This window comes from Anabrus simplex, chromosome 5, assembly GCF_040414725.1.
Source record: "Anabrus simplex isolate iqAnaSimp1 chromosome 5, ASM4041472v1, whole genome shotgun sequence".
Lineage (NCBI taxonomy): Eukaryota > Metazoa > Arthropoda > Insecta > Orthoptera > Tettigoniidae > Anabrus > Anabrus simplex.
Genome location: NC_090269.1, coordinates 403,234,756 through 403,475,349, shown reverse-complemented (window position 1 = coordinate 403,475,349; position 240,594 = coordinate 403,234,756). Strand labels below are relative to the sequence as shown.

Below are 240,594 nucleotides of genomic sequence, written 5' to 3'. Positions count from 1 at the left end.
TTTACTGTGTGATGAGATTAATATGTTCCCCCTTGCTGTCTCCTAGTCCCAGACCTTGAACAATCAAATATGGTGACTCTCTCTCTCTCATCGAGTGAGTTGGCCGTGCGGTTAGGGTCGCACAGCTGTGAGCTTGCATTCAGAAGATAGAACATTCGAACCGCACTGTTGGCAGCCCTGAAGGTGATTTTCCATGTTTTCCTATTTTTACACCAGGCTGGGGCTGTACCTTACTTAAGGCCACGGCCACCTCATTTCCACTTCTAGCCCTTTCCTATCATATCGTTGCCAGAAGACCTATCTGTGTCGGTGCAGTGTAAAGTAAATTGTATGTGCTCTCTCCCTCTCTATCAGATTTAAATTTGTGGTAGCAACCACAGATTGAACATACATAATTTGTCAGTCCTGCACCACATCTGTATTTATCAGTTTCAAAAGGTTAAAGGGTAAAGTTAAAAAATTACCAGTGGAGAAAAATTGCTAATTAGGTATTGAGAAAATTGAATCCCATCCACATATGAAAATTACAGATATCTTGTGTATAATGAGCATTCCATTAATCTTCACTGTATCCAGTTTCCAGAACTACAAATCCCAATACAGATAAGGACATTCTTTGTGCCAAAATTTGTATAATCTGTTGTTACCAATTCTTGTATAATGTATTGTTATGCCTTTTATCGATAGTGCATGAGTATATGACACCTTAAATTATATGAATCCATCAGCAAAATGATGGCAGTGAAATTGAGGTAGTGGTAGCTGCAGTATAAGCACTTATGAGGGCTGTGTTGTTGTTGTTTTTTTTTTTTTCAAGTTCAGTTTGTTTCTAATCTAAAAGTAAATTGCGTAGTGGCAGAAAGCGGGTCTGCGTGTTGTACGATTGCATTGCTCCCTCGCTACAACTGCCGCCAGTGCTGGCTCCAATCCCTCAGCCACCACCGAGCTACAGGCGAGTAAAGATAGCCGCTACGATCGATGCTCCCGCCAATTGTGAGTTGCAAAGTGTGATGTATTTCCTTCAAGCTGAAGGATGCAGTGCTGCTGAAATTCATCGCAGGATGAGTGAAGTGTACAGTGAACACTGTATGAGTGACAGGGCTGTGAGAAAATGGTGTAGGAAATTTGCCGAAGGTTGAACAGACGTCCATGACGAAAGTGGTCAAGGACGCAAGTCGGTTGCTACTGCAAGTTTGGTTGACCGAGTTAACAAAGTGATCCGGGAGACAAAAAGGTTTACGTTTAGTGAACTTTACACAAAATTTCCAGACATTTCACGATCTTCCCTGTACAAAATTGTGACCACCGAGCTAGGATTCCGAAAACTGCCCGTTGGGTCCCAAAAATGTTAGAGTGAGAGCCACAAAATGAAGCGAATGGGGACAGCCCCAATGTTTCTCACACGAGACCAAAGAACAGTCAAAGCAATGGATGCACACACACTCCCCCAGCAAACCAAGAAAGTTCAAACAGAGTTTGACCAAGAGGAAAACAATGGCTGCGGTGTTTTGGGAGGAAAAAGGCGTTCTTCTTGTTGATTTCATGGAACAGGGAACAACAATAACAAAGGAAGCCTACTGTGAGACCCTACTTCGCCTCCAGAGGGCGATACAAAACAAACAAAGAGGCATGCTCTCATCTGGCTTGGTTTTGATCCATGACAATGCACAACCGCGTAGTGCCAATGTGACAAAAGAACTTCTCCAAAAGTTCAAGTGGGAAGTCTTTGACCACCCCCCTTACAGTCCTGACCTAACACCCAGTGACTTATAGCTAGGGCCCAGATTCATATGCACTAAAAACTCCAAAAATATGCATGCACATATGCACTAAAAATGTTGAAAATATGCATGAAGATATGCACTAAAAATAAAACAAAATGCACTTACCAAATGCATTATTTAATTTCAACTCGGTGTTAAATTGATAATCTTGTTCATTCCTTGCAAAATGATGCATGCCAGTAAGTTATGTACAGTTTTTTTCAATGTTTTCAGGGATCAATGACTTTCTGTTGCCAGACAGAATTAATTTATACGTTAGAAATGATTGTTCTACATCGACGGATGTACCTGAGCAATACGTGTACACTGGCATTGTCTGCTCAGAACATTCTTCTGGCAAAGACTGCCTGATTCCACTGATGAAGTTGCTTATGGATCGAATCTTTTTCAGTCCTGGACTTGAGTTCAACACTGCACTGAGTTTCCTTTTAACTTTTTCTCCAGTTTCACCATTGGACAGCATTTAAAGAACTAGTGGGTGTTTTGAATTAAGTGAAGGGATTCGTGTAGAGGTGCACCGCGAGTTTCGAGGCCCTTAATCGCCTTGGAAAGTGATGAATAATGCACATGGACGAAAGATATAATTATATACAGTTTCAGATTCAAATGTGCTCTTTGCTTTACAAACACACACAGTATGACTATCATCAATACTTTTAACTACACCTTTCAGTTGATTAAAGTTCTCCGGGTAGAATGATACTGCGGATAACCAAGTTCATCATCTTGTGAGAACGGGTTCCGGTGGAAGAGAAACCTGAGGTAGATGAGTGTTGTATAACTGTACACGAGCCAGTGCTCTTAGGAACAGATTTTTTTGCCACTTGAAATTACTTTGTTGACAGATGGAAAGAAGGTACGTATCTTTTCTGCAATACGATGCCATCCATGGGCCAAACATGTGACATTGATGCTATTTGGGAAGAATACTCGAAGAGACTGACCAGCTTTCATCATATACGAAGCTGCATCTGTGACTAAAAGGCGCACTTCGGAACAATCACTCTCCGACTCACTAGGCCACAGAAGTCGCAGGGAATTGTTAAACAAATCTTGGAACTGTAGCATGGTTGGATTTTTGTAGAACTTTGCACGGAAGTAAATAAGGTCTGCCAGGATCTTCTGGACATAATTTACCCACTATGTAGTTTGCAATGTATTGACCATACGAATCTTGTTTTAACTACCAATATCCAGTCACAGTTCTTAGATTTTCATCTTATCATCTGGTATCCTTTGATTAGCACAATATTTTTTCAAGAAATGAGTGTAGATGTGAATTATTCATCCTTTGTACAAAAGTTGTATAAACATCAGCGGAAAATGTACTAACTTCACGCTGTGTTTCCATGTTAAAAGTACTGTTGCGTATTCTTACTCTGTTTTGTATAGTCACTATTGCCTGAAATCCACAGTTTAATTACAAAAGACGTAGAGCTCTTACCTTTAGCCATTTTTACATTTTAGTTTGGTAAAAACACTGCAATAGACAAAGGGCAAGTTAAACAGATGAGTGCACATGTTTAAGCAAACCTTGGGAGACTACTCTAAGGAGGTAGGAATGTCAGAAAGAAGGACATAGCTGTTGTGAAAAGGATCATTATCCGTATACCTGCTTGTATTACAACACTGAAAGCATTTTCTGTGATCAGGGAAGGCTTCTTATATTTCCAAGGGATGTACAACATATAGAGTTCATTAGATTTTCATTTCGTTCAGAATCTTTGATAATCTATCATACATAAGAGAAAAATATATCTGTATATGCACTAACATTCAAGATATGCATTTGCATATGTTCATATGCATTTTTAAGTAATCTGGGCCCTACTTATCACTTTTTTCAAGAAATGAAGGTGTGGTTAGATGGACAATGCTTCCCTACCAACGAAGAGCTTCAAGGCGCTGTAAGGACCTGCCTGAGCTCACTGGCGGCAGACTTCTTTGCAGGGGGTATAGGAAAGCTGGTCTCTCGTTATTATGACAAATGCCTCAACCTTCATGGTGACTATGTAGAAAAATAAGTAAGAACGTACAAATCTCTTGGCAATAAAATCGTCTTATCATCTCAATACGTCTATTAATTATGGCCTATCAGAACTTGAAAAAAAAAAAAACAGCCTTTGTATTTCTGTAATAATTTTGCAACACTGCTGGAGAAGAAAATTACAGTGTTTTTTTTATAGATGGTGAGTATTAAGACATGATGTAGTTGCATGTGAATTATGCACAGTAGTCTTGTGAATGTTGAACTGAGGACATTAATTCCTACAAGAACTTCATAAGGATGAATGAACAGACTTTCAACAAACTGTTTCAACTAGCTGGGCCTAAACTTTTGAGCAAAATACAGTAATGTGTGAAAGTACACTGATGTAGAAATGCAGTTTTATGTACTAAAAATGGTACTTGGAATGCAAAATACAGGGCGACCCAAAAGTCTGTTAATATTTGACATGTCAGTTCTTCATGGAATATTGGAGGTAGAGGGGTAATAATTGACACACATGATTGACATGACATGGAGTTTTATTGACACCAAAATAAAGCTTCACTAATAGTGCCTTTCCTGGTAACGTGAACATGCCGCAATTGCAGGCACATCTGATGCTCTCTCTCACGACATTTCCTTTTATACCGTACACGGGTCTCGTGCAGCATCACTGATGTGCTGCTGTCCAGCACCATCTGTTGGCCTGTTTGTGCACTTGTTATTGCTGTCTATAAAACCCCATGTCATGTCAAGCATGTGTGGCCATTTGTACCTGACATGTTGCTGTCCAGCACCATCTGTTGGTCATTTAGTGTACCTTATTTTGTTGTCAATAAAACATCATGTCAAGCCAATTGTGTGTCAATTATTACCTCTCTATGTCCAATATTCTATGAATATTGCCTCGTCAAATATTAACGACTTTTGGGTCACCCAGTACTTTCAAAAATTCTTGAGGCATCTATTATGACATGATATTATACCTGTACCTAAACAAAAAACATGATTTTAACCAAGAAAAGGGCATGTAAAACAGGAGTGAATAGAAGTCATATAAATGTTCCTTTGGGATTTAAATTATCCTCTTAGAATGCCACTTTAACACACTCCTGGCCACTATTGAAGTGCACAATCACTTGAAAGCACACCTCTGGACACTCGATAACAGGTATTGCCACCATTTGAAGCACAGCTCACATGCTGTCAGTTAAGGTGGCAATTTAATTTCATGGTACAGCATCTCACACTTGAGAAAAAATGCCCTCAGCTCAGCCAGAATATGAAAATCTTGACAGACTTAACGTCCAAGCTGGTTCCACACATGCTCAATGGGGCTTCGGACTGGCCAGTCCAAAGTGATCTTGTGTAGAACTTCTTGTTCAACTAGTACCTACACTGCTTTGAACTGGGCCACTTCTAAGTATAATAAGTGTTAATGAGGGCAGTAGTAATCAAAATCTCATATTGTTTATACGAGGGAAAGCTATTTCTGGTGCTCCTTCTTCTTGTTTTGTTGAGGCCCCTTGGACCACGTAGTTCCTAACTCTGTTGAGTTTTCTTCTTAGCCCAATATTCCTTCATCTTTGCACGGTGGGTTGCTTTCCTTTCCTGAGTCCACTTCACTCCCACTCCAGGGTGCATTGACAGTGAGTGGAGAGTACCGGATGTTCTCATAAGCATTCTGAACATATACGTGCATATATATATATATATATCTTTGGGTTCAGAAGCCTCTGTGGCTCAGGCGGCAGCGTGTCGGCCTCTCACCGCTGGGATCCGTGGTTCAAATCCCAGTCACTCCATGTGAGATTTGTGCTGGACAAAGCGGTGGCAGGACAGGTTTTACTTCAGTTTTCTCTGTCATCTTTCATTCCAGCGACACACTCCAATATCATTTCATTTCATCTGTCATCATTGCCCCAGAGGAGTGCGACAGGCCTTGGTAGCCGGCACAATTCCTGTCCTCGCTGCAAGATGGGGGCTTCATTCATTCCATCCCTGACCCGGTCACTGACTGGAAAACAGGTTGTAGGTTTTTGATCTTTGGGTTCAATTTTTAAAAATTTTAGGTCTTTTCGAACTAGTTTTGTCCACTTATCATTTGTCCCTTTCCCTCTAGAAAGGGTTTTGAAGATTCTTGAGGTCAGTCTCTTGTTGTCCATTCTGAGTATGAGACCGTAGAAGATAAGTCTCCTCTTTCTCATGGCTAATGTTATGCTCGTTGTTATGCCTGATTCACCTCCCTCTTTAATGCAGCCCATGATTTTTCTCAGGATCTCTCGTTCTTTCAGTTCCAAATTCCTAAGGTGTCCTTTTTTACCACGTTCAAGTATTCTGAGGCATACAGTATCAAAGGTCTTACTATGGCTTCATAGTGTCAAAGTTTGAGCAGAAGAAAAATGGATTTGGACTTTTAAACATTCTTACAGAGATGAAAAGTTCTCTCCAGTTTGGTACACCTGGCTTTCTGGCTAGATCCTCACTAACATTCCAGGTTATCTATTCCGTGAGACATTTGTAGGAGTTAGTCTCCTTTATTACAGTGGGATTGAGTAGTGTTCACCTCTGATGCTGGTGGTGAACTCTGTTCTCCTAGTATAAGAGGGATTAATCAGTTTCCAAATCTAATGTCTGCATGATTACGAAGGTAATCCCAAAAATAAGGCCTCCTATTTTTTTATAAATACATAAGCAAAGCAAAGTCACCTCCGTACATGTCATGAAGACCCTTGGAGGAGTGGAAGGTGAAGGCTTCCACCATTGTTAACCTCGGCACGTCATGGGGTAGATTAGTTAGCTCTACGCCCGGCTGCCTCTGCCCCCAGGAATTAACCTGGTACTCATTTTTGGTGTAGGCTGAGTGAACCTCAGGGCCATATGCACCTCCGTAAGTGGAAATCTCGTTTCTTAAATTTTACGACTTCCTGACGGGGATTCGAACCCACGTCCTCCGGGCGAACCGTTTATAAATACATAGACCTTTTTATTTGTACAATGGTTTACATCATTTTACAGTTTGAACATTTAGCTATTTTCCTACATAATCACCATTTCGGTTGATGCAGTTTTGTAGACGCTGTGACAGTTTTTGTATGCCCATGTAATACCAACTCGCCACCATGCTGTTCAGGTAGATGTGAGCGGCGCTTCGGGAAACCTCAAGAACCAAAGTGCAGAGATCATCCAGGGTGATCCGCCGACCTTCACACATGATTTGCTCAACCTTCACGACTGTCTCGACGGAAATTGACGGTCTCCTGCTCCTTTGTTCATCTTAAATTTCAGTCTGACCGACTGCAAACTCTCTACCACTTACGAACATTTTTGACATCTATGCACGACTCACCATACACTTCCATCAAAAAAACGGAATGACACGCGCACTTCGCACTTGGCGGTAACATCCAACGGGAGCTCCATTCTCAACGGCTGCAAAGCCAAAACTGAGTGCCTCAGATTTTTTTTCCGAGTCAGACTCGCTACCACGGCAAGAGTTTGTGTTAAGTATATGGTGTTGAAGTATGGTATTGAAGGGTCAGGGAAAAACCACATAGGCAGAAAGAAGAAAGAGCCTACATGTAAAACCTGACATCTTGTGATAGCACATGCAAGGATGTGGGCTGGATAAAGTCCAGAGGTTGTGTTAGTTAGGAAAAGGTGTCATGCAATCATAACCATTTCCTTGCAATTTTTGTTATTAAGGGGATCAGTCCTTGTCACTGCCGGGTCGGCTCGGGTCTGCTAGCGTCTGGACTTTGGGCCACAGGTTCGTCCCATTGTCCAGCAGCCAGCAGTCCCTGGTGCCAAGTCTCCTTTGGGAGAGGGGGGAATTAGAGCCAAGCCTTGGATGTAAGGGGCTATCTTCTTCCTCCTGTCGATGTCCCTCTATGCGGTGTTGTTTGAACACACTTGTCACTGCATAGTGAGTGCCTCAGAGCGGCGTGCACATGTTTATATGCGAGAGCGGGAAACACTCTTCACGGTATTGTGACCAACAGCCACACGAACAGAGTTTTGTATGTATAAAAAAATAGGAGACCTTATTTTTGGGATTACCCTCGTAGTTGAGAAAAGTCATGGTTGGGTATTAGAAATCTTGACACACACCGAGCAGTGTGAGGATGGGTGATGGAATGCATTAACCCATTTGCATTATTGGACAAACTGGGGTCATGCGCAGTATTTTGGCGAACGAATCAAATGACTAGCTCAGCTCGCAATGACGCAGGTTCTCGCTTATCTTCGTATATTAGATACCCCTTGCAATATAAGTTCTCACAGTACACACTGTAAAGAACTAGAGGCATGCACTGTTGGTAAACAATGCTGTCTGTATTTCCGTCACTAGGATTGTTGAACAACAGTTTATCATCATCGGTATTCATTATGCAATAGAACCGACATTGCGGTAATGACGTTGAGAGTTTGAAAGCGCTTGTAGAGAATGTTTTATATGGCGATTATGGCAATGATGACGTTTTGGAAAATGAATCAAGAGTTCAAGGGTAATGATTGCAAGAGAGAAAGTTACTCGAGTGCGAAAAGCTTTGAAGAAAGAGTGACAGTGCCGTGCCAGGTCCTTCCAGAGACGTGGCCAGTGACACAAAAACACCGTAATGATTGGAAATTGAAGAATGAAGGCAATAATTCTGATATATACAGTATATCCATTTCATGGAAACAGCGGTGTTTCAAAAAACTTCGAAACAAATGTAGGTTCCACCCACCATCCGAACTTGCAATGATTTTAGAGTACACGGATCCTCTCTTTTTGAAATTATTTCAGATAAAACATTTGTACCACATCCAGCAATCATTCAAGGAATAAAGTATTGGTAAGTCATAACTTCAGTAGCATGAATAAAAAATTGAAAGAATTATCTTCATGAGTTAGTATTTTATGCATGTTTTTGTGTGACAGGTACATTCATTTAAATCTGATCCCATAGTCAACAATGTGGCCATTTATTATGACTTGAATGGGTTAAAACAAAGTTTTCTTCTATCATCATCTTCCTAGCATTTCTCCCATACAATAACGATCTGCTTGTTGGCACATTGTCGCCAAGCAATAAGAAACAAGTCCTAATCCGTCTCAGCCTAATAGAATTCTAATTAAATTTGGTCTAATAATTTAGAGTGATCCAAGGCATCTTCTGGGGTGGCGTTCACATATACCGTATCCTTGATGCGATCCACCCACCGTTTTTCGGTTGACCCTGCGGTCACTGGCCTTCAGACTCCAGATGCATGGCTGTCCTCAGTACAGAGCTCTCTTCAGTGCGAACGACGTATCCATAACATCTAAGTCTACCTAGTTTATCTACAGTTGGTGTGATTCCCAGTCGTCGTCAGACTTCACCATTCTTTGCGTTGTTGAATCGTGCGAGTCCAAGGCTCCATCAGAGCATTCTCATTTCCATAACATGCAGAACCTGCTCATGCTTTCATGTCGCTGCCCTCCGATCTGTAGAGGGTAACTGAATGCACTATTATTGTGTATATTTGAGGTATAGGGGTATCTGATGATCACACAGAATTTCAGACACCTGGCATATTTTCATCCAGGTGGCGTTGACTCAGTTGTGGGCTTCCGAAAAGCTGTCACCGTTGCTGCATATGAGGAAGCCAAGGTATTTGAATTGTTCCATTTTCTTCAACTCTTCTCCATTGACGCTGATGGTACGATCACTTGGTGTGCCACACTCCTTATACTCTGTTTTGCTGAGATTGATTCAAAGTTAAAATTCACCAAGCAGTTCTCTCCACTGCTGCATTTTCTCCTGGAGGCCTTCACATCGTAAATCCGCCCTTAAGATTTCATCGGTGAAGGGTAGTGTCCACGGATGGGCCGTTTGCAGGTCACACTTAATGTTTTTCATGCTAAGGACAAACAGTAAGGGCAAAAGTGCCGATCTCTGATGTACTCCTACATTGATTGTGAAGGGAGGCAATGTTTCTGCTACACATCGGACCCTGCTGGAAACATTGCAGTACGGTAGTTGGATCCACTGGACATACGCTCTGGTGACATTGTGGGACTGTGAAGCATGCCAAATGAGTGCGTGTGGGACGTGATCAACCTTCTCCAAGTTGAGGAACCCCATATCGATGGGTTTGGTGTTTTCACGGTGCTTCTCCACAAGCAACTGAGCAGCATGGATGGCATTCGCCTTAGTGCAGGAGAATGGAAAAACATTCTCAATACAGCCGACAGTTGGGGCCAGCCGTGCGGTGCAGTTTCCCGTCTCCTGAATGCAGAGGTGTAGAGCCATGGCCATCCCTCCTCTGCTTGGTCAGCAGTATGTAAAAACACATCACGATACTCAATGTATTGTTCATCAGTTTTATGAGGTTTCGATATGTTGGCCTTCACATTTCGTTTGCTTCGGACTCGGCATGTAATGTACGGCCCCATTCACAATGCAAACGTAACCGTAAACTTAACGACGTAACGTAACCGTAAAATTAACGTAAAATTTGTGGTATTCACAATGGAGGAACGTAACATTAACGTAAAGAGTACACAGCAGCCAATCAAAACACTACAATGTTATTTAGCACGGAAGTCGGCATTTTGGGCTATCTCGCAGTTTTATATTTCAGTACCTTGATGGAATCGAACAACGTGGTAGCGGAATTCATATTACTTCAAACATCTATTGCTTTGCTCCTGAGAGCTGTGTAGGCCTACCTGAAAAGGCGATCTGAAAAACGGTGCAGAAAATGGGTCCATCCCTTGAATCAAAGAAGGTTATCTCAGTGTGATTTCGGTAATCTACTGTAAGAAATGACCCTCATCAGTTCGTTTTGGACATGAAACCTGAACTGTTTGACTTTCTTACGATTTGCTTCCCCTTTTCTAATAAAAAGAAATGTAAGGTCTCCTTTACCGACATCTATGCCCCTATCTATCACACCCCGATGAGATTTTGGATCTATTTGTTTGGATGATATCGTTTTCGTAAATTAGTAGTCCGTCATAATGTTAAGAAATATACAGGGGCACTGTTTTTTTTATGACAGGGATAGTCTCTCGTCCGTTCGCCAGCGCTGCGAGCTTGTCTCCCGCCATTTACCGTCAGATTTCATTGCTACAGGATATTTATTTCCACCTATTATTCTTCGGTACAGCGTCTTTGTAATTCTTTTTCCTTTTATCATACATACACACAAAGATTATTTTGAAAGAGAATTACAAGTGTTTCGTCGAAAGAAGTCAATTATATCGTGCACAAAATACAATGTTTACCTCTGCTCTGATTGGCTGGTTCTTAAAGTTAACGTAAAATTAACCGCAAGAGCTTGGAGTTTGCAATCCCTTAACTTTACGGACTCGCAGTTAAGTTTACGTCGGCGCGTTGTGAATGGTTTCGTTAGATAAGATGGCCGCTAACTTCTAAGTTAACGTTAATTTTAAGTTTACGTTACGTTACGTTTGCATTGTAAAGGTACCGGTAGTCAGTCCTTCCTTCTTTCATGAACCCCCTTGTCTCATTCTTCAAGCGATCGTTCCTATATGGTTCTTTCTCATTTTTTATAATCATCTTCACAGTTTTCCTTGTCGATATGGACCGATGACGACGCAGTTTTACACCTTAAGACAAAGCCATCGCTAGTTAACACGACTGAACAATATTTCCACTCAGCCACTAATCAACGAAAGTCTAAATTCATGAAGTCTGTTACGGTAAAACTCTATAAGACGATCGGAAATAGTGTTCCCTACAACTCTTGTTATGTTCAGAAATTATATTCTCTATAACTTTTGTTATGTATTGCTTTTGGGTAGGGCAAATAACATAGGTATTTAAAAATTAAATTTTAGGCGCCTTCCCCTAACCCACCATTACCGAGCGTGAATAAACTTACTTATAGCCTAGATTATAGTTATTTATTCCCTAACTTTACATACGGTACCTATTTTCATTAAATTCTGTTCGCCCATTTTCACATGGCTCGGCGTCGATATGGACTAGGCAACAAAAATCGAAATTCATGAATATCTCTATACGGCCAAAATATAGCCTATAAGACATAAATGATCGGAGATTTATATACCTAACTTTAGTTATATAGTATTTATCGATAGCATCACTAATAACGTAGATGTTTGAGAATTAAATGCTAGGCCTTCCGCTAAAGTACCATTTCACCGGGCGAGTTGGCCGTGCGCGTAGAGGCGCACGGCTGTGAGCTTGCATCCGGGAGATCGTGGGTTCGAATCCCACTGTCGGCAGCCCTGAAGATGGTTTTCCGTGGTTTCCCATTTTCACACCAGGCGAATGCTGGGGCTGTACCTTAATTAAGGCCATGGCCGCTTCCTTCCAACTCCTAGGCCTTTCCTATACCATCGTCGCCATAAGACCTACCTGTGTCGGTGCGACGTAAAGCAACTAGTAAAAAAACTACCATTTCACTCACTTTGAATAAAATTATTTATACCCTAAATTGTAGAGTCTCATTCTCTGACTTTACATACCGATTTTCATTCAATTCTCTTCAGCCATTTTCTCGTGATGCGCGTACATGCAGACAAAGATGACGGAAAATTAAAAAGAGTTCGTTTTCTGGTGGCCTCTGTGATATAGTGGTTAGTGTGATTAGCTGCCACCCCCGGAGGCCCGGGTTCGATTCCCGGCTCTGCCACGAAATTTGAAAAGTGGTACGAGGGCTGGAACAGGGTCCACTCAGCCTCGGGAGGACATCTAAGTAGAGGTAGGTTCGATTTCCACCTCAGCCATCCTGGAAATGGTTTTCTACTTAACTTAAGGCCACGGCCGCTTCCTTGTCTATCCCTTCCAATCTTCCTATCTCCCCGCAAGGCCCCTGTTCAGCATAGCAGGGTGCCTGGGCGAGGTACTGGTCATCCTCCCCCAGTTATATCCCCCGAGCCAGAGTCTGAAGCTCCAGCCGACCCTGAAGTGTAAACATAAAGAAGACGTTTCCTGGTTAGTGTGGACACAAACGATACAGAAATACCACTCTTTAAATTCTGAGCAATGTAACATACAGGCAAAACTATAATTTATATACCGTGTGATTCACCCAATGTAGTTTTATGCAACCCGCAATATTAATTCCGCCCTGCAAACATCTGCCCTGCCGGTATGCTCAGACAACACATCCTGATAATACACTGACTGACAGAGCAAATACAACACCAAGAAGGAGTGGTCAGAACTTTATGCCAATTGCAGGGTAGACTGACGTCACTGAGGTATGCTCATGATGTGAAATGCGCCGCTGTGCTGCGCACGTAGCGAACGATAAATGGGACACGGCGTTGGCGAATGGCCCACTTCATACCGTGATTTCTCAGCCGACAGTCATTGTAGAACGTGTTGTCGTGTGCCACAGGACACGTGTATAGCTAAGAATGCCAGGCCGCCGTCAACGGAGGCATTTCCAGCAGACAGACGACTTTACGAGGGGTATGGTGATCGGGCTGAGAAGGCCAGGTTGGTCGCTTCGTCAAATCGCAGCCGATACCCATAGGGATGAATCCACGGTGCAGCGCCTGTGGCGAAGATGGTTGGCGCAGGGACATGTGGCACGTGCGAGGGGTCCAGGCGCAGCCCGAGTGACGTCAGCACGCGAGGATCGGCGCATCCGCTGCCAAGCGGTGGCAGCCCCGCACGCCACGTCAACCGCCATTCTTCAGCATGTGCAAGACACCCTGGCTGTTCCAATATCGACCAGAACAATTTCCCGTCGATTGGTTGAAGGAGGCCTGCACTCCCGGCGTCCGCTCAGAAGACTACCATTGAATCCACAGCATAGACGTGCACGCCTGGCATGGTGCCGGGCTAGAGCGACTTGGATGAGGGAATGGCGGAACGTCGTGTTCTCCGATGAGTCACGCTTCTGTTCTGTCAGTGATAGTCACCGCAGACAAGTGTGGCGTCGGCGTGGAGAAAGGTCAAAACCCGGCAGTAACTGTGGAGCGCCCTACCGCTAGACAACGCGGCATCATGGTTTGGGGCGCTATTGCGTATGATTCCACGTCACCTCTAGTGCGTATTCAAGGCACGTTAAATGCCCACCGCTACGTACAGCATGTGCTGCGGCCGGTGGCACTCCCGTACCTTCAGGGGCTGCCCAATGCTCTGTTTCAGCAGGATAATGCCCGCCCACACACTGCTCGCATCTCCCAACAGGCTCTACGAGGTGTACAGATGCTTCCGTAGCCAGCGTACTCTCCGGATCTCTCACCAATCGAACACGTGTGGGATCTCATTGGACGCCGTTTGCAAACTCTGCCCCAGCCTCGTACGGACGACCATCTGTGGCAAATGGTTGACAGAGAATGGAGAACCATCCCTCAGGACACCATCCGCACTCTTATTGACTCTGTACCTCGACGTGTTTCTGCGTGCATCGCCGCTCGCGGTGGTCCTACATCCTACTGAGTCGATGCCGTGCGCATTGTGTAACCTGCATATCGGTGTGAAATAAACATCAATTATTCGTCCGTGCCGTCTCTGTTGTTTCCCCAACTTTCATCCCTTTCGAACCACTCCTTCTTGGTGTTGCATTTGCTCTGTCAGTCAGTGTATCTTGGTATTTACCGCTTCACGATGATAGGATGCCCTGATATTACACTCGTATTAAGCACTGGAAAGCACGCGTGTGCCTTCTAGATCATATGAACCTGACACGCCGGCGAAACACTAAATTGATTTTGTGACCGCATAATACATGCGTAGTTGGTAAAGGCGCGATGCGACGTAAAGCCCCTAGCAAAAAAAAAAAAAAAAAAAAAAAAAAAAAGGCGCGATGGAGAGGGCTTACGTTTGAGGTGGGAGGTTCCAGGCCGGGGCGAACGTTCCATATTTTTGTAATATTTGTTTAATACGTACCACACGAGTGGCGTATGCGTATGCTTAGGTTACCCCTTTTCGATGGTTGGTTTAGTGAACGTCAAGCCTTCAGGGTTTTGAGCTGCAGCCAATAGCCAACAGACAAGCCTGTTGTGTTGTGAAAGCTGTTTCACAAGTTACTGCTCTGGCCTCTGCTACTGTCAATGCTCAACCCCTGATCAATGGAGATGGTAGCCTAAGGTTTAACAAATTTAAGTCCGGCTTTGTGGCTAAATGGATAGAATGTTTGCCTTTGGTCGGATGACCCCGAATCAGTTTTCAGAATCAACCCCCTCATAATGCTCGATGTGATTACCGTTTCGGTTTATGCACATTCGGGCCTGGTGTGCAATAGATCGTCTTGCGCGCTGAAGCATTCCAGATGTAATTGCTCAGCAGGCGTCCGTGATGAGTTGCCAGAGATGGTCGGGGTTTTCCGGTGCTTAAGTGTAAACGACGTTCTTCAAGTGCCTTCACAAGAAGAAGTCTAACGGCGTTAAATCCGGAGATCTGGTGGGGCAAGAAACAGGGCCTCCTCGTCCTGTCCATTTCCCTGGCAGTTCCTCGTTCAGATGGTTACGAACGGGTAAAGTCGAATGTGGCGGAACTCCATCCTGTTGCACCCACATCGTCAAACGATCGTGCAAGGACATTCCTCCAGTAGCAGTGGAAGTTCCTGACAGAGAAAGTGCAGGTAGCGTGAGCCGGTCCAATGGCTCTCAAGGAAATAAGGTCCAATCAGGCGATCCCTCAAGATTACTCACCACACATTCACTCCCCATCGTACTTGATGGGCCGCCTTTCGCACCCATTGAGAATTGTCTGGACTCCAATAGTGCATGTTGTGGCAATTGACGTTCCCATTATTGTGGAAAAAAGCGATTCATCCGAGAACAAAATGTGCGATACGAATGCTGCATCATTGTCAGCCTGCCTATAGCCACCGACAGAACTCCATTCGAGCTTTGAAATCCCGCCCATAGAGCACTCGGTGTAGCTGAAGATGTAATGGATGAAATTTATGTTCATGCAGTATTCTCCAGACGATGGCTGGCTGCTGTTCACCTATTGTTCAATTGCCCTTGTACTGATGTGTGGATTATTATGATCTGCCTCCAGAACGGCCTTTTCTGTTTCACCCAATGTAGCGGGCCTATCTCGGCCTGGTGGCTGCTTGAAAATCACGCCTGTTATCCTTAGGCGTCTTTTAACACGGCGGAATGTCGTAGCAGCCGGATGTCGCCTGTCGGGATGCCATACATGGCACAGACGTAGTGCCTCGCACGCTTTTTGTCTTGCTTCCCCATAAATGAGGAGCATGTCAACTTATTCCTCTGTGGAAAACGTGCCGAATGACAGCAGAGATTATATTCAGGTCCTAGCTAGCGGAGTATGCTTAGGGCACAAGATGAATAACAGCGTTGTTCTACTGTTTGAATGTGGCAAATGTGGGCGCGTGTTTATGTATTCAAACATCAGACCGATACAAATATATTTGAACGATGCAGGATTCGAACCGCCAATGGCACATTCCGTCGATTGCCAGGCTAACATCCGTTACGCTACACTGCTGGGAACATGCTGGTAGTAAGAGTACATGCGCCATCCGATTCGGTGTTCAAGACATTAATTACTGCACTGTTACCTAGTTTTACGCACTGATTCCCCTCTTCGTTACACCCGGTCACGAGGCACGACACATTAACATAGTTACATGGCCAAAGGCCGTCGCTATATGATTTCAAGGCGTCATGTTTTGCGAGCGGACGATATAACCTATTGATAGGGCTCATAATCGTGTGCAAAATGTGCTCACTGGGCATTAGTACCATACAGTATGCCTGCATGGGAATAGCCACCTTATTTATGACCGAGGGGCCTATTCCACGAACGAACTTTGCAACTTTTCACTTTGCACTTTGCACTTTTCAGTTCAGATTTTGTTCCACCATCACTTTTCAGATTTAGCTTGCAAAGTGAAAAGTGAAAAGTGAAAAGTTAGGAATCTTTTCACTTTACAAGCCTGTTATGTTCCACCATTGGTACAGAAATGCAAAGTGCAAAGAAATAAAGTGAAAAGTTTTCATAAATCTTGCAAAGAGATGATTCCCTTTTCATATGTTAATTAACAAGTACTCTACATTAGTTTCTCGGCGGAGAATTTGGTTTAGTGATATAAACACGTTACGACGTGAGCTTTTGTTAGCATCAAGTGAGGAACAGTGATGAAGAATCCAATAATAGAACGTACAAAAAAAATTATTAATTTTCATAACCTCACTTCGACGTAATAACGCGAGTGATTTCGTATTACCCCAACACAGGCTAACTATATTATTGAAATGATCGGACATTTATTGAAACATGCAACAAAAAGAAGTAAATTCCTTTCCGAAAAAGAACAAATTCGTATATGCTTACATTGGTTAGTAAATGTTGCCCAGCTGCACGGTGTAGCAGCAACGCATGGGACATCAAAATCAATTATTTGCGAACTGTTACCAAAGTCGGAGATGTTATAGTAAATGTAATATTTCCTAACAGTACGTTGGCCTGATAATCCACATAATATAGCGACGGGATTTCTAATGAAGGTTGAATTTCCTTCTGTGTGTGGATGTGTTGACGGTACTCTCGTTGACATTGATGTGTGTCATCATTTGAGAGGTTATGTTTAAAGTTGTCAAAAAAGTATGTCACGTTTCTCCTTGACAACTTCCAGCACAGCCAGCTTCTTGTAATAACCTTTCTTTCCCATGATAAAAACTTTAATGGTACGACAGTTATACCGCCAAGTTCGCCGCGAAAAGTAAAGCATTAAAATCAGAGTATTAGGCCTATAAAGTTTGCTCATGGAATAAACTCGATCGGATCACTCATTCGCAAAGACTTTTCACTTTGCGAAGAAATTGAAAAGTACAACCTAGTTCATGGTGGAACAGAAAGACTTTGCACTTTGCAAGAATTGAAAAGTGAAAAGTGCAAAGTTGAAAAGTTGCAAAGTTCGTTCGTGGAACAGGCCCCATGTCGCACGTTAGTTGGGTTGCATAAAACTACATTGGACGGGGCAGCATACTCGTGGATTTATATCTGTTTGAATGATTATTTGCAGCATCAAACACCCCCCCCCCCCCTCACCACCACGACCCAAAGTCTCACGTTCCAGGACACTGCCCGTGAGGCGGTAGAGGTGGGATTCCTCGCTGAGTCCGAGGGAAAAACCGACCCTGGAGGGTAAACAGATTATGAAAGAAAGAAAGAAAGAAAGAAAGAAAGAAAGAAAGAAAGAAAGATGTGCAGCATGCATTTTGATTTGAAATAATAATTAGGCTACCTGAAGCCTCCGTGGCTGTGGCGGTAGCGCATCGGCCTCTCACCACTCGGTTGCGTGGTTCAAATCCCGGTCACTCCATGTGAGATTTGTGCTGGACAAAGCGGAGGCGGGACAGGATTTTTCCGGGTACTCCGGTTTTCCCTGTCATCAACACTCTCCAACATCATTTCATGCCAATCATTGTCCGGCCCCGCAGTGTAGGGGGCACCACGTCCGCCTGTCACCCGACGGCCCTGGGTGCGATTCCCGGCCGGGTCAGGGGTTTTTAATTGTAAATGATTAATATCTGGGGACTGGGTGTTTGTGTCGTCCTTAACGTTCCTTTCCACAATTACAATTACACGCAGGTTCATAACATATGGTGCAAGTAGAGGCTAAAGATCTTTCGAGGTCGACGCCACGAACAAATAGCATTTTTTTAAAATGTCGGTCGTTAATCATCGCCCCGGAGGAGAACGAAAGGCTTTGGTAGTCGGCACAATTCCTATCCTCGCCGCATTCCATCCCTGACCCGTTCAATGACTGGAAAACAGATTGTAGGTTTTCATTTTCAATGAGGCCAGCTGTAACACTGCATTCAATCACTATAAATGCACTAGTGCGTCTTTTACCTTCATAAAAATAATATTTAATTTGGTTGAATATAATTAACTAGGAGGTCATCTAAGGTCTATTCACACATATCCGTGACGCGTCAGTGCCGTGACGTATCAGTTCCGTGACATACGTGACGTCTCAGTGATGGTTATCCACACCTATCAGCATCGTTTCAGTTCAGTGATTGCCGAGATGTCAAAGTTTACGGATGTGGAACTGGCAGCTATTGCTATAATTCTAGGTGAAGAGGAACAGCGTCAGTTTAAAAAAAGGAAGTGGGTACATGAGGCATGGCAGAATGGAGAACGTGATGGCGAATTCGCTACCCTGTATAAAGAACAAATTGACGATCAAACTAAATATTTTAAATATTTCAGAATGGCTGAAAATTGTTTTAACATATTCCTTAGTAAACTGGAAGTTCATTTAAAACGACAAGACACCCGCTGGAGAAATGCGATAATACCGAGAGAACAGTTATCAGTTTGTCTGAGATAAGTGAATAATACAGTACAAATACAATGAAACAAATATTTACTTAACCACACACATTGAACGTACGTCGCTCATTTTATATTCACTAGCGCGTACAAACTTCACAGCAGAACACGTCCGTGCAACAGCAAAAATATCGTTGGCGACAACACTCAATGTCACGGAACGGATACTGCACTGATACTGACGCAGAAAATAAGCACTGTGCCGGACAAGTGTGGAAACGACGGTCAGATTCAAAGGAACGATATGAATCATCGCTGACATTGATGCAATTTCACGGAACTAACACGTCACGAATATGTGTGAATAGACCTTTAAAATACAAGTTAGTACATACCTCGTCCGAACCGGAGAGCATTCATTGCTCAACAAGTGTGGCGTATTGTCCGAATAGAGTACATGTTCTGATGTCCATGACTGTCTGCAGCGACACTTATCTATAATGTAAGTTATAGAACATCATATGAAGCAAGCAAAATGCATCAGTTGGAAGCGTTCTTCCAAGTTGAAGTACGCGAAATGGTACGCTTTTTGTGAGCAAAAAGTCACAGTCTCACCGAGATTCACGAAGAACTTATGGTGGTAAATGAACCAAATACAATGTCGCATCAGTCGTAGTAATAATAATAATAATAATAATAATAATAATAATAATAATAATAATCGTATGGCCTCACCTACCGTGTGCAGACATTTCAATTTGACGCCATCTGGCTGTCTGCTTGTCAATTTCGACGTTCCGTTTTACTCTAGGTCCCCACTAGATGGCAGACCGAGTAAACCGAAACTCTCTTGGGCGTCTATGGCTGAGATTTAATGAATTTTGTCGGGTAAACACCAAATGTGTCACCAGAGATCTTTTACATGACGACATCGTACGACATGGAGTGTCGAATGGACTTTTTTCCGCCCTTCAAAAATCCGACTACCTCTGCCGGGTTTGAACCCGCTATCTTGGGATCCGGAGGCAGACACTCTACCACTGATCCACAGAGGCAGCTATCAGTCGTAGTGAAATGGTAGCAACAATTCGGGCCGAGGTGATGCTGATTGGACCACTGACGACAATGTCCTGCATGTCGATACAATGATTCTCAGTAATAGCTGGCACTGAACAGGAGAAGCCGAGACGGGCATCATTATAGGTAGCGTGCATGCCGTCGTCCAGCACCAGCTGAATTATTGGACATTGTGCTTACTTTCGGTCTAGCAATCATTGACACCCGAAGATAAAGCAGCAAGGTTTATGGCTTCTCTAGACTTCCTTCAGCGTTGCTCTGGGGAAGGCAAGTTTCTAAGCTGCATCATTCCGGCTATTGAGACATGGATGCATAATTTCATACGGTACTGAAAACGAAAAGGGACGTCTGTGGAATGAAAACACAAATTCTCGCCAGATCGGAAGAAATTCGAATTCATTGAGAGGATATGTAATGTTATTTCGGTGATTACAGAATAGAGTCAAATTTACAAAAAAAAACTTGGCACAAGTGTCGCTGCAGGCAGTAATGAAATGTCGTATGGCTTTTTAGTGCCGGGATATCCCAGGACGGGTTCAGCTCGCCAGGTGCAGGTCTTTCTATTTAACGCCCGTAGGCGACCAGCGCGTCTTGATGAGGATGAAATGATGATGAAGACAACACATACACCCAGCCCCCGTGCCATTGGAATTAACCAATTCAGGTTAAAATCCCCGACCCGGCCGGGAATCGAACCCGGGACCCTCTGTGACCGTTCAGCCAACGAGTCGGACACTGCAGGCAGTCATGGACATGTACTCCAGTCGGACAATACGCTACACTTGCGCAATGCTCTCCGGTTGGTATGACATATTATGTCATTTTTATTTTAAATGGCCCTCGTAGTTCCAAATTAAGTATGATTGTTATGAAGGTAAAGGATGCACTAGTGCATTTGCAGTGATTGCATGCAGTTTTACAGCTAGCCTCGCTATTATTTCAAATTTAACTACATGCTTCAAATAATAATTCAAATGAAAGTCGGCGAATGAGGCACTACAATCTAGGCTATAAATAATTGTATTAACGCTGGATGAAATGGTAGTTTAGGGGAAGGCACCCAAAATTTAATTTGTAAATACCTATGTTATTCGTCCTATCGAAAAGTACTACATAGCAACTAGAGAACAATTTCCGATCATTTATGTCTTATACGGTTTACCGTATCGAATATGATAATAGAATTTATTAATTTAAACTTGTGTCGCTTAGTCCATATCAACGCCGAGCCTTGCTCACACGGAAAAATGGTTCAGTCGTGTTAACTGGCGATGGTTTTTGTCATGATTGTCTTAAAGTGTGAAACCTCGTGGTCATTGGTCCATATCGACAAGGAAAATTGTGAAGATGATTATTTTAAAAATGAGAAGGGACAGGAATGATCGCTTGAATGTTAAGCCAAGAGGGAGTCACGAAAAAAGGAAGGACTTCCTTTACATTACATGCCCTAATTTCACAGAGTCGGAAGAAAACTAAAAGTGAAGGTCTTATGTCGACCATGGGACAGGAAAGGAGTGAGAAGGAAGCGGCCGTGGCATTAATTAAGGTACAGGCTGGTGTGAAAATGGGAAACCACGGAAAACCATCTTGAGGGCTGCGGATAAATGGCCGCACTTAAGCGACTGCAGCTACCGAGCTCCGTGGCTACAATATCGAAAGCTCTTAACTGACCAACAATAACATTACACTGACCATTGTTGTGATGTGATTTGTCTCTTCCGCTGCCATTCATCTCTCATGGACGGGATTACTGCTACAAACAGCGTGCCTGAATATTGGCGCAAAGTAGCTCGGAAGTTAGATAACTGCTACATGATTGTCCCGTCAATGACAGGGACTACAGCTAGTTGTTTTTTCTTCTTCTTCTTAATCTGTTTACCCTTCAGGGTCGGTTTTTCCTTCGGACTCAGCGAGGAATACCACCTCTACCGCCTCAAGGGCAGTGTCCTGGAGCTTCAGACTCTGGGTCGGGGGATACAACTGGGTAGGATGACCAGTACCTCGCCCAGGCGGCCTCACCTGCTATGCTGAACAGGGGCCTTGCGGGAGGATGGGAAGATTGGAAGGGATAGACAAGAAAGGGGGAAGGAAGCGGCCGTGGCCTTAAGTTTGGTACCATCCCGGCAATTGCCTGGAGGAGAAGTGGGAAACCACGGAAAACTACTTCCAGGATGGCCGAGGTGGGAATCGAACCCACCTCTACTCAGTTGACCTCCCGAGGCTGAATAGACCCCGTTCCAGCCATCGTACCACTTTTCAAATTTCGTGATAGAGCCAGGAATCGAACCCGGGCCTCCGGGGGTGGCAGCTAATCACACTAACCACTACACCACAGAGGCGGACAGCTAGTTGTTTTACTGAAGCAAAAAAAATGTGAGAGAAAATATTAATAGTTCCTGGGCGAGGTACTGGTCATCCTCCCCAGTTGTATTCCCGACCTAGAGTCTGAAGCTCCAGAACACTGCCCTTGAGGCGGTAAAGGTGGGATCCCTCGCTGAGTCCGAGGGAAAACCGACCCTGGAGGATAAACAGATAAATAATAATAATAATAATAATAATAATAATAATAATAATAATAATAATAATAATAATAATAATAATAATAATAATAATAATAATAATAATAATAATAATAATTTATAGTTGTAGATTGAAATCACGAGTAGATTCAGTATTATTCGGTGGGAAGCATTCTGACGGACAGTCTGTTGTAGTTAACACAAGAGCGTACACAGAATTTTGGGGGGAGGAGACGCAAAACTGCATTTATTTTTATTTTTTTACAATTGGCTTTACGGTGCACCGACACAGATATGTCTTATGGCGACGATGCGATAGGAAAGGGCTAGGAGTTGGAAGCAAGCGCCCTGTGGCCTTAATTAAGATACAACACCTATGAATGAGACACAACCATAATACACTGATACATGCACACAATATTATCAACAGTCGTCGGTGGATGCAGAGTGGATCTCGGCCCACAAGTGCCACAGCTCGCCCGTGGTCCAACATCTCTGTACTCCGTCTGGCCAACCGACCAGAGGAGGGTCGGCCACGGCTTTACCGTGACTCTACGGCTCTGCATTTGGGAGACGGGCTGTCCTGAGAATGGTTTTCCGTGGTTTTCCATTCTCCTGCACTAAGGTGAATGCTGGAACAGTTCCTAGTATAGGCCACGGCCGCCAATCCCCTCACCTTCTCCGAACATCTCCTTCACCGTAACAAATCTCTCGGCCTGAGAGACGACGTTACCGTCCAAGAGGCCCGCCTCCCCCTTCAGGGGATGAATGAAAACGTTTTAGTAGTAGTAGTAGCATCAATAGTCCGCTCCCAAAAACACAAACATTTCCTACGGTCGATCGTTTACAAGTTACGTCTGCTCTAGTTATTAGATTGAGTGGGGGGAGTTCGTATTTAGAATTAATTTTAGAGTCAGGTATGCTGTTGAGGACATTGCAGTTCTTCGGCAGCGTGTGGACAAGGTTGTAATCGATACCTGGCGTGCTCGAACATGTCCGACAATCAATGAGGTGGCGTGTTAGGCGTGCATTCAGGTACATGGTGGGCATTTTGAGGACGTTTTGTATTAGAATGCAGTATCCCTCTGGTACACCAACATGGTGACAGCTTCTCGTCGTGAGAGGTGCCAGGTAAGGCTATCACCAATACTTCCCGTCAAAGTTCGAAAGTCTATACCATGTAAACCATCGACGTTAGGGCATACGTTCGGAGGGACCTTTTGTGTTGTTTTGTGGTGTAAATCCCTCCCTCTCCCCTGCCCCTGACTGCTTTCCACATGTTTGGGAACATCTATTGATATAAAATAAGAATGGTATTTTCTGTATGGTCGTGTCCACGGTAACCAGGAAATGCACTTTTTAATTTTCCGTCGGCTTTTTCTGTCAGTCTCTCTGTCTGTCTGTGCGCACATCATGATAAAATGGCTAAAAAGAGAAATGAATGAAAATCAGTGTGTAAAGTCGGGGAATAAAGTACTACAATCTAGGATAATTTTATTTACGCTGAGTGAAATAGTAGTTGTCCGGTGTAGTGGTTAGTGTGATTAGCTGCCACCCCCGGAGGCCCGGGTTCGATTCCCGGCTCTGCCACGAAATTTGAAAAGTGGTACGAGGGCTAGAACAGGATACACTCAGCCTCGGGAGGTCTGATAAGTAGAGTGGGTTCGATTCCCACCTCAGCCATCCTGGAAGTGGTTTGCCGTGGTTTCCTACTTCTCCTCCAAGCAAATGCCGGGATGGTACCTAACTTAAGGCCACGGCCGCTTCCTTCCCTCTTCCTTATCTATCCCTTCCAATCTTCCCATCCCCGCATATGGCCCCTGTTCAGCATAGCAGGTGCCGCCTGGGTGAGGTACTGGTCAGTCTCCCGAGTTGTATCCCACGGCCCAATGTCTCACGCTCCAGGACAGTGCCCTTGAGACGGTAGAGGTGGGATCCCTCGGCGAGTCCGAGGGAAACACCAAGAAAAAGAAATTGTAGTTTAGGGGAAGGTCTAAAATTGAAATGTCAAAAAATCAATGTCATTAGTGGCGCTATCGATAAATACTACATAACTCGATTTTTGCTGCTAAGTCCATTTTAACGCCGAGGCACGAGAAAATGGGTGAACATAATTAAATTAAAATCGTATATAAACTCGGGGAATAAGGCACTACAGTCTAGGTAATATATATATTTTTTTTCACGCTGGATAAAATGGTAGTTCAGGGGAGGAGCCTAAAATTGTTTTTAGTACCTCGTATGTTATTGGTCCTATCTAAAAGTAATAGATAACAAAAGTTATAGAGAATACAATTTCCGATTATTCATGTCTTATAGGGAGTAGCCTCCGGGGCTCAGGCGGCAGTGCGTCGGCCTCTCACCGCAGGGTTCCGTGGTTCAAATCCCGGTCACTCCATGTGAGATTTGTGCTAGATAAAGCGGAGATGGGGCAGGATTTTCTACGGGTACTCCGGCTTTCCATGTCATCTTTCAATCCAGCAACACTCTCCAGTATCATTTCACTTCATCTGTCAGTCATTAATCATTGCCTCAGAGGAGTCCGACAGTCTTCGGCAGCCGGCACAATTCCTATCCTCCCCGCTAGATGGGGCTTCATTCATTCTATTCCTGACCCGGTGGAATGACTGGAAACAGGCTGTGGATTTTCATTCATGTGTTGTAGGTCTACAGTTATATCATACCGACTATTTTTTTTTTTTTGCTAGGGGCTTTACGTCGCACCGACACAGATAGGTCTTATGGCGACGATGGGATAGGAAAGGCCTAGGAGTTGGAAGGAAGCGGCCGTGGCCTTAATTAAGGTACAGCCCCAGCATTTGCCTGGTGTGAAAATGGGAAACCACGGAAAACCATCTTCAGGGCTGCCGATAGTGGGATTCGAACCTACTATCTCCCGGATGCAAGCTCACAGCCGCACGCCTCTACGCGCACGGCCAACTCGCCCGGTCATACGGTCTATGATAATAGAATTAATTAGTCTATGAACACCGAGCGTTGCTAACACGGAAATACTGTTCAGTTGTGTTAACTGGCGATGGTTTATTGCCATGATTATCTTACGGCGTCGTCGTTGGTCCTATCGACAAGGAAAATTGTAAATATGATTATAAATGTGAGAAAAATTCGTAAAGGAATTATCGCTTGAAGAAATAGGAAAGAGGGAGTCACGAAACAAGGAAGGAGGGCTCCCTTTACATTAGATGCCCTAATATCACAGAGTCGGAAGAAAACTAAATGTGAAGGCCTACAATATCGAAAGCTCATAAATATGATCATCAATAGCATTACATTGACCATTGTTAGTTGTGATGTGCTTTGTCTCTTCTGCTGCCACTCGTCTCCGATAGATGGGATTACTGCCAGTAGCGGCGATTGGGGATTAGAAGTGAGGCGGGGGGGGGGGAAATATGCAGACAACAGAACGTAGCCGGGTTGAGGGATATAGCGGGCGGGGGAGGGGGGTTTACACACATCAAAACTGAACAAAAAAAGCTACAAAATGGTAAGTTTTTAATGCTCTTTGAGCGAATTTCGACAGAAAGGTAAAGGTAAAGGTTGAGATTTTGATTCAATACTATACTTTCACCAAAGAAACAATATTACACACGTAACTCCCCAAACCCCATGGCACTACAGCCCTTGAAGGGCCTTGACCTAGCAAGCGACCGCTGCTCAGCCCGAAGGCCTGCAGATTACGAGGTGTCGTGTGGTCAGTACGACGAATCCTCTCGGCCGTTATTCTTGGCTTTCGAGACCGGGGCCACTATCTCACTGTCAACTAGCTCCTCAATTCTAGTCACGTAGCCTGAGTAGACCTCGAACCAGCCCTCAGGGCAGGTAAAAGTCCCTGACCTGGCCGGGAATCGAACCCGGGACCTCCGGGTAAGAGGCAGGCACGCTACCCCTACACCACGGGACCGGCATATTACACGCGTATTACAATTAAATAGAAGTATGGCGTATTTATAACATTTAAAAATCATTTAGTATTTCACTACACTCTAAGAAACTAACAGACAGTATTAAAGAGACTGCCAGACTGAGGAATGCACGCGGCAAGAAGGTGAATCATACCTCAGTGTCCACGACCTTGGCAAAAAAAATATACCCCTGATACCCTTCCTCATAGCATTTGCCAAGTCTCCACTACTTGCTGTGGCGCTATACAAATCGGTTAGCCGCGACGAACGACATTTTGTGCGTATTTTCGTTAATAATTTTGTTAATAATTTTGTTAATAATGAAAAAAATTGCACAAATTGTTTTTAATAATTCCTATAGGCTAATTCCTAGTTTTTGCCGGCTAAAATGGAATAGTCGTCTCTGTGGTGTAGTGGTTAGCGTGATTAGCTGCCACCCCCGGAGACCCGGGTTCTACTCCCGGCTCTGCCACGAAATTTGAAAAGTGGTACGATGGCTGGAACGGGGTCCACTCAGCCTCGGGAGGTCAACTGAGTAGAGGTGGGTTCGATTCCCACCTCAGCCATCCTCGAAGTGGTTTTCCGTGGTTTCCCACTTCTCCTCCAGGCAAATGCCGGGATGGTACCTAACTTAAGGCCACGGCCGCGTCCTTCCCTCTTCCTTGCCTATCCCGTCCAATCTCCCCATCCCTCCACAAGGCCCCTGTTCAGTATAGCAGGTGAGGCCGCCTGGGCGAGGTACTGGTAATCCTCCCCAGTTGTATTCCCAGACCCAGAGTCTGACGCTCCAGGACACTGCCCTTGAGGCGGTAGAGGTGGGATCCCTCGCCTAGTCCGAGAGAAAAACCGACCCTTGAGGGAAAACAGATTACGAACGAACTAACACACTGGTTCGTCATAGTATTCCAGCTATTCGATCCCTACCATCAGGCACTGATTGGAATTAGAAAAGTGCACACTTACTGTAAGGAATACGGCAGAGGAGTGTTCACGGCTGTCTGCGGCCTGCTCATCCAGCTCTGGAGCTTGGCTCTGCTAGAACGGCAGCGTAGTAACGTTCATTAAAAGTGAGAAAATGTGCCGTTTTTCATTTTATAGAGCATTTCGTATTGCTTTTAACAACGACATTCCAGTCGGCATATATTCTGACAAGAATACTGACATCATTGTCATTAGTAGGACTCGGAAGTTGAGGGAAAATCCTTCTTTTTTTTTTTTTTTTTTTTTTTCGTGTGTTCGAAGACGAGGCACAACATAATAGACCTATATATTCATCTGGGTCATTGTAGGCCAGAAAATGGTGGGTTTTATTTGTACGTTTTTGCCTTTCTCGGCGTTTTTTGCTTAGGGGCCCTTTTTACGCCTTCTTTAGGTGTTAACGGATTTTTTTGAAAATTCACCTTTTTTCAACTACATTTGCACTGCCTATTCTCAATTCGAATCATCATTAGTTAATCGATCACCTCTTAAACATATTTTCTGTAGTAAGGGAGAAAATGAAATGAAAACGAAATGAAATAAAAATGAAAGTAATGCTCGAAAAAGAACCTGAGGTATCAAATTAAGTGCAAGATAAGGAAATATTGAAAGGAGAAAATTTGGATGTGAGTCCTTTGAAGAGGAAGATCTCACTTGCTTCAGGTATGAACCCTTAACATCCGTTGATGTGAACAGAAGTTCATCGATATTTTGCAACGTGCTGTCTGAAAACCGACAATCCTTTGCACCTAAGAACCTTGAATGACTACTGTGATTTACCACAAAGCCAACTCGGGTAAGGTTTTTGAATTCCAATGTGTGTAACCCTAGTGTGGTTAAGCCAAATATGATTCCAGTTATACTAATTTCAGTTTCTGTCACCAGGATGTCCATTGCGGGTTCGCTAATTTCATTCTAGGTGGAAAAAAACCATTTATTTCGATAATAAATTCAGTAAGTACTTTACCAAACACGAAATTCCTTTTTATAATTACACTGGCGGAAAAAAGTATCCAAACATCATGAAATAAGGAATGTAGAATACGGAAATTTTGGCAATATATTTGTCGAGTTAACAAAAAAGGTACAAGACTACAGGTTAATATCCGCGTGAGGAAAGTCATCGCAAATGTACCATGCTGGTCCGTTAATAACCGATGTAATCGCCTGAATGTTGAATGTAGGGACGCAAACGTGCATGCATTAAGTCGTGCAGGTGCCATATGTCAGCTTATGGGATGGAGCTCCATGCCTGTTGCACTTGGTCGGTCAATACAGGGACGGTTAATGCCGGTTGTGGATGACGGTGGGGTTGTCGTCCAATGATGTCCCATTCGCACTCGATTGGGAACAGATCGGGGGATCGAATAGGCCAAGGCAACATGTCGATACACTATAGAGGACGTTGGGTTACAACAGCGGCATGAAGGCGTGCATTATCCTGTTGGAAAACACCCCCGGGTATGCTGTTCGTGAATGGCAGCACAACACGTCGAATCACCATACGGACGTCTGCAATCAAGGTGCGTGGGATAACCACGAGAGTGCTCCTGCTGTCATAGGAAATTGGTCACGAGACAAGAACTCCTGGTGTAGGTCCAGTGTGCCGACACCGCAGATAGATGGAATGCAGGCGCTCACCTGGCCATCACTGGCACCTAGGCAGAACCGGCTTTCATCAGAAAACGCAACGGACTTCCACTCCACCTTCCAATGAGCTCTCCTTGACACCACTCATTTCGCATACGGCGGTGGTTTGGGGTAAGTGGAATGCACGCCGCTTGGAGCTGTCCTCTAAGTAACCGATTTCGTACAGTTTGTTGCGTCACTGTGGTGCCAACTACTGCTCGAATTGCTGCTGCAGACGCAGTTCGCTGCGCCACAGCCATACGCCGAATACGGCGGTCCTCCCCCTCGGTGGTGCCACGGGGACGTCCGGACCCCGGTCTTCTAGCGAGCGTACCTTCTCGTGACAACTGCTGCCAGCACGCATGCACAGTGGAGACATTCCTGCCAAGTCGTTCTGCAATAGCACGAAAGGAAAATCCACCTTCAAGTAGCCCTATTATACAGCCCTGTTCAACCGCAGTGAGCTGTTGATACTGGCCTCTTCGTTGCTGTAAAGGCATTCTTGACCCACTCACAGTCACTCCGTTCAATCTCACAGGTAACTAACGCTCTCGCACAGTTCAGCCCGCATTCAAAGCAAACCTGATGTACAGCGTCGTGGGGCCGCTACTAGCACCACGCTAATGCGATTTGCGTGAAATTTGAATCAATGGCATCTTTCAGATGTATAAACATTCTTATCAACGTATGCTAATCTAACACAACCCCTTCTTGGTGTTTGGATTTTTTTCCGCCAGTGTATATTAATCTCAAAATATACAGGGTTATTCACTTAAGATGTTACACGGAAAAAACCATTAAAGATATCGGCGCGCGGCTCTGAGCTTGCATCCGGGAGATAGTAGGTTCGAATCCCACTATCGGCAGCCCTGAAAATGGTTTTCCGTGGTTTCCCATTTTCACACCAGGCAAATGCTGGGGCTGTACCTTAATTAAGGCCACGGCCGCTTCCTTCCAACTCCTAAGCCTTTCCTATCCCATCGTCGCCATAAGACCTATATGTGTCGGTGCGACGTAAAGCCCCTAGCAAAAAAAAATAAAATATTGGCATTCTGCTTTCACATTCATAAATAGTACCCAGGGTCTTTAAAAATAACGCGCTACTTATTCTCATGGGATGATTAATAACCGAGATATTGATACTAACTTTTCTTAAATAGAACGGCAATAATGCACACAGTTCAACTGCGTACAAGTTTAAATATATAAGTATTTTCAAAATCGGATAGTTACTTTTTTGAAATATCAATAAGAACGCATTTGGGCTTTTGCGTGACGCATCAGACAGCGTACGATCGGCCAAGGACGTATTGGCACGCAAGTTGTTTCCTGCCATTGATTCCAGCCACAGAGCGGATACCAGGCATGTACTGTAAACTATCGTACGCATAATTTGATGTACCGTAACATACCCTAGGTGTGTAACGTTATTGTATGACTGACGAACACTCAACGGGGAAGGGAGATTATTCGGATATTATTCATTTTCTTTTCTAGAAGGAGCTCTTCCTGTGTCGTGTATTATGTTTCTTTCTCAATTCATAGTGTAGTATGTACTGTACACTCAAACTAGTGACAATTATAGCTTTCGTTATGTTCCTTTGAAGTCAAAGTAATTATTTTATTCCTTTTAAGAACATCACACCTCCCTGTCCTCTCATGAGTTTGCATGTCGTACACACTTTGCAAACGCATCACATGTGTACGATATGCTTACATTCTTGGTATCAATTCTGTGGCTGGAATCACACCCAAGAACCTGTTTGCGCGTCAATATGTCCTTGCCCGACTTCATGTTGTTTGATGCGGCATGCAAAACAGCGCATTCTGTTATTATTGATATCTCAAAAACTAACTGTCCGATTTTGAAAATACTTACATATTTGAACTTGTACGCAGTTGAAGTTTCAGACCAGCTGTATGAATTTGTACCGTTCTATTTAAAAATATGCAGTTAGTATCAATATCTCGGTTATTAATCACCCCATAAGAATATATAGCACATTATTTTACAAGTTTCTGGGTACCATTTACGAATATGAAAACAGAATGCCGATATCTTTAATGGTTTAAAAGTTATTTCCGCGTAACATCTGTACAATGTCTGAAAGTATAAGCATTTCACTCATACTGAATGTTGCATACCACCAGAAGTTTGCATTTTAAAGCATTATATTCCTTCATTAAATACGTAATTGAAACTAAAGTTATGGATGGATTTTGATCGCTTTTGACGTCCTTTTTACTGGTTTTTAGGACTTTTTACAGATCTTTCTTAGCAACTTCGGAGCCCTGGTAATGACCTATGTCGAGTTCAGTTTAATATTAGTCTGTGTCTGTTGCAGCATCACGGGAAAATGGATGGGTGGATTTTAATTAAACTTGGTATTATAGATCGAGTAGGATCTTAGCTATAAATTGTCCAAAAATTTTACCAGGAGGGGGTGATTCAGAAGCGGCCTAGGAATAAAACTCGATCTTCTCTCTTGAGGTTGATTTTACACGAAACTAGCTCATGGCAAATTTTTGTTCTATACCTTTAACCGATGTAGTGAAAAAAAAAAAGTGATAAATATCAGTCGCTTTCATGTGAAAGTCCAAGAACTGGTAACTAGCTCTATAGGCTGTGAAGAGAGTCGCTATGGAGATCGTTTCAGCAACGTTTTAAAAGTTTTCTACACCTGTCACTATTTTTTAAAATATTAACCAGATACGTGGCTTTCTTTTATACTGGAAGGAGATTTAATCACGATCAGCAATAATGAAAATATATGAAACTGTAAATGGTCCGAGAGAGTAAGTAAGAGAGTACGTCACGACAAGCCCACATAATTATGTGCCTCAGAATCTGGGGAACAATGTGAGCAGTGAACAAAAATGTAATCATGCACATGCAATGTGATTTTCCCATACACAGCTTCCTACAACATGGATTTCACCAATTTTGCTTTCATTATTCAAATATTTTGAATTATTTTTAGAAATAATTTGAGTGTACAAAATATTTTTCTTGGAACATTAGCAAACTTACCTAGGACTTCTTCATCAGTCACATGAATACACGATGAATCATGAAGCAAGACAAGTTCTTTTAATCGTGATTCAGTTTGTGTACTTCTCGAATATGTAACACAATCGTGTTTGTTTCAGTGTAAAAACATTTATTTCTGTAGAAGCAGTCGAAACAGGTAAAACAGCTAGTATTTTGAGAAACAACACTGATATTAGGGAAATATTGTTTGTCACGTTTAGACACAGCATTCGCTGCAGTTTTAGGATTGTTCTTTCCATGAAACCATTTTTCTCGCCATAATACATATTCACTTTCAATCACTTCTTCTTCATAGAAAAATCTTTTTCGCAGACCTTCACAGCAGGCTGAATAGTCGGAAAACTGGCGTCAACAACTCTTCTTCTTCTTCTTCTTCTTCTTCTTCCTGGCTTCAAACCCAACTTTTGGGGATAGGCACTGATATGGATTTGGCTCAGTTTTACGGCTGGATGCCCTTCCTGACGCCAATCCTATGTGGAGGAATGTATACACTGTTGTGTGTTTCTGTGGTGGTTTGTAGTGCAGTGTGTGAATGAAGAAAAGTCCCCGAAACAACGCAGCTAAAATCCTTGGCACTGCTGCGAATCGAACCCGGGACTGTCTGAACCGTAGAACAGCACGCTGATCATTCAGCCAAGGAACCGGACTGGCGTCAACAACTAAGAAGGGCATGTCTTAAGAAAACTTCCCTAATACGGCCACACTTGCGTGTTTTCCCGCAGCGGGACTGCGTGTTTTTCACGCAGCTGGATGACCTGCGTGCTGAGCGGGAGAGCGTGAAACACGCAAAGAAAATGGACCCCGGCCCATTCTCGAGCGGGCGACCTTGAAGACGCGCCTTGTCCCTTTTCCCGCAGCGTCTCTTTCCCGCAAGTGTGACCAGTCCCATTAAAGTCAGTGCTGCGCATTTTTAGTGCGGGATTTCACGCAGTCCCGCTGCGGGAAAACACGCAAGTGTGGCCGTACCCTTGGTGCAGGAGAATGGAAAAACTTTCTCGGGACAGCCGACGATGGGGACCTGCGCCTCTCCGTCTCCCGATTGCAGAGGCGTAGAGGAAGGAAGGAAGTTATTTCATTCGAGTAGATGGGCCATCAGCTATACGTGTAGCTCTTAGGCCGTGTGATATACTGGTGTATATTGAACGTGTTAGGAAAAGTATGTCTAGTACATACTGTGGGTAGGAACGAGAAGGTTCGGACTACCGGCGCAGAGGTCACCGAACCCAAGACAACCCCCCAAGGCGTGCCCGCACCGCAAACCGAGAGGCGCAGAGCCTCTATTCTTCATATTTATCTGACTGTCTATTCATCCCATGGCAGTGCTTTCTGCCTTACATCAACTTTCTTCTCAAAGGAGAATTTCTTTTCACGGCCAACAGGATAGCGCAATATTGCGAGTGTTCCATAGGCAGCAAATCGCATAAATATAAATGACCGAGCTCGATAGCTGCAGTCGCTTAAGTGCGGCCCAGTATCCAGTATTCGGGAGATAGTAGGTTCGAACCCCACTGTCGGCAGCCCCGAAAATGGGTTTCCGTGGTTTCCCATTTTCACACCAGACAAATGCTGGGGCTGTACCTTAATTAAGGCCACGGCCGCTTCCTTCCCACTCCTAGCCCTTTCCTGTCCCATTGTCGCCGTAAGACCTATCTGTGTCGGTGCGACGTAAAACAACTAGCAAATATAAATGACACTGTATCTGAAGAAACTTCAGCATATCTCATTTTAAACTACATGCTCGGGACACTGATCTGTACGGAGCCACTCCTATATTTGGTTTGTGAGGAAAGCAACGGGAAACTACCTAATCCTCGTTTGCCTAGTATGCCTCTTCAGTGACACCTAGGCTATCTATGACAACGCTCGTGGAGTTGTGGAGGATCAAACCAGCCTTCGGTATGAATACTCAACTTACATACATACATGCATTGTCTGATACTGCCAACTATCGAATGGCTTCCTCTTTTTTCCACGACATACAGTATATTTGTAAACCACATGGTAATCATTATTCACTTTCTTTGTTAACTTTGTTTGTATTTAAAAAGAAACTAAGCTAGAATTCCGTCTGCTTCACCTTAAACAAACATGTTCTAGTGAGAGTTCATATAACTGCTGATGATCTCCGGTTTCAGGATTATTACATAATATCTACCTTTGCGTGAAGCATGAGTATATCGCTAGGGAATTTCTTGGTAATTAATGTACCATCACGGTTTTTCATTGTCTACTTTTCGAAGACGTTCTTTGTTTTCAACATAAAAAAAAAAAAAAAAAAAAAATTCTTGTAAGGTTTTGTGAATGGTAGGTCGTATGCACCTGCCCCTTTGGGACTTTATTATTATGAGGGTTTTGTAGAGTACCCCTTTCCCTTTGGGCTTAACCATTTTATCCTTAGTATTCTTAAGCATATACATGTTTCGAAATTTCTATCTTGATTCAAACGCTGGTCGTCAAAAATTGTCTGCTTCTGGCTTTTATGTGTCGGAAACAGTCCTTTCCTTGAACTAAGTATCTCCGTAACTAGCCCATTAATTCTTTCTAGCTTATCTTGCCAAGATTGCCATTCATTGTTTATATTCATATTTTTCCTGAATTTTCTTTTTAAATCGACTGTTCTAAACCAAAGAAAAGAACGTGGGAGAAAAATATACTATTTGAGCAAAGATTATTTGCACGGGTGTTGTTCTTGGTAATTTGCACGACTAACTATTTAAAGTCCTTGTTTTTTTCTTCTTCACGAGCTTCCCTTGATAATGAATATTTCTATTGAGATTAGACAGCTCCGTATTCCTTGTTTTGACCCTGTCATTCACTGCCTTTCGTCTCTTTGCTTCCTGGGCCCTGCACCTCTCTGCCTGCCTTTTAAGGCACTCTGCTTCAAAATCTTTCTTTCTTTCTTTCTTTCTTTCTTTCTTTCTTTCTTTCTTAATTCGTTTACCCTCCGGGGTTGGTTTTTCCTTCGGACTCAGCGAGGGATCCCACCTCTACCGCCTCAAGGGTTGTGTCCTGAAGCATGAAACTTTGGGTCGCGGGATACAACTGGAGAGGAGGACAAGTACCTTACCCAGGCCGCCTCATCCGCTATGCTGAACAGGGACTTTGTAGGGGATAGGAAGATTGGAAGGGTTAGATAAGGAATGGGAAAGGGAGTGTCCATGGCCTTAAGTTAGGTACATCCCATTTACCTGGTGGAGAAGTGGGAAATCACAGAAAACACTTCGAGGATGTCTGACGTGGGAATCGAACTGCTTTCTACTCAGTTGACCTCCCGAGGCTCAGTGGACCCCGTCCCAGCTCTCGTGCCACTTTTCAAGTATCGTGGCAGAGCCGGGAATCGAACCCGGGCCTTCGGGGGTGGCAGCTAATGACACCAACCACTACACTACAGAGGTAGGCTGCTACAAAATAATAATAATAATAATAATAATAATAATAATAATAATAATAATAATAATAATAATAATAATAATAATAATAATAATAATAATAATAATAATAATAATTGTACCGGCTGGTACACCTATACGCCGCACATTTGAATTTTCCGCCTTAAGTAATCCTCTACAGGAGAAACTCTGAACTTTACAAACTGGATTAACTCATAAGTTTCTCAGAAGATGTCACTACAGTAAAATTTGTGATTACAAAGTTGCCATTACTGTGTGGAGTTCAACTTGTTTTTGTTTTCTATTGATCAAGAAGTGTGGACTTTCTCTGATAGATGTCCCTACACAAAACTATGACCATGCACCCTGGTGCGAAGTGGAAGAACTGTATTTGAAGAAATTTTGTATTCATAAGTTTCTTCTTTACTAAATTTCGTTCTTTCATTTGTGGGTTGGCAATATAAATATTTTCTTTCCGCCAGTTTTGAACTTAGCCAATCCAGAATTTCTGTAATTAATTTTTGACCAATCGTGTATTTCTCCTCCAATTTTGATGTGTAACCTTTAGCCAGCCAATAAACGACTGTGGGTGTGTCTTAATTATTCATGAAAGGTCTCGAATCTTCCTTGAGAGTATAAAAACGGCTGATTTTCCTGTCTCCGGGCCACTCGAACAACATCTAGCTAGTGTATGGAAGTGTAGCAGGAGGCGGGAAGCGCCTCTTTCATCCGGCAGCAGCTCTTCACCAAGGTAATGGCCACTTAACTTCTTTATTTCTCGCTAGCTCAGCAGTCTAAACCACGGGGAAGGTCCGAAACCTTTACTATGTAACCTATCTTGTAACATGTAATTTGCCGTCGCTTTTGTAAAAACTTCACCTATCTTTAACTGTAAATCGGGGATAGAGAGTGCTTTACCCTCTTGAGCTCCCCTTCATTTTTGGTTTGAGGTGACTACGTTTTGTAACTGTTTCTTCTCTTCTGTAATGTCTTAAAGTTTTCTCATACGAGTCACCTCCCTAGCTCGGGAATAGCCCCTGTGTCATCGGCCTAGTGCCTCTTAGGTTTTAAAATGTGTATTTAGGAGTGCTAATTCACGCCTCCTTTCCTTTCTTGCATTTAGGGCCATTTAAATTAACTTAAGGCCCTGTAGGCTGGGTACGAGATACCCCTGTTTAATTCTTGTAAGTTGTGCCTTGATGGCAAGTGATTGTAAAGTCTGGTATTACCCTTATAAGCTTGAAAAATTGAGATCGGGTTAGCTCTTTTATTTGTGGTAAAAGTGCCTCTAGGAGGCCTGACGTGTTTTTTGGAGCTTATGCTCCTTGAATGAAGGGGTTTTCTGCCCTTTGAACAAATGAATGTACCTCGGTAAAGATGGGCTAGTAGCTCAAGGATTGTGTAATTGGGGCTCGAAGCCCAGAACTTGTAAAGACCCCGAAACTCGGGCTTTCGTTTGTAAAATTATACCTTGTACCTGATTAGTGGATAGTGGTTGAGTTGTTGTTATCTGTTTAAATTCTATGTAAAACTTGTTAAGCTTTTCTACTTGTGAAAATATAACCTTTATTGAAATTTTAATTCATCTTTCGGCCTTGTAGTTAGACCCATTCCAGCCCGCACCTTCTTTCACCTCTGCAGTCCACGGGTATCTCCGTAACAACAACAATAATAATAATAATAATAATAATAATAATAATAATAATAATAATAATAATGTCCGCCTCTGTGATGTAGTGGTTAGTGTGATTAGCTGCCACCGCCGGAGGCCCGGGTTCGATTCCCGGCTCTGCCACGAAATTTGAAAAGTGGTACGAGGGCTGGAACGGGGTTCACTCAGACTCGGGAGGTCATCTGAGTAGAGGGGGGTTCGATTCCCTCCTTAGCCATCCTGGAAGTGGTTTTCCGTAGTTTCCCCACTTCTCCTCCAGGCAAATGTCGGGATGGTACATAACTTAAGGCCACGGCCGCTTCCTTCCCTCTTCCCTGTCTATACCTTCCAATCTTTCCATCTCCCCGCAAGGCCCCTGTTCAGCATAGCAGGTGAGGCAGCCAGGGTGAGGTACTGGTCATCCTCCCCGGTTGTATCCCCCGACCGAGAGTCTGAAGCTCCAGGACACTGCCCTTGAGGCGGTAGAGGTGGGATCCCCAGCTGAGCCCGAGGGAAAAACCGACCCTAGAGGGTAAACAGATAATAATAATAATAATAATAATAATAATAATAATAATAATAATAATAATAATAATAATAATAATAATAATAATAATAATAATTTACGAAGTAAAATTGGTTGTCTACTGGGTGGAATATGGCTGCACAGTCTCTATCTTCATTACTGTATCAGCTGTACCCTAGTACTGTATGGTAACTGAGCTCCAGTATGACATGCAGCTTATACCCCTACTGTATGATAGCACACCACCACTACAGCACTTATCGTAGAAAAGAACAATCAGGCTCTAGTTTCCATTTGTCACAACTTCCTCTGATAAGGAGTGATGCTTGACTTCCATTCTCCAATCTCGTTCTTCAGATACGCTCCAGTAGTTCTCTGGCTTTTTGACTGGTGACTGGCAGCGATACTTGAACGAGGTAAGTCCTATTGCAATGAATGGATATTTAGCACGGTAAGCAAGGAGAGTTCATGGTTGAAACAGGATAACTCTCCAGTGGGGTTCCTCTGAGTTTTATAGTGTTGTGGGAGAATAACAATCTTAAAGTAAAATGCAAACTCGTGTCCTCATCCTGAGGTGGTGCAGCTCTTTTCAGGCACAACCTCAATGGAGGTGAGCTGCATGCACCATTTTAACCACATACCAACCCTCCTGCCATTCTTACATTTCTGTCAGTACCGGGAATCGAACCCGGGCTCCCGAGGACGGCAGCTAATAACATTAACCGTTACGCTACGGCGGCGGACAATTTTGAAGTAAGGTGTATATACTTACTCAGTGGCATAACATTACGGCCCACAATGCATGTGGCCCCGGGCCTTAAGAGGACCCACAGACTTGTGTCGAAAAAATAGCAATAATCAACGATCTGCATTTAGGGCTGGGCAGATTCCCTATCAAATGGAAATTTATCGAACAATTTCTTTCATAATTTATTCCAATCCCTTACTCCCCGTTCTATAGGCCTAAATAAATATTTGCCCCAATCTGTCCTCTTGAATTCCAAACGTTATCTTCATATTATATTTCATACTATTAAAAACCCCACTCAAGTGTATTCGTCTACTAATGTCATTCCACGCCTACTCTCTAGCGACAGTTCGAAACATACTACATAGTAGAGCACCTCGTCTCCTTACTCCCAGAGTCTTCCCAGCCCAAAGTTTGCGACACTGTCGTAACAGTACTCCTTTGTCGGAAATCACCCAGAACAAATCGTGCTGTTTTCTTTCGAATCTTTTCCAGTTCTCGTATCGAGTAGTCTTGGTGACGGTCCCCTACACTGGAGCCATACTGTGAAATGAAATAGCGTATGGCTTTTAGTGCCGGGAGTGTCCGAGGACAAGCTCGGGTCGCCAGATGCAGGTCTTTCGATTTGACTCCCTTAGGCGACCTGCGCGTCGTGATGAGGATGAAATGATGATGAAGACGACACATACACCCAGCCCCCGTGCCAGCGAAATTAACAAATTCAGGTTAAAATTCCCGAGCCTGCCGGGAATCGAACCCGGAACCCCTGTGACCAAAGGCCAGCACGCTAACAATTTAGCCATGGAGCCAGACGGAGCCATACTCTAATTGGGGTCTTACCAGTGACTGACTTATACGCCCTCTGCAGTACATCCTTACTACAGCCCTTAAATACTTTCATAACCATGTGAAGAGATCTGTACCCTTTCTTACAACCTCGTTAATGTGATTATCCCAATGGAAATAGATATTTTTATCGCAAGGAAAAGGATTATTTTTATAATTCGGAAGTAGGGGAATTCTCAGGTGGTTCACCTAGCTGCACATTTATTATTATTATTATTATTATTATTATTATTATTATTATTATTATTATTATTATTATTATTATTATTATTATGTCCGCCTCCATAGCGTAACGGTTAGTGTTATAAGCTTCCGTCCACGGGGGCCCGGGTTCGATTCCCGGTACTGCCAGAAATTTAAGAATGGCAGGAGGGCTAGTATGTGGTTGAAATGGTACATACAGCTCATCTCCATTGGGGGTGTTCCTGAAAAGAGCTGCACCACCTCGGGTTGAGGACACGAGTATACTATACTGTACCCATACTGGGTAATTTAGGGCAACTATTACATAATTCGGTTTCACAAACAGATGTATAGATGGAATTGTTGGATGAGAATCTCCAGAAGTCACTTACCAGGCTTGAAGTCTCGTCCTCCCTACTTTCATTGCGTCACTGGCTGAACTCATAAAGCATACGGGCAATGGAATGTTCGAAAGAGAAAATAGGCTCTACATAAAATATAACGAAAGTAGGATTCTCTATAATGCGAGAGGAATACACTAATATTATTAAATGAGAAGAATCTTCCTTGAAATATATTTGCTAAACATTTTATTATACTGATAAAATCACACGAGATGGTGCCATATTACAACACATAAACAAAGAAACAATCAAGACAGATGCAAAATTATATACATAGTATGCCTTAACGTCCTTTTAGTTTATTCACAGTTGTAGTTGGTCCTTGGCATACCTCAAATCATTTGATTAATACACACTGATACGTGGATTTATTTATCTATAACAGTGATACTAAATGGCATCTATTACTTTAATAAGTTGGTCAGAAATGGATATTAAATGGCATCCATCCTGTTGATTAATTAATTATCATTAATCATCATTAATTATCATGTCTTTAATTAAGTATCATTAATCATGATTTGGAATGGATTCGTATCACAAGTACATCTACTTTACACACGAGATTGCCTCGCCGCATATCAAACACATGGTCTATTTGACCATGACAATTTATATATTACACTGAACACATACGCGTACCCTGGGTTTACCTAACAAATTATATTCAAAAATATCAGCCAACGCCGGAATCGAACCCATCACCATAGAACACTTTGGGGAATAATAAAACACGTAAACACATTACATAGAAAAAATATCAAACATATATCATACAATACATCTTGAAGATATGGCTTAATCAAGCCATAGTATCAGGTTCAATTCTTCGTTCCAACATGAGTCGAACTCAGGTACTCCAGCTTCCGAGGTAAAAAATTTAAAACTCCTATCACGAGCTAATTTAATGTGTAAAAATGGGAAGGGGTTTATCCTTCGTAAAATCAGGAAATTATCCGCGTTATTCATAACGTATCATTAGAATGGAATTGAGACTGCATTGGCAAATGAAAGGGATCTTGCAGGTAAACATTAAGCTCGTTGGGAACGACACAATCTGCCTCAGACCCTACAAGTTCTCACGTCGTAAATCTGTCAGTTATGACAATAGCTGTGTGTCCAGCTCTGTGGCTACAAAAACACATTGAACTCGTCATTTCTTTCTTTCTTTCTTTCTTTCTTTCTTTCTTTCTTTCTCTCTTTCTCTCTTTCTTTCTTTTATATATCATCTCGGCTTGTTCTCATCCTTCCATCGGGAATATGGCCTCTGAAATCGGTTGTATTGGTTAATTCTTTGTCCAATTTGTCTTTCCGGACGTCTTCCATAATCATATTTTCTGGAATTTCCACCCTTCATTGTACTGCTCCTGAGGTCTGTCCCATGCCGTAGGATTTCTTTGGTCTCTGCGCTTCGGTGAACTATTTTATCGAAGGTCTTCAGTACTCGTCCCTTGATTCCTACGTTTTAGTTGTTTTTCATCTCGATCTACATTCATCGTGTGTATCACTCCATGATGACGTTGTCGCGAATGTCCTCCATTCGTCATTTGATCTAACTGTCGTAGGATATGCTCGGTTTCAACGGCCGTCTGCACATTTGCTGATATCAAAATTTTTTGCACTTCGGGCGGCAGTTGCTTCCCTATAGCGGAAACCAGCTCTAATTCGGATGGGAGGTTATACAATTCCTTCATTCGTAATAGCTGATTAAGAAAATATTCACAGAACCTCGTTTGCCCCGTCGCAGAGTACCGTTTCGAATACAATTCTAGGCACAGGTCTAATTGTATTGCGATTCCCCAGTATTTTTCTAGAAACTGACGCTTAAACTCTTCGTAACTGTCAAAACTGGCCTTGAAAGCTTTGAACCAAATTAGGGGTTGATCGGTAAGATAGCGTTCAATCACCCTCAGGCGCTTATCTAAAGGTATATGATGATCAGTGAAATATTGGTCAACTTCAGCTAGAAAGCCCTTTGGGGTCATATGAGCACTGGACCCGAACTTCCTGGGTTCATCATTAGCCACCCTTATAAAATTATAGATTGGCATCGCACCGATATCATGCGGAGTCGAACTACGACCTAGCGGATGACGAATTTGATTATCATCTCCTATTTGTGTCGATTCAACCATTACTTCATGCTCGGTACCGGTATAGGATAGGTCATGCCCAAGGTCTTCCCGCTTCTTCTGCATGGGCGTCAGTACTGCCTCTACCTTGCTATCCTTTAATTTGAGGTTATCCACCCCTTTAATATCCTATAGTCTAAGATTATCCATTTCTTCTCTATGTTCCCATATTAATTCGTCATGAAGGTCCGTCTTTATGCTAGCCTTATAGGCCCTCTGGCTCCCTTTGTCAGTTTTCTCAGCTAATTCCTGCAATTGACCATGGATTTCCCGTTGCTTTCTTCCTACATCCAAACTGACATCTTCCTTTACGCGGTCTAGCCGAATGTCCATTAATGCATGTACCTCTTTGAATTTGACTTCATTGTCTTCCGCGGTTTTTACCAATCGTCCCTCTATAGCCTCGGACTTCACTGTAAGTTGCTCTACATGCCCTTGTAGTGTTTCAACATCCTTTATAATTGTCCCTGTTTTGGCTCCTAAATCCTCAATTTTGACCTCCTGGATAGTCATCCGGTCTTCGATTTCCTCCATTTGGTTATTCCAACGAGTTTTGGATTGTTCTAATTGGATAGTCATAGTCTCTAGTTTTTCCGTTACAGTATTGATACGAGTGTTATATTCTACGGCCTGGGCTTTTATAAACGCTTCCTGGTCGTCCATACGTTTAGTGAGATAGCCTACCTGTTCAGTTTGGTGATCAAGACGCCCACCCATTTTATTGAACTCTTCTTGAGTATCTGCCGTTACCTGAACAAACTGTTCTTTAATGCCTATGTCCATTTGATTAAGACGTTCTTTACAATCTGCGTTTGCCTGTTCAAAACGTTAATCTCTGCGTTTACCTGTTCGATACGTCCCTCCATTTGACTAAAACGTTCTTTAGTGTCTGCGTTTGCCTGTTCAAAACGTTCTTTGACGTCCACGTTTACCTGTTCGAAACGTTCCTCCATTTGATTGAAACGTTCTCCCAATTTATTAAAACGTTCTTTATTATCTGCATTTGCCTGTTCAAAACGTTCTTTTAAAAGTTCATCCCTTCTTTCACTATCGGCCTTCTGTTCCGCCATTAACTTGTCTATCATCTCCTTCACAGCTTGCATATCCATCACAACACTAATTTGAGAATTCGTACCCCCAAAATTGAGCAAAACCATACTATTTCCAAACCATGATTTTGAATTTTCTATCTTAGTTAGGCGTGTTTTTGAAATATATAATCAAATTACATCGAAACAAGCTTCAAAACAGCCGTATCACGCCTCCTAACAATTATTAGTGATTCTATTAGTATGCATACAACTTATCAACCATCCTGTCCCGATATATTCATTAAATGATTTTAAAATTAGTCCTTATAAATAAAAATTGCTGAAATTCGCGACCTGTACTGGGCTCGATAATTTACGTATACCGGAAACATGGTATATTTAATAAACATTGGATGTCATCACCTTCAAGATTGGTAAAATGCTTTAGCAGATAATTACCCGTCTACGAACTGTCAACATCGCACTGTTTATCATAACAAGTTTAAGAGTAACAGGATGAGGCGTCCCCTCTTAACTACGATATCTAAATCTTCACAATGGGATATGTCCCCTAAACTACCAAGGCTTGCAACAATGCATCACCTTTGGCTTAGACCCGTAACTAGCAGAATTTGAAGAATTCTACTTAGTTACTTTATCCTCAAATTTGGGAAAATCATCTTATTGTTTCCCTGGAATTTCAAACTCCATAATTTTCTTGGGTCGATTATAATTTTGAGTGACTCTCGTGTACTTTTCCATTTAATCTGGAGACACGATTTTTCATTCTTCTCCCTGTCATATGACTATAACTTAATTTATTTCTGTCACTCATTTAAATATCATTACGTGTGATATCATTGTCTCTGGTTGTGGCTTAAGCACTCCATCCGACATATTTATTCACTATGAATGCTGTATGCACACGCTCTGATTCCCTACACTTTGTATTCCTTTCCTATAAAAAGTATTATTCGGAATGAATGCAATATTTCCATCTATTTAGTTTCAACCATACCGATACGGTATTACCACTTGATATTGGGTATTCCCCTATTACAGTAGCGTTATTCAAACTCATGCCTTAATATCTGGCTATGTATTTATGAAACAAAATTAACATTATCAGCGATTCAAATATGCAAATATCGTAGCGCCTTGTGTTGCGAAGACATTTAAAATCTACCGCAACACGGGTATGAATCCTGCCTCTTCCACGTTCGGCATCGTATAAGTGCCGTGACGCGGATATAAAACCTGCCTATTCACGTTCGGCGTCATTTAAGTGGTACCGTGACGTGAATATCGAACCTGGCCTCTACACGGTTGTGACGTCCGGTTTTTGTTTAAAATATAAACAGTGATACACTGCCACGGTTAGATTAATTATAAATACACAGTGACGGTCAATTAGAGACACTGTAACAGTTTGAGTGTGACACTCCACTAGTTAGATTAATGATTAAACATTACAAGTTTGGCACGGGGACATGAAAACCCTTTTTAACACTGTAAGGTGCCAGGTTAGAAAACATACCACATGAACCTCAGAGCAACTCCCTAGTTAGTAATCCTTTTAGCGTAGAGGGGTGCCCAAGCAAAGCGATCAACATGCACTCATTTAAAACACTGTACCAATGTAACGGTGGCACCAATCATGAGAATCTAAGTATAATGACACAGTAAGACTCAAGACACAGTAACGTAGTAGGGGACAGCCAGTTAACAGTTCAATAACAATAAGTAACCCAGTGCACAGCGATTATCCAAGATTGTGCACCCAGTAAATCCAAATAAATAACCACATAGAGTCACCACACAGAGGCAGTTAATTCAATAAGTAAATACAAGTAAAAAGCAAGGCAACTTACCTCAAGGAAAGAATGTGGAAGGTGCCTTAGGATCTTTGCAATCATGACCTTAATTCAATTATCCAAGTAAACCTTAGATATTAGTGCACGACCTTTATCATGAAAGGATAAGCCGAGGATTTTTAGAAATATCAGAATTTAATAAAAACGCAAAATGAACATTACACCAAGTTAAATAAAAGAAGAATAAGTCAAGGGTTTTTGAAATTAAAGTTCAAAAGGATGGAGTAAATAGATAATTAATTTCGTGAAATCACAACCACCAAAGGAGAGAAATGAAACCAATCTTTAGCACGGTGTTATTCTATAACAACCTGCATTAATTAACAGGCCTCGGAAATCCAGCAAACTCCGAAAACGCAAATCTTTTGGAAATTCACCAATACAAGGTACTGGACTGGCACAATACCAAATAGGTTAGCACAAAGAAACAGCTAAATTCAGTATTAGGAAATAAATCGCAGGAAAGTCCATCAACGACACCACCAAGGCAGTGGAGTCCAGGAAACGGGTAATTCGGCAATACAATCACAACACTTCAGGAACATAACAAAACAAGCAGAAATTTCTGCTAAATACAATATTCCATGGATTAGATCATAGGCCAAAAATCCAGAATGGCATCACAAATACTGAGAAGTAATTACCGTAAAAATCCTCACCAACTCAGCAAGAGCTTTCCTGGAGACGCAGAAGTTACTGCCGAATTCAATATTTCACGCACAGAATCACCAGGGGAGTTAACACGGATCACCCAATAAATACTCAGATACCGGGGTAAAAATTAAGGCAAATCAATAATAATAATAATTCCCCAAAGTACCAAGTCAAGCTCAGAACAACCAATTCCAACCGTAATCTGTGCCAGTCACCAACCAACTCACCAGTCATCGCGTAAAATCAACAATCTCAATCAATATCATGGAGAATAAAAGTCACCAAGACGACCACAAATTAAAATAAGACAGTCAACGGGTAACAAAACACCGTTGAACGGATTGGTATTCATTTTTCTCAACTCCTTTTGAATCAATTAATAACAATTTACTGTTCAGAGTGGTTGGTGATAAAGGTTAACCTTATAGAACAGTTAGGCATGTTTAGCTTTTCCCAAGTTTCAAATGGATATCAACCCAGATGCAGAATTACATACTTTCAAAAGACAAGATGATAGCCTCCATAACCAAAGGTCTAAATAAACACAACTGACCGTTCGAAAATTTAATACGAGAACCAGTAGAAAATGTGTTTTAGGAAAGGGGTCAGTTATGGACTAATGATCAAATGAGTTCCAGTTACTAGCGAAAATGCCAGGTCGGGAAGAGAATTCTGAATGATAATAATAATAGTACAAGCTCAATATACGTTAACAGATACAAGTAATAAATAAAAAAAACCGAACCTACCAAAATTCCCACCCAAAAGGGGTGGAAAACCAGAGTAAACCCTGGAAAAATATAAGCGCTTACATGGCGCGTCTGTCTCGTACAAAGACAGGAGTAAAACTGCAAGATGGCTTCCCCAACACAGGGCAAGGCCCCGGTGTTCTCGCTAGTAGTAGGGAGCGAGGGGGAGGGGGAAACAATACAGAAGTAGACAGACAATGGTATGTATACCTCTGCTAACATCAAAAGGAGGACGAGGTTCAAGGAGACTAAATTTTAGGTATCAACCTTACATGGTGAGTGCCATTTTAGTGCCTTAACGTAATATAGAACCTGCCCTTTACACGCTGGGCGCCATTTTAGTGTACCCATACTGAGTAATTTAGGGCAACTATTACATAATTCGGTTTCACAAACAGGTGTATAGATGGAATTGTTGGATGAAAACCTCCAGAAGTCACTTCCCGGGCTTGAAGTCTCGTCCTCCCTACTTTCATTGCGTCACCGGCTGAACTCATAAAGCATACGGGCAATGGAATGTTCGAAAAAGAAAATAGGCACTACATAAAAAATAACGAAAGTAGGATTCTCTATAATGTGACAGGAATACATTAATATTATTAAATGAGAAGAATCTTCGTTGAAATATATTTGCTAAATATTTTATTATACTGATAAAATCACACGAGATGGTGCCATATTACAACACATAAACAAAGAAACAATCAAGACTGATGAAAAATTATATATATAGTATGCCTTAACGTCCTTTTAGTTTATTCACAGTTGTAATTGGTCCTTGGCATACCTCAAATCATTTGATTAATACACACTGATACGTGGATTTATTTATCTATAACAATGATACTAAATGGCATCTATTACTTTAATAAGTTGATCAGAAATGGATATTAAATGGCATCCATCCTGTTGATTAATTAATTATCATTAATCATAATTAATTATCATGTCTTTAATTAAGTATCATTAATCTTGATTTGGAATGGATTCGTATCACAAGTACATCTACTCTACACACGAGATTGCATCGCCGCATATCAAACACATGGTCTATTTGACCATGACAATTTATATATTACACTGAACACATACGCGTACCCTGGGTTTACCTAACAAATTATATTCAAAAAATCAGCCAACGCTGGAATCGAACCCATCAGCGTAGAACACTTTGGGGAATAATAAAACACGTAAACACATTACATAGAAAAAATATCAAACATATATCATACAATACACCTTGAAGATATGGCTTAATCAAGCCATAGTATCAGGTTCAATTCTTCGTTCCAACATGAGTCGAACTCAGGTGCTCCAGCTTCCGAGGAAAAAAATTTAAAACTCCTATCACGAGCTAATTTAATGCGTAAAAATGGGAAGGGGTTTATCCTTCGCAAAACTAGGAAATAATCCGCGTTACTCATAAAGTATCATTAGAATGGAATTGAGACTGTATTGCCAAATGAAGGGGATCCTGCAGGTAAACATTAAGCTTGTTGGGAACGACACAATCTGCCTCAGACTAGAGATGGGAGTTACATATCGTATTATGATACTGTATTCTGTTCCATCGCAGTAAGCTGTTCCATAAATATTATGTTCCATCCGAGACCCTAATACAAAAGTAACTGTCTCAGCGAAACCAAGGGAGCTCCTGATTGGTTAACGGATGTTAGACTGCAAGCAAGCATGGCAGCTAGACTTAAGCGCGCACTCCTGCGCATGCGTGAGCGATACATTTGTAACCGCTTAGAGGCAGTACTGACATTCCTACACTGTTACTTGTCAGCCGGTTACAGAATTACAGATATTCATTAGTTGTCTCAAGAGCGTTGTATTAGGTTTACAAGAGGGAATACATACAGTTGTGTAGTTTCTCGAAACAGTTCCGCGTGGCCTTTCCAGTTAATATTTCGTGTTTTACATTGTGCTGTACGAGATGAGTAAACGACAGAAGACGAGTCCTCTGTGGTCTTATTTCACTGTCACAGACGATGTAAATAAATCTGCCCGATGTGATTTATGTGGGCAAAAATTTAGTTACAGGGGAACGGTTTCTAACTTGAAGAAACATATTGAAAGAAGGCACCCAACAATAAATATTTCCGTGTTAAACTCTCAAAACTCTACCAGTGCATGTGGGTCTGATAATGTTCATAGTACTCAAATATCAGGTCCTGGACAGCCATCGCAAGTGCCACCTCGTGTACCTATCCCTCCTCCTGAATCTTCATCATCACTTGCAGCCCGTGGGGCAGTGAAGCAACAGTCGCTGTCATCATTTTTGCCAGTGCAAAGGAAAATGAGTGATGTGCAGAAAAAGAAGCTGGACAAGCTACTATTACGGTTGTTTACCGTGGATTTTCAGCCTTTTTCTATAGTGGAAGATGAAGGTTTTGCAGCTTTTTGTACTGGATTAAACCCTGCCTACGTTTTGCCTGATAGGAAGACTATTTCATCATCACTTGTTCCAGCAGCATATGAACAGTGTATGACAGTTGTTCGTGAACATTTAATGTCGGCTTCCAGCGTCTGTTTAACTACAGACTCCTGGACGTCTAGGAATTCAGAGAGCTACCTAGCTGTCACTGCACACTTCATAAATGAAGATTTCGAACTGGAGTCAGTTTTGCTGGAATGTTCAATTTTGCCTCATAGCCACACAAGTGTTAATTTAGCTGCTGAAATTAGGTGTATTTCAGACAAATTTCATTTGTCCGAAAAAATTGTAGCCGTTGTAACGGACAACGCATCTAATATGAAAAATGCTGTTGTAAATGAACTTCAATGGAAGCACTTTCCCTGTTATGCGCACACTTTAAATTTAATCGTCCAGGATGCATTGAAACAGATACAGTTATTACTGGAGAAAGTAAAACATGTAGTGGCGTATTTTAAAAGAAGCACGACGGGCATGGAGAAGCTACTGACAGCGCAAAAGAACATGGGTTCTTTTCATCCCAAGAAATTCATTCAGGAAGTCCCTACGAGGTGGAATTCCACCTACCATATGTTACAAAGGTTTTGTGAACTAGAGGACGCAATAAAAACTTCAATAGCTCTCATAAATAGAGGTATCCCGGTCCTTTCGCAAGAGGAATGGACATTTTGTAAGGAACTTTGTACTGTTCTCAAGCCATTTGAAGAGGTTACACTCATAATGAGTGGCCATAAGTATGTAACAGGGAGCCAAGTACTTATTTTGACAAATGGCCTCACAAATGTTTGCCGAAAACTTTTAATTGAGCCCTTCAGTGAAACAGTAATCGGCGTTGTAAACAAATTATATGAGGGACTCACTACAAGATTCAAAAATCTAGAGTACAACGAAGCGATTGCCTTATGTACTTTTCTGGATCCAAGATTCAAGTTACTGGCATTCACAGACAAGACTGCAGGAGAACTAGCAAAGAAGCGTACAATCGAACTGCTATCAAAATTAAACAAACAAGAGCAGGCTATAGCTAACGCAGATGATGGTAAACAAGTTCTGGAAAGAGATGACAACAGGAGTGAATTCTCTATTTGGACTGATTTTGATAAGGTGACATCTTCGAGAAAACCCACAGGTAGGTTGATATGATGGTGATAAATAATAATAATAATAATAATAATAATAATAATAATAATAATAATAATAACAATGAACACCTATGAGACATATTATTATAATCGTTCTTTTCTTTATTAGGTACATCATTGTCAGCTGCTGCCATTGAAATTAACCGTTACTTGGATGACGAATTGCTGCACCGAAGTCGGGACCCACTACAATGGTGGAAGGAGAACTGTTACATCTATCCAACTTTATCGAACTTGGTCAGGCTGAACTTCAACATTCTTGCTACCTCTGTGTCCTGCGAAAGATTATTCTCTAAAGCAGGGCAAGTGATAAACGATCGCCGAACACGCTTAAGCTCAAAGAACTTGGGCAGGATTTTGTTTTTAAACATGAATTCCTACCTATTGCGTAGAGTATAGACTAATCTCCTAAAGTATTGCAGCTCATGTTGGGTTTTATTTTGTATAGTTTTATAAATGAAATAATAATCATGAATTAATATCAATTGCTCGGGTATTCTTTGCTTGTCTATCACTATGCTGTATAAATGTAATAATGTGTATGATGTTAAAAAGTCATTTAACTGGTTCCTGTTTTGACTACGTAGTAGTATTTCTAGGAATGTAAATGGGTCACTGCAAACATTTCTTGGAATAGTAAGTGACGACCAAGTGAAAGGGATGGAGGTAGTGGAGAAAGCGAGAGGGAGATAGAGCACCGCTATTTACGTACCGGTACTGGTTAGGAGCTGCAAGAGGCAGCAGGGGGTTAACGACTATTCATCCCAAAAGCTGCCCTGTACCTTGTATTAGGTTACATTTATATCCTAATACTGCAACCTAATACTACACTGTAACGGATACAGTGGAACATGATACAGGAAAGTAACCGTTTGTCCCATCCCTACCTCAGACCCTACAAGTCCTCACGTCGTAAATCTGTCAATTATGATAATAGCTGTGTGTCCAGCTCTGTGGTTACAAAAACACATTGAACTCGTCATTTCTTTCTTTTTTCTTTCTTTCTTTCTTTCTTTCTTTCTTTCTTTCTGTCTTTCTTTCTTTCTTTCTTTCTTTCTTTCTTTCTTTATTTTATATATCATCTCGGCTTGTTCTCAAGTACGCATTTATTTGAGAGCCATCACTTATTATTCATTATCTGGCTATATATTCAGCCTAATTCAATATATCACAACAGCCATAATTATTATAATCTTTTATCATTCCAACATCTCAAACATGTCACAAGCTACACCTTCCCATATCATACCACTGCATCTCAAATCCGTTCTATTAATTTACAGAGAATATTCCATTCTTACAGGTTATTTAATTCTTCTCGCATATCTATATAATTCACATAATACCTCAGTTTGGGACATCTTCAATGATCATCTATTATCATACGGGATTTATAAATACCTGAATCACCTTGAAGCAAACATATAGTTTATATTCGAACTACTATGAAAATCTTTACCAGATAGTAACATTACAAAGAAGTTATAAATTTAGCTAAATCGCTATTCTTCTCATTATATGTCCTTCATATACACTAAGAATTTATGGGATCTGTATAATAAAAATGCAAATAAGCCTGCTAAATATCAATGATTATTCTTAAATCACCTGAAAACCCTAATTAAAACAATAAATAATCTTTTCCCAGTCACACGCGTATAGTGTTCACTACATTTAATATTGTTGTTAATTATAACATTCTAATATTTACAAAAATAAAAATTGCTAGTGGCATGCAAATCTCGCGGTTTAATGTGTTCAAATTAGGTGTACTTATCAAATGCTGGGTATGGTTTGCCGTCATCTCGAGGTACTCCTTAGATCTTTAATCCGTCATGATGAGTGGTCTTCTCTTTGATAGTCCTTGGTTCCTCTTTATCCTCACACGATCCATGTCTCGAACTGTGGTCTTCTTAGTTGAGTCTCTGGACGTTCCTTGTAGAAATGACTGCAGGCACTTAGGCGCGATTCTTGTAGGCTCCAGATCTCGGGGTTCGACGACCACTCACGAACATACAGGCAAAATGGGAAATCAGTTAGTAAACACTGTTTATGTACTTTCAAAGGAATCTACTGGTGATATGATCCACTAATAACTTTAAATAGATTAATGCAAATAGTGGCAAGTTTGTAGAAATCACTGTTAATTTCCCCATTAATCACACAGTCTACCACCACGAGTGTCCATAGAGTCTGCAAACGCTAATTTTATCAGGAATAGTTCTTTAATTTTTACTGAACGTCACTCACTCTTAAAATGCTTTAGATCGGTTACTATTAATTACTGAACGTAATTAGCTCTCTCACTACCTCTTAACAACTTGACGCGTTTGCCCTTTCACTGATGATTGCATCATGAGCTGCAACTGACTGTCGTTAATATTTAAAATATAAAATGTTGAGATAAGACTTCTATTCATCAATACTGTACATTATCTTGTACCACACGCTTATTTCGCGATATTTTACATCGCACTGATGTGTTTTTCTTCCTTGACACAACACTTCATACACTGATATCCAAGTTCACTCCTAACGTGTGAGTACTGCGGCTACACAAATGACAATGGGATCCTGTATCTAGGTCCCGGTTCTACTTATAGCATCCGGACAGAATGGTCAGGGGGGAGGTAAACCACGCTCCTGTTCAAAATGAAGGTCCGGTAATCGGAATCTTTCAGCGACGTGAAAACAATCAAATTATAGGTCGCAACCCCTACTTTCTACTGATCACATATAAAAACCAAAGCGATCAGTGGGTCATTCACAATCTCAAAAGCGTCGTTTTAGGAAATCACGCGTCATGGTTCATCACGCAAGACCTCCCACTTTTTTCCACACGTTGTCAGATTTCAGCAGTCATCTTTAATCTGCGTACTACTGTATGACAGGCGTCATTACCGATCCACTATTAAAGTATTACATTTATATGCATCAACAATTAGCATTAAATGCATCGGTTCGAATGAGACCTGACTCATAAATTTCCAAAAATTATTTCAGATGAATGTGTTCTTCTTCTTCCTCTTTTTAGTAAATTATGGTGAATTGGCACCAATGAATGCGGTGTTGAATTGGTAAGGGACATTTATTTATCAGGGGTTAACACACCTTAATTTAGCCCAGTCTCCGACAACCTGCATTTCCACGCGTAGCGTCATCTCTCCTTCTCGCTCACTCGAAAAGAGAGCGCGATTTCAAGGTTCAGCAGTACTGCGCTATCCTTTTCTCGTTACAGCGCAGAAAACTGCTCCCTTCGGGCTGGGATATCGCAAATCACATCTCGGTTCGGCATGTAGACTGCTAATTACTACATTATATATCGCAGAATGTTGCGGAAAACGGCATATATGATTGACTAGACCTCCTAATATGCCTATGGCATGGTGATGAACGGTCACATCACTATATTATTATTATTATTATTATTATTATTATTATTATTAATCTGTTTACCCTCCAGGGTCGGTTTTTCCCTCGGACTCAGCGAGGGATCCTACCTCTACCGCCTCAAGGACAGTGTCCTGGAGCTTCAGACTCTGGGTCGGGGGATACAACTGGGGAGGATGAACAGTACCTCGCCCAAGCGGCCTCACCTGCTATGCTGAACAGGGGCCTTGTGGAGGGATGGGAAGATTGGATGGGACAGGCAAGGAAGAGGGGAGGAAGCGGCCGTGGCCTTCAGTTAGGTACCATCGCGGCATTTGCCTGGAGGAGAATTTGGAAACCACGGAAAACCACTTCCAGGATGGCTGAGGTGGAAATTGAACCCACCTCTACTCAGTTGACCTCCTGAGGCTGAGTGGACCCCGTTCCAGCCCTCGTACCACTTTTCAAATTTCGTGGCAGAGCCGCGAATCGAACCCGGGTCTCCACAGAGGCGGACATATAGGCCTAATGCTAACAAAAGTGTAGGCATAGGAGAAGTCAGGTGTACTCAGTCAGTTCAGTTTCGAACGAGCTCTCTTCGCGCGAAAGCGTATCAGTTATGCTGTTTGATATTTTTCAAACTTTATTTGAACAGTTTTTGAATTAATTTTGTTTGTATATTTTTCTGTGTTGTACTCGAGTAAATGATTATAACTGAGACTTCGGCATCGATTACAGAGCATAGTTCAGTAGTTACTGGGAAATGAAACCAATGATAAGTACGAACATCTAAGTGGTGTATGATTGAGCAGTTAGCCATTAAACCACGGAGGCAGCCAAATAAAACCAATTAAACATTATTCTTACCTGCTGTAATTACATTTATAATAGTTATTCATAGGTTTTGCATTTTATTTGAGGGAGCCCGATTGTTTATTTCGGCAGGCGCGCTCGTATCACATTCCCTACGCGCACGTGGGCCACGGCGAAGGGATGGGAGCGGTGTTGTCAGACTAATTGTAGCTAATCAGCCACTGTTGTGCTTGGCGCTTGCCCTAAGTGGGGACATCGAACTGAACTTGGGTCCTCAACAGTGCACCAATTGCGGAAATAGCTGTAATAACTGCTCGCTAAATGTCCATAGAAACTGCAAAACTCCCAATGTCTGACTTCAGGAAAATAAAGAACGGTTCCCGGACATGGTTATGCTGGCAGTGTGAAATGCTGCCGTTATCAGGCTCATTCTTTAGTTACCAGCGATACGCCCAGTGACTTAGAGAATAATTCTAAGTGTAAATATGTAAATAAAAATAACTTCTTGCCTTCAATGCGCGCAGTATTATGCGACCTGGACGGTTACAAAATATCTATGCATCGCTTGAAAGCCTTGACCCGACCGAATGTGTCAGGGAAACGTGGTTGTCCAGCAAAATTAATGACTCTGTAGTGTTTCCTGACTTACTTTAATAATAATGGCGTATGGCCTCCGGAGTGGCCTGGTGCGGGTCTTTTTCTCGTAGACGGCCTATTAGGCGACCTGCATGTCTGTGAAGATGAGGGCCCTACCTAGGATGATTTCTAATGCTGAATACGCCACACACACCCAGCCCCGAGCCATTGGAAGTAACCAATTAAGGTTAATATCCCCAACCCGGCCGGGAATCGAACCCGGGACTCTCTGAACCGAAGGCCAGTACGCTGAGCAATCAGCCAACGAGTCGGAGTCCTGACTCGCTGATATTGTTCCATAAGGACCGATCTCACGGCTCTGCAGAGGAAGTTTTAATTGCAGCCAAGTCAGAATGTCATCCAACTCCAGTTCATCACCTGGAGACAACCGTGCCGTCTCAGAACTCACGAGTCTCAAAAATAACGAGTATCAAAATTCACGAATTCCAAGAAGGGGATTGGTAAGAGCAGGTTTCTCCACCTGAGTCAGTCTCAAAACTCACGAGCAGGGGGTTGTGTCTTGATTGCGAACAGTCCAGACTGCGAACAAGGCAAAAACTGTCCAGATTGCGAACAAGAGATTAGTGTTGACGTGATATACATAAAGCAGATACAATTTTCAAAACAGTCTCATACGTAATTTTTGTTCTAGTAGTATTAACATTAACTGGTACATTGGGATGTTTTAGATAACCTAACTATATTTTAAAAAATACTTTTCTTATTGAAAATGTTTAATAATTTAGTTTGAGGTAATCTTACCATTTAGATATTATGGTAGGTTAGTGAGAGTTGTATTATTAATAGGTTTTATTATTATTGCCGGCCCCGTGGTGTAGGGGTAGCGTGCCTGCCTCTTACCCGGAGGCTCCGGGTTCGATTCCCGGCCAGGACAGGGATTTTTACCTGGACCTGAGGGCTGGTTCGAGGTCCACTCAGCCTACGTGATTAGAATTGAGGAGCTATCTGACGGTGAGATAGCGGCCCCGGTCTAGACAGCCAAGAATAACGGCCGAGAGGATTCGTCGTGCTGACCACACGACACCTCGTAATCTGCAGGCCTTCGGGCTGAGCAGCGGTCGCTTGGTAGGCCAAGGCCCTTCAAGGGCTGTAGTGCCATGGGGTTTGGTTTGGTTTGGTTTTATTATTATTATTATTATTATTATTATTATTATTATTATTATTAGTTCTTTTTTTGCTAGTGGCTTTACGTCGTACCGACGCAGATAGGTCTTATGGCGACGATGGGATAGGAAAGGCCTAGGAGTTTGAAGGAAGCGGCCATGGCCTTAATTAAGGTACAGCCCCAGCATTTGCCTGGTGTGAAAATGGGAAACCACGGAAAACCATCTTCAGGGCTGCCGACAGTGGGATTCGAACCCGCTATCTCCCGGATACAAGCTCACAGCCGCGCGTCCCTAACCGCACGGTCAACTCGCCCGCTATTATTATTATGGCAATGAAAGAAGTGAGTGGTTACATCGACAAGGCATTAGCTTTTAGAATATTTATTATTATTATTATTATTATTATTATTATTATTATTATTATTATTATTATTCAAAATAATACATAAGAAGTGAAATAGTTTATTTGGAAACAAGTGGGTTTTTTTGTTATATGCTTTTAATTATTTTGTTTTTTTACCCAGTATTCCAATTGTGTGTACCAGAACTTGGTGTACCAACTGAGGGTTAATTTTTCTGCAGTAGTGGTGAAGCTGTTGAGGAAAGTCGTAAATGTAGATTTGTAAATACTGACTGTAAATATATCATTTATTTTAGGTGACAAGATTGTTATATGTTAGGTTAATTTAGAACGACAAGGCGTGACGGCCGCTTTCTTTATTGCCAGAGCTGGTTTCTGAATAAATTCAAATCACCCAGGTAATAATACAGTAAAAGCGGCTTTCTAAAGAACTTCAGAAGACTCTAGGTGCCAGGTGCCTCTAGTGATGCATACTCCTACCACAATCCACCTAGATAAGCAGTTGATATAAAATTATATATTCTTGCTCATTATATTCGCGCTCAAGCGCCTCTACCTTATGCCTGGCCGCAATCTCGACTCATTAATGTGTGTCAAACCCAAATCATCCCCTTCAGGTACCCACTTGTTTACAATCTGGACTCATTAATGTGTGTCAAACCCAAATCATCCCCTTCAGATGCCAACTTGTTTGCAATCTGGACTCATTAATGTGTCTCAAACCCAAATCATCCCCTTCAGGTACCCACTTGTTTACAATCTGGACTCATTAATGTGTGTCAAACCCAAATCATCCCCTTCAGATGCCAACTTGTTTGCAATCTGGACTCATTAATGTGTGTTAAACCCAAATCATCCCCATTCAGATGCCAACTTGTTTGCAATCTGGACTCATTAATGTGTGTCAAACCCAAATCATCCCCTTCAGGTACCCACTTGTTTACAATCTGGACTCATTAATGTGTGTCAAACCCAAATCATCCCCTTCAGATGCCAACTTGTTTACAATCTGGACTCATTAATGTGTGTCAAACCCAAATCATCCCCTTCAGGTGCCCACTTGTTTGCAATCTGGACTGTTCGCAATCAGGACGACACCGAGCAGGGCCAGTTCTTCTTTGAATGGATAAAATAATGCCTGCCCTACTAGTGATGGCATAATCGAATAATTTTAATAATACAAAAATTTCCATCCAGTTATTTAAATAATCGAATGAGTTTCAAATAGGATATTATTCAGTTATATCGCGTAGAATAATCGGATGCGTCATGAATTCATTTTTCGGCTTAAGTGTGTCGGATGGATAATCGATTGAAATAAGCGAATAGATGAACTCCTATGAAAAATAGAAATACGCCTTTTTTCCAATCTATGAAGTATAATGCTGAAGATGGCACAAACACCCAGCCCGGAGCAGTAGGAGTTAACAAATAATAGTTAATATCCCGGCCGGGAATCCAACCCGGGACTCCCTGGACCCCTTGGTCCAAAGGCCAGCGTGCTAGCCATGTATCCATGGAGCCGGACGACATAAAATTATTTTGTCCCACATGTATTCTTTAACGTGCCAATACGTCTACTGATACGAAGATGACGTATTTGAGCAGCTTCAAATACCACCAGACTGAGCCAGGATTAAGCCTGCCAAGTAAGGATCAGGAAGCCAGTGCTTTAACCGTCTGAGCCATTCAGCCCGTAAACTTTTATTTCGATACGGTTAATAAGCACTGCAAACGCACCAGTAAGTTATAATGCTTTATTTTATCATTATACGTATTCTTTTCGTTCGGAAGGACGAACTGTAGGTACTTTTAATTTATGTAGTTTAATAGCATATACAGTATCCGTTTGAAACAAAACGTTTGATGTGCTTCAATAATTCACTTTCAATACTACTCATTTGAATATATTTTCCCTTGCATTATTTCCGTGACGCAAGGAACGTTGTTTACGTATAAGTCAGCATGATTTTTCCTTGTTCATTCTCCCTTTATGCAATGCAAAACGAGAATAGTAGCATACTTCATGACCTTAAGTGCCTATCCCAAACCTACGCTCGAATAATTATAATACCACACAATCTTACAGACCCCGCACCGACACAGATGATCAGGTCATTTCCACACTCACTAGAACATGGGGATGATGATCACAGATATCCTTAATCCCCTAAAGGACCTAACAGCAACAGAATCCACATTGACACCGGCTATTCGATAATTCTCCATTAACCAATATCGATGACCAAGGGCGTCTGAAGATCTTGAGACGGGAACGAAATGCTAACAATCTATCGTGGACAAGCTGCCCGTAAAAAAACAACACTGGTTTGAGAAGAATGTTACGTACATGAACCAGTGGCACCGTCCTTCAGCTGTTATTTTGGACAGGCTTCCCAAACACATGAACAAAACCAGGTTGGCAAGAATGGAGCGTAACTTGTCATGACCCAGTAGCACCATCCTAAGCCCCATTCACAATGCAAACGTAACGTAACGTAAACTTAAAATTAACGTTAACTTAGAAGTTAGCGGCCATCTTATCTAATGGATCCATTCACAATGCGCCGACGTAAACTTAACTGCGAGTCCGTAAAATTAAGGGATTGCAAACTCCAAGCTCTTGCGGTTCATTTTACGTTAACTTTAAGAACCAGCCAATCAGAGCAGAGGTAAACATTGTGTGTTGTGCACGATATAATGGCTTCTATCGACGAAACACCTGTAATTCTCTTTCAAAATAATATTTGTGTATAGGCTATGTATGATAGAAGGAAAAAGAATTACAAATACGCTGTAGCGAAAAATAATAGGTGGAAATTAATATACTGTAGTAATGAAATCTGACAATAAATGGCGGGAGACAAGCTCACAGCGCTGGCAAACGGACGAGAGACAATCCCTGTCATAAATAAAACAGTGTCCCTGTATATTTCTTAACATTATGACGGACTACTAGTTTACGAAAACGATATCATCCAAACATCTCATCGGGGTGTGATAGATAGGGTCATAGATGTCGGTAAAGGAAACCTTACATTTCTTTTTATTACAAAAGGGGAAGCAAATCGTAAGAAAGGCAAACAGTTCAGGTTTCATCCGCATGTCCAAAACGAACTGATGAGGGTCATTTCTTACAGTAGATTACCGAAATCGCCATGAGATAACCTTCTTTGATTCAAGGGATGAACCCATTTTCTGCACCGTTGTTTAGATCGCCTTTTCAGGTACCGTAGGCCTACACAGCTCCCAGGAGCAAAGCAATAGATGTTTGAAGTAATATGGATTCCGCTACCACGTTGTTTGATTCCATCGAGGTATTGAAATATAAAACTGAGTGATAGCCCAAAACCTGACTTCCGTACTAAATAACATGGCAGTGTTTTGATTGGCTGCTGTGTACTCTTTACGTTAATGTTACGTTCCTCCATTGTGAATACCACAAATTTTACGTTAATTTTACGGTTACGTTACGTCGTTAAGTTTACGGTTACGTTTGCATTTGTGAATGGGGCCCTACAGCTGTTATCGTGGATAGGCTGCCCATATACATAAACAAAGCAAAGCTATCCATTCAGTTCAAAGAGGCGTTTTAACTACTCTAGAAACATCATATTCCGTTGCTCATGAAAGTAACTTCCGACGATTACTAAAAAATTATATTGGTTCGACACATCATTCTCGATTGCTGCAAGAAATATCTGCATTCATACCCCTGACATTCTGTACATACTGGTCGGTAGTTATTTACCCCGCTACGCAGATGAGTGACATTCCATAAGCTTACTCATATCTAACCTGTGTTTAGTTTACCAACCCGTAAGTTGGTAACCCTTTGTATTAAGTTTTGTTTCCTCTTCTAGGACACATCTCCCTCTCGCTATCTCTCTCTCTCTCTCTCTTTCTCTCACTCTTCCCTTCACTGCTATTGCATTCCACCCTGCTAGGCTGAACGTCTGTAATCTACCTGCTTGACCTTCACTAGCTCGTTAATTACGGTACCCCACTAGACACTGACCTTGTCCCAACCCTCTGTACAAACTCCGTACTTACAGTAACTTCCTTCTTAGTAATAACTAACAGCTGACTATAACCTTTTCCTGTAAATAGTCAGAATAGGTCTAGAAGATGATTATGCAACATACCAACCTCTTTCAGAGACGATAAGGGGCATCAAAGATTGCACGAGTAGATTGCAGAAGCATGCGGAAGGGAAAAGTATATCAGAAATTTTTCATACTAATATTAGAAGCATAAGCAAAAATAAGAACATTTTAGACGTTGTTTTGAAAGCATATGATCATAGGTTTGATGTCATAATTTTAACAGAAAGTTGGTCACTGAGTAATGTAAATACAAGTAACCATCCCTTGTATAAATCTTATTACAATGAGGGTTCAGTTAACAAATGTGACGGTGTTGTATTAATGGTAAAAAATGGTTTGGAGCACGAAATGGAAATTATTGAGTATGATGACTTTAAATTTCTCAGAGTAGTAATTAACTATAACAACAAGAAAGTAGCTATTACAGGAGTATATCGGTCACATGAATATCACAAACAGCGGTTTCTCAGTTAGATCATTATATCCAAGATAGATGCCATGTTGAAACCGAACTGATAATAGGGGACCTTTTAAATGAACACGACTGTGACGAATATCTCAACATGGTACAAGAAAGTAATTTTCAGCCTTAATAAACAATCCTACTAGAGTATCTGGTACAAGTAAATCCTGTATTGATCATGTTTTGATTAAAAGTAGGTTGAGAAATGACGACATTCTGTCTATCATCTCTCAAAGTAAAATTTCAAATCATTATCCTATAATAGTAAGTCTCAACATTCAAAATGCCTCGGTCCCTAATAATATACCAAATTTTCGACGTAACTGTTTTAAAATAGATCATTTTGAGGTTAAGAATCATTTAAGTAAAATAAATTGGGGAGACATCTTAAACAGCAGTGATTTAGATATCAAACTTGATAAATTCCTGAATACAATTAAAAGCTGCATGAGCCTGTCCACTGTTAAATTGAAATCAAAGGAAGTCAAAAGAACAGAATGGATTTCTTACGGTTTGGTAAAATCTATTCACACAAGAGACCGACTTTATCAACAATATTAAAAAATAAGGATAACTTGGAAATTAAAGAACAGTACAGGAAATATAGGAACAAACTAAATGATGTAATAATGAAAACGAAAACTGAGTACTATAGGAACCTGATCAATCGCAATTCAAATAACCGTGGTAAGGTCTGGGGCATAGTCAATGAAATAGGTAACACAAAGGTCAGTTAGAAAAGAAGAGATCAAGGAAATCAGATATAAAGGTGAAATCTGGAAAGATGACATAAATATTTCTAATAAATTTAACAATTATTTCATTAACGAAACCACTGAAAAAGCAAAGCATCACAGACAGATTTCCGACTCCACATTAAATATCGCTCACAACCCTCATACTTGCTTCCTTGCACCGGTAACAGAATACGATCTGAAGAGATGTTTGAGTGAAGTACATGAAAACAAAGCTGTAGGAATAGACAATATTTCGGCTCGAATTATTAAAGCAAATATAGTCATTAAAGGAACCGTTGCTGAATATTATCAATGATTCCTTCACGTTAGGTTACTTTCCAAAACAGCTTAAAACAACAATAGTAAAACCTCTTCACAAGTCTGGAAATATTTATGACATTAGAAATTACAGACCCATTTCGATAACTACAACAATATCAAAAATATTCGAGAAATGCTTAAAGAACAATATTTACCAATTTTTAGAAAAACACCAAATACTTTCGCCCAGACAGTTTGGATTCATTAAAAATCTCGGAACGACTGATGCTATATCCGCCTTAACAAAGAGAATATATGAAAATCTTAATCCTTCTCTGCTCTGCACAGGGATATTTCTCGACCTTGAAAAGGCATTCAATAGTGTGTCACACCGCTTGCTCCTCCAGAAATTGGAAAAATACGGATTTAGGGGTAATGTGCTGGATTTGCTTGAAAGTTACTTGACAGATCGAGTACAGTATGTCAAAATTAATCAACATCTAAGCACACCGATGAGGATAATAAAGGGTGTCCCACAAGGCACAGTATTAGGTCCTTTATTGTTTATTCTATTTATTAATGATCTACAGAAAACAATAACAAATGCCGAACATACGCACATCGTAACATATGCAGATGATACAGTCATTTATGTTGAGGGTGATAGCTGGAATCTCGTCAGACAGAGAGCAACTCGAGCACTGCTTAAAGTTAAAGAATGGTTAGATAATAATGAATTATTTCTAAATATTAAAAATACAAAATTTATGAATTTTTCTGTAACAGATACACGAAACGATTTTAATGAATTAATTGTACACAACATCAACTGTAAATTTAATTGTAACTGCAACAAAATTTATAAAGTAAGTAATGTTAAGTATTTGGGATTATTAATTGATTCGAACATAAATTGGAAAAGTCACATTACCGATATAAGAAAGAAAATCAGAAGAACTGTTTATATATTTCATAATTTAAAATACATATCCAGTATGAAATTGTTTAGAGAGGTTTATTACGCTTTAGTTCAGTCTATTCTTAGCTACGGAATATTGGCATGGGGAGGAGCCTACAAAAATGTAATCAATAAAATGCAGGTTGTTCAAAACCTTATATTACGAATAATGTACCAGAAAGGAATATTATACCCAAGTAGTCAATTACACTGACTGACAGAGCAAATGCAACACCAAGAAGGAGTGGTTCGAAAGGGATGAAAGTTGGGGAAAAAACAGAGACGGCACGGACGAATAATTGATGTTTATTTCAAACCGATATGCAGGTTACACAATGCGCACGGCATCGACTCAGTAAAATGTAGGACCACCGCGAGCGGCGATGCACGCAGAAACACGTCGAGGTACAGAGTCAATAAGAGTGCGGATGGTGTCCTGAGGAATGGTTCTCCATTCTCTGTCAACCATTTGCCACAGTTGGTCGTCCGTACGAGGCTGGGGCAGAGTTTGCAAACGGCGTCCAATGAGATCCCATACGTGTTCGATTGGTGAGAGATCCGGAGAGTACGCTGGCCACGGAAGCATCTGTACACCTCGTAGAGCCTGTTGGGAGATGCGAGCAGTGTGTGGGCGGGCATTATCCTGCTGAAACAGAGCATTGGGCAGTCCCTGAAGGTACGGGAGTGCCACCGGCCGCAGCACATGCTGCACGTAGCGGTGGGCATTTAACGTGCCTTGAATACGCACTAGAGGTGACGTGAAATCATACGCAATAGCGCCCCAAACCATGATGCCGCGTTGTCTAGCGGTAGGGCGCTCCACAGTTACTGCCGGATTTGACCTTTCTCCACGCCGACGCCACACTCGTCTGCGGTGACTATCACTGACAGAACAGAAGCGTGACTCATCGGAGAACACGACGTTCCGCCATTCCCTCATCCAAGTCGCTCTAGCCCGGCACCATGCCAGGCGTGCACGTCTATGCTGTTTAGTCAATGGTAGTCTTCTGAGCGGACGCCGGGAGTGCAGGCCTCCTTCAACCAATCGACGGGAAATTGTTCTGGTCGATATTGGAACAGCCAGGGTGTCTTGCACATGCTGAAGAATGGCGGTTGACGTGGCGTGCGGGGCTGCCACCGCTTGGCGGCGGATGCGCCGATCCTCGCGTGCTGACGTCACTCGGGCTGCGCCTGGACCCCTCGCACGTGCCACATGTCCCTGCGCCAATCATCTTCGCCACAGGCGCTGCACCGTGGACACATCCCTATGGGTATCGGCTGCGATTTGACGAAGCGACCAACCTGCCCTTCTCAGCCCGATCACCATACCCCTCGTAAAGTCGTCTGTCTGCTGGAAATGCCTCCGTTGACGGCGGCCTGGCATTCTTAGCTATACACGTGTCCTGTGGCACACGACAACACGTTCTACAATGACTGTCGGCTGAGAAATCACGGTACGAAGTGGGCCATTCGCCAACGCCGTGTCCCATTTATCGTTCGCTACTTGCGCAGCACAGCGGCGCATTTCACATCATGAGCATACCTCAGTGACGTCAGTCTACCCTGCAATTGGCATAAAGTTCTGACCACTCCTTCTTGGTGTTGCATTTGCTCTGTCAGTCAGTGTATATGCTGAAGCAAATATATTTAATGTAAAACAGCTCTATGCCCTTGAAATATACAAATATATAAACAAAAACAAAAATATAATTGAGAACATTAAACATGAATATTCAACACGCAGTAAGATGTACCACCGTTGTATGTTAGACAAACCCAAACTTAGCATAACAAAGCGCAATTTCTTGTACTTCATTCCAAAATTCTTTAATGTCCTTTCCGGTTCTTTACAAACTACTTCATTAAGTCAGAAAATGAGTCTGAAGTGTCTTAAATCCGTTGTCAGGGATAATAAAACTGTTATGGAAGAAATAACTAAATGAGAATATCACGTCACCATATCCAATTTCTATTATACGCTCTACCATGTGCTGTTGATCATATCCGTCATTCACTCATACCCATACTTGTACTTCAGGCATCATTTTAAAATATATTTCTCTCTATGTAATTAATATTCTAAATTACCACACACAAGGTTTCACCTTACGTGGTATTTTACTGATATCTACTCGACTCTGTTGAGGTTGGTGTGATTTTGTATTATAATAATAATAATAATAATAATAATAATAATAATAATAATAATAATAATAATAATAATAATAATAATAATAATAATAATAATAATAACAATTTATTTAATGTGTGCAAGAGATAGTTACAAGTTCAATTTATTTTAAGTATTAAGATGTTAATAATAATAATAATAATAATAATAATAATAATAATAATAATAATAATAATAATAATAATAATAATAATAATAATAATAATAATAATACTTCTGTAATATATGTGGTTTAGTTACAAGATTAATATTTCTCAAGTAATAATGTTATTAGAAGGGTTATGTATATATGAAACAGAGTCCTGTAAATATGTAAACAACATAATGAATGAATAAATACTACTACTAATACTGCTACTAACATTCGCGTCGGTAGTTATTTACTAACATTCGCTCTCACGAGATATTTTCCGTATCAATCAATCAATCTGTTTTGAAGAGACTTTTAATTTTTGCAAATGTATTTCATTAATTGAAGTTGGCACTTTCCAAGCCTATTACCGATTGGGCGGATGATTTTGTATTGTTGAAAATGGTTACGCATGCAAGAGTCATGTCCGTCATCAAGTTGTAATATCGCATCATTAAGACGTATCAAATGCAATAAAGTATAGAAGGCACCAAGTTCCTTTACTTCAAAATCAAAAACAAACATTCGCGCCCAACAGCACGGCTCTCAATAACCGAGATGTTCAATACAAGCAAGATCATGAAATGTGAAATGCAGAAGTGAAAACAATGGGTCGCAATTGAGGTTAAGCACCGGAGTAAAAATACAGCACATCTCGAATTCGTGGAATCATTCACGGATATTGCATTCTCGTTCATAACGAAAATCAGACCGCTGAGGCCAACAACTTCAACGGAGTGCAGCATAAATCAGTAATCAGGCAAGTACGATTCGATGTTACATACATACATACCAACGAGCTAGAATAACATAGAGGGGCTGTATGCCTGACATGAGCGCTCCCCGCGGAAGCAAGTTGATAAGGGGCAGCCATGTTAACGGTTGTCAAAAGAAAGTGAATTGGCGCGAGAACATATGTTGAGGTGACAGGGAGATCGTCCATGCAAATTTAATTTCGTAAGTTTTAAGAAGTAAAAAGATAGATTCTCGCTTTCAAAACTGCCAGCCGTATGCTCAGTGTACGGTTGTACTAATAAGAGTAATAAAACCAAGGATATATCGCTTTTTAAGAACGCATTACTGAATGATAGCCGAGATTCCTTTTTGTAACTTCTGTTTGTAATTAAACCCATTTTATTGTTTCTAGCGAAAGTACGGGTAGCCACGGTAATTATTTGTCGGATTATGTTTCAGATTACCTTTAAAGAACAAGGAATTAACGGAACAATGCGAAAAGAAATTAATGGTATCCCACTCAGTACAGTCCCTTATGCTCTGTACATTTCGAAGATAATTAAGTACATGTATGGAACAAATTAACAACGGCGATTATTGACAAACGCCGTTCCAACCCCATTCAATTTTCATTGATGTTTACAAAGAAAATGGAGCGCCCACCACCAAGGAAACGTAACCACGAAAAGTCACCTATTTCGGTCAAACATACACCAAGTATCGCAAATACAGTACTTTACTGCTATTTGTGAAATTATGCAGCCTTTATTTTAGATGTCAGTTGCATTGGTATTTAAAACTATGCCACACTTCATAATGGACAACTTTCAAGGTTACCTTTCAGATATTAATTCCAGTATGATATTGTAATGGGAAGAAAATGATATGCCCCTGTATTATAATAAATAATTACATTAAAAATTATAGTGGTACAGTACTCATTGGCCGCCTCTATGGTGTAGTGGTTTGCGTGAGTAGCTGCCACCCCGGGTGCCCGAGTTCGATTTTCGGCACTGCCACGAAATTTGAAAAGCGGTACGAGGGTTGGAACGGGGTATACTGAATCTCGGGAGGTCAACTGAGCAGAGGTGGGTTCGACTCCGCCATCAGCCATCCCCGAAGTGGTTTCTCACGTCCCCTCGGGGCAAATTCCGGGCTGCTTCCTAAGTTAGGGATCCTGTTCAACATAGCAGGTGTGGCCACCTGGGCGATGTACTGGACTTCCTTCCCAGTCGTATCCCTCGACCCTAAGCCTCACGCTCTAGAACACTCCCTTGAGGTGGAAGAGGTGGGATCCCTCGCTGAATCCGTGGAAAAAACCAACCCTGGAGGGTAAACAGATTAAGGAAGGAAGACAGTACTCATGGGGATGCAATACAGTACTTTCAAAAGTAGGGTCAGAATGAGGTTCTAACGTATCATTTTAAGGATTTCTATCATAAATATTTATGCCAACTGTTTTTTCGCTTAACTACAGCAGCCAAGCAGGGTAACGCTCTTGTTCCGATTTCGAGGCCTATTTGTATGTCGCTGTGCGATAATTTAGAACTACCCTACAATCAAATGATCGTCACGTTGGCCTCGTGCCGCAATACGATGAAGTGGCGGTACTCGCAGTCTATGACTTTTAATGCTTTAAGCTTTCGGGAACGGTCTTTAATTCTGCCCCAGTGATTCTAAAATGCGTATTTTCTACACTTTTCGTCATTCAACTGCCATGCTCCCTTGCTTGTGTGACCACAGGAAATATGGCGGACGCTCGTTCTATTAGCTTCACCCAAGCAGCGCTTCCGCCTCTCTATGTTATTCTAGCTCGTTGATACATACAAAGAAGAAAAGACAAGATTTCAAGTTTTACCTTCTTCTCACCGCTCAATGCAAGAATCTCGGTGAGAGCGTGAGTCTCTTTGACATGTACACCATCCTTGCTATACATACGGTACTCTTAGATTCTAGCCTCTTTCTCTTTCCCTTAGCGCATGTTTTCGTAACATAAACATGCAGTGATCAACATAATAATAATAATAATAAGAAAATAATAATTGAAGTCCATTGATCCTCCTGTTGTCATAAATATAAAAGCTCCAAAATCCTTTGTCATATATCCTCAATTCAGCAACACGATTCCTTTGAGCTTATACATAACCTTCACGCAATCCATTCGAGCTTTCACAGCATAACCTTAATTTCAATATGTCGCAACTAACGAAATTGAAACAATCGCGTAGTCGAGTAAAAGGCACGTTAACAAGAATAATAAAGTCGATTACAGCTGACACGTCAAAATCAGAGGCGAAGGTTAGAATTAAAAAGTGTGAAGAGCTATGTAATTCTTTTGAAGATGTACAAATTAAAATTGAGGAAACAGAGATCACTAATGAAACAGCTGCACTACAGCTTCAAGAGGAATGTGAGGGAGAGCGAGAGCTTTATGAATCAATTTATTTCCGGGCAGTTACGCAACTGCAAATGATAATAGATGAAGCAGAGGATGTTCAAAATAATTTACTAGCTCAAATGAACACGGCAGTAAACAACGCCGTTCATCAACAGGAAGTTCCACAACATCATAAAAGAAGATTACATAAATTACCAGAAATTAAATTACCGGAATTCAACGGCGAATTCACAAAATGGTTGCTTTTTAAGAACAGTTTTGAGTCAACCATTCATAATGATACTCAGCTAACAAATATCCAAAAATATCAATATCTGATCGGTCTTCTGCAGGGCGAGGCACGCAAAGTAATTCAAGGTTTTACCATTTCAGAAGAAAAATACACAAGTGCGTGGAACTTGCTTGTAGATACATATGATAATCAAAGAATGATAAACTAGACACATCTAGATGAACTTTTCAAGTTTCCTACAGTTTTTAAAGAGAACAAATCTGAATCACTCAGACAATTACAATTTCATATTCAAACTCACATGGCTTTATTAAAAGCAATGAAGCAACCAGTACAATACTGGGATACATTGGTTATTCATCTAGCAAAGAAGCAGATGGATTTCATTGAGCAAAGAGACTGGCAGGAAAAGGTGAAAGGCAACACTCCAGAAAAGATGCCAACATTGGATGATTTCTTGAAATTTTTAACTGAGCATTCCCAATCATATTATATGCTGTTAAATCACAACAAAACCAAGGAATTGAACATGAAGGCAAATCCGAAGAACAAACAACCTAGCAAGAAAGTTGTTATGACAACTCGTGCAAGCTGTAATCTGTGTGGTGGAAGTCATCCCATTTTACATCTGAAGAATTAATTAAGCGATCAATTGAAGACAGAAGAAAACTGCTCCGAGAAAAAGGACAGTGTCATAACTGTTTGAAACCAGGACATATTGCAAAAAATTGCAGGGGATCAAAATGCAAGAAATGTCGACTTCCTCACAACACACTTTTGCATGCTGAGGAAGATGACAAACAGAAACAAAATGTTAAAGAAAATCAAGTGCCCATAAACCTGTGTGTCGAATCTCAGCATTCACCTGCTTCACTCAATGTGAGCTTGGCGAAAGGAATAACATCGCAAATACTTTTGTCAACAGCTTTACTTGATGTGAAAGATGTTCACGGAAGAAGAATGACATGCCGAACCTTACTGGATCCGGGATCTCAGTCGAATCTAATAAAGGAAGGTCTGTATAAGAAACTTGGTTTACCGAATGTCAAGACAAACACACAGATCATTTGAGTATATTGTTCCAAAGTGGAAACAAAAAGGATCAGGAGAGTAACCTCGCTTCAAGGAATGACGGATTTGAGGTGGAAGCAGAATTTCTAGTTTTGCCAACTATAACAGTACGATTGCCACAGTTGGAGATCAAGAAGGACAAGATTATTATTCCACAGGACATTCGCTTGGCAGACCCCACATTCAACAAGCCTGGAGGCATAGACATATTAATTGGTGCAGGAATTTATTGGAAAATAGTCATAGGCCCACCCAAGAATGAAGCTGAAGGACAACCAGCTCTGCAAAACACCCGATTAGACTGGATTATAGGCGGTGAAGTTTTTGAGAACAAACAAGGATCAACAACAACATGCATGAAAATTAGCAATCAACAATTATCAGATCAGATGGAAAAATTTTGGAAACAAGAAGCAATTCCGGAGATTCAACATTACACATCAGAAGAAAGAATATGTGAAAGACAGTTTACGGACACCGTTTCGAGAGATACAACAGGTAGATTCATCGTAAGGGTCCCTATCAAACCGGATGTCATCCTCGGAGAATCAAGAAAACACGCACTAAACAGACTAGAATCATTAGTCAAGAGAATAAGCAGACACCCCGAACTCAAGACAGCTTATGCAGATTTCATAGATGAATTTGAAAAACTAGGGCATATGAGCTTGATTGAAACAAACCAAAAACCAAAATCAAGATGTACCAAATTCATACTTCATACCCCATCAACCAGTGGTACGTCCAGATAGTGACACCACAAAGGTCAGAGTGGTATTTCATGCCCCGGCAAAAACATCACTCGGGACATCACTCAATGACAAGCTCATGACAGGACCTAATTTACAGCGAGATCTTTTTCACATTGTACATAGATTTCGCAGTAATAAGTACACTACCGCTCATTAATTTCAATACACCCAATAATTGACATCTCGTTCTCTGTAGATAAGGTCTAATACTGTGGTTACGGTTGAGGAAGCAAAGGAATAGTACAACAGTTGTACACATAACATGATTTTTGTTTGTGGTCATCGAGATACAATAGTACCCAACAACCAATGTTGTGTACATAAACGTTGTGTACCTATCGGATATGTTTGTTTACCTATTTGCCGACGGACGCCGCATTTGGTGCATCTGTGTTGTTCCCTGTAGTGATGTGATATCTGCAGCGAACGGCAAACATACCTACGATACATAACATGTGGTTCCTGCATGTCAGTTCCTTCGTGACAGTTGACGTGTGCACATCGCTAGTATGGCTCCACGAGTGGAGATATCCATAGAAAAACGTGCTGCAATTGTAGCACTTAGCCAAGCAGGTTTACCTATTCGCCAAATTGCGAAACAGTGTAGTGCGTCTATAGGAGAGTGCAATACACCCTACACACCATTCACCGCCAGAAGACAACAGGTAGCAATAAGGACACACCACGACCAGGACGACCTCGTAAAACAACTAAAAGTGATGATAAGTATATCAGTATTACCAGTAAGAGAAATAGATTCCAAACAGCGCCCCAAATTTGTGCAGAATTGGTAGAAATGAATACGACAAAAATATATGTTGCAACAGTAAAAAGGAGACTGAATGAAGCCGGCTTGAAAGGATGTGTCATAGCAAGAAAACCCCTTCTAAGGCCCATAAATAAACAGAAGAGACTTGAATGGGCTAGAAAACATCGTAATTGAACATCGGAAAAGTGGATGAAGGTGTTATTCACCGATTAATCTAAGTTCGAAATTTTTGGAACCAGGAGGAGAATATTTGTTCGCCGATTTGTAGGGGAAAGGGTATCCCAGCAGTGTGTTCCACGTACAGTTAAACACGGCGGAGGTTCTATTATGGTTTGGGGATGTTTTCGCCGGAGATAGAGTTGGCGACATTATGAAAGTAGAAGGATGTATAGATCAGAAGCAGTACCACCGCATACTTCAGTATCATGCATTACCAAGTGGATTGCGCTTAATAGGGAAAGGGTTCACCTTACAACAGTATAATGACCCAAAACATCGGTCAGCATACTGTACGAACTACATTGCATCAAAGGAAAAACAGAAAGTACTGAAAGATGTGGTATGGACGTCCCAAAGGCCCGATTGAAATCCCATTGAAATGTTCTGGGATGAAGTGGACAGACGTATCAGGGAAGCTAATATATCCAGCAAGGAACATCTCTGGAATATTGTTAAGCATGTGTGGAATCATATAGATTCACGATACCTACAAAAACTGATTGACCATATGCTTCGAGTTTGTGAGGCAGTCATTAAATCCAAAGGAGGAGATTTTGATGAAAGTAAAATATAATGTTTGTGATTGTATTATATATGTGTAAGTTAATATAATTATCTTTTGTGAGAAATAACGTTTGATTTGTGTTTTCAATCTGAAATACCAGGGTGTATTGAAATTAATGAGCGGTAGTGTACGTCATGACGGCAGATGTGGAAAAGATGTTTCGGCAAATCCTCATCCATCCTGAAGATCGAGCATTACAGCAGATTTTGTGGAAAGAGGAATCTTCAGCCCCAGTGAGGATTTATCAGCTGAATACAGTGACAAACGGAACAGCATCGGCACCTTACCATGCCATGAGATGCCTAAATGAATTGGCTACTCTTCACTAAAATGAATTTCCAGCAGCAGCAAAGGCTATTCGCGATGATTTTTATATGGATGACTGCTTAAGGGGAGGAGACATTCTAGAAGACGTGATAGGGCTACGGCAACAAAGTATACTCAAGAGTGGTGGAATGCATTTGAGGAAATGGAGGTCCAACAGCAAAGAGATCTTGCACGATTTGGAGAGCAAAAGTGACGAAGGGACTTTACTGGTTTTAGACAAAGGTGAAGCTAGTAAGACTCTTGGACTCCTCGGGGACTCAGCACAAGATTGCCTTCAGTTTCGAGTTGAGCTGGCAAAGCAATCACCAAGATCCAAAAGAGAAGTCGCCTCCAAAATAGCACAGTTTTTGATCCACTAGGACTCGTGGGTCCAGTACTGATCAAAGGGAAGTTGTTGATGCAACACTTATGGGTAGATGGATTTCAATGGGATCAGCCATTGTCTCGAGACCACCTTCAGATTTGGAACGAGTACTATACGTCATTAGAAAGACTGATCAACATCAGAATTATGAGAAACATAAATCCTGGGAATTGCTCTGGCTCTTTTGATTTGTTTGGATTTAGTGATGCTTCAGAGAAGGCTTTTCGAGCATGCATTAATGCAGTTTGTCAGACGCAAAGTGGTCTCTACATTTACAATTTACTTTGTGTGAAGACGAAAGTAGCTCCTTTAAAAACCATTTCGTTGCCAAGACTCGAATTGGAGGCAGCCCTTCTTCTTGCGCAACTTGTCAACTTTGAAAGAAAAGTTGGTCAGATCAGATTATAGAGTGACAGTACAATTGTCTTGGGGTGGATCAACACTGAGCCAAGGCTGCTGAAGACATTTGTGGCAAACGGGATTGCCAAGATTCAAGAAGCCACTGATGCAACCACCTGGAAGAATGTTCCTTCGACTGAAAATCCACCTGATCTTCTCTCAAGAGGAATTACTTCAGCAGAACTCGAACATAAAAAGCTGTGGTGGAGTGGACCTTCTTGGCTTCGCACACAATGTCAACAACCAGAGCATTCAGAAGAATTTGAAACAAAACTGCCAGAGCTAAAGGTCACAGCAGTTACGTTGACAGCAACATCGACCAGCATTCTACTGAATAAATTCTCGTCATTTCCGAAATTATGCCATATAGTAGCATATTGTCAAAGATTCATTTATAATTGCAAACTCAAACCACCAGAAAGGAAAAAAGGTTCACTAGAAATACAAGAAACTTGTAAAGCAGAGAAGCAGGTAGTCAAATGGACACAATTAGAAGCATTCCCTCAAGTACTACATTGCTTAATTAATAATCAAGTCCTCCCAAAGAAGAGTTCTCTAAAGTCACTCAGTCCGTTTCTAGATAGTGACAGATTGATTAGGGTTGGAGGAAGGCTTCGTTTTTCGGAGGTAACATCAGAACAGAGACATCCTCTGCTTCTACCAGCAAATCATCATATCACCAGAATGGTAATGGAAAATGAACATCGTCGTCTGAAGCATTGTCCCCCAGAGCAACTGCTACATGCAACTCGACAACGATATTGGCCTATCAGCGGCAGAAGAGAAGGGAAAAATATTGTCAAAAGGTGTCTGAAGTGCTTTTGTTACCATCTTACAGTTCCGGAGGTACGCGTGGCAGATTTACCAAAGGAAAGGGTTAGGTTAGTTGTTCGACCCTTTGTTACCATAGGAGTGGACTATGCAGGTCCAATGTCTGCAAGAGAAAGACACAGAAGAGGCCGCATTCATATTTACAAAAGTTACGTAGCTGTATTTACATGCTTCAGTACCAAGGCAGTGCATTTGGAGTTGGTGTCGGAGCTAACCACCGAAGCTTTCTTAGCTGCACTGCAACGCTTTACGGCAAGAAGAGGTTAGTGCAAGCAGCTTTTCTCTGATAATGGGAAGAATTTCATTGGAGCAGCCAGCGCACTACAAGATATCCAGTCCTTTTTGGAAAAGGGGTCAACGACCATTACCTCCTCACTCGCTCAGCAACAGATACAGTGGAGTTTCATTCCTTCCCGGTCACCCCACTTTGGGGATTGTGGGAAGCAGCTGTAAAGATGATGAAAAGACATTTACTGACTGAAACACAGGGACGCGTGCTAACTTTCGAAGAAACCTACACTATTCTTTGCGATATAGAGGCTGTATTAAATTCACGTCCCTTTACTCCCTTGCCAAATAATCCAAATGATTTAGAAGTCTTAATACCAGCACATTTTCTTCTAAGTGACTCGATCGTGCAACCTGTGCAAAGGGATTTGTTGAGAGAACCCGATAACCGCTTGTCACGTTGGCAGCACTTGCAGAAAACTCGGCAGCGGTTGTGGCAGAGATGGCAGCGAGAATACTTGCAGGAATTGCAAAAACGCGTCAAGCGGCATGATACCAATCGACGTATTGATGTTGATTCTTTGGTGCTATTAATTTAGGACAACATCCCTCCTCTAGAGTGGCCCAGAGGTAGGATAGTTCAAGTTCACCCTGGACGAGATGGTGAGGTGAGGGTTGTCACCGTTCGGACGGTTGGTGGAACTTTTACCCGAAGCATCAAGAAAATTTGCTCTCTTCCCATTGACAAGGAGAACTGAATTCAAGATTTCCTGTGATATCTTTAACTTTGTGTTAATTTTCATCAAAGATATAATTTCAATATTATTTTCTTTTAATGATAAAAATATGTATTTATAGGGTTTTGTATTAATGCATGTGTTAAGAATAAGTATTTTTACAATAGGTATAAGATTACAATAGTTAGTTGAAAGAACTCCTTTCAAGGGGGGCAAGATGTTATGAAGAGACTTTTAATTTTTGCAAATGTATTTCATTAATTGAAGTTGGCACTTTCCAAGCCTATTACCGATTGGGCGGATGATTTTGTATTGTTGAAAATGGTTACGCATGCAAGAGTCATGCCCGTCATCAAGTTGTAATATCGCATCATTAAGACGTATCGAATGCAATAAAGTATAGAAGGCACCAAGTTCCTTTACTTCAAAATCAAAATAAAAAACAAACACAATCAATCAATCAATCAATGATCTGCATTTAGGACTATCGCTCAGGCGGCAGATTCCCTATCAGTTGTTTTCTTAGCCTTTTTCTTGAACATTTTCAAAGAACTTGGAAATTAATCGAACATTTCCCTTGATAAATTATTCCAATCCTTTGCTCGTTGCTGTATAAATGGATATGTGTCCCAGTGTGTCCTCTTGAATTCCAACTTTATCTTGATGTATAGGAGGGAAATGTACAGGATTTAATGATCAGTTTTTTGTAAATGAAAACCAATGTGTCTATAAAAATATCCGCTCAGACTTTTATTACATAAGGAGGTATCTGATCAGGTCCAACCAATTCTTTATTGCTATAATTAAGTCTTCTCTCGTTATACTATTTATGTGGACTCCTGATGGAGATGGTGGAGTAATTGTTTGGTACGGCGTATTGTTCTTTTTTAATTGCATATACGGACTCGAAACCGCTTGCGAAACAATCTGGGATGATCTTAGAGTTGTAATATTGGTATGGTATTTATTAATGAACAAAACAGGCTTCCAGCCCAGATACATATTCACAAAGCAATAATCCTATAAAATAATAATAATAATAATAATAATAATAATAATAATAATAATAATAATAATAATAATAATAATAATAATAATAATAATAATAATAATAATTGTACCGGGCGGTACACCTCCACGCCGCTAATTTAAAATGTGCGCCAGTTGAAACTCCTCTGCTGGAGGAAGTCTGAACTTTATCTACGGTATTAATTTTCTACTTTCTCAGAAGATGTCACTACCTGGAAATTTTGGAGTTTTTGAACTGTGTCATTTGTAGTAAGAAGTGTGAACTTTCTCTTCTAGAGGACACTACTGAAGATCAACAATAGTGCACCCTAGTGCGGAGTGAAAGAACTGTTTTTTGGAGAAAATTTAATTTCAAAAGTTTGTTCTTTGCTAAATTTCTTTCGGTCATTGTTTAAGTTGGCAATATTAACCCTTTCTTTCCCCTTGTTTTGAATTTAGCCAATCCCGAATTTCTTAAATTAATTTTCCACCAATAATGTGTTTCTTCTTCATCTTGTGTAGGGGTTTTCGTTATCCACCAATAAAAAGATTGTGGGCGGGTGTTTTCCTTCCTGAAACGCCTCGAACTTTCCGCGAGAGTATATAAACTGCTGATTTGAGGGTCTCTGCGCCACTTCTGTTCCATCTTTCAGTGTGTAAAGTACATAGCAGGGGGCGGGAAGCGCCTCTTTCTTCGGCAGCGGTCAACAACAAGGTAATGGCCGATTAATAACTTCTTTCTTTGCTAGCTCAGCAGTTTAACTCTCGGGGCGGGTCCGAAGTTTTTCCATAATGTAACCTTCCTTAAAATGTATCTATTCTATCTTTAAACTGCATATCGGGATAGAGGGTGCTTAACCCTCTCGAGCTCCCAATCATATTGTTTTGAGGTGAACTTATTTTTCTCAACCTATTATTCGTTAACGTACAGCAAATTGTTCTTTTCTAAAGTCACCTCTGTAGTATGGGATTAGCCCTTGCATTAGTGGCCTAGAGCCAGATTAGGTTTTAAAAACAAATGCATTAGGAGTGCAGATCGCCTCCTCTCTAAATTTTAGAGGTCATGTAATTAACCTTCTTCTCATTTAATAGACCTCAGTAGGTTGGGTATTTTACCCCTGTGTATATGTCCTTGGAGGACAGCTTGAAGGTGGAATTAGGTGTGGCCTTTGACAGGCCTGAATTTTGAGAGCAAGTTGCTCTTTTCCCGAAAATTTTGTTTTCTGCGTGGCTCAAGGAGGCCTTACTGTGTATTTTGGAGCAAGTGCTCCTAGGCATGAATGGGGTTTTCTGCCCCTCTGTTGAAACTTGTGTTTGGGGTAAAACTGGGCTAATTGCTCAAGAAGTGTGAGGCTGGGGCTCGAAGCCAAAATCCTGTAAATATTGTAATTGTATTTTTATTGCCTTGCTACTCTGTACCTGCCATGATTGTTATTTCTTTATTTGGAAAAGAAAATATAACCTTGTTAATTTTACATGCACTATAATTTCGTAGCTTGAGACCCGTTCACACCCGCACCTTCTTTCACGCATAACTACCACAAAAACACGGTAACAAGTGATAGCAGAGCGTGGTTGAATGGGTCTCAATTTAGCCCCTTTTGACGGCTAAACATTGCTTTGATTCATACTCTAACAATTTTCTCAGTTGCTGGAATTTTCTGATTTTTTTAAAAATTGTTCTGTCATCATGCCCGGCCCTCGCGATGTTCTCCATCTTAACTATTTGCGCAAGGAGGAGTTGATCTATGAGTTAACTATCAGAAATGTGCAATCTGGAGGCACGGTTGCGATAGACACCAACAAGCTTAGAGAGTCCCTTGATTTGCCCATTTCCATCCCCAATTTGGGAGAGAAAGAAATTGACGACTCTCTTTCCACGATCACCGAGAATACTACTGGGCTAGCATCGGTAGTTAGTTTTTTTTGACGAAAATCATCCTTCTCCTAATCAAATTAAGCGTGTGCAAGCCAGGCTATATCATTTTTCAAATAGAGTTAACGATCTGTTGTCTCTGAAGTTGAATGACGTTCAGAGGAAGGAAGCTAGTACGTTGCTTGAAAGTATTTCTGAATTATCTAGCAAGGTCACTCAATTGTTAACTGGGGAAGTTCCTCCCAAAATTGATCAACCCACCACGATGAATGTAGGTAGCGAGGAAGAGCCTCCTAAAGGAGAAGCCAATAGGATAACCGTTGCCGCTCAAACTATCTCTGCCCCATTGGACAACGAGTCTGAACGCCGTGCATCGTTGAGTAATATACGTTCTGAATTAACTTCCTTGCCATTGAAACCTTTACCTACTATGTCACCCGGGTTTAGCAGCTTGCCTCATCCATTGGCAATGTTGCTCAGAGGTATCTCTAAGTTTTCCGTTAATACCACCAGTGACGTAATTTCATTTTTAAGATTTTTAGTTGAATTTCAGGATCATGCTCTTGTGTTTTCTCTTTCTCCATGCCAAATATTGCAAATTATCTATCCCTATGCAATAGGTATTCTCTCAGACAAAATAGTTAGAGCCATTGCCGAGCAATCATCGATTGAAGACTTCCACGCCCACTTGCTAGCTAACTTCGTCCCGGACAGGGCAAGGTCCTCCCTTATTCAGAAGTACTATTATCGGGTACAGCGCTTGGATGAAAACTTGGCAGATTTCATCCAAGATATTAAGTTATATACTAGGGTGTTTGCTCTTCACTTCCCTGAGGATCAGATTGTACAAGCTATTGTGGGAGGAATTTCACCATCCTATAGGTGATATTTGTGTTTCGCGGCGTGCCCGCAAACCTTCTCTGAACTTGAAGCATTGGCCGTCTCAGCGGAAGGAGTTAGATACGTCGACTCTTTGCGTGTCGCGAAAGAACCCCCTCCCTCTTTTAGTAATCTTCGGCCTCCACCTCGCCGACCAGTCACACCCCGTAAATGTTATGCTTGCGGGTCGCCCGACCATCTGCGCAATAAGTGTCCACTGATCAAGCCGAGTGGGACAAGGAATGGGGTCGGTTCATCACAAGGCTGTTTTAAATGTGGGGCTTTCTCACATATCGCCAAAAATTGCCCAAATTCAAATAGCACCCCCTCCTGCTCAACTTCTGATGCAAACTCCACCAATGCCAATAATAAAAAATGACTAGTGGCTTCGGCTGAGTCGACTAATCCCTCTTCCCGAGGCTCAGCCCCTGGTAAACAGGTCGAAAATTCAGGGAATGTTCTATCTTCAAATTCATCTTTCGAATGCCCCAAAGAATGTCTTAGGATTGCGGCGGATCCCCCCGCACCTGTTCCTTTTCTTAAGATTGGGTTAAATAACGAGCCTATAACAGCTCTATTAGATTCAGGCAGTGTTTGTTCAATTATTTCGGACCAATGGTATTCAAAATTGAAATCTGTTTGTAAACTACCTGACTATGTCTCATCTCCTGTTCAATATGTTTCGGCTAATTCATCTCCATTGGAAATCCTAGGTTCTGTAAATGTCAAAATTCGTATTTTTAAATTTACATGGAAAATCAAATTGTTTGTGGCTAAGCACTTGTCTTGCCCCATCATATTGGGAGCTGACTTCATTTCTTACACTGGTCTTGTGCTCGATCTCCAGAGTAGGTCGTGCACATTCAAATTTGCGTCCAATTGTAAAATTCCCTTGTTAAAGTGTAATTCTGTATCATGTTCATCTATTTCGCCTACCCAGGATGAGATGTTGTTAGACCTTAGACATCTACCTGAGGAGCAGGCTGATAGTATTCGTAAATTATGTCAGTCATTTCCAGAGGTGTTCTCTGATACTCTTGGTGTTACTGACCTTATTGAATACAAAATTGAGGTCACGGATTCGATTCCTGTCCGTTTTCCACCATATAGGCTATCTCCACCTAAAATGAAGGCATTGAAAGAAATCATCGATCAAATGTTGAAGGATGGTATTAGTAGGCCCTCTAAGTCGGCGTATTCTTCGCCTATTTTTCTAGTCCCGAAACCCCAAGGAGGCTTCAGGCCTGTCATTGATTATAGGGCTCTCAATCGGAAGGTGGTGTTGCAATCCGTGCCCCTTCCTGACCTTCATTCTTGTTTTTCATGGTTTCGTAAGGCCAAGTTCTTTACTATCTTGGACTTGAATCAGGCCTATAATCAAATTCCCCTTGCCGAAGAGTCTAAACATCTTACAGCGTTTGCCACGGACTGGAACTTTACGAATACAACCGCGTGCATTTCGGGCTCCCCACGGGAGCAGCTGTACTCACTAGGCTGCTAGATAGGGTCTTCTCCGACATCAAATTTGAGTACTTGTATCACTACTTGGATGATGTCGTCGTATTTTCGGAGACCTTTGAAGAACATCTAGATCATCTGCGAGAAGTTCTCAATCGCCTTCGTAAGGCTGGGTTAACTGTCAAGTTGTCCAAGGTGGCCTTTGTTAAGCCCTCTATGTCATTCCTAGGGCATATTGTGTCACCTGATGGTGCTGCCGTCGATCATTCCAGAACACAGGCCATCCGTGATTTTAAACCTCCCAAGGACGTTAAAGGTATCGCCAGATTCATTGGTATGGTCAATTTCTTCAGGAAGTTTATTCCTAACTTCGCTAATAGAGCGGCGCCCTTAAACCTTCTTCGTAGGAAAGGCATCAAATTCGAGCGGGGACCTTCTCAACAAGCCGCTTTTGAAGATCTTAAATTAGCTCTCTGTAATGCCCCTGTACTTGCTATGCCTGATTTCTCGAAGAAATTCATCGTCCAAACCGACGCGTCGTCGTCAGCAGTAGCTGCAGTCCTTCTTCAAGAGACTGAACTAGGGAGGCGACCCATCGCCTATGCATCTAGGACTCTATCGGCTCAAGAAGCCAAGTATTCTATCTATGAGCTCGAAGGGTTGGCAGTCTTATTTGCCTTAGAGAAGTTCCGTCTCTATCTGGAACATGTCAAATTCGACCTGGAGACAGATAATCAAGCCTTAAGCTGGGTCTGAGGTAGGCCACGTCGTACTGGTCGTATAGCCCGTTGGGCCATCCGTATTTCTGCCTTCCAATTCGATGTCCGGCATATCAGAGGTACCGAAAATGTTGTTGCTGATGGACTCAGCCGTATGTTTTCCAACGACGTTGAGAACCATGAACCGGTCGATAGTTCATCTCCTCCCGAGTCCATGCTATCTGATGTTAATGCCATCTTAACAGATGCTCCCATGCTCTTTAGGGATATCGAGAAATACCAACGTGAAGATCCGAGGCTGGCTCCGATAATGGAAACCCTTTCTTCTGGGGAACATGTTGTCCCTTATGTTCTGAGGAATGGTGTTTTATGTTGCCCATCGAGGCATGATAAGATGATGAAAGTTGTCGTTCCAGCTGTTCTTGTACCTATGATCTTCAAGTATTATCATGAGACCCCATTAGGAGGGCATCTTGGTATCTTTAAAACTCGTGAAAAGATTCGTGAAAGGTTCATCTGGAAGGGTATGGCCGGTGAAATCCGTGAACTAGTAAAAGCTTGTAAATCTTGTTTGCTCAGTAAACCAACCATGTCCACCAAGGTAGGCCTTCTGTCTTCGCATCAAGCGTCGCGCCCCATGGAACGCCTGTATATTGATTATGTAGGACCCTTCCCCCAGTCAAAGGGAAATGCCAACAAGTTCATCTTTGTATGCGTAGATGGTTTCACAAGATTCTCCTGGTTATTTCCGACTAAGCTGGCTACCGCTCAGTCCACCATTACTTGCTTAAATTCTATTTTTGCCTCTTTTGGTCCGTGCCAATATATTGTGTCTGATAATGCTAAAGCGTTCACATCAAATCTTTTTCGTAAATTCTGTTTTGACTTGTCCATCTCTCATGTAACTACTTCTGCTTATTACCCTCAACCATCTCTGGCTGAACGGGTTAACCGTAATCTCAGGTCCGCGCTTATTGCCTATCATCATGAAGATCAGTCCAGGTGGGACACGTCCCTGCATTGGTTAGCTTTTGCTTTGAATTCGGCGGTTCATGAATCACATAAATTTACTCCAGCCTCTTTGATGTTCAAGTTTGTTCCCAACACGCCGCTCTCTAACCTCTGGTCCCTGAGTAACATTCTACCTGAGACAATAGATCCGGACAACATTAAAGATCTTTGGAAGAAGGCTAAAGCCAATCTTACAGTGTCTCATGAAAAGGTTAGGGAAAGGTATGATCGTGGACGGAGACCCACCCCTTTGAAGGTAGGTGACCAAGTAATGGTCAAGACTTTTGTTCCCGCGGGCAAGCTTGCCCCCAGATTCCATGGGCCGTGTGTCATTCTCGATTTCCTTACGCCGGTTACGTTGTTATTAAGCAATCCAGCCACCGAGAGGATATTTAGGGTTCACTTGTCGCAGGTGAAACCTGTATAATTTCTGTGCTAACTTGCCTCATATTATCTTGAAAGGAATATGAAGGTTATATCTTTTTTTGAGTTTCACTTTTAAGGCTTTCTGCCCCTTCTATGGTATTTTGTTTTATATGTAAGCATTTTTGTGAAACCTGCCCCGAACCGTTAAACTGCCATCCTGTCCTTGCCACGGCCATTACCACGCTCCCGTCTCCTGCTCCACTCTACACAGTGGCTTAATTAATGCCATGGATATCTGCACGCCGCTGGCCCCTCAACCTCTCCACAAGCCTGTGCCCTCAAAAAAGATGATGGTCCAACAAATTCTGCCGCCTAGTTTTAATGTTTCAGTGCCCCCGCAGCCGCGAGGCGCCGTGCCGCGACTGGGATAGAGGAAGGGCCCCCTCGACCCCAGCGAGGACGACATGTGCACGGCGAGCCGGAGCTCTCCTCCTGGCCAAGGCTGATGTGCGGCGCACGACCTACTACTTGCCCGCAGCCTGTATATGTTCACCGCGGGCGCGGCGTGCTTCAACACCACTGCTCCCCTCATAGTGCGGGCGAGCGGTATCTCAGGGTACTTGTGTTGTCCGAGCGGCCGCCTTTGGACGCAAGCCGCAACGGCCGGTCTGGCCATCCAACTTAATCAACATCAACTACATGGACAGTTACTATCAGCAATTACTATACCTGAGAATTCAACAACAATATCTTTTTCCTCAACTTTAAAACTAAAGTTTTCCTTCTGAATTCAACTTCTACAAACATAAAGACTTTACTTCGCCAGTCACAACAAAAATTTTGATACTGAATCAAACCACATTAAGAAAATCCTATAAATACTTCTGCTATTAATCTCCATATCAACATCAAAACTTGGACCTTGTTTCCAAACAAATTGCATGTGTCACCCCTGGAGGAACTTTTGGGGGGGGGGGGGGAGGTCTGTACCGGGCGGTACACCTCCACGCCGCTAATTTAAATGGTGCGCCAGTTGAAACTCCTCTGCTGGAGGAAGTCTGAACTTTATCTACGGTAGTAATTTTCTACTTTCTCAGAAGATGTCACTACCTGGAAATTTTGGAGTTTTTGAACTGTGTCATTTTCGACGTATTTTTGTTTTGCTTGTAGTAAGAAGTGTGAACTTTCTCTTCTAGAGGACACTACTGAAGATCAACAATAGTGCACCCTAGTGCGGAGTGAAAGAACTGTTTTTTGGAGAAAATTTAATTTCAAAAGTTTGTTCTTTGCTAAATTTCTTTCAGTCATTGTTTAAGTTGGCAATATTAACCCTTTCTTTCCCCTTGTTTTGAATTTAGCCAATCCCGAATTTCTTAAATTAATTTTCCACCAATAATGTGTTTCTTCTTCATCTTGTGTAGGGGTTTTCGTTATCCACCAATAAAAAGATTGTGGGCGGGTGTTTTCCTTCCTGAAACGCCTCGAACTTTCCGCGAGAGTATATAAACTGCTGATTTGAGGGTCTCTGCGCCACTTCTGTTCCATCTTTCAGTGTGTAAAGTACATAGCAGGGGGCGGGAAGCGCCTCTTTCTTCGGCAGCGGTCAACAACAAGGTAATGGCCGATTAATAACTTCTTTCTTTGCTAGCTCAGCAGTTTAACTCTCGGGGCGGGTCCGAAGTTTTTCCATAATGTAACCTTCCTTAAAATGTATCTATTCTATCTTTAAACTGCATATCGGGATAGAGGGTGCTTAACCCTCTCGAGCTCCCAATCATATTGTTTTGAGGTGAACTTATTTTCTCAACCTATTATTCGTTAACGTACAGCAAATTGTTCTTTTCTAAAGTCACCTCTGTAGTATGGGATTAGCCCTTGCATTAGTGGCCTAGAGCCAGATTAGGTTTTAAAAACAAATGCATTAGGAGTGCAGATCGCCTCCTCTCTAAATTTTAGAGGTCATGTAATTAACCTTCTTCTCATTTAATAGACCTCAGTAGGTTGGGTATTTTACCCCTGTGTATATGTCCTTGGAGGACAGCTTGAAGGTGGAATTAGGTGTGGCCTTTGACAGGCCTGAATTTTGAGAGCAAGTTGCTCTTTTCCCGAAAATTTTGTTTTCTGCGTGGCTCAAGGAGGCCTTACTGTGTATTTTGGAGCAAGTGCTCCTAGGCATGAATGGGGTTTTCTGCCCCTCTGTTGAAACTTGTGTTTGGGGTAAAACTGGGCTAATTGCTCAAGAAGTGTGAGGCTGGGGCTCGAAGCCCAAATTCTGTAAATATTGTAATTGTATTTTTATTGCCTTGCTACTCTGTACCTGCCATGATTGTTATTTCTTTATTTGGAAAAGAAAATATAACCTTGTTAATTTTACATGCACTATAATTTCGTAGCTTGAGACCCGTTCACACCCGCACCTTCTTTCACGCATAACTACCACAAAAACACGGTAACAATAATAATAATAATAATAATAATAATTCAGCTGCCTTTGAAATACGGACAGGAGTTAGGCAAGGAGATGGTCTCTCACCTCTGCTGTTCAACTGCGTTCTTGAGAAAGTGATCCGTGAATGGCGCAGAGAAATGAGTTATGAAGGAGTCGAAAGCAGAGTCAGACTAGGCCACAAGAACAAGAACCTTTCAATTGAATGTCTAGCATTTGCAGACGATCTCGCTGTTTTCGCTGATTCCTTGGATGTGGCCACGAAGCAGATCAACCAGCTTCAAACACAAGCTGCAAAGGCGGGCCTCCAAATCTCCTTTGAGTAAACGAAATTCATTACAAACATCAAACTGCCGCCAAGTGAGCTAGAAGGGACTCACGGAAAAGTCAAGCGAGTTGAAAAATGTAAGTATCTTGGTGAATGGATAGAACCTAACTTGTCCGAAAAAGAAACCTTTTCTTCACGCATGAATAAAATGGAAATGGCTTACCATCTGGCTAAAAACGTCTATAACAAAAGATCTATATCTCTGAATGCAAAAATCAAATGCTATTGCACTGTCATCCGGCCAGAGGCTCTATATGCAGCGGAATGTCTCGCCATGAACATAAAAGGCATGATGGAGAAATTGGAGGCCAAGGAAAGATAGATTTTGAGAAAAATCTTAGGTCCAATCAAATACAACGGCGAGTTTGGGAGACGGCACAACCAGGGGTTGTACTCACATGTGGAGAAAATAACCGATGTGATGCGAAAAAGGAGGATTACTTTTTATGGACACATGGCCCGAATGAATTCAACCAACCGCATTTTCACTTTCCTCCAAGAGAAAAAGGCTAATGGGGCATGGTTCACTGAGGTACAGAAAGATATGCAGGAGATTGGGATCTCACTTGAAGATATCCAGGAGCGTGTCCCGCTTAAGAAAAAACTCCAAGAACATCAGAGTTTCCTACCAAAGCCGAAGATGAAAACTGGAAAGGCATGGACGAAAGAGCGAAAGGAGCAACACCGTATACGAATGAAGGAATACTGGACCAACATTAAAGCTCAAGGGAAACAGTTGAAATGACGTGGTCCTTAGTTGGCCGAAACGAAATAATAATAATAATAATAATAATAATAATAATAATAATAATAATAATAATAATAATAATAATAATAATAATAATAATAATAATAATAATAATAATAATAATTACTACAACAAAAGAGTCATATCGCGTGACGCAAAATTACGACACTACAAGACAGTTGTATTGCCCGAAGCTTTATATGCCTCAGAAACCATATGCTTAGGTGGTCACTCTAAAATTACAGAAATTGAAAAGCAAGAGCGGAAAATTCTCAGGAAAATTTATGGTCCTACGAGAGAAAATGGAATGTGGATTAAGAGGAAAACAGCGGACCTCTACTCCTTCACCGACAGGTTTACTGATGCTGTACGGAAAAGGCGCCTTAATTTCTATGGCCATATCTACAGAATGAACAGCGACAGACTAACTAAAAGATTATTCAAAGTAATCAACTCAAAGAAGGTCAAAATAAAATGGCTAGAAGAAACTAAGGCGGACCTCCAAGAAATAAATATTACAGACGACATCATGGAAAATCGTGGAGCTTTTAGAACCAAAGTAGCTAATCATAAATTTAGGGAGAAACCAAAAAAGACAACTGGTAGGAAGTGGTCGACAGAACGCAAGATGCAACACAGTGCATTCATGAAGAGATTTTGGGAGGATAAGAAGGCACAAACCATCAAACCAACTATCAAGTTCAAACGCGCTCTATGAATGGGCATAACGAAGGAATAATAATAATAATAATAATAATAATAATAATAATAATAATAATAATAATAATAATAATAATAATAATGTTAAACAAGAATCTACCTACAAAACAACCTATCTAGCCCTACCCTGGCCTTGCCTTCACCACATGAGCGTTACAACAGATAGTTCTGAAAAAAGAAAAAGAAACCGCTGACCTTACGTTACAACATATTCCGCTTCAGTCCTTGTATACACAGTTGCTTACTTCGCAATCCTTGTTCCTTAACATACCGTTACTCAACCTGGATTTAAAGCACACCAAATGACAACAATCGCATGCTGACTTGCAATCTCGCAATCGGTAAGGCCTCTACCTTTCGCACACACAATATTATTTACATACTCAATTACTTCGCAATCTGAAAGCCCATCGCTGTCACCCGACCTTACTTCACCTCCAGGCTCGCATTCTACATCCTTCACTATGTCCACATCACCAGCACTTCACTTACTGCTGAAATTACCTAACAAACTCAAACCACTGGGCACTGTTATACAAGACCCCCATAAACATCATAAACACCCGTCCACATTCCAACACTTACCACCTTATTCTCTCCTAGGTATACTCACCACCATCGCCCTATGAAACTCCTTCTTCCATTTTTCTCACACATGCATTTTTAATCGAACATAAGTACCTGTTCAAATCTCCTCCGTCTTCCCATTCCTTAATAATCCACATTATAATACTCCGCTCGTCCCCTATTTCTACCATTTTCCGATGTTTGGCACCCAAAAGACTATTTCTGATCTTACTTGTTTCTTCACAATTACCTAATGAGTGAAAATCGTTGTTCTCTGCCCCACAAAGTATACATACCGACTTTAACCTTTTATCCGTCCCCTATTTTTATGAAGCCCCATTATCCACCATTATCAACCCTCTCCTTTTTAACCTCTCAACGTATCTAATATTTATCCCCGTTACTTCTTCTACTTTATTAAAAACACTAAGAGAACTTCTTACTCTACTTTCAGCCAATAATTTCTGCCTATACATATCTTGAATTCTCCCTGACAGCACCTTCATCCCTCTAGCTTCTGTTTTCGTCCACACCTCTTCCCATATGTACCCCAAACCTATCATCTCCAAATATCCCTTATTTTTTTCTAACCAGCCTCCCTTATACATAATCTTCCGTTGTTGTTCATACGCGGCCTGTAATACCCTCCCCCCTTCCTGTCTTTTTAAATTCATCCAATATCTAACTATTCTTTTCACATACTCAGATTCCAAATCCTCCCCACACATTAATTCCGCCCCTGCATTAGCAGTGCACAGCGGAAGTCCCATCAATATCTTACCGAAATTACTAATAATTCGTCTTAATTTATCTCTTTTCTCATCCAACCCCCATACTTCCGCGCCATACAATACCATACCGAAAATCACCGATCTTAACACTAACCTCAAGGTTTTATAACTGATACCCGGATATTTAGCTAGCAAGTTTTTGACTGAGGCTAGGGCTGCCAAACCTCTGCTTTTCGCCCTACTAATTTGATCGTTCCAAGTTACTTTACTGTTAATAATGACTCCTAAATATTCCAACTTTCTTACTTGTTCCAACCTTTCTCCCTGCAGAACCCATTTCCCGTTCTCGCCTCTTTGTTTGTTTACCTGGGCTACTAGCATTTTATATTTATTCCCATTAATTCTCAAGTCCAATTTCTTCGCGAAAAGCGACACTGCATTTAAAGCTTTCTGCATCCCCCCTGAAGTTAGAGTCATCAATATCACATCATCAGCAAAAATCAATCCCGGTACCGCTAACCCATTAATTACTGGCACAGCCCAATTGCTAGCCCCATGCCCATCCAAGATATCGTTAATAAATAAAGAATACTGGCAAAATTTTGAACCCTTGCTTTAAACCCACCTTAGACTCTAAGGGTCTGCTCAATCTATCGTCCTCCAATTTTACGCAAAACCACCCTATATATTCCCTCCACTGCCCTCATCATCTTTTCCGAAAGCCCCAACCTACCCAATTTCTCCAATAGAGCCTCTCTATTCACCTTGTCAAAAGCTTTTTCAAAATCTATTGCTGCCACATATACCTTACTTCTAGACAGGCTCCTATACTTCTCTAAAACTGTCTTTACTATCATTATATTATCCACTCTTCTTTTCTTTTTTCTAAATCCTCCTTCGTAATCTGTCAATATTTCGTTTCTTTCGCCCCATTCACTTAACCTATTCGCCAACATCCCCGTGTAAATTTTACTTAAGGAGTCTAACAGAGATATTCCTCTATAATTGTTCAAACTGTTCTTACTACCCTTTCGCTCATATATTGGACATACGATTCCTATTTCCCATTCCTTCGGGTACTCCCCCCCCCCCCCGCTCATAGATCTTATTGAATAGTTTAACTATGACCTCTATCATTGTCTCATTTTTGCTAATTTCTTTCAAAAACTTGTTATTTATCCCATTACATCCCCCGCCGACTTGCCCCTGATTCTTCTTATCACTCTCAAGGTTTCTTCCCTTGTAATTTCCTTGTCCAGTTCATAATTTGCCACTCTCTAATTCCTCCAAATTACTTCTTCCCCCGTCCCTCTCTACCGTTTTTCCCCCTTACCCCAGAGTAATTCGCCAAAATACTTCACTCAATGAACTTCCTCAATGTTCATTCTCTCTATACTCCTTCCACCCTTAATTATTATATTAATCCTTTCCCATACTTTTTCAGTGCTGTTAGTCTTACAATCTTTATTTATGGCTTCAGTTTGTTCCTCTAACCACGCCTTTTTACCTCACAAATTTTCTTTTTATACTCCTTCCTCAACTTACAGAAAACCTCCCTTTCTGCACTCCCACCTTTCTTTCTATACTCTCCTAACGCACCCAGCACCCTCCTCCGCATTCCTTCACACTCTCTATTAAACCATTCTTCACCCTCTTTCTTTTTCCTCCTTCTACATTCTACCTTCTGTGCTATCATCTTTATTGGATGTAGCAGCAATTCCAAGGCTTTATCAATATTATTCTCCTCTAACGCACCTTCCCAACCATATTTCAGAAATTGTAATTCCTCTTTTGCTACCCTATCCCAATCCCGTCCCACATTCTCTGACCATTTATACTTGTTATATCCACTCCCTTGTTTATCCTTCGTCTCAGCTTCATTCCTTATATGCTTCTCTTCCCCCCTATTCAACAAAACCCACACTGGGAAATGGCGTGTTTCAATACAGTCTCCTACGTCCATCCTGACAATATCCCCCAACACTCCTTCCGAGCTAACCATATCTATCACACTACATCCCTTCTTAGTAACATAGGTCAATTTCCCCATACTGTCACCCTCCATCCATCCATACATTCAAAATATATACATTTCCCGCAGCGCACATCTCTAGGAGTTTCTCCCCATAACTGTTTATAATTTTATCCTCACTATTTCTACTTTTTAGCGTACATCTTCCATCCTCCCTACTATATACTGGGCTCTGTTCCCCTATTCTAGCGTTCCAATCTCCGAATGACAACATATCCTCTTCTCTTGCAAACTTCTCTCTTATCATACTAATATCCACCAACAGATCTTCAAAAAGATACTTATTTGCATATGCTGAACTACTAGGATGGCAATATACGAACGCTAGATTTATTTTCTTCGCCCTTCCCTCTATCCCTCCCATATTCAATCTCAACCATATGGTTTCTTTCATATCTGTCTCTATATCCTCCACCAGTTCACTAATTTCTTCCCTAATTAGTACTATCATTCCTCCTGGTGCGCGTCCCTTAGTCCTCTCCTTTTTCCTATATTTATATTTAATCACAAACCCCTTCCATGATATCTCCCTCTCCCCTCTCCTATATTTATATTTCATCACAAACCCCTTCCATGATATCTCCCTCTCTCTTTCCAGCCAGGTCTCCAAGAGTGCCACAACTTCGAAACTTTCTATTACTTCCCGAACTTTCTTATTTCCTAATTTGTTTATTAATCCCTCAATATTCACATATTCTATTTTCCAATATACTGTAGTTATAACTTTCCCTCCCTCCCTTCTAAGTTTCCTTCTCTAATCTTACTCCTTGTAGTTCTCGTCCCCTCATCTCCTATCTCCATTCCTCCCTTTTTACCAACCTATTCCGTTCCATGCCCTCCGTATCCTCGATCCCTTTACACACTTTACCCCAAAGGTCTTTTAAGAGGATCTGCTCAACGTGACCGTCGTTAATTAGGGTACAGCCCCAGGATTTACGTGGTGTCAAAATGGGAAACCACGGAAAACCATCTTCAGGGCTGCCGACAGGGGGGCTCGACCCACCATCTCCTGAAGAGAAGCTCACAGCTACGTGACCCAAACCACATGGCCAACTTGCTCGGTATCGGTACGAAAAATAATACTGATTTTAAGAAAAGAACAAGAAGAAAGAGGATAAGCTGCAGGTTGAAGCAAGTTAGAAAAAAATTAATTATTTTTCAGATTTTACTAACAAAAACTGTATAATGTACTGATCTAACATCACAAATTATGCGATCAGAAAATGTACTTCCCGATAAAGCTTATCTATTCTTGAGAATGCATACGATAATTTATCTCTCTACCGAAATCATTTTGAAGATGTAACGATGGCTGAGAACGAAAGGGTTACAAATAAAAAAACTCGCATTTTGAGATTTCACCATCAATGTATACCGTATTTCAACTCTAAAACCTCCCGAAAGTGTTACAACACAAAATCTAATATATTCATGCCAGAAAGCATTTTTAACGGTTTTCAATGAGCTGATATTAGTTACTTTGCTTAATTCGAAAGGGTTCATTTTGAGATGTAACTCTTTTCCGGATTATAATAAATGATGTAATAACTACGTTCGTCCCAGTTTTCATAAGGATTGTATAACAAGTGTATTTTTGAGAGGCAATTATGTAAACTGCTAAAACTTTAAACTCTTCTCCTGAAAAATCGTGGATTTTGAATTGTAACTCTTTCATTCTCGGCCATCGCAATGTCATCAGCTACCGTTAAACGGGGTGATTTCGGACGGTTTCAAGGTTATTTTCATCTTAACTCACCAAGGGAATCTTAAATTGTATTGTTTATCATCATAATAATAAGGAATATATCCAATTAATACAATACTCTACAGACGGAAATGAGCTTCCGTGGCTTAGGCAGCAGCGCGTCGGCCTCTCATCGCTGGGTTCCGTGTTTTAAATCCCGGTCACTCCAAGTGAGATTTGTGCTGGACAAAGCGGAGGCGGGACAGGTTTTTCTCGGGGTACTCCGGTTTTCCCTGTTATATTTCATTACAGCAACAATCTCCAATATCATTTCATTTATTAGTCATTAATCATTGCCCCAGAGGAATGCGACAGGCTTAGGCAGCCGGCACAATTCCTATCCTTGCCACAAGACGGGGCTTCATTCATTCCCTCCCTGACCCGATCAATAACTGGAAGACAGGTTGTAGGTTTTCTTTCCTACAGACGGAAAATATACGCCAACATACGTGTACCTAAGAACACAAAAAGTAGTATACGAATTCAGCCCGTACATCGGATTTCGGGCACAAATAGTCCTTTAATTCGATGTTCTTTCTTCTTTAGTGTTGTGGTATTTAAAGTGTTCTGAGGGTGTACAGAATATGAGTATCTGGTTAAATTCATTGTGATCATATATTTAATGTGTTAACTGATCGTTCTTTACTTTCTGACAAGGTAAATGTAAAATTTTCCTGCCTAAATTGAAATATTAATAGTTATAAACTGCACAGAAATGCAACTGAAAGATCTTAATATTTTTCTTACAAACAATACAAATCGTAATGCAAAAAAAAAAAAAGAAAGAAAAAAGAAAAAGGTCGATACAATGAACTTGTAGCTGCCATGGCCTATAAATCTAAAATACATTTTCTCTTCTCAACTTGGGCTGAAAGTATTTTCGAAATGTGTTCTTTAGCTATTGTATCCCCATCAGGGATGTTAGGGAACACAAACACCTTTCTGCTGTGTTTATGTGGGCGCAAGTATTTGATATCCTCACCCCTTGAACGAATATAAATGAGGCCACGCCAAAATATTGCCTCGTATGCTCTTTGGTCCTCAACTTGTATTTATAATCTGCAACAAGGAAAGCCTCTTCTTACATCACCAGAACGTCATTAACTCATTACCTTGGTCATTACCTTCACTGTTTCATCGCATTCATTTTCACTGCTGTTTCCACCACATGTTTCTGCACTGCTTTCATCTCGGCGGAAGTCACGAACAAAAATAGACTTCCCAGGAAGAACATTTCATTTGCGGCGACGCGACGGGAAGTAGCAGATTGTGTTGGAGGGTAATCAGTTTCCTTGAGCATTTCCTCCTTCCTTATTTAGCACTGGTTGTCCTATTTCTTCGGATGCACTTCCTGCACTTTATTTTTAGGGTGGACCAAGTTATACCATACAGATTGAATGCTTTCTTATAAGACAATTGCCACTTTAATATCACGTACGGCTTTTTCTAATAGTTTTGGTTCGTAATTGCACCTTGAAGTAGCTCATTTCTGCCTCTGACAATTTCAAGGCATTGTCCGAAATCACCGAGACTGCTTTCAGTTTTCAATAAAAGGTGCGTAAAACACTACCTTTCACTAAATCACACCAAAATTCCACAGTAATCGTTTATAAACACTTCAGTCAGTTAATCTCACGAAGAATCATATTTATAATGTAACCCTTCCAGTCGTGGCAATCGAAATATCTACTTAATGATAATGCATGAACTTTCAACAATGCCAGTACACACTGGAAATTTCCCCAATTATGAAGTCGACTGGTAAGAAAAAAATGCGGAACGCGGGAAACATAACCTCAAGGTCAAACTAAAACGCGCGCGGAAGTGCAAAGAAGCGCCGACTCGTTGCTATCTACCATACCATCCGAAACTACCTCTGTTTCCGAAATTGCCCCCTTTGACGGTACATTTTTGGCAAGAAGATCAGGAATTTCACCACAATTTGAAAATAAATTAATCCGAAAAATGAAAAAGAAAACAAAATTTTGATGAACTGCGTCTGGACGAGATAAAAATGATATTTGGACTAGGCCTACTGTTTTTAATTCAGACGTTATTTAAATTCAGATAAAACAGATTTGAGGATATGAATAATTTCAACCATTTCTTCCAAATTGTTTCCCTAAAGTTTCTAATTTCTGCTTCCGACGAAGAGATTCATAATACAGGTTCATAATTCCTAGACCAGGCAGTAGGTTACGTGCCAGAAGCGACCGTGCCAGATGCGACCACGCCAAAATCGTGCCTCTAGAGACCGAGTGGATTAAGCATCGTGTCTCATGCGACCAATCAATCAATCAATCAATCAATCAATCAATCAATCAATCAATCAATCAATCAATCAATCAATCAATCAATCAATCAATCAATCAATCAATCAATCAATCAATCAATCAATCAGAGTCAGTCAGTCACCACCGATCTGTATTTAGAGCCTTCGCCGAAGTGGCAGATTCAGTCAGTCAGTCAGTCAGTCAGTCAGTCAGTCAGTCAGTCAGTCAGTCAGTCAGTCAGTCAGTCACCACCGATCTGTATTTAGAGCCGTCGCCGAAGTGGCAGATTGCCTATCGGCTGTTTATCTAGTCTTTTCTTAAATAATTACAGAGAATTTTGAAATGTACCGAGCATTTCTCTTGGTAAATTATTCCAATCCCTAACTCCTATCCCCATAAACGAACATTTGTCCCAATTCGTCTTCTTGAATTCCAACTTCATGCTCATAATGTGATCTGTTCCACTTTTAAAAACAGCATTCAAACTTATTCGTCTACTAATGTTATTCCACGGCATCTCTCCAGCTCGGAACATACCGCTTATTCGAGCAGCTCGTCTCCTTTCTCCCACGTCTTAGCGTAACGGTGCAAGCTAGTGAACTACAAATTATGGCATTATGATACTCTCTCAAAGATCTCCTATGTTAATTTGGTGCATCAGCTACCTTCCATTCTGTATAGGGCCTATGCTGGAATATGTTTTACGAATCTTCAAAGCATCTGAATAAATGCTACCACTTCCTAGGGTTACCTTGAACGTTTTCACGATTTGAACAGAATATGAAAAAACAAAGAACAATTTCATTCCGTATCCGGTAAGCAGTGCTGTAAATACCTCGCCCATTTTCTAAACTTTTCTGGTTCTGATTTAGCTTACCGGTGTCTTGGATGATGACATAGCGTATTAAAATGAAAACTGGGTTGTCAGCGCATCCGGCACAGTTACAGATTATGCAGTCGCTAGTGGCACGGGTCGCATGCGGCACGGTCGACTCTGGCAAGACACTAGATAGTAGGTTTAGGAAACGCTCTGAAAAAGGAAATCACTTTGACAATCCCTGTAGCTGACTTATCAAAGCTATTAGTAGTAGATGACGCGATCACAGCTGCAACTTCAGAGCGACGCTTCCTGTGCTTCCTGTTACTCTTTCTTCCGCTGAACGATAATTTTCAAAACTGAAAGTTGTGAAGAAATATCTACGAAATGGTGTAATTCAAGACTGTGTCAGTGAACCAAACATAGAATGTGAAAAGATCCATTGTTGTCGGTGAAATCACCAATCACTTTTCATCCCATAGAGCAGTAGTATGGAAACTTTTTGGTTGGCGTACCCTCAAAATCCAATTGATTTACTTTCGTACCACCCGAAGCACGAGTATATTACGATATTACCGGAAATAACAAATGATTTTTGGCGGATACCGAATCATGTTAACTGAAATAATAATAATAATTATTATTATATTCATCGTTATCATAATCATCAGCATCATCATCTGCAGTTTATTCCACTTGCTCAGGGTCCCTGACGCAATGAAGCATGAAAGAGTTGTGGCCGGGGATTTAAGGTCTTATACCCTCCCTGGCACCACAGTATTTTCAACTGAAAATCCACTCCAGCAACACCAGGAAACAAACCACGGTCGCCCGGATAACAGGGGGGTAGCTAAACCACTACACCATCCTGTCCCCCAATAATAACAATAATCGTTATCGTCGCTGGGCAAAGGAAACCTCGTAAGTTCTTTGGAGTAAAGTTTACAGAAAAAGCCCAAAAATAAGAGGTTAGCAATGGTCGGAGAATTATTCCCGGCATTTTCATTGCTTAACGAAAGCCCATTTAATCGACCAATTCTGATCCCTTCTCGGGCAATGCGGCAAGCCTTTACAAGACAGACAGAGAAATGTCGTTTTCTCGTGAGTGGAATTACGAGGTTTTCGTTGCCTAGCAACGATATATATAAACCAAACCCCATGGCGCAACAGCCCCAAAGGTCTATGGCCTACCAAGCGACCGCTGCTCAGCCCGATGGCCTGCAGATTGTGAGGTGTAGTGTGGTCAGCACGACGAATCCTCTCGGCCGTTATTCTTGCCTTCCTAGACCGGGGCCGCCATCTCACCGTCAGATAGCTTCTCGATTGTAATCACGTAAGCTGAGTGGACTCAAACCAGCCCTCAGATCCAGATAAAAATCCATGATCTGGCCGAGAATCGAACTCTGGGCCTCCGCACAAGAGGTAGGCCCGCTACCCGTAGGCCCTACACCGCGGGGCGGCTCAAAGATATACTGTACATATAGCGTAAAATGATTAATGAAATAATTACTATTGTACACTCGAAATATTTAGTATCTCGTGGTCAGAAATATTCATTTCGGGCAAGAGATCAGTACAGCCCTCAGAACCACACAATAGGGCCTACCTGCTTACACTCTCTCTCATTGGTCACATCCATTAGACGCGTTAACAAATGCACACATCTGAAGAGTGAGGGGAGGTGGAGAAAACGAAGTACGAGGATATCTAGCACGAACGAAACACACGTGGAGGGGAAGGTACTTGCTTCCCGCCTGCCCACACGTCCCACTGGCTCGACATTGTAGGGAGGAATCAATCACACGCTCCTTCAGTACAACAGACGTAATGTGTATGCTATTGAGGGTCAAATTCTCCAGTTTCTTTGTAATTCTTATGTGCGAAGTCTGGCTGAAATGTTAGCGGTCTCTCAGGAAAAGGCAAAAATCGAATGTAGTCAGGTGTTTTTCTTTCAAGAAAAAGATTTAAAAGTCGGTATTACGTAGAAGTGGTAGTACCGCTCTCCCCACCAACAGGCAGGGGATACTGTTACAAGTGAACTATGTAGCGTGAGTGGAATGTAATTTTTTAAAGACTTTATTGGCGAAGTACTATATAATGTTTTATTTATTATGACCTAACCTGTACTGTTATTTGTAGAGCATAGGATAATTTAATGACCTAACCTGTAGTGTATAATATTGTAACATAGGCATTTGTAAATAGTAGAATTCTGTTCTATAGTTCCTGGAAAGATCCAGAAAGTTACATAAATTTGTACAAGGTGTGTTACTTTGTTGGTATGTGTTCTAGAAAATGTGTTCTGTCTATTCTGGAAAAATACGACTTTCGCGATCATGCGTATTCTAGAATGTTAGTCAAAGTTCGCGATCGAAAGTAAGGTTGTGATTGGTGAGTCTAGGTGGCGATAGGGAACTCGTGCACGCTGATTGGCTGCCTCCAAGGCCGGAATTTCCTATATATAGTGAGCGAGGCAGTGTTCGAATTAATTCTGTATCCTGAATTATGTCGGTCTTGGTCTATCTGTCTGCGAGCAGCCTATCTGGTTGACGTACCCCGGTTTCCGGGATGACACTCTCCTCGGGTTAGCACTCTTGAATTCTGTTCCTGCTAAAATTTCCGTAATATTCCGATTTGCTTTTCATACAGGAGTCTGCCCTAACCTCGCCTAGATTCACCAAATTAGTTACTTAGACGCCTTAGTTTTTCAGCTGGGCTTACCTGTTCGTTTCCGAGGCATTCCCATTTCTTGTTTCACTAATATATGTAGAATGTAGTTTAATATTATTTCCCTTGGGGTTTGCCTCTGGTAGTTCTGTATCACTTTATGTACGCTAAATTTTGGGTAACCTTTTTCGCATCACTGTATATTGCATTGTACCACTCCATTGGTAAATAGATGTATAGTTGATTTGAAATTTGAATTTACACTGCTACGAAATAAGCTATGTATATCACTGAACTTATAGCTCGTAACTTGGAACTGTACGTGAAATGTATTTATAAAATTATTTGGTAAATAATATTCTTCAAATCTAAGGATCACGGCCATTTATTTCGGAATCCGCTATCTAAGCCATGTCCATGCCTTTGGTAGGTTCCCAGCCCTTTTCATCTTCCCGGTTTGTTGTTCACTAGTTGGCCCTACTGATATTTACGTACATGTTTTGTTGGAGATCACCGTAATGTTAGCAAATACATTAGAGACAATACACGACACTGAGCGAGATATCGAGGGACAGCTATTGGAGCTCACTCTAGCGGATAGACCTGAACGGTACTGATTCTGTCATCAGAGCACGTGTATTTTTGTGTGAAGTTTTTGGTGTTATTTATGCGTTTTCAGTGAGTTGACATAATTAAATAGTAGCGTGTGTCATTCCTTGATATCTCCTCTCAACATGAGGGGAAAGGTATGTGCTGTGTTTGGCTGCAGTAGGCCTATTTACGAAGTAGAGAAAAATGAGCGTTCGTTCTTCAGGTTCCCTCGTGACAAGAACATGTAAGTAATATTGTGTTTGCATATATATTCTTCCAGTGACAGAGATTTTTATAGTACTTCATAATCTTCTGACCTGCTCGACCCATGTTTTAACGGGCTTAAAATATAATACGCATATTTTATTGTATAGTGCAGCAGTTAACCTTCAATACCGATGTGTTGTTGTAGGTGTGATCTGTAGGTTTTGAAATGTCACAGAAGCTATTTGGATAAAGTGCACAAGAAAGAAGAGACGTTACGCTTGTATAAGAATTATTATAAGATCTGTTCAGGTCATTTCCAGGCCAGCGACTTTAATCCTCGACTATACAGCCAAGGGTATGTTACATTTTTACTCTAATTGTACGTAAATATTCCTCAAAGCATCACTATCGACAACATTTTCAAACTTTTCTTTCTTTTATCCCTCTTCTCAGATTAAAGCCGGGATTTTATAGATTTTCTTTCTGTTAATAGGCTTCATTTTCAGAGGAAAATTGTCCACTATTAAATGATAATTCATTGCATCATATGTGTAAGGAATGTGCCGATATTTTTATTGACAAATGTCTTAATGTGATGATACATTGTTTTTAAATGAGGAAAAAAGACAAATCCAACCGTAAGGTTTCAGGTAGGTATGCTAAAGCTAAAAAAGTAATGCATAAATGAAAGATCAAGCCATTTCACAGCAGTCCATTTCACACCTTGTTTATATGTCTAATTTCAGTCTTTGAATAATAACCTTTTAAATAATTCTTCATTCATTTATCCAGAATTGCTTTAGCAACTTCGAAGTTAATATCTCAATACCACTGTCTTTCTAGACGTAATTTATTTATCCATTTCCGTATATACATTTCCATTGATATTTGAATTTAGCGCGATTTGTTCAGGTCAAGTCACTAGGAGCGCCACCGTCGAATTGTCTCCCATTTTAGCAAGGCGAAATCCGTAAGTGTCGTGTATTGTCTCTACTGTATTTGATGTTAGCTACTGTTTTGTTCCGAGTGTGTAGTGACCTTCTATATTGTGTAGTTTGCTCTTAACTTCCCCTTTTAACTCTGTCTGTGCCTTGTTTTGTGTTACCCCTGTAGTCTGAGGTAGCATTTGGTAGCAGAGGCAAGCGCCAGATTGCGGAAGAAGATAAGTGAACCGTGATCATACCTAACCTAAAACTCCGTAAAAATTGTGGTTTGTATATCGCTTGAAATCTTGTTTCTACCTGTCAGGATGGCTCGCGCTGTTCCTAATCCTTTCCATTTAAGAAAGGCAGAACTGATTTACGAGTTAAAAATTCGCAAAATTAATTCGACAGGGAATGTCAGAGATGACACTAGCGAGGTTGAAGCAGTCCCTTGACCTACCTATAACCATACCTGAGTTAACTACAGACGAGTTGCGTGAGTCTTTGGCCGTGATTGAAGATAGGTTACCTGAATTTAACGCCATTCTTGTGTCCTTTAGTGCTTCTAAGCCCTCGCATGGCCAATTAGCGCGGGTTAAGGGGCAGTAATTACATTATTTAGACAGAATTAAGGATTTGTTGTCTCTCGAATTGCCGGAAGTAGAGCGGCAGAAATGTCAAGCTTTACTTGAACAGTTTTCCACAGTTTTCAACAGAATCAGTGGTTTGCTTGAAGCCAATAAGTTAAATAACACCGTTTCTCAAATTCAAGTGTCGATCCCATCTGGAATGAGTGACAGTGTTGACTGTGGTGAGGCATGAATTGCTGCTCAAGTGGGCGATCTGACACCTAGTGCTGGTGTTAGGCATATTCAGGAGTCTGAGGTGACTAATGCTGCCCTGGGATCTTCTGTTTCATTGTCTGGACCTAGGACACCTGTAAGTCATTCTGATGATACATCTCTTTTGCATGTTGGTAACCGTACAAGTTTTCCTATGATTCCTGCTAATTCCGTTGAAGCTCAGTGTTTACCTTCTATTCCTAATCAACCCGGGTCTGATTCAATGGTGCAAAACCACCCCCCTGTCTTAGCGCCACCCGTATCGAGTTGCATAACCTTAACACAACCGGTTAATGCCCAAATGGTCTCTCAGATTAGTGAGAACCTTTCTCATATTAGGTTGTCTGCGCCCGTAACATTGCAGGATAACGTTAATCCTAACCTACCCTGTACTCCGTCCTTTTCACAAGGGCACCCAAACCAAAGGTACGATGCCTCAGTGAACCCTCTAGACTATTCTAAGCCTTCCCAAGTACCCCCTACACCTGTCTTTCCCCACATTTTTTCCAGTCTGCCTCACCCGTTGACCACTGTGTTTAAAAGTATCTCGAAATTTTCAGCTAATTCCGTTGATGAAGTTGTTTCCTTCCTTCAGTTCCTAACTGAATTCAAGGATCAGGCAATTGTGTATGGTCTCAGTAACGACAACGTATTTCAAATTCTATACCCACATGTCTCTGGAGCTCTTTCTCAGCACATTGTCAGGGCCATTGCTGAAAGATGGTCAGTAGATCAATTTCATGCCCATGTTCTTGAATATTTCATTCCTGCTCGTGCCTTGTCGACATTAGTGCAGAAGCACTATTTCAGAGCACAACATCTTAATGAGTCACTATCTGAATATGTTAAAGACATTAAGCTCCAAGCTATGGTTTTCCAGCTCCACTATTCAGAGGCCCAGATGGTTGCCAACATAATTGAAGGTCTCGCCCCGAACTATAGATCATATCTGGCTCTTTCACCCCGACCAGCAACGTTCGCCCAGTTGGAAGCCGTCACTGTGTCTGCTGAAGGCATTCGATATACTGACCAGCTACGCCTGCCATTAGCCCCACCTCCGATAACCATACCCCCTACTCAGGATTCAAAAGCCGCCCTGTCACCTGCTTCCAACTCGCGTAATCCCCGTTCATGTTTCAATTGTGGCTCCACGGCTCATCTCAAGCGGGACTGTCCCAAGGCCGGGTCATTAGGCAATAGGAAACCTGCGATGGGTGGAGGCTCTTCCACCAATACTTCTTGACGTAACTGTGGATAAACTAGGCATTTCTCTAGGCAGTGCCCACGGAACACTTCTGGCTCTGGACCGCCAGGCCATAGTAGTGCTAGATGACTAACCGCCTGTTCTGATGACAAATCCCAAAGCATGGCTTCTTGTCTTGTCGATCATGACTGTACCTTGGTTGACTTACTTTATTCTGAGGCTAATGATTGCTCCCAGTCTGTCTCGCGTCTTCATTTCTTACAATCTTGTAGGATTTCTGCCATACCTTCTTGTAAACTACCATATTTATGCATAGAGGTAAATAATGAACCTGTCTGTGCATTGCTAGACTCTGGGAGTAGTGTCACCTTGATGAGCAAGACCTGGTATGATTCTATGAAAACTGTTTGCAAGCTACCTACATTACAACCAGTGTCTTTAACATTCCATACTGCTAATTCCAATTCATTGAATATTGTAGGGTCCCTAGAGGTCAAGATTAGAGTGCGTGATTTCACCTGGAAAATGCCAGTACTAGTGGCAAAAGATTTATCCTGCCAACTGATATTGGGTGCAAACTTTATTGCTAAAACAGGAATGATTTTGGACCTCCAGTTCAACAGATTCCATTTTAAATTTTGTGCAAGAACCTTTGAGCTGTGTGATCGCTCCCCTATTCTGCCTTGCCATGTTAACGCTGTTCCCGAAGATTCCGATGAACCCAAGGCTTTTGATTTTAATCACTTACACGAAGAGCAGGCCAATCAACTTAGGAAACTCTGCGATAAATTCCCTGATGTCTTCACCGACAGGATGGCGTCACCAATGTATTAGAATACAAAATTGAGGTTACAGATAACATACCTGTTCGCTCTCCTCCGTACCGGTTGTCACCTCCCAAAATGAAAGCCCTGAAGGCTATCATTGATCAAATGCTCGGTGATGGAGTGATACGGCCTTCCAAGTCAGCCTATTCTTCTCCAATGTTTCTGGTTCCCAAACCACAAGGTGGTTATAGGCCTGTAGTGGACTATCGGATGTTGTACCGTAAGGTAGTCCTCCAATCTGTCCCACTTTCTGATTTGCACTCTTGTTTTTCTCGGCTCGCTAATGCAAAAATTTTCACCACTTTCGATTTAAATCAGATTACCCGATACCCCTTGCCGAAGAATCCAAGCATCTCACTGCATTTGCAACCGATTGGAACCTATATGAATTCGAACGCGTCCCTTTTGGCCTAGCAACTGGAGCGGCTGTCCTTACACGGTTACTAGATTATGTCTTATCGGACATTAAGTTCAAGTTTGTTTATAATTACCTTGACGATCTCCTAATTTTTAGCGAAACCTTCGAGGAACACCTACTCCATCTCAAGGAAGTGCTTGAAAGACTGCGTGAAGCAGGTCTAACCCTCAAGGCATCCAAGGTTTCCTTCGCACAACCCCAGATGTCCTTCTTAGGACATATCGTGTCGGGGAGGGGTGTCTCAATCGATCAGTCTCGTACGGCCGCCATCCAGAATTTTCCCCCTCCAAAGGACATCAAAGCTGTAGCCAGATTCATTGGCATGGTGAATTTCTTTCGCAAATTCATTCCTAATTTTGCTGAACGTGCAGCTCCATTGAACGATTTGAGAAGAAAGGATGCCAAATTTGTGTGGGGTGATGCCCAACGTGAAGCCTTCATGGACTTGAAATCTGCCTTATGTAACGCCCCTGTACTGGCTATGCCAGACTTTTCTAAACGCTTCATCCTTCAGACTGACGCCTCTTCCTCAGGCATATCCGGAGTTCTACAGGAATTTCAAGAAGGGCGTCGTCCTATTTCTTATGCTTCCCGTGCCCTGAATCCTGCTGAGCGCAATTATTCCATTTATGAGTTGGAAGCCCTGGCTGTTGTCTTCTCCTTAGAACGCTTCAGAATGTACCTGGAACATCTCCCTTTCGATCTGGAAACTGACAATCAGGCGTTGAGTTGTCTACTGGCCAAGCCGCGAAAGACCGGTCGTCTAGCACGATGGGCAGTGCGCATCTCAGCCTTCCAATTTGAAGCCCGCCACATTCGTGGCACGGAAAACGTTGTGGCTGATGGCCTCAGTAGAATGTTCCATCCAGACAGCTCTGGCCCTCAATCCGAGCCAGTAGACTCATCTCCCGAATAAGTATCAGCTTTTGTCAATGTAGTTCTCACTGACTCTCCCTTCCTTTTCAAGGATATTGCTAGACATCAAGAGGATGATCCTGAGTTAAAAGCCATTGTCGACAGGATTAAATCCGGTGAGCATGTTAAGCCCTATATTCTTAAGAATGGTGTCTTGTGTCGTCCTGCTTGTGGTCGCAGAGACCCCAAAATTGTAGTTCCAACTAACCTGGTCCCGGCTCTCTTCAAATACTTTCATGAATCCCCAGTTTGCGGTCATCTGGGCGTTTTCAAATCAAGAGAAAAAATCCGTAATCACTTTATTTGGAAATCCATGGATAGTGAGATCCGTACCCTTGTCAAGTCCTGTAAGATTTGCAACATCAGTAAACCTGCCCCGAATACTCGTCTAGGTCTCTTGTCTTCTGAGCAAGCTTCTCGCTCCATGGAAAGACTGTTCATAGACTATATTGGTCCTTTCCCGAGATCTCGGAATGGTCATCGTTTCACACTCGTGTGTGTTGACGCCTTTTCGCGTTTCACGTGGCTGTTCCCCACTCGGATGGCTAACGCCAACACAACCATCTCGTGCTTGAAACAGATATTCGCCTCGTTTGGACCCTGTCAATTCTTGGTAAGTGATAACGCAAGAGCCTTTACTTCTGCCCAGTACCGGAATTTCTGCTTTGATCTATCCATTGCTCACGTAACCACTACCCGCTATTACCCGAAGCCCAATTATGCTGAGAGAGTGAATCGTAACCTGCGATCTGCCCTAATCGCTTATCACTCCTCAGACCACTCCAAGTGGGATTCTTCATTGAATTGCATTTGCATTTAACACTGCCGTCCATGAAAGCCACAAGCAAACCCCTGCTTCGTTGATGTTGGCTTTTACTCCAAATTCTCCTCTATCTAACCTATGGTCAATTAATGATCTTCTGCCCGACGATGCCAGCCCAGAAAAGATCCGTGCTAATTGGCACCGTGCACGAAAGAACTTGAAGGTTTATTACGCTAAGGTGCAGCGTAATTACAACCACGCGCGAAGACCGCACGATCTCTCTGTGGGTGACCAGGTGTTTATTAAAACACATCCCGTCAGTAGTGCTGCGGACCATGTTATCAGTAAATTGGCCCCCAGATTTCGAGGTCCCTGCACCATCTTAAAGTTCCTCACCCCGGTGACATTATTGGTGAGCGATCCCGAAAGGAAAAGGATCAGCAGAGTACATCTCTCCCAGATCAAGGTACCTTAAGTCTGGTAGGGAAGGGTAAATACCATCGTTGGTGACCTTGTAGATTTAGTTGTAAGTTATTTGTAAGAGTTTAGTTGTAAAATAATTTTTATAAGGTTATTTATAAGGTTTTAGTTATAAGATAATAATACGTTTTATTGTAAGTTAGTTGTAAGTAATTGTGTAAGTGAATACTTTAGGTATCCTCTAGTGTATTGATTTAGTATTATAAGTTAGATAAGTTTTAGTTTAGGGTCACTACTTGGAATTTTCTTCCTTTTACGGTCAGGTTTAGGGCACCCTCCTGTAGTTTCTTTTCACCCCCACCATAATCTTGTCACGTGAATTGTAGATAGCAGTGCTTACCCCGGGGCAAGTGCCCTAATATCCCTGGTGTGCGAGGGAGAGTCCCTTCTGCATACTTATTAAGCCACCCATCGGGTGACTCTACGCGAGATCTTGAACCCAGCAGCATACTTTTACCTCAAAGTATTCCCCTGTCTGCTGCGGTTTGTGTGTGTTACAGTGGCTGCAGTGACCAGCGTCTTCGGACAGCAACCTGAAGTGCCAAATTGGGAGGCACACTGTGTGCCTTGGGCGTCACCATCAGGAACCACTATCCTGCGGGGAACATCCTATTGGTGGCAGGCGGACTGGACGGTGCCTCACCCCTGCTTATTTGGTGCAAGACACCACTGAACTGCATCTCACCTAGGTGTCGGGTTTGAACTGACATTGAATGAAGGCTGGCGGCAAACGACCGTGTCGGCAGCCGCATCATCAGCAAGAACCTGTGGCCTAGCTGTGCTGTGACTGTTGTAGGAAAGTAGTGCAAAAGTGTTAGCAACAAGTGAGAAGTTTTGGTATTTCTAGCATTTGGAAGAAAGTATGGTTTACATGATTTGGTGGACAGACTACAAATTGTCTAATCATCTGTGAAAGAAGGCATTGTGAAGTGCAATGTGACAATCCATGTGGATTTTGTGATATTTATTCAAGAGGTGGATCTATATTATTTTTGAAAATTATGTGACAGTTTGTGTTGTTGGTTATGACAAAGTTAACTTCAAGAAATCAGGTGTGTTAAAGTAATGTACCTTTACTATCGGTACTGTGTGGAAACGTTCTATCGCTTGCTCCCCAGTGAGGTTATATTATTGGTCGAGCAGGGCTCGACTTTCGGGGGGAGGAAGATGTTACAAGTGAACTATGTAGCGATGGTGGAATGTAATTTTTTAAAGACTTTATTGGCGAAGTACTATATAATGTTTTATTTATTATGACCTAACCTGTACTGTTATTTGTGGAGCATAGGATAATTTAATGACCTAACCTGTAGTGTATAATATTGTAACATAGGCATTTGTAAATAGTAGAATTCTGTTCTATAGTTCCTGGAAAGATCCAGAAAGTTACATAACTTTGTACAAGGTGTGTTACTTTGTTGGTATGTGTTCTAGAAAATGTGTTCTGTCTATTCTGGAAAAATACGACTTTCGCGATCATGCGTATTCTAGAATGTTAGTCAAAGTTCGCGATCGAAAGTAAGGTTGTGATTGGTGAGTCTAGGTGGCGATAGGGAACTCGTGCACGCTGATTGGCTGCCTCCAAGGCCGGAATTTCCTATATATAGTGAGCGAGGCAGTGTTCGAATTAATTCTGTATCCTGAATTATGTCGGTCTTGGTCTATCTGTCTGCGAGCAGCCTATCTGGTTGACGTCCCCCGGTTTCCGGGATGACACTCTCCTCGGGTAAGCACTCTTGAATTCCGTTCCTGCTAAAATTTCCGTAATGTTCCGATTTGCTTTTCATACAGGAGTCTGCCCTAACCTCGCCTAGATTCACCAAATTAGTTACTTAGACGCCTTAGTTTTTCAGCTGGGCTTACCTGTTCGTTTCTGAGGCATTCCCATTTCTTGTTTCACTAATATATGTAGAATGTAGTTTAATATTATTTCCCTTGGGGTTTGCCTCTGGTAGTTCCGTATCACTTTATGTACGCTAAATTTTGTGTAACCTTTTTCGCATCACTGTATATTGCATTGTACCACTCCATTGGTAAATAGATGTATAGTTGATTTGAAATTTGAATTTACACTGCTACGAAATAAGCTATGTATATCACTGAACTTATAGCTCGTAACTTGGAACTGTATGTGAAATGTATTTGTAAAATTATTTGGCAAATAATATTCTTCAAATCTAAGGATCACGGCCATTTATTTCGGAATCCGCTATCGAAGCCATGTCCATGCCTTTGGTAGGTTCCCAGCTCTTTTCAACTTCCCGGTTTGTTGTTCACTAGTTGGCCCTACTGATATTTACGTACATGTTTTGTTGGAGATCACCGTAATGTTAGCTACTGTTTTGTTCCGAGTGTGTAGTGACTTTCTATATTGTGTAGTTTGCTCTTAACTTCCCCTTTTAACTCTATCTGTGTCTTGTTTTGTGTTACCCCTGTAGTCTGAGGTAGCAGATACCATGGGTGTTATTCTACCGCGGAACACACGTCGCCATTCATCTTCCAAAATGTTAAAAATACTACATAACCCCAGGTCTACCCCCCCCCCTACAAACTGTCATACAGGCGCCCATGGTGGTCTCGACCATGACTTCATTATCAAATGGCATCGTGCTCAACCACTTACTACTACTACTACTACTACTACTACTACTAATAATAATAATAATAATAATAATAATAATAATAATTTTTATCCTCAAACACCAAAGTAAAAATAACCTGGCATTAAGTAATTGTGATTATAAGAGACGCAAGGGCGTTTGGAAAACCGTTCCTATGAAGTTATTGTCAGTGCTGATCAAACAATTAAATGCCATGTATTGGGGTGGGATTATATCGTGAACACTTCATCGTAATTAACTTACAGTTAATTAATTGTTTTCCTTGATTAGGTAAAGCTAGTATAGCCAGAATGTTTAATCAGTTCCCAAAAAAATGGAGTTCGGAGTGACCTCTGAGCGCGCAACGTCGCAAGCCACACCTCCTGGAAGACAAACACATGTGACGTTTCCTTGGTTACTTCTTCTGCATCCTCAGGGTTGGAAAAAATCTTCGCACAAACGTTACCTGTTTCCTTTTCTACGCGGAATTCTTGTGATCGCGATGTACTATGTACACTGCTACTGAAGGAAAATTGACGTGAATGAGTGGATTTCGAAACAAAAAATGAAAACAGAGCAATGCAGCATGAGTAAGCATTTTTACACACCTAGTCAATGGGAGGTACAAACTGACACACAGCGCTATTTTAAAATGAATATTTCTGAAAAGGGACTGTGTGTAGTAGCAAACAAAAGAACTAAATAAAAAGAAGATTTTATTGGAAACGAACAGGCTAAACGCATTTCTGAACTGCTCGCTGAAAATAGTTAGAAGCTACAATAAATTTGCGTAACCCTTGAAACGACTCCGCGTACCCCTAGTGGTAAGGAATGATAAAGACCCACCTTATGATAATAGAGAAATAAAGAGATTAAGAAGGAGGTGCAGACTGGAAAGAAACAGAGTTAGAAATGGCTGTGGAAGTAAGGAGAAATTGAAGAAACTTACTAGGAAATTGAATCTAGCAAAGAAGGCAGCTAAGGATAACATGATGGCAAGCATAATTGCCAGTCATACAAATTTTAGTGAAAAATGGAAGGGTATATATAGGTACTTTAAGGCAGAAACAGGTTCCAAGAAGGACATTCCAGGAATAATTAATGAACAAGGAGACTGTATATGTGAGGATCTTCAAAAGGCAGAAGTATTCAGTCAGCAGTATGTAAAGATTGTTGGTTACAAGGAAAATGTCCAGATAGAGGTGGTGACTAATGCTTAAGCAGAGCAAAGCGAAGTCACCTCCGTATAGGCAATGCAGGCCCTGGAGGAGTGGAAGGTAAAGGCTTCCACCATTGTTAACCTCGGCACGTGATGGAATAGAGTGGTTAGCTCTACTCCCGGCCGCCTTTGCGCCCAGGAATTAACCTGGTACTTATTTTTGGTGTAGGCTGAGTGAACCTCTAGGCCATACGCACGTCCGGAAGTGCAAATCTCGTTTCTTAAATTTTACGACTTCCTGACTGGGATTCGAACCCATGCCCTTCCGGGCGAACCGACACGCCTTTACCGCCCCGACCAGGCAGCCCCCGACTAATACTAAAGAAGTATTAAAATTGACATATGATAACAATGATACACTGACTGACAGAGCAAATGCAACACCAAGAAGGAGTGGTTCGAAAGGGATGAAAGTTGGGGAAAAAACAGAGACGGCGCGGACGAATAATTGATGTTTATTTCAAACCGATATGCAGGTTACACAATGCGCATGGCATCGACACAGTAGGATGTAGGACCACCGCGAGCGGCGATGCACGCAGAAACACGTCGAGGTACAGAGTCAATAAGAGTGCGGATGGTATCCTGAGGGATGGTTCTCCATTCTTTGTCAACCATTTGCCACAGTTGGTCGTCCGTACGAGGCTGGGGCAGAGTTTGCTAACGGCGTCCAATGAGATCCCACACGTGTTCGATTGGTGAGAGATCCGGAGAGTACGCTGGCCACGGAAGCATCTGTACACCTCGTAGAGCCTGTTGGGAGATGCAAGCAGTGTGTGGGCGGGCATTATCCTGCTGAAACAGAGCATTGGGCAGCCCCTGAAGGTACGAGAGTGCCACCGGCCGCAGCACATGCTGCACGTAGCGGTGGGCATTTAACGTGCCTTGAATACGCACTAGAGGTGACGTGGAATCATACGCAATAGCGCCCCAAACCATGATGCCGCGTTGTCTAGCGGTAGGGCGCTCCACAGTTACTGCCGGATTTGACCTTTCTCCACACCGACGCCACACTCGTCTGCGGTGACTATCACTGACAGAACAGAAGCGTGACTCATCGGAGAACACGACGTTCCACCATTTCCTCATCCAAGTCGCTCTAGCCCGGCACCATGCCAGGCGTGCACGTCTATGCTGTGGAGTCAATGGTAGTCTTCTGAGCGGACGCCGGGAGTGCAGGCCTCCTTCAACCAATCGACGGGAAATTGTTCTGGTCGATATTGGAACAGCCAGGTTGTCTTGCATATGCTGAAGAATGGCGGTTGACGTGGCGTGCGGGGCTGCCACCGCTTGGCGGCGGATGCGCCGATCCTCGCGTGCTGACGTCACTCGGGCTGCGCCTGGACCCCTCGCACGTGCCACATGTCCCTGCGCCAATCATCTTCGCCACAGGCGCTGCACCGTGGACACATCCCTATGGGTATCGGCTGCGATTTGACGAAGCGACCAACCTGCCCTCTTCAGCCCGATCACCATACCCCTCGTAAAGTCGTCTGTCTGCTGGAAATGCCTCCGTTGACGGCGGCCTGGCATTCTTAGCTATACACGTGTCCTGTGGCACACGACAACACGTTCTACAATGACTGTCGGCTGAGAAATCACGGTACGAAGTGGGCCATTCGCCAACGCCGTGTTCCATTTATCGTTCGCTACGTGCGGAGCACAGCGGCGCATTTCACATCATGAGCATACCTCAGTGACGTCAGTCTACCCTGCAATTGGCATAAAGTTCTGACCACTCCTTCTTGGTGTTGCATTTGCTCTGTCAGTCAGTGTATTTACAATAAGATACACAAGTTGAAAACTAGAAAAGCGGCTGGAATTCATAAGATTTCTGGGAATATACTAAAGGCAGTGGGTTGGGATATTGTACCATATCTGAAATACTTATTTGATTATTGTTTGGTTGAAGGAGTTATATAAAATGAATGGCGAGTTGCTATAGTAGCCCCTGTGTTTAAAGGAAGGGGTGATAGACATAAAGCTGAAAATTACAGGCCAGTAAGTTTGACATGCGTTGTCTTTCTGATTACTTTAGACATGTTTACGAAATTAATAACTGGTTCGATAGAAGGCAGTTCGGGTTTAGGAAAGGTTATTCCACTGAAGCCGAACTTGTAGGATTCCAGCAAGATATAGCAGATATTTTAGATTCTGGAGGTCAAATGGACTGTATTACGATTGACCTGTCTAAAGCATTTGATAGGGTGGATCATGGGAGACTACTGGCAAAATGAGTGCAATCGGACTAAACAAAAGAGCGACTGAATGGGTTGCTACATTTCTAGAAAATAGATCTCAGAGAATTAGAGTAATAATTAAGAGGGGAATTCCTCAAGGCAGTATTATTGGACTTTTATGTTTTCTTATATATATAAATGATTTGAGTAAAGAAGTGGAATCACAGGTAAGGCTTTTTGCGAATGATGTTATTTTCTGTAGAGTAATAAATGAGTTACAAGATTGTGAGCAACTGCAAAATGGCCTCGATAGGTGGACAGTAGGTAATGGTATGATGATAAACGGGGTTAAAAGTCAGGTTGTGAGTTTCACAAATAGGAAAAGTTCTCTCTGAGTTTTAATTATTGCGTTGATGGGGTGAAAGTTCCTTTTGGGGATTATTGTAAGTATCTGGGTTGTTAATATAAGGAAAGATCTTCATTGGGGTAATCACATAAATGGGACTGTAAATAAAGGATACAGATCTCTGCACATGGTTATGAGGGTGTTTAGGGGTTGTAGCAAGGATGTAAAGGAGAGGGCTTATAAGTCTCTGGTAAGACCCCAACTAGAGTATGGTTCCAGTGTATGGGACCCTTACCAGGATTACTTGATTCAAGAACTGGAAAAAATCCAAAGAAAAGCAGGTCGATTTGTTCTAGATGATTTCCGACAAAAGCGTAGCGTTACAAAAATCTTGCATAGTTTGGGCTGGGAAGAACTGGGAGAAAGAAGACGAGTTGCTCGACTGAGCTGTCAGCGGAGAGATGGGGTGGAATGACATTAGTAGACGAATAAGTTTGAGTGGCGTTCATAAAAGTAGGAAAGATCACAATATGAAGATAAAGTTGGAATTCAAGAGGACGAACTAGGGCAAATATTCATTTATAGGAAGGGGAGTTAGGGATTGGAATAACTTGACAAGGGATATGTTGAATAAATTTCCAATGTCATTGAAATCATTTAAGAAAAGGCTAGGAAAACAACAGATAGGGAATCTGCCACCTGGGCGACTGCCCTAAATGCAGATCAGTATTGATTGATTGATTGATTGATTGATTGATTGATTGATTGATTGATTGATTGATTGATTGATTGATTGATTGATTGATTGATTGGTACGTGTTCCACACTTTGAATGCCACTCCCGTGCAGCATGCCGAAGGGTCTAGTGAGTACAGTAGTACAGAAAAGAAAACATGGCACTACAGCCCTTGAAGGGCCTTGGCCTACCAAGCCACCGCTGCTCAGCCCGAAGGCCTGCAGATTGCGAGGTGTCGTGTGGTCAGCACGACGAATCCTCTCGGCCGTTATTCTTGGCTTTCTAGACCGGGGCCGCCATCTCACCATCAGATAGCTCCTCAATTTACTAATCACGAAGGCTGAGTGTACCTCGAACCAGCCCACCGGTCTAGGTAAAATTCCCTGACCTGGCCGGGAATCGAACCCCGGACCTCAGGGTAAGAAGCAGGCACGCTACCCCTACGCCACGGGGCCGGCACAGTAGTACAGTACAGCTTAAAAAAAGAAAAGCAAAAGATAGGAAACATATACTGGACTTATTTAACCCCTACGAAATATTTACCTTTTAAACAAATTCTATGAATTAATTAGACAGGCCGAGTGGCTCGAAGGGTTAAGACGCTAGCTTTCTGAGCCCGAGTTGTTAAGTTCGACTTTGCTTCAGTCCGATGGTATTTGAAGGTGCTCGAATTCATCCATCCCATGTCGGTAGATTTGCCGGCACGTAAAATAACTTCTGCGGGACAAAATTCCGGCACCTTGGCTTCACCGATAATCGTAAATGTAGGTAGTGGGACGTAAAACCAAAAAATAATTACATGAATATATTGAATTTTTACGGCCGCATTGTATTCGAAATAACATTTCAACGTATTAGATCATGATCAGTACATAGAGTAAGTACCTACCGAGGTGATGTCAGGTACAGAACAAAACTGGTCAACCGCACGCTAGTGGGATCTGAACCCAAAAACTTCCCATTTTGCGTCGGATGGTTCTTACCAATTGAACTATGAAGGCCTAGGTCATATTTGGTCATATTTCTTCTGTTGGAAAGGATGTAAGAAACAGGTGAGCAACATTGCCGTCACAACGGTAGAGTGCGTGTAAATCAACATTTTTTTATTCGGGGGCGGGGGGGGGGGGGCGAAGCCCGCTCTCCACCTGTGGCAATCGTCACTATTCTACATTTCCTCCGACATGCTGTTAGTTCTGAGAAGAAAGAGATAGCAGGGAGGAGTGGGATATGATACAACAGGAGTATCGGCCTATTTCCATGTCAGACATGCTACCAAGCAGATGTTTGTGTTGCTAAGGTGGTGCTGAGGCGTGGTACCTACTAAGGGTCAGGGAAAAATCACATGGGCGAAAAATAAAGAGCCTACATGTAAAGGGGCCCATAGACGTGCAATACTGTTGCGCAATATCGGGGTTTGTGCAATAAAATTGATAGCGTGTGCAATATATTGTACGAAATCAAGAAAGTTTGAAATATATTGCGCAAATCGCAAAATACTGTGCTGTGTGTTGGCAATATTGTGCAATAGCCCGTCCTCCCGCCAGATGGTATTAACAAGCGTTGGAGAAGGTATCGTGATGGCAGGCAAAAAGGAGAAGAAAAAGTTTATTTTGGAGTTTATCGAAGTGTACCATGGCCTTCCGGCTCTGTGGGACGTTAAGAGCAAAGCGAGGAGGTCATCATACAATTCACCATTCATGCGCAGAAAGTTTCGAAAATCATTTGGTTCCCATTTTCCCAGTTCATTGAGTAAATTTTCATGAGTGTACTTTTCTCTGTCTAGAAACCACTGTTTGGCCCTTGTGCTTCTTTTCCGTTTCTGCTTCTTTTTGGCACTCACGCCCACCGCGATCAAAACGCAGTAAAAATCAGTGTCCCTCGATATAATCACCAAATAAAATACCGGCATGGACTGACTATATATTGCAACGCATATCAATCAATCAGTCAATACTAATCTGCATTTAGGGCAGTCGCCCAGGTGGCAGATTCCCTTTCTGTTGTTTTCCTAGCCTTTTCCTAAATGATTTCAAAGAAATAGGAAATTAATGAACGTCTCCCTTGGTAAGTTATTCCAATCCCTAATTACCCTTCGTATAAATGAATATTTGCCCCAGTTTTTCCTCTTGAATTCCAACTTTTTTCTTCATATTGTGATCTTTCCTACTTTTATAAACGCCACTCAAACTTATTCGTCTACTAATGCCATTCCACGCCATCTCTCCGCTGACAGCTCGGAACATACCACTTAGTCGAGCATCTCTCCTTCTTTCTATCAATTCTTCCCAACCCAAACGTTGCAACATTTTTGTAAGGCTACTCTTTTGTCGGAAATCACCCAGAACAAATCGAGCTGCTATTCTTTGGATTTTTTCCAGTTCTTGAATCAGGTAATCCTGGTGAGGGTCCCATACACTGGAACCATACTCTAGTTGGCGTCTTACCAGAGACTTATATGCCCTCTCCTTTACATCCTTACTACAACCCCAAAACACCCTCATAACCATGTGCAGAGATATGTACCCTTTATTTACAATCCCATTTATGTGATTACCCCAATGAAGATCTTTCCTTATATTAACACCTAGATACTTACAATGATCCCCAAAAGGAACTTTCACCCCATCAATGAAGTAATTAAAACTGAGAGGACTTTTCCTATTTGTGAAACTCACAACCTGACTTTTAACCCCGTTTATCAACATACCATAGTCTGCTGTCCATCTCACAACATTTTCGAGGTCACGCTGCAGTTGCTCACAATCTTGTAACTTATTTATTACTCTATAGAGAATAACATCATCCGCAAAAAGCCTTACCTCAGATTCCACTCCTTTACTCATATCATTTATACATATAAGAAAATATAAAGGTCCAATAATACTACCTTGAGGAATTCCCCTCTTAATTATTACAGGGTCACCTACTCTAATTCTCTGAGATCTATTTTCTAGAAATATAGCAACCCATTCAGTCACTCTTTTGTCAGGTTCAATTGCACTCAATTTTGCCAGTAGTCTCCCATGATCCACCCTATCAAATGCTTTAGACAGGTCAATCGCGATACAGTCCATTTGACCTCCAGAATCCAAGATATCTGCTATATCTTGCTGGAATCCTACAAGCTTCAGTGGAATAACCTTTCGTAAAACCGAACTGCCTTCTATCGAACCAGTTATTAATTTCACAAACATGTCTAATATAATCAGAAAGAATGTTTTCCCAAAGCTTACATACAATGCACGTCAAACTTACTGGCCTGTAATTTTCAGCTTTATGTCTATCACCCTTTCCTTTATATACAGGGGCTACTATAGCAACTCCCTATTCATTTGGTAAAGTTCCTTCATGCAAACAATAATCAAACAAGTAGGCTACTACAGATATGGTACTATATCCCAACCCATTGTCTTTAGTATATCCCCCGAAACCTTATCAATTCCAGCTGCTTTTCTAGATTTCAACTTTAGTATCTTACTGTAAATGTCATTGCTGTCATGTGTAAATTTTAATACTTCTTTAGTATTAGTCACCCCCTCTATCTGGACATTATCCTTGTAACCAACAATCTTTACATACTGCTGATTGAATACGTCTGCCTTTTGAAGATCCTCGCATACACACTCCCCTTGTTCATTAATTATTCCTGGAATGTCCTTCTTGGAACCTGTTTCTGCCTTAAAGTACCTATACATACTCTTCCATTATTCACTAAAATTAGTGTGGCCACCAATTATGCTTGCCATCATGTTATCCTTAGCTGACTTCTTTGCTAGATTCAATTTCCTAGTAAGTTCCTTCAATTTCTCCCTTACTTCCACAGCCATTTCTAACTCTATTTCTTTCCAACCTGCACCTCCTTCTTAGTCTCTTTACTTCTCTGTTATAATATACTGGATCTTTAGCATTCCTTACCACCTTTACAGGTACGAACCTATTTTCACATTCCTCAACAATTGCTTTAAACCCATCCCACAGTCTGTTTACATTTTTATTTACCGTTTTCCACCGATCATAGTTATTAAAAACTCCCTCATGCCTGTTTTATCAGCCATATGGTACTGCCTAATAGTCGTAATTTTAATCTCTTCCTGTCTTTCACATTGTTTTAATTGCCACAAAAACAGCTTCGTTATCACTAATACCATCTATTACTTCGGTTTCTCTATAGTGCTCATCTGGTTTTACCAGCACCACATCCAGAACATTCTTCCCTCTAGTTGGTTCCATCACTTTCTGAATCAGGTTCTCTTCCCATATTAACTTATTTGCCATTTGTTGGTCATGCTTCCTGTCGTTCGCATTACCTTCCCAATTGACATTTGGTAAATTGAGATCACCTGCTACGATCACGTTCCTTTCCTTATCGTTTCCCACATAGCTGATTATCTTATCAAATAATTCTGAATCATCATCTGCGCTACCCTTTCCTGGTCTGTACATTCCAAAGACATCAAGTTGCCTATTATATTTAGAAATGAGCCTTACTCCTAGAATTTCGTGCTTGTCATCCTTAACTTTTTCGTAGCTTACAAATTCTTCTTTCACGATAATGAATACTCCCCCTCCCACCATTCCTATCTTATCTCTATGATACACTCTCCAGTTCCGTGAGAAAATTTCTGTATCCGTTATATCATTTCTCAGCCATGGTTCAACTCCTATTACAATATCTGCTAAGTATATATCTATTAAATTACTTAATTCTATTCCTTTCTTTACAATACTTCTACAGTTGAGCACTAACAGTTTTATGTCATCCCTACTTGATTTCCAGTTCCCTGTTCCCTTAACACCGCTCCCTAGGCCACGCTGTTTCCCTGAATATTCCTCTATATAACCCTTCTAAACAAATTTCCTAACTTATATGTACCACTGCGGTTTAAGTAAAGGCCATCTGAGCGCAGATCCCTATGTCCTACCCACCCATTAGGATCTAGAAATTTCACTCCCAGTTTCCCACATACCCACTCCATAGTCTCATTTAAATCCCCAATCACCTTCCAGTCAATATCCCTCCTACACAATATTTGGCAATGGCAAATCGCCGCTACTGGTTCTTACTGTTCTTGATTTGCTCTTTTTATTCCTGTATAAACACCAAGTATCACGTTAATAATAAAAAATGACAGGGTGATGTACAAAGCATTTAAAACGTCACCGGGATTATCTCTATAGCTACTCTCTATCAGTGGCTTTTGGACATGAAGAATTAGGCAAGAACAGCTGAGCCGCTGGGGAAGAGATAAAGACCAGGCTTCAAGAATATAACTTGGATGGTTCCAACCATTTCAACGAAGTTATAAATGGAAGCGAAGTAGACTTGGTCAGTGTAAAATATGTCAGTAAGTTCACTTTAGACAAGAAACTTCTTCTGTATTAGCTGCAGTATTGTTTTTAATTTACAAAATGGAAGAATCAAACAGCAAATACATGGGTGGATTTTTTAATAGTGGCAACTACGCTGTAACAATGCCGTGAAACGTAGCCAGGCAATATAATGTATACCCGAGATAGCTTGGATACCCACCCTCCCTCAGCGTAAATGAACTCGCCCTTCACACGCCATTCACGTGTGCAGCGACAACAACAAAAAAGCAGTTTTGAGCGCGCGCTTGTGGAGTACAGCTGTAATGATTTTGAAGCAACATCAGAGGAGCTGGTTGAAAGTTGAATGCGCTAGAGGTCGCAAAGCAAGGCAGTGTTACGAAGGATTGCAAGAGGCTTGCTGTGAAAGTGAATTCATTACCTTACTGTACTGTAGCACGGTGGGTCAAGGCCTCAAAGACGGACGACAAAATGTGACAGACATGCCGCGGTCTGGTTATCCTGCAGTAAGTGATGACGGTGAGCAATATGTGAACGCGTTAGTACTGACCGATCGGAGCACCACAATTCGTGAATTGGCCACGATACAGGGCTGGCGGCGACTTCGACGCTGCTGCAAATCCTGAAGAAGCGGCAGGGAATGTGGAAAATCGCCTCCAAATGGGTTCCACGTGATTTAACCGAACATCAAAAATTGCTGCGATATGATGCAACTCGTACGCAGTTGGAGCGCTATGAACGCGAAGATGAGGCCTTCTTACGGCGGATAACCACTATTGATGAGAGCTGGGCCAGAGCTTATGAAGCGCAGATGAAACGCCAATCAAACGAGTGGCGTCATCACGGGTCACCGCGAAAAGTAACGGTTCGGGCCATGCTAATCGTTGCCTACGATTGGGATGGTGTTATCATTAATCATACCGTTTTCCAAGGACGTGCCGTTAATGCGGAGTATTATTGTACATTTTTGCAAACGAACCTGGTAGCAGCTCTAAGAAGAAAACGAGGACACTTCCTGAATAACCCACCCATCATTCTGCATGACAATGCAAGGTCATATGCAGCAGGTGCTTAAGCTGGGAAGTGCTTTACCTCCTCCATCCCACCCCACCTATTCTCCAGATCTCAGCCACTGAGACTACGATCTCATCCCTAAAATGAAAGCATCACTTCGAGGGGTCGCTTCCGCACAGTGTATGATATTCTCCAGGCCACCGACCGCTCCGTCCGCGACCTTCAGGGATCAGGCACTCTCAACGACATCCAGCAGCTCCCACATCGCTGGGAATGAGTGCTACACAACGGTGGTGATTGCTTTGAAGGCCTGTAAAAAGCCTAACGGTGTCAATATGCTATGTATTTGAATAAAAAAATAGTAGCCACTATTAAATATCTACCCATGTATATCCAGGAGAGATGTCGTTTTTGTAGAGAAGTATTTGAAAAGTGTGATCACTCTCAGTTTCTTTTAATTTTCCATGTGTTTTTAACAGATCCAATGAATTCAGCAACCTGCGAGAGTATTTTTCATGCTTAGCGTCTTTTAAAAACGTATTGCAGGAACATGATCGCCCAGGAGAGATTAACCTCTTTTGCTTTTTGGCTATCAAAAGTAGTACTGATGGTGCCATTTCAAAAGTACAGTTTTTTGTAGGGTGGACCAAGGTATACCATACAAATAAAATGCTTTCCTATAAGTCAACTTGCCAATTTTAATATCACGTACGGCTTTTTCTAATAGTTTTGATTCGTAATTACACCTTGAAGTAGCTCCTTTCTGCCAGTGATAATTTCTAGGCATTATCCGAAATCACCCAGACTGCTTTCAGTTTTCAATAAAATGTGCCTAAAACACTACTTTTCATTAAATCACACCAAAATTCCACAGCAATCTTTTATTAAAACTTCAGTCAGTTGATATCACTAAGAATCATAGTTTTATTATTATTATTATTATTATTATTATTATTATTATTATTATTATTATTATTATTATTATTATTAGCTGACCCGACAGACGTCGTTCTGTCAAAAATAAATGACAATGGAACGAACTGAAATTCAGTCTGTACTGCACGCAAAAGTCAGAATAATGCAAATGACTACATTATCAACATCAAATGAGTTATTTTTCTACTGCTACCAAAAGTTAGTAACAAACTACTGGAAAAACGTGTTTTCATTACCTGCAATATTAATACCTTGATTGCGAATAAGAAAATGCTCAAATAGGTCACAGCATATCACTACCCAGAAATAACCCTGATTGACTGTAACATAGATGGGAACTGTTCAGCAGGTCTTCAAATCCTTCACAGAGCCGTAATAATTATCCCCCGTTGCAAATCAAGTAATTTCATAAGTTGATGGCGTGAAGATAATGTGGCAAAAGTTACTCCTCTTTCTTCGTAGGAAATATCTATCATAGAAAACACGGATTCAAATGAACACTATGAAGATATTTTTCATTGTAAAGCTTTGAGGTACGGTACACGATATTTTTTGTTTGATTACCTGGCGCGTAAACAAAGTTGATGGTTTTCCAACATGGGAACAGGCAACATACAATTGGCCTTGCGAGAAACATGAGTGTTCAAGATTAATGCTGCAAACACTCAATGAATGCCCCTGGGATTTATTTATGGCCATAGCAAAAGCGACCCGCACTGGAAACTGCAGTCGTTTAAATTTAAACGGTATGTCAGTCGGAATCATAGATATGCGTGGTATCAAAACGTATTATTTATACTTCCCCGTTAGAATGGTTGCTTCGATCACGTTGTTCAGTAATGTTTTCACCGCTAGTCGTGTGCCATTACAAAGACGCGGTTGGTTGATATTTCGTAACATTATGACCCTTGATCCGACCTTTAATTGAAGAATGTGAGGAGGCAATCGTGGCAAATCCAGTGAGTTCAAAAATACGTAAATTATGAAGGACAGGTTTATTATTTTTGTCACAAAAATTATAAAATAAAATAAAATAAAATAAAATAAAATAAAATAAAATAAACAAAGCGATATGGGGGATAAGTCTGTTTGTTATGTGTTAAAAGAAAGCAAAGTTGGCATGAAATTGTCCCAAAGTACATTTGTTGCCTCAAATGAAGTCATTTGAAAGCAGTTGTTATATTTTTGGATATTTGTAAGGAAATGTATGGAATCTGCTCCTGTTCCTGAAACCAATGGGTACAATGGGTCTGGTGACGGAATCAATGGCACTAATTTCACTTTGCCATTTGCGCAACACAATACAGCGGCTTCATTTTTGTATTTCAGTGCCTTACAACTTTGTCAAACTGAGTGCATAGATCCAATAGCAACACATTGGTAGACACTGTAGTCAATTGAAACATCGTAACTGAAAGAAGTTCGATTTAAACTTAGAAGATAATTAGCTGAACGACGCGCTGTACGGGTTTGTGATATTCGAATGCTTTCAGTTTCATTTCGCTCTTCTCGTTTTTTTTTTTTTTTGCTAATTGTTTTACGTCGCACCGACACAGATAGGTCTTACAGCAACGATGGGACAGGAAAGGGCTAGGAGTGGGAAGAAAGTGGCCGTGGCCTTAACTAAGGTACAGCCCCAGCATTTGCCTGGTATGAAAATGGGAAACCACGGAAAACCATCTTCAGGGCTGCCGACAGTGGGGTTCGAACCTACTATCTCCCGAATACTGGATACTGGCCGCACTTAAGCGACTGCTCGAGCTCGGTGCTCTTCACGTTGTTGTGCAGTCCGATTAGACTGAAAATTAACTTGGCTTGTAGGATTTCGAGTTCTTCGACCGAAGTTGCTCCGCCCGCGTCTTAGAGGCGGCATGAGTCTTGAAATGAGTATACTGTATATAGAAGCACACACAAAATAAACCAATCAACCAAAGAAATCGATGAACTTGTTTGTTGAGAAGCGATTTTAAAATAATCAGGGTAGACAAAGGTCTCCAACTATAACAAAACACGACACTGCATGCGACTGTCTGGAGAGCGATGTTTGGGAAATCCGTACCGGCAGTCGAGGCAGCCAGACAGACAGCCAGCCCGTACGAAACCAAAACCCAAGGAGACATTCTTCCTGTCACAAACTGAGAACTAAGCGAGATAAGAACTTGAGGTTTGTTTTAAAAATAACTCCCATATCTGAAGACCATATGCCTCGCTTTGACCCCCCATGCAAATTCAACAGCAAAGAAGTTGCCCAGTGACTGACTTTTTTCGTGCCTGCACATAAAAATTTCTAAACATGACTGAAAAGAAACACAAATAGTGCATGTTCTTATCATTTAAATTTAAAAACAAACTTATCTACGTCGAGCTGAAATATTCCTTTACCAACAGTGAAAAAATTACAAAATATAGTGAATATAACATAGGAGTTATGACATGATAAGTTCTATGCAATGAATATTTTGTATTTGAGGTAACATTCCATTATATTAACATTTTCACACTCAATTATTTTTGTAAACCTTTCTTTTGCTTACGGCATCAAATGCGGCTTGAAATTTTGTACATAATCCGATATTCACTCATTTTAATCGATAACATTGAAATTTACGGACATTTGGCAAACGCGCTGGATTAGAGGAGGACAGCGCTAAGCGCAAACGTGGGAGAAAAAAAGAGAGACGAACTGTTTGAACGGGAAAAGAAAAATGGGGCTTTTACGTTTTTCCAGGCATTTTTTCCAGTTTTTCTCTTCATAAAAACCTTACTCGGACTTCGACGAATTGAAAAAAAGAATTAGCCAAATTGTCCAGCCGTTCCCGAATTTTGCGCTTAGCAACACATTTAGCGATTCATTTTTATTTATATAATTATTATTATTATTATTATTATTATTTTTATTATCCAATACAAATGAACCCTATTTTACAAAGTATTTTAGGGTTATAGTTGAAACATTCAATTATAAGTTAAACATAATGGTGGTGATTTATAGAACCAGTTTACGAAAGATGCGATGAATGAAAATTACGACATATTTGTAACAGCATTTCTGCAAGGAAATATGGTATAGTGGTTGTGAAAGCTGAATATTACAGCAGTTCGAATGAGATTCCAAATCAAATCTTGCATTTGCAAACACAGGTCAATCAAATATTAAGTGATCAACTGAACTGTCTGAGTAGACGCACAAAAGCAAGAATAGTCACCTGCAAAATAATATTAAACCGTTCAAAATATGATTTGAAATTTCCATGACCTGACATAAATTATGTTAACTCAAAGTTTGGCACCAAACGATTGCACTGAAGTTAGTTGTAAACTGTGGGAAAATATATTCTTCTAGTAACGGATGCATTTGAAGCAGAGGTCGAAAGATTCAAGATATGTTCTTTGATTTCTCTTCTCAATAGTATAAGGGAGAACTGTCATACATACTTCCAGATGTGATTGAGCGGCAGCTTTTGCTAGCTGATCAGCTTTCTCATTTCCGATGGATCCAGTATGTCCGCGAATCCAGCAAATGCAGACATGACGGTTTTGGTAAACTATAGTTCTTATAGCAATTGCTAACGGGTTCATACTATATTTGCTGTCTATAGACTTAACGCAGCTTGCGAGTCAATGAGTATTTGGACCCTTTTGTTGTTGTCATGATACCACTGTATTGCACTTTAATGGCTAGTAGTTCTGTCTGAAAGAACGAACAGCAGGAGGATAGTTTATACTGCGCTGTAAAAACTTCACTTTCGTTTTCATTGACTACAAAAGCACACCCAACAAGGTCCTTACCGTCGTTGCTTGATGTACGAGAGCCATAAGTATAAATGATGCAGTCATGAGTGTCGCGAAAACAGAAAGTATCCACTTAATGATAAAACATGAACTTTCAAAAATGCCAGTGCACAGTGGAAATTTTCCAAAGATGAAGTCGACTCGTGATAAAAAAAAAGTGAAACGCGAGAAACTTAACCTCAGTTTCAAATTAAAACGCGCCCGGAAGTGCAAAGCAGAGGCGACTCGTTGCTATGCTACAAAAGAAGGCAAATCTACCATACTGTCCGAAACCACCTCTGTGTCCCATATCGCCCCCTTTGACAGTAGTTAATGTTTTTACTTCAAATCGTCTTGAAAATACGACGTGATTTGATTATGTAAAATAAAGAAAAGGTTAGCTTTTTGTCCATGTTGTCTGCCTGATTTTTACTTTTACGGATAATAACAGGCTAAGTAACTACTGCATTTGCATTTGGTCTACTTTCTAATTCTGTGTGAATGTTCTTTACTTTACAGAGGTTCGGTTATTAAATTAAAGTGATTAACACAGAATAAAGAAAAAGTATTAGCAATCATTTTGTGGTCGCAAATTGCTCTTGGAAAGGGGGGACCATGGACCCCTCGGTAATCCATGCCCCCCTCCCAATCAAAATGCTTAAATTACGTCCATGACCACTACCAACAATTTCCAATCGTCATGCGCAAGCGCAAATAGTTTAACGCGTTCTTGCAGCGCAAACTTCAAACTCTCGGTGTTTCTGATCACGAGCCATGCGTTCTTGCAGTGTTTCTAACTATTATCAGATGATTGGTTGACTATCAGATAGATTCGCGGATGAAGAGCAAACTCCGCCAACCGCTCACGAGACGCATGTACATTAAACTAATTGAGTGGCGCAACTTTATTCACTTTAGATGCACACATGCTTCCGACGACTTCCTCTTACTGCTTAATTGTAATTTAACTTAACTTCCTCATGTACCTTGGTGTCTCGGATATTTGAGCGCGAGTAAAATCCGGTGACCTGTGAAATAATTTACTAGTAAATTAAACGGCGTTTTCTTCCTTTTGATCTTTAATCTATGCAAAGAGGTAAATTAACACACTGATAATATAGTCCAATATTATATATCTGCTAGTAATATTTTATCAAGCAATACATAATTACGTTATATTCTTCTTCTTTTCTAGCATATTTCAATCCACTGCTGGATGTTGGCCTCTTCTATATGCTTCCATCGTCTTCGGTCTTGAACCACTTGGAACCAGCGTGTTCCAGCCGACAACTTTATGTCATCGAGCCATCTCTTCTGCGGTCTTCCAGTGCCTCTCTTGTGTTCCCATGGTCTCCAGTGAACAATCCTAGAAGTCTACCTGTTGTAGTCTTGTCGAGCTATGTGTCCTACCAATTGCCATTTTAGTCTTGCTACTCTCTCCAGGATGTCTGCTACATTCGTTCTTCTCTCGATGTCCTTTGAACGGATCTTATCCCTTAGGCTGATCCCGAGCATCTGTCGCTCTATCGCTCGTTGTGTTGCGAGCACTTGCCTTAGTCAGAGTAATCGTTTCCAGACCGTAAATAGTAACTGGTAGCACGCACGTATTATAAACCTAGGTCTTCAGATTAATTGGAACATCCTTGTTGGTCAGGATTAATCTTAGTTTTCGAAATGCTATCCACCTCATACCTATTCTACGAGGAATATCTGCACGTTGGTTGTCTTTTCCAAGTTTTATCTTGTGTCCAAGATAGATGTAGGCTTACTCATCGACAGCTTCTATATATTGGTTTCCCATTTTAAGTGGTTGACTGTCTGGGCTTAATATTTTCGTTTTCCAATGTTCATTTCCAAACCAATCTTAGCAGAGGCAGTTTTTAATTCTTAGATTATGTTTTCTAGCTCTTCTAGATTTTCACTTATGAGCACAATGTCATCGGCAAAACGCAGGTGGTTCAAATATAACCCGTTGATTTTTATTCCTTTATTATCCTAATGAAAGGTTTTGAATACATCTTCCAAGGCAAGGATAAACAGATTTGGAGAGATTGTGTCACCTTGCCGAACTCTTTTGCCAACTGGGGTTTTATTGGTGATGAGATCTTCATCCACTCTGATTACCATTGTCCAAGGCCTTCATGACTGCCCAAATATTTAGGGTCGAATATAATAAAGTCTAATGATACTGCATTACTTAACGTTCTTGATGAAAGATCTTCCATATGAGCTTAGAGCGACAATTATTTGCACGCACTTTTCAGGATGTCCGATATATCAAGTAGGCCCTATTTCAGAGTAGAGCGATGAAATCCCATATTCCAGTGATGATGGCTAGGCCCGATGGAATTATTTGAAGACAGGAGGAGATAAAAAATTGAACATATTTCGAAACTGTGGTACCCATACCTAAATACAATAATGAAGAATTTACGGAATGTTTTTGTATCAGTCCAGATGCTGCAGAAAGTTTAAAGGAGCAGTATGCCGTTTCACTGTCTTTTACGAAACGTATTAGATGGGAGGTACCGGTAATGGAAAAGTAAAGCCTTTACAATATTCTTATTTATCTATGGTATGCAGGCCACCAACCTGTTTCATTCTGAAATGTTGCTGATGGACTGAACGTTACAGTGAGGGCTTTTTTTTTTTTAAGATGATAAGGAAAGTCACTCCCTTTATTAGTAGCTTATCGTTTCAAATTATAACTTGGCCAAAAGCGGAAAAGAAGTAGAAATAGAGAGATTTGGGGAGAATGGTTTTCCTGATGTCATCAATATCACACACATAAAAGACTGGCAAGTCATCTACTGATTCTAATTCGTATTTGGAGAGGAAACACATTTTTTTCTATATTTATTGACCTCCTTTGGAGATTGGGGGCAACTAACAGGACGCCAGCAGTATTTTAATGTGAAGCTCTGCCGAAACAGGTGTGCTAGGTATCGAACATTGCATCGGCTTATTAAAGCAAAAGTTAAAGAAGCTGAATCACATTAAATTGAGTATACCGTACCCGACATTGCTTACATCATTGGAACATGTTGTGTACTTTACAATTTGACTGTGAGGACAAAAGTAGGAAAGATCACAATATGAAGACAAAGTTGGAATTCAAGAGAGCAAGTATTCATTTATAGGAAGGGGAGTTAGGGATTGGAATAAATTTCTAATTTCTAGCTAGGGAAGCTACAGATAGGAAATCTGCCACCTGGGCGAATGCCCTAAATGCAGATCAGTATTGATTGATTGAACTTTCATTATCCAGAATTCGAAGGAGGGAATCCAGTTGAACACGGGACTGAAATTATATAGTTTTTCCGCTGTTCACATTTTTACCTAAAATTTCCCACATACGCTTCTTTTTTCCATGGAATCTATTTTTTAACCTATATGTTTTGTAGAAGTCAATCAAAGAATGTAATGTTCTAATGACATAAACAATATCAGGCACCGGTAGGTATACTGCTTTCCTTCAGTGCACGTCCTTATTTTTTTCTGCACATTTATTTGCTCTAGGGAGTTCGGGCAGCGTTCTTTCAGGGATGGTTTGAAACCGTGTATTATAGCGCAGGCAACGTTTGAAACTATACAGTGTATACACCGTAGTTTACAGTCGAATATTGCCGGGTATGCGCAGTAATTGTAGTTGGCAACATTTTTTCAAACTATCACAAATTCACTGCAAGAACGAAGTTATTAACGTTCCAGTATTAATGCATTTTTTAAAGAACTTTCGGAATATCTTTTTCTGTATGTATGATACGTATTAGATAATATGTGGAAAAGTTGTTATGTCATACTTGCTGGGGGTGAATCCCCCGAGTTCGATTGGTGGTGCTGACTCGGCGCTTCACTAGTCGGCTGTTGGGTTACAGCATCTTCCGCCGGTAGTGGAGTACTGTTGTTTGTTTCACAGTTTGAAAAGTGTATTTCTTTGTCTGTTTATACGGTTTAGTACCGTATATGTCACCTGGAGAACAGTAAGGCCGTCAAATCTAAAAAGGTAAGTGAAAATAGGGGACGAAATGTAAAGACTGGAAAAGCATGAAGAAGAAGGGCATTTTCGAATAAATCGTTGAAGGAAAATTAATTTTGGGGTTGGCTGACTCCTCAAGAAGATAAATTTAAAGCTTTTTACATGCATGTGTTGTGACAAAATATTAAATATGCGTGTCAGTAAAATTGAACAGTAGAAGCACAAACAAAGGTACCGTAGGCCTAGGGCATCATTCAAATTAAAGGAAACTCAGGTAACCCGCCAGTGAACTGATCACAGTACGTTACGTGAGTGCACGGGTTGGGTCACACAGACTCATTCTGAAATACCGTAACGTCCTTAATACTTATTTAAAATTACTTTATTCTCGTCAAGTTCATTCTGCTATAGGCCTAAATGCAGCATTATTATCATACAACCAACAAATTTAATCTCAATATTATTTAACAAGGTATTTTTGTTGGCATTGAATTTTTACACATTAACATCATGTTTAACCCTCAACTGGTGTGGCATTGCATAACGTAGGGAAATTATGTGGTACGGTATGGGTGAAAATAACTAACATGTACTTAGGCATATTACATGAAGGATACAAAATATACTACAAATCAGATCATTTATAATGTAAATTTTATCTATTTTAAAGCAGAATATAAACATGTTACATTAATACACAGCAATGTACACAAAAATAGTAGGCACTTTTTGTGCTCTGAAAACAGTGTTCCCTTTGTTAAGCTCTTCTGATGTTACAAATTTTAAAAACGTCCCTTTTAGTTGATATTTATACTTAGAACGAGTGTTTTAATGAAATACCGGTACTGTCCATTGCCATTTCTGAAGGGTAGAGGTTTTCCCATTCAGCAAAGCTCAATTGCAGGCACAGTTAACACAGGTTTGCATGGTGGAGTTACCACATATGGGCCGCTTGCACATTTTGCACAATTCTTTTGTCTTCCTGTTTAATTTAGATGGGCAGACATAGCAACGTCGGGTTCAGTACTGCCTCTTGCTGGAAGCTCACTACCAATAATGCGACACATTGTTTGATGAAGTCCAAGAGGAAGTCTGTCATTGTAGATGCATCGCATTATGTTTTGATTTACAAGTTGCCTCTCCAGGTTCCTGAGAAATAGCAGTCTTTCCTTTACATTCCCTGTTTGTTTGGAATAGTACAAAATCTAGCTATTTACTCCAACTATATTAAGAACTGCATAGAAAAGTGCCATAGGCCAGCGTCTTGTACGTCTTCCAACGTCATAATTGGCACACTTCTGGTCCAAGCTGTCGACCCTGCTTTTAGTATTGTTGTAAAACTGGATCATTTCCTCCTTTACCTGTATCTGGATCAAATCCAGGGCCATGATGCATGCTTGACAATAAGAGAACGCATTTATTCTTTTTTGGCACATGGGACAGCAACGTCATGTCCTTTGTGTAACTATACAATGATGAGATCACATCGCGATCCTTTCCTGCTTGAAATCGTAATGGTACTGCCCTCTTGTTTTTCTTGACTGTTCCCATGTAAGTAAGTTCCTTGTCTTTCAAAACTTGGACTAGCTCAATCGAGGTAAACCAACTGTCAGCTGTAATGTTCCTGTTTGTATGATAAATAGGATATGCGGGTCTGAGCATGGCTTGAGTTGGTTTGGAGAACTGTTTCTACTCATTACTAAGTCCTATACCATCTGAATATTTTCCTAGATACACATAGCCATTGTAAAAATATCCCGTTTTTGCATCGGCTAAAATCATTATCTACAATCCACAGTGGTTCGGTTTACTGGGCTTAAACATTTTGAATCAACAACGTCCTCTGAACCCCACTAACATTTCGTCAATATACAGGCAGTACCCAAGAGTATAGGACGATTGATAGTTTTTTACAAGATGATTAAAAATCGAAGGAAAAGTTGCCAAAGGATCTACCTTTTGATCTTCTCTGTCATATGCACTCTCAAATCTCATTACACTAAGTAAGAAAAGAAATCTCTGAACTGACATTGTTGCATGAAAAATGTCACAGTCAAATCCATCCTTTGAAAACAGGGAACAGAGATCTTCATTGCCAGATTTACATGCCCCACTCAAATACAACAATCCTAAACATGCCTTCAGTTCTATCATGTCCATTTCTTTGGCAGTGTATTTATGGTTTTCTGACCATTGGCTTTGAACTGTTTTTATTTTATAATCAGTGTGCAACAGTAACTTATCTAACATTTCTTCACTGAAAATAGCTGATCAGAACTGTTGTTCTTCAGCACACGGGTCAAGATTATGCACTTCAGTAACACCTGGAATCCTTCTCACTAGATTGTGTGCCGGAAATCTAACACTTTTTCGTTGAGGAGGATTAGCCGCCCACCTGAATGGGTGCAAGTCCTTGCCATAATAACACTGAACAGGGCTGTTGTTTCCTTTGTCCTCGTCCACATCTTCTTCTGCTCACTGTTCACTTACGGAGTCATGTTCACTGAGATTTTCACCATCTTCCACTTCATATACATCACTTAAAATATCGGTATAGTCTTCTAGATCTAGATCCTCAGATTCTAGAAGATGTGCTATGTCTTCAGATTGTAATAACACATTCTGGCTCAAATTTTCCACCATTTCTCTAAGCACTCACCTTGCCTGTCAAACGCAGTTACTGAGAAAAAACGCATTCTGGCGGGAAAATCCAGGAAGCTACAGCAGAAAATATGTACGTGGCAGCGATTCGACCTGTACCACACTAGTTGAGGGTTAACACAAAACTAAAAATATTTGTACTTATAATGTCTGAACATTGGACAATAAAATCTTAACTATTAGTTCAATCCAACAGAACATTTACCTGTCAGATTCATGGACATAGCACAGGAATACAGCGTGCTCCCAACAGGTACTTTCTGCACTGGCAGCAGGAGTAGCAGATCTTTCTGAAATTAAAATTAACTTTCGACCTATTAGGTCATGTATTGTAAATATAATACATTTTGAAGAGATGATAAGTACAAAACAAAAATTGCTTACCAAACACCAGTGGGATCCAAACCCACAACCTCCCGATTTCGTGTCGGTTTCTGTACCAATTGGTCGTGGGTTCGGACCCCACTGGTGTCCAGTTGACCATTTTTGTTCTGTGTTTAACATCTCTTCACGTACTGTATATGGTACATGACCTAATAGGTTGAGTTAATTACGATTAAAATGCGGTTGTGAAAATTCATTGCTCATAGATCTTCATGTCTTTACAGCATGAGCATCAGCCTCTTTTATTCCCGATAATTTCTTGCCCTTCTTCTTTTGCCGCATATTTGCTATATGAAATAACATATACCAAATGAGTTGGCCGTGTGGTTAGGGGCGCGCAGCAATGAGCTTGCATTCAGGGGATGGTCGGTTCAAACCCCACTGTCAGCAGCCCTGAAGATGGTTGGTTTCCCATTTTCCCAATAGGCAAATGCTGAGGCTGTACCTTAATTAAAGCCATGTCTGCTTCCTTCCCACTCTTAACCTTTTCCTATTCCATTGTCGTAAGGTAAGGTCATCTCCATTTGAGACGACAACTTTTATTTACAAGGAAGTTAAATGAGTTTTCTTTTCTTACATTATTTTTTAACTGGTTTTTCATTCACTCATAATCCCTTTCTCTCATTACAGATGTTACACACGTGTTAATCCACGGTATTGACAGTCTCACTACACTCAGCAAGTTTTATTTGACAATTCAAGAACGACCTATCAGATGAGAGGACTTTGTACCTCAATATGTTTTTAATTCACTAATCATGATCACTGTCATTTCAGTTCATCACGATTTTTAGTTTGTGTATTATGTAATTATTGTTCTACTACTGAAGATGGCCTTGAGATTAGGCTGAAAAATGTATAGACTTTGTTTCATCTAACAGATGACTTGATTTGTATTGATAAGGAGGATTTTATAAATATTTTCATTTGTAAAATAAAGCAGATTGTAAAGAGAAAAAAAAAGAACTATGAACTTATGAACACAGCTTGAAAATATAAGACAGAATAACATGAAGAAAGAACTTACACAACTGCACAGGTTGGATCTGACAAACCCACAGAGCAATAATACACCCCACAGATCACGAGCAAAAGCGACTATTTCGACACATGTCAGTCATGTTACTAAACCTGTTTAGGCAGGAAGGTAGCGGAAACCACAAGGAACCAACTACTTCCATCTTTTGTCAGCTGGGGAACATAATTTCAGTTTCAATTCCATGGAACATAGTGTTAAACTGGCTCAGGCACCTTTTTCCAAATTCAAAAGTTTGCGCTGGTTTGGAAATGCAATGCACTAAGTTAAGAATATAGTCAAGATTATTCTGAGTAGGCATAAATATTTATCAGTACTAGTAGACGAAAGATATATAGGAGCCAAGAATTTGTGCATTTTAGTCAGTCTATGTCATAGTGATGTAATGTTTGCGTGTGAAGTGTTGAGAACTGTTTATAGAGCAACAAATTGTTTATCATATTGTTGGGTATGTTATATCGGCACTGCTGGCAGGACCTAGTGTTTACAGTGCACTATGTCTTCTGGTATAGGCTAGAGCAATTTCGTTACTTTCATTGATCTGTCTCTGCCTTATCCTTGGCTTTGACTATATTATGTAAGTGACTGAGGTATGAGCGATGCTATTAATGCCATTCCTTCTGCAGCCAGTCCCTGCTATGAATGGTGTGAAAATGTTGCTCATAGGGTTGGTTGGTGCATGCATTTCAGTGGGCTTGGCAGACTGATATGTAATAGCAACTTCTGGCTTTGTGAGGAAAGCAACGGGAAACTACCTCACTCCTCATTTCCCTAGTACGCCTCTTCAGTGATGCCTAGGCCATCTATGACAGCTGATGGCAGAGCTGTTGAGGATCCAACCAGCCTTAGGGCTGAAGACTGAACATACATACATGAGGGTAACTAATCACCCATTCTACATTCACAACCAAATATGGACATGGATTTAATTTTATGTAGGCTTAGCCTAGGATAATTATTTATGTAATTTTTAACAATTCATTGATAAGATGAAATCTCAACCCAGGATTGGCTGGATTTTGAATCCCAGCCTTCCGGGAAGGAAGCCAGCTCCTAAGCCACTGAGATAATCGAGTCCCCCATTTTTTAAAAAAACAATCTTAACCATGTTAACATAATATGTCAGGTTATTTTCAATTAGGAAAACATGATACTTGAGAGTTTAAAACCAATTCCTTATGTCCATAAACAAAATAACCAGTACTAAAATTTAAAATAGGGGAAAATCTAACTTAGTAAAGAAAATACAGGGACATTTTGGTTGCTCTGTAGGTGCAAATTATATTTCCCTTCTGGCAACACTGGTCATATGTACTGTAGATACAAGTAAATTCGTATTGAAGTCTTCAAACAGTGTTTGTTGTTTGAGTCATCAGTCCATAGACTGGTTTGATGCAGCACTCCATGCCACCCTATCCTGTGCTAACCTTTTCATTTCTACGTAACTACCGCATCCTACATCTGCTCTAATCTGCTTGTCATATTCATACCTTAGTCTAGCCCTACCATTCTTACCACCTACACTTCCTTCAAAAACCAACTGAACAGGTCCTGGGTGTCTTAAGATGTGTCCTATCATTCTATCTCTTCTTCTCGTCAAATTTAGCCAAGTCGATCTCTCACCCATTCGATTCAGTATCTCTTCATTTGTGATTCGATCTATCCATCTCACCTTCAGCATTCTTCTGTAACACCACATTTCAAAAGCTTCTATTCTCTTTCTTTCTGAGCTAGTTATCGTCCATGTTTCACTTCCATACAATGCCACGCTCCACACGAGTCTTCAATGTTTGAAGTAAGCAAATTTCTTTTCTTAAAGGCTAGGTCACACTTGGCGATTTTATAGCAGCGAGTCAGCTAGCAACAAGTACTCGCTGTTTAAATCGCTCAGTGTGATTAAAAAAGTCGCTACTCGCCGTAAGCCCAGCAAGAAGGAAAATCGCTGCGAGAAGAGTTGGACATGTTTAACTTTCCTTGCTGCTAGCTAGTCACGTGATCATCCCGCAGCGACTCGTCGCCTTGTGTGACAGCGTAAAATCGCTGATACAGGAAGTGCACAGTAGCGAGAAGTTTTAACTTCAAAACACCTTATAAATATACTTTCCAGTGTTATCATTTAAAATGAGTAATATAAAGTGGTCAGGTGATCAGATAATACCATTTCTGGAGGTTTTACGGAAGTATGAGGTCCTGTGGGACGTTTCGACCTGTGAATACATCAAAGGAGATCGTAGAGGCTAGATGAGGTCAAGAAGGAGATAAAAGAAAACTAAAATACGCATACAGAGCAGACATTAGGCTGTCACCACTTGCCAAGCATCGCAGTGTCATTTCCAATTTTGTCCTTCATGAGATCGCCATACGCAATTTCGCATTTTGCTTTACAGTAAGTGTTGCAATCTTTTCAAGCAAGTCATCAAATTTGCGAGGGCTCATTCTTAGAACATTACGGTACGCCTTCGGATCTTCTGCAGAAAGCTCTTGCATTAGTCTGTTGGAGGCTCCAAGCTGACCCCCCTCCCCCACCTTTCTATGCAGTCTCTCACCCATTTGCGTTTTCTTGATTCTTTCGTCAACACTATCAATAATTCGCGACTGACCTCATGCAGTGTAATCTCAACAAACGTCTTATAACATTGCACCACAATCCAAGAGACAACATTATTATAAAACACCATGAAAATTATACAAAACTCAGCTAACTAGTCTACTGAAACGCAGAAAAACAATGTTATCGCTGCTTGTACCTCTATATACTATCTCGCTTGAGTCTTTGTAATGTGAGATAAATTCTCGTAGCGATTTTACTATCAGCGAGAACTCGCAGCTAGAACTAGCAACGAGAATATCGCCAATTGTGACCTAGGCTTAAGAAAGCTCTTCCTTGCTTGAGCTTCAAACAGTATTTTTTGGAGGTCTGTGTACCACTCCTATTAGAACTTTCTGGGTCAAGGTAGTTATTTTCATGAACAGAAATTCAGGTCCTGGATGTTAATAATTAGGAAATTTATAAATTAATTTACTAAATTGATTAATTTAATTGCTATCAATCAATCAATCAATACTGATCTGCATTTAGGACAGTTGCCCAGGTGGCAGATTCTCTATCTGTTGCTTTCCTAGCGTTTTCCTAAATGATTTCAAAGAAATTTGAAATTTATTGAACATCTCCCTTGGTAAGTTATTCTAATCCCTAACTCCCAAATTCCCTTATCCTTCATTATTGGAATTCCCTTAATGAAATTAGAGTTGAAGATTAAGAGTTGCGAAGCCAAGACTTGGAGACTGCAAGAACACCTATCTTGCCTCCTTCACAAATAGCTTTTAAATTTGCGTGGTGAGCAGAAATAACTAAATGTTGACGTGAACACAAAACAAGCAGGTAGGCAGTTTCGTACATATTTTCTCAATGGATTTACGAGCTAATGGCCCAGTGGGTGGTGTGAGGGGGGTCTTCAGGTATAGAAAGGAATGCAGTAGGTTGCCTTGGGGATGAGTCGGGCAGGGGAGCGGAGGAAACACAAGTGGGATGCCAGTCATCACTCTCTGTGCAACAAGTTATTTCACTATTCTCAAGCTCTGGGATGGTGACAAATACAATAGAATAATCTTACCTCTGTTATTTCCTGAGAACTGCTAAAAATAAATCTCTCTCTCTCATTACTTCATTACACTGTTTCACTGCTTGATATCATTGTTAAGGTCAACTCGTGTGGTCACTTGTAATTTTTTCCCATCAGAGTTAATAACAATTATTTGTCCATTCTGAGTCCATACAGATTTCTGACTTAAGTGGTCGTACACGGCATTTAGTATGTCTTTCCTTGCTTCTGTAAGCGACTCTGTTATCAGCATACCCGATTGCTTAAGCGATTTCTTTGTGCCCATGTTCGTGATACCGCGTGAACTTTATTATTATGAGCCTTTTTCCTCGCGTCACTACCTCAGCTTCGTTCTCTTTGGTTTTTCAATCTTGTGACAACGATCAATGTCATACACTGGCTCTGTTTTACAGCCAGATGCTCTTCCAGATGCCACACCTATGTGGAGGGATGTACGAGGGGGAGATCAAATATAAACGAGATTATATTTTTTATTTAAATTCATTTATTGGAAAACACAAGGCAATTACAATTTATTTTTCCACATAGTTTCCTGCTTTGGAAATGCATCTGTCCCAGTGTATGTGCAGCTTTTTGGTGCCCTCATCATAAAAAGAACAGGGTCGTGTCACCAGCCAGTTGCGCACCAAGTCTTTCACACTCTCGTCATCTTCAAATCGTTGCCCACCTAGAGCTTCTTTAAGCAGTCTGAACAAATGGAAATCGCAGGGCGATAAGTCCGGGCTGTAAGGAGGATGATCAAGTGTAGTCCAGTGCATTTCATGTAGCTTGGAGACGGTTAGAGCTGCAGGATGGGGCCGCGCATTACCGTGGAGGAGGATGACCTGTCGAATCGTTTGGTCTCGTCTTTAGCAGCGATATGCAACCCTCGCCTTCTTCAACAGCTCGCAGCATTGATTGTGTGTCACTCATGCCTGTTGATCGTCGTCAATAATGTCTCTAACCGCGCTAAAGTTTTCGTCCGTAATCATGGTCAGAGGACGGCGATCGTGTTGCTAATTTTCCACACGTTCTCGTCCTTCTTTGAACTTTTTATGCCGGGCAAACACATGCGTCCTTGATAATGTTTCACCACTGAACTGTGTAGTCAATCTATGGCAAATTTCCACAGCTGTAACTCCTTCACGAGCAAGAAATTTTATAATTATGTGTTGAGCACTGGAGGGGTGCATCTGTTGCTCCGACATCGTGAACATTACTGATGAAACGGTGAGATATATCTAACAGCATGCCCTCCCCAATCCTAATGGTCCCGTCCAAGCATAGCAGAAGCACGGGGCCAGTCCTACCAACTGTTGATGTTCAGGAACAAAAATCCCTTTTACATTTAATAGACCTTTGTAATTATTATTGCGTGTTTCTGTGGCGGTTGGTAGTGTGTTGTGTTGTCTGAATATGAAGAATTAATCAGATGTGATTAAAATCCCCAGCATGGCCGGGAATCAAGCCTGGGACCTTCTGAGTGGTGGTGGTCATCTTCTTCATCATTATTATCATCATAGAACCCCTCCAGCATGCTGGGTAGGGTGGTGTTGAACAAGTCTTCGCCATCATTGCCTGTTCAGAAATGCCTTCGCTCTCACACTGACTCCCAATTTCTTTCTCTTCTCTTCATATCCTCTCTCATCTTAGGTCTTCCCACTGGCCTTCTTCCTTCAACCCTTCTTTCTAGGCATGCACATGGCATTTTTGTGCCATGCATTCACTTTACATGTTCATACCATGTTAGTCTCTAAGTCCTTAGCTTCTATTGAGTCTACTTCCAGTTCCATTCTGACGTCATCATTCCTTACATGGTCCTTGTGTGTTCATTGGAGGGTAGTTCATAGAAACTTCATTTCACATGTTTGCAATTTACTGACTTGTCTCTCTTTCAGCGTACATGTTTCTAGACTGTATGTGAGAATGGGCGCAAAGTTTGCCTTCTACAGAGTCATCTTGGTTCTCATGGGCACTTTGTTATCCCAAAGTCTCTTACGAGGTTGTAGAAGGTAGAACTCCTAGTCACTCTGTTTACTATTTATTTATCTGCAGTACCCCTGCTGGAAATCGTACTCCCGAGGTATCTGAATACCTGCACACGTTGAATGCTTTTAACTTCAAGCTTTATGTGGCAATCAGTATCTTTCCTATTCATTTTCAGCGCAACAGTTTTTTGGTGTGCTAATATTCATCCAATACTGTTTGAACTTTGCTATCCATTCATCCAGACTAATTTTTATCTCCACCTCTGTCTCTCGTCAGTAAATACCAATGTGTGTAGTTCTCCATCTCTTTCTCTTTCCAGGTTTTTAAGAATACTGTCCATGACAGTAATGAATAGCAATGACGAAAGTGTGCTCCCTTGTTGGACACCCTGTGTGGTGTTGAACCATTCAGAATGGCCATCCCCAACATGCACACAACTGCTACAGTTGTGGTACACCATCTGGAGCTTGCCTATGAGATATTCAGACACTCCCAATTCTCTGAGGCACTTCCATATGACTGGTCTAGGCCAGGAACTTATAGTAAGGGCAGGTCCATTTCTTTGATGCGAGCGCTGCCACCTTGCAGCTGCCAGTCGGAGGCTGTAACATCACTAGGCAGGCAAGTTATGGTCCCGGCAGCTGGTAGTACTCGTCACATAAGGCTATACACTAAATCACCGCCCTATTATCTTTTTTAATGGCTCATTACTGCTGCCAACTTGACTAGTTACATATTATAAATAATGAGACATAACTTTTTTTTTTTTTAACAAGTTATTTTACGTTGCACTGAGACAGATAGGTCTTATGGTGACGATGGGACAGGAAAGGGCTAGGAGTGGGAAGGAAGCAGCTGTTGCCTTGATTAATGTACAGCCCCAGCATTTGGCTGGTGTGAAAATGGGAAACCACAGAAAACCATCTTCGGGGCTGCCGACAGTGGGGTTTGAACCCACTATCTCCCGAATACTGGATACTGGCCACACTTAAGCGACTGCAGCTATCGAGCTTGGTGAGACATCATCATCAACAAACTAACTTCAATGTAAGTATCAATAATGGAGGTTCCTTACCCAAGTAAATGATAATCAATGATCAATCAAGAAATGCATAATCTAGTCAGTTTTCAAGCTCAATGAGGAATTAAGGAAATACACACAATCTCCCTCTCGCCCTCACTCAGTCTAATGTTATATATTTCCGGCTTTTCTTTTGATATACGCATTACTATAACCATATCCTTTGGTGTTTGCCTTGTGTAAATAATTCCGCTCCCTTCTTGAAATTTGCTATCATTTTTCGGATTGAAGAGAAGCCACACCATAATAATACACACAAGCAAATACATTATATGCATATGTATATGCCGTAAGTCAATAAGAGTACACAAAGGCCAAGTGTCCAAACCGTACCAAAGTTGTGACAAGACAAGGCAAGGTTAGGTTAGATAGATAAAGAAATTTCCTTCCATCTGAACTTAAGTGATCTTTATAGAGGAGGTAATTTGGCTTTCCTTTTCGGAGGAGTTCTTGCAGATTTTTCTTGCTTCTTAGACATCCTAATAGAATTCTGTATGTAAGCACTGGAGGAAATAAGACCATAATTAATAAAATGCTGTGTTATTAAATGCATTATTCGAACATGCCACAATTCTACTTACCTGGTATTACCCAAACAGATTTACAATCCCACAGAACCTGCAGATGTAATATGAGTAACAATATGGTAGTGGCAATATGTAATTCTTGCAAATAACAAAATAAACCCTGACTGTATAGTGCCAACATGCCAGATTAACAATAACTGTAAGACGTCGTATCAGCAAGTAGGGTTCCTAAACTGTACGGTTAGCAACACAGAATCGAACCCAACAGTTACAAAATAACTACCTTCAGTATTAACAGGGGGAAAAAAGTAAGTTTGTACCCTTAGTATATGTACCAGGGATTATATCTAGGTGCGACTTCCTCTGTTCTGTTTTGTTCATCAACAGTTCTGCGCGAACACTCTACCTTTAAGTGCTGAAGTTTTGTAATCTCATGTTTATAGATATTTACAAAGCATTAACTGTGAGTGAGTTTTGTGTAGCAGTGTTGCTGTCTGTAATCTGTTCCAAAAGGTAGAATGAGTTGTTGTGCGGTAGCTACATGTAAAAATTATTCTTGAAAGACAAACAAATCTGAGAATAGACACAAAGATAAACAAATCTGGGAATAGACACGGTTTATCACTGACTTGCAAAATTTGGTTCACTAAATGTAAATGATTGGACTCGGTTAATTGTAAAAATGCATATGTATTCAGCAAACATTTTTCCTACCTCTTGATTATGAAGATGACTTGAAAAATAGTTTGTTAGGAGTACCTCTAAGGAAAACACTGAAGTCAAGTGCTATTCCATATCTGAAACAACCAGGTCATGTGGAACAACAGGATACGGCTTTGAGATTTCAAGTTGGATAAACTTGTTTATCTGCCTTGGAGAGACCAGAAAGTGTATGACAAAAGAAACCATGCACAGAAATAGAAGAAACTTCTACACATATCTCCACTCAAGAAGTGAATGAGGGCTGTGTTAATTCTGATCAATTACTCAAAGTAAATATGTCTTGAAAGAAAATAGTTCACACATTGAAAAATTCAAATGTTCTGAAAGAAGAACAACAGAAATATTTACCAATAGAAACTGGAATCATATTGCAAACACATTCAGAAGTACACTAATATTGGTAAGGCACAATAATTAAGATGAGAACTATGCGTTGTTAAATGCAAAATGAAGAAGAAAACTCTTATTTAATGAACTGGCTCGCCCGACTGTTCACACCTACACAGATGTTGTCACTTGGTACGAGGAGGAAAAATTACTCGATGGACAAGCGAAGACATTGCCCATTCAGTAATGAAAATGAAATGAAATGTCGTATGGCTTTTAGTGCCGGGATATCCCAGGACGGGTTCGGCTTGCCAGGTGCAGGTCTTTCTATTTGACACCCGTAGGCGACCTGCGTGTTGTGATGAGGATGAAATAATGATGAAGGCAACACATACACCCAGCCCCCGAGCCATTGGAATTAACCAATTAAGGTTAAAATCTCTGACCCGGCCGGGAATCGAACCCGGGTCCCTCTGAACCGAAGGCCAGTACACTGACCATTCAGCCAAGTCAGACATTCAGTAATGAAAAGGACTTTATCTCCTAAAACCTATAACTTGTGGAAGGACATGCTTAGATTCCCTTTGGCCTCAGCATCTTTAAGCAGGTGGTGCACAAACTTTACTCATCCCGGTATTCTTGATAATGTACTGAAAATTTACCCATGGCAGATAAACTTTTTGTTCTGAGCAAGGTTGTTCATGATGTAGATGGGATCAAATTCATGGTCTTCATTCAAAAGTTCAGGTAGCACTAATCATCAGAAGACTGTGCGCTCAATGGAAACAGTCTGTGTGTTTTGATTTTGATGAAGCTATGAATCAATCATTACCTTTCAAGATGATCACTGCTGTAGAATCTTCAGGAATTGAAGTATTAGCCACACTTTCTGATTTAGGAGGCTGAGGGACACTGTGGAAGGAACTCAAAATATCAACACAGAACACATTTTATGAATCCTGCAGACTCTGAAAGGGAGGTAAGGGTTTTTGGAGACATGCCTCACTAAGGGCCAGTTCTACCATCTGCTGGTAAAGTGGCTGGCAGCTGCCCGGGAGGTAAACTACCGGGGGGTGTAAATCAGCTCGTACTTTGCCTTGTGTGCAACCATCTCCGCGCAAGCGCTGGGTAGCTACCCGGAGCTAGACACCGATATACGGAGTTGGCTAGACTGATTTTCAGCGACTTCTCACTCTCGAGTGTGGTGCTATCTATCGTCAGATGTATGAAGCTTATTTCGATTGTCTTATTTTCCTGTGCTTGCATCTGTTGATTATCACCAAAAAGCCTAGTAAGGGGAGTCTGAGAGTTATGGATGATTTATGTCAAGCTTTCGTTATTTTAATCTATAAGCTTCAAAATCAATACCTAATTGGGATTAAAATCTCGAGATTACATTTTCTTATGCCAGTTATAACCTGTCATGTAAGGCAGCATTTTTGGAAAGTATTCTCGTAGTAGATTGGTCAAGTCACTTGCTCCGTAATAGAAGGCACGCAGGTTTTCATCATCTTTCTAATTTACACTTAAAAATTTATTTTCTTTCCCTGCCATTGTTCTTAACTCTTTTTTACGTGCTTCCATATACGTATATACACCCACATTTTCCTTACGGAAAATGCCTTTGAGCATTCTATCTGCAGGCTTCTGTGAATTGATTACCTCCACGATGCTCTATTTGCAACTAGCTCTGTGACCTCGTTTAGTTCCACGTGCTTCCATTTATTGATAATGCATTTCATTCTAATGTTTAACTTTATGAAGACAAAGTTGGAAGGTACTGTTAAAGAACTAATCGGGGTAAATATGCATTCAGAGGAAGAGGAATTTGGGAATGGAATAGTGTCCACTTTCTTCAAAATCACTTACAAGAAGACTATGTAAACAACTGATAGGGAATCTGCTACCTGTCCAAAAGTCCTATATGCTATAATAATCGTAACATCACTTTCTATAAGTAGCACACATATAAAGCATCTTCCTAGTAGACATAATATTGTGATTAAACATTTCAGTGAAATATATTATTAACTAAAGAACGTGTGAAAAGAGGCATACAGATTAATACAATGCTAATAAGGAAAATAAAAAAGATTTGTCATAATGAAGACTCGAACCTACATACCTCGTGTTATAAACTCAGTACATTAGCCATTACGCTACAGACAGCTTGGCGTAATTGTGATACATACGATAAATTATACCTGGTGTCTGAAAACTAAAAAAGTAGAAAATTAAAGCCCATTTGAAATGATTTCCAAATAGGTTTTGATTTTATATCCTTTTAGAGTTTCTTTGCGAAAGCTTGACATATAAAATGTGTTTCCTACACTACCAATGAGAGAGGCTGGTGTGACCGTTGCAACTCAAGGGAAGCATTAATGTTCAAAATCCTGCAATACAATATCGATCACTGTTACAGTATCATGCTTTTTTCAGTATACTAAGCTAATTTAAGTTGTATGTCACCAGAAATACAGCTAATAATGTTCAGCTCTCCGAACTTGCCCGGCAGGTAAAGTCTTATCGGACCCTCGAAGTGGCCGATAAATTACGCGCCGGGTAACTACGATTTATGCTGCCGATAACGCTACCTGGGAGTGGTCAAACGGAAACATCCTTTTACGCGGAGGGCAAGTTACACGCTACTTTACCAGTAGGTGGTAGAACCGGCCTTAAATCAAGCTTTTAAGGAACCACTTTCTGGATGAAGGAACAGTACTGGAAGATAGTACAGGGATAAATGCAGGCATTTTGATTGATATGTTGAAGAAAGGCACTGGTGAAGATAAACTGTGCCAAAAATTTAATCCTTCTTTCCTTACTGTAAAAGGGAATGAAAGACAGTGTGTTGGACCAAAAGTATATACATTTATGAACAGCTGTTAGAATGAACGCTTTGGTATCATAATTTGTTATCAGTATAGTAATATGATGTGGCAATAGCATGAATTAAGCCAGACCAGAAATCATTGCATCTGGCTTACAGAAGTGTTGCCCAGTGCTGTCTGGCTCATGACTCGTGCATAGTGAGGCACACAGTAGGCCACACACTACATGCCGCAACGAAAGGTTAACTTCATGGACACCGCATTGGATTGCAAATTTCTACTAGCTGTATTCTATGAACTGCCAGCTATTAATCATATCTTTGTGTGCTGTTTTTGACAATCTCCATCAGCATTTTTCAAGATATTTTAACAAGAAGCACTGACATTTTAACATGATGCAATGCATCCAAGGAATTTAGAGCCTTATTTTAATTTCATATTTTACGTGTTGTGCACACAGTTCACCCCAGATCCTTTTATTACCTTTTAACGTCATTTGTGTTCATACATTTGTTTTGGTCATTAGATGTATTTGCACAGTTTTATATTATGGCTGATGGCCAGCCAAGGCCGAAACTAGTTCCAAGATTAAAAATGTAATGTAAACATTGCATAATATAGTATTGAAAAGGTTTAATTATTATCGCTGCAATGAGGTGACACTCTCCAGGTGGCAGTGGGCTGGTACTGGGTCGCACCCTATCATATGTCTTTTCTAGGTCTAATAGTACTAAAATTAGGTCTTTCCCTCTCTCCCAGTGTTGTTTCATTGACATAATTATATCCCTATAGTCGGCACACTTTCTTCTGCATTGTTTTTAAAATTAAGAGTTAATAATGATGGTGGTGGTGATTATTGTTTTAAGAGGAAGTACAACTGGGCAAATCTTCATGTCTCAGATTTCTGGAGGTGCACTCTGTGTCACACAACACAGCCATCGGAACCAGTTGTTCCACGCGTACGCGTGTGTGGTGAAAGTCTTGTGACTAGGGAGAAAGTATTGATGTGTATATTTCTGTAGATGAGGTACATCGCACTGATTATTAATTTGGGAGAAGGATTGGGCTATTCACTGTTTCAGGTTTGATTTTGAAGTGGTTGGTATATACAGTATATATTTAAATAATCATATTCAGTTCTTACATATTGTGTGTATCGGACATATCGCATCAGTTTGGGCAGTTTTGTTTCATGAACTGTGCTATTTCTGTAAGATTTGTTTCAAGTAATTGTAATTTCTTTCATTTAACACTGCGACTGCAGCCTTTAACACACCGGTACAGTTGATAAAGGTTGGCAGTTTTCTAGATCTCAGCAAGGGAACAATATCGTTCAGTGCTCGAACAGGAATCAGGTAATTCTTATTGTTCAGAAATATATTTGATACAAAAGAAAGATGGCAAATACTTCTTTTTCAGCCTAAATACACTGACTGACAGAGCAAATGCAACACCAAGAAGGAGTGGTTCGAAAGGGATGAAAGTTGGGGAAAAAACAGAGACGGCATGGACGAATAATTGATGTTTATTTCAAACCGATATGCAGGTTACACATTGCGCACGGCATCGACTCAGTAGGATGTAGGACCACCGCGAGCGGCGATGCACGCAGAAACACATCAAGGTACAGAGTCAATAAGAGTGCGGATGGTGTCCTGAGGGATGGTTCTCCATTCTCTGTCAACCATTTGCCACAGTTGGTCGTCCGTACGAGGCTGGGGCAGAGTTTGCAAACGGCGTCCAATGAGATCCCACACGTGTTTGATTGGTGAGAGATCCGGAGAGTACGCTGGCCACGGAAGCATCTGTACACCTCGTAGAGCCTGTTGGGAGATGCGAGCAGTGTGTGGGCGGGCATTATCCTGCTGAAACAGAGCATTGTGCAGCCCCTGAAGGTACGGGAGTGCCACCGGCCGCAGCACATGCTGCACGTAGCGGTGGGCATTTAACGTGCCTTGAATACGCACTAGAGGTGACGTGGAATCATACGCAATAGCTCCCCAAACCATGATGCCGCGTTGTCTAGCGGTAGGGCACTCCACAGTTACTGCCGGATTTGACCTTTCTCCACGCCGACGCCACACTCGTCTGTGGTGACTATCACTGACAGAACAGAAGCGTGACTCATCGGAGAACACGACGTTCCGCCATTCCCTCATCCAAGTCGCTCTAGCCCGGCACCATGCCAGGCGTGCACGTCTATGCTGTTTAGTCAATGGTAGTCTTCTGAGCGGACGCCGGGAGTGCAGGCCTCCTTCAACCAATCGACGGGAAATTATTCTGGTCAATATTGGAACAGCCAGGATGTCTTGCACATGCTGAAGAATGGCGGTTGACGTAGCGTGCGGGGCTGCCACCGCTTGGCGGCGGATGCGCCGATCCTCGCGTGCTGACGTCACTCGGGCTGCGCCTGGACCCCTCGCACATGCCACACGTCCCTGCGACAACCATCTTCACCACAGGCGCTGCACCGTGGACACATCCCTATGGGTATCGGCCGCGATTTGACGAAGCGACCAACCTGCCCTTCTCAGCCCGATCACCATACCCCTCGTAAAGTCGTCTGTCTGCTGGAAATGCCTCCGTTGACGGCGGCCTGGCATTCTTAGCTATACACGTGTCCTGTGGCACACGACAACACGTTCTACAATGACTGTCGGCTGAGAAATCACGGTACGAAGTGGGCCATTCGCCAACGCCATGTCTCATTTCTCGTTCGCTACGTGCGCAGCACAGCGGCGCATTTCACATCATGAGCATACCTCAGTGACGTCAGTCTACCCTGCAATTGGCATAAAGTTCTGACCACTCCTTCTTGATGTTGCATTTGCTCTGTCAGTCAGTGTAATATCCAGGAACCATTGTTAATGGTAGTGTGGTATATTCATTTTGTGACATAATCAGTAACTTGGGGTACCAATAACTTACCAAGGGAGATGTTCAATAAATTTCCAATTCCTTTGCAATTATTTAAGAAAAGGCTAGAAAAACAACAGATAGGGAATCTGCCACCTAGGCGACTGACCTACATGCAGATCAGTAGTGATTGACTGATCCAATAGAATTTCACTCTTATTGCTAGAAAGCTGCACAATCAGAATGCTGAAATGTACAGTCAGATTGCTGAGTGGCACTCTTTCAGAAACTCTGCAACTCGGTAATAGTAATAATAATATAATGATAATGTTGCAAAGTTTGGGCTAGGAAGCCTTGGGAGAAAGGAGTCGAGCTGCTCAACTAAGTGGTGTGTTCCGAGCTGTCAGTGGAGAGATGGCGTGGAATGACATTAGTAGACAAATAAGTTTGAGTGGTATCTTTAAATGTAGGAAAGATCACAATATGAAGATACAGTTTGAATTCAAGAGGACAAATTGAGGCAAATATTTGTTTATAGGAAGTGGAGTTAGGGACTGAAATAATTTACCAAGGGAGATGTTCAATAAATGTCCACATTCTTTGCAATTATTTAAGAAAATATTAGAATCTGCCAACCTAGGCGACTGCCCTAAATGCAGATCAGTGGTGATTGATAATTGATTCCTGAGACACAGCCAGAAAACCAATTAATCAGCTTAGGGAAAAACAGAGAAAGTGGGACTTCAGATCTCCTTTGAGCAAACAGAGTTCATAACAAACATCAAGCTGGCACCCAGAGAGCTAGTGTAGGGACAAGCAAAAATAAAGTGAGCAGAAAAGTTTAAGTGCCTAGGAAAGTGGATAGAACACAATGTCTCCTTGAAAGAAGCCTTGCGTCACTCATGAGCAAAATGGAAATGGCTTACCAGCTAACTAAGGACATCTACAGCAAGAGGGAAATATCCTTCAATGCGTAGCTGAGGCATTATTGTAGTATCATCCGACCAGAGGTCCTATACACTGTGGAATGTCTCACAATGAACAAGAAAGGCCTGGCTGAAGAACTCAAGGCCAAAGAAATTATTTAGAGAAAAATCTTGGGCCCATTCAAAGAAAATGATGAATACAACCATGAACTACACAACCATGTGGAAAAAGTAACCGACACCATCCAGAAAAGAAGGATCACCTTTTAAAAATACGTAACGTGAATGAACCCAATTAGCTCATTAGCTACTTTCAGAACAAGAAAGTCAAAGGTATGGTTCACTGAGGTAGAAAGAGCTCTTGAAGATCTGGAGGTCACACGTAATGATATTCTGGAGCTTGTCCCACTCAAGGAGAAACTTCAAGCATGCCATGGTTTTGAGAAAAAGCCGAAGCAAAAAACAGGAAAGGCATTGACACAGGAGAGAGAGAGGGAAAACATAGAGAATGAATAGGGAAGTACTGGGCAAACTCCCACGGTGGGCGAGGGACGGTAGAATAACACCCACAGTATGCCATGCCTGTCGTAAGAAGCAATTAAAAGGGGCCCAGGGGTTCTTAACTTGGGAGGATGGGTTGGCAACCACCCAAGGGGCCCTTAGCTGAGTCCTGGCATTGCTTCCATTTACTTGTGTCAGGTTCCTCACTTTCATCTGTCCTATCTGACCTCCCTTTATCAACTCTTGTTCTTTATCGACCCTGATGGTATTAGAATATTCGAGGCCTAGGGAGTCTTTCATTTTCACATCCTTTATGCCCTTGTCCCTCCTTGTCCTATACCTTCATTTTTCAAAGTGTTGGACCCCTTCCCTTTTCTCTCTCTGATTAGTGTTAATAGAGAATGGTTGCTTAGTTGTACTTCCTCCTAAAACAATAATCACCAACACCACACTGTGCAAACATCAAAGCCCAAAGAGGAGACATAAATGACATGATCCATAGTTGGCTATAATATTAATAATGATGATGATGATGATGATGATATCATCATCATCATCATCCCCTCTCCAGAGCAGGTGTCTACTAGATCCCGTGCAGCTGTGGCCAGGTGTACATAGGCACTACAAAGCGCAGCATCGCCACATGACTGAAGGAACATAACAGTCATAGCTGGCTGGGACAAGCAGATAGATAATGAGTCGCTGAACACCCGCTGCTAGCAGGCCAGGACATACAGTACAGCGACACCAAAGTACTGTCACCAATGTTATCTTATCATGCCTAGCTACAAAGGGAAGCCACTGAAATCCTGAAGAACACCACAGCTTCCAGAATTATTTGATAAGTTAATCAGCTATGTAGGAAACGACAAGGAAAGAAATGTGATTGTAGCGGGAGATCTGAATTTACCAAATGTCAATTGGGAAGGAAATGCGAACGACAGGAAGCATGACCAAATGGCAAATAAGGTAATATGGGAAGGACAGCTGATTCAGAAAGTGATGGAACCAACCAGAGGGAAAAATATCCTGGATGTGGTACTGATAAAACCAGATGAGCTCTATAGAGAAACTGAAGTAACAGATGGTATTAGTGATCATGAAGCTGTTTTTGTCGTAGTTAAAAATAAATGTGATAGAAAGGAAGGTCTTAAAAGTAGGACTATTAGGCAGTACCATATGGCTGATAAAGCAGGCATGAGGCAGTTTCTAAAAAGTAACTATGATCGGTGGAAAACGGTGAATAAAAATGTAAACAGACTCTGGGATGGGTTTAAAGAAATTGTTGAGGAATGCGAAAACAGGTTTGTACCTTTAAGGGAGGTAAGGAATGGTAAAGACCCACCTTATTATAATAGAGAAATAAAGAGACTAAGAAGGAGGTGCAGACTGGAAAGAAATAGAGTTAGAAATGGCTGTGGAAGTAAGGAGAAATTGAAGGAACTTACTAGAAAATTGAATCCAGCAAAAAAGGCAGCTAAGGATAACATGATGGCAAGCATAATTGGCAGTCATACAAATTTTAGTGAAAAATGGAAAGGTATGTATAGGTATTTTAAGGCAGATACAGGTTCCAAGAAGGACATTCCAGGAATAATTAATGAACAAGGGGAGTGTGTATGTGAGGATCTTCAAAAAGCAGAAGTATTCAGTCAGCAGTATGTAAAGATTGTTGGTTACAAGGATAATGTCCAGATAGAGGAGGAGACTAAGGCTAAAGAAGTATTAAAATTTACATATGATAACAATGACATTTACAATAAGATACAAAAGTTGAAAATTAGAAAAGCGGCTGGAATTGATAAGATTTCTGGGGATATACTAAAGACAATGGGTTGGGATATAGTACCATATCTGAAGTACTTATTTTATTATTGTTTGGTCGGAGGAGCTATACCAGATGAATGGAGAGTTGCTATAGTAGCCCCTGTGTATAAAGGAAAGGGTGATAGACATAAAGCTGAAAATTACAGGCCAGTAAGTTTGACATGCATTGTATGTAAGCTTTGGGAAGGCATTCTTTCTGATTATATTAGACATGTTTGTGAAATGAATAACTAGTTCGATAGAAGGCAGTTCGGTTTTAGGAAAGGTTATTCCACTGAAGCTCAACTTGTAGGATTCCAGCAAGATATAGCAGATAATAATAATAATAATACTTTATTAACGGTAATACCATTTTACATAGCAGTAGAGAAGAATAAACAAAACAAAACACACTAAAAAGAAAGCTCAATGGAGTATAAGTAGAAAAATATGTACAGATATATACACAGGTTATATCACAAGTAATCGCAGGAAAGTAATAGTCAATTCTGGAGATTATGTAAGTGATTTCTCAATTTTGACAATGAGCAGTTAAATACATCAATATCCACTTTGTTTAGAGATCTTGACATTCGTTCAATTGCTCCATTGAATGCGTAGTTAGTTCTATGCCAATTTGTAAACAATGTGCTCTTGAACATTGTGCGTCTGTCTGGTACATGTACGTTAAGTGTTACAAGAAGTTGTGGACAATTCACCAAGGAATGAAGCAATTTAAAAATGAAGAGTGTATCCAATAATTCACGGCGTTGTGACAGACTATGCAGATTTAAGGACTGTTGTAAGGATGTATAATCAACATTATCATATGAGAATCCTGCTCTAAATGAATATAAACGAAGAAATTTATGTTGTACTGAATCTAATCTATGGATAGAGGTCTGATGAGAAGGGTTCCAAAAAGGTGTACAGTATTCTAGTATAGGGCGTACCATAGACACATACAGCAATCGATAGGTAGCTAAGTTTGAAAATTCTCTAGAATATCTAGTAATGCAACCCGATCTTTGAAATGCTTTTTTACAAATATTTTCAATATGCTCATTAAACGATAGGTTATAACTGAATGAAACACCAAAGTCATTAACTTGTGAAACAGGAGCAAGAATGTTGTTATTACTAAATTTGTACTGAAATGATATTTTCTTCTTGTTTTTAAAAAACAATATTATTTTACATTTCTCATGATTAAGTTTCAACCCATTTTGAATACAGTACTTTTCCAGATGATGTAAATATTCTTGAAGTTTTAAACAATCAAGTGGACAATTAATTTGCATAAATTTTTTTGCATCGTCAGCAAACAAAAGCAATTCAGAATTCTTAAGTATATTTTTAATGTCATTTATGTAGAGAGTAAATAGTAAAGGCACAAGGTGAGACCCGTGAGGAACTCCACTGGTAACAATTATAGGTGCAGAAAAATGATTCCTTATTTTAACAATCTGCAGGTGATTTTTAAGATACGATTCAAACCATGAGAGGAGAGGCCCATTAATTCCGTAGCCTGTTAGTTTTTGCAGCAAGATATCGTGGTCGACAGTGTCAAAAGCTTTTGAGAAGTCTGTATAAATGCAGTCCACTTGGGAGTGGTTCTCTATTGCATCCAAGAGGAACTGATAGAATAAAAGAAGATTGCTACAGGTTGACCGTCCTGAAAAGAATCCATGTTGCTCATCAATGATGATGTTTCTAAAGAGAGGTGTGATTTTGTCAAGAATTATTGAGTCAAAAATTTTGGAAATATGAGAAGAGATTATAACTGGTCTATATTGTTTTATGTCAGTTTTATCACCATTTTTGAAAACTGGACTAACAAATCCTTTCTTCCATTCCACTGGAAAAACACCTTGGTTTAATGATAAGTTGAACAGATAAAAGAGTGCTTCACATAAAATAAATGAGCAGTTCTTGAGCAGGTAAGTTGAAACACCATCAGGTCCTACAGTTTTCTTTAATTCCAGAGATATCAGTTTGTTGTAAATTTCTGCCTTACTAATGTTTATAACTGATAGATTGACAGAGAAAGGATAATCATATGACATACTACTACTGATAAGAAGAATAAACAGATGAAAAGTGATTAGCAAAAAGATTGAGAATATTTTCTCCAGTATCTGCTGTAACTTCATTAAGATGCATTGTTGAAGGAATATTATCACATGACCTTTTAGAACTGAGATATTGCCAGAATTTCTGTGGATTGGAAGTAATACTTCGTTCACAATTGGAGACATACATTGTATAACAAGATTTAGATTCAGACTTGCATTCATTTCTTAATTTTGAGAAATGCTGATAATCACTATTGAGACCTGATATTTTGTATCGCTTGTGTGCTTTCTTCTTTTCAATAATCAGAGACTTCAATTTATGATTAAACCACTTTGGAAATTTGGGAGTCTTAAAATTCCGTATAGGGATGTAAAGTTTCATGCCACAATGTAGTAATGAATAGAAGATTTCTACTGCTTTATCAACTGATACATTTTGAAACATCTCCTTCCAGCTGAACTGTGACAGATAATAATTTAGTCCATTATAGTCACCATTTAAAAAGTCTATCAGCAGTCTATAGCTCATTTAAAGGTAAAGAAATATCTAATGCTGGGTGGTGTCTATCGAGGGGGACAATGCTTTCATTAATAGATTTTACTTCAATGGAACTGGAGTTACTGAAAACCAAATCAAGGAAGTGATTCAGAAAATTTGGAATAGCATTAAACTGATTTAAACAGAGATAAGAAAAAGTGTCTATAACTAAACTGGACTGCATAGTGTGGTTACCTACTGGCATAAGGCCAGAAGATGTTTCTTCATTTACTATCCAATTAAGATGTGGTAGATTGTAGTCACCAACAATGAGCAATTATTATTATTATTCTCATGTCAGATACATCAAAAAAAAAAAAGGAAAACAGTTACAATAATTTCAAGTAACATTTAAATAATCTTGGACCAATACAACGCTACTTTGAGTCCTCTCTTCGTAGCTCGATGCAGGTCATCTTGCGTGCACAAAGATGGACACAGCGGACACTGAAGCATATGCTGGATGGTTTTATCTTCTCCGCAGTCACACTTGGTGTTGTCGCCATTGATGAAGCCCCATCTTGCCAAATTAACTTTGGACTTCCCACTCCTGATCTCAACCTATTGAGAGATTTCCAGATTGTCCAGCTCTCATTGCAACCGAGTGGCAAACGTTCCTCAACCGCCATCTGCTCAGAGCCTTGGGGGATCTTCGTCTTCCATAGCTGTATCCTTGCCTTCTCAGCTGGTACTATAAGGTCCTGAGATGTTCGTAGGAAGCTCTTCCTAGATTTCAGTCTCTGTACTGGAAGCTCATGTCCATGCAGTAGATGAGTACTTTTGTGCTTAACATTTGTCCTTTCCTTGTTTGCAGCTACTTCTCTTCGCACACCGGGTGGTGCTATCCCTGCAAGACGATAGAGTTTTTCAGTTGGAGTAGACTTTAGACAACCTGTAACAAGTCTGCAGGTCTCATTAAGTGCTATGTCTACCTGTCTGGCATGAGATGAATTGTACCAAACAGGGCAGGCATATTCCGCTGCAGAATAACATAGTGCCATGGCGGAAGCACAAATAGTTTTTGGTTGACTGCCCCATTCTGATCCAGATAATTTATGTAGAAGATGATTCCTGGTGGAAACTTTAAGTTTAGTGTTCATGCAGTGTTTCTTGAATGTAAGAGCTCTATCAAGCGTCACTCCTAGGTATTTTGGAGTTTCACAGTGTTGTAACTCAACACCTGACCACACTATATGCAGCTTACGATGAGCTTCCCTATTTTTCAGATGAAAGGCACAAACTTGTGTTTTCATAGGGTTAGGCCTTAACTGGTTTGCCTTGTAATAGGATGACAAACTTTCGAGGGCGATGGTTAGATTCCTTTCCACTGTCTCAAAGTCTGTACATTGTGTTGCCAGAGCAAGATCATCAGCATACAAGAAACTTCTGCTATTTGGAGCTACCGGCTGGTCATTCGTATATATATTAAAGAGGATTGGTGCCAGCACACTTCCTTGAGGTAAACCGTTTGTTTGTGTCCTCCACCGACTGCGCTGTCCTTGGAAGTCCACAAAAAACCTACGGTTCTGAAGAAGGGTTGCGATAAATCTGGTTATCTTAATATCCTTGGTCAGATTGTAGACTTCAACTAACAGAAGTTGATGGTTGACGGTGTCATACACTGCAGTCAAATCTACAAAGACTACACCTGTCACCTTGTGTCTTTCAAAGCCATCCTCAACGAATTGTTTAAGATTCAGTAGTTGTTCAGTGCAGCTCTTACCCGGACGAAATCCAGCTTGTTGTGGTATGAGGAGAGGGTCAATCATGGGTTGAATGCGATTTAAGATCATCCTTTCCAGTAATTTATATAGATGACACAAAAGGGTAACAGGTCTGAAGTCTTTAGGATGATTTCCTTCCTTGCCAGATTTGAGCAAAGCAATTACTCTACTTTTTTGCCATGTCTTTGGTATCTGACCTCTGCTCACACATCTATTGAAGAGTTGCAGAACCCATTCTTTGGTTTTAGGCCCAAATTTCTTTATCTGTTCTACTCGAATGTCATTTAGACCCACCGATTTTCCATTTTTACATTCTTTGATGACTTTTTCCAACTCCAACATGATGAATGGGACAGTGAGGTCACTTCTTCTTGAATCTTCCTCTGTATTTTTGGCCTTCGGATTTTATTGGTTGCTTTCCCATTTAAGAGCAGTTGGTGTGCTATCTGATTTGCAGTGACAATGAAATGTTGGGTAGTCTTCGTTGGATCATTGTTAAGGTGTTTCAATAATCTCCAGGCTTTATGGCTATCTCTCGTAAGATCTATACTTTCAATAGTTTTCATCCACTGATTCCGTTTTGATGTTGTCAATGATGACAATAAATGGTTGTCAAGATTTGACATAATTTTTTCAACAGCACTGCAGTGTTCAAAATATTTTTGGACAGGAGACTTGGGTGGAATGTATTCAGCACCAATGATTAACTTTGTGGTGTTAAAAGTCAGGGACACAAACAACTGTTTAACTGTGTTAATGCACGGTATCAGAGTAGGTTTAAACCTCTTGTTAATACAGATCATTACCCCCCCATGGGATGCCTTCGTACTCGTTAAAGAAGACCTATCACATCTGAACACTGAATACGTTTCGAGTCCGAGTTCCACATCACTAATTTCATCATTTAAGTTTGTTTTGGTTAATACCATGAAGTCATAGTCAACTAAACATGAAGAAATTTTAAGTTCAGTTAGTTTGCTTCGAAGTCCATTTACATTTTGATAGTATCCTCTAAAGTGTTCAACTAACCTTTTTATTGATGTCTTTGGTGCTTTCTTAGTATAGTGTATCTGATCTCTGTGAAATTATTCCCTATCTACATTTTGTATTGTAATCCTGATATAAGTTATACTTTCTAAATCATTTTCTGTATCACTTAAGTTTTTGCCATTAGGATTAGCATACCCCCTCATTTTCTTAATTAGTTTCCCGAGAGCATTCTACTAGATATTCTATTGAGAAGTTTACCAAACTTAGAGGTTCCTTTTCTGTTAAGGTGTAGCCCATCTTTTCTAAAATCACTACCTCTTAGCCAACTATTACCATCGACAAAAAGGACATCTCCATTTCGGCATAACCAGTCAAGAGTGGAGTTTACAGCATCTATATAGCGATAATCAACATCATGCCGATATAAAACGCCACTGAGACAAAGCTTTGCCACCGGAAACCTCCTTTTTATCGCAGTAATAAGCCTATCAGTTTCGGCCATCATGTCACTAGGTGTTGAGAAATTATGAAGGTCATTTGTGCCAATATGAACTATCAGGGCTTCAGGATTTTCTTTAATACTGTCACTGTTTACATGTTCAGCAAGTTGACCCACTCGTATGCCTGGACAGCAGTACGCAATTCCCTCTTCAACTTCAGGTCCAACATTTCTTATCATCGAGTCACCCACTATTACTGTATGGGCTTGTTTATGTACAGGTTGCCGACAGGATTTTTTTTGTCTTTTCAACACTGCAGCTTAGTCATATTCTATGATTGCCTCATGATCATTACATTCTAATGCTTGAAAACTGTTTTGTGTCACTATATTACTATTTACAGAATCTTTAAATGCAACATGTTTCCGGTTAGGCCTAACTTTCTTCGACTTAACCTCTTTAAAATCATTTCCGTATTGTCTCGGATTCAGGAGGTCAAATGGACTGTATCGCGATTGACCTGTCTAAAGCATTTGATAGAGTGGATCATAGGAGACTTCTGGCAAAAATGAGTGCAATTGGACTAGACAAAAAGAGTGACTGAATGGGTTGCTATATTTCTAGAAAATAGATCTCAGAGAATTAGAGTAGGTGAAGCTTTATCTGACCCTGTAATAATTAGGAGGGGAATTCCTCAAGGCAGTATTATCGGACCTTTATGTTTTCTTATTTATATAAATGATATGAGTAAAGGAGTGGAATCTGAGGTAAGGCTTTTTGCGGATGATGTTTTTCTCTGTAGAGTAATAAATAAAAAAACATATCAGACGTAAGGATTTTCAGGCGTTTGCTCTATTAACCAGCGTTTCGTCTTAGGTCTGACACTAGACTCATCAGTGTGGGATGTGTCAGACCCTACCCACTGACGCTGGGTGTATGCAGGTGAGCTTATCAGAAGCCTATATAAGAGGCACAGTCTGATAACTGCATACGGGAGATAAATCTTCACAATGGAATTATTGCCCGCCTAGCAATTCCGAATGGAAAATTCTAAATTCCCATGGAGGGAATTAGATATCTAGTAATAAATAAGTTACAAGATTGTGAGCAAATGCAACGTGACCTCGAAAATGTTGTGAGATGGACAGCAGGCAATGGTATGTTGATAAACAGTGTTAAAAGTCAGGCTGTGAGTTTCACAAATAGGAAAAGTCCTCTCAGTTTTAATTACTGCGTTGATGGGGTGAAAGTTCCTTTTGGGGATCATTGTAAGTATCTAGGTGTTAATATAAGGAAACATCTTCAATGGGGTAATCACGTGAATGGGATTGTAAATAAAGGGTACAGATCTCTGCACATGGTTATGAGGGTGTTTAGGGGGTGTAGTAAGGTTGTAAAGGAGAGGGCATATAAGTCTCTGGTAAGACCCCAACTAGAGTATGGTTCCAGTGTATGGGACCCTCACCAGGATTACCTGATTCAAGAACTGGAAAAAATCCAAAGAAAAGCACCTCAATTTGTTCTGGGTGATTTCCGACGAAAGAGTAGCGTTACAAAAATGTTGCAAAGTTTGGGCTGGGTAGAATTGAGAGAAAGAAGTAGAGCCGCTCGACTAAGTGGTATGTGATACAAATTCTTATAAAGTTGGAATTCAAGAGGACAAACTGGGGCAAATATTCATTTATAGGAAGGGGAGTTAGGGATTGGAATAACTTACCAAGGGAGATGTTCAATAAATTTCCAATTTCTTTGAAATCATTTAGGAAAAGGCTAGGAAAACAACAGATAGGGAATCTGCCACCTGGGCGACTGCCCTAAATGCAGATCAGTATTGATTGATTGATTGATTGATTGATTCTACTGTAAGGAGGAATCTGAATGGGTAAACAAAGCCTGGTTTTCAGTCCTGAAAGCTTTAAATCCTGAAGAACACGATGGTCGCAGCAGAACAGAAAAAGCAATGGGTGATCAGTTGCCTGTTTCTGCCAAGGCAGGTCGATGTACATCAGGCTCCTTAATGCTTCAACCATTGGCCAAAGAACAGCCAATGAGCGACCCCCCCTCCATTATGGCAGAGCAATAGGCGAGCAGCGCACTGCAGCCTGCACTATATCATGAGGTAGAATTACAACACAATTTCATTCCACTGTAAGCTTTGCTCCTATCAAAGTCAGTCGGAACCCTTGATAATGCTGAACGTCGGGACTGTCACATGCTCCCATGAACACAGCCCTCATTCACTTAGAAGTTTCTTCTATTTCTGTGCGTGGTTTCTTTAGGCATACATTTTCTGGTCTCTCCAAGGCAGCTAAACAAGTTTATCTAACTTTAAATCTCAAAGCCAAATTTGAATTACTTGTATCTTGTTGTTCCACATGACCTGGTAGTTTCAGGCATAGGATAGCACTTGACTTCAGTGTTATCCTTGGAGGCAATCCCAGACTACGAGATCATTGATAGAGCTCCAAAACCTGCAGCGTGAAGATGATGATCACTAAACAGAGCATCAAGACCGTGCAATGAATAAGTTATAAATATTACGTTCTACCATCCCCTCACTAGTTAGCTGTAATCCTTTGATAACATTGCACTATATATAGGTCTTTTAAAAATATATTTGTGGTACGGTAGTATTTTTCTTTGCCAGGCAACTATAAGATGATTATGTACCTAAAAATGTGTGTTACTGTCTTCGATAACAATTTTTTTTTCCGTGTGACTATTTCTAGCCAAGTGCGGCCCTTGTAAGGCAGACCCTCCGATGAGGGTGGGTGGCATCTGCCATGTGTAGATAACTGCGTGTTATTGTGGTGGAGGTTAGTGTTATGTGTGGTGTGTGAGTTGCAGGGATGTTGGCGACAGCACAAACACCCAGCCCCTGGGCCATTGGAATTAACCAATGAAGGTTAAAATCCCCGACCCAGCCGGGAATCAAACCCGGGACTCTCTGAACCGAAGGCCAGTACACTGACCATTCAGCCAACGAGTCGGACACGAACATTTATAAAGCCTTATTTGAGAAATTGAGTATTTGTTCTTTTTATGTTCACTGGTCTGTTTACCTTTATAACACTTGATTTGAGTAATTGTGGTCTTAACTATGACATTAAAAAATCATCCATCCAGATAATTACCATTGGTGAATCTCATTAAGTCAGAATTTCATAACAGTGTTGTTATATCAACCACCAGTGAAAATTCACTAAGTCAGGACAACTCAATAATTAACAAAATAAACATTATACTGACATAAATAAAAGTAAATATGAATTAAAGGAGACATTCCAAATAGAGCCTCAAACAATTTACAACTTCTTAGGTCACGATCACACCCCAAATGCCAAAAGTGAACTCTACATTCTCCCCAAACTAAAACTCTATTTTCCCACAATAAGCAAAACATGACTTAGTGAGTTTCCCCAGCAAGCCTACGATATATTGACATGTTTATTATTACAGTGTGGTTTCACTTCAGTCAAAAGAATAATAACATACACATATACATACACCCACATACTCCTAGAACATACCAAGAATACGGTTATCTATAATTCCTCATTGAGCATGAAAAGTGACTTAATTATGAATATCTCAATTTATTTCATCTTAACTTTTATCATTTACTTGGGTAGGGGAACCTCCATTATTGATGCTTATATTGAAGAACGTTTGTTATTGTTATGTCTGGTAATTTTAATATGTAACTAGCCAAGTTGACAGTGATGAGGCATTAAGAAAAGAGAATAAGGTGGCAATATTTGTTTTATTTAGTGTACAGCCTTATGTGCTGAGTACTATAGTTTTGATTATCTTGCTGAAACTCTTTCTTTGTAGTTTATTCTATTTGTGACTGTTATATACAGGTAAACCTCGTTATACGCGATAGTTACGGTCAGCAAAATTTCCGCGCATACCAAATTCGTGTAAATCGAGAATCGCTTTATATGTAAAATATATGATTAGGTTTCCGTTTACTCATGTATTAAGTTAAAATAGCAGAGATTCTTAGTATTTTTACAAAAAGTAACCATTATGCATTTTAATGCAAACTTTATGCACTTAAAAATGTAACACTGAAACACACTATGATAAACTAAACTCTGCACACAAGCTTTTGGCTTTAGCTTGAATAGCAGCTCCAGAGAGAGGCATGTGTTGTTGGTTGTGATGCTCAATCCAATCCATTCTTTCCATCGGTTCCGAGCGAGATTTGGTCACTCCAGTCACACTTAAGTTAGTAAAAGATTGAACAGTTTTTCGAATTAATTCCACATTGTCACAAATAGTTCTCACAGTGGATTCACCAAGTCCCAAAGCACGCCGAATATCAACAATACGCTCACCTTTCTCATTGCGATCCAACGCTTCTAATTTTGTTTCTAATGAATACAACTTTGGTACACGCTTCTTTCCTTCGACAAGCACACTTTATTTCCTTTTAACCGGCATTTTAAATACAAAACCTGTCCAGTGCATCTCCACAGCTCTACTGACCGGAACTGACGATTCACGTCTCGACAAACACGACAGAAGATGCGCGTAGAGATGTGCTTGCCCGTTTAATCTTGGCGTGCGAAGTAGTTTAGGTTACAGAGTTCGGCACGCATGTCTGTACCCCCCTTAAGGCATTACAGCTTCTACATTCTGTTAACAAACAGCCGTACTAGTCTTTAAACCAAAATTGCGTATATGCAAAATCGCGGATAACGAATCCACGTATAACGGGGTTTACCTGTACCTCAGTATGGTAGATGACTAATAAAACTGCAACTTTTCAAGCTCATGTTGATAATTTATTAGTTTTTTCCCCACACAATCTTAGTAAAGTACAGTAGTAATTAAGTATTCTGTTTTTTATAAGGATATTTTGTTCTGTACTTCAGTTTAAAATACTACATTTAAATGAGCTGCAAGGTTCCATAATTATTTCACCATAATATTAAGTAAATTAGTACATATCTGTATTGCTAATTTGACAGATTAGTTGCGCCCAGTTGTTTTGGTATTTAGGTTGCACCTGACGGAAGAGTAAAGCAACGAGTGAGATATCAAGCTTTTCTCTGTATTATTAACATAGAATTTGTGTTTTCAGAAAACCTGTGTGGTCAAAAGCAACACACAAACAGCATTATCAACATTCATATAGCGCATGCCATATTCATAGTTTACTATAAACCATTGGTAAGTGCAAACACTTGAATTTTGTCACCAAACAACAATCCAGCATTCTGTTAAACATCTTCCTATTTTGCAGAGATCATAGTTCTAGATTTCATGAAAACGAAGGTATAGCTAGCATGCCATGACTTTTACCTCAACAAAAACTAAATGAAGAAGAACAGAACAAACAAAACAAGGACAAACAGTATGAAAAAAAACAAAAAAGAAGAGAAAAATAAAACAAAGAATAACATAATAAAGCAAATAAAATCAAAATAAAACAAAGAACAGAACAAAAAAAAGATTACAAAAAAGAACAGATCAAACAGAACAAAGAACAGAACAAACAAACAACATACAACTTAAAAAAAGATCAGAAGAAACAAAACAAAGAATAACAGAAAAAATATATATAACAAAGAAGATCAGATCAAACAAAACAGAAAAGAACAAAAAAAACTGAACAAAGAATAGAACAAACAAAACTAAACAAAAAGGAATACAGCCACACAAAACAAAGAACAAAACTAAAGAAGAATAGAATAAACAAAATTAAACTAATCAAACTCTAGAAGAACAGAACAAATTAAACAAAACAAGGAAGAACAAACAAAACAAAATTAAAGTAAATAAAACACAGAAAAACAGAACAAACAAAACAAATCAAGGAAGGACATAACAAAAAACAAAACAAGACAATAACAATACTCTTAAAAGCAAGCCATGTTCCACATCAAATTACTTCATTTCAATATTGCTTCTACTACTCTGAGTACTGGTAAATACTAGCACAAAATAGAAAACTTCTCATCAATGACATTTTATTCAAACACATTTCTTTGTGTATAAATTACTAATAATTTAAAACAGGGGATATTAGTCATTTATAAACAAATATCTATCAACTGCAAATTATGTTGATGTAATTATCATTTATTTAATCATCAGCAAATGCACCGATACAGACCTCAACAGAGCCACTTCCACAACTTTTGAGCAAATGGTGTGAGAACCTGACTGCACTAATTACAGTATTGTTATTATTTCTTCCAGGATAAAATGGTTGTATTTAACAAGTTTTGCTGCTGTTGCAAGCTACGGACTGGGACTATCACACTGGCGTGGTTTGGACTGGTAAATATTCTATTATTAGATGTTTATAACCTTTTTTTGGGTCTTATACAGGATGGTCAGAAACAACATGAACCGGATATATGAGAGTTAGAGGGTTTGTCATACTGACAAATCATTTGAAAATATTCATTTGATATCCCTCACCATTGTCATTTTATCAGCTGCAGAAGTTAGCCTGTCAGATTGCTTTGCAGGTGAATTCAAATAGGGTTTACAAGGTGGTGTTTCTAAATATGTATGTTGCTTAAGACCGGCTTGAGAGCACCATCCCCATGGGAGAGATTTGAACATGGACCTCTGATCGGACAGAATCATGCCACAGTAACTATGCCACGGTAACACCGGCTGAAACCCACACGGTGTTTGTATTTGATGCTAATTTCTCACCATCGGTTGCTAGACAGCCATGTGGTATCCGTACAGTGGACTCGGACTCACATTGCAATGTAAGATGTCTGATTGGTGCTCCAAGCCAGTCTTAAGCCATATGTAGATTTAGCATCACTGCCTCACAGAGCCCATTTAAATTTGCCAATGAAGTGATCGGGTTGGCTATCAGCACCGCTGAGCGGAGTAGCTCAGACGGTTGAGGCACTGGCCTTCTAACCCCAACTTGGCATGTTCAAACCTGGCTCAGTTCGGTGGTATCTGAAGGTACTCGAATACATCAGCCTCATGTTGGTAGTTTACTGGCACGAAAAAGAACTCCTGCGTTACAAAATTCCAGCACCTCGGCATCTCTGAACACCATCAGAAAGTGGTTAGTGAGTAAAATAAATAATATTATTAACTTCAGCAGCTAATGAAGTGACAGTGGCACAAGATACCAAATTATTTTTCTCAAATTATTTATCAACATGACCAACCCTCTTAACACTCACATACCCAGTTCATGTTGTACACGCTATGCCATGTATACTTTTGTTGTTGTTGTTGTTGAAGGCGATGATGTCTGTTTGATAGGTGCTGCCTGCCTGTAGTGGAGATATAAATTTTTTTGTGGATAAAACGTTTTTTTGTACATTTTCTCATTTTCTTATTTATTATAAGTAATATATTCACTTATAAATGATCATTTTCTGATCTGTTTGAAGATCAGTTGCATGAAATTCCTAGTTTTGATTAGAAAATGTCTTGGTTAAACCTGTACTTTATTAAACTTTACTAAAGTTACCGCACGTGCAATCTGATTTCTTTTCAGATTTATGAGATATTTGATTTAGTAGGTCCTGTAACTCTGTATGCTAACAGAGAATATATCTTTCCTTCTGATGAACATAGATACAACTCTGGCGCTCACATAGGTAAGTTAAAGGTTATATTCTTTTATTTTTTAGTAGAAGTTACATGCTACTGTGCTGCTTCAAATAACCACCTCCTATTCATAGAAATTCAATGACATTTTTCTTCTTCTTTATGATGAGGCCAGCTAGGGGCCATGTGTAGATTTCAATTCCTCCTTCCTTGTTTCCTCTTCCGTTCTTTCCAGTATTCCTTCATCATTGCACTGTGCTTTATTCTTCTATTCCTCAGATCACTTTCGATCAGGTCTCCTTTGCATTTTTACTTACTGAGCAAGTTGGCTGTGTGGTTAGGGTTGCACAGCAGCGAACTTGCATTAAGGAGATGGTGGGTTCGAACCCCACTGTCGGCAGTCCTGAAGATGGTTTTCTGTGATTTCGCATTTTCACACTAGGCAAATGCTAGGGCTGTACCTTAAATAAGGCCATGGTGTTATCTTGTCAGTCCTAGCCCTTTCCCATCCTTGTGTCACTATAAAACTTCAATGTGTTAGTGCGATGCTAAGGAGATGTCCTCTCAGTTTTAATAAATGTGTTGATGGGATGATAGTACCTACTGGGGAACGCTGTAAGTACCTAGGTGTTAATATAAGGAATGATCTTCATTTGGGCAGTAATATTAATGAGCTAGTTACAGATCTCTTCGCATGGTTATGAGAGTATTTAGGCTCTGCTAACCACACAGCCAAATTGCTCGGTTAAATTCAAATACTTCCTATGGATGGATCCATGTCTAAATGCTGGCCTTTGGTCCAAGGGATCCCACGTTCAATTCCCGGCCAGGTCGGGGATTTTAAACTTTGTAGGTTAAGGCTCGATGGCTGCGGGTGTGTGCCGTCTTCGACATTAGAATTCATCGTAGATAGAACACCATCATCACAGATGCACAGGTTGCCTATCAATCAATGCAATGATCTGCATTTAGGGCTGTTGCCCAGGTGGCAGATTGGACTTTTCTTAAACGTTTTCAAAGCACTTGGAAATTTGTGAAACATTTCCTTTGATAAATTATACCAATCCCATACTCCTCATCCTATAAATGAATATTTGCCCAATTTGTCCTCTTCCATTCCAACTTTACCCTACCTTACATATCTCTACTCAAATTTGTTCGTCCCTCCACTGACGGCTTGTAACATAACACTTAGTCGAGCATCTCGTCTCCTTATTCCAGCCCAAAGTTTGCAACATCTTTGTAACACTGCTCCTTTTATTGATAATCTTAACCGTAATGGTCAATAGTAAATTGATTCGTACTGACAACCAACATATCACATTCAAAGGTCAGTATTAGTGTTGACAAGGTGGACTTTCATATTTTATTGACCTTTCTATGTGATATACATTACTCCTTTGTTGGAAATCACCCAGAACAAATTGTGCTGCTTTCCTTTGGATCTTTTCCAGTTCTCATATCAAGTAGTCCTGGTGTGAGTTCCATACACCAGAACAATACTCGAATTGGGGTCTTACCAGAGACTTGTATGCCCTCTCATTTACATCTTTACTGCAACTACTAAATGTCCTCATAACCATGTGAAGTGATCTGTGAACTTTCATAATCTCATTAATGTGATTACCCCAACGAAGATCATTGTTAACTAGGATGAGAAGGTCCACCTATTCAGTACTGTGATAAATCATCAATACAGACCAAAATGAATTTTATTTCATATGACCAATGAAGATCGTTCCTTATATTAACACCTAGTTACTTGCAAAGATCCCCATGAGGTACGATCACTCCATCAACACAGTAATTAAAATTGACAAGATTTTTCCTTTTGGGGAAACTTATAACTTGACTTTTCATCCCGTTTACCATCATACCCGTGATCTCTGTCCATCTCACAATATGGTCTAGGTCCTCCTGTAGTTGCTCACAATCCTCCAACACAGTTACTACCCTATACAGTATAGCATCATCCACAAATATCCTTATCTGTGATGCCAGATCTTTACTGATACTCTGGTGGAATAAATATATCCAAACAGCATGAAATAAGGAATGTAGAATACATTTTGGCAATATATTTGTTGAGGAAACATATTTAATTGATTAAAGGTACAACACTAGAGGTTAATATCCGCACGAGAAAAGCCATCACAAATGTGCTATGCTGGTCCATTAATAACCGGTGTAATCGCCTGACTGTTGAATGCAGGCATGCAAATATGCATGCATTGTGTCATGCACGTGCTGAATGTCAGCTTGTGGGATGGAGTTCCAACCCTGTTGCACTTCGTTGGTCAATACAGGGACGGTTAATGCCAGTTGTGGATGACGGTGGAGTTGTTGTCCAATGATGTCCCATACGCAGTCGACTGGGGACAGATTGGGGGATCGAGCAGACCAAGGCAACATGTCACCACACTATAGAGGACACTGGGTTACAACAGCAGCATGGGGGCGTGCATTGTCCTGTTGGTAAACAGCCCCAGAAATGCTTTTCAAGAATGGCAGTACAACAGGTCGATTCAGCACACGGACATACACATCTGCAGTCAGGATGCGTGGGATAACCACGAGAGTGCTTCTGCTGTCACAGGAAAGTGCTTCCCAGATGAGAACTCCCAGTGTAAGTCCAGTGTTTTGATGCTGCAGACAGGTGGAATGAAGGTGCTCACCTGGCCTCCTCCTAACCAACACACGGCCATCACTGGCACCAAGGCAGAACCAGCTTTCGTTGGAAAACACAACGGACCTCCACTCCATCCTCCAGTGAGCTCTCGCTTGACACCACTGAAGTCGCAGACAGCGGTGGTTTGGGGTAAGTGGAATGCATGCCACAGGGCGTCGGGTTCAGAGCTGTCCTTCAAGTAACCAATTTTGAACAACTCACTGTGTGACTGTGGCGCCATCTGCTGCTCAAACTGCTGCTGCAGACTCAGTCCGCTGCACCACAGCCATTCGCCGAATACGGTGGTCCTTTCTCTCAGTGGTGCAATGGGGACGTCCGGAGCCTGGTCTTCTTGCGAGCCTACCTTCTCGTGACCACTGCTGCCAGTACGCGTGCACATTGGAGACATTCCTGCAAAGTCATTCTGCAATAGTGCGGAAGAATATTCCACCTTCACGTAGCTCTAATATACGGCCTTGTTCAACCACAGTAAGCTGTTGATACTGGCCTCTTTGTTGTCTTCTGTCCAGCCATTTAACCCAGGCACTTCCTATTCCTCTGTGAACCAGAGAAACCCCGGAATGATTATTACTGTTATTATTATATTTCTCTTTCTGTTTCAGCTGTATCCATGAGCACGCCATACTATATCACACTTGTTGTCTTGAAAATACTATGCGTCTTGAGCATGAACTATGGAGCTACGAACGTGAGTAGAGAGCAATTTTTTTCTTTTTCTTTTTCAAGCCTTTATACAGTGTCATTTTCTACTGGTTCTTAGAAGTTAATCTGCAAATCTTTTGAAAATTCAAAGTGAGCCACCCTACAATTAGAGATTACTAGTGGCCTGAAGCAGCAATAGCTGATTTCCTATTCGACAACTGTTTGCCAATTTTAATACATTAATTAGACCAAAGAAAAATGAAGAAATATATTGAAATACGAGGACCATTTCAAAACTTCTGCACAGAACACAAGCACATCCGAACAATGGAACAATTCCTGTACGCAAATAATTAGTTGTGAGCCGGACTTTCAGCTATCACATGTTTTCAGTGTTATGATAATTTGTGTTTTGAGTGATAAATTCTGATTTGAAATGGTGGAAGAAAATGACTTATGTCAAATTTCACGTAGTGACCAGCAGTCTATTCTAAAGTTTAAAACTTCACGACCATTCTGTATTGAACTGAGAATCACAAAAGTAATTTAATATAATGGAATCCACATTTTCAATACATACAAAACTGTTGCACATAAATCATATTACAACATTTTTATATTATTATAAAGGTACCAGTTTCGACATGTTTTCAATGTCTTCATCAGCCTTTTGTAAAACCAAGCAAAAGAATAAATTCACATATAGAAACAATATACACACACTGGTAAAATTCATGTAACGACACACATTTAAAATAGTTTATATAAAATATATGAGGATTGCTGCGTGTTGGCAGCGTAATAGTCTTAAATTGTCTTGGTAAATAAGTTGAGGCACGAGGTGCCTTTCGATGCGCTAGTACAATTTTAAGCTAAGAAGACTATGCCACCAACAGCACTCAAGATTATTCCTCAGTGCAGCATTTTACTATGAATAAGATGCCCATCAGGATTTTAACGTGTTCATTAAGCTTTATCAAACCAAAGCTCAATTTTACAACAACTTACTCTGGACAGTCACTGATGAACTTCTCTTCAAACTAAAATTCTTCTTTCACCCCATCACATGGGGTTGCTAATGGATCCTCCTGGCATTCTGCCTCCAGTATGACATCCAGCGATTCATCCATGGCACTGGCTACTAGCAGGACACTGCAAGACACTTTTAACACGTTCCACTCGTTCTTTCTCTGGAGAAATCTTCAGTCTATGAGCAATGAAATGAGGAAACTGTGTTTTTATCCAAGACCAAATATTCAGAATTCAAGGGAGGTTGTAATATAACTCCTCCTCATTGAAGGTTACACTTTTCCCTGAAATTCACTGAAATTCACAACGTTCTAGTTGAAGTTTAGTGTACTGGACTGAAGCAAAGTGTCACAGTGTGGTTCCCGTTTATGCGAAGGTCGGGCAAGTACTGAAGACAACCCAAGGAGTGGGTGGTCAGTAACTGCAAGAGACTACACTTCTGCTGTCATTACTGACAACATTTTGCAAGAAGATAGCAACAGATACTGTGCCCCAGGGAACCGCTGTAACAGGGCGATACCACATGACTTTCTGCAAAATGTTTTCAGGCCAAAGATTCACCAAAGAAGGTCCGACACTTTTGCAACTGGAGTGCTCATTCTGCATGATTACGCATGACCGCATACTGCCAAGCTGTTATTGAGAAGAATGGAAATGATATTAACCTCTTAACTGGACATGACGAGTGAATTTGTCTACCATAAGTTGTTTCTGAATCCGGTAATGACGAGTTAACTCGTCTAGAGCTTTCGAAAATTGTTATCAGCTGGGTGGAACATGTTACCTTGTCTCTTATTATTGTTGAGTGTAGTTCTATGATCGCTTTACAGATGTCAGTAGGTTCCAGACTTACAGCGCCACAGTGTGCGCCAATATTTCATTTAATTTTCTTCCGTACATAATGGCTAAGCATGCTTGTTTGGATGATGAAACTATTCTTCATCTCATTTATTCAGATGATGATTTAGATGACAACTCTTTGGATTGCAACGATAGGACAAGTGGTGAAAGTGACTGTGAAGTTTCTTCTGAAAATGAAGAAGAGGGAGAACATAAGCTTGCCTACAAGTGATGCAGCCACTTCTCACTGGCATAGCCAAGATAATCCTCGTGCTTCCTTTACATTTGTGTCAGATAGTAAAATAAATATTGAAGCAGCTGGAAGAAGTCTAATCAAATATTGAATTATGGTTAAAATAACAAATGGAAATCAAAAGAAAACATTCTCTTTCCTAAAATGAAATAATCATAAACACGTCTCTCGGTCATGGTCATCTATCAACGGCTTCTGATTTCAGATGAACCACCAGCCATAAAACATAGCCAGCATGGTACCTAGGCAACACTGTACGACAATTGACCCATACCTTACATCACAGCCTGCAAGAGTTAGACTTCCGTCATTGCTTGTGTGACCCTAACTTCGGTAATGCAAACTTTCAGATAACCAACAGCCATAAGACTTATTTGTGTCAAAACTGGTAGGCTGGATAACTCGTCTTCTGTGAAGGCATGCACATACCTGCCAAATGTCCCGATTTAGGTGGGAGTCTCCCGATTTTTGACAGTTTTCTCTGCCTCCCGAATATGCCATTATTTCTTCCGAATTTAGTTTACTTTTTTGTGAACTTCAAACATTTCTTTTAAAATCCCGCAATTTCAGTTTTGTATGCCAGTGGCCGGAAGTTCTTTGTTCATTGGCCACTTTCAAATGAAATAACATGTTTATTAATACGAGAAATGTGCACTAATGCGTGATGTTTATTGAAACCTGTATATCGCAATGCGTATTATAATTGATTCTCAATCCCTCGTTCTCGCGCGCTATGTTCGTGTTTGTTCACATCCATCTCGTCAATTCTAGAGACAAGTCACTAAATTTGGGGTATTGTTATAGTAATTTCCTGACAGAATTTCAAAGATAGCGACTAGTGACTCTTCTAGAGATTTATTTATTTATTTATTTATTTATTTATTTATTTATTTATTTATTTATTTATTTATTTATTTTTTTTTTTTTTGCTAGTGGCTCTACGTCACACCGACACAGATAGGTCTTATGGCGATGATGGGATAGGAAAGGCCTAGGAGTTGGAAGGAAGCGGCCATGGCCTTAATTAAGGTACAGCCTGGTGTGAAAATGGGAAACTGCAGAAAACCATCTTCAGGGCTGCCAACAGTGGGATTCAAACCCACTATCTCCCAGATGCAAGCACACAGCCACAAGTATAAAGAATGAGAATTTTCCACCTAATCAATACTTTATTATATAAAGTGTCTAAAATATTTCAATCACATTAAAACACAGTACCGGTTTTGACCTGTTAATTAGGTCATTGTCAGCTGCTGATGAACCTGCTTATTCAATAACGATTGTACATTGTAAAACATTACTTAGACTAAATATGAATGCCACATATTCCAATAAAATATAATGCTATAATGTTAAAATATAAAACAGGTTACAGCTCTTGAAGTCTAAAAAGGCTTTGACATCCTTGTATCACGTGAATGCCACACGTTCCATTAAAATATGCTATTATGCTATAAAGTTAAAATCAGGGTACAAAATCCATTGCCAGTTAACATGATTAAACACTATTTCCATTTTGCTGATTCTGATGGTTCGGTCAACTTCCGCTTTGAACGCTAGCATTGTGCCGCGTCCGGGGAGCCATCTGGTGATAAATGAACGTACCATATCTACTTCTATTATAATGTCTACATTTCACAAGCTCATTGTTTAAGAAGCCTTCCTCATGGACAGTCGAGATCAGGGGTAGAAGAAAATAGAAATAATTCAGTAGCCAGCCCCTTTTTATCAGGAGCCAGCACATTTTTTTTGTAAATATGCATTATGAACACCACAGGTTAGACTAGGATCAAGCTACGTATTATTTTTGAAATGTGGCCTTAAGTCTCAGTTCATATAAGAATGGAAATTTATATTTTAAAGAGATACTAACCCAAATAATCACCAATCACCTTCAAGGTCAGCGTCTTTTAAAATTACACTGCATGCGCCTGTTTGATTTCCCACCAGTAACATGCAACTTGCTTAACAATGCAAACCAACCTTCAAAATCAGTGTAGGGTCTGTTTTTTTTGCAGTGGGCCTATGATAAGATGCCATGAACAATGCATTCATATGCTGTAACATATTAGCATTCATTTCCTTGACGCACCTCACTAAAAGTGCACATTCGGGATTCTTCATGAAACTTTCAGCCTCCTGCCGGCCCCGCGGTGTAGTGATAGCATGCCTGCCTCTTACTCGGGGATCCCGGGTTCGATTCCCGGCCAGGTTACGGATTTTGACCTGGATCTGAAGGCTGGTTCAAGGTCCACTCTCTCTACATGATTACAATTGAGGAGCTATCTGACGGTGAGATGGCGGCCCCGGTCAAGAAAGCCAAGGATAACGGCCGAGAGGATTCGTCGTGCTGACCGCACGACACCTCATAATCTGCAGGCCTCCGGGCTGAGCAGCGGTCGCTTGGTAGGCCAAGGCCCTTTGGGACTGTTACGCCATTTTTTTAGCCTCCTGACACTTCGAGTGAGGATAGGATTTTATAGGATAGTATGTTTTAAACATTTCCAGTTTAAATGGTCCTGAAAATCCGGATACACCTTCAGAATGTTTGTCGGCAATACTACGAAAGTTACTGCATAATTTACACTTCGCAATTCCTTCTTCATAGCACAGCCACGGTAGTCATTCAAGCTACGATTCTCTGCATTGTGTATCATTCTCATACTTCTCTGAATCGGTAACATTCAGCTTGCTTAACAATGTAACCAAACCTTCAAAATCAGTGTAGGGTCTGTTATTTTTTGCAATATGATAAGATGCCATGAACAATGCATTCATATGCTGTGACATATTAGCATTCATTTTCTTTACGCACTTCGCTGAAAGTGCTGAAATTTCCGTTTGCCTGAAAATTGAAATTTCGACGTATTTTTGATGTTTGACCTATCATTGTCTTGAACACCATAAATTTCACGCTGGTCATTGTCGTCCTGAAATCTACAGTTGGCACTTCCATTAAGTGTTTTCTCACATTCACTCCCTTCTGTATCACTTTGTGTTACATTTACGGGCCCTACTTACGAAGAAATCTGAAAGAGTACACTGTTTGTTACTCGCATCAGTCAATTTGTGCGGTTTTGTTCGTTTCAGTTTGCCAATTTTCTCCAGTATAGCACAGAAACGAGATATACACCAACGTTAAATGGCTTCAGAGTTCGCGGGCTTCGATGTCTGATGCTACGTTGCCAATTTTCCATACAGGCACAGGAATAAAAACAATCGTATCTATAAAGTGTAAACTGTTCAATACCAAAATGCTGTAATTAAATTAAAAGAATAAATATTGTTCGGTGAAAATAAAATAATTGATAAACACGTCATTCCGTATGTTCTAAATGCAAAGAATGAATTCCACGGGAATTTACAGTATCAGCACTGCTTTGGCGACAATAGTTGAGGAACGGCTAGTCACGGGAAGGATGGCGGTAAATTAGTGTTTGTGGAATTATTTAACGTAGTAGTTCTCTGAATTTCTCCACAACTCTGGTCTGATCTTTGTACTCGGCTACCGATAGCTGATCATCTGTAATAGAACTCGATGTGTTACGATATGTTCACATGAAAGGATACTTGTTTGACGGGTTACAACGATATCTCCCATGACCGCTAGGCAGCTCCCGCGCAGAACTGAAACGTCCAGTTCCAAGGTATGAAGAGCAATTACAGAATTCAAGACTCTGCCAAAAGCACAGAAAATGTTTTTTGCACATATTAGAATAAATGTAAGCTACAGAAAAAACCGTGAAACACCACACGACTTGTTGCTTTGTAAAGTAATGGGAAAGTACATGTAAGGGAACTCCGGATTTCAAAAAATAAATTTTCCAAACCGAATTTGAAAATTCAGGCGCCAGGTAAAAATTTTCAGGCGCCATGGCGACTGGGCGCCCGGTATTTTTCGACCCCTGGTCGAGATATACTTCTGATGATGCAGAGCACAGTTCTCTGCAAAACGTAAAGATTTCACCTTATTTTCTTGACAAGGCATAAGCCCAAAAGCCTATACAGTATCATTATTTATCAATCTATCAATCAATCAATCAATCAATCAATAATGATCTGCATTTAGGGCAGTCGCCCAGGTGGCAGATTCCCTATCTGTTGTTTTCCTAGCCTTTTCTTAAATGATTGCAAAGAAATTGGAAATTTATTGAACATCTCCCTTGGTCCCCAAACTCCACTTCCTATAAATGAATATTTGCCCCAATTTGTCCTCTTGAATTGCAACTTTATCTTCATATTGTGATCTTTCCTACTTTTAAAGACGCCACTCAAACTTATTCGTCTACTGATGTCCTCCCACGCCATCTCTCCACCGACAGCTCGGTGGTCGAGCAGCTCGTCTCCTTTCTCCCAAGTCTTTCCAGCCCAAATTTAACATATTTCTAACAGTACTCTTTTGTCGGAAATCACCCAGAACAAACCAAGCTGCTTTTCTTTTGATGTTCGCCAGCTCTTGAATCAGGTAATCCTGGTGAGGGTCCCATACACTGGAACCATATTCTAGTTGGGGTCTTATATGCCCTCTCCTTTACATCCTTATTACAACCCTTAAATACCCTCATAACCATGTGCAAAGATCTGTATCCTTTATTTACAATCCCATTTATGTGATTATCCGAATGAAGATCTTTCCTTATATTAACACCCAGATACTTACAATGATCCCCACAAGGAAATTTCAACCCAGTAATTAAAACTGAGAGGACTTTTCCTATTTGTGAAACTCACAACCTGACTTTTAACCCCGTTTATCATCATACCATTGCCTACTGCCCTTCTCACAAGATTATTGAGGTAATTTTGTAGTTCCTCACAACCTTGTAACTTATTTATTACTCTATACAGAATAACATCATCCGCAAAAAGCCTTACCTCTGATTTCACTTGTTTACTCATATCATTTATATATATAAGAAAATATAAAGGTCCAATAATACTGCCTTGAGGAATTCCCCTTTTTATTATTACAGGGTCAGGTAAAGCTTTACCTACTCTAATTTTCGGAAATCTATTTTCTAGAAATTTGGCAACACATTCAGTCACTCTTTTGTCTAGTCCAATTGTACTCATTTTTGCCAGTAGTCTCCCATGATCCACCGTATCAAATGCTTTAGACAGGTCAATCACGATACAGTCCATTTGACCTCCAGAATCTAAAATAACTGCAATAGCTTTCTGGAATCCTACAGGTTGAGCTTCAGTGGAATAACCTTTCCTAAAACCGAACTGCCTTCTATCGAACTAGTTATTCATTTCACAAACATGTCTAATATAATCAGAAAGAATGCCTTCCCAAAGCTTACATACAATGCATGTCAAACTGACTGGCCTGTAATTTTCAGCTTTATGTCTATCACCCTTTCCTTTATACACAGGGGCTACTATAGCAACCCGCCATTCATTTGGTATAGCTCCTTCAACCAAACAATAATCAAATAAGTACTTCAGATATGGTGCTATATCCCAACCCATTGTCTTTAGTATATCCCCAGAAATCTGATCAATTCCAGCCGCTTTTCTAGTTTTCAACTTTTGTATCTTATTGTAAATGTCATTGTTATCATATGTAAATTTTAATACTTTGTTAGCATTAGTCTCCTCCTCTATCTGGACATTATCCTTGTAACCAACAATCTTTACATACTGCTGACTGAATACTTCTGCTTTTTGAAGATCCTCACATACACACTGCCCTTGTTCATTAATTATTCCTGGAATGTCCTTCTTGGAACCTGTTTCTGCCTTAAAATACCTATACATACTCTTCCATTTTTCACTAATATTTGTATGACTGCCAATTATGCTTGCCATCATGTTATCCTTAGCTGCCTTCTTTGCTAGATTCAATTTCCTAGTAAGTTCCTTCAATTTCTCCTTACTTTCACAACCATTTCTAACTCTATTTCTTTCCAATCTGCACTTGCTTCTTAGTCTCTTTATTTCTCTATTATAATAAGGTGGTTCTTTACCATTCCTTACCACATTTAAAGGTAGAAACCTGTTTTCACATTCCTCAACAATTGCTTTAAACCCATCCCAGAGTCTGTTTACTTTTCATTTACCGTTTCCCACCGATCATAGTTACTTTTTAAAAACTTCCTCATGCCTGCTTTATCAGCCATATGGTACTGCCTAATAGTCCTACATTTAAGACCTTCCTTTCTATCACATTTATTTTTAACTATGACAGAAACAGCTTCATGATCACTAATACCATCTATTACTTCGGTTTCTCTATAGAGCTCATCTGGTTTTACCAGCACCACATCCAGGATATTTTTGCCTCTGGTTGGTTCCATCACTTTCTGAATCAGTTGTCCTTCCCATATGAACTTATTTGCCATTTGTCGGGCATGCTTCCTGTCGTTCACATTTCATTCCCAATTGACATCTGGTAAATTCAGATCTCCCGCTACAATCACATTCCTTTCCATGTCATTTCCCACATAGCTGATTATCTTATCAAATAATTCTGAATCCATGTCAGCGCTACCCTTTCCCGGTCTGTACACTCCAAAGATATCAAGTTGCCTATTATCTTTAGAAATGAGCATTAAACCTAGAAATTCATGTTTGTCATCTTTAACTTTTTCGTAGCTTACAAATTCTTCCTTCACCAGCATGAACACTCCCCCTCCCACCCTTCCTATCCTATCTCTACGATACACTCTCCAGTTCCGTGAGAAAATTTTTGCATCCATTATATCATTTCTCAGCCATGATTCAACTCCTATTACAATATCTGGCAAATATATATCCATTTGCATGTTAACAATGCTTGGCATTGATATGGACTAAGTAACAAAAGTCTAAATTCATTATTCTATTACCATAGTCGGTACGGTAAAACTGTGTAAGACATAAGTGATTGAAACATGTATTCTCTACAACTTTTGTTACAGTATGTAACACTTTTTGATAGGACCAATATCATAGGTATCTAAAAAATTAAATTTTAGGCACCTTGCCCTAAACTACCATTTCATCCAGCTTGAATAAAAATTATTTATATTAGACTGTAGAACCTTATTCCCAGGCTTGACATACCAATTTTTGTTTAATTCCGTTCCCCCATTTTCTCGTAGTTCGGCACTGATATGGACTTAGCAACAAAAATCGAAATTCACGAATATATCTGTAATCATAGCCAGTCCAGTAAAAATGTATGAGACATAAATAATTGGAAATTTAATTCCATACAGATTTTGTTATGTAGTATTTTCAGTAGTACCATTAACCCTTGAGGACTTCTGCGAGGAGGAGAAGAAGAAAGGCCCAGGTGATTCATGGTGAGGTTATTTTCCATAAGCTTGACAACTCGCCTACTTTCAAGTGCACTTGTCCAGGACTTGTCTTATTGTGATTCATTTCTATCCAACAATTAGTTCAGCTGTGATAATTATTTTAAGCAACTGTCTCGATGTATGGGAAGTTATTACCCCGTGCACGCCTGTCTACTGCAAGTAATTTTAGTTCTCGTTTATTGTTGAATAGTGTAATATCAAAAATGAACAGAGGAAGAAAACTGACAGATCAAGAAATGGAGGCTTGTTTTGAAGCATCAGATGATGAAGTTGTTGTTGGAGATTTGTCTTCATCAGAAGAGGAATGTGTACAAGACAGTGATCATGACTCAAACTCAATACAAAGTGTAGAAACTGATCATGATGATATGTCAGAAGATGAAGATCTATGTAAACCTTTCTGAAGATTGCAGATTCTTGGGGATACGACTTCATTGTTTGAAAGGGAAAGATGGTATAATCTGGCATAAGGAACCTCCAGATACTAGAGGAAGAACACATGCTTGAAATATAGGGCAACCCGGAAAGAAAGGGCAACAAACATCACCTTGCTGAAACTTTTACAGGCAAAAAATAAAGCATCTAATTGGATCTAAGGAATCAGTTGAACCAGTAAGCATAAGGAAAGAAGAAAGGTGCTAGAAGAAAGGTGCTACTATTATCTTAGAGTGAGGGACCACAAGACTAGGAAGTGTAATGCCAACTGTGGGAAGCCAGTCTTCAAGGACCATGCTGTGGAGTCCTGCCCAGACTGTGTTTCAGGGAAATGAAAATGTCTGTAGGCCGATGTGATAGATTATACTTCAGAAGGTTTCTCAGTGAGACAAAAATATGCCCAAGTACAGAAATAAATCTTTAGTATTTTTTTCAATGAAAAGCATAATTTAGTGTAGAAGTGGCAATAAAAAGCTTATTCATAATGACAAATAGTCTGGGTGGTTTCTCAGTGAGATGAAAATGTGTCAAAGTATATTGCAAATAAGTGTTTAGTGCATATTATCCAATAAAGCTTATTCATAATTCATTATAAATAAGTGTTTGGTGTTTAGTGCACATTTCTCATAAAACCCTTATTCGTAATGACAAATAATGAGTCTAAAAATGAATATCACTTAATGGCAAAAATTTACCGCACGTGACTCCTAACGTAAATCATGCAGGCGCACTTCCTCAATGGTTAATATATATATATAAAATAAGAGTTTTGTCTGTACATTGCAAAAAGGATGGTATTTCTGTATCAGACGTGTCCACAGTAACAAGGAAATGCACTTTTTACTTTTCCCATAATTTCTGACTGTCTGTCTGTCTGTCTGTCTGTCTGTCTGTCTGTCTGTATGTATGTATGTATGTATGTATGTATATACATGTATGTACATGCATCACGAGAGAACGCCTGAAGAGAATTTATTGAAAATCGGTATGCAAAGTTGAGGAATAAGTTGCTACAATCTAGGCTATAAATAATTTTGTTCACACTGACTGAAATGGCAGTTTAGGGGAAAGACCTAATATTTAATTCTCAAATATTTATGTTATTAGTAGTTGTACCTTAATGAAAATCAGTATGCAATGTCAGGGAATAAGTCACTAGATCTAGGCCATAAATAATTTGATTCACGCTGAGTGAAATGGTAGTTAAGGGGAAGGCCTAAAATTTAATTCTCAAATATTTGTTATTAATGGTCGTATCTTAAACGAAAATCGGTAGGTGAAGTCGGGGAATAAGTCGCTACAATCTAGGCCATAAATAATTGTATTCACACTGAGAAAAAAATAGTTTAGGATAAGGCCTAAAATGGAATTTCCAGATATTTATGTTATTAGTGGTCCTATCTTGAAAATCGATATGCAGAGTCGGAGAATAAATTGCTGTAGCTTAGGCCATAAATAATTTTATTCATGCTGAGTGAAATGGTAGTTTAGGGGAAGGCCTAAAATTTAATTCCCAAATATTTATATTATTAGTGGTCGTATCGATAAATACTACATAACTAAAGTTATATAGTATTAAATTTCCGATCATTTATGTCTTATATATTTTTACTGTACCGGCTATGATCACGGAGATAATAATGAATTTGGATTTTTGTCACTAAGTCTATATCAGCGCCGAGTACCGGGAGAATAGAGAAACTAGAAAACAGCTAATGAGGGAACTGAATAGAGTGAAAAAGGAAGCAAAAGAGAAATATATGAATGGCATATTTCAAGAGGGTAATGACCACAAAGGGAAATGGAAAAAGATGTATTCATATATTAGGAATCAAAAAGGAAAAGGAATCCAAATTCCTACAATGATGGGAGAAGGGGATGAACACTATTCAACAGATACTGAGAAAGCAAATCTATTTAGTAGGGAATTCAGAGATTCAGTAGAAGATTGTCAGGAGTTGGAAACAGTAACAGAAGATAGAGAGGGAGAGACACATAGGGAAACAAGAAGCTTCTCATTCAAAAATGAAGATATTTTCAGAGAAATCCAACTGCTTCAGCAAGGAAAAGCAGCAGGAAGTGATCAAATTACTGTGGAGGTATTAAAGAAAATGGGGTGGTACATAGTGCCTTATTTAAAATTTCTCTTTGACTATGTCATAAATAATAGTGTAAAACCAAAAGAATGGAAGGAATCTATAATAATACCAATTTATAAAGGAAAGGGTGATAAAAAGAAACCAGAGAACTACAGACCAATCAGTCTGACCAGTATAGTTTGTAAAATACTGGAGAGTTTAATAGCAAAGTACATCAGAGGGATATGTGATGATAAAAATTGGTTCATGAGGAGCCAGTATGGATTTAGAAAGATATTTTCTTGTGAGGCACAACTGGTGGTATTTCAGCAGGACATATTAGATCAGTTGGATTCAGGAGGCCAGTTAGATTGCATAGCCATAGATCTTTCCAAAGCCTTTGATAGAGTGGAACATGGAATATTATTAAAGAAATTGGAGGGAATAGGATTGGACGTAAGGGTTATACGTTGGATAAGAACATTTCTAAATTCAAGGGTTCAGAAAGTCAAAGTAGGAAATAATATATCACAGGAAGAGAAAGTTTGGAAGGGAATCGCACAGGGTAGTATAATCGGTCCGTTACTTTTCTTAATATACACAAATGATTTAGGGAACAATATAACCTCAAAAATAAGATTGTATGCAGATGATATAATTGTTTATAGGGAAATAAATAACATTGAGGATTGTTCAGAATTACAAAGGGACCTTGAAAGTATCCAACAGTGGATTGAAGAAAATAATATGAAGGTTAATGGAGGCAAATCAACTGTTACAACAATTACAAAGAGGAGCTTTAAAACTGAATTTGAATATACTTTGGATGAGGTAGTTATCCCAAAAGATGGCAAATGCAAATACTTAGGTGTGAGATTTGAAAGTAATTTGCACTGGAAGGGTCATGTTGATGACATTGTTGGGAAAGCATACATATCGTTACATGTCATAATGAAGCTACTTAAAGGATGCAACAAAGAATTAAAAGAAAAAAGTTACTGAAGTATGGTTCGTCCATTATTGGAATATGCAAACAGTGTTTGGGATCCTCACCAAGAATACCTAATAAAAGAAATAGATAGTGTGCAGAGGAAAGCAGCAAGATTTGTAACAGGGGATTTCAGGAGAAACAGTAGTGTATCAGAAATGTTAGAGGAACTTGGGTGGGAAACTTTAAGTAAGAGAAGGGAGAAAACTAGACATAGGATTATATAGAGCCTATACAGGGGAAGAAGCATGGGGATAAATCCGTGAGAGGCTTCAGTTGGAAAATAATTATATTGGCAGAACTGACCACAAGTATAAAATTAGAAGGAATTTTAGCAGTAGCGACTGGGGTAAATTTTCATTCATTGGGAAGGGCGTGAAGGAGTGGAACAGTTTACCAGGGGTAGTGTTTGATCCTTTTCCAAAATCTGTACAGGTATTCAAGAAGAGAATAAACAGCAACAGGGAAAATAAATGAAATATTAAGAGGGCATTCGACCAGTGCAGGCTATTGTAAATAAAATAAAAATGTGTGTTAAAAAAAAATTAATTCCATCCCCTGGTCCATGGAGTTTGGACAGCCAAAGTAGGGGTGAAGTACAGTGGGGACTTCGAGGGCCCTGGGACCACTATGGTAGCTGTGAAGGCCCTTCAGGAACTCTGAAAAGTGGTGGCAAAAGGGGGCTCTGGTTAAGACGCAGCAGGTCATTATGCTACTTAGGTTCCAAAATGGGTTAAAAAAAATAAAATAAAAAATAAATAAGTAAATGCAATGTAAATTTTAATCTTATACCAGTTGCATAGTATTATTTGAAGTAATTCCACATACTGTATATGAGTTGACTATGTTTTGTAAGTATAGGAGATATTATAAGTAGAATTTTGTAAACAATATAAATTTATTAAGGATGATCTGTTTGCTTAAGAGAAAAAAAATTGTTAGCATGAATTGTATATTATTGTATTCTAGAATTTTTTTTTCTTCTCTTGTTAATTTAAAATTTAGTGCTTGACAATAATGTATTTTAGTGTACCATTTGCCACCGAGGTAGACACCTCATTTGCAAATAAAGAGGTTTTGATTTGATTTGAGTCACGAGAAAATGGGTAAAAAGGATTTAATGAAAATCGGTATGTTAAGTTGGAGAATAAGGATCTACAGTCTATGCTATAAATAATTTTATAAGACACCCTAATATCATAGAGTCGAAAGAAAACTAAATGTGAAGATCTACAGTATAGAAAGCTCATAAAATTTATCAAGAATAACATTACATTGACCATTGTATGTTGTGATGTGCTTTGTGCCTTTTGTTGCCACTCATGTCCGATAGAATTTGCCTTACGTCGCACCGACACAGATAGGTCTTATGGCGACGATGGGATAGGAGTGTGAAGGAAGCGACCTTGGCCTTAATTAATGTACAGCCCCAGCATTTTCCTGGTGTGAAAATGGGAAACCATGGAATACCATCTTCAGGGTTGCTGACAGTGATGTTCGAATCCACTATCTCTGGGATTCAAGCTCACAGCTGCGCGCCCCTAACCACACGGCCAACGTGCCCGGGTGTACCGAGTGTACCAGTCTGCCTGAATATTGGCAGGAAGTAGCTGGGGAGTTAAGATAACTTTCTTCTTGAGCATGTCATTCCTCTAGTTCATTAATTTTCTGATACTACTGGTCCATAACACACTGGTTCATTTGATTGATTGATTGATTGATTGATTGATTGATTGATTGATTGATTGATTGATTGATTGATTGAGCTATTCAGACCCCACTCCCGGAATGAACAGTGTGCATATTTAACGGTATAATGGCAGATGAGTGTTCATGGCCGTCTGCGGCCTGGTCATTCCAGTTCTGGATCTGTGGACTGTTAGATTGGCACCATAGTACTATTTGTTAAAAGTGAGAAAATGTGCGGTTTTTCATTTCATTGAGTATTTTATATGATAACATTGCTTTTAATCGCTACTTTCCTACTGATGTTTCTGTAATGACCTATGTTGACTTCAGTTAGGAAAGCCACAAAGTCAGTCTTTCTGACAATCCCGTAGTGAAGCACGGGCACATCAACTAGTAACATATACTTGAGAAATACATTTTAGGTCTTCCCCTAGACTACCACTTTATTCAGTCTGAATAAAATTACTTGTAGCATAGAATGTAGTGCATCAATCCCAGACTTTACATACTGAATTTCATGAAATTGTCTCCGGCCATTTTCTTGTGAGAGAGAGAGAGAGACACACACACACACACACACACACACACACACACACACACACACACACACGCACACACATATGTGCATACATACATACATACAGACAGACAGACACAAATAATGGAAAATTAAAAAGTGCATTTCTTTGTTACTCTGGACAGGACTGATTCAGAAATACCACTTTTTTAAAATTCTGAGCAATGTACAGACAAAACTCTTATTTTATATACAGTAGAAGTCCATTATAGTGAGAATTTACAAGGGCGAAAAATTTACTCGCTATAGCGGATTGTCGTTGTACCCGATTTTTTCTAAATTTCAGAAAAGATACGCAAAAACCAAATACTTCACCATGCATGTATCGTGGAAACATATTGTACATCCCGGCAAAATAATAATCGTACTTTCGCTGTAAATTTATGAGGGAACAGCCTTTCTGAAATTTAATCCGAGGTGGTATTAAACCAACCTCTGAAATCAGTGGTGCATACTGTTGTATCTTGAGATGTATCTCATTTTTATTTATTTACTGTTCCTAGTAATAAAATCAACTGCCGGGCGAAGTGGCTCAGATGGTTGAGGCACTGGCCTTCTGACCCCAATTTGGTAGGTTCTATCCTTGCTCAGTCCGGTGGTATGTGAAGGTTCTGAAATACGTCAGCCTCATGTCTGTAGATTTACTGGTACATAAAAGAACTCCTGCAGGACTAAATTTCAGCACCTCTGCATCTCCGAATACTGGTAAAAGTAGTTAGTAGTACGTACAGCCAATGACATAGTTATTACTGAAATCAGTTGTTTATTTCAGCCTTTCTTTGATCGAGCTAAGGGAAGGTATCTGTCACGTTATTTATGCACTCATGAAGAAGAAGAATTGTGAAGGCATGTTCTCTCTCATTTCGAACCTGAAGATTTCTTTTCACCAGTCAGTGGGGATTAATAATCGGCAGCGTGAGATAGCTCGCTAGTGCGGATAGTGGACGTAGTGAGAAAACGATATGGATGATCGATCGTGTTCAATTTCAATCTAGCCTTCAGAAACACGACTAAAAATGCCTGTTGTTCACCATCACATTCTTCTTTCGGTTCAATACTTCTCAAGAAAAATTTCAATTCTTGTCAAAGACTGTTCAACGTTGCTGAAGGCTTGGCAGGGTTTGATAGAATTTTGTTTTAATGTGGAGGAAAGTCAACCAGCAGTTGTGGTTTTTGGACAAGCAGTGCAATATATTCTTAAAAGGAAGAGAAACGCATAATAAGATATAATTTACATGGAAGAAAGATTGTGATATTCTTCTACATGATTTTTGTAATCTATTTACTGCCTTAACATCATTTGCGGTGGTTATGTTATATTGCATTTACACACATGATTTGAATAAAAAATTATAGCAATGCAATGGAAATTCGTATCTTATTGCACGAAAACATATTAGGAATTCAAAAATAATATTGATCGTGTTATTTGTTTAACGTCTTCCAATACTGGGAGAATTTGCTACTACTAATAATAATATGCGAAGATTGTCATAAATCGAACATTGCAGATGGTGTTTACTTATAGGTTATTGTATGGTAATAAATATAAAAGCTGTCCACTTCCTTGAGAAATTTCTCTTCTATCTTCTCGTATGCTTCCGCTTATTCATTTTATTGTGGTACTTTATGGAGCTCCATGAATAAAGGCAGAAATGTGCTTCATACTTTACCAGTACACATGCAATGCAACGCCCCTAACAATTTATCGAAATAAATGACGTGCGTCATAGGGACGTGTGCACACAAGACTAGTACTGAAAGAGCAATAACTCATAACAAATCAAAATAAAAACACAACAAATAAGGAAGAGTACTGGAACCAACCCAAAAAGGAATGAGAGAGGAGTGGATCAAGGGACTACGGGACAAAGCAACATCAAAATGACACCAAAATTTCATAAAATTAAAATAAATAAAAAAATTAATAAATGATAATTTACATTACACTAAAATATGAAAAGAAAGAAAAATTCTGAAAAATAATGATGAAGTAATAGAAGAAGAAGAATAAATTCTCATTAAATAAACAATCTACATGTAAATAAGGTTAATTCTGAAGTAAATAAATTCATAACATTCCCCAAACCACTCTGGTGCAACAGCTCCATACTTTACACATTTATGAAAATATCTACATGAAATAAAATTTAAGATTAACACCCAAAAAATGGGTGGTATGGCAAATCAAGGGCCTCTGACAGAACCCAGTGAAGGTTAAGTCCCCACAAAACCCACATGAATAAGGACACACGACAAGTCAAGTTAAAACACAAGGGAACACAAATCTCAACATAATGTCATCACACAAGAACCCACAGAATAAGCAGAATAGCCCAAATAAAAATAATATTAAAATTGCAGAAGCAACAGAAGGCTAGGGTGATAAATAAGATGTCCAAAACATATTAAAATAGAAAGAGCCAGTTAACTTCACAATACCGAGGTCAAAAAAACAAATATGACATGAGAAGAAAAAACAATTCATTGTCATCCACACGGAGCACGTACAAGATACTGTAATCTCGGCCGATACCAGACGCAATAATAATGAGTTACATAACGGCCAAGCACCAGAGATAATCAACAATAGAAGATAAGATAAGATTCCAAACATCTCGCGCTAGGACTGCCCAAAACCCTTGACTTAAAAACCAGCAGACGTTACAAAGTCATTGTTGAAATATGATGTTAATATTACGTGGGATTACACACCTAATTAAGTAAATATCACCTTAAATACCCACAATGGAAATAAAACAAGGAATTCCAACCTAATCCAAGGAATACGTATCCACGAGTAATTAAAAATTTATAAGATTAATAATAATAATAAAGAAAATAATAATATTTAAAAGAGAGAAAACTTAGTGCAGCATAGCATTAGCTCGAAACACGGACAAGGCTGAAATACATGAAAGGATGCCTGAAAACCAAACAGAGAATCACAACACCAAACACTGGGGTAAACACGAATACCGCAACATCAGCGATACATACAAAATTTTAAAAATAGTAACTGCACTCGCATCCAGGAAATAACACAGAAAACTTACACATATACGCAGGTAAACAAAGAATACAGGGAAAACAATGTTACACCAAGGCAAGGGCGAATTTCAAGAGTTACGCCGACAATAATGACCTTCACAGCTACACATGACGTTCACTTAAAACTAGCATGCAATAACACCTTGCACACCTTGCGGTAACTGAGCTTGCACATAGATAGTGCAAGAGTACATGTTGCTGTCCACAGTACGATCGAACACACTAGATATAACTTGCAGGAACGTTACGTGCTGTCATGTCCCAATAGCCGTACATCCAATGAGTAGTATTATCATCCACTTAGTCACATAGTGTTGAATTCCAGTTTCAAATAGATAATGGCAATATTACCAATCATGACATCTGCACATTATCAATAAAGCAGAGTCCAACAGTAAAATGCTTAATCCACAAAATGTTACTTGTGCAGATTGTTCACACAATATAATAAGTGTCGTGTAGACAGTTGATAGTCTAAATAATATTACATTATTAATGTTTCCTTTGCATAATAACGCCTCAGCAACATCCTCCGGTCATGAAGCCATTTTTGTTGTTTACATTCCTAGCAATCCCAGCATGCCTGGCGACTTAGGGCATACCGTTAATACTCGAATTGCAATGGTCAGTTCTGTCAAAGTCTTTCATCGACAGGACATGAATTGAGTTTCAGCAGACAACTTTTTATAATACAAAATAAAAAACACCAGCATAATTCAAAGAAGGGACCAGTTACCAAAACTAGTGAAAAGTGCAGCAATTAAAAATGCTTCACCACACAAAATGAAAGTTAAAACTTTTCTAGGCTATAATACATTTGCATTTAAAGCTTCCATTCACAACACTAAATTTGAATACAGTAGTTACCTTACAGAGGCTTCAGGAAGGAGTCCAAAGTCTTGTGCCGGCAATGGTGTTCCTTATCACAAAATTCTCCACTCACTGGATAGCCACCAAATTGTCTGGTGGTGTGTCATTTACTGAATGACTGCAGACTGTGTTGGTATGTCTGTGATGTCCCCATCCTCCTCACTCTCGTCGGATTCTTCATGTGAGTTAGGAGGCTAAACGAGTTGAAGAATTTCACTCTCATACAGATCCCCGCACACAGGCACACCTTTGTCAGCTTTTACATAATCGTCAAATTGATGGGTGACTTTCAGCTGAGGAGAGACACGATTCCAGCTATCTGGTACTTTGAGATGAGGAAGTTCCTCCTCAGTAACTTTGCTTTCTGTTTCACTTCATCGGAAGCCAGCCTGTCTGAAATATGCAGAAATTGCAGCAGCAGATATGGTTTCCCATGACACTGCTATACCTCGGATAGCTTCCAGTACATTCCATTTCAGTACTCGTTTTACCTCAAGCCTACACGTCAATGAGTTGCTACGAAAGCGGTGTGTAAGGAGTTTAAATATGCGCTGATCAAGCAGTTGTAGCACACTGGTACAATTTGGTGGTAAGAATCAATATCATCATCATCAGTAGCAGCAGCCAATTCTATCATTACATGATGTGGCCTTTTTAAGTTGTGAACTAAGGTAAGTCTTTAGCAGAACTCTCCAGATGGAACAGTCTTGAGCAGTTCTCTGCCAGGTAGCACCAGTTATTCTCTTGATGTCTTTTTCTCATCTGTCTGGCGGTCTTCCTCTAGGCCTTTGATGATCTCTTGGTCTCCATTCTAACACTAGCTTTGTCCATGTGTCATCTTCCCTTCGAGCAATATGTCCAGCCCATTGCCATTTTCTCTCTGCTAGGGGCTTTACGTCGCGCCGACACAGATAGGTCTTATGGCGACGATGGGATAGGAAAGGCCTAGGAGTTGGAAGGAAGCAGCCGTGGCCTTAATTAAGGTACAGCCCCAGCATTTGCCTGGTGTGAAAATGGGAAACCACGGAAAACCATTTTCAGGGCTGCCGATAGTGGGATTCGAACCTACTATCTCCCGGATGCAAGCTCACAGCCGCGCGCCTCTACACGCACGGCCAACTCGCCCGGTAAATTGCCATTTTAAGGTGGCTATTCTCTCAAGAATGTCATTAACTTTAGTGACTGATCTGATGTCATCTGCTCTCTTCTTATCTTTCCTTGTAACCCAGCATTAATCTTTCCATGCCTCTCTGCGCTGTCTTAAGTTTCCCTTTCATAAATTCATTCAGTGTCCAGGTCTCACAGCCATAAGTCAGCACAGGTAGAATACACTGATCAGAAACTATTTTCTGCAGGTTTACTGGCATGTTTGATCTGAAGACAGTTGAGTTTCTTCCATACACCTGCCATCCTAGCTTAATGCATCGAAAAATTTCTAGTCTTATATCACCTTTCATATTCATCAACTGGCCCAGTTAGATATATTCATTGACCTTCTCTAACGGCGTGTTGTTGATGTTCACATTTCCTGCTGTGACCTACTTGTTGGACATGACTTTTGTTTTGGAAAGGTTCATCTTCAAGCCGACTGACTCATATTTCATGGCAAAATCAGTGACTAATGTCTGGAGTTCGTCATTGTCGTTTGCCAGTAATGCAATGTCATCAGCAAATCTCAAGTTGTTAAGCTTTCTGCCATTGATCCTTATATCCTTTTCCTTCCCATTTTAACTTTGACACTGTCATCTCAAAAACAGCTGGGAACAGCTTTGGAGAGATTGGAGCACCTTGTTTAACACCTCTTTCGATAGGGAATTCTGAAGTTGCTTCACCGACATTGACAAAGGCTGATGAGGTCCTGTAGATGTTATTGAGAACTCTGATTTAACGCCCTGCTCATCTAAGGCTTGTAAAATAGCTGAATGGCTGATTGAATCAAATGCCTTTTCAAAATTGACAAAGGCTATGCACAGAGGCATCTGGTATTCATTTGCTCAGCTAATCACTTCTCTCGCAGAGCCAGAATGTGGTCATTGTGCTGAAGCTGCTGCGGAATCCTGCTTGTTCAATTCACTGGGCTGAGTCAAGGGTAGAGCTGATTCTGTATAACAAGATCTTCATAAAACTTTGTACAAAACAGAGAGCAAGCTTATAGGGCGATAGTTTTGGATGTTGTGAATACTTCGTTTTTATGCAGCAATACGATCTTTGCTTTATTCCATGATGCTGGGATTGAAGCATTGCGTAAACAAAAAGTGAAGATTTTAGCCAAGTGCTTTACTGTTTCATCACCTGTAAGCTTCAGAATATCAACAGAGAGATCATCATTACCGGCAACTGTTCCTTTCTTCATGTTGCCTATAGCACGTCTGACTTCCTAAGGAAGTATGTCTGGAACTTTAGTTACACTCTTTAGGTCAGGTCTATCAAAGTTCCCTTTGTTTTACTATACAGATTGCTATAAAAGTCTCTAATAAAATTCAAAATCTCCTCTTTTTCAGTAATTTGACCATTGTCTGCATCAATTGCTATTATCTGTTTTTTACCAATTGTGAGCTTATGTTTAACTGCCTTTTAACTTGTTACAGAAACAGACTCCATCTTTTAAATAAACAATAGTACAATCTGTTCAGATCTCACAAAGAAAGCATTTTTAGATGCGCACTAAGGAAATCACGACTTAAATAACAACACTGATGAATCTGCACTTTTCTATAATTTATTACCTTAAAGGACTCTTTTTTCCGACAGCAGTTAATTGCTCTGGACTAAAAAATGGGTGCGCAAAATAGAAAGATCCTTCTTTTCATCGACCGTTATCCTGCACATCCCATGGATGTTAATTTGAGGAATGTGCAGTTAGAATTTCTGCCTGCTAACTGCACTAGCAAGCTACAACCTATGGATTTAGGGGTTATTCACTCCTTTAAGTCACTTTATAGGAAGAACCTGGTGCAACAAATTTTATTTCTTATGGATGCTTGAAAGGATCCATCATCATTTAAAGTTTCAATCCTGGATGCGCTTCACTTCATTGCAAAGTCTTGGAAAGCTGTGAAGCAGACTACCATCTCAAATTGTTTCTTGAAAGAAGGGTTTTTCAAGAATCATGCTGCATCTCAGCTGCCAGAAGAAGAAGAAGAAGAAGAAGAAGAAGAAGAAGAAGAAGAAGAAGAAGAAGAAGTAGAAGACCTGCTACCTGCTGTATGGAGAATGTTGCAGTCAGACTGCTCTAGTGAAGATTTTCTTCGGGTAATGATTCTGTGATCACTGCAGAGGAAAGAAGTGTGGAGGAGTTGGTTGCTGAGCAAACAGCAGCCGAGTCTCCCACCAGTGACAGTGATGAAGCAGAGGAAGACAGTGAAGTGATGCCTACCAGTTCTGATGCAAGTGCAGCAGTGGATGTTTTATGCAGGTATCTTGTCATCTGTAGAGGGGGGTGAAAATAATTTTCATAACCTTTATGAGCTTGAAAAACAAATAGACGTAATAAGAAATAAGAAGTGTAAACAGAGATGGATTCTGGACTATTTTGGTAGGAAGCAGTGATTGTGTAGTTTTCCATCTGGAATAAATTTGTGTTAATGTTGTAAATACAGGTACAATAGTAGCAATTAAAATGTTTCATTCAGAGAAAATATTGCACCTTAGATCATTCTAAAGCCATTCTAAGAAAGTAACTACTGTACTATAATATTAAAATAATATATTACACAAATTTTTAACCACCTACCGGTAACCTTCTCCTGGGCAAAGGATGAGCAGAATTACAAAGGCAGTGTAGTCAACAGTTAATATAGTACAGTAATTAACTTACATGGACTTTTATTTGAGGTAAGTACAGTAAATCGATTGAGATTGAAATACTCTATAAATTAATAATAAAGTATGCATTTGTGTAACATTTACCTCCTTTTCCAGAGCATTTTTATATATACCTGTACAAGTTGTTTCCCACGATTTACACTTTCCTCCCTTTTACACTTTCCCCTCTTTTATACCAATATTCTTTGGTCCCTTGAAAAGTGTAAAAGAGGGGTAATACTGTATATGAATTTTTCATCTAAACAGTGTTATGTGGCTGAAGATGTTAATAACATACGAAACAAGTACCACTTTTAACCAATAAGTTGCCTTAACCCTCGGACACTCGCGCTAGGAATAAACGCAGCGTTACTCGCACGGGCTACATATGTAGCCCAAACTGAAATTCAAGCTGAATGACTCGTACGCTATGTTTTTAGGTTTCTTTGGTAATAATACCTTAAATAGTAGTATATGTAAATATTCTAAGCCAAATTTGAAGACCATACGTAGGTTTTCCTTTTGTTGAGAAGAGAAAATAGAAACCCTTGAAGAAAAATTGATTGCATATCACACTAAGGGAAATCTACCATGGAAACAGAAATAAAAGAATTACAGCTTTTAAATTTATACATATATATATACCTACATTAGAACATATTTGCATGGTAGATAAATAAAAACAATATCAGATTAAAAAACTGTCTTAAATTTTCTGTGAACATTTTTAGGAATTTTAGCACTCTATCAAAGTACATATTTCTGTATTGGTAAATTGTGCATCACGATCACATTCAAACTTTATTCACCTATATAAATATTTGTCGCTGTGGTAATCATTTGTATTATATTTCTATCTACAAAAAGTTCCAAATATTCAAGTTCAGTTTTCATACTACGAGCGATTCCCTTAGGGTTAGGAAAGTGCACGATTATTATAGGTTCTTGTACGCACATTAGTATGTGGGTGATCCCTTAGCCACTTGAAATTGTCCTTGGCAGTGAATCATTTGGAATTATTGCTGCCGGTACCTGCATCGTCATTTGTCGCTGGACACTCGGTCTTCAGATTCAGTTTGGTGTATTTCGTGTGTAATTATATCCTGTTCACTATCATCACTATCACCGCTAACAATACTATCATTACTTTCATCTAACCACCGACAGATTTGAAAGTCATCTACTTGGCCGCCTGCGCGGCAACGTTTCCTTTGCTCACTCAGTATCAGCACTGAAACAGCAATGCTCGCGCGGGCTACTATTGTAGCTCAGACCACTTCTAATCCGTCTGGTGACTAAATGGTGTGCCTAGTTAAGCCGGAAACACACTCGCTATTAATTGCAACAATGACAGGCAGCTATAGAGAGTATCAATATTCCTAGAAAGGAATATACTCTGTACTACAATGAAATAAATCACTGGGCTATACATGTAGCCCGCATGAGTATCTGAGGGTTAAGCAATTAATGTATCGACAAGGTTGGGGGGGGGGGGGGGAAATTAGTTGTGAATCTGTTAAGGCTTGGTTTCTCAGAACCGACGCATGCGAGGTGCGAGGCCCGCCTCGCACAAATCCAAACTACACGAGCTTATGCAAGTGGTTTCTCAAGCTGAGCGGCGCGCAGTGTGCGCAACCTCGCCGTGAGACCTCGCAGCGTCACCGCGCACTGATTCGTCCGGCCAGATTTGTGCGAGGCGACAGCAGTGCGAGGCGACATTATTTCTGTTCTTGTTTGTACTGTTTTAAGCAACACGATGAGCTTTACGGACGAAGTGGACGAGGAACTGATTAAAGAAATTCGAATACACCCAGTGTTGTATAACTTACAACACAAGAGCTACAAAAACAACGTTGTGAAAGACAACTTACGGAAAATGATATCACTGAAGATGGATAGAACAGCTAATAAATGTTGCTAGTTTTATGTATTATACGATGGTCTTGAGAAGGAAAGAGTTCGTAAAAAATAGAAACTCCAAAAACGGAGGTACCAGACGATTAATGTTAATTTACTGTCATTTGGAACCTCCGTTCTTGGGATTCTTTGCTTTTTCATTGATGTGGTAGCTGCCTCTGTGGATTGATGGTAGGGTGTCTATGATTATTATTATTATTATTATTATTATTATTATTATTATTATTATTATTGATGTTACTTATAACAAATATAATGAGTTCAGTTTCAAAGGATTAAATAAACAACAAATATAATGAGTTCAGTTTCAAAGGATTAAATAATTAACAGATTTAGAAATGATATATCAACCAATAAATCCATTACTTTAATATCAAATATGCCAGTATATATAATTTTACAAAATTTGAGTTCAGTATTGTTCATTTAATAAAATCACGCGTTTTATTTTAATAACGGTGTTCATTCCGTTATTATGCTAATTGGGTCACAGAAAAAGTAAACTATAGGTAAACACAAATACATGTTTGTCCATTAGAAAAAAAACTTTCACTCCACCCTGTTAGCATATTCTCTTTGTCATACCGATTCTCTCTCCCTGCTACAAAAAATATTTCTTGAAGCTGTCTCTTATCATGAAAGCATCATGTATAGAATTACCTCCGTTGTCAGCTGCCAGAGGAATCATGTTTTCTGTTAATTCCAAATAGCCAATAAAGTGTTAATTTGGGCAAGGAATTCGCTCATTCCGGAGAAGGTTGTGGACGATACAGGCTGACATCACAAGATCATCAACAGTTTCCATTTATACTGCTATAGGGGTGAAGAAAACCCTCCAGTACTGACACATAATCCGCTTCCTCTTCCAACAGTAGCGCACAGGCTGCGAGCCATGTGCTCGGCAACTGATCCACTTCGCAGCCTGGGAAACCACGAGCCTCGCAGCGTCATTGGGATGAAAGTACGCAACGTCAGCCTCGCACCTCGCATGCGTCAGTTTTGAGAAACCAAGCCTTTAAAGTGTGACGGACCATGAAGCTGATTTTATGTAAGCAGTAATCTGTCATAGCTACCGAGTTTTCAAAAATATTTTATTAATGTTACTTTGTCTGTTGTCAGGTGGAGTGAGAGAGCTCAATCTTGTTGGCTGATAAATAAGAATCAACTCTTTTTATCCACAGGGCAGGCGTTATTTTCTCCTACCTTGGCTTATCATGGACATGATATTACTTTCATTGTGGGCATTAACAATTCTGATTGTTGGGGTGGTGTTGATGGTTGCCATTGGAGCATTAGGTATTTTGCTCTGGATTTTTGGATTTCCTTTCATTGGTGAGTATATTTTCATATTTTATATGGATAAGTAGTTACTAAAATTCTAGTTTCCTTAGCCAAAGCATTCAGTTGTTTTGATGTAGAATGTAGGAGTGAAGAGCTGGAGAGCAGCCGACTCCTTTCCTCTTCATAAACATTATGGATGAAATCATCAAATTAGTCAAGAAGGAATACACAAACTGAAAATATGATGATGTTTGCAGATGACATCATGATGTGGGTGAGATGATCTTCTTCTTCATCATCATTATCATTATCATCATCGCCATAGCTTCAGTGTGCCGGGTATGTTGGTGTTGAATGAGTCTTCACCATCGTCTGTCCAGAAATGCTTTCCCTCCCACCGCTGACTCCCAATTCCCTTCTCTTCTCTCCACATCCTCTCTCTCTTGCTGGGCTGAGTGGCTCAGACGGCTGAGGCGCTGGCCTTCTGACCCCAACTTTGCAGGTTCGATTCTGGCTCAGTCCGGTGGTATTTGAAGGTGCTGAAATACGTCAGCCTCGTGTCGATAGATTTACTGGCACGTGAAAGAACTTCTGCAGGACTAAATTCCGGCACCTCGGCGTCTCCGAAAACCATAAAAGAGTAGTTAGTGGTACGTAAAGCAAATAACATTATTATTATTATTATTATTATTATTATTATTACATCCTCTCTCAGTTGGTGTAGCCATCCCTTCCTAGGTCTTCCTCTAGCTTTCTTCCTTCAGCCATTCTTTCTAGGCATGCACGTGGTGTTCTTCAAATCAAATCAAAATCTCTTTATTTGCAAATGAGGTGTCTACCTCGGTGGCAAATAGTACACTAAAATACATTATTGTCAAGCACTAAATTTTAAATTAACAAGAGAAGAAAAAAAAATTCTAGAATACAACAATATACAATTTATGCTGACAATTTTTTCTATTAAACACACAGCTCATCCTTAATAAATTTATATTGTTTACAAAATTCTACTTATAATATCTCCTGTACTTACAAACATAGTCAACTCATATACAGTATACAGAATTACTGTACAATTGGTATAAGATAAAATTTACATTGTATTTATTTACTTATTTATTTTTTTACCCATTTTGGAACCTAAGTAGCATAACGACCTGCTGTGTCTTAACCAGAACCCCTTTTTGCCACCACTTTTCAGAGTTCCTGAAGGGCCTTCACAGCTACCGTAGCGGTCACAGGGCCCTCGAAGTCCCCACTGTACTTTTCCCCTACAGGCAGTCCCCTACTTCGGCTGTCCAAACTCCATAGACCAGGGGATGGAATTAAATTTATTCACACACATTTTTTATTTACAATAAGCTGCACTGGTCGAATGCCCTCTAACATTTCATTTATTTTCTCTGTTGCTTTTTATTCTCTTCTTGAATATCTGTACAGATTTTGGAAAAGGAACAAACACTACCCCTGGTAAACTGTTCCACTCTTTCACGCCCTTCCTAATGAATGAAAATTTACCCCAATCGCTTCTGCTAAAATTCCTTCTAATTTTATACTTGTGGTCAGTTCTGCCGATATAATTATTTTCCAACAGAAGCCTCTCACAGATTTCTCCCCATGCTTTCTCTCCTGTATAGGCTCTATTTAATCCTACAAGTCTAGTTTTCTCCCTTCTCTTACTTAAAGTTTCCCACCCAAGTTCCTCTAACATTTCTGATACACTACTGTTTCTCCTGAAATCCCCTGTTACAAATCTTGCTGCTTTCCTCTGCACACTATTTATTTCTTCTATTAGGTATTTGTGCCAGGCATTCGCTTTACATGTCCACTTACCATGTTGATCTCGAAATCTTTGGCTTATCTTCTATTGAGTCCACTTCCAGTTCCATTCTGATGTCATTGTTCCTTGATCTTCAACAATGATTTATTTATTAGAAGGAAGGATTTGACAGGTTTGGATTTAAAATCAGCCAAACAACTGTCCAGCATTTTAAATACCTTGGCAGCATTTTGTCAGCACAGAATAGATTATATGTATGTATGTTAGGTATTCATCCTGAAGACTGGTTTGATCCTCCACAGTTCCACCAACAGCTGTCATAGATAGCCTAGGCATCACTGTAGTGGCGTACTAGGGAAATGAGGAGTGAGGTAGTTTCTCGTTGCTTTCCTCACCGAGCTAGATGTTGCTATTGCATATCAGTCTGCCAAGCCCACTGAAATGAATGCACCAATCAATCCTATGAGTGATATTTTCACACCATTCATAATAGGGACTAGCTGTATAAGGAATGGTGTTACTAGCATCACTCATACCTCAGTCACTTTCATATTGTCAAAGCCAAGGATAGGACTGAGACAGGTCAATGAAAGTAACAACTTTATTCTAGCCCACACCAGAAGACACAGTGTACTGTAAACACTACATCTCACCAGCAAGGGCAACACAATAAATTAACCAAAGAAATTAACACTAGTGTTAAATCCTAGTGTTAATAGCCTATCTAGAAAGCAGGCTGTGGATCATTTTGACCTCTCTCTTGTTTTTATATCCCAAGATGATCCTGCTCAGGCAATCTCGTACACAGGTGACATAATGGAATTTCTAAACTTTCTGACAATCAAGAACCTTAAACTTAGAATTATCTGGGTTGTATATAGCTTAGGTCTAGGTACAATACGTACAAAATTTTTTGCCAATCACCTTCTTGGTACTGGATAAGAACCATCTAATGTTTCCCATCTGATTCCATCTGCTGCTGTTTCAATGCTGGAATTCAAAATAAGCACTGAGGTGGTGGGACTAGTTTCATCTTCTGATGAGCTTCGTCTTCACTTTGCTGCATTTCTTCCTTGTCTGCAGATGTTAATCAATCAGTATAATGATATAAGGAATTGTTTTGTAACTCATCTAAGATCTCTTCATTGTTTCATAGTATACAATTTCTTTGGCTTATATTGGCACAAAAAAATCTCAATCAAGACTGCTCTAATACTCATATTACAATCAACAAACTGTTCACCAAGCATTTTTAGAGAAAAACATTGTACTTATTGCTTGCAACTGCCTTCCAAATTTGCATTTAAAATGTATTTATTAATTATTTACTATGTTCTGTGCTTGCTCTGTGAAAATTCTGTGAAGCAGGATGCTACTCTTATTTATACATGGTCCAAGTGAGGATCTCTCCTCTGATGGGTTAGGGACCATCAGTGGATTGTATAGTCCTAGCCACCTGACCACAAGGAGGGCCATAACTCCGAATATGTCCGAGATGCCCACTCCCATTTCATAACAACCAGTATCCTGACTCCAGGACCACTCACCAGGCCACTCAGCAAATTCCCATGGTTCACAATGTTCACCATACTCGAGGACTATGGGATTAAGGACAGATTATTAAAAACAATCAAAGTAATTTATGTTGATAATTGCACTGCAGTGAGGATTGACAGGACAATGAGTTCTTGGTTCAGGGTACTTACAGAGGTTAGACAAGTACGCCCATCCTGTGTCCAGGTTGGTCAACGCAAAGGATTCCCAGCCAGCTTCTCAGGGAATGTCGAATTTGGTTCAGTTTAACACAGGATCCAAGAGATTATTTGATGCGCCGATAACCATGTCATCAACTTCGACCTTACTGATGGACATCTCCATCCGACACATCACGGCCATGTTACCCAACTCAAAAATGCAATACCTTAATTCTAATACATCTTATCCTATTATTTTCATAAATAACACTTCAAGTTATCCATTTCTTATAACTATTTATTAAACATAATGAAGTAAATAAAGAATAGGAAGAGAAAAATTTCACTATGTACAAACTGTCTTCCAATAGATAAACAATCCTTGAACAGCTGATTCCTCAATTTCTACAACTAGTCTTCACGTCTTACTTCCTACTGTCATTAATTGAAATGAGTTCGCTTTTTTCCTTTTATATTTTTGTACAAGTTGATATTGATCAATTACCATTTACATCTGACCATTCACATTACCCTAAACTGATGTTTTTTTTACATTCTTCTACTTGGTCTATACCCTTAATTGAGAATTGGAGTTTAGCATCATAACTAACCAAAATTATACTATTCAACATCATCAGTTCAATATCCTAACTCAAGTACAATGTTCTTTCACTATTTATTCTGAATCTCTCTGATCTGAATTCTATTTGACATTTCTAATTGGACTTTATTATCTGACATTTTATTATATGAGATTTATTTATTTGAAATTTTTCATCTGAAATTTTATTTATGTTACCTGAAATTTATTGTGTCTTCTGAAATGTATTTTGACTTCAGTCATCTATTTAGGTTTCGGAAATGCTCAACAAGTTTCTTGTATGCAGCCAACATTTGCTGTAATTAACCTATCATTCACAACAAATTATACATACACATATTAAATTTATGTAACACATTAGCAAGGTTCACTAGGTCATACCTATCTTAAGCTGCCTTTACACTAGCGAAACTACCTCGTGAAAGTCGCTTGGGTGAAACTTACTCGCTTCGAGTGAAATTTTGCACTACCCAAAACAGAGCACAATTCAGAACGAAAAATAGCGCGAGTGGGGCGAGCCGCCTTCGACAAGCCTGAAAGCTTCAGTTCTGGTTTTGCAGCCAACATGGAAACTTGTTTTATCCCTCCAGCCACTGCAGCCGCGTTTTCCATCATATCAATGTCTTTTTTGATCAAAAAAGGGAGGAAGAAAAATCGGCGCCCTCGACGATGGTGGAGCAAACAATTATTCCTTGGAAGAAGCCAATATAGAAACAGCCTTATGAGAGAAATGGTACAGGAACCCAATGATGATACGATTAAGAACTTCGTCCGCATGAGTACTCAAGATTTTGAACAACTCGTTTCACTGGTCAGTCAAAAAGTTGGAAAAAAAAGATACAACATTCAGAGAAGCAGTAACAGTGAGAGAAAGGTTGGCGGTCACACTGCGTTTCTTAGCAACTGGTGATTCATACACAAGTTTGCAGTATTTATGGAAATAGGCAAGTTTAGTTGAGAAGTAATTTCCTTCCACGCATCTTCTCTTTTATTGCGATTGAAATTGTTTTTGTTTTTCGGATTCCACATAAAATCTCAATTTTTGTAGAGCTCGAAGAACTGCAAGCACTGTTCTTCATTCATCCCCCGCGCAACTATGGGGACCACGTTTACACTGAGAGAAATTTGATGAGCGAAACCCTTTGATGCGCGGACAAAAACCGACTGGGCTCCGGCTCGCAGTGAGGGCCCTCACTCCGCAGTTACTCAGGGGCGAGGAAATTACGCTTAGTGTAAACGCAGCTTTACATTCTGTATAAATGAGCATTAGAATTCAAACATGTGCCAAAGAATGTATTGTACTTCCTTCTGTGGTGATATTATAAGCAGACATTATATATGCCCTCATGTGTCATTTATTGAAGCACTTCATAACCTCGATCTTGACTTGCTCTGGAAAAGCATAGTTCTGAATACGTCGACTAACCCTATCATATTTCATTACCATGATATCTATTTGAAGTATGGAGGCTATCAGCTGATTAGGGACATTACTATGAGTTTTATTTAAGGTTGGAATACGCTGTAATCATAGTATTATACTCTCTTCTCGACAAAAACCGTTGCCATACAATAACTGCCAAGTATGATCCTATTCTCGTGTCATCTAATGTCAGAATTATTTCATCATCATCATCATCTGCAGTTTCCAGCTGTTGGCTGGGTCTGCTTATCAGAATTATTTCATCTTTCTTCAAAATCGACGAATACACCTTCATATCTTTTATATTTCCATATTTATTCTATTCAACTCTATCACTTCGTAGACTATGCATTTCTCCTCTCATGTCTTCTTAATATCTCTCATTCTTCATAACATTTAACTTCCCACAATGTTATTGCATCTACACTGGCCCATAATTCATATAGGATTTATTTCTTGTCCTGTCTATTAATATGACTATGTCTTAGAATCCATCTTAACTTCATACAGCACATAACCTCTCCAATACCCTTCGAATGACAACCACCTATACCTTCAATATGACTTGGGGTCTATACAGTGTTAAAATTTTGGGTAAAAGTTCAACATTTTCAATACAATGCATTGAACATTTGAACTTTTACCCCAAATTTTAACATTGTGATCTCAGTTCAATACAGAACAAAATTAAGGTTTTAACTTTAAATTGGGGTATAAATATCCACTCATAACGCATTCTCCAATAGCATTAACAAAACTGTGGTTAAGATTGGAATTCGCTTTTAACATTATCACTTCCTACACCAATATACATTGATTAGCTCACTAATCATTCGTAAGTTCACGTGAAATAGGTTAGCTCTGAAGATCACGTGTGGCACATTGATTATACGATACTTGCAATTAAGCTACCAAAGTTATTTTCTACCAAATGATACATAAAATTTTGAAAAACAAGAAACTTATCTCGCTCCCTTCGCCTTTTTGGGATGGTCTCTTCTTCTTGGCTGCTATATGCGATCCTCGCGGCTGGCTGCTGCTCCTCCGAGTGTCATCTCTGATCAGGGTGGTTGATCATCTTGAGCTAAATTATGTAATCTTGGGCAATCCATTCCCTGATCTTAGAAGGACTCCATGGTGACTATCTCGTTCATGAAATCATAAGATACAATTTGTATGAAATGATACATGTTGTTGCCGTTCATTAAATATCTAATATAGTTATTTTTCCAAGTATTTATGGTGAATATGAGATTTCTGATTATTGACTTTGATTTTCTTGGCTATTATGAGTATTGAACACTTTGTCTTAATTCTTTCTCTTCTCTTGGTGGATTGCCTGAAGTTGCATATAGCGCTCTCATTTTCTTCTGATGTTGGCCTATAGATCAATCATCTGGAATTTTGGAATTTTCTTCACATAATTTTTGTTGTATATCGGCAATTAGATTAAAGATTCTTGTTGGTCTTCTCCTAGATAAGCTTTTTCTTTTATAGCGATGATTTAATGTGATATTTTATTCTTCCAGCTTACTTGTGTGTGTCTCTAAAAAAAAAAAAAAGCAAATCAGAAGTAATTTGTTGTTGTTGTTGTTGTTTCAATAATCCAGCTCCTGTTTTGCGATCTTTTACATGGCCATTATGATTCTATGCCTTCTGCTATGATGTTAATCTGGACTTCATGACATTGTGTACTTATTTATTCCATTTGATGCCGCAGCCGGCCATTGTATTTATTTCAGTCTCCTTAATATTTACATTTTATTACTAGCTTAATGGTACATAAGGCTGTAATCTTTCACCTTTGTTGTTCGTAGTTTACATGGATCATCTGCTGAGAGGTGTTTATTAGCAGGGAGGGATTCAGTTAGGTGAAAATGTTGCAAGCAGTCTGGCCTATGCTGTCAACTTTGTCTTAATGGCAGAGTGTGCTGAAAGACTGCAGTCTAATATCTTGGAATTTGAAAATAGGTGCAATGAGTATGGTATGAAAATTAGCCTTTTGAAGACTAATTTAGTCAGTAAGTAAGTAAGTAAGTAAGTAAGAAATGCAAGATAATTGAATGTACAATTAGGAATATAAAGCTGGAACTGGTAGATAATTTAAAGTATTTATGGCATGTGTTCTTCCAGGATGGTAGTATAGTAAGTGAGATTGAATCAAAGTGCAGTAAAGCTAATGCAGTGAGCTTGCAGCTTTGATCAGCAGTATTCTGTAAGAAGAAAGTTTGCTCCTGGATGAAACTATCTTTACATCAGTCTGTTTTCAGACCAACTTTGCTTTATGAGAGTGAAAGCTGGGTGGACTCAAACAATCCCTACCAATCTGCATTTAGGGCAGTTGCCCAGGTGGCAGATTCCCTATCTGTTGTTTTCCTAGCCTTTTCTTAAATGATCGCAAATAAATTGGAAATTTATTGAACATCTCCCTTGGTAAGTTATTCCAATCCCTAACTCCCATACCTATAAACAAATATTTCTCCCAATTTGTCCTCTTGAATTCCAGCTTTATCTTCATATTGTGATCTTTCCTACTTTTAAAGACATCACAAACATATTCATCTACTGATGTCATTCCACGCCATCTCTCCACTGACAGCCCAGAATATACCACTTAGTCGAGCAGCTTGTCTCCTTTCTCCCAAGTCTCCCCTGCCCAAACTTTGCAACATTTTTGTAACGGTACTATTTTGTCGGAAATCACCCAGAACAAATCGAGCTGCTTTTCTTTGGATTTTTTCCAGTTCTTGAATCAAATAATCCTGGTGAGGGTCCCATACACTGGAACCATACTCTACGTATCATACTCTGGTTATCTTATTCATAAGCTAGAAGTAAAAGACATAAAAGTAGCAAGAACAATTGCTGGTACAAACAGGTGGGAACAATGGCAGGAGGGTACTCAGAATTTGGGGGGGGGGAAATAAGGGCTAAGTTAGGAATGAGCTCGAAGGATGAAGCTGTATGCATAAGCTGGCTTCAGTTTTGGGGTCATGTAAGGCGAATGGAGGAGGATAGGTTACCTAGGAGAATGATGGACTCTGTTATGGAGGATAAGAGAAGTAGAGGGAGAGCACACAAGTATGTTTCTGTTACAGATAACATATGGCCATTGTTAATATTAACATAAAGCACTGGAAGACTGATGTCTGCATTAATTCAGTTGTACATTTTTCAGTGGACCCTCCAACAAATACAATTTTTTTCCAGCACTTTATATCAGCTTCACAGAAGACTGCACACATCTTTGGTTACAACATTACCCCATAGCACTTAAGCTAGTATTGTAAGCTGAGTGTCTCGGAGACTGCATGTTTTTGTTTTGTTTTTTAAATTACTGATCCTAAGAAGATGAGGATCACTACATATTTAGCTTGCTTTAAATGGGCCCTTCTATAATTAGATGATAATAATAATAATAATAATAATAATAATAATAATAATAATAATAATAATAATAATAATAATAATAATATTTTATTGATGGTAATACCATTTTACAACACAATAGAGAAAAATAAACAAAACAAGCAAACTAAAAAGAAAGGAAAGAGTAAGTAGTGTATAACAAGTAAAAAAAGTACAAATATAATCATAAGAGTAAAAAAAAAGTTCATATATATTCATAAGTGTAGACTCCATGCGCTAGAATCATGTGAAGTTTCTGTGTGTAATATATACATCATTAGTAATGAATTATGTTTTGTTTATGGTTTCTTGGCAGTTCTGGTGACACTATAAGGTGTTTTATGAGAGTGCTAGTGTTATCTTATGTTTTTGTGATCTTTTTATATTGGTTTTCAACACAAATATTTAGTACAATATATGCCATCAGTGTCAGCCATCTTGTTCTTCTATAATTACATCCATAGATATCACTACGAAGAGAAGCCCTCTGTAAATTTCCTTACTGTTTGTGCCCTAAAAACCACCCATCTTATTTATCTGCCATACTATCAAAAGATATGACAGAGAAGAAAGACATTCTGAATGCTGTCAACTGAGTTTCCCAGGACACGGAGTCTATACTTATGGAGGCCATTATTAGGATATACCACGCTTTACTGGATGTTCTTGGAAACGGATAAGTATTGTTTTAGCGTCTTTCATTCCAACTCCAGCATGCAGCCAACAAGAGGTGACCCTATTAAATCAAGGTCAAAAGTGGATCCTCAATGGATCGGTAATGGTTGGAACTGCATTTGCCACGAGAACCAGACTCCTTAAATCAGTTGCAAACTTTGAACCAGTGAACGACAGATTATCCATACTAACTGCCAAATGTGCCAACAAGACCTACACCCTAGTTAACGCCCATACCCCCACAAATTATAAAAACAGGCCTGACCTAGAAGAAGTGGATAACTTCTGGCACTTACTACATGAAAAACTAGACCAAATTTCCAAATACCATGTGAAAGTTCTTATGGGTGACTTTAACGCCCAACTAGGTCGAAACAAAAATACAAGAAAAGAAATCCTGCTCACAAAAGAACCAACCAAAATGGCAAGAGATTGGTCTCCATTTGCAAAAGTCACAACCTGCAAGTCATGTCAATACTTTCGCCATCTACTAAGAAAACAGACGATATGGTGATCTCCAGTCCTAACAATTCACCATTTTCATCTTGTAATAGTAAGGGTGGGGCTTCGTACTTAGTCAAATGATTTTTTTAAATGTAATAAATCTGTGAATGTGATATTGAATTATTCATCACTTGAGTTCAGAGTTTCTTTAAGATACTGTCTTTTTATTCTTCTTAAGGTTTTAGTTGTATCTTTCTGCTGTTTTACTCAATTTTGAAAAAAGTTTCAGATTTTTGGGACTGGTGCAAGAACCACGCTTTGTGTCTTTTCTCAATCATATCATCACATTCATTATTCCACTACTGATGTTTTTTACGAGGCTTTATTGGGGCCAATTTTTCTGCAATTGCTGAAGGTTACTAACTAGGTCATCTATGTTATCTGTGATTTTAATTTATTCTGTTGCTTTTTGATAATTTTCATTTTTAATTAGCAGTGTATGACCTATTTTCCTTTTTGGTTTATAGGCTAGTTGTTATGGTCTTCTTTGGGGAGTTAATTTGATTTTAACTACATAATGATCTGAGCCTGTGTCTATTCCTCGAAGAACCCTGACATTATAAATTTCTTTGTGATATAATTTTTCCATTAATAGATTATAAATACATTACCATATCTAATTCCCATTCATCTTTAGTGTAATTATGATGTTTCCATGTTTTGAGATTTTGTGGTTAAGATCAATGAGTTTTTGACCATTTTTGTTTGTTCTCTTCTGAGCAGGCCATTTACCACTTTCATTTTTACAAAGGAAATTGAATTTGTCCTTCTATTCAATACATACATATCACCATCTTTAGATGGAGTAATATTAATCATACATGTTTGAACTCATTTGAGCCACCTTCAGTGAAAAAAAAGGTTAAATTTTTTACATAATTGATGCTAAAAGAATATATTAAAACATAATAAAGAAGAGAGTGAAAATGAATGAGACATGATGGAATTAAAATAGTAAGTAATTATGGCGAGGTTGTGGACAACAGTCTAGACATGCAGTGTGTTTGCAGTTAAAAAATGAGGATGAATTCACTGTGCTAAAATTTAAAATGACAGTCTGTCTTCATTGAGTCACAATCACAAATAGTCAAGAGGGCAGCAAAAAATTGAGAAACTATGTTTGAGAATAAAACAAATTATAATCATTATAAAATATCAAAGCCATTTCTTATGAACAGTGCTGATGTAGTTATTTTATTATTATTATTATTATTATTATTATTATTATTATTATTATTATTATTATTATTAATTAAATGCAGTCGTATCAGCACACACTTTTTTAAAACATAACAGTTTTTCCGACACTAAGGTCCATCATCAGTGTTAAAATTTAAATTTAATTCCACTTGAGTGTGTCGTCAAAAATTTGTTAAAATAAATTTAAAATGTAGCATTGTTGACATCAACTGTAAAATAAGAAAAAGAAAACAAGTGTAAAATAATGAAAATAATACATATAAACTTACAATGTTGTTGTAAAAGGTATGGACATACCATAGGAAGGGCTGGCTTTACCTCATGCTCAGGCTGTTGGTCGAGTACTGACAGACGTTCGGCTTTAAGTCCGGAACCACGCTGCAAGCACATGATATTACGTCACCTCAAGGTTGATTGGAAGCACCTGATGTTATGTCAACTCAAGATTGTAAACAAAATGTTACTTGTGACTGTTTCATTTAAAATTTTATCTGGATCCCTTATCTGCACCAAAAATATCTCAATGTTTTCACGTGTATTTAATTCAAATCCACAATTAACCTTAAAAATTAATTTCATGTACTTTTCGATCCCTAAAAAGCTGTGGTTATTGTTCTAAGATGGAAAAGCACTAGATCCTTACGGCATTTTCTGTGAACACATTAAAGCTTCAGCAAATGTATTATTTCCATCCATAACGAATCTTATAGAACCTATGCTTGTTACTAGGAGACATCCCAAAAGCGTGGAAATCCTCCACATTGAAGGTTTTATACAAAGTAAAGGGTAACTTGCTTGATCCAAATTCCTATAGAGGGATTGCTCTGGAGAATAATTTGTTAAAGATACTCATCAAGTTAATAACCACTCGACTGACGGAAGAAATTGAAACCAAACTTCCTGAAGAGCAATTTGGATTTAGAAGAGAAAGAAGTACTCTGCACGCAATAAGAAATCTACTGGACGATATACATAACATCTTACGACTACCAAGGGGTAAATTTCACACAGTGTTCACAGATTTTTCCAAGGCCTTTGATAATCTTAAAAGAAACATTATATCGTCGAAGCTTGATTCTCTTGTTGAGGACAAGGCTCTCACTATTCTGATCCATAACATGTTAATAAATAATACTGTCATAATTTCAGAAAATATGACTTCATCGAGGGAGATCGTGCAGACAAATGGCATTCTAGAGGGCGACCCTCTCAGTCCTTTATTGTTTAATGTAGCTATCTATGATGTGGTTCAAGCAATAAAAGAGGTGTCAAATGGAGTAACCATGTATTTATATGCTGATGATATGGTTCTAAAATCACACAATGTTAAAGAGCTGCAAAAAGCATTGGATGCACTGGAGAAGTGGACAGATACAAATGAATTGCAAGTGAACATTGAAAAGACTGTCTACATGATTTTCAGGAAGGGAGAACGAACATCCTCAAGTGACAAAGTGACGTATAAAGCGGAAACATTAAACAACGTAAACAGTTTTAAATATCTGGGCTTGACGATGCAGACGACAGTAAACTCCTTTAGACTTCATATTAGGCTATGTGCTGCGGCAGCTATGAAAGCAATATTTGACATCAAGAATTTAAGTAGATTATCTCTTAAGATGGCCATGACCTTGTTTGAAGCAAAAATAATCCCTATTTTAACATATGGACTTGAAATCATTTGGGATAAGCTAACAAAGAATGACCTACACACTCTAGAAAAAAATCAAAGCTCGATTCTCTGTGTGTCCAGATTTACTAGATCAAGACTGGTTTATGAACTTGCAAAGGAGCCTTTTTTAATTGAAGATTTGAGATTCAAGCTTGCTCTACCTTATACAGACATTGGAAGAAACTCTTGGATGAAAGACTGGCCAAAAGGAATGATATTTATCCTGAATTCTATTCGACTGAAGCAATGACGAATAGAACTTGGACCCATACAAACCAGGATCTCCGACATTTTACCAATTCTATGGCAATTTATGTATACCACTATAAACTCTGCAAAACTAGGATCTTTCATGAACCTGACGATAGTTGTGTGTGTGTGCACTGTGTGATTTGACTTGTCCTCATTACCATGTTGTGGAATGCTCTAAGAGAAATAGGCCTATAATAGACTTATGCTTAAATGACATATAATTGCTTTATATACACAAATTGTGTGCTCTATTAAATTAATTAAATTGTTGTAAATGTGTTCTGCAAAAGCTGAATATCTGTTGTACTTTATTGCCTTGAGGGCCGATGACCTTCGATGTTAGGCCCCTTAAAAAAACAAGCATCATTTATTGCCTTGAAATGTTCTTGATATCTTTGATTTAAGGTTCACCCAGTTCTTCATATATAAAACATTTTACAGTCACAAGTAAGCCTGTATACTCCCGAATTAGTATATATATCTTTTTTATTGACAGTATGTGCATTATATATATGTTTGGTTTTTTATTTCTGGTTCTAAATGCTGTTTTAAGTTGAAATTTCTTAAATATATTCACAATTTTAAAAACTTGACTTCCAAAATACGTAAATGTTACAAATTGATTACGTTCATAGATTTCCTTTCTTTTCTCATAGTTTTTCATTTTTTCTCCATTTCCTTTCTTACGTATAATATTGTCTATCATTTCTGGGTTGTAGCCATTTGCTTTAGCAATTTGTTTTATTATTCTAATTTCTTTCAGTTTGTTTTCATTACTCAGGGGAAGTTTTAATAATCTATTAATATAGCTGTTGTAAGCTGCTTGCTTGTGAGTTCCTGGGTGATTGGAGTTTTCATTGATGGTGGTGATGGACTGTGTGGGTTTCCTGAAAATATCGAAATCTATCCTATTGTTGGTTTTTTGTTAATGTCAGGTCCAAGAAATTTCACTTTTTATCAATTTCTTTCTCCACAGTGAATTTAATGTTGCTATCAAGCAAATTCAAACAACCCAGAAGTGTTTCGGTAGTAATGAGGTTTCCATTCAAAAATACTACTGTGTTGTCAACAAAACGGACCCATAACTTTATTTTTTTCTGATATGTGTTCAAGATGGTTTTCTCAAGATGATTTAAATAATTGGCTAAGAAACCTGATAGTGGACCCCCCCCCCCATTGGTAAACCTGTATTTTGCTGGTAGTACTTCCTGTTGAATGTAAAGTAATTATTTTCTAATATTAGAGTTAATAAGTTTATCATTTTGTTAATTTCCATGTGACTTAGCCCGTCTTGATTCTTTAAATTTTCTTCTATTATAAGTCTATAGTCTATTTGATAGGAATGTTGGAATACATGTTGGTCACATCGTATGATAACATTATAGTTTCCTTGTTTACTTCTGTTGATTGTATTTTGGAAATAGCTTCCAAAGAATTTGATATTGAATTGCTATTTTCTAATTTGATGTGGTTTTGTAGGTGTTTAAGTAGAAATTTAGATAATTGAAATGTGGGGCTGTTTCGACAATTAATTATAGGTCTAACAGGGTAATTTTCTTTGTGGATTTTAGGGAGAGACTTTAAAGTAGGGCATCTTGGATTCATCGGGACTAATTTTTGTTTCTCTTTTTTGTTTATTATGAACTGTGTCCTTTAGGGTTTCTTTTATTTTTGTGTTTAAATTCCTGGCAGGGTCCTTCTTTATTTCCTTTATGTTGTTTGTTTCTATGAAATCAATTGTTTTTGGATGTAGTTGTCTTTATTTATGATAACGTATTAACAATAACCACAGCTTTTTAGGGATCGAAAAGGACATGAAATTAATTTTTAAGGGTAATTATGGATTTGAATTAAATACACATGAAAACATTGAGATATTTTTGGTGCAGACAAGGGATCCAGATAAAATTTTAAATGAAACAGTCACAAGCAACATTTTGTTTACAATCTTGAGTTGATGTAACATCAGGTGCTTCCAATGCAACCTTGAGGTGACGTAACATCATGTGCTTGCAGCACGGTTCCATACTTAAAGCTGAACGTCTGTCAGTACTCGACCAACAGCCTGAGCATGAGGAAAAGCCAGCCCTTCTTATGGTATGTACATACCTTTTACAACAACATTGTAAGTTTATATGTATTATTTTCCTTCTTTTACACTTGTTTTTTCTTTTCCTTATTTTACAGTTGATGTCAACAATGCTACATTAAACTCATTTTAACAAATTTTTGACGACACACTCAAGTGGAATTAAAGTTAAATTTTAACACTGATGATGGACCTTAGTGTCCGAAAAACTGTTATGTTTTAAAAAAGTGTGTGCTGATACGACTGTATATAATTAATAATAATAATAAAATAAAACAAATGCCAGGTAAAACGTATGTGATTCATAGTGGAAACCACGAATGAAGTTCAAATCTGTAATGGAAAAAATGACTGTGTATGAGAAACTTGGGCTAATAAGTAAAAAATAAGTGTGAAGAAAACTTTAAACTTACTTATTAAATAGTTGCCCTCTTGAAAGGCCTGACCTTCTCAATTTAACGGTCCCACTTTCACTGATCGTGTCTGTTGCTGGCTCAGCCGTGTTTACAAGGATGGGAGGAGTGAAGGGAGAAGGGAAGGGAGGTGCTGAGTTGGTGGGGAGAGGGGAAGGGAGGAGTGGTGTTGAGTTGGAGAGTGTCGGGGAGTGAACTAACAACACTGATGAAACCACATGGCCTCGCCGGAAGTGAGGTGTAGGAGTGGCAGCGACTGATGAAACCACATGATGAAACCACATAGCATTGCTGGAAGGGAGGAGTAGAGATGGTGACTGACAGATTGAAGGTCATGCAGACAGCCTCAGCAAAAATAGTATGGCTCATTGACACACGAATGTCTGGAAGACAGGCAGCCAAAACTTAGCACCGTAGACCTATGGTTCCTATGTTCACAGTACTTGTATGTATTTGTACCATCTAACACTCCTTTCATTTACAAAACAAAGTTTTAACACACCCTGTATTCTGGTATTCATATTGGAAGACAGAAAGCTTTATTTTTCTCTGTTGTCTTTTTTGTTACAGCTCTAGGGTTATACATTTGGCTGTGCGTTTTCAGTTGCTTCCAGGATATGCCTAATTCTGGAAATTGTGATGAAACTGGACTTTTACTAGGATATCCTACACTTGTGCAGAATTTACTGGGAAGACATCAACCTGCTAACGCAAATATTGTAGAAGCCTGATGGATGTAATTCTTTACATATTTGCAATCTCTTAAGTTTATGTGTTATTCATGTCTCACTGTAAGTAATTAACCTTGTATTTTCAATAGTATATTCTTCAGAAATAGCTAATTGATTGTGATGTAAACTTACAAATCACAATGCTTGTGAAAAATGACGTATGTAAAATTCAAATGCAAACAAATGAGTACTTTTGTATTAACAGAATTATTTTCCTTGAAATAAATGAAAACAAATTCAAAATTCCTGTAAATACTGTAGAACAGATAAATCTCTTAGGTGTATTAATCAGAAGTACCTTGAACTACAACGATCATATTGAACAAATATGTAAAACATCCTTACAAAGATTTGGTTACAGAACAAGGTATTCCAGAGATTTTTTGACTTGCTCACCTATGAACACTTACACTGGTATATCCATTACTGCAGTAGAACCCCAATTATCCAGGGTAATACGGACTGAGGCCACCTCATATAAGTGAAGGCTCAGATAATATGGACGGTTACACCAATACAGTAACAAAAAAAGAGTATTGTATAGTATTACTAAACTTTTTCTGATATCTTATTGAATTCGATATCAATCAGGAATCAGTCAATCAATCAATACAGATCTACGTTTAGGGCAGTCACCCAGGTGGCAGATTCCCTATCTGTTGTTTTCCTAGACTTTTCTTTAATGATTTCACAGAAATTGGAAATTTATTGAACATCACCTTTGGTAAGTTATTCCAATTCCTAACTCCCCTGCTTATAAACAAATCATCATCATCATCATCATCATCATCATCATCATTTCCCTTTATCCAGCTGTAGCCAGGTAGGGGCAAATATGGTTCCTCTCCACTTTCTTCGGTCTTTCCACCACTCCTCCTCCAACACTGTGTCCCAGTCCAGGTTTCTTTCTATAATGCTGCGTTGGATGGTATCCTTCCATCTCAATCGTGGTCATCCACGGCCTCTCCTTCCTTGGATATGCATTTCCATCACCTTTTTTGGCATTCTTTCGTCGCTCATTCGCTTTATGTGTCCAAACCATCTCAGTCGGCTCTTCTCTATTCTATCATTAATTTTTTCCACTCCAATTTCTTCCCGGATTTTCTCATTCCTTATTTTGTCTCTTCTACTCTTCTGTATCATACTCCTCAAGAATTTAATTTCGGCTGCCTGTATTCGACTCTCATCCTTCTTTGTCATTGTCCAAGTTTCTGCTCCGTAAGTTGTTATGGGTACGTAATACATCTTGTACATAGTATCCTTTGCTTCCATTGGCACATCTTTGTCCCATAACATATTTCTTACACTATGATAGAAACAACTTCCAGCTTGAATCCTTTTACTAATCTCAGCATCCAGTCGAGCATTCTCCATTAATTCACTCCCCAGGTATTTAAACGTTTCCACTACTTCCAAGGGCTTGTCTGCAAGTCTAATCTGACCTTTCCCTTCTTTCTCCCCTCTAGTCATAACAAGAGTTTTACTCTTTTCTACACTTATTTTCAATCCACATTCTTCAATCTTCCCATTCACCACATTCAACTGTTCTTGAACCTTCCTGTCGTCTTCTCCCCAAATCACAATATCATCTGCAAATAACATCATGTTCATTTCTCTTCCTCCATATGCTGCTTTTGCCGTTCTCATGATGTCATCCATTACTATTGTAAACAGGATTGGTGATAGAACACTTCCCTGTCTCAGCCCGCTAGTGATTTTGAACCAACTTGTCCTGCCAACTTGTGTTTGCACGCAACTACAACATTCCTTATACAATGCCATGATCATTTTTATTAATCCCTGTCCAATTCCTTTTTGCACCAGACTGTCCCAAACTTTCGTCCTAGGGACACTGTCATATGCCTTTTCAATATCAATGAATGTCATCACCATATCATTCCCGTACTCCCAAAGCTTTTCCATTAGTTGTCTCATAATGAAAATGGGCTCTATTGTTGACCTTCCACTTCTGAAACCAAACTGATTTTCCTGTATCTGCTTCTCAACCCTCAACCTTATTCTACTTTCCAGTATCCTTTCCATTATCTTAGCAACATGGGATATTAGAGTAATTCCCCTGTAGTTCTTCAAAACTTTCTTATCACCTTTCTTGAAAATTGTGATGATTATTCCTTTTTGCCAATCCTCAGGGACCTCCTTATTCTCCCAGACATTCCTGAGAACCCGATATCGTCCCTACTCTGGCAAATTAGCGAATCTGCAAATTGTCAAAAGGTTAGAGGAGCTGAAAGAAGTTGTAATTACTCATGTCAAATCAATTTTTATATTTAATGATTGGTTTCATGTGTTAGGCATAAAGAACAAGTTGCAGATGTGAGACTTTGTCAGAGGGTAGACAATATTTAACCAATAAAATCTACACCAAAACATCAGAAGTACAGATTCCCTAGTTTGTCACTTTCGCTAGTTTGCCAGAGTGGGGACGATATGTCCACTGCAGGCCTACAGCTCCAGCTGCCTTTATCATCTCCACTGAAATTTCATCTATTCCAGCAGTTTTTCCATTCTTCATCTTTCTTACTGCCATTTCAATTTCATTCATTGTAATTTCTTTATCCATTTCTTCGTCAACTAATTGCCTTTCCTGGTCGTCCATTGATTGACTGTCATCCGTTCTTATGTTCAGCAGCTTCTGAAAATATTCTCTCCATCTATTTCTTGTTTCTTCTGGCTTTGTTAAAATTATGCCACCTTCATCCTTCACAAATCTGGTGTTTACTTGATCTCTCTTTTTGTTTCTTAAGATACCATACAGTAATTTCTTGCTGCCCTGCGTATTATTTCTCAATGTCTGTGTGAATAAGGCCCAGCTTTTCCTCTTTTCTTCCTCCACTACTTTCTTGGCCAAATTCTTTGCCTCCACATATTTTCTTCTACTTTCTTCAGTCTTAGATGTTTTCCATGCTTTCCATGCCATTTTCTTTTCCTTCACTTTAATCTTTACCCAATCATTCTACCAGTGTGTTTCTTTGTCTTTCACATTTCCTGATGTTCTACCACACACCTTTTCTGCACATCCAACCAGTGCTTCCTTAAATCTTTTCCATTCCTCTTCAACATTCCCCACCTCTGTCCTGGGTACCAAGGGTATTATTTCCCTTTGAAATTCTTCTTGTATGCTTTTCTCCTTCAACTTCCATACTTTAATTCTTTTCTCTCTTCTTAATTGGGGTTTTTCAATCTTTCCAACTTTCAATTTTCCTATCACAACTCTATGATCTCCACCAAAGGCCCCTAATTTAAAAGCAGAGAAAAATACATTCACATTTATTTTTGCAGTATGCAATTTGAATAATTGATATAAATGCTGTAATAATTATAATGCATATTACTAAGTATTGTATTGTTATATTTCAATACTGTCTGAATTGTTTCTCTCACAGTAGCCTACTTGTACTGAAACTACAATAAAATGAAACATGATAACAAAAATACCCTTAAGATTTCTTCTTTTCTCAAGATCTTTTGTTTTGTTTCTTTGCCACAGTAATATACATGTGCGGCACAATATTCACAACAAAACTTTTAAGTACAGTATTAATAAAGTAAAAGTAATGTTGTGTTGTAGACTTAATCAGAGCTTAGATAATCGGGGTTCTACTGTACTCGTATATAGAATCCTAACTGTACTGTTTCCATTTCTACGATACAGTCTGTTCAACATAAATTTTTACATGTTGAGAACACGTGGGTAAGCAGTAATCTAATTCTCTCTTATAGGGCAATTGGCAGTAATAATATGTGTGAGATAATAATAATACTTTATTAATGGTAATACCAGACACGTAATACAATTGAAAATGATTGTAATGGGAGTTTTAATGCTTGCAGTATATGCATATTCAAGAATTCATATGGTAGGAAAGTGATGGGTCCAGCAGACAATTTTGTTTCAGATAACCTCACTGCTGACTCATCGTATTTAAGGTTCAAGATCAAATCCCTAGAACTCCAATTATTGTCTGAAGATGAAATAATAAAAATTTTGTCTATTGACCTCGAGAAAAAACTCATTGAGCTAAGGAAACAAAAACAATGTTGATGTGCCAGGATAATGCAAACGTGATTTTGAAAGGGTCCAGAAATCTTAGGTCTACCTGCCCATATGTTACATTTAGAGAAAAGGGCAGACGTAATGAAACAAAACATTTTTTCAGGTTTTGGATTCTGAAGATGAGGCAAACATACATTGTGGCACAACCGGAGTGCTGAAACAACCAAGAAAATCATGTCGGTGACTGAAAACAAAACATTCCTGTACCTACATTAATAATGGGGGATGTAGTGGGTTCGAACCCCACTGTCAGGAGCCCTGAAGATGGTTTTCTGTGGTTTCCCAATTTCACATCAGGTGAATGTTGGGGCTGTACCTTAATTAAGGACACGGGCACTTCCTTCCCATTCCTAGCCCTTTCCCGTCCCATCGTCGCTGTAAGACCTATATGTCGGTGCAACGTAAAGCAACTTGTTAAAAAAAAAATTAAATAAAAATAATGGGGGCTCTATAATAATGAATGTTGAACACAAAGTTAATGAAAAAATTACATACAGCTATTCAGGCCCATGCATATGTCAACTGGCATCACATGTCAACAGGGACGGAATGTTGAACACAAAGTCGATGAAAGAATTACATACAGCTATTCAGGCCCATGCGTATGTCAACTGGCATCACATGTCAACGGGGACAATACTGAAGAAGATCCAGAGGCACATTGGCACAAATGATGTTTGAAATTTGCTAACACTCGGTGGCATAATGGTTGATACCAATGTATTTATAACAGCAATAAAAAGGTGGTTTCCACATCAGTAATGAAATACTGCAAGTGGATATGGAATCAATTCACAGTGGTCAAGTACATAATCATTGGAAAGCACCAACAAAATCAGTAAATAGATTAGTTGAAAACTTCTTCAGAGGATATTATCAAAATATCAGTGGACATCAAAGCAAACTAACTGAGCTCAGAATTTCTTCATGTATATTTGACTACTGTATGACTTTATGGTAATAACTGAAACAAACTTATATGATCAAATTAGTGACGAGGAACCAGGACTCCAGACATATTGAATTTTCAGATGTGATAGATCTTCTTTAACAAGTACAAAAGCATTCCATGGAGGTGTAATGATCTGTATTAGTATGAGGTTTCAACCTATGCAAAAATGGACCTTGAAGGGAATATATTACTTTTCCTTCAGGTCCCTTCTCATGTGACCACTTACATGTTACTGCACACTTTTGTCTGCAACTGCACTTCGCTTGCAACTGTCACCCGAGAGGGTATAACATTTTTAATATCCACCGAGCCATACATTTTGCCCATTTCAATCAAAATTTACTCTAAATTTTAAAATATCTTCACCCTCAATAATTAGAAAGTCTCAAGTTCTTGTACCTTAAACCCTACAGAGGCACTCTTTTGTATAGCCCAAAATTGACAGTACTACTAGAGGACCCGTGCTGCTCCACGGCATTTGTTATAAATAGGTCAGATACCTTGCCTTGATATGCCTGTCATATTCATATTGTTTTGCCTGCCCTTTTCAATGGTTTCATGAACATTTAATAAGAAGCGTGTTATTGTACGCTGCAGTTCGTAATCAGAATTAATCCATTCTGATATAATGCCATCTGTTTGGTAAGAATCTATCCATATACTTGCTTTTTTATTTTGCAGTTCTTGATGTAAAGCTTGGTATTGTGTCGTAGTTTTAATCGTAGTTAATGGTAGTTTTTCTATATAGATCAATATAGAACAGTTGTCTTGTGTGCTCACAGGTTAGTCTCGAAGGAGAGTCTTTTGCCAGGCAGAGAACTTTTTTGAGATACATGGCCTTCGCACTTTCTAGTGTAGGTAGGTTATCCTTTGATAGGTGTTCCCAGATATTGCCAAAGGTGTGTGTCGTAATGGGGTCTGTTTGCACGTAAACTTTTTTCTCTTAGCAGCAAGTAAGTTATTAGGAACTCTCTGCCGTCTGTTGAACATATTTGGAAGTTGGGAAAGTTTAGAGAATCAAGGAGTATCTAGCAAGGAATAGTATTCTTCTGTGATCAGAGGAAGTGTATCCTCTCTGGCTTGACAGGTAGTAATCAAACATGGCTGCATACAATGACATTACTAAGGATGGAAATCACGTACATCACAATATTTATGAAAGTGTTAGTCGCTTAGGAACCTGCCAAGTACAGAATGTATTGCGGGTTAGGGTAAGCCTTTGCCTGCAATTGGAGTGATTATTTAATGATTTGATTTTATGATTACTCAAAAGTTAGCTGAACTTCGAGACCTATCAATGCCTTATGATTCACTGGCAGGTACTTCCAGAGAGAATAAAATTAAAATGAAGCAAATCGGGTCCAGTAGAACAGACGGACAGATTTGCCAAAGCTGTTTTTAGTAAACTCTTAATGTTGTTGTATGAGTCATCAGTCCATAGACTGGTTTGACGCAGCACTCCATGCCACCCTATCCTGTGCTAACCTTTTCATTTCTACGTAACTACAGCATCCTACATCTGCTCTAATCTGCTTGTCATATTCATACCTTGATCTACCCCTCCCGTTCTTAAAACCTACACTTCCTTCAAAAACCAACTGAACAAGTTCTGGGTGTCTTAGGATGTGTCCTATCATTCTATCTCTTCTCGTCAAATTTAGCCAAATCGATCTCCTCTTACCAATTCTATTCAGCATCTCTTCATTTGTCATTCGATCTATCCATCTCACCATCAGCATTCTTCTGTAACACCACATTTCAAAAGCTTCTATTCTCTTTCTTTCTGAGCTAGTTATCGTCCATGTTTCACTTCCATACAATGCCATGCTCCACACGAAAGTCTTCAAAAACATCTTTCTAATTCCTATATCAATGTTTGAAGTGAGCAAATTTCTTTTCTTAAGAAAGCTCTTCCTTGCTTGTGCTAATATGCATTTTATGTCCTCCTTATTTCTGCCATCATTAGTTATTTTACTACCCAAGTAACAATATTCATCTACTTCCTTTAAGACTTCATTTCCTAATTTAATATTTCCTGCATCACCTGCCTTTGTTCGACTGCAATCCATTACTTTTGTTTTGGACATATTTATTTTCATCTTGTACTTCTTACCCAAGACTTCGTCCATACCATTCAGCAGCTTCTCGAGATCTATTGCAGTCTCAGATAAAATAACGATATCATCGGCAAATCTCAACGTTTTGATTTCCTCTCCTTGGATTGTGATTCCCTTTCCAAATTCCTCTTTGATTTCCTTTACTGCCTGTTCTATGTAAACAATGAAAAGGAGGGGGGACAAACTGCAGCCTTGCCTCACTCCTTTCTGGATTGCTGCTTCTTTATCAAAGCCCTATATTCTTATCACTGCAGACTGATTTTTATACAGATTGTAGATAATTCTTTGTTCTTGGTATCTGATCCCTATCACCTTCAGAATCTTAAATAGCTTGGTCCAATCAACATTATCGAATGCCAATTACATGGGCTTGTCCTTCTTGATTCAATCCTCTAAAATCAGTCAGATGTAAAGTCAGGATTGCTTCACGTGTTCCTACATTTCTTCTGAAGCCAAATTGATCTTCTCCCATCTCAGCTTCAACTTGTTTTTCCATTCTTCTGTAAACAATACATGTTAAAATTTTGCAGGCATGAGATACTAAACTAATGGTGCGATAGTTTTCACACCTGTCCGCACCGGCTTTCTTGGGAACAGGTATAACAACATTCTGCCAAAAATCAGATGGGACTTCTCCTGTCTCATACATCTTACAGACTAAATGGAATAACCTTACCATGCTGGTTTCTCCTAAGGCAGTCAGTAATTCAGAGGGAGGTGCCTTGTTCCTATTTAGTTTGCTCACAGTTCTGTCAAACTCTGACCTTAAAATTGGTTCTCCCATTTCATCAGCATCAACAGCCTCTTTTTGTTCCAGGACCAAATTATCTACATTTTCACCTTGATACAACTGTTGGATATGTTCCTGCCACCTTTCTGCTTTGTCTTCATTCCCTAGAAGTGGCTTACCATCTGAGCTCTTAATATTCATACACCTAGATTTCCTTTCTCCAAAGGTTTCCTTGATTTTCCTGTATTTTCCTAGGACCATACAACTTTCGACATCCTTGCACTTCTCCTTCAGCCAGTCTTCCTTAGATACCTTGCACTTTCTATCCACTTCATTCTTTAATCACCTGTATTCTTTTCTGTCCTCTTCATTTCTAGCATTCTTGTATTTTCGTTGTTCATAAATCAGGTCTAGTATCTCCACTGATTCTTAGTTGATCTTTTCTTCCTTCCTAACATTTCTTCAGCAGCCCTGCTGACTTCATTTTTCATGACTATCCACTCTTCCTCTATTGTTTGCTTCAGCCTTTTCATTTAGTCATTTTGCAACATGTTCCTTGAAACAATCCCTCACACTCTTTTCTTTCAACTTGTCTAGATCCCATCTTTTTGCATTCTTTCCTTTCTTCAATTTCTTCAGCTTCAGATGGCATTTCATGACCAACAAGTTGTGGTCAGAGTCCACGTCTGCTCCTTGGAAAGTTTTGCAATCCAACACCTGGTTTCTGAAAATCTGCCTAATCAAAATGAAGTCTATTCGATACCTTCCAGTGTCTCCAGGTCTCGTCCACTTATAAAGCCATCATTTGTGGTGTTTGAACCAAGTATTGGCAAGGACTAAATTATGATCAGTGCAGAATTCAACCAGCCGACTTCCTCTTTCGTTCCTTTGTCCCAATCCGAATTCTCCTACTGTATTACCTTCTCTTCCTTGGCCTACCACTCTTAATATTTAGATTATATCATAATTCACCTTATCAATGAATAAACAAACATTAGTGGTATATTAGGAAAATTATTATTACATAAAATTTTAATATTTAGATGATGTTGAATGAGAATCACTTTCTAAAGAAATTTAAGATCATCTAGTCTTATTTCTTCTTTATTCCTTCCTGAAATAATTAAATGTAGTTTATACAACAGGTTCTCATCTGTAATTCTTCATTCAAACTTGATTCAAAGTGATTTTTATTTTAAGCAAGAAAAATTGCAAAACTTTCTAAAAAATTAATAAATTTTCCCTTCTTGGCCTATTGTCTGTAAATTTATGATTCTTTTCAGCTATACTCTCTCCCACTGCTGAATATCATCAATGTTTGAATGCATTAACGTGTTCTTTGTACTTCGTCAGCCAAACTTCTTCCAGATGCCTACCTATTTGTCATGTCAATTTGTAAATTTCTGACTTTTTAAATATACATTTATTCTCAACTTTATCTGAACTGAAAATTATCTTCTTAGTATTATTATCAGTTTTGTATGCAATATTGATGTCACTTACCTTGAATATTGGATGTACTCCATCGCAGAGGTGCGTAGGATATTATGGATAGTGTTGGAGATGACCAGTGTTTGATTATACATTTTCTAGTTGGAGGTGTTACCTGTTGTTTCCCTGAGTTACTGTTTCCTTGTGAATTATGACAATTTTGGTATTAAAAAAAATAGTGAAAAGTTCTCTGTAGGTTCAGTGGCCGTGAAAAAATACGAATGTAAAATTGATCCTTGATTAATATTATATATTGGAATGGTACTTGAAGGTCCTGTGTCTAAGTCACTCATGTCAGTCCTTTCATCAGCTGTTTCGTTCTCTCGAGAAACTCGCAATGCACGCTTGCCTGTACATGATAGCTTCTCATAGCTTGTAAAAAGGTAGCAGGGAGGTAAGGCAACTCTGTTCGAGGATTCCCCTTTCCACCAGGCCTAAAAGTGTTGTTTACTGCCATCTGTTAAGTTTTATATTACTATGTGCACCATAATATTGGATCAAACAGTATGCAGTGTATGAATTTGACACGTCAGTTTGTTCGTCTGAGATTAACCTACCAACACACACAAGTTGAGTCCCCCAAACACTAGCATCTGCGTTGTATCGTTCAGTGATCATGTTGACGTTTGTGCCTGAAAAAGAACATTTACGGCATGCATTGCTTTTCTTATTTAATCAAAAGAAAAAGACTGTGGAAAGTCATTGTTTGCTGGTAAATACATATGGTGAACATGCTCCATTGATTAGAACATATGAGACATGGTTTCGACAATTTAAACATGGTGATTTCAATGTGAAAGAGAGCGTGCACTCTTGAAGCCCGGCAAAACTGTTAATGCACAATACTATCGCCAACAAATGATTGATTTAAATCACACATTGATCGAAAGATGACCAGAATGGGCCAGAAGACATGGCAAAGTGATTTTGTTACACGACAATGCGCCGTCTCACACAGCAAAACCAGTGAAAGACACGTTGAAATCGCTTGGATGGGACATCCTTCCACACCTGGCGTACTACCCCGGCCTGGCACCATCCGACTATCACCTCTTCGCATCAATAGGGCACGCACTCGCAGAGCAATCCTTCAGCAATTTCGAGGAAGTTGGAAAATGGCTCGAAGAATGGTTTGCCACGAAAGACAAGCAGTTTTTCGGGCATGGTATTCATACTTACCTCAAAGATGGGTGAAGTGTGTAGAAGCTGATGGCCAATATTTTGAATAAACAAAAAATGACTTTCCCTTGAAAATTATGTGTTTCCTTTACCACAAAAACCAGCAAAAGCTTACGCATACACCTGGTATATCATGTCATTCATTTCATTTCATCAACTCCTCTTATGAGGTCGACGTCAGGAAGGGCATGTCCTACAAGAATTTGTCCTGAATAGCTGTCACCTCATGTTTATTTTTTAATAATTCGTGGTGGTCACTAAAATTATTTCATCATTTTGAATTTTCCTTTGAGTAATTGCATTTGTAAAACCCTTGCCAGAGTCAGCCAATTATCATAAGGCTAAACCCTGACTCACAACCACAAAAATAATGTAAATAATATAAATAAAAAGAAATATAACCTCAAATGCGATGAAAACTCAACAGTCCGTATTTCTCAACAAATTCTATTTTAAAAATGTACTTTTTCAATAAAAATGTAACTACTTTCATAGAGAAATATTTAAAGACGGCACAGTTTTTACAGGTTAAATTCAATTGCTTTATTTTCCAATTGCTTGATTTCCTAATAGTATTGATTTCATGGTTTGAATTTAAAAATCCATATTTAAATTTGCCAAATTCCATTTTTCAGGGGGGTGGGGGGATGAACTCCGTAACACCTCTCCCTTGGGGTACGGTCTTGGCACGGCAAGAAAAAAGGTCACTTAGTATTTGCAACCTGTCTTTGCACATCCAGGCTAATCAATGTCATGAGAACAGTGGCCCCTAAAAGGCTACACTCCCTTCGAGGGGCTTTTTTCTATAGCCGCTGTGCATACTTTCCGCATGGCAAGAAAAAGAGGTCATTAGGCCTATATTTTGCACCTACCAGTGTACACCAATTGTCTTGCCTGTAGTCCGAAGTAGACTGGTTGGCAGCTTTTTGCAGCACGCTATCACGTCGTCCGCAAGAAATCAATACACAACAGTCATAATGACTGACACTCAGGACCCCAAAAGATGGAGTTATACACAGAATGCCAACAGTGACTGTGGTGCAATTCAAGATCTTGAGCATCTATTTCACTGTTCAAACTGCCCTGTAGAAACCGAACTTCAGAGATAATTTTGATGCCGACATCTTACAAAGGCTTCATTACAGTCAATGGTAAAGCAATTGTGGCTGCTTCATACTGGAACATTTTCTACATTTGAGGATACTTGGATAAGATTATCATCATCAGAAGCAATCATCGGCTATATTTGCTGTCACTCGGCTCATAGTGCTGAACGGATCGTAGAGACAAAACTTTCTTTCCTTTTTAGTAGTGTATGCTTTCCCAAAGATCCCACACAAGAAGACTGTCTTCTCTCAACCTGTAATCTGTAGTTTGCGCTAGTCTGATGAAGTTTGTCAAAACGTGGACTTGTGTTTCTTTCTTTCAGAATTTTGGAGCAAAATTATTAATTAAGCTAGTAGTGTATTGTTACCATTGATGCTTTCACAGCCTGTACTTATAGACACTATATAGGCTTCTTTGGGCTTATGCCATGTCAAGATGAGGTGAAATTCTTTACGTTTCACAGAGAAATTTGCTCTGCGTCTTCAGAAGAAAATCTCGACTGTTCACAAGGAGGACTTCTTCAAGAATGAAAGTTTGAATTAGACGTTACTAATAGAAGTGAAAGTGGTATGTTCATTCATCACCAGATGGCTCACTGACGCGCGGTACAGCACTAGCATTCGAAGCGGAAGCTGACGGCACCATCCAAATCAGTCTGAGAGGGGAGTCACATAACAGGTGTACGGTACAACACATTATGAAAGTATGACACTGACACAAGCATGGAATGAAATGTCTAGTGATGAGGAATGTATGAATATGGAAAACACTGAAGTGAGATAACAAAATTTTCTTGACACGGCATAAGCCCAAAAAAAGCCTATATCATGTCTATAAGCTAGTGTATTATTTAATTATAAAGTAGTCATGAATAACTTCATGTATTCAGAATGTTATCCATCCATCAATTATAGAAAAAACTTGAATTGTCATTTTAAGACGAAATATTCAGGTGAAGCAGTGAGATTTACATGTGACTTCTGTAATTTCAGCAATAACAATAAATGCAATTTGAAGTCATATAGCAATAGAGGCTTTCATGGCCGGCATTATAAATCATGTCTGCATCGTCCAGGAGCATATGATGTTCCCAACATTTCATCGAAGGCTGCATTCGGCATTCTCAAGGATTCCGCCTTACTTCGATGGCTGCGAAGCTCACAGTGGAATGGAATGGTGCCACAATTCCACTTCATTATATAGTGCAGGCTGTGGTCCACCATGCTGGGGGAGCAGTCGCTGATTGGCTGTTCTTTGGTTAATGATAGTGCGCTGCTCACCTATTGGTCTGCCATGCTGGAGGTGCGATCAGTGATTGGCTGTTGTTCGGCCAATGACAAGCAGGTTTTGTCAGCTGATGATGGCTTGGAACCAGCCAAAACATGTACTGATCAATTGTAACTTACCACGCGTAATACAACATTTTATTTTGTAACTGATAACAGTCAATAAAGATCACAATGAAATTTGTAATGATTACACTTCATGAGCATCTCATTTACTTACACAGAGGTAAAGTAACAAGTAAACTGTCTGAAATATGATGCAGACACACTAAAGCACTCTCTTCAATCAGTAAAAAGCCTATCTGCAATCGTGATTTGTTGAGAGTACCATCCTCCAATAGACATGAAATATATGTAATTAGAAAAACAGATGAAACAGACTTAAAGTTTTAAGACTGGTGCTTTCACAGCCCATGATTGTAGACATGATGATAAGCATTTAGGCTTTTCCATGTCAGAAAATTCTTCACGTTTTGCAGAGAACTGTGCTCCACATCTTCAGAAAAGTATCTTGTCTATTCACGAGCAAGAATGCTTTACCACTGGTCTGTATGTTAAGTAGTACTCATCACTAGATGGCTCACTGGGCGCAGATTGAACCATCTTGTGTTTACAAGATTACGAATTTGGAAAACACCGAAATGAAATAACAGTAGTGAAAGGACAAGGAAGAGAAACTACCTACATAAATTCTTAATGGCTGACAACCACGTATTAATTGAAGACTGTTCCCCACCAAAAAAAGACCCTATCAAAGAACAGCCTTATCCTTATCAAGACCTACTGTAGACAAGAAAGAAGTAATGTGATAAATATATATGTAGTAACTTCCCCAGTTGTTTCCCACAATGTTGTGTTCCTAGATATCTTCCTCATATTTCAGATAATATTATTTCAAATTTCTTTGTTAGTTGTTGGCTAACATTTTGAATGAGAACAATAAATTATTTACAAAATCTGTGCAAAATATGTTGAGTGATTTTAAAAACTATACTGCAAGTGCTGAAAGTGTGGTCACAAATCATTCGACAGGAACAATAAAATGTGTTTCAACAATACTATACTTGGCGCTTCGTGAAATATAGAACTAATTTGATAGGTCTACTTTTAAGATAAAATAATTTTTCAGTATAAATAAATGACCAGTCCATGTACAGTTGCAAGAGGGAAGTGATTCATACTAGCAAAGAAAAGTTAAAATCTCAAGTTAAAGTCTCAACGGCGCACTAGCTGCCAGCATCTTGGATAGGTGTAGGTAGCATTCCAACTGATGAGCCCACTGCTACACTAAAGAGCCTAAAGAGCTTCAATGTTTTTAACATTTGCAGTTGACAAAATTAAATTATGGTTTCCTTCTAGGAACTTTATTTTTGAGATAAAGGCCAAAGGCAGGCATTTATACAACTGGAGGCACGTGCTTCCCCTAGTGCACTGTCACTGCATTGTCCTACATAAGAGGCTTGCAGTGGTGTCTCAAGGACTGATCACTACTATAAAAATCACTCCCTCTTTTTTTTTAATCGGCCGGGGGACGCCACACCTTTACTTACACACCCCACCGAAGTAATAAAGCACAGAGGCTGACACCAAGTTGGAAGTCGGCCTCCCCTGCTTAACATGTATACTTGCATCGTCCGTGATGTCAACCTGGCTTTCTCTGACGAAGACGTCCTTGCAGAATTCGCCGACCAGCGCCCATAGTGCCGCTCGACTGTACAACGGCCCTATACCTTCACCGGATGTACTTCTATATTTCCCCTCTTTAGATGACTGCTACAACATCCTAGATAATGGAGCGTGTATCCACCAACGCCTGCACTGCGTGGAACATACTCCACCGAATATTCTCGCCCAGCTGCTCGACAACGTACCTGCTACGCCTACAAAAGCCGCACCACAACAACAACATTCGTCTTCTTCTTGCACCTTCCCAATCACAACTACCACCACCTCCGCTCATGCCTCCCCCACAGTTCCTATCACCACTACAGTCACATCCCATCCCATCCCTCCCTCCTTATGACATGTCCTCCCCCCCCCCCGATCAAGAGGATGAATCTCCTCTGCCGCCTACTGAGGAAATTGCCACCACCACTCCAGCAGACACAGTGCGTCCGCCATCGCCACATGACCGGAATAACATCTACAGCTACGTCGCCTGCGGCGTGGATCCCAATTTACCAGCAAATGTTATCGCCCAAGAACTTCGCCAGGCAGGATTCCCAGGACGAAGAGCATTCAGGATACATAACGCTGATGGCCCAACATATTTAGTACGCTTCCACCTGCCGACGCTCAACGCCTCATCGCTCACGGATTCCATCCCTATGGCCGCCACTACTGGGTAGAACCATCCCGCTCTCTTCCCCAAATTATCACCCGACCTAACTTACCCCACCGCCGCCCCTGTCCCCGGCCTGCCCCTTCTCTACAACCACCTAGTCCATACATCCGTTTTCCACCACCCCCACGCAGAAATTTTCCACAACCCACCACCTCCATCTGACCTTCCCCGCCACCTACTTACTTCTCTGGTAAACTTCTCATCCCTATTCTACATCCTCACACTTCACCTTCCCCCCTGCAACCTCGCTTAAAACCTCCCCTCTTAGCATCTCTATTCAAATCTTGTTATAGATGCACATGTGTTTAAATCTATGTAACTATTTATCTATATCTCAATAAAGCACTGACTAACTACACTTACCTTAGCCAAGAGGCCAATTCTCCAACATATCCCCTGCATATGCTCATCACTGTTTTCCCATCTCCTTCTTCTTACACTTCTTCCTAACCCGTCTAATCTCCTGGCCAGAGAGAAGGCGTCACCTTCTAGTTCCCCCGCCCCTCCCTGTCGGGGAGGGGAATGAAAACATTCCCCTAGGTATCTCAACGGCGCTCTAGCCGCCAGAGTCTTTGAAAGGTGTAGCAGTCAAACTAATGAACCAACTGCTATACTGGGGCGAAACGCTGGTAATTTACCGATTGAAAAAGCCTTAAGAGCTTGAATGTTTTTAAATAAATAGGGCCGATTGCAGAAACGATGACTAGTTTTAAGCCTTAGACAACGTCTACCAAAACAACGTTCAATCGAGCATGATCTTCCATTGTATAAACAATGTTCAGTCGGTGTTTAACTAGACATCGATTAAAGTTTCAATATTGGTTTGAAAATGGAGATAGAAGTATCTTTCATGCAATTCTTTGCTTGTCGCAATCAATGAAATACGTCGGTGCGCGCGCCGAACGCCAGTCAGCTGTTTGTCTTCTAGTTCTTAATTCCTACCATAAACAGACCTTTCCATTCTCTTTGGTCCTTTCGTAAATGGTAAACAAATCGAAGTCGTGTCATGTGTTTAGGTTCGCTAAGCTACGGTTATCAGTATTAGCCAGGTACTGACACACATTGAATTACTCAAATGAACTCTAGCAAATCTAACAGCAGGTTATGAATCCAAACTACCAAGGTTTATACGGTATGACTGTTTCTTGAGCATAGTATGCGATTTCTGAGGTTAGGTTTATGTGTCATTACTTCTGTTGGATTTTACGTTCGATAGTTGTGGGTATGTATGAACGTATATTAAAAGGTGAAATGCATATTGAAAGTACTTTACTGAGGCTACATCCTCACAAGATCTTGCATGAAATAATTAAGTTCCTGCGATCTTTCTCGGTGGACGTTTCGCGGATATCCCTCCCACCGTTACGAATCGTAACAGCGCCTGTGTAATTTTTAGGGCATTGGTGCAAAATTTTACACATTTTAAAAATTGAAAATGAGCTTACAAACTCACTCCAAATTACTCATTAGTAATGGAGTGCATAGTTATAGGTTAAAATACAATCACACATTGCAGTAGTTTTCATTGCTTCATGATATAACAAAGCAGTGTCAACTTATAGATAGGTCTACAGTGAGATTTACAGCGATGTTGCATCATTTGGTACTGTACTTACAGGATTGGGCGGTGCTTAATTATTATCCGCGCACTTTTTAGTGATAGATTTTTGTACTCGTTGGAGAAGTAAGAAGGGTTCCGTTAATACTGCCAACTGAATGCAAATGAAATCTGAATTGAATCGATAATATGATCGATCGATATGAATTTTATAAACCTTTATTATTTTAAGCAAACAACTGTGTCACACACACAATATTTAATACTATATAACATTTCTCGTTGCGAAAAGTGTTCCTAGCATGAATTCTATAGTTTAGCTTTGCTGTGTAAACAACAACAGTACAAGTACTTAAAGTGTACGCCAGATGGCGCACAGCGATGATAAGCGATTCTTAGGTTGTGTTTCAAAGGTTGCCAATACGAATCTCGAAGATAACCAAAGTCGACCGCTTCAGCACTATGTTGTAAATCTATCACTAAAACGTGCGCAGATAATACTTTTCTGCATCTGACTGAAGTTCGTCTTTTATGTGTGACCTAACTAACAAACAATCACCACTGATTTGCATTTAAGGCTGTCGCCCATGTGGCCGTTTCCCTATCAGTTCTTTAACTAATATTTTCTTAAATGATTTCTAAGAAGTTTGAAATCTGTGACCTCTTCCTTAGTGAATTATTTCAGTCTCTAATTCCTCTTCCTATAGACCAGTACAAGTATTTGCCCCAATTTGTCCTCTTGAATTACAACTTTTTCTTCATATTATATTCCTTCCTACTAAAATCTGAGACATCTTCCTTAGTGAATTATTTCAGTCTCTAATTCCTCTTCCTATAGACCAGTACAGGTATTTGCCCCAATTTGTCCTCTTGAATTACGGTACAACTTTTTCTTCATATTATATTCCTTCCTACTTTTAAAATATCCATCCAAGCTAATCTGTCCACTTATGTTATCTCTCATGAGATAATGCATAGTACCATTTGGTAGCTAGTCTCCCTACTCCCCAGTCTTCCCAGCCCAAAGTTAGCAACATTTCTGCAACACTATTCTTTTGTTGTAAATCATCCGGAATAAATCATGCTGCTTTCCCCTGAATTTTTTCCAGTTCTTGAATCAAATAATCCTGGTGATGGTCCCATACACTGCAGCCATACTCTAATTATGGTCTTACGAGTGACTAACATGCCCTCTCCTTTTGGCCTACATGTTTACAGCAAACTCTAAATACCCTTATAACCATATGGAGAGATCTGTAACCTTTATGTACAATCCTGTTTAAGGGATTACCGCTGTGAAGATCTTTCCTTATGTTAACACCTAGGCACTTACAGTGATCCACATGAGGTATGTTCACCTCATCAACACAGTAACTAAAACTGAGAGGAGTTTTCCTCTTGGTGAAACTCGAAACCTGACTTTTCACCCCATTTACCATCTTACTATTGCCTGCTGTTCATCTCACAACATTGTTGAGGTCTTCTTGTAATTGCTTGCAATCCTGTAGGCTAACTTATTTATTACTGTATACTGTATAACATCATCTGCAAAAAGCCATATCTGTGATTCCAGTTCTATACTCATATACACAGAAGTGTAGCCCGGGGGATGGGGTTACTAGCAGTTAAAACACCTACCCATGGAATTTTTACAAAAGAAAATAAACAGAAAATGACAGTAAACAAGTTAAAGACGACTCAATGGGTTGACTCTTTTGAACATTCGCAGAGACCAACCGATCTCTTGAATCCATTTTCTAAGAAGCCTCAAAAGTTGGATTTTAGATTGTAATCTGAGTATACCATTCTCTGTAAAGCTGTTCACCTTGATCATTTTGTTCTTGTTCTGTATTTTAATGTAAGATTTTGTATTGTAATCTGAGTATCAACATAATTTACTTGTATCAGTGTCCTTATAATGACACTCGTGCATGAATGCACCACACACGTACAAGCACCTTCGTTATTTTGTGACTATAACCCCCCACCAATTGGTCAATCTGGTTTTGCTACTGTATATATAAGAAAATATAAAGGACCAATAACACTGCCTTGAGGAACTTCCCTCTTAATGATTACAGGATCAGAAAATGCTTCACCTACTTTAATTCTCTGAGTTATCTTTTCTTGAAATTTAGCCACCCATTCAGTCACTCTTTTGTCTGATCCAATTGCCCTCATTGTCAGTAATCTCTGATGATCTACACTATCAGAAGTATTTGATAGATCAATACTGAACAGTCCATTTGACCAGAATCTAAAATATCTGCTCTATCTTGCTGGAATCCTAAAAGTTGAGCTTCAGCCAGTTTACTGTGCCATCTGGTAGAGTAAAATGGAGGATAAAATTGACATGTAGACAGCCTTGCTTGCATTAAATCAAAATGCTTGCATGCGATAGCTGAAGCCATATGATTATTATTATTTTGTGTATTTAGTGACTAGAGCCTGTCTGGGTTGCATGGTTACAATCAGTTCCACTTTAGTGACTAGATCATGTTTTAATTTCAGCTTTAACTTGCTGCCAGTATTTTCTGTGCCCATCAACTAGGGCTTTTTTTTTTTTTTTTTTTTTTTAAATTCTTAGGCAGAGGTTCGCTCTGTCTTCTAGAGTGTGATGCTATTTTAAAACCTTGGTAACTGTTCAGTAAACTATAAGCTCACTGGACAAAAAAATTAGTCAGCCTAGTGCGCTCGCACTGGTAGTGCAGCGAACGAGTCCCGTGCTCAGCCACACGCGTACTGCCCCTACGTGAGCGTAAGACAGTGGCGATCAGTGAGATATTGATGTTTCAAGCAGACATTGTACATCAACATGGGTAGTTGTAAGGTTGTGACAGAGTGGCAAAAATGGGCAATCATATTTGACTGTGCCCATTGCCATAGAGTACGTGAAGTTGCCGGATTTGTTGGTGTTTCGCAATGGACAGTTCAGTGTGTCTACAAGCTGTGGTGTACAGGTCCTACCAAAAGTTTAAGGACACCTGCATATTTTATTAATATGATTCCTGTCCTTAAACCTTTAGTGTCAGGCATATGATTGTTTACAGGGAACTAGAACATATTTAGAGGAGCATTTGCTGAAATTTTCATTAAAATATCATTCTTTGTTTTGAAGTTATTATGTTTATAATACTAATAATTGGAAAGAAAATAGCTATATTTTAATATTTGAGGAGCTCTGGACTGTACAATATCGGGATTACATTAATAATATTTGTTATGGAGAAATACAGATACCTGAACAATATTTATAATTGTAATAGAACAACTGAAAATGTTTCCATTTAAAAATATCCCTCGTTTAATAGCTCGCAATAGAACCACAGAAAGTTGTAAAAGAACAAACATTCCTTGACCTTGGCTGGACAAGAGGCCCCTGAAGCTACAGAGATTGTTTTTGAGTTACGTTGTACTGTAGATATCCTGTTACAGCGTAACACACAAATGATCTTGGTAGCTCGAGGGGTCTCCTGTCCATCCAAGGTCAAGGAATGGTTTTTTTTACCACTTTCTGTGGTTCTGTTGTGAGTTATAAAACGGAGGATATTTTTAAATGGAAATATATTCTGTTTCTCTATTACAATTATAAATATTCTATAGATATCTGTGTTTCTCCACAACAAAAATTATTACTGTAATCCCCATGTTGTACTGTCCAGATCTCCTCAAGTACTAAAAAATAGCTATTTTCTTTCCAATTATTATAAACAAGAACTTCAATAACTTTGATACAAAGAACGTTATTTTAATGAAAATTTCAGCAAATGTTCCTCTAAATATGTTCTAGTTCCCTTCAAACAGTCGTATGCCTGAGACTAAAAGTTAAGGACAGCAATGATGTTCATGAAATATGGAGGTGTCCTTAAACTTTTGGTAGGACCTGTACTACACGTGGCCACGAAACACGACATCAGAATTCTGTTTGGAAAAATATACTGACTGAGAGGAACCGGAGACGCGTTTCATGGCTTGTGAATCAAAATTGCTTCCAAACCCGACAGGAAATGCTACAGTCTGTGAATGAAGGTCCATCTCAATCTGTTAGCAAGATAACATATTATATTTGCTTTTTGCTGTATCTTCGCTTTGAATTTTGTTGTTCTCATTCCAGTGTCTATTCTGATGCCATCCCATTTTCATTCTTCCAGTACCATATAATATACTGTCCAGTTTTTTTTTTTTGCTATTTGCTTTACGTCGCACCGACACAGATAGGTCTTACGGCGACGATGGGATAGGAAAGGCCTAGGAATGGGAAGGAAGCGGCCGTGGCCTTAATTAAGGTACAGCCCCAGCATTTGCCTGGTGTGAAAACGGGAAACCACGGAAAACCATCTTCAGGGCTGCCGACAGCGGGATTCGAACCCACTATCTCCCGATTACTGGACACTGGCCGCACTTAAGCGACTGCAGCTATCGAGCTCGGTACTGTCCAGTTCCAAGATCATTTTAAGTACAGTAACGCATTTATGTCTTGTCAAATTGGCCTATCCCCATATTTCTGCTGCGTAGAGTAAGATGCTCTGCATTAGTCAAACATCATAATTCACTTGATATAATCGGCAAAGGCAGACATTTATACAAGTGGAGGTATACTTCCCCTAGTGCACCGTCACTGCATTGTCCAACATAGGAGCCCTGCAGTGGTGTCTCAACGGCAAAGGTATTGCAATCCAACTGATGAGCCCATTGCCACACTGAGATGAAATGCTGGTAATTTCATGATTGAAAAGGCCTAGAGCTTTAATGTTTTGATCATAATTCTTCTTTGGAAGTCGGCTCCAAATCATCATCTGCCTGCCTTTCCACCATTCGTCACCATAGATGTCTTGAAAGTTGGCCACTCTTTTCCTTGGGTCTTGTTCAATTTGTTCTCTCCATCGCTTTTTAGCTCCACCTCTAGATCTTTTCCCAGTAACCTCAGTTCAAGCATCAACTTGGGATCCTCTTTCCTTCCACTCTTCTCATGTGCCCATACCATCTCATTTTGATTGTTCACCTCCCACTCCACATTCACCTACTGTTTCTCATATTACTGTATTTGTTATTCGGCCCTGTCTTCTTAGAAATTTCATGTCACTTGTCTGGATTTTACCTTTGATCATTACCCAAGTTTCAGCTCCATCAAGGTTGGTAGAAAGTAGTTCTTGTACATGATTTCCTTGCATTGTATTGGCACTTCCTTACTAAAGAACAATCCTCTCACACTGGTAAAACCCTCCAAGTAACTGCACTCTTCTGCTTGTCCCCTGTGTCATTCTTTCATCTTCTGATATCACACTCCCAAGGTACTTAGTTGTTCTTGCTACATCTGGTGGCTTCCTCTGGGTTGTTATGTTATACCACCTCTTCCATTACTTGATTCCATGGTTAGACATGTGGGGAAAGTGTGTGGAGGAAAGGGAACCATGGTAGAGTGTTATCCGGGAATGAGGTTGAGGCAGATGTTGAGGAAAGTAAAAGAGAAGGAAGAGGGAAAGTAGAAGGTGGTAGTGTTTCACGTTGGTACTAACAATGTAAGACAAGCAGGTATAAGTACCAACATAGTTGGGGATGTGTGGGATCTGGTAAATGCAGCACGGCTGAAGTTTAAGGAAGCGGAGATTGTTATCAGTGGAATACTGTGTAGGAGGTATACTGACTGGAAGGTGATTGGGGATTTAAATGAGACTATTGGAGTGGGTATGTGGGAAATTGGGAGTGAGATTTCTAGATTCTAATGGGTGGGTAGGAGACAGGGATCTGTGCTCAGATGGCCTTCACTTAAACTACAGTGGTACGTATAAGTTAGGAAATTTGTTTAGAAGGGTTATAGACAGGTATATTGACAATGCATGTCATACAAAGTTGGTGTGTAAAAGATTTATGGTTACACATTTGATGTTTACCCAACAAAATTAATAAAAACTGAGCCATAGATGCCCAATGAGAGATTTTTTATTTTATTTTTACTCTGCCATCTAGTAGGCCTAGAGTAAAATGGAATCTCGGAATTGACAAGCAAGCAGCCAGATGGCGTCATATTAAAATTCTTGTACATGGTAGCTAAGGCCATATTATTACTATTAAGTTCAAAACCTATTTTATGTAAAATTTTCAATAGAAACTGTACTTGACTGTAGAGAGAGCATCTGGGTTCAAGTTCTTGATGAAAATGTTTTAACTGAGCTCGATAGCTGCAGTCGCTTAATTGCGGCCAGTATCCAGTATTCGGAAGATAGTGGGTTCGAACCCCACTGTCAGCAGCCCTGAAGATGGTTTTCCGTGGTTTCCCATTTTCACACCAGGCAAATGCTGGGGCTGTACCTTAATTAAGGCCACGGCCGCTTCCTTCCTAGTCCTAGCCCTTTCCTGTCCCATCGTCGCCATAAGACCTATCTGTGTCGGTGCGATGTAAAGAAAATAGCCAAAAAGAAAGTGTTTTAGAGAGGGGTTTATATGAAAGCAAATACCTTGGATTAATTTAGCTTGGTGATTTTTCTTCTGAAACATTTGTAACATTTGTTTATCTGTGTTTTCAGATCATAACATCTGATCTTTCTGCATCGTACTGAAGAAGCGTTGATTATTGTTTTTGCTATGGTAGTATGACCTGATGACGAAAGCTGTATGTTGAAATTGACATGCAGTAATTATTTTTACTGACAGGCTGCCATGTTAATATCCAGACTTGATACTGCAGTCTTTTAAATTCACCTGAAAATAGTATATTTTACTGGTATATACTGTTGAAGTTGAAGCTGTTCAGTTGACAGTGTACGGAATATCAAGCATACAGCCATGAGTAATTTTATGGAATGTGACAGTGTTGATGGAAAGAAACTGAATTTAAATATTGACCACCATGATGTGTCGAACTTGTGCTCAGAATTTACTGTGAAAAATTTATCAACCCCTTCAGTAATACAGAAGTTAGCTATCGTTAGTTGGATTATAATGCTATATCTTTCCTATTGCTGTATATTTGAAATCAGTATTACAGTATCAGTGTTTGTATTAATTATAGTTTTTTACCAAGTGTACAGACTGGTATGGTGCGTCAAGAGTGAAACATTACTTGTGATTTCGTTTGTTGGATTACAGTTTACAACAACATTTCTCTGCGGCAACAAAAGGTCGCAGTTTATTCCGTGGCATTCTGTTAGTGATGTCATCATTAACGAAGCAATTTCACTACACCGAGTGATTTATTACCTGGCTGTTATAATACAGGACGGGGACAGTGCAAGGAAACTCATTCCTCTCTTTCAGTACACAACTCCTCGATTAGCATGCTTGGAACAAATTTACAGGGGTGTGCAGACCCTCCTAGGCATCTCGTAGATTAGTAAGGTCTGTGAAATAGTTTTTTAAGGTGCATTTTAAAAGAATGTTTAAACAATACAGTAGTGTAGATAAGTGCTAACATTATCTGGTTTAAAATGAAATTGCTGCCTACTGTTGTTTACAACCAGGTATTTTGCAATAAAATGACATTTTTATTGAGTTCTTGTTGTGGTTTCACATTTCCTTAAGTTTTTAATTGATTTGTATAATTTCCAATGTCATGGAGTCCACACAGACGCTCACGAGATGCTGTCAGTTGGTACAATTATTTTATTAACATATATTTACAAAACGCACAGCCTTCATCACTGTTGTCAAAACAAAACTCTCACATCACAAACCACCATTTAAAGACAACTGCCAATCGCTGCATATCGAGATGACAGCATTGAAACACAAATAAAACAGTTGACTGCTTAAAAGCATGTCATTCACGTGGTCTCAAATATTACCTTGCTACACCATGACTCTTCAACCAATAACTTCCAAACAACAATGAACTTAACAGCAACTCTCAGTAACTAACTTCACCGTAAAGATCGTCCCTTTATATAAGTTCCTGGACAGACTTCTAGAAAGTTATATTACAAAATATATCTTCGTGAAAATTCTAGAGGGCGTAATACACAGTTTATAATGTATGGAATATTCTCAGTCGTTCTTGTGTCTATTCCATTCTGGAAGTTACAGTGTCTTTCACAATTATGGATTACAGTTTATATATACAGGTAAGAATAAATTATAATATTAATTTATAGGTATTTACAAAAACGGAACTGATATCAATGTCTATGTACAACATGTGTTCCATGACATAACCTCACACACAATACGATCATTCAACTACGTAAATAATAACAATACTAATACTAAATGGATGTACACTTCATGGCTATGCATACAAGTAATAATAACCATAATCATAAAATAATAATATTAATAATAACCATAATAATTTGAGCGCGATATCTGCATTAATTACCCATGGGTGAGAGAATATTGTCTTCAAGTTATAACTGTTTAACTCACTTGAGTCAGTATCCCCCTATAACTTGAAACAAATTCCACACTTTGTCACACTCTCTTGGTCCTCACCATTTAACTGCACACAGACTACCTTGGTTACACAGCCTTCCTGTTGGCACTGTCGAAGTCCACAGTTTGCAGCCCGGCGGTTCCATCGGGGACCACCCCCTTCCCATGGTGGGTCCACTGGGTCCGGTTGATGGTATCTTCGTTCCTGGTGATGGTGATCTACAGGTCCTTGCATGGCATTCAAAGCTCTGCTGGCTTTCCCCTCGTTCGTACCTTTGGTGGTTGTTGGTTTGGACCCCATTGGTTCTTCATCTTGTAGAGGGGGTCCCACTGGCTGTGTCATTGTCATCGCTACCTCCATTTCCTGGGACATCATTTGGGCCTCCCCATAGTTCTGTTCCATGCTGAACATCCTCCCTGGACAGTTCACGGTGCCATGGAGCTTACTGCGGCTGTCGAGCGCCTCGCTCTTGGTGTCATGTTGGTACGGCCCACTCACCGTCGCGTCGTCTGGTTGTTCGTTCTTGACGTCGAACACCCGCGATGCTCCGTCGGCGTGCTGTGCCCCTTCCTGCAGCCAGACTCGGCAGTCGGCTCCCGGCTGGTGGACACCACCACACTCGCCGAATTCTCCCATAACTTCCTTGCAGGTTGATCATGGCTGCAGGCTGTGTCGTGCTTCCATATCCTCCTCACAAAGTCCAGCGATTGGGTATTCGGTTCCCTCTTCTGACGTCGATGTGATCTTGTACTGGGCCCCGATTTTCTCCTCAAGTTTTCCCAACTGGGCCCCTATGTCCTCCTAGAGTTTTCCAAACTGGGCCTGAATGAAGGAAGTTAACTGTTTAAGAATCACCACGGTCCTCTAGTCATTCTTCATTTTTGAGTCCAATAAATTCAATAGTCCTTTCACGGTCGCCAGTTAACGTATCCATACAGACGCACACAAGATGCTGTCAGTTGGTACAATTATTTTATTCACATATATTTACAAAACACACACATAACCTTCATCACTGTTGTCAAAACAAAACTCTCACATCACAAACCGCCATTTCTGCCAATCGCTGCATATCAAGATGACCAGATTGAAACACAAATAAAAGCATGTCGTCCACGTGGCCACAAGTATAACTTTGCTACACCATGAGTCTTCAACCAATAACTTCCAAACAACTACTAACTTAACAAACATCTCTCAGTAACTAACTTCACCATCAAGATAGTCTCTTTATATAGGTGCCTGGACAGACTTCTAGAAAGTTACATTAGGTACAAAATATATCTTCGTGAAAATTCTAGAGTGCGTAATACACAGTTTATAATGGATGCACAATTACAAAGAATGGGTACCGTCCGCCTAATCAATACTTTATTGTCTCTTGTTACTTGCAGTACTGGTTTCGACCTTCGCAGAGATCATCTTCAGCTGGTCATGAGATCTAAAGTTAATTTAACATATTATTTAAAAACATTACTAAATCTAATGAAGAATGTCACATGATATGATTTGATAATATTAAAATATACAATAATATTATGTGTCCTCTGGTTTAAAAAACAAGCGTCGATATTTTATGACATATTATGTTGCTTAAAATTCTGGTGTACTGTTCGTGAGTAACAGATAATTTTTTAAAATACAATTTCTATTCTTAAAATGTTTATAGCAATCTCGAGGTACACTTTGGAGTTTAATTCAGGTTGGTAAATCGTTGTATACGTTCATGCGTATGTTTGTACCAGGCATTCTAGAATATTCCAAGATAAAGATGTGATAAAAACTAGTAACTCATAGTACATTAAAATACAATATTCTATAACATAAAATGTTCACAGTATGCTTGTGATACACTTTGGAGTTATATTAACGTTGGTAAAGCATTGTATACATTTACATGTATGTTTGTACCAAGCATTCTAGAATGATCAATGATGTGAATTGTTTATCTTATGCATTCATGCAGTTGAGAATGTTGGATGATGTACATCAAAATATTGTGGTGTGTCATTAGTTTCCTTAGTACTTGTACCGGGCGGTACACCTCTACTCTGTTTATTTAAAAGTTGCGCCAGTTGAAACTCCTCTTCTGGAGGAAGTCTGAACTTTATCTACACTATTAATCTACTAATTTCTCAGAAGATGTCACTACCTGGAAATTTTTGAGTTTGTGAACTGTGTCATTTTTGATGTGTTTTTGTCTCGCTTGAAGTAAGAAGTGTGAACTTTCTCTTCTAGAGGACACTACTGAAGAATTACAATAGTGCAACCTAGTGCGAAATCAAAGAACTATTTTGTTGAAGAAATTTTTATTTCAAATGTTTGTTCCTTGCTAAATTTCTTTCTGTTATTGTTTAAGTTGGCTGTATACCCCTCTTTTTCCCCTTAGTTTGGATCTAGCCAATCCCGAATTTCTTTAATTAATTTTCCACCAATAATGTGTTTCTTCTTCCTCTATGTAGGGGTTTCTTTTCCCTAGCCAATAAAATTTTTGTGGGAGGGTGTTTTCTTTCCCCTAACGCCTAGAATCTTCCGTGAGAGGATATAAACTGCTGATTTTGGGGTCTCCGGGCCACTTCTGTTCCATCTTTCAGTGTATTAAGTACATAGCAGGAGGCGGGGAGCGCCTCTTTCCTCGGCGGCGGTCAACAATAAGGTAATGGCCGATTAATAAATTCTTTCTTTTCTTGCTCAGCAGTTTAACTTTCGGGGCGGGTTCTAAGCGTTCAACCATGTAACCTTTTCCTAAAATGTAAAAACAACTGGTATCTATTCTATTTTAAAATGACATATCGGGATAGAGAGTGCTTAACCCTCTCGAGCTTCCACTCACATCGTCTTAAGGTGAACTTATTTTCTCAACCAATTCTTCCGTAATGTAATGTAAATTGCTATTAAGTCACCTCTGTAGTATGGGATTAGCCCTTGTAATAACGGCCTAGTGCCAAAGTAGGTTTTAAAAAATCAAAGTGTATCAGGAGTGCGGTTAGCCTCCTCTCAAATTGTTATTTTAGAGGTCATGTAATCAACCTCCTTTTCATGTAATAGACCTCAGTAGGTTGGGTATTTTACCCCTGTGAATACGTCCTTAGAGGACAGCTTGAAGGTAGAGTTTGGTGTGGCCTTTGAGAGGCTTAAATTTTAAGAGCGGATCGCTCTTTTGAAAATGGAGTGTCATATGCCTCGTGGAGGCTTTTCTGTGTAATTCGGAGCCAGGGGCTCCTAGGGATGAATGGGGTTTTCTGCCCCTCTGTTAAAACTTGTGTTTGTGGTAAAACTGAGCTGATCGCTGAAGTCAGGGCGTGAAGCCCCAAAACCTGTAAATATTGTAACTCCCCTTGTTTTGCTACATTGTACCTGCCATGTCTGTTATTGCTTTGTTTTTGAAAAGAAAATATAACCTTGTTAAATTTTAAATTAATTTTACATGCACTATAATTTCGTAGCTTGAAACCCATTCACACCCGCACCTTCTTTTACGCATAACTACCGCTAAAACACGGTAACAAGTGGTAGCAGAGCGTGGGTGAATGGGTCTCAATTTAGCCCCTTTTGACGGCTAAACATTGCTTTGATTCGAACTCTAACAATTTTCTCAGTTGCTGGAATTTTTTGAGTTTTTCAAAATTGATCCGTCATCATGCCCGGCCCTCGCGATGTTCTCCTCCTTAACTACTTGCGCAAAGAGGAGTTGATATACGAGTTAACTATCAGAAATGTGCAATCTGGAGGCACGGTTGCAATCGACACCAACAAGCTTAGAGAGTCCCTTGATTTGCCCATTTCCATCCCCAATTTGGGAGAGAAAGAAATTGATGATTCTCTTTCCACGATCGTCGAGAATATTACTGGGCTAGCATCTGTAGTCAGCTTTTTTGATGAAAACGATCCGTCTCCTAATCAAATTAAGCGTGTGCAAGGCAGGCTGTATCACTTTGCAAATAGAGTTAATGATCTGTTGTCTCTAAAGGTGAATGACGTTCAGAGGAAGGACGCTAATACGCTCCTTGAAACTATTTCTGAATTGTCTAATAAGGTTACTCAATTGCTAACCGGCGAAGTTCCTCCCAAAACTGATCAACCCGCCACAGTGAACGTAGGTAGCGATGAAGAGCCTCCTCCGCAGGGAGAAGTCAATAGGATAACCGTTGCTGCTCAAACTATCTCTGCCCCATCGAACAACGAATCTGAACGCCGTGCGTCATTGGGTAACATCCGCTCTGAATTAACTTCTTTGCCATTGAAACCTTTAACGACTATGTCACCTGGGTTCAGTAGCTTGCCTCATCCATTGGCAATGTTGCTTAGAGGTATCTCTAAGTTTTCCGTCAACACCACCAGTGATGTAATTTCATTTTTAAGATTTCTAGTGGAATTTCAGGATCATGCTCTTGTTTTTTCTCTTTCGCCATGTCAAATTTTGCAAATTATCTATCCGTATGCTATTGGTATTCTCTCTGATAAAATCGTAAGAGCCATTGCCGAGCAATCATCTATTGAGGATTTCCATGCCCATTTGCTAGCTAACTTCATCCCGGCTAGGGCCAGGTCCTCCCTGATTCAGAAGTACTATTACCGTGTACAGCGCTTGGATGAAAACTTGGCTGATTTCATACAAGATATCAAATTCTACACTAGGGTGTTTGCTCTGCACTTTCCTGAAGATCAGATTGTGCAGGCTATTGTAGAAGGTATTTCACCATCCTACAGGTCATATTTGTGTTTCGCGGCGTGTCCGCAAACCTTCTCTGAACTTGAAGCATTGGCCGTCTCAGCGGAAGGAGTTAGATACGCCGATTCTTTGCGTGTCGCGAAAGAACCCCCGCCTTCCTTTAGTAACACTCGGCCTCCACCTCGCCGACCAGTCAATCTCCGTAAATGTTATGCTTGCGGGTCGCCTGACCATCTGCGCAACAAGTGTCCACTGATCAAGCCAAGTGGGACTAGGAATGGAGCTGGTTCATCACAAGGCTGCTTTAAATGTGGGGCTTTCTCACATATCGCCAAGAATTGCCCAAACTCAAATAGCACCCCCTCCTGCTCTGGTGCAAATTCCACCCATGCCAATAATAAAAAGTGACTAGCGGCTTCGGCTGAGTCGACTAATTCTGCTTTCCAAGGCTCAGCCCCGGGCAAAAGGGTCGAGAAGTCAGGGAATGAGCAATCTTCAAATTCTTTTTTTGAATGCCCCAGAGAGTGTCTTAGGATTGCGGCGGATACCCCCGCACCTGTTCCTTTTCTTAGGATTGAGTTGAATAACGAGCCTATAACAGCTCTCTTAGATTCAGGCAGCGTTTGTTCCATTATTTCGGCTGATTGGTATTCTAAATTGAAATCTGTTTGTAAACTCCCTGACTATGACTCATCTCCTGTTAAATATGTTTCGGCTAATTCATCTCCATTAGAAATTCTAGGTTCCTTACATGTCAAAATTCGTGTTTTTAAATTTACATGGAAAATCAAATTGTTTGTGGCCAAGAATTTGTCTTGCCCCATCATACTGGGAGCGGACTTCATGTCTCACACTGGTCTGGTGCTCGATCTTCAGAGTAAGTCGTGCACATTCAAATTTGCCTCTAATTGTAAAATCCCTCTATTAAAGTGTAATTCTGCATCATGTTCATCTATTTCGCCTACCCAGGATGAGATGTTGTTAGACCTTAGACATCTACCTGAGGAGCAGGCTGATAGTATTCGCAAATTGTGTCAGTCGTTTCCCGAGGTGTTCTCTGATACTCTTGGTGTTACTGACCTTATTGAATACAAAATTGAGGTCACGGATTCGATTCCTGTTCGCTTTCCACCGTATAGGCTATCTCCACCTAAAATGAAGGCTCTGAAAGAAATCATCGATCAGATGTTGAAGGACGGTATTATTAGGCCCTCTAAGTCAGCGTATTCTTCGCCTATTTTTCTAGTACCGAAACCTCAAGGAGGTTTCAGGCCTGTCATTGATTACAGGGCTCTCAATCGGAAGGTGGTGTTACAATCTGTGCCCCTTCCCGACCTTCATTCTTGTTTTTCATGGTTTCGTAAGGCCAAGTTCTTCACCATCTTGGACTTAAATCAGGCCTATAATCAAATTCCCCTTGCCGAAGAGTCTAAACACCTTACAGCGTTTGCCACGGACTGGAATTTATACGAATACAACCGCGTGCCTTTCGGGCTCCCCACGGGGGCAGCTGTGCTCACTAGGCTACTAGATAGGGTCTTTTCCGACATCAAATTTGAGTACTTATATCACTACTTGGATGATGTCGTCGTATTTTCCGAAACCTTTGAAGAACATCTAGATCATCTGCGAGAAGTTCTCAATCGCCTTCGTAAGGCTGGGTTAACTGTTAAGTTGTCCAAGGTTGCCTTTGCTAAGCCCTCTATGTCATTCCTAGGGCATATTGTGTCACCTGATGGTGTAGCAGTCGATCATTCTAGAACACAGGCCATCCGTGATTTTAAACCTCCCAAGGACATTAAAGGTATCGCCAGGTTCATTGGCATGGTGAATTTCTTCAGGAAGTTCATTCCTAACTTCGCTAATAGAGCGGCGCCCTTAAACCTTCTTCGTAGGAAAGGCATCAAATTCGAGTGGGGAACTTCTCAACAAGCCACTTTCGAAGACCTTAAATTAGCTCTCTGTAATGCCCCTGTACTTGCTATGCCGGATTTCTCGAAGAAATTCATCGTCCAAACCGACGCGTCGTCGTCGGCGGTAGCTGCAGTCCTTCTTCAAGAGACTGAACTAGGGAGGCGCCCCATCGCCTATGCGTCTAGGACATTGTCAGCTCAAGAAGCAAAGTACTCCATATATGAGCTTGAAGGTTTGGCAGTCTTATTCGCCTTAGAAAAGTTCCGTCTCTATCTGGAACACGTCAAATTCGATCTGGAGACAGATAATCAAGCCTTAAGTTGGGTCTTAGGTAGGCTGCGTCGTACAGGTCGTATAGCCCGTTGGGCCATCCGTATTTCTGCCTTCCAATTCGATGTACGGCATATCAGAGGTACTGAAAATGTTGTTGCTGATGGACTCAGCCGTATGTTTTCTAACGACGTCGAGACCCATGAACCTGTCGACAGTTCATCACCTTCCGAGTCCATACTATCTGAGGTTAATGCCATCCTAACAGATGCTCCCATGCTCTTTAGAGATATTGAGAAATACCAACGTGAAGATCCGACGCTGGCTCCGATAATGGAAACCCTTTCTTCTGGGGAACATGTTGTCCCTTATGTTCTGAGGAATGGTGTTTTATGTTGCCCTTCGAGGCATGACAAGATGATGAAAGTTGTCGTTCCAGCTGTTCTTGTGCCTATGATCTTCAAGTATTATCATGAGACCCCATTAGGAGGGCATCTTGGAATCTTTAAAACCCGTGAAAAAATTCGTGAAATGTTCATTTGGAAAGGTATGGACGGTGAAATCCGTGAACTTGTAAAAGCTTGTAAATCTTGTTTGCTTAGTAAACCCACCATGTCCACCAAGGTAGGCCTGTTGTCTTCGCATCAAGCGTCGCGCCCCATGGAACGCCTGTATATCGATTATGTAGGACCCTTCCCCCAGTCAAAGGGTAATGCTAACAAGTTCATCTTTGTGTGCGTAGATGGCTTTACTAGATTTTCTTGGTTATTTCCGACTAAGCTGGCTACCGCTCAGTCCACCATTACTTGCCTAAATTCTATTTTTGCTTCTTTTGGTCCGTGCCAATATATTGTATCTGATAATGCTAAGGCGTTCACATCAAATTTATTTCGTAAATTCTGTTTTGACTTGTCCATCTCTCATGTAACTACTTCCGCTTATTACCCTCAACCATCCCTGGCTGAACGGGTTAACCGTAATCTCAGGTCCGCACTTATTGCCTATCATCATGAAGATCATTCTAGGTGGGACACGTCCCTGCATTGGTTAGCTTTTGCTTTGAATTCGGCGGTCCATGAATCACACAAATTTACTCCAGCTTCTTTAATGTTCAAGTTTGTTCCCAACTCGCCGCTCTCTAACCTCTGGTCTCTGAATGACATTCTGCCCGAGACAATAGATCCGGACAACATTAAAGATCTTTGGAAGAAGGCTAAAGCTAATCTTAAAGTATCTCATGAAAAGGTTAGGGAAAGGTATGATCGTGGACGGAGACCCACCACTTTGAAGGTAGGTGACCAGGTTATGGTCAAAAATTTTGTTCCCGCGGGCAAGCTTGCCCCCAGATTTCATGGGCCTTGTATCATTCTCGATTTTCTTACGCCGGTTACCTTATTGCTAAGTAATCCAGCCACCGAGAGGATATTTAGAGTTCACCTGTCCCAGGTGAAACCGGTGTAATTTCTGTGTTAACTTGCTTCATAGTATTTTGAAAGGATATGAAGGTTATATTTTTTTTTTTTTGAGTTTCACTTTTAAGGCATTCTGCCCCTTCTGTAATATTTTGATTTTAGATGTAAGCCTTATGTAAAACCTGCCCCGACCCGTTAAACTGCCATCCTGTTCTTGCCACGGCCATTACCACGCTCCCGTCTCCTGCTCCACCTTACAC

The 240,594-nt window shown here is 40.0% G+C and overlaps 2 protein-coding genes across 4 annotated transcripts; both read left to right on the top strand.

Moving 5' to 3' along the window:
• Positions 1-38,129: 38,129 nt before the first annotated feature.
• On the top strand, positions 38,130-207,089 carry LOC136875008 (lysosomal-associated transmembrane protein 4B). Its single transcript, XM_068227954.1, has 6 exons — positions 38,130-38,170; positions 159,636-159,716; positions 160,918-161,020; positions 164,262-164,347; positions 190,321-190,471; positions 206,702-207,089. The coding sequence occupies exons 2-6, from the start codon at positions 159,642-159,644 to the stop codon at positions 206,860-206,862; spliced, it is 576 nt and encodes a 191-aa protein (XP_068084055.1). The 5' UTR covers positions 38,130-38,170; positions 159,636-159,641; the 3' UTR covers positions 206,863-207,089.
• Positions 207,090-223,086: 15,997 nt separating this feature from the next.
• On the top strand, positions 223,087-231,179 carry LOC136875007 (phosphatidylinositol N-acetylglucosaminyltransferase subunit H). 3 transcript variants are annotated; one of them, XM_067148722.2, is made up of 2 exons: positions 223,087-223,192; positions 230,226-231,179. In XM_067148722.2, the coding sequence occupies exon 2, from the start codon at positions 230,485-230,487 to the stop codon at positions 231,025-231,027; it is 543 nt and encodes a 180-aa protein (XP_067004823.2). In that variant the 5' UTR covers positions 223,087-223,192; positions 230,226-230,484; the 3' UTR covers positions 231,028-231,179. The 3 variants fall into 3 exon arrangements, with proteins under 3 accessions (XP_067004823.2, XP_067004824.2, XP_067004822.2); XM_067148723.2 differs by having other exon boundaries at positions 223,126-223,275; XM_067148721.2 differs by having other exon boundaries at positions 223,126-223,365.
• Positions 231,180-240,594: the final 9,415 nt, after the last annotated feature.

Excerpts from the sequence above, each read along its gene's own strand:
- LOC136875007 (XM_067148722.2), top strand. The coding sequence starts at position 230,485 with ATGAGTAATTTTATGGAATGTGACAGTGTTGATGGAAAGAAACTGAAT.
- LOC136875008 (XM_068227954.1), top strand. The coding sequence starts at position 159,642 with ATGGTTGTATTTAACAAGTTTTGCTGCTGTTGCAAGCTACGGACTGGG. Across the intron at positions 159,717-160,917 it reads CACTGGCGTGGTTTGGACTG|ATTTATGAGATATTTGATTT; the intron begins GTAAATATTCTA and ends ATTTCTTTTCAG. Across the intron at positions 190,472-206,701 it reads TTTTGGATTTCCTTTCATTG|CTCTAGGGTTATACATTTGG; the intron begins GTGAGTATATTT and ends TTTTTGTTACAG.